This window comes from Stegostoma tigrinum, chromosome 17 (genome assembly GCF_030684315.1).
Source record: "Stegostoma tigrinum isolate sSteTig4 chromosome 17, sSteTig4.hap1, whole genome shotgun sequence".
Classification (NCBI taxonomy): domain Eukaryota; kingdom Metazoa; phylum Chordata; class Chondrichthyes; order Orectolobiformes; family Stegostomatidae; genus Stegostoma; species Stegostoma tigrinum.
The window spans coordinates 21,347,409-21,593,195 of NC_081370.1; the positions used below are offsets into that span (position 1 = coordinate 21,347,409).

The 245,787-nt window shown below is 41.3% G+C and overlaps 2 protein-coding genes across 7 annotated transcripts; both read left to right on the top strand.

Moving 5' to 3' along the window:
- The first annotated feature begins 14,672 nt into the window (after positions 1–14,672).
- Positions 14,673–177,147, top strand: eps8l2 (EPS8 like 2). 6 transcript variants are annotated; one of them, XM_059652016.1, is made up of 21 exons: positions 14,673–14,691; positions 90,642–90,705; positions 93,082–93,128; positions 132,027–132,091; positions 132,900–133,061; positions 133,780–133,929; positions 135,303–135,382; positions 136,676–136,803; positions 137,033–137,115; positions 138,839–138,965; positions 139,346–139,434; positions 141,039–141,113; positions 142,587–142,735; positions 151,394–151,580; positions 154,849–154,982; positions 158,049–158,163; positions 160,533–160,664; positions 161,056–161,215; positions 167,164–167,347; positions 168,581–168,713; positions 171,816–177,147. In XM_059652016.1, the coding sequence occupies exons 3-21, from the start codon at positions 93,086–93,088 to the stop codon at positions 171,885–171,887; spliced, it is 2,268 nt and encodes a 755-aa protein (XP_059507999.1). In that variant the 5' UTR covers positions 14,673–14,691; positions 90,642–90,705; positions 93,082–93,085; the 3' UTR covers positions 171,888–177,147. The 6 variants fall into 6 exon arrangements, with proteins under 6 accessions (XP_059507999.1, XP_048401631.1, XP_048401634.1 ...); XM_048545674.2 differs by lacking the exon at positions 14,673–14,691 and adding an exon at positions 16,497–16,946; XM_048545677.2 differs by lacking the exon at positions 14,673–14,691 and adding an exon at positions 16,497–16,946 and having other exon boundaries at positions 154,849–154,883.
- A 32,906-nt stretch (positions 177,148–210,053) lies between these two features.
- On the top strand, positions 210,054–230,141 carry taldo1 (transaldolase 1). Its single transcript, XM_048545883.2, has 8 exons — positions 210,054–210,228; positions 214,960–215,083; positions 220,195–220,302; positions 221,532–221,663; positions 223,244–223,419; positions 226,310–226,507; positions 227,675–227,820; positions 229,916–230,141. The coding sequence occupies exons 1-8, from the start codon at positions 210,126–210,128 to the stop codon at positions 229,946–229,948; spliced, it is 1,020 nt and encodes a 339-aa protein (XP_048401840.1). The 5' UTR covers positions 210,054–210,125; the 3' UTR covers positions 229,949–230,141.
- Positions 230,142–245,787: the final 15,646 nt, after the last annotated feature.

The following is a 245,787-nucleotide window of genomic DNA, read 5'->3' on the forward strand; positions in this document are numbered from 1 at the left end:
TTTTATATATTTGATATATATATTTGTGTGTATCATAATAGTCACTACATTTGGATTATATGGAAAAGCAGGCAAACAAAAGAGGTGGTGAGGGCAACTGCCCTTGACGTCAGTGCAACATTTAACCAAACCTTCAAAGAGCCCAGCAATCAGAAAACTCTCTAGATTTTCAAAGATGGTTATGGCTGTCAGAGGCCAATGTCCATAACTACAGAATATTTCTGCAGGAGTTCCTCAAGGTAGTTAATTCTTCCAAAAAACACCTGTTGGGAGATATTATTGCATACCTCTGGTACAGATGGGACTTGAACCTGGAGTTGTCTGGCTCCGCGGTAGGGACATTACCACTGCATCACAAGACTCTCCTCAGTGTACATATTTGATAACAACTTTTCAGACATTTTCAGACATTCAGTCCTCAGAGTAATTTCTTAAGCCTGACCTGATTGACCATCAATAGGACAGAAATAGGCATGTTTACTAATGATTGCACAATGTTCAGCTCCAAATGCATCTGCTCAGATCCCAAAGCTGATCATGTCCATATGCAGCAAAACCTGTCTAAAATCTGCCATTGGGCTGAGAAGTGACAGGTAGCATCTGTGCTACACAGATAATGGGAACTGCAGATACTGGAGAATCCAAGATAATAAAGTGTGAAGCTGGATGAACACAGCAGGCCAAGCAGCATCTCAGGAGCACAAAAGCTGATGTTTCGGGCCTAGACCCTTCATCTTCATCTCTCTGATGAAGGGTCTAGGCCCAAAAGTCAGCTTTTGTGCTCCTGAGATGCTGCTTGGCCTGCTGTGTTCATCCAGCTTCACACTTTATTATCTGTGCTTCACAAATGGGCAATGGCCATCCCCAATAACCCTCAACAAGAGAATGTCTAATCATCATTCCCTGACAGTTAATAATATTACTTTTGCTCAATTTCCCATAATCAGTTACCTGGGGATTTACCGTTCGCCAGAAACTGAACTAGTCTAGACATATAAATACCATGGATGCAAGAGCAGATCAGAAACTCAGAATTTTGCAGTAAATAACTTTTGGCTTGCCAAAATCTGTGAAAAGCACAACCCAGCAGTGTGGTGGAATGCTCTCTGTTTGCCCACACAAGCATGGCTCCAACTCAAGAAGCTCAATGTGATCGAAAACAAAGCAGACTACTTGATCAGTATCCCATCCACTACTTTACATGTTAACTCCCTCTGTGCAGAACAGTAACAATGTATAACCCAGTATAATATGTCATAAAACTGTAACAATTTTTTGAATAAATAATTTTCTTGAATTCTTCTCTTCTCCAAATGATCTCAGTGCTGTTTCTTGATCTTCACTGCTGCCAAGTTATTTGATAAGCAATGAATCCTTTGCTACCACCATCCTTTAACTGTCTTCAAGCTTAGACTTCGAAGTAACACTATTTATGATACATTAATACTAAATAAAGCTTTACATGGTAATCTTTGATGTGCCAGACTCTGTATTTATTGTGATATTGTGTAAGAACTGATTTATCTTTGTGCGTTCATGTCCATGTACTGTTAAGACTCTCCAAAGTCCTAACCTAGTGTTGTTTAGTCTTGTGTAGTGTGCTGTAGTCTTTTAGAGTGTCTTAATTCTGTCAATACTGTGCTATTTACAGTTGGTTATGTATTGGTTGGTGACATAGTCATAATGTTGCTCTAGAGTCCTGAAGCCCTTACACAATAAGATGAACAGCAGCAACTCCCCAAATTTCCTTTACTGGCACCTTTCAAATCTGCAACCTTTACCACAAAAATATCAAGAACAGGAGAACACAGGAGTACACCTCCTGCAAGTTTCCCTCCAAGCCACACACTGACCTAGAACCAAGTTGCCATTCCTGCACTGTTGTCGGTTCTAACAGCAATGTGAGTGTATCTTCACTAGATGGATTAACAGCAAATCGAGGAGGTGGCTCACCATCGCCTTCTCAAGGGCAATTGAGAATGGGCAACAAATATGGCCTTACCAGTGATAGCCACACCCCATGAAAGAAAAAAAGGATAGCTTTTGTTGAATTGAAAGCCAAAAGGTACTTCATTTACAGAAGCAATTACTGAGCAAATGGACAAAGTGATGTGAAAGCGCATGTTTAAATTGGAAATAGAAATTACACAGCATTTATTTTCCCCTGATCAGCAAACCTAATTTTGGTTGTCCAGTTCCGAATGATCAAAAGTCCAAATTAAACAGCCACAAACTGACTAGAACAAACTGGGTGGACTTCTCCCCAGTGAGACTGAGCTATTACAGACTTAGTCATCTTCCCAGACTGCTGTTCCAATTACAGCATATACAGTAACATCTTCTGTGGTGTTTTTCCTGGTGATACAGATCTTTGCTCTTCTCTACTTATGGGGATGTTTCTCTTTCGAGAACATTGTTTTGCAGGCAAATTCCACTTTTTGTTCAAAGTGCTTGTTTATTTTGATCATTGAATTTTATATTTCTATAGATTATTCTGTGATAAATAAGCATATGTGTTCTTCAGATGTTATATTAGCCAATTGCTCATGGTTTCAGAAGTAGTGATGTTAGACAGCATGGAAAATGAGACCGTTTTGCATAGACATAATTCAGTGATAGAAACACAGAAATGTAGAAAATAGAGCACAAATAGACCATTCAGTCCATCAAGCTTGCTCCCCCATTCAATATGATTATGGTTGAGCATATTCCTGCTTTCTCCCCACACCCTTTGATCCATTTAGCCCCAAGAAATATATCTAACTCCTTCTTGAAAACATTAAATATTTTAGCTTTTACCATTTTTAGTGCTAAACAATTCCACAGGCTAACCACTCTGTAAGTAAAGACATTTTTCCTCATCCCAATCCTAAATGGCCTACTTGGTATCCTTAAACTATAGCCCCTCATTTTGGACTGCCCAATCAGCAGGAACATTATTCCTGCATTTACCCTGTCTGGTCGTGCTAGAATTTTTATAGAATTCTTTGAGATCTCCCACCCGCACCCCTCTCTAACCGATGCAGTTTCTCTATTTGAAAGTTCCCATTTAAAAGTCAACATTGTGCCTGGCACTAAACTACAACAATAAACTCCAGTCCATGTAAACTTGTAACGTTTTCAGTACAGAGAAGACCAACTAAATGCTTAGCGCCAGTATAAATCCATCCTATTTCCATCACTTAAACACACACACCCGTACGAAGACCAAAATGACAGAAACATTTATTTTACTTTCCCTTGTACAACACTTTCAAACTTCTTTCCATGGAACGAATAGCCATAATGCTTTCTAAATATCCTTTACTAATTATACATCATGATCCCTGAACCATTGCAAATAACACAAATCACTGAATGGTTTTAGGAAAAATATTTACCTCCACCAGGAGTTATTGATTGCTGTGTTTGTTGCTGCTGGCAAAGAAATGCCTCATAATAAGGGCACATTGTGTGGAACTGTTCCTTCCTTCAGCTTAGCATTGTCAAGACAAAAGTTATTACATTTGGTTCCCAGCTGGTATGTTGTTCACTTGTCTCTGATTCCATTGCCCTGCACGGTTACTTATTCAGGCAAAACAAACAATTAACCTTTACATCTGAGTTTATAATCCCAAATTGTGGTTATCACTAAGACTGCCTAATATCACACACAGTGGAGGATCCACCGCCATAACAATGCTGCCTTGCACGTGCCCTTGGGCTGTGAATTACATGGAGTGATTTTTAAAATTTTGATTTTGCACGTGAACATGTTTCTGTTGAAGGGATTCTGAAGGTCTTGGTTTCAGTCTCTAGCAGGGTTTGATCAGCATTTCATAGGTGGATGGAATGAGGAAGTAGAAGGTTGGTATAGTATTTCCCATACAGTCAGATTATCAATTTAACAAAAAAAGAACAATGCTGCACCTAACCGGCATTGATGATTAATGGAACTCAAGCTTTCTTTCACTGTTCTTTGCAGCCCACTTTTTTCATGTGTAAGCCTTTGCACAGTGGCAGTTCCCTTGTCTGTTGAAGCTGAACATAGTCTTTTTATGTATCACTCTTGATATTTGAGCCCATCAATATCAGTTAACACTCACTACAGTGCTAAGGGGCCAATGCACATACAGAGGCACTGTTGTTTGGAGGTGACATTAAACTGAGGTCCACTTGCTCTCTCAGGTGGTTGCAAGAAAATTCTTAGAAACTCACAACCGTAGAAAATGTACAACATGGAAAGAGGCTTTTCAGCCCATTGTGTCTGCTGGCTGAATAAACTAGCTGCTTATTCCAATCACACTTTCCAACATTCGGTCCAGGACCTTGCAGGCTACAGCTTGCCAATGCTTCCTCTGAGGTCCTGGCACTCTCATTCTCAATGCTCCTCTGGGTGCACAGGAGCCTTTTATAGATGATGTGGGCACCAAGGATGCCAGTCTTCCACTGGGCATCTGAAGAGTTGCTCTGAGAATGTCATGTGGTAATAAAGGCTAGACTCAGATGGGATAGAGTAGTTAACTGGAGTGGAGTAAGTAGTTAACGAAGTAAATTTGGTAAGATGTGTTGAGAAACTCATTGTGCCTCATGGTGGAAATCTCCAGAAAGTCTCGACGTAACTCAGACTTTGCCAAAAAAAATAAGATTCAGCCCCATATTTCTATGTTTTGCCCAGTTAACTTTCTGGTCACTATTCATTCCCAAAATAGTAACATTAGGAGAGTCATTGAAGGTAAAGCTGTTGAATATCAAAAGAGGCACTTGGGGATCTTCTCTTATCAGTGATGGTCATTACCTGGCACTTATGAGACATGAATGTTGATTGCCACTTATCAGTTCAAGCCGGAATGTTGTCCAAATCACACTGCATTCTGGTGCAGAGAGCTTTATTGCTTGAAGAGTTATATTAACATGCAATCAGTGGTGACTGCCCCAGTATAGTTATGTTGCGATGGAGGTGGTGTCAATGATGAAGCATCTGGAGATGGTTGGGTTTAGACCCAGTCCTAAAGGGCTCCTGCAGTGAAATGCTTAGTCTCCAACAAGCACAAACATCGTCTTACACAGTCAACATACTTCATTAGCTTTTGAAGTATTCTAGGTCTGGGGAGGCAATGGCTTAGTGGTATATATCACTGAACTACGAATCTAAAGACCAAGGTCACATTCTGGGGGCCCACATTAGATTCTTGCGATAGCAAAAACTGGAGTTTGATTTCAAGTAAAACTTAGAATTAAGAGTTTAATTATATTCATGACACCACTATAGAGAAGAAAATTTGCCAACTTTACCTGGCTTGGCCTACATGTGGCTCCAGCCCCACAGCAATGAGGTTGACCCTTAACTGCCTTCTGGTCAATTGGAGGTGGTCAATAAATGTTGGTCCAGCCAACAATACTCACATCTTGAGAATGGTAATCATAAAAAGTTCATTTTTGAGGTAATGAAAGGTGTTGTATAAAGCAAAGTTCTCGCTGTTTTTATTTCTGATTCTCACTTACAAATCTTGCCTTTTAAGCCAGAGGTAGTAAGAACTGCTGATGCTTTCTGAAGAAGGGTCCTGACCTGAAACATCAACTTTCCCATTCCACTGATGCTATCTGGCTTGCCTTTTAAGCCCCTGCTTACACTTTCCTTGCATTTTCTCCAGAACATTGTAATGTGGAAATAACATCCTGCGCATCCAAATGACCTTAGCATGTGGAGCTTTTCATTACTGAACCGGTTATTTATACTAGTGCAAAGCCTCTTGTTCTCTATTAAAAACTGAGTTGGAGTGACTGTTCTAATTTCTGTTCTAAGTGTTCTAATAAAAACCTTCAACCAAATTGCTATTTTTTACACTAGGTGGCAGCCTCATCTGTAAGTGTACAAACAGTAGCATTTAGGATTGGTTTGTTCACCCTGACATTGCACAGCCTGCAATACAAATCTTACTCTCTAATGTCTGATTTAAGAGGGTCAAGGTACAAGGTTTGTGTGGGGCCAATGAGCATAAGTGATAAGCGCTGTTTGGAAAGCTGCTTTTGACTTCTTTCGACCCTGAAAGCAGTGACAATCACTTACAGGCAAAAGTTATCTAAGCTATAAAATGTTGCCTCCTTCAGGGCCGCGTGTCCCTGTGAGCTTTGAACATCATTAACTGAGTATTGTATGAAGACAGATATGTCTAATCCTTCTCAATATACTTGCTGCCATTGATAAGCCTGGTCCCAATCTATTGAGAAACCTTTTTATTGTACTCTTTTGGAAGTAACATTGAAACAATCTATTGTACCAATATTCAGCAAGAGTTCTGAAAACTCCATTACCAAGATTTTTGAAAACTCCATCATGTGGCATTTTATGACAAATTTTGCCTATAAGGTCAACAGCCTCTGTCTGCTACTTAAACTTATATGTTTCAGAGATACTTGGAACTGCAGATGCTGGAGAATCTGAGATAATAAGGTGTAGAGCTGGATGAACACAGCAGGCCAAGCAGCATCAGAGGAGCAGGAAGGCTGACGTTTCGGGCCTAGACCCTCCTGAAGAAGAAGATAAATTAATCTTTCATACACAATGAAAGGTCCGTGGAATGTCCTGAAATGATACATTAAATGGTTATCTGAAAGCAGAGACTCGGTTAGACGTTTGTGAATTTCTTCAGAAGGGTGTAAGCCCAAAACGTCAGCCTTCTTGCTCTTCTGATGCTGTTTGGCCTGCTGCGTTCATCCAGCTCTACACCTTGTTATCTAGGCCATATAATTGTTTGCTTTCGCTATTTGTTGTTAGTACTGTTTGTGACTTACATAATATGTGCATTTCATTAATTGCATATTCATATACCAATCTAATTGTAGTTTTCCATTTTCTCCATGCACTCCCATATTGTTTGCTGCATAAGTTCCCTGACAGAAAGGGATGGGCCGCAGACATCTCTGCAAGCACACCTGATGGCTGCTCTATAATAACTGTTTTTGAGAAAGTGAAAAGACATTTGTTGTTTTGCCAGATCTGAAGCATGCTTCCAGTAAAATTAACTTCAATAGTTTTTATTCTCTTTCACTAAGAATCTTCAAAGCAAAATAAAGTGAAAAGCAACAATAATTTTCACTAACTGAAAAATGCCTTGATGTCTCATGCAAGGCTGAGTTTCACATAACAGTACAATTTCTAAAAAATCTGAGGCTGAAAGTTTACTTGAAAATAGTTTTACATTGGTTTGTAGGATTCTAAGCAAGAAATTCTCAAACCAATTTACAGTTACCCCTGTTCTTGCTCCTGATGATGAATCCTGAATACTTCACCAAATGATTCACAGATGTCTGATCAAGTTTCTGCTTTCAGATAACCAATTAATGTATCATTACAGACATGCAATGTATTCAAGACAGTTCCACTGAACTTTCATTGTTTATGAAAGATTAATTTCTCCTAACAATCTGTCATGACGGATTTCAACACCAAAAGGATGACCAAACAATATTCACCCCTCATACGAAATATAGAATATTGAACACCTGAGAATGCTTGAGGTTGGTTGTGAGAGGACGTGACCAGATAAATGTTGAGAGGATGTTTCCCATCTCATTGGCAAATACAAAACTAGTGCGCATAGTCAAAGATAAGTGGACTGGGCCTTCTATGAAGATGAGGAAGAATTTCTTCTTTCAGATGCTCATTAGGCTCTGGAGGCTTCCTCCACAGAGCGCTGTACCTGCTGAGTCAGTGGATACAGTAATGAGATTTAGCAAGGAAACCAAATGTTGTTGGTTCGGCAGTGTTAAGGCCACAGTCATATCAACCAAGATCTTACTGAATGGTGGAGGAGACTTAATGGGTAGAATGGCCTACTCCTGCTCCTATTTATTATGATTTTGTGGTATTATTCAGATTGTAGATAGTTGGAAGAATATATACCTGGGAATGTATTGCAGACTGAAATTTAATCAAATAGTGTGCATGTACAATAATTGATCCTTCAGAGTGAATTACAACCCACGGGTTCCCATGAGTTACTCAAGTAGCTTTTCTTCTATAGTACACAGCAATCATTTCAATTTCCACAACAGCATTAGGGAGTAATACTGGGAATAGTCATAGAGATGTTAGGGGTCCAATCTTTTCCACTAGGACTTGAATGTCTGTGCTCTGTCATCCAGTACCATCATGCCCTAGGCATTGTTCCAGACCTGGCTACAGAAAGTTCTATGCAAGTGGTAAAAAGATAATCCCTTCAGATGTAGTGTTCTAATTAGAATTTGAACTCATCAGACATTTTCTATTCTATAAAGCTCCCTCATCATCTACACTCTGATCTGAGTTGTGTTTATTGATAATGGTTATATTTTATAGCTGAGCGGGGGTACAGCTTCATCTTGTGAATGAGTTTATGTAATTTTTATAAGGCAATGTATCAGCCACCTTATAGGGAGAAATATCACAGGCCATCAAATAATACCTATGTATCATATCAGAAAAACTTAGTGAGTGCACACATTTCCTGTCATCTGCAGCACACTTTGGAAATATATTTGTTGATTGGTTCAACCATTCTTTCAGCAGTAAAGAAGGCAGGAGCACAGAAAATTGACCCTGTGTACAGTGAGTAGGAGGTCACTTGGTCAGGTTGTGGGGTGTGAAAGTTTCATTCACCATCCTGGTTCATGCTTTTGGGTGCATAGCTACTGCTTGAATCTTTGAATTCTAGAACAAACTTAAAGGGAATAGTGGAAGCAATGTGAGGCAAAGTAGGATAAAATTTCGAATAGGAGCTGGGATCATAGCTGTGTGAAATCTGGTGGCACTATAACTTTTGAGATAACAAGGTGTAGAGCTGGATGAACACAGCAGGCTAAACAACATCTTAGGAACAGGAAAGTTAATGTTTCGGGCCTAGACCCTTCATCAGAAATGGGGGAGGGGATGGGGGTTCTGAAATAAATAGGGAGAAAGGGGGAGATGGATTGAGGATGAATAAAGGCGAAGATAGGTCTCTCACACTATAACTTTTACATCCTTGGCTTGAATTTGTGTTGCTAGGATACAAAAGCACTCTTTCTGTAGTCTACTCATCCTGCTTAATGCCCATGGAATTCCTCCCACTACTTTCATATTTCAAGAGCTTCTTTTTCTAAGTGTTAAACTTCATAATCCTCCCAAGTCTGTTGGGAAATGGAGTCTGCCAGCAATCAAGGTATGATGAAATCATAGAAAGCAGTGAGGCAGATTCCTGATAGGACTAAACGGAATATTACGGTCCTGAGATCTAGCAGCACTGGGAATGTTTTACGAGATTAGTGGAATTGGCAAAGAGTAAATGAATTCCACTGGAACACTGGTGATGGGATTCCAGGGTCTTGAGGCCTGGGTGGAAGAATAGTAAGAGTCAAGGCCAAAAGGCATGAAGAAAATCCCAAAGAAAACTGTATTCACTTTGCGTGTGTGTGTGTCTGTGTGTCTGTGCCTGTGTCTGTTTGTGTGTGTGTGTGTGTGTGTGTGTGTGTGTGTGTGTGTGTGTGTGTGTGTGTGTGTGTGTGTGTTTGAACTCTGAGGCTATCCACATGATTGCATTTCTGAAATCTTCTGAAAATCCTGCATCATACAGACCTTCAGCAAGACCTGGCACAAAGGACTTGGAGATAAGCTTTTCAGCCAACTCTGGAACAAAGGTAAATATCAATTGATAGCCTGCTTTAGACTATCCTCCTCTGTCTCGAAGATGATAGCTAAAAAGAAGGCTACATTTTGTCTGTAAGAAGGAAACCTACTGGGCCAAGTTCAGTGGGGAAACTATATTGGATATTGACTCTGAGAAGATGGAACTTACATGAATTGATTTTTTTTATACCTCTCACCTTACTAAAACCTGTCATTTTAAATGATTTCCTCAGCTGTCCTACTGCCCCTAATTTCCTGAATGCTTTTGTATATTAGAGGAGCTGTAAAGTAATGAGTTCCCCTGTCTTATGAATGTTTTGTTTATAAAGTTGATTTAATTTCATGTTGACATTTTTTGCTGTGGGTTTATTTTAAAAATTTGTAATCTGAAACCAAGGTTTGGGGAACAACCTTTGACCTGCCCCAGTAAGGGAATGGAAGAGAAAGGGAAAGGTGAACATCTAACTGGACTTCAATTTCTCAGTCTAAAGACGGGCGAAGAAAATCACAATTTTCCTACTATCTCTTAAATTTATCTCCCTTCTCCCCTTGTTTGTGACATAAGATAAATGCGGCCTATTGGAGCTCCAAGATTTGAGAATGAGGGGTTAAAAGCGTCACTGCTGGTTAAGTAGAAACATCAAACAGGGCATTAATTCTTTGCCATTGTACAGCTAGATTCAAATCTACCTGCCATTTTCCCCTCTACCAAGATGCCAAAATCAGGCATCAAATCACACGAATGAACAGGTGCACCCCTCCCAAGTTCAGGGTTTCTCCCTACCCAACCCACCCTCTAGTTAGTGATCACTGGTTAGAGATCCTATCTCCTGACCGCTTTGGTTATGGATCAGATCATACCTGGTCCAGCAGTTTGATCTGAAATCTTAACAACTCACTTGAATCCACCACCACCGCACTGCTCTGGAAACAAAGGTCGGTTATAATAAAAGTTCACATCTATCTGCATGGAGACATGAGAGAGAATGATAAAAGTGAAGTGAGTACAAACAATCCAGTCCATGTTAGTACACAGCTATGGGGTGTGCCACAGCTAATGAATAATTCTTCTCATGATGGCAAAACTTTTCAGGCTATGTCCAGGTCAGGTCGCAATATTTCTGATGTTTTTATCCTCCAGCCCTTTAATAAGCTACATGTTGCCTTCATTTAAACAACAGTGGGCATGACCATCGCTGCTGCCTCTCTTCGCTAGTGATACCCACCTTCCTGAGATATTCTGACCTACTAATGGGGTGCTGAGCTTGCCTCAAACCCAATTAGGACACTTACATTTAAGAAGAGCATTGCAGGAGCAACACAGTTCAGGCATGATGTTCAAACCCAGAGCTGATCCAGGTTCCCAAACTTGATTTGGGAATTCAACACAAGATATCACATCATGCTACAGATCAATACAAAAAGAAAGGAAGTGAGTGACTTAAGCCCCAAGTTTCCATTTTATAAATAATGTATTGAACTTTATTTGATTGGAGATATTTACAAGGACATAAAGTAACTTGATTTTCTCACATGGCACTGGTGACTTATCAGGAGAAGTAAGGTTATCAACTAAACGTTAGAACTTTGGCCTCGATTACTGGATATCTGGGTATCTGATCATACATAAAGCAATGCTTATCCATGGGCAGTTGCAAGATAATAAGGTAGACTTGGTTATATCTGGCATTCTGAATCATGCAACTAAAGTTGATCATTCTATTATAAGCATAACAACACAGAGATAACAGATTACATATCAGAGAGCCTGAATTAATAGTTAATATAGATGTTGGCACTCTTGTCTGATAGTCCAAAAGGTGGAACCTGATTCCTGGATGAATTCTGGGTCCCAATTTCATACCTGGACTGTATCACTCATGAATCATTCATCTTAAAAGTAAATATCCTAATTGTGCTTGTAAAATCTTACAGGTAAGTGAAGAGAAAAAGATTGGTGAAGACAAATGTAGGCCTCTCACAGTTAGAAACAGGGGACAATGAGATGGTAGACCAATTAAATACATAATTTTGTTCTGTCCTTACAAAGGAAGATACGAGTAATGCAAAAATGTTAGGGAACACATGGCCTAGTGAGAGTGAGGAAATGAAGACAATCAATATTAGTTGGGAAATGATGTTGGAAGTACGATGGGATTAAAGGCCAATAAATGTACAGGGTTTGATAATCTGTGTCCCACAATACTTAAGGAAGTTGCCCCAGAAATAGTGGATGCTTTAGTAGCCACCTTTCCAGTTTCTGTAGACTTTGGATGAGCTACTATGGATTAGAGAGGAACTAATTTAACTCTACTATTTAAGATAAATGGAGTTAGAGAGAAAACAGGAAATTATACACCGGATAACCTGACATCGGTCGCAGAGAAAATATTAGAGTCCAAGAGAAATAATTAATAGGAAAGCATTTGGATAAGTGATGGAATAGGACAGAATTACTATGGATTTACAAAAGGGAAATAATGCTTGACAAATCTACTAAACATTTTTTTGAGAATGTATCAAGTAGTGTTGATAAGAGGGAGCCAGTGACTGTGGTTTACTTGGCCTTCCAGAAGGCTTTTGATAAGGTTCTACATGATGAGATTGGGGTAGTGCTCTGACATAGAGAGGGAAGCAGTTGAGAGACAGGAAACAGTGAAGTGAAACTTTTCCTAGTGACTTGGCAGGAACCAGTGGGATACCAGAGGGATCAGTGTTTGGGAAAAATAGTTCTGAGGAAAGGTCAGTGGATATGAAGCGTTAACTCTGATTTCCCTCCATAGACACAGCCAAACCTGCTGAACTTTTCCAGCAATCTCTGTTTGTGCTTGTAGTCAGTGCTTGGATCTTGACTGTTCACAATACAAGTTAATTATCCAGATAAAAGAATGAAGTGCAATATCTCCAAGTTTGTGGACAACACAGAGTTGGGGTGAGCATGAGCTGTATGGAGGATACAGAGATGCTTCAGTGTGTCTTGGACTATAGCAGCCCTCCGGTGGATAAAGAGGCCATTCAGCCCATCAAGTCTACACAACTCTCAGAAGAGCATTCCACCCAGATCTACACCAACCCTGTAAGTCAGATTTGTTTTTGTTTGTTTTCTTTTCTTTTTACTGAGGAAGTGTCCCGACTCGAAACGTCAACTTTTCTGCTCCTCTGATGCTACCTGACCTGCTGTGTTCCTCCTGCTCCACACTGTGTTATCTCTGATTCCAGTATCTGCAGTTCTTGCTATTTCCCTGTAACTCAGCATTGGGTTTTTACAATGGCTAACCCACTAACCTGCACACCCTTAGATGCTATACGGCAATTTGCCATTGCCAGTGCACCCAACTGCACATCTTTAGACTGTGGGAGGAAACCGAAGCACCCAGAGGGAACCCATGTAGACACAGGGAGAACATGCAAACTCCATACATTCACTCAAGACTGGAATCTACCCAAGTACCTGGTGCTGTGAGACAGCAGTGTTAACCACTGTACTACTGTGCCACCCAAGTTCAGTGAGGCAAGAGTATGGCAGGTACAGTATAATGTGGATAAATTTGAGGTTATCCACTTTGGTAGCAAAAACAGGAAGGCAGATTATCTGAATGGTAATAGATTATGAAAGGGGGAGGAGCAGTGACATTTAGGCATCCTTGTACACTAATTATTGAAGGTAAGCATCCAAGTGCATCAGGTAGGAAGATGGCAAATTGAATGTGGCCCTCCATAGCGAGAGGGTTCGAGTACAGGAGGAAGGATGCATTGATGTAATTATACAGGGCCTTGCTGAGACCATACCCAGAGTATTGTGTAAAGTTTTAGTCTCCTTATCTGAGGAAATATGTTCTTGCTATGGAAGGTGTGTAATGAAGGTTTACCAGATTAATTCCTGTGTTGGCAGCGCTGATGTATGGGGTGAGACAGGATCGGTTTGGACCATATTCACTGAAGTTTAGAAGAATGAGTGGGGATCTCGTGAAAACCTATAAACTTCTCAGAGGACTAGACAGGGAAGGGATAGGAAGGATGTACCCTATGACCCAGCAGTCTTGAACCTGGGGAGGGGTCACAGTCTAAGGATATGGATAGGCCATTTAGGACTGAGACGAGGAGAAAGTTACTCACCCAGAAATGAACCTGTGGAATTCTCTGCCACAGAAAGTGATTGAGACCAAACCATTGAATGTTTCCAAGAAAGGGTTAGATATAGTTCTTAGGGCTAAAGGGGTAAAAGGCTATTGGAAAGAGCAGGAACAGTGTTATGAGTTTGATAATCAGCCATGATCCTATTGAATGGTGGAGCAGCCTTGAAGGCCCAAAAAGCTTACTCCTATTTTCTATGTTTCTATGAGTCAGAAGGGTCTGGACTCTAGCATAACTGTAGGACTTGAGTGCAAACATTTGTCACTCACTCCTGTACAATATTGAGGGAGGGCTATACTATTGAACTTCCTGCTTTTCAGAAGAGATATGATATCAAGGCTCTCAAGGGAACACATAAGATTACATCAGAGATAGTAGGAACTGCCGATGCTGGAGAATCTGAGATAACAAGGTGTAGAACTGGATGAACACAGCAGGCCAAGCAGCTTCAGAGGAGCAGAAAGGCTGATGTTTCGGGCCTAGACCCTTCTTTCTGAACTTTTTGAACATCTGCTTGATGTGGAATCAGGCCCTTTGGCCCACCAAGTCTACACCGCCCCTTGGAACATCCCACCCAGGCCCATCCCCCTATAACCCACACCTCCCTGAATACTATGGGCAATCTAGCATGGCCGATCCACCTAACCTGCACATCTTTGGACTATGGGAGGAAGCCGGAGCACCTGGAGGAAACCCACGCAGACACGGGGAGAATGCACAAGCTCCACACAGACAGTTGCACCAGGCTGGAATCAAACCCGGAGTATTTTAAATATTGATGAATATGGATTGTTTAGTGTTTTAGTTATTACTTACTCCATTGCAACAGTCATTTTTTGGATATTTTCCTCCACCGGGTCGAAGATGATTAGAGAAGAAGATAGGTGGAGAGAAGACAGACTGGTCAAAGAGGCGGGGATGGAGCCATTAAGGTGAGTGTAGATGGGGAGTTAAGGAGGAGATAGGTCAGTCCAGGGAGGACGGACAGGTCAAGGGAGTGGGATGAGGTTAGTAGGTAGGAGATGGGGCGTGGGGCTTGAGGTTCGAGGAGGGGATAGGTGGGATGAAGGACAGGTTAGGGAGGCAGGGATGAGCTGGGCTGGTTTTGGGATGTAGTAGGGGGAAGGGGAGATTTTGAAGCTTGTGAAATCCACATTGATAACATTGGGCTGCAGGGTGCCCAAGTGGAATATGAGTTGCTGTTCCTGCAACCTTCGGGTAGCATCATTTCAGCACTGCAGGAGGCCCAGGATGGATATGTCATCTGCGGAATGGGAAGGGGAGTTGAAATGGTTTGCAACTGGGAGGTGCAGTTGTTTATTGCGAACCAAGCGGAGGTGTTCTGCAAAACAGCTCCCAAGCCTCCGCTTGGTTTCCCTGATGTAGAGGAGGCCACATCAGTGCAGCAGATGCAGTATACCACATTGGTGGATGTACAGGTGAACATCTGCTTGATGTGGAAAGTCTTCTTGGGGCCTGGGATGGGGGTGAGGGGGGAGGTGTCGGGACAGGTGTAGCACTTCCTGCGGTTGCAGGGATCAAGTGCATGGTGAGGTGGGGCTGGAGGGGAGTGTGGTGCAGACAAGAGAGTCACGGAGAGAGTGGTCCCTCCAGAAAGCAAATAAGGATGGGGAAGGAAAAATATATTTGGTGGTGGGGTTGGATTGCAGATGGTGGTAGTGTCGAAGGATGATGCATTCCGGAGGTTGGTGGGGTGGTACATGAGGAGCCTTCCTGCTCTTCTGATGCTGCTTGGTCTGCCATGTTCGTCCAGCTCTACACCTTGTTATCTAAGACAAGGACAGAGTCATGTTTATCCATATATGCCCACTGACCTACATTGGCTCCTCTTCAAACAACATCCTGATTTTAAAACTTTCATCTTGTTTCCAAATTTATCCATGCCCTCTTCCCTCGTGATCTTTATAATATCCTTCATCTCCAATAACCATCTGAGACATATCTACTTATCTAATTCTGGCCTCTTGAACATTCCTGTTTTGATGTATTCTACAAATGATTTCATTTGCTCAGGCCTTAAGCACCATCCCTACACCACTCTGCCTCATTCCCACCAAGCTTTTGATGATCTTACCTAATGTCTGCTTATATGTCTCAACTTTGATATTTCATTTTCATAGAACCAAATAAGTGTTATAGCACAAAGGGAGCCATTTAGTCTATGCTGTATGCACTGGAATCCCTAATGGAATATTTTGTGATTCTACAGGTGTATGTAAATATAACTTGTTGTTAACAGATTCTTGGCAAATGAAGCTCAATGGACTGGCTAATCTTTCCCTGCCCTTTGCTTTTATTTATGTTTGTTTCTATGTCGGTGTACATGTTCTCAACCAATTAGATACTTGTACTATTGTTCTTTATTTTCCACTCTGAGCAGTAGCTTGTGCCTTACTCACTCCCAGTGCTCTAAGCGTCCTTTGACCAGTTACATCGCATTTTCACAAAACCTAGGTGCCCCTGTTTATCTATTGAACTCCTCCTTATCCGCCCTAACTCAACACTTTCAGGCGGATCCCTCTCTCTTCTTTCAAAAGCCTCTTTAATTGTTTTTTGTTCAATCCTTTATTGTTCCTTCCTCGATCAGCTGTTTGGTGTCTTCTACCCTTCACACACCACACCTCCTCCCCAAACGTGAATAAATGACGAACACTATACATAATGGCTGTTTAATTATTGAACTGTGTGCTGGAAGGGTTGGTAAACAACAGCGATTGAACATTCTGTTAATTTAAATGGCAGCTGAGATATAGAGAGGATGCCCCAGTCTATTTAAATAACAGCTGTGCGAGTGTTTCTGTAGCCTGTTTGACTGCTTTAAGTCCCTCCCACCTGTAGAGCCGGTCTCCACAATATCTACCTGCAGTGTAGCCTGTTAACGCGGCTCATTTCGCTGAAAAATAGAGCACCGAACAGAGGCAGCCAGCCAGCAAGTGACGTAGTGATACTGGTTAGTCCAGCAAAAAAAGAGGGCTCTGGAATTAGACAGGGTGGCGTACGAAGAACTGGCTGTATTGATATGTATGCATCCATACGAGTAAGGTTCAACGGACAGGGAGCAGAGAGGAAATAAACACACTGACTCTTCACCTTCAGACAAAAAGTGCAGCAGCAGGTTTTAATGGCTGAAAAATTTGAGTGAACCTGAGAAGGAGCTGCCTAATTGGTAAGCAAATTACTAGCTTTCTTCTGCTTCTCATTACGTATTACCTGAACTTGTGGGCATACATTAAGTTACTAGCTCTCTATGCTGCTAACCTTTGTTCAGGCAGCTTAAACTGAAATCTGATTCTGTGGTGGCAAGAGCTCTTTGAAATGCCTTCTCGCCCTTTATCATCAGTTGGAGAATTAATAAGTTTGGGATAGACTTGTTGATTCGCTTACTTGAATGTGGACTAGCGTTCCTGTTTGAATTTCAAGCGATGTACATCAGTGATGTGTAAATGTTTTGAGATTTGTTTGTCTGAACAGGATAGCAGTTAGAACTTTGGGAAGTGAGTCTCTCTTTGGTTTGTGTTGGAAGTAGGAATAAATAAAATGGTGCTTGACAATTTCTATGGGTACAGAGTGTGCCAGATAGTGGAGGATGTTTATAGTTAAAGGGAACCGTTGCTTAGGTCACCAGTTAGGATGGAGGGCTGTTTTGTTACGGGGAGGGTGAAGGGATTGGGAAGTGTGGAGAGAGATAGAAAAATACCATTTAAGTGACTTATTTGAAAGTCTGATATAAACTACTAATGTATCTATCAATTGTAATTAGGTAACTCCTAATGCATCTGGGTTGTAAATTAGATATACTACACTGTATTGAAGTTTGAGATCCCTTGTATGTATGAGTCACTTCATGTGTCCAGGTAACTTCAGAATTTTGAAGTGAGAAACTGTATATTAAATTTGTGATTAAATTTATGGTTTAATTGAAAAACTAACTTGGGTGTGTTAGTAAGGTACATCATTTTGTAAGGAATTTGAAATTAACTCCTATTCTGTTTTGCTTTTGGAGTTAAATGAACCCTTTTTGGGGTCTAGTTTTGTAGACACTCAAGTTACAAGGTTGCCTATGTCAACATGAGTATCTCTGGCACTGGCACTAATAAAGTAACAACATGGGGTTTGAGCCTTGGAAAATGCTTCAAGCCCTTTTACTAGGTGTCAATATCAGCAAACCTAAATGATTGCCACTAGTAATTCTCCATATTACATCTGGCCACATTTGTGACAGATATGTGGTTAGTAAAGTTAATCCAAGTGAACCTTCTGTCAATGTGAATGTTCCCATATTATAAATGGCATAATTTTCCTGCAGTGAATCAAGCTTCATTACTGTCCTCTCCTTTGGCAATGAGCCAGTAATAAAATTATTAGTAGTACCACCCAGTTCTACACTTGCCTTTTAAATAATCCCCTTTACTTTCCCCTCAAATTTATTGACTCACTTACAATTTTGCTGAGATTCATGACAAACTAGCCTAGCTCAATATCAAGTTTTCTTTATAGTGACAGTTTGGTGTGACTTGTTTCTTTGTTTTGACACAGGTAGGTTATATATAGAAACAAAAATGATTTTATTTAATAGCGGTCTATTCAAAAGTAGTTATCTTTCAGCTGTTTTTGCTGCTGTCTAGCCCCATGGTCACCAGGACCTTGAACTAGTTACATGGTCAGAAGCTATCCCAGCACTGGCTGTGAAATCAGGCCTATTTTCAAATCCCATTGTTTACTGAGATTTTTTGCCAAGCCTCCAGTGTTTGGAATCATCATGTCCCACTGGTGTACAAAAAAAATACAGGATACAGTGCAAGCATGCTACAGGGGACATGAGACCCTATTCTGACCGGATTATTTAAATGAGATAGTAGGAAATGCCAAAATTGGAGAATCTGAGATAACAGGTGTAGAGTTGGATGAACACAATAGGCTGAGCAGGAAAGCCGATGTTTCGGGTCTGGACCCCTTGCCCTCAGATCATTTTTCTGAAGTGCCCTCTCTCTTTACCACAACGACAACCTTTCCACCACGAAGCTGAAAGTCAAAATCTTGGCTCGCTCATACTGGTTTGATATGGTAACAAAACAGCAGATTTTTGTTTTTTTTTAAAAAAAGTGGCAAAGACAATGTTTCAGGTTTTTCTCAGATTTTGAAATGGAAAACATTACCCAGGTCAAATGAGCCTGCATTTTAACATGGCAAGAGGTTGTTATTCGAGAAGTCTTAAAGCCAACCTAGGCAAAAGTAGGACTGGGAAATGTTGGCATTGTAAGAAAAAAAAGTTCTGAAGTTTGCTTTGATTTGTCGTCTGTGCAGGTGACTTTGGTTTACAGCATTAAATAGGGAACAAATATATTTTTCTTCTATTGTATCATTCAAACACATGGCTGGTTTGAATAGACAGATGGCAGCCACAATCCTATTACGTAAAACCTACTGTGAATGAGACCTCTCCTGGCAGTGTTTGCACATAGTCAGTATATGTGAAATATAAAGATCTTGCCCTCAATGTAGTGCCTGAAATCAGGTTTTCAGCATGACTCGTGCTGTTTTGACTTCAAAATAGTACCCGCCAAAGCTGTACACACATTGCGCAAGTACACTGCCAGCTTGGTGAGGGCATTAGTCCACATGTACCAGCTGTTTGCTTGGATTAAGCAGAATAATCTTGTGGTATTTAAGTACTGTTGTTTTAGAGATCAATACTCCGGCTAGTGCCCTCTCTAACAAACATACACAGCTGCATATATGTTTGACAGGAAGGAATCCACAGTCCAGTTAGCTAAGAAGCAATAACTCAGGGGTTTATGGCAGATGCTTTCTACAATGTCTAAGCCAGTGGAAGTATTTGGTGATTTTAGGGAATGATGTGGCATTTTGCAAAGAGCCAATGGTGTTAGTGGCAAGATACTGGCACGGCAAGAGGATTGTCCTGCTGGCAGAGAGTAGGGATAAAGGGTTTTTTCAGGATGGCAACTGGTGACTGGATTTCTATAGGGGTCAGTATTGGGGTCACAAATATTCATCTTATACATTTAAAGATATGGACAAAGGAACTTCAGATGTTGTTGAATTTGCATGTGACACAAAGGAGGGGGAAACAAGTCGTGCCGAGGAAGTGGGTAGGCTACTGAAGGATTTGGACAGGGTAGGAGAGTGGGCCAGGAAGTGACAGATGGAATATGGTATGAGGAAACTGAGGTTTTATGCACCTTTTAAGAAGAATAAAGGCATAGATTTTTTTTTCTAAATGGGGAAAGCTTCAGAAATCTGAACCAGAAAGGTACTTATGACTTTTAAGTTTAGGATTCTGTTTAATTTTTTAAATGCAGGTTAGCTTGGTGGCTAAGAAATCAAATGCAATATTGGCATTAACTTCAAAAGGGCTAGAGTACAGGAGCTGAGTCTGTAATAAGGCTCTGGTCAGATTGCATTCGGAATATTATGAGCAGTTTTGGCCCTGTATTTAAGGAAGAATGTGTTAGATTTGGAGGGCTTTACCAGAGGTGGTTGACAAGAATGTTCCTGGGGATAAAGAGCTTGTCATATGAGGAGTGGATGAGGACTCTGGGTCTGTACTGAGAGTTTAGAAGGTTATGGGGAGGTGTGGGGTGCAAAATCGCACTGAAACTTTCAGAATTCTGAGGCCTGGATTGAGTGGACATGGTGAAGAGATTTCCACTAGTTGGAGACACTAGACTTGAGGGTACAGCTTTATAGTGAAGGGACAACCCTTTTAGAACTGAGATGAGGTTTTTTCAGGCAGAGGGTGCTGAATCTGTGGAACTCCTTGCTATAGAAGGCTATGGAAGCCACAGGTTATTGAATGTATCTAAGAAAGGGAGAGCATCTTGGTTAGTAAGGGGATCAAAGGGAGAAGGCAGGACAATGGGGGTTGAGAAACATATCAGCCACGATTGCGTGCTGGAGGGGCCTTGATGAGCTGAAAGGTCTAATTGTGTTCCTATACCCTGTGGCCTTATGGTCTAAAGGACTCTCTGACTTGATTTCTAGAATCTTGTCCAAACTGGATGCATACCTGTGCCTGGGTGCAGCAGTATGCGTTGCTGTTGGATGTGAGTAAAGTGGACAAAGGTGAAATTAAGCAGGATGAACTGCTGGCAAAGAGGAGATGGGTTTTGATAAATAAGCTGTATCCCCTGTAGTCAGGAAGGAATTCTCTCAAATCACCAGGGAGCAATGACTGATATTTTACCTAACCCATAGGGTAGTTTGGCAAATGGGTGTCAAATTGGGTACTGTGGAAGTTCACTGACATTTGACTATTTTTGTGGATGGTAAGTGGACTTCTTGCCTCTTAACCAGTTGAGGCCCTTGATGACAAGTTAAATGCTTGCTCCCTCTGTCACTAATATTTTACCTATGGTAGGAGATACTGGGAGGAGGTAGAGAGAACCCTACCATTTGATTTTAGCCCTGAGCATGAATGATGTTTCATTGGAGGGACCCGCTTTGAAATCTAACATAGCTCATTGGACAAGGATGGCATTGCCATTGGCTGTGAAATTAACAGTGGCCATGAACCTTTGTGCCAAGCTCTTTGCTGGCTCATGCAGGTGCTTTTTTGCAGCATCACTGAGATTTATTGAAGGAAGTGACCAAGGCTTTGTATTCAAAGAAAGCTGAATACGTTTGCTAGAGCAAGGCACGTGAAGTGAGCATGTAGTTGTGAAATGTGTGGGTTTTGCAGGATGTAGTTGATTGCATGCCCATCGTTCTACAGTGTTGCATGTCCACACTAGGATGTAGCACAACCTGAAGCAATTCCACTACCTCCCTGCCAGTTGGTATGTTTAACCATAAGCAGTATATCATGCAGGTCAATACCTAGTATCCTGAAGACATTTCCCATGCCTTCATTCTGCAGCAGACTTTCATGCTAGATGTATTTAGGGAAGCACAAAAAGACTAGGATATGGCTAAAGGCTAACCAGGACTACACTGAAATCTATGTAAGTGGAGAGTAGCATGCAAACTGTAAAAGCTGAGGTGCCATGCAAGATGTGAGAGCAGGCTCCTGCTGCCTGGGCTGCACTTATTCAGTTGTGCTGTACTCAACAAACTGTGTAAAGATTTATGATGATTACATGATGCATATTTTGTCATCCTAGGAACAGGACCCAAGTACTGAAGGGGGAAATAATCAACATGTCCCTTTTGACTTTTATGGAAATATGGTGGCGATCAGAAATTCTTTTCAGTGTTGGATAAGGGATAAATATTAGACAAGACTGTAGGGAGAGTTCATCAACTCCTCTGTCATGCCATAGGAATGTTTACAATCACCTGACTGGTTTAAAACGTCAACCTAAAACCCCTTCAATAGTCTTCAGTGAACTCATCAATATGAATTATATCCCAAGCCTTCATAAATTCTCAGATGTGAATACCATATTCAAGGTTTTTGAGAAGATTTGTAGCTCAGGTTGTTGACTTGCATCGCCGAACTGGTAAGTTTGTTTGGAGTTATCACCATGCTAGGTAACATCAGTGCACTTCCAGTGAAGCATTGGTGTTCTGCACCACTTGTTGTTTGTGTCTCAGTTTTTTGGGGTGGATGCCATCTTGGCAATCTTTGCACGTTAGCTTGTAAATAGCGTGGTTTGGTTATTTGTGGTTGTCGAATCCTTTATTCTTATCAGTAGCTGTTGAAGTGTAGCTGTCGGTTTACCACCTATCCTAGGGAGTAGAGTCATCTGGTGGTCATTTCCAATATATCTTTAATGTATGGTTGGGTGACCAGTGTCTCTGGAAGTATTGCCTTCCTGTTAGGTAGACTATGGACTATGTTTTTCAGAGGCCCCACAGGAGGCACATTGATGTTACAGGGTATGGTTACAAAAGGTCAACAAACAAACTTACCAGCTTGATGAACAAGTCAACAACTGAAACACCTTTATATTCTGCAAATGTTTTAAATAAAGTTTGTGATGTAGACTAATAGCATCCATGCGAGTTTTTACTGCTGTTGGTAATCACAACATTTACCTTTGAGGTGAAGGTCAGCTAATGACAGGAGTATTGGGCATTTGCATTCAGCTGCAGTGCACAACTGAAAGCACCTATTGTGATAGCTCACCGCTGCTGATTGTTAACAGCAGTCAATATTTGTATAACACTCGCTCAGTTGAACATTTGCAGGATAGGAATATAGTTCACCTTTTTTGTTTATAGTAGCCAGTTTCCATCTAAATAATAGAGGATTGCAAAAATTGCTTTCAAGGCTGTGCAGATCATTGAGCTCAAATTATGTCATAAAAAGTAAAGTGTCTTGTTCAGTTTCAAATTTTCATCGCAGACTCCTTTTCTTTAAATTTAGTTTTATTTCATGGTGTAATTGTCAGTCATGTAATCAATTCCATCATCACTGAAATCAGTGAAGACGACCCCAATCTAGACGCAGCATGCAGCATGTGAAGAGATATCTTGTGCACAACACTAAACTCTACTTGAAAGCCTACAGTACATGATATAAATACAGTGTATATAGGGGTTGAAGAGCCTTACTTAGTGATGAGGACCTAGCAGTCTTTGACAACACTTAGAGCCTGAGCTCAGGCTCTATCTCGATGTACAGGCAGCTTTTTGCTTTAAAGCACACAGCAAATCAGGCTACTTATTTCTAATTCTTTCCTGTTGTACTTATGATGTATGCTGAAAATTGCACTCCAGCGTTTTTTTAAATTGTCAAGCCATTACTAACAACAGATGCAGAAACGAAGGGAGCCTACACCAATATAATGATCAAACCTGCAGAATATTAATGACATTGCAGGCACGTGAAGTTGCCTGATTTGGAATCTTGCATGGAATTATGGCTTTTTAATGTAAGAACATATAAACATGTAGAATAAATTTTGCACATCAAGCCCCAATATTTTCTCAGAGCATGACAGTTGCATATAGAGTAACACCCAATGAATAGGGTTTAGCAAAACATTAAAATCACAAGCTGTTGATACAAATAGACACATAGTAAAAGATTAAACACTTTCTTTTTCATCAGGAGTGTTTCTTTTTTGGAGATGCCCAATTTGTTAACAAGTTTTATTTTGCTCTGAGCCTTCTTACTGAGAACTAAGACAAGTATAACGGCCTGAAGAGGGACGTTCTGTACTGTAACCCAGAATTCAAGAATGGTCACTCTCTTGAACATTGTTTATTCTCAACAGTGAAACTCCATGCTTTGTCCAATACCAACCCCCTCCCCCTGCCCTGAATAGAGGTAAATTTTAGACCACGGTCATAAAACTACTATCAGCTTATTTATGATATTGCTTTAATCTATCTTTCCCTTCCTTTTTTGGGATCTGGGTGGACTTGAATGGTTTGGCTTTTATTGTCAAACCCTAAATACCCTTGAGAAAATGGCATTGAGATGCCTTACGAACTGCTGCAAAAATGCAGCTAGCATCTACTGTGCAATTGAGAAAGGAGTGGCAGGATTCTGATGTAGTGTCTCGTGTAAGAGATAATGGGAACTGCAGATGCTGGAGATTCCAAGATAATAAAATGTGAGGCTGGATGAACACAGCAGGCCAAGCAGCATCTCAGGAGCACAAAAGCTGACGTTTCGGGCCTAGACCCTTCTTCAGAGAGGGGGATGGGGGGAGGGAACTGGAATAAATAGGGAGAGATTTTCTGCTTTCCGGAGAGACCACTCTCTCCGTGACTCCCTTGTTCGCTGAGCGAACAAGGGAGTCACGGAGAGAGTGGTCTCTCCGGAAAGCAGAAAATCTCTCCCTATTTATTCCAGTTCCCTCCCCCCATCCCCCTCTCTGAAGAAGGGTCTAGGCCCGAAACGTCAGCTTTTGTGCTCCTGAGATGCTGCTTGGCCTGCTGTGTTCATCCAGCCTCACATTTTATTATCTTAGTGTCTCGTGTAAGCTGCCTCCTCTCCAAAGGACAATTGCTAGAATAATCGGAGCTTTGAAAGCTGTGACCTATAATCTTTATTGAGGGTACCAAGTAATTATGGAGCAAAGGCAGGAAAATGGAGTGAAACTGCAGATCAGCCATAAGCTAATTGAATGGTAGATGAAAACCCAAGGGTCTCCTGACCTACTCCAGTTCCTAATTTTAACAATCAAATATTTTAAGCATGAAAAGAGGAAGGCATCTTTAATGCTGGTATTAAGCTTAGGTGATTTCCTGAATCAGAGCAAATAATAAATAGCCTAACATGTTGCTGAAATACACTAAATAATAGCCTGGAATTCTAATAGTTTGGTATAAAGTCTGATAATTGTGTGGTCCAGTTTATTTTGGGGGAGGGAGAGGAGAAACAAGTCAGTGCTTCTTGGTTTCAAACAATTGTAAGGAATTTTTGTTTTGCATGTCATTTCTTTCAAGGTAGATCGTTAAATTTATGTAGCTTATCAAAACTACATTCCAGCTGTCATTCAACCAGGCCCTCATTGACAGACTGGTAAAATGATACAGGAAGGCATCGGGACATAACCCTGATTTTTGTTTTTTTTAAACCTGCTTTGCCAGAGAAAGCTGGCAGAAGTACCAACATCTGGAGATCCAGTTGATGAAAACATGAAGAACATTATTCCTTGCTTCAGGGTCACTTTACCAGTAACAGGGTGCTGCTGCCATCTGGAAAATGGACCAGTGACTGTAACTGTTTCCTAATGGACTTCAGAGATTTCCCCCACCAACGACCTCCCCGGGCAACACGTGGTTTGAGGAACTCCCGCCCCCACCCCCAAAAGGGGTATTATTCAATATTTAGCAACTTCCCACCTGAAATGCAGGATCTGCTGGTGATCCCAGGTGACCTCAGACCTCACTTTTGCTCTTCAAGTGTGGTCAGACACTTGTGCATTCAAATTTTGTAATTACAGGCGCACTGGCATGAACTGCCTGCTGTTAATGTTTGTAGGATGTAGATATTGGAGTCCAGGGGCTGTCATTTACAAGATTCTGCCAGTGACAATGAAGGAACTGCAACAAATCCTCAAATCAGGAATGGGATGTGTAGATTGGAGGGCAAACTTGTGGATTCCTGTTCCAAGGGCAGCATTTCAGCCACATGATTAAAAATTCAGACTTCTGCTTGTCACCTTTTTTAAATGCAAAGGCATCTTTGAGAGGGAAGACAATATCGACTAAACTGTCTGGCCAACCACAAGGTGTGGGGTCAGGATTCTGGCTACCATTGGTTTGCAAGAAAGCAGGGTTCCTGGATTGTCATGTATCTAGGTGTTTATATAATTAGTAAAGCAAGACTTGACTTCTAAAATGGTCGTAATAAGTTTTTACAAACTTTGGCTACAATTGAGACTGGACTGTCATTGAATCTCACGACTCTTAAGACAGTCACCATTTCCAAGGAAAAACAGAAATTGACCGTGGCTTTCCTTAGGCATGGATAGATCTTCTTGCCGAATACCCTAAAGAATGAGAGTTAAACAAGCTAATGGCTGAGATGGTTTTTTAAAAAAAATACTACTCAACTCTAACACAAGATTGAAAGAAGATTTGAGTCTGTATTCCAGATCTGAGATTAACCCAATATCTAATACGGAATCATGATTTGACAGCAGCTATTTTTAGATTTGAAGAGCACCATCTGAACACGGACATTTTGAAAGAGGGAACCATCCAGTAGCTTGGTTCAGTACAGTGCTATTGAAAGTCACAACTTTTCAATGAAATAAAGGAGCCCCCAGTCATTTGCTGGACTCTGCTTTGCTCAACTGTGAGTGCATCCCCAACTATTCAAAGCCATTGTAGCACTTGAATCTGTTTCAGTTTTTCAAACACTTCACTTCAGAAAGCTTGTTTCAACATTCTGAGCCCGGAACACTGGAAGAGACTGGTCTAATTTTTATCTTCATTTGTGACTTTTATTCCTTGAGTGAGGCAACAAAATCTGTGCCAATCAGCTGCATAGTTGTCGCAAGGCTTCCCTAACTTTGACATGCCACCTTCTTCCTCCCCAAGCTGCCCTTCAATAAAAGCTAACATTGTATTTGCCTCCCTAAAATATTTGCTAACTTTTTTGTGTTTATATGTATAAATCTGCTCAGGTCTCTCTACTACACATCACTAATGTGCTTCACTTTTGTGACAAGAATATGGGAAAAAGAAAATTTCAAAATAGTCAACCTCACGTTTTGCATATTGTTCCATTCTTCAAAATTGTGCCCATTCACTTAACCCATGATCTCCTGTTGTGCAGATACTTGATATGTTCGTTCAAATCCAAAGCATCATCCTCCCACTTCTATGATTTTTTTTCATGGCTGTCTTTGTGCAGAACCCCTCAATACCAATTACTTTTTACCTTGGTAATTTAAATTTGTCGGGGAAAAATTTATGCAAGCACTGATTCAGACTTGTTGTCTCCAGTTCCTGATGGTCTTTGTCATTATGAATAACTCGTCAATGTAACTTGACCTATTGGCAGAGATAATGGGAACTGCAGATGCTGGAGAATCCGAGATAACAAAATGTGGAGCTGGATGAACACAGCGGGTCAAGCAGCATCTCAGGAGCACAAAAGCTGACGTTTTGGGTGTAGGCCCGAAGGGTCACAAAAGCTGACATTAAGATGCAGCTTGACCTGCTGTGTTCATCCAGCTCCACACTGTTATCACTTGACCTATTGGCATCCTGATATAAGCTAAATCTTGGAAGAAAAATGCCAATTGTTCAGACTCAATGGTTCATCCTCCTCCACTGCTAATTAGGTTGGCCCTTTTAGACTCCCCCAAAAAGCATGATTTTCTCTTTAAGTGGAAAAAGGCCTCCTCTTTTTCTTTCTCCTCTTCCCCTCTCTTTCTCCCTCCTCTTCCCTCAGGCCCCATGTAATTGATTTTGTTTCTCTAACATTTCCCCTTAAGGTCTTTAAGGCATTTGAGCAAATTTAGAATTGAGTTAAAATAGTAGAAAGGAATGTTACCTTCTGCGGGCTAAGATGCATTACCAACTACACAACAATGTCTGAATTAACTAGTAAGTTGCCTGTGATTTTAAGTTTTTTTTTTTGTACAGTGCCCCATTTATTTATCATAAAATAACAAAATTAACCTTTCGTAATTGAACACCACAGGTTCTGTTTTGAAATAAAAATATCAAAAGGATGAAAAGGAACTTCATCAGTTATCTAATCCAGTACTCCTTGGGTGCTATAAAGCCTAATCTGGTTCAGGGTTTGAGTGAAGATTTGTAGTTCAGATGTTGGTTGCAGATATTGGTGTGTTTGCCAATCTGGTGGCAGCAGCACAAACCAGACAATGTAAACTTGAAACAGCACTTCACAGGAGGCTCCACAGCACTGAGCTTGTTATCTAGTAAGGGGATGAAATGTCTGCTATCAAACCTCCCAGCTTGGCGCAAACACCAACATCTACAACTGTAATCTGGTTTAAATTGGCTAGTTGGTTTATGTAAAAACAAAACGGCAAGATTGCTTTGAGGTTGAGTGTATCATTAACCCTGAACATGACATTAGGATTTGTGAATTGCAGTTTACAACTTTTGTTTATATGGCCACCTTGTTCTTTTTGAATTAGTTTTGATTCCTTTTTTATTTGGGAATAGAAAGGACAAGGATTAGAAAGGCCTAGCAGCACTGTTTAAGTTATGCTGTTTATTTGGGTTGATTGTGGAGATCTTTGATAACTTTAAAATTTGATTTGGGTATTATAAATTATCCCCTCACTGTAACAGTATTGTGTGCTTTTTTGAGAGGATTAATGAGCTCTAATCAAAGGGAATTACAACGGGAGTCCTAATATGTGATCTATTTCTTGAAGCTGGATGAGTCTAAGTTAAACAGAGCTCCATAATAATGTTTCATCACTACTCTTTTTTTTTTCCTCAGCATTGACCATGCAGTACGATGTATAGACACCAGAGTAATTTGAGATGCCCCCAAGAGCTGTTTCAGTCAGCAATTTAAATAGAGACAATTGTTCCACTCATATCTGAACTTTTCAGATTCTTTCCAGATATTGGACCCTTTTTAAATAAGATTTGTACCAGATATTTAGATAACTAAAATTTAACTGACATGAAGTTCTGTCACCCACACCCTGTGCTCAATGTAAATCAACACCATTGTTTTTTTGAGATAATGGGAACTGCAGATGCTGGAGATTCCAAGATAATAAAATGTGAGGCTGGATGAACACAGCAGGCCAAGCAGCATCTCAGGAGCACAAAAGCTGACGTTTCGGGCCTAGACCCTTCATCAGAGAGGGGGATGGGGGGAGGGAACTGGAATAAATAGGGAGAGAGGGGGAGGCGGACCGAAGATGGAGAGCAAAGAAGATAGGTGGAGAGGGTGTAGGTGGGGAGGTAGGGAGGGGATAGGTCAGTCCAGGGAAGACGGACAGGTCAAGGAGGTGGGATGAGGTTAGTAGGTAGCTGGGGGTGCGGCTGGGGGTGGGAGGAAGGGATGGGTGAGAGGAAGAACCGGTTAGGGAGGCAGAGACAGGTTGGACTGGTTTTGGGATGCAGTGGGTGGGGGGGAAGAGCTGGGCTGGTTGTGTGGTGCAGTGGGGGGAGGGGATGAACTGGGCTGGTTTAGGGATGCAGTGGGGGAAGGGGAGATTTTGAAACTGGTGAAGTCCACATTGATACCATATGGCTGCAGGGTTCCCAGGCGGAATATGAGTTGCTGTTCCTGCAACCTTCGGGTGGCATCATTGTGGCAGTGCAGGAGGCCCATGATGGACATGTCATCAAGAGAATGGGAGGGGGAGTGGAAATGGTTTGCGACTGGGAGGTGCAGTTGTTTGTTGCGAACTGAGCGGAGGTGTTCTGCAAAGCGGTCCCCAAGCCTCCGCTTGGTTTCCCCAATGTAGAGAAAGCCGCACCGGGTACAGTGGATGCAGTATACCACATTGGCAGATGTGCAGGTGAACCTCTGCTTAATGTGGAATGTCATCTTGGGGCCTGGGATGGGGGTGAGGGAGGAGGTGTGGGGACAAGTGTAGCATTTCCTGCGGTTGCAGGGGAAGGTGCCGGGTGTGGTGGGGTTGGAGGGCAGTGTGGAGCGAACAAGGGAGTCACGGAGAGAGTGGTCTCTCCGGAAAGCAGACAGGGGTGGGGATGGAAAAATGTCTTGGGTGGTGGGGTCGGATTGTAAATGGCGGAAGTGTCGGAGGATAATGCGTTGCACTCCCGCACATCCCAGATGTCCAAGTTCTTTAAGGACCGCAACTTCCCCCCCACGGTGATTGAGAACGCCCTTGACCGCGTCTCCCGCATTTCCCGCGACACATCCCTCACACCCCGCCCCCGCCACAACCGCCCCAAGAGGATCCCCCTCGTTCTCACACACCACCCTACCAACCTCCGGATACAACGCATTATCCTCCGACACTTCCGCCATTTACAATCCGACCCCACCACCCAAGACATTTTTCCATCCCCACCCCTGTCTGCTTTCCGGAGAGACCACTCTCTCCGTGACTCCCTTGTTCGCTCCACACTGCCCTCCAACCCCACCACACCCGGCACCTTCCCCTGCAACCGCAGGAAATGCTACACTTGTCCCCACACCTCCTCCCTCACCCCCATCCCAGGCCCCAAGATGACATTCCACATTAAGCAGAGGTTCACCTGCACATCTGCCAATGTGGTATACTGCATCCACTGTACCCGGTGCGGCTTTCTCTACATTGGGGAAACCAAGCGGAGGCTTGGGGACCGCTTTGCAGAACACCTCCGCTCAGTTCGCAACAAACAACTGCACCTCCCAGTCGCAAACCATTTCCACTCCCCCTCCCATTCTCTTGATGACATGTCCATCATGGGCCTCCTGCACTGCCACAATGATGCCACCCGAAGGTTGCAGGAACAGCAACTCATATTCCGCCTGGGAACCCTGCAGCCATATGGTATCAATGTGGACTTCACCAGTTTCAAAATCTCCCCTTCCCCCACTGCATCCCTAAACCAGCCCAGTTCATCCCCTCCCCCCACTGCACCACACAACCAGCCCAGCTCTTCCCCCCCACCCACTGCATCCCAAAACCAGTCCAACCTGTCTCTGCCTCCCTAACCGGTTCTTCCTCTCACCCATCCCTTCCTCCCACCCCCAGCCGCACCCCCAGCTACCTACTAACCTCATCCCACCTCCTTGACCTGTCCGTCTTCCCTGGACTGACCTATCCCCTCCCTACCTCCCCACCTACACCCTCTCCACCTATCTTCTTTGCTCTCCATCTTCGGTCCGCCTCCCCCTCTCTCCCTATTTATTCCAGTTCCCTCCCCCCATCCCCCTCTCTGATGAAGGGTCTAGGCCCGAAACGTCAGCTTTTGTGCTCCTGAGATGCTGCTTGGCCTGCTGTGTTCATCCAGCCTCACATTTTATTACCATTGTTTTTTTTCTGATTTTACAGTTCCAAACTTGGTTATCAAATTATTTCATAGCCTTGCCCTTGCTATCTCCTGAGGTCATCCAGCATGACAACCCTTTGACGTCACATGCTCCAGTATCAATCTCTTGTTTTATCACTGATCAATTACATATGATTTTGGACTTCTGACCAAACCCCCCCGCCCCACTTTCTCTTTTTTTTAAAAAAGGTTTCTAGCCAGGTCAATGTCTTCCAATTTTATCAGGAATAGTGCCACTTGCACTGACCAGAATTTTGCATGATTGGTGAGCTTCCTTTTTATCAAGGAACATAACTCATCTTTATCCTGGGCTCTAGGTTTTATCACTTGGATAGCAAGAACTGCAGATGCTGGAGTCAGTGTAATTGTGTTCCTCCAGCTCCACGTTGTTGGCCAGGCATCATCAGAGGAACAGGAAAGTTGACCTTTCGGGGCCCCTACCCATTTCTGAAGAGGAATCCCAACCCAAAACGTCAACTTTCCTGCTCCTCTGCTAACTAGCCTGCTGTGTTCCTCCAGCTCCACTCTGTGTTAACTCTAGATTTTATTACCTTTTTACATGGATAAGTCTGTCACCATTTTTGTTTAAATGCCAAGACTCCTTCAAGCAGCAAGGTCAGGAACTCTATTCAAGCTTGGGTTCATTTATAATGCTGCTTATTACATATGAAGACTAAATACAACTATACATGGTAATCCAAAACATTCTGAGCCCTAATCTTACTAATAGTATCTTTGAAATTCCATTGCATAGTACTCACTTAATTCTAGTTGGTCTGCTCCATTTTTATTTTCTCTGCATGTTCCTCTCTTCCTATTTCATGCCAAATAACTCAATCCACTGTGTGGCTAGTGGTAATCAGCTCAGTGTTATTGCAAGGCTGCTCCAGGGTCCAAAAAGCCCCTCATAGGCCAAAATAACTTCAATGTTTTGTGAATAGCCTTATCTTCAAATTAAAAAGTCAGGAGCAGCAGGTGGAAAAGTTGAAGAAAGTCTGAAACTCGCTTTGAAATGGTGATTGTCCAACTTTCGACATCTAGGCAGTATTTTGATATTTGCTTTCATTCCCATAGCTTCCAGGGCTATGGTCCAAGGGCTGGAAAATGGATATTGTGTAGTCTGATCTTTATTGACAAGAGTTGACATGACGGAATGAATAGTCTCTTCCTGTGCTGTAAATGCCTAAGTCTGTATCATGAAGGTATTCAAGTCTGAATTTTTTTAAAAAAATCATTTTAGGTGTTTTTTTCTCAAGCTTTATTTCACCACGAGCCAATCCATTCTGGGACTCATTTTAGTGCTGTTTCCTGAACTTTAATGGGTGCACTTGTGCAGATTATGAAACAAGGGCTAGTATGGTAAAAACGAACAGGATCCAAATCTGAAGATTCCAGTCGGAGCTTCTCCAGAAATGCAAAGCCAAACTTGTGTTCTGACAGTCTTCTTTTGAACTGTTGGAAAGTCAAGTGTTGCTCCTTTTCTGCTGCTTGCTGAAAGCCAGATTCTGGACCTTCAGATATCAGACAGCAAGCACGTCAAATAAGTGTGAGGTTAGAGTGCCTGATGGATAAGGGCGAGTGTGCTGGGATGGTATGATGGCAAGAGGGCCAAATAAATGTTTTGGGAGTTCAGGGTGGATGGGAGAAATCTCTTCTGGCAGGAGAAGGTGGGTGGCTGGAGGAAAGGGGTAGGGGGAGGGTTTGCAGCACAGACCCATAATGAGACTAAGGGAAATATTGGTCCCAGGACCAAAGTGTGTGGGGTGGGGAGGGCGGGGTGCATGTCAAGTCGGGGTTGTGTAAGTGGTCCGGTGGAAGAGTATTTGTGAGGGTACACCAGTAACTATTTTTCTTAAAAATAGTCAGCTGAAAGGTTTAAACCTGAATAAACAAACTTCTCCCAGTAACCATGGGTCAGATTTTTCCAGGGAGTGACACTCCTGCATATTGCCACACCATCTCTTCTTAACAAAAGGCAAATGTTCTATTACTGAGTTGCTACTCGGAGGCTCCTTCAGAAATATGGGGCCATCCTTCTGTTCTGACATTCTCATGCCAAACAGTGAGGAAGCAATTGGCACCCCTCCTTCACAGCACCTTGCTGCCACAATCTAGACAGCCACCTGGACTGCTGCTACCAAACAGTAAGTATGTAAAGTAAATGTTAGGGTGCAAGGGGATAAATGGGCCAGGTAAGTGATGTTGTGTTTGGGCTGAGTGAGTGGGTACAAGCTCTCTGGTCCAGCAGTGGATTGGGAGTGTTATTCATCTAGGAAGGCTTAGTTGGATACTAGCGCGAAGTGTGGGTTCAGGTGAATTGTCACTCGAGTTAGACTGATTAGTAGTTTTAAATTTTCATAAGTAGCTATTTATTTAATTTCATCCGAAGCCTCTGATCTGCTTTTGCCTACTTTTTCCCCTCTTGGTTCTGTTTGTTGAGGGGCTCTTTGCATGTAAGTTATCAGAGCCAGGAGGAACATTTTGTATAGTTTGGGAGATTCCAAGGATTGAAACTAAGTGCTCAGTTACAACCATCTGATTCTGCATTGTAGTTACTGGCCCTCCAATCTCTCTGCAAGCAGTCAGAGTCTGTGGCAGTAACTCTGGTGTGATTCCTCTTATTTTTAATTCCATAATATATTTTGGTGTTCACATGCAATTTATTGTAGTTCCTCCATCTAGCTAATCTCCATCTTCTCCTCTTCCTCCATTGTCCCCTCCTAATGTTTAAATACGTAATTGACCAGAGATGGCAGCCCTTTACCTTTCTAAATTTGCTAGCTGCTTTCAAGCTTCAGAACCTTACCATCCTCTTGTTTACTGTTTGGTATGGGCTGCATTCCTTTGATTGCTTAAAATTGTGGTGCTATCTAGATAATGACATTCAGGATATGACACTTCTATTGTGTTTAGGTTTCTACTTCGCTGGGAATATGTTTTGCATCTGTTTTGAGTGAAGAAACAAAATCTCGATGTGAGAGTTGCACTAAAAGTCAAGGAAGTAGTGAATAGGATAATAATGCATTAGTTAGACAAGTTAGATTTTATTGGAAGCTGGTTAATTAGGTTGCTGAAAGAAGTGAAAATGGAAATAGTGGAGGCATTGGTAATGTTCAATTCTCATTGAAAATTAGTAGTATTGGAGCCCTGACTGGTTACTAATACGCGAGACTAGTGTTTCTGGAAAGTGGAGGCCACCTTCACTTCAGTAGGGAACTTACTGGGGATAAATATTGGAGATGAGGTCAACTTTGATTTAGAAAAATTTGGGTTAATTGACGAAAGCAGCATAGATTTTGTAAAGCCAAATTTATGCCTTATGAGTATGTCAGAAATCACGTGACACCAGTTTATAGCCCCACAGGTTTATTTGAAAATACAAATAATCCTGTTGGACTATAACCTGGTGTTGTGATTTCTGATCTTGTCCACCTCATTCTAACACTAGCACCTCCACATTGTGAGCATGTGGTGATGCAAAAGGTAGATATCAAAGTCGTCCAAAACATCAGCTTTCCTGATCCTCTGCTCCTTGGCCTGCTGTATTCGTCCAGCTCTAAACCTTGTTATCTCAGATTCTCCAGCATCTGCAGTTCCTACTATCTCTCTAGTCCAGTAAATATCCTATTTATAGACTCTTTTGGAACATATTTGATAAATAAGAGAGGTACAGAAGCAGGACGGAAGACGTGGGGTTCCAAGAAAAGGTGATGTGGAAATAATTTTGGTCCAGTATATAAAGCTTTATATCTTCCTTTGCTAAAAGAAAATTAGCAATTGTTGTAGGAGTGTGTTTGGTGACAAACCAGAAAAAGAAACTTAACTGGCATTATAAGCTTTTATTCTGCGATTTAAATTTGAATCGTTTAGAGATCTTTATATATATTTGTGCACATTGATTACTGAAATGTCAAACACTTTCTTTACTATGGAAGAAACAATATAGTTGTTTAGTTCACTTGGTTGATACTATTATCCAGTATATCTCAGTGGAAAATAACTGAAAATATACCATCTTCTATACACTATCAAGATATTATTATTTCAAATGTTTTTATATGAAAAAAACAAATTGGAGTTTGATTCTATCCAATCCAAAGGCATTTCTTACATGGTCAAGACTATTTTTTTACATTAGATTTGAAACATGGATGGGGTGGGGTGTGGTCACTGACTGAAGTGACCCCTTTTTTTTTGTTTTAGCCAAAACACCTTAGATGGTGGTCTTTCCCAACTGCCTTGGTGGCAGCTGCCCCAAGCTTTGTGTACCTCCCATGTATTCCTGGGCCTTGGAATGTGCCAGTCTGCAATGCTTGGTTGAGGTCAACTCCTTGTTCTGGAAGACCAAGTTTCAGGCAGGCCAAAAAGAGGGTCTTCCATTCACAGTTGATGTTTGTCCCAGTGTGCATCCCAAGCAACAGACCATACAGCACAGAGTCCTTCATCACTGAGCTGCTCAGGACAAACTTGGCAAAATGACTGTTTGCTTGTTTTTCTTCGGACTTCCTTTTGCAAAGGCACGTTGGTGTGCATGTGTGCATCCTGCCAACTCATGCTAGCTTCAAGGACAGTGTGTGAGCTTTCCCCCCCTCTGCCCCACCCCCTCAGGTCACTGGAATTTCAGGGGCTTCAAGTTTCTGCCATCTCTCTATCCCTTTTGAACTCCTCCTACAATGTTCTCTGGGATCCTCAGCTTCCATGTTCCCTTGACTACCCACTGGTCATCCTGTAAGTGACAGTTGGCCAGCAGGAGGCAGTGGTCAGAAGAACACCACACTGACATCAGAGGATCTGACTGAGAACATGCAGGATGCAAACAGGAAATCTATCTTTGAATGGCTAGGGCCATCTGGCCAAGACCAGGCGTATCCACGCTGTGCCCTGTCTGCAAGAGTGCTGAAGATGCCATGAAGGTTGACCACTAACCATTGCTATTGGGAATCTGGGCATGCGTCCGGTTTGCTGTCAGATTGTCAATCCATGTCGATGATGCAGTTGAAATGACTGGCTTGGGAGCTGTTGCAGGACAGCCAGCTGATCATTCCTTACTGCTGGGGAGTACACTTTTTAGTTGTAGGGGAGCATTTCTTTAAGTAATGTCTGCTATGAGGAGGCATCTGCCCGCCATCTCCTTTTTAACATTTTGAGATTGTAAAGTTGCCTCTTTGCAGCGGAATACCCAGGCCGGAGGAACAGCTATTGTTTATCCTTACCAAATCGTGGGTCATAAGCTTGATTACTTCCTGTCGTTGCAGAGGTGCAGTAACCTGTACTCTTGCGGAAATCGGAGATCTGTTTTAACGTTGGCTAATGTGGAAACATGTGACATAGCAGACTTAATATTAAGCATGTTAATGCTGGCAATTTTAAAAGCCAGTTTGAGAGATTATACAATTAGCCATAGGCCCGATGTCCGTACGCTTTGTCATTAGGGGACTCCCCACATTCCCTTTTTGGTTTGGGTGAAGTGTTGATGCATCCTGTTCCTCCCTGGAGGGATTTGATTTCATCAAGGTGAAGTCAAAGCTGGGAAGTTCCAGTTCTGACACCAGCAGAGGGACTGTCATTCTCCGCTCCTGACTTGGAGTGGCACTGCTCCATTTTTCCTCCAAGCTCTCAGGTGGTGGGTACCCCAGGGCTCCTGACAACTAGAGGCTGGGCTTCACTGGGACCCTTGCAGCATTTTGGTTTTTCTGAATTTTAAAAAAAAATGAAAGAACTGTGGATGCTGTAAATCGGGAACAAAAACAAAGTTGCTGGAAAAGCCCAGCAGGTCTGACCACATCTGTGAAGTTAAAAAAAATTAACTTTTTTTGGGGAAGGGTCATTGGATTCAATGTTAACTTGTTTTCTCCTTCACAGATGCTGTCTGATGATTCTGGTTTGGGGGGGGGGGGGGAGAGAGGGGGTGTTCTCCCTCCCATAGTGGTGTGCTTTTGCTTTTTTCCCCTCCTTCCACCATCATCTGTATCAGAGTGTCTGGGTGTGTCTCTTTTCCTGCTTGTCCATTGACTTCATCTGCTGAGGTGAAGGCTGGTTCAGTTGTCGTGCCTCTGCACTGGCTAACCTTTCTTTCTCCTCTGGCGTGTCCTTCGCTTCAGTTTTCCTGCTGAAGGGTAGCATCATTACTGTTTTTGTTTGTTTTGTGTTTATGGTTGGGTTCATGGCCCACGTAGCCACTTTCAGTCAACTTGGCACTTGTGCCCAACCTGCACACAGGTTGCAGCTGTTGGACTCCTGGCAGTCCTTGGGTGACCCTCCTGTTCAACAGTGCAGAGCTGGAGAACACAGCAGGTCAGGCAGCGTCAGAGGAGCAGGACAGTTGATGTTTCGGGCCTAGACCCTTCATCAGGACGCTTGAGTTGTTGACTCTCCTCTGCTGCCTGACCTGCTGTGTTCTTCCAGCTCCACACTGTATTGGTGCTGACTCCCAGCATCAGCAGTTCTTGCTGTCTCGGAATGGCCCTCCTGTTTGTAGTTTCTGCAGAGGGTCACTTTTGAAGTCTGCTGCTATATGCCTTGCCCTCCCACAGTTTTGACCCTCTAGGCTGCCCCATGTGTTTCACCTAGCCTTGGCACCTTCTGATCACAAAGCTGGAGAGCAGGTGGAGGATGTTCCCACTAGCATCCACCTTCAGGGTCACCTTGACCTGCTGCTGCTTGGCCTAGATTCTGTAGGGATCCACTACATTAGGGTGGGGTGGGGGGGAGGCAGCGGGTGTACATATGGATTGTAACAACACAGCTGCTCTGCAGGAAGAATGAACAATGGTGTAATGGACAGAACCAAGACAGGATCCTTACCTGCTTTCTCCCAGAATACCTTCAGGAATGAAGCAATGTGAGCGTCTCTTGAAGGTCTTTTCAAAGTAGACCCAGCTGAGGAATTCCTGCAAAAAACCAATATCTGCTGCTTGGAATGTGCAGAAAAAAGGAGGACTTTCTCTTCATGAAGGCTCAATCAACCAAGAATCCTTCTTCCTTCACCTTCAGTCATCCTGGCAGTGTATGGCAAACCTCCTGGTCTGGAGCACAGGCACTAGCAGAAGCCATAGCTGTAATTGGCTCATCAGTAAATAGGTGTTAGGCTGAAACCAGTGTAAATATCCTCCAATTGCAGCTCAGCTGAAGTGACAATCCTTCAAGTTTTGCCCATAATCACAATACAGCAATGATCAAGACCTTCTGATGATTCTTAGCTCCTACTCGAGCTGGGAGAACCACCTTCTGGATCATGGTACTTCCCCTACCACACAGAGAGCAAGGGTTGAGAAAGATCACGCTCAGTGAGGATAATTGAAATATTGTAAGCGAACTCACAGCCTTGTATACATTGTGCCAGGCAACACGTGAATTGTATGTGAACAGCACTTGCATCATCGCATCTTGAACAAGGAAACTACTGACCTTAAACATGACAGTACAAAACCAACTGATGCATGGCACCTTTTTTAGGTTAAATGAACTGGCTGTTGAAAGATGCCATAAAGCCTTGTGAACTTTATCTTGTACATGGTACTTAAGCATTAATGTTTTTTACTGAAATGAATTTTCATGCTGTGTAGTGGTGTTTAAGACTCAACATGTTGTTGACTTTTGTCGTTGTATCTTAACTTGATCTCCTGTCATAAATTTTCACATGCTGCCTAATTTTTAGTCTCCCTGCTCTTGAGGCTGCACAAAATGCTCCTTTACCAGCCATCTGAAATGTGGCAGCCTGTCAATTGGCTATACATTCCAGGTACACTTGCATCTGGCAAGCCCCAGATACTCATCTAGAACATAGAGAACATAGAACATAGAACAGTACAGCACAGAACAGGCCCTTCAGCCCACAATGTTGTGCCGACCATTGATCCTCATGTATGCACCCTCAAATTTCTGTGACCATATACATGTCCAGCAGTCTCTTAAATGACCCCAATGACCTTGCTTCCACAACTGCTGCTGGCAACGCATTCCATGCTCTCACAACTCTCTGCGTAAAGAACCTGCCTCTGACATCCCCTCTATACTTTCCACCAACCAGCTTAAAACTATGACCCCTTGTGCTAGCCATTTCTGGGAAATAGTCTCTGGCTATCAACTCTATCTATGCCTCTCATTATCTTGTATACCTCAATTAGGTCCCCTCTCCTCCTCCTTTTCTCCAATGAAAAGAGACCGAGCTCAGTCAACCTCTCTTCATAAGATAAGCCCTCCAGTCCAGGCAGCATCCTGGTAAACCTCCTCTGAACCCTCTCCAAAGCATCCACATCTTTCCTATAATAGGGCGCCCAGAACTGGACGCAGTATTCCAAGTGCGGTCTAACCAAAGTTTTATAGAGCTGCAACAAGATCTCACGACTCTTAAACTCAATCCCCCTGTTAATGAAAGCCAAAACACCATATGCTTTCTTAACAACCCAGTCCACTTGGGTGGCCATTTTAAGGGATCTATGTATCTGCACACCAAGATCCCTCTGTTCCTCCACGCTGCCAAGAATCCTATCCTTAATCCTGTACTCAGCTTTCAAATTCGACCTTCCAAAATGCAACACCTCGCATTTATCCAGGTTGAACTCCATCTGCCACCTCTCAGCCCATCTCTGCATCCTGTCAATGTCCCGCTGCAGCCTACAACAGCCCTCTACACTGTCAACGACACCTCCGACCTTTGTGTCGTCTGCAAACTTGCTGACCCATCCTTCAATTCCCTCGTCCAAGTCATTAATAAAAATTACAAACAGTAGAGGCCCAAGGACAGAGCCCTGTGGAACTCCACTCACCACTGACTTCCAGGCAGAATATTTTCCTTCTACTACCACTCGTTGTCTTCTGTTGGCCAGCCAATTCTGTTTCAGTTTTGTTTTCAATTCTGTTTTCAATCTGTTTCATCCAAACTCATGGATCCCTCCATACCTCGACTGCCAAAGTCCCGGATGACAAATTTCGCCCCCAGATGACTTTAGCCAGAGCTGGAACTGTTTCTAGTTCAAAAATTCTGGTTGCCTGAAAATCCACGATGTGCTTAAACACCGGCTATAGTAAGAATAAGGTCCCAAGATTAGCTCTCGGTATCAAAGGGCTTTGATTTAAGGAAATAAGAGCTGAGAGCAGTTGGCACTTTTTTTAGTTTTGAGATATTAAAAAATAGTCAACAAAATGACTTTTTGCTGATTTACTTTTTCCAGAGTTGCATGTGTAGATAGAGAATGCATGCTCAAACTGCTTTTTTAAAAAACTGAATTGTTATCAGGAGGTGGCTCTGTAAACAGACCAATGCTTGGAATGGACATTGGAGCAAATGTGACAGAAGACTGATGAAACTTAATTTAAAACTGAGTTGACAGTTAACAGACTTTTTTTTTCCTAATGTGCCATTTCTCAAGCTTTTAATCAATAAGCAGATCCATAACAGGATAATATTAGATATATAGTTTTGTCAATGACAAAGAAGAAATTACTGTTCACTTTCTGGTTTTGTGGTTGCAGTAAGTGGAGTAGAACTTGCCAATTTGCAGTCTACATAGAGTTCTTGCACAGCTGTCTTATTTCTCGAGGCCCTTGCTTTCAAGGGTTTTCAGTATGCTGTGTGGAACAGACCTAGCTATGTAGTAATGGTACTTGGAGCCTTCCACTTCCCCCACCCCCACAACAGGTGCATGTAGTCTAGTTAATAGAAATTCCTTTTGAGAATAGGGGATTGAAGAGGCCCTTCAGATTGAAGAAAGTACAGCAACCATATTGTCTGACCTGTGGCCTTTTGGGGATTTATAGACAGTTTGGATGGTTGGTAGAATGAGAATAGTCCGGTTTCTTAAATTGAAATGCTGATAAGATCATCTCGAGGTTTTTTTTCTCCCCCCCCCCCCCCCCCCCCCCCCCCCCCCCCCGCTTGAGTCACTGAAGCAGTGTTTTTGGGTACTGATACCAATTTGGTGGCTGACCTGCTGAAAAGCATGTTTTCACTTATACTATGGGCACAACTCTTTTTGAAGAGAGAATTTGTTTGCTTTGTCCCAAATTTTACTTTTTTAGTGGGGTTGTCAAACTGATTTTAAATCCATTTTTGAATGTTTCATCAGATGACTTGCTTCCATGTTCCAGCCATTAGGTAACCAACAAGTGCATCCTTGTGACTCTTTACTACTTTCCAGTTAGAGTTGGAATAGCAAAGGCTCATTACTGAACTGGAAGACTGTCAATCCTACAGTATTTTTCTTTCCCATTTCCCAATATGACTTGTGAAAATAGCTCCTGCATGAGCTTCCCACACTTTTGACTTGAATGAACACCATGCTATTTTAAGCTGTCTTTCAAGATTTGTAACAACACTTTTTTTTTCCCCCCACTGTGCACTAAGTAAGTAAGGAGCAAAGTGGACACATTGAATATGCCTGTTCAGAATATGAAAAATTTAATGTGGTTAAGTTGAGTCATCACTAACTCCAATTAGTTCAGTGATAATAGTCATATTGACTCCCAGTCAATAATAAAAACCCTACAATTTAAGTTCCACTAAATATGGTGACTTAAATGGTCCAACTCTTGCCATGAAGAAGGCAATGCACTATGCGTTGCTCCCATAGCAGATGACAAACACTAGTGTTTGTGAATTATTGAAGTTAACATTTGGTTCAAGTTGCATGTTAGGGCAATGTCCTGTAGATTTATTTCAGAAGTCCTGTGATGCTGCATAGGCAGGATTTGCTTTATGGTGAGGGATTGTCAGTGTAGCTATGTCTCATGAGTCTTGAACTTGAGGACACAGAGAAACTTCCTAAATAATTTTAGGAATCTGTCTCTCCAGAGTTGCGCCTAGTAAACTGAATAGTATTCAATGCCAAGAAGCTGGCATGCTGTACAAATACAGAGAACCTTTTGTGATTCATGCACTGCAACTATTGACTTTAAAGGTTGTAAATGGCATTCATTGTGAATGCTTGGTCCAACCCAAGTTAACAATAAAATTGAGTATATTACTTACACCTGAAGTTCTATAAAGCTAGAGAACTGGTTATTCAAGAACGCCAGAAACAGTAGGATAGGCAGTGCATTGACTTTATGTTGCAGCACTCCTTTTGGAATTTTTAAGCAGCAGAAATACCCTTGCTCTTCTGGGGTTCGTGGGTGACCACTGAACAGTGAAGAACAAGAGAACATTTTGGAGTCATAATAACCCTCTTTCAGAACTAAAAAGGTGGGAATGTAATGGGTGGAAGGGCAAGAGAGATTTGGATGACAAGGTTTCATGATACAACAGCCAAAGAGAGGTGATGGCGATAGTGAATAAATTGAGTTTTGGATGTAGAAACTCTGTCTTGCTAAAGACTGAGCTTGTACAAACATAGGTGCCAAATGGCCTAATTCTGCTCCGAGAGTCTGCCTGGCATTCAGTAAGATCTTGTCTGATCTGTTTACTTATATCCTATGTTCCCATCTACGTCAAACGCTTTAACTCTTTTTTTGCCTAATAAGAATTTTTTTAAAAATTCCCTTTGACGTATTTAATGACCCTGCCTCCACAGGCTTTAGCAGCAGAGAGTTTCACAGTTATACAACCTTCAGAAGAAATTTCTTATCCTCATCCTAAAAATGAACCCTTATTTTTAAACGGTGTCCCCCTAGTTCTGAGCTCTTCCCATAAGACTTGACCATACCTCCCCCTCCCATCCACTTTGAAGACTATTCAGAATCTTGTATGTTTCAAGTCATTCCTCCAAACTTCATTCAATGCAATCTGATCAGACTTGTTATCAACCTAATAAACCTTATCTGAACTGCCTCCAACAAATTTGCGTTCTTCCTTTTTCTTAAGGAGAAAAAAAGAGTAGATGCAGGTAAGATGCTTTTCTCTGTTTGTGAAGTTTTGAACCAAGAGGCTCGACTTAAAATGTTGGAAGCCTGCCTTTTGCCTTTTGGGACAGATGAATTTTTATCTAACTTGAATTGTTTATCCCAGAGGGCATGTGGAAACTATCTTCTGGTGTATTTAAAATTGATAAATTTCAAATTATAAACAGTGTAAAGGGCAGTTGGAATTGTGTGGGCAAAACATATTGAAGTGTTTGATCAGCCATGACTGTATTAAATGGCAGATCTTTAACTTTGTGTCATCTGCAAATTTATCTTCCCCTGACAACTTTGATAATGAGTGAAAGCAAGAGAAAGTTTGAAGCAAAAACTGAAACTTTTGGGGTTTAGACTGATAATGGCATACCTCATAACATTGAAATATACAATTAAACCACTTCCTACCAGTTTTACTAGGTGGATTTTAAAAATGGCTTGGCACTGTTCAGAGTTTTGTTTCTTGTAATTAATATTATCAAAGAGAAGAACCAATTAACTAGTTCGAGGCTTGAGTTTCTTTTGGCTGAGTTACATAGGTGTTTGCCAAATGTAAAAATGCTGTCTAAAATGTGTGAGCTTCTCAACGCATCCCTGTGAAGGTGGATGGAGTGAATTAATGGTGGCTAGAACATAAACTGTGAAATAGTTGTGTTATCCAATTGTTTGAGTTTGTTAGCCATGTCTAGTAATTACAAAACACTCTCTTATATTTTGATCTCCCATGGAACCTGAGAGGGGCTTTTAAAAACTTTATATCTCTAAGAGTTAGTCAGTGATCAGTCAAGCAACAAAAGACTGAAAAGGGAATGTGGTGAGGGGATATTAATGTGGCGGTCCTTCTTTTTACTGGCCTGCATGTTAGCACTATGCTACCACCCTCACCTAAATTCTGTGGTTAATGTCACTGAACTGGCAATTCAGAATGCCAGATCAATGTTCTTCTACCAGGGTGCATGTTAAAATTGATTTCAACATAATCTGGATAAAAAGTTGGCCTGATAGCAACCATGTGTAATGTCAACTGTTTTTTTTTCAAAAAATCCACCTGGTTCACTGATCTCTTTCAGGGAAGATTAACCTGCCACTGTTATCTCCAGTTGATCCACATTTGACTCCAGACCAAGCGATGCAGTTGATTGCCAACTGCATTCATAAATGGTTAGCTAGCCACTCAATTCACAGGCAATTAAGAACGCTCAGCAAACTCCTTTGTCCAGCCAATGGCAAACATCCCCATGAAAATCTTAAAAAGACAGCAATTTTGTAACAAGCACATGGTGTATTTTCTAACAACCTTCATCAATTTCCTGCATTTCATCTACTTTGGAATAAAGCGACTTCTGGACTCCAAGTGTCACCTGCTTGGTATTGCTTTAATGTAATTTTATCCTCTTTGCTGCTCCCCTCTTGACAACACCAGCCATCCCCAATTCCCACAAGACCCACATAATGCAGCGGTGAAGCAATTGCATTGATGGAAACCCTTTTGCTTTTCTGAATTCTCCAGTTATGCCTGGGCTCAACTTGCCTTCCTGCCCAAAACCAGTTGAAGTCACTTTGTAGTTGGAGAAATTCAGAACTGGAGCATTGCTGTGGGGAGGAAAGTACTGTCAAAACTTTTGATCTTGATCATCAGGACATTTGAGGAATACCAAATATAAAAGGAACAGTCTGTATTGAGAATTGCATTGACTTGTTGGAAAATAGATTCAGACAGAAGCTAAGCAAAACAGAACATGTTCCGTAACAAGATAATAAAATGTGAGGCTGGATGAACACAGCAGGCAAAGCAGCATCTCAGGAGCACAAAAGCTTTTGTGCTCCTGAGATGCTGCTTTGCCTGCTGTGTTCATCCAGCCTCACATTTTATTATCTTGGAATCTCCAGCATCTGCAGTTCCCATTATCTCTGATACTATGTTCCGTAACAGTTTGTTGCTATGTTTGGCCAGATCAGTGCATGCTGAGAAGCTTTTGACAGTCTTTTATAGTAATATAGAAGTCAGGTAAAAGCCAATTTCCAGCCTGTTTACCCCCATCCTCCTCTATTACCACTGGTGTTCAACCAAGTGGCAAGCACAGACTGTTCCACATGGGCACATGTCAAGTCAATTACAGTGGCTGTGCCTGTGGCCTGGCTATAAGGTTGGGATGGATCAGAGTTCCTTTCTATTTGGGAAGTAAATGCCCAAGAGAATAACTACTGGAGATATGGGCTACCCAACAGTAAGACACGCCTTTAAATAAAGATGCCTAGCTTGCTGAAGGCAAACAAAGTCCCAGGAGACCCAGCCCACCTTTATGCCTGTGCTTCTGTTGCAGTTCCTAATGCCTGGGCATTCTGTTGATACTGGAGAGCTACAGGCTGCTGCCTAGTCAATCTGGAGCTTTCAGGAGTGAGAGTTTTTGAGGACTGGAGAAGATCCCAACTCCAATCAGTTCAGTGCACAAATGATGCTAAATTTAGCTCAGTGTTGGATCACGGAGTGGCCACTGTCGCTAGCCCACCACTATAAGCACTAAATTCTATGCTTGGTATGTCTTCAGAGAAACTATCTCTAGTATATGTACTTGAGGTTATGAGTGAAACTTTCAGGAGCATGTCTTTTCCAACATCAGAACTGGAAGTGTAAGCCACTTAAGCTTGTGTGTGATTCCCATGTCCCATGCACTTAAGTGCCAGCAGCATGTTCAGGGAATGCTTTTTAAAGCTTAGTCAGCTGACGTAACAAGGTGTAGAGCTGGATGAACACAGCAGGCCAAGCAGCATCAGAGGAGCAGGAAGGCTGACGTTTCCGGACTAGGCCCTTCACCCACAGCTGCAATATTAAATGAGTTTCCTGGTCATAAAGGTAGTTTTCATATTATGAGCTAAACTTTTTTCTCTTCACTACTTTGCCATTAATCTGAGACGTAGAGTCACGGATATGCAGCATAGAAACACACTGTTCGGTCTAACTCACCCATGCCAACCAGATAGCCTAAATAAATTTATCCCATTTGCCAGCATGTGGCCCATATCTCTTTCAACCCTTCCTATGCATGTACCTGTCCGGATGCATTTTAAATGTTGTAATTGTACCAGCCTCTTCCACTTCCTCTGGCAGCTCATTCTATATATTCACCCCCCTCTATTGGGGGGAGAAAGTTGCCCCTTGGGTCCCTTTTTTAAATCTTGCCCTCTTATCTTAAATTTACACCCTCTAGTTTTGGACTTCCCTACTCTGGAGGAAAAGATCCTGTCTATTTACTCTATTTGTGCCCCTCATGACCACACAAACCTCTTAATGAGGTCACCCCTCATCTGATATTCCAGGCAAAATAGCCCCAGCCTATTTAGCTTCTCCCTATAAGCTCAAACCCTTCAACCCTGGCAACATCCTTGTAAATGTTTCACGACATCCTTCCTATAGCCAGGAGACCAGAATTGCACAATATTCCAAAAGTTGCCTCACCAATGTCTGGTACAGCAGCAATATGCCCTCCCAACTCCTATACTCATAGGACTGACCAATAAAGGCAAGTATTAGTGAGTTTTGAGAAGATTTGTAGCTCAGGTTGAGGTTCTGGATGTGAGTTTGCTCACTGAGCTGGAAGGTTTGTTTTCAGACGTTTTGTCACCATTCTAGGTAACATCAGTGAGCCTCTGACGAAGCGCTGGTGTTATGTCCCGCTTTCTATTTATCTGGTTAGGTTTCCTTGGGTTGGTGATGTCATTTCCTGTTCTTTTTCTCAGGGGATGGTAGATTGATTTGGAGCCAATGTGTTTGTTGGAGTTCCGGTTGGAATGCCATGCTTCTAGGAATTCTTGTGCATGTCTCTGTTTGGCTTGTCCTAGGAAGGATGTGTTGTCCCAATCAAAAAATGAAACCAGATGGATCCAACACACCACGCCTCTACGGACTACAAAAAATTCACAAACCAGGAGACCCCCTCAGACCCATAGTGTCACTACCTGGAACACCAACCTACAGATTAGCCAAGGAACTACACCAAAGACTAAAACACCTAGTAGAAGACTCCCACCACTCCATTCACTCCACCCAAGAATTCCTGAACACCATCAAAGACACCAAGATAAAGGATGAAATAATGGTCTCCTTTGACATAACAGCCCTGTTCACATCCATCAACATCAACCTGGCCAAAGAAACACTGACTACACTATTAGAAGAACAGAAGACACATACACCAGACACCACCAACTTCATCAGCAAGGACAACATCATCAAGCTAGTGGACCTATGCCTCACCACCACCCACTTCACTTTCAATAACACAACCTACAGACAAACCAACAGTACACCCATGGGATCTCCGATATCAGGGTTCTTAGAGGCTCGAACAAACAGCTCTGCCAATCATCCAACCCAAACTTTGGGTCCGCTATGTGGATGACCACTTTGTCATCACTAAACTCCACAAATTAGAGGAGACCTTCAAGACCGTCAATAATACCCTTACTGGCATAACATTCACAAAAGAGGAGGCAAACAACAACAAACTGCCATTCCTAGACGTCACAGTAGAGCAAACAGCCAATGGGGAACTTCAAACCAGCGTCTACAGGAAAACAACACATACGGACCAAATACTGAAATACAGGAGCAACCATCCCAACACCCACAAACGAAGCTGCATTAGAACATTATTCCAACGAGCCACCACACACTGCAGCACAAAGGAACTACGCAGAGCAGAGGAAAATCACCTATACAGTGTATCCAAAAAGAATAGGTACCCTATGAACACAGTCCACCGATTCCTCAGCGACAAACCCAAACAAACAGACAAAACGGGCTCAGAAACCATAACCGCTCTCCCCTACATCAAAGACATTTCCGAAATGACTGCCAGACTACTCGGACCTCTTGGTGGGTTTGTGGGCTACCCTGATGCCAACACACTAAAACAGCAGCTAATGAACTTAAAAGACCCTATACAGATGACAAATAAAACAAACGTCATCTACAAAATACCTTGCAAGAACTGTGACAAACACTACATTGGACAAACTGGCAGGAAGCTAGCCACCAGGATACATGAACGTCAACTAGCCACAAAACGACTTGACCCACTATCACTCGTATCCTTACATACAGATAAGGAAGGACACCACTTTGTTTGGGACAACACATCCATCCTAGGACAAGCCAAACAGAGACACGCATGAGAATTCCTAGAAGCATGACATTCCAACCGGAACTCCATCAACAAACACATTAATTTGGAGCTGATCTACCATCCCCTGAGAAAAAGAACAGGAAATGACATTACCAACCCAAGGAAACCTAACCAGATAAATAGAAAGTGGGACATAACACCAGTGCTTCGTCGGCGGCTCACTGATGTTACCTAGAATGGTGACGAAACGTCTGAAAACGAACCTTCCAGCTCAGCGAGCAAACTCTCACATCCAAAGGCAAGTATTCAAAATGTCATCTTCACAATCCTATGAACCTGCACTCCAAGGTCTCTTTGATCAGCAACACTCCCCAGGACCTTACTATTTAAGTGTGTAAGGCCTGCCCTGATACGCCTTTCCAAAATGCAACATACCATATTTATCTAAATTAAACTCCATCTACCACTCTGATCAAGATTCTGTTGTACTCCTGTTGCTGTCCACTACACCTCCAATTTTGGGGTCATCTGCAAACTTGGTAACTGGACAGCTCTATGTTCATATCTGAATCATTTTATATAAATAACGAAAAGCAATCATCCCAGCACCAATCCTTGTGGCGCACTGCCGGTCACAGGCCTCCAGTCTGAAAAGCAACCTTCCACTACCATCTTCTATCTTCAAACCAGTTCTGTATCCAAATGACTAGTTCTCCCTGTTTCCATGTGGTCTAACTTTGCTAAACAGTCTACCATGAGGAACTTTGGTGAATGCCTTACTGAAGTCCACAGATTTATTTCTTCAAACAAAAAACTCCATTTAAGTTAGACACACACACTTTCCCACGCACAACCATAATGATTATCCTTAATCAGTCCTTGCCTTTCCAAATCCTGTCCCTCAGGACTTTCCTCCAACAACTTGCCCGCCACTGATGTCAGGCTCACTAGTCTATAGTTCCCTGGCTTTCCCTTACTAACTTTAAGTTGTGATGCCAGTTTAGCCAACCTCCAGTTTACGTCACCTGTGACTATTGATGAAAATATCTCAGCAAGGGGCCCAGCAATTGCTTCCTAGCTTCCCACAGAGTTCTAGGATGCACATGGTCAGATCCCAGGGATTCCTCCACCTTTTTTAATGCATTTTAAGACATTCAGCGTCTCCTCTAAAGCAGACACCTTTTTTCAAAAAATGTTGCTGTTTATTTCCCCACATTTTGTATTGTCCATGTCCTTCACAGTAAAGACTGATACAAGATAAGCATTCTGTATCTCCCTGCAGCACCCCCCCCCCCCCCCTACCACTACCCCATCTCCTGTAGTTCCACACATCAGGTGCCTTGCTGATCTATAAGGGGCTCTTCTCTCTAGTTACCCTTTTTTGTCCCTAATGTAGTGTAGAATCCTTTTTTGGATTCTTCTTAACCCTGTTTGCAAAAGCTATTAAATGTCCCCCTTCCTGTCGTCCTGATTTCTCTCAAGTATACTCCTATTGCCTTTATAGTCTTCTACGGATTCACTCTTCCTGCTGTCCTTTTTCTCCTCTGTCCCTAATCAACTTTTGAATGTTCTTGCCTAATACAGTCACAAATGGCCTTATTCCATGTTAGAAATGTATTCTTTTTTAATCCAGTCTATCCTTTCCTATCACTGTTGTAAAACTAATAGAATTGTAGTCACTGACCCCCACAATGCTCCCCACTGAAGCCTCAGTCACCCACCATGCATTATTTCCCAAGTGTAGGGTCAAGTCTCTCAGATCTATCTGCATACTGAATAAGAGAATTTTCATGTACACACTTAACAAATTCCCTTCCATTCACACCCTTCACACCCTTCACACCATGGCAGTTGCAGTCTATATGTTTTGAAAGTTTATTTTTAATATCCCTACCATGACGACCCTGTTATTTTTAGATAACTGCGATCTCGTTACAAGTTTGTAATGGAATAAAGATGGTTTTGTTCACACTTGCAACACTGGATGCCAGAATTCAGTATATTCTACTCTCTGGGACATGTCTAAATTTGGGTGTTCAGCTGGCCACCCCTCTTGTGCAAGAGCACACACTCAGCTGCTGATTGGAATGTTGCAGATTAATTCATACTCCTGTAGGCTGGGATAGGCCCATGTTTGGTTGGAGCCAGCACTATCACACTGTCTCTTGCTCTGCTGTTCCACTAACCTGCACAGGAACTTATTTTTCTTTTGTCCCTATATGCCCTGATCCCATGCTCTGAGCTCAATGAGGAACTGCAGCGTCAGATGCAACTGCACAATTCCAATTGGTGCATTCCATCTTGCAACAAAAATGAAGCAAGTGTAATGAAATTCGATTGCAAGTACAACTCCTTTACTAGTTAGACCTGAAGTGCCACTAACTTAATCTCTGTTTCAACACTCAGTTGAGAAATTGAAACTTTCCATCCTGGCTAATTCTGTCACCCCTTACACCATTTTAATTGCACTTATGCTCCAAATGATCTTCCCAGCAGAGTTTCACGATGTGTAGATTTACATAACAATTACTAGTATTTTTGAATTTAAGTTTTTATTTGATCAGCAGGCTGCCTTGAAATTTATTTGAGATAGCAAGAATCCCAATACAAAATGTCTTCATCTCTTCATTCGCTTATTTTTCAACCATTATAGCTAATCCATTCTTGAACGCTGATCTCACCCTGCTTCGGTCTCTAATTTTTTTTTTGACAAGCCCCTCAAAGTCCCACATTTCTCTTATGATCCAAATCTCTTGTTTAATCTGGCATCGGCATCCTCTTATTTATCACTGAAACTTGTGATTTCATTGTCTCTTCCACTTGTTTCATTATTGTAATCAGCTCTTTCAATTTGCCTTTTGACCTCCAATGTAACAGCCCTTTCTATGCAGCTCAGTGGCAAAATACATTCACTTTGCCTTCTGTCTCCATTTTCAATATAAATGAGGTGACCAAAAACTGCACACAGAATTCAATAGTGGAATTGCTAATACTTGACTGCATCTCACCAAGTAATTCAATGTGCCTTCCTATGGAATGCATTATTAGATCTCAATTAAATACTTGACATTCAGTAGAAATAAAGAAATAATGATGATTAGACTATGAAACACAGTTAGGGGTGGAATTTCCTGCATCTGGGGAAGGGGGATTCTGTCCTATTTCTTCCTCTTTCTTTCCCCACAATTCTTAGTTGCTATCCTGTAAGTCATATGGATTTCCCCATTTTTCCTTTAGTTTAAATATGTTTTTCTAATACTAATCGGTAGGCAATTGCAGAACATAGAGGCATGGGATTGAGGGTGATTTAGTGGTTTGGGTCAGAAATTGGCTAACTGTAAGAAGACAGGGTGGTGGTTGATGGGAAATATTTGTCCTGGAGCTCAGTTACTAGTGGTGAACCATAAGGATCTGTTTTGGGGCCACTGCTGTTTTGTCATTTTTGTAAGTGACCTGGATGAGGGTGTAGAAGGATGGGTTTGTAAATTTGTGGATGACACTAAAGTCTGTGGAATTGTGGATAGTGCGGAAGGATGTTGCAGGTTACAGAGGGACATAGATAAGCTGCAGAGCTGGCGAAGGTGTGGCAAATGGAGTTAATGTGGAAAAGTGTGAGGTGGTTCACTTTTTGGAAGGAGTAACGGGAATACAGAGCACTGGGCTAATGGTGAGATTCTTGGTAGTGTCCATGTGCATAGATCCCTGAAAGTTGCCACCCAACCTGATAGGGTTGTAAAAAGGCTTATGGTATGTTAGGTTTTATCGTAGAGGGATTGAGTTTCAGAGCCAAGAGGTCACGTTGCAGCTGTACAAAACTCTAGTGCGGCCACACTTGACGTATTGCGTACAGTTCTGGTCGCTGCATTATAGGAAGGATGTGGAAGCGTTGGAAAAGGTGCAGAGGAGATTTACCAGGATGTTGCCTGGTATGGAGAGAAGGCCTTATGAGGAAAGGCTGAGCGACTTGAGGCTGTTTTTGTTAGAAGGTTAAGAGGCGACTTAATAGAGACATACGAGATGATCAGAGGATTAGATGTGGACAGTGAGACCCCTTTTTCCTCGGATGATGGCTAGCACGAAGAGACATAGCTTTAAATTGCGGGGTGATGGATATAGGACAGATGTCAGAGGTAGGTTCTTTACTCAGTAGTAAGGGCGCGGAATGCCCTGCTTGTAACATTAGTAGACTTGCCAACTTTGGCATTTTAAATAGTCATTGGATAAACAAATGGATGATAATGGAATAGTGTAGGTTAGGTGGGCTTCAGATTGGTTTCACAGGTTGGTGCAACAGCGAGGGCCAAAGGGCCTGTACTGCGCTCTTGTGTTCTATGTTCTAGATGACTTCTGACTCGGTGGTAATGTTCCTTCGATTATAATGCTTCTGAATTTTTGTTTGAAGTGGCTGGTGAATAGAGACTGGCTCTGAATATTAGCTGTCATCTACTGGGGTTCTTATTGTTCATGTTGGTGTGTAAGGTTGGGTCAGACCTTTAGCTTCACTTACTGATCTGGAGAATTTTTTTTCTTAAAGATTTTGTTTTTATAGGATCTGACTGTCCTGACTAGGGATGTTTTGTTTCATTGACATTTGTTACTTATCTCTGCCCATGAAAGTAGTGGTGAGCCACATTCTTGAACTGTTGCAATCTATGGTTTAGGTATAACCACCATGCTTTCTAACACAATGAGAGGGTGTTGCAAAATTTTGACTGGTGACCGTGAATGGACGGTCATATTGTTCCAAGTCAGGAGTGGTGTATATGGTCGGAATGTAACTTTTGGCAGGTGCTGGTGATGGTGTTCTAATTTATCTAGCGTCCTTGTCATTTTTAAACTTTTTTTTAAAAATGCTTTTTGAATCTTGATTTTAATATTTCCCATCATCTTGCTTTTGGTAAATCTTGACGTTGCTTTAACTGAACCTATTTCACAAGCAAGGAAGAGCCACATGCTTGTTAAATATTGCTGTCAGTTTTTTGCAAATCCTGTGTTACTAAGTGATTCCATCCTTTATATTCAATGCCACATTTAACAATCTTTACTGAAATATTTCTGCAGTAGTTTTGTTTTTAAGGTCAACCCCTTAAACCTGTTGCTGGATTTTCTTAACCCTTTCCTAACCATTTTCCTCGTTTTCCATTCTTTTTGCATTATCTGTGGGCCAGCATGTGTCTCTTCTCCAAATTTTAAATTGCCAGAGAGGAAAGAAATTACATTGTGACATTTTCAAACTTGAGATAATCTCTTTTTAAATAGATTTTTACTCTAACTTTTGAAGTCTTCTAGGTAAGGATATTTGCTGGTAAGTAAACTCCTTTGTCAATTGTTCTTTTCTTTTTTTATTGGGAGTCTGGGTTTGTTTTTATTCTACTTGAACACTTTATAAGATGTTGTCATTTTATGTTAATTATTCCCTAATCTGTTATAGTTAACTTGTTATTTGCAACTAAACCCAGCACACTCCTCTTTTGTAAGCACAGATTGCTAAAGAAATCGTGACATTTTTGGAATTCCATTCACTTGCTCTAATTGCTCCATTCTGTTTCTGGAATTCCTTCTTTTCTCATTAACTACCCTCCCTATTCTAATAAAGGTCTGGTTAATTGTGTGTTTTCCTACAACAATCTTATTCACGTTCTCGTCAATCTGTCTTTTGGCATCCTCTTATCCCGGAGTCAGAATTTAGGGTTTTATTAGTGTAACCACAGCATGGTATCAGTTTGTTTGCTCTTTTTTTAACCTTTTTTAGCCATTTCAAGTCTGTCAGTATTTTGCATACAAGTACCACTGGAGCATATTTTTGTTCACTGACTACTATTGGTACTGTGTTCTTTTGGATATTCTACATGGTTTATTTTCAATACTTGTCTGTGGCCATGTCTATTCAATGTAAATCTCTAAAATTTTGTCATAACTGTTTTGCCTTTGCTGACTGTTGCCCACCCTTACCTGGTTTTACTTAATCCAAGTTAACCTTGTTCACTTAACTGTTCAACATACCACCTCCTACTGTCTTTTTGTTTCACTCACTATGTTAGTTCTCAGTTTACATTTATCCCTGCTACCAATTTGTTCTGTATCTGATGGACTTTAACCATTTATTTGTGCCTTTTTTTTCCTGAACTTATATTACAACTGGCAAAACTGACTTTTGTTGCACTCCCTAATCTTGCAATGCCTTCCCTTTTTTCTCACCTGTAACAGAAGTTATCTGCCAGTTTACTCAAGCAATTTCTTAATCTCTCAGTCGAAATTCTGCAGAGGGGGATTTTCTTCCCATGTTATTGGAATTCATGTGGGCCACAATAGCTGTTATTGTTTTTTTAAAAAAAAGCAAAAGGACTGCAGATGCTGTAAATCCGGAAAAAAAGCAAAGTCACTGGAAAAGCCCAGCAGGGTAGCATCTGTGAAGGAGGAAACAGTTAACATTTCTGGTCTAGTGACCCTTCCTCAGAACTGGTGGTTGAGAAAACAATAGCTGGCTGTTTGACTGTCCCTCCTCGTCCATGAACCTTCTAAGTCTTTCCAAAATGCAGTTTTCCTTGGCACTTAGGAAACTTCAAGCTTTCGGGACTACAAAATATACTGTCCACCTTTCCAGCACTACTATTTTTGTAGAATTGATAGTTACAAATTAACGGAGGGATGCTTAGACTGCTTAACTGAACCTGAAAAGGAACCTCCAGAAATCCCACCATAAACTCAGAATCATTTTAGTCACGGTACTGGTATTTAGTTTCTTAAAGGTATTATGTACTGTTCACACTGCTTTGCCATCTTATCAGGAAGAAGTTGAGTTATGGGAATAAGAGGGAAAAGTGGAAGTTGAGGATTATCTAATTTAACCATGATCAAGTTGAATGACAAGAAAACTTGGTGGGCTGAATGGTCTATTTCTGCTCCTAATAATAACTAAAACTTCACTATCAAACAGTTTATACACGAGGCAATCCTGACCTGCCAACAGTACTTTCTTACACGTTTGGTTGCGGGAGGAGTTGTATAATTTCAAGTGTCAGATCTATACTCAAGGGTAATCTTGATGTGACATCACAAGTCATGAAGGTAAATGTTTAAATGTGGCAACAGCAGCCTGAAATATGGAGTGTAGTTTTTTGTTATACAATCCACATGGGCTCAAAGCCTACGTATTGAATAAGAGATTGAACAGAGTGACAGAAAGAAAGACTTGCATTTCTACAGCATGTTTTGTTACCAATGATGTCTCAAGTACTGCACAATGAATGAAGTACTTGAAATGTATCCTGCATTACAGCAGTGAATACATGACAGCTAGTTTCCACACTGCCAGCTCCTGCAAGCATTAATGTAATGATGACCAGATCTCTTTCTGTGGTGCCTGAGAGAGAGACTGCAGCCAAGTTACTGGGGTAACTCCCTCCATGGCTCTGTTCAAAACATTGAAAATTTTTTTTACTCTAATCAAATAGCATGATGGGGCTCTTTAATGTATCATTCGAAAGAGAACTCCTCCATCATGCACCATAGTGATTGTAATAAGATCAGCCAGTTGGACCTCCATAGAATGTGTTCCCTGATTAGATCAGGTTGACCCACTCAGGGAGCCCTGGCTGATAAATAAGAACAGGAGTGTCAGGCATTCTGACAGAGCTGGATCAGTGCCAAGGACTTTCTATGTGTAAGTAAAGGGTGACTTGATGTGATACCAGTCTCTGTAGAATTATTTTGTGCGCCAATGTCAGCCTTGCTCATGTTTACAACTATGTACATCTCTTTACCACATATTGCCATCAGGATCAGATCAGTACTGGTTTTGTTGATCCAAAGTATTGTGGCTCATTGAAATGTTTAGGATGAGGCTCCGGTTTGGTCTGGAATTCTGCTGTTGGTGCTGTCAAATTGCCACTCGAGAGTGGCAATGATTTTGTGGGGGGGGGGGGGGGGGGGGGGGGGGGGGGGGTGTGAGGTGGAATTTGCTTATTGTTAATAACCATCCCAGTCACCTAGCCAGACTTGCTGCTCTAGGCTAGCTTGGAGTGAGCCATACAGTTTGAACATGAGATATGTGCAAGCCATTAAAAACTACGGCCACCTGGATCTTTTCAAGCATCCTTTGCCATTCAATCCACATGCTAATCTGTTAACTTTTAACCTCAACTCTATCTATCTTATACTGTTGATAATTATCTAATCACGTTGCTCATGAAAACATATACATACTCCTCTGCTTTAAAATTGATTAAGGATTTGGAGGAAGAGACTTCAGAAGAGACAAACCCTTAAAATGTTTCTTCACTGCTTTAAATTGGTTCCCTATATTTTTAAATTATGAACCATAGTTCTAATTCTCACACAGCAATCATTAATTTCACATCGACCCATTAAGTCCCCTCTGGATCTTCCGTACTTCAATACAAAAGTCCACCAGAGGTAACAATTGAAGTACGGAAGATCCAGAGGGGACTTAATGGGTCGATGTGAAATTAATATTGCTGTGGGAGAATTTAGAACTATGGTTCATAATTTAAAAATATAGGGAACCAATTTAAAGCAGTGAAGAAACATTTTTAAGGGTTTGTCTCTTCGGAAGTCTCTTCCTCCAGAATCCTTAAACAATTTTTAAAGCAGAGATAGGTATAGTTTTCATGATCAACGTGGATGAAAAATTTATCAGCATTTATAAGAAGATAGAGTTGAGGTTAAAATTAACAATTAGCATGTTATTGAATGGCAGAGGAGGCTTGAAAGACCAGGTGGCCTAATTTTAATTCTTGCACATATGCTCACATGTTGAAACGTGGTATGTGCTTCAACTCCAAGCACCAAACAGCCTCATGAGAACATTCATACAGTCACTATACAGGTGTAAAATAGCTTAATGTTTCTTCTATTTTAGACTAGGTTCAAAATATGAAGTGTTTCAAGGTGTTCAAACTGTCCCTGACTTGGAGACACTAATGACAGCAGATACCGGATGCTAGAGTCAATAGATGAGAAGCACAGCCAGTCAGATAGCATCCAAGGAGCAGAAAAGTCAATGTTTGGGACTGAAACCCTCTGTCAGGACTGGGGAGGGAAGCCCAAAAGTAAATAAAGGAGTGGAGTGGAGTGGGATGGTGATGTGTGGGTGTAGGTAGTGGGGGCTATTGGGATTGGTCAGGTGGGAAGAATGGAGCTGATATGTGAGTAGGAAGATAGACAAGTTGGGCCCAGTACAGAAGGTGAGGGGGAGGGGTTGGGCTGGATGTGGGATAAGGCTGGGGGTGGAGGGATTTTGAAGGTGATGTTGAGGCCATTGGGTTGTAAGCTCCCAAGGTTTAAAAAAAATCAGTATTGTTCCTCTGGTTTACATTTTGGCCTCTTTCCAGCCTTTGGATGAGGCCAAGGACATGTGGCCAGAGGAATGGGAGGGGGAAATTAAAATGGATGGCAAACAGAAGGCTGGGTTGTTTGGTGTGTGCAGAGCACAGATGCTCCACAAACTGATCCCTGCTGTGCTTCTCCAGCTTCACAACTGTTGGCTTTTGTTCAAAATGTCAGATGGTTAGCAGTCAGAAATTAAACATGATACTGAAACAATAGCACCTGTACCATCATGTCAGTGTTGTGGAATCCAATGCCAGCAATCTCCATTTTAGAGAGGTATCATGGCACAGAAACTTGATCATACATGATGCAATTCCTCCTATTAGTCAAAACACAATCCAAAAGAATTTAAAACAGCACACATTGGAATAGAGTTTTGCAAGTTGAATGCTTATAAAAGACTGAAGAATTGAAGCCTTTTGATGATCTTCGAGCTGAAGCCAGTACAAAAAATAGAGATGGTGTTGTATCATCTTGAGAAACTGGTTCTTTCACATTCCACAGACAGGTGGATACACTCAACAATTCTTTTCATGATTCATGAAACTGCTTTGTCAATGCACTTGTTTAAACAGTACTCTAAACCTGTTCAGCCACTTTTTTTTGGATGAAATAGCACATTTTGTGAACATAGAAGCTCTGGTCTGGACTATTCTAGAAGTGGTTTGTTTCGTTACCCTTTCCAACCTTTGGAAAATTCCATCAGCAATGTAAGAAAGGGAAATAAGAACAGGAGTAGGTCATTGGCTGATTTTTAAGACAGAAGCGTTTTCATTCACTTTCAGCCAGATGTGCCAGGTCAAATATCCTTTTCTAACCCTTCCTACGGTTCTCCGTATCATCTACCAGTCTTCAGTCTACATGGCACCAAAACAAAACACCAGGCACTGGATATTGCAAAGGTTAAAGGCTTTGGTAGCAATCCTGCAATATTATTGAAGGTTTGTGCTTCAGAACTAGCACATCCTGAGCAAAGCCACAAAACAATGTTGGTATCTGTCCAGTGATGTGGAAAGTTGCCCAGGTATGTCCTATATTTCAAAAAGCAGGATAATTCAACCTACCGATTCATACTGTCAGTCTACTTTTTAATCATCAGCTAAGTGTTAGAAGGGTTTATATGGGTCTGTTAAGTGGCATTTGGAAAGCAACAATCTGTTCATTATTCTGTGCTTGGTTTCTCCTGGGCCATTCAACTGTTAAACTCATTACAACCTCAGTTCAAAGATGCACAGAGGAAGGTAAGAGTAACAGCCCTTGATGTCGTGGTAGCATTTGACTGAATTCAGACCAAGCAAAACTAAGGTCAGTAGGGTTACAGGTCGGGGGTCTCCTCTGTTTGCAATCATTGTTAGCACAAAGGAAAATGGTTGTCATTCTTGCAAAGCCATCAGTTCAGCTCCAGAACTTCTCTACAAGAGTTCCCCTGGCTATTTGTCTAAGACCCAACCATGCTCAGATGCTTCATCAATGATTTTCCCTCTTTCCTAAGATCAAAAGGAGTTTGGGAGCTTTTGCTGATTTTTTTTTTCACCATTTGCAATGTCACATGAAAACAAACTGTGTCCATGTGCAGCAGGAGCAGAACAATATTCAAACATGGGCTAATGTGTGGCAGGAATATTTGCTTGACTCTGAAGTGTCAAGTAATGATTATCTCCATTAAAGAATCTGACCATCACTTCCCTTGACATCCAAATGCATTGCTGTCACTGAATTCCCAACATCAACACCCTAGAAGTGCCCATTGACTAACAAGTTCAATTGCACCAGCCATAACAATACCATGGATACTATAAAGAGTCAGAGGTGGAAATTCTGTAGTGTGATTTTACCCAATTAACCAAAATCAGTCAACTGTTTACAAGTCAGGAGTTTGATGGAATATTAGCCTATATGTGTGGCTTCCAACAACACAAAGTTTGATATTTTTTTTGGGAGGAATCAGCCTCTTAGATTAGCACCCTATCCATCTCTCGAACATTCAGTCCTGGCCTCACTGCTGCATAATAGCAGCAATGTATACTGTGTGTAAATACACATGCGATATTTTGCAAACATCTTCCCAATATACTTATCCCTATAGGCAAAAAGGACAAGAGCAACAGATAAAAATGATGCTCCAGACTGGGAATGGGTTTACAAGATAACCCCTTGGACCTGAAAGAAGCACGTCACCCTTTTTTTTTTCCCAATATAAGCAATGTCTCATGGAGCCTCTTGGCTTCTTTTCCAATGTGGAGTTTCCTGCAGCCCTAAACTTAGGTAAAAGTATCTAAAAGTGATGGCAGGCAAATGTGATGTGATGTGATATGTACATTTGCAAACCATTTCCTATCAGACTTCTTATCCTGCCTTTACGAATAAACTGATGGGTCGGAGTTAATCTCTTTCCAGATGCTGCATTCTGGCATCTGGTAGAAAGTAAGATTAGGCTAAGTGACATGGAGAAACATTAGCACTAAAGTTAAGGCAAGTGCAGTGGTCTCTCTTCTGTACTGTATATGATGTCTGATTATACAATTCTACATCAGGATTCAATATTACTTTTTTAAAAAAATAGTGTCCTACCATTGTGGATAATGGCTTTGGGTTGAGGAGCAGGTTTTGTTTTTGACAATTATTGTTTCTAATACAGCTGTAAAAATAAATAAATGGTTCTCCACCTACTAGAAGTTGCATTTTTGATACCCATTAGCTGAAAAACTCTAGGAGCAAATTACTGCAGATGCTGGAATCCATCCTGGTTTCAAAAAATACTGGCAATCAGTGGATCAGGCAGCATCCATGGAGAGAGCAAGTTAACGTCATCTGCAGTTGAAATTTTAGCTTGCTGTCTCTTCTATGGATGCTGCCTGACATGCTGTGAATGCTCGCATTTCTTGTTTTTCATCAAAAAGTCAAGGTGGGTTTATTTTTAAACATGGCTTTCTGACCAATTTTTATTACTTTTAACTACATCCTTTTTTTACAAAATCAAAGACTGCAAGCATTCTTTTTCTCCCAAATTTCTTCTTGCCTTTTTTGTATTTTAAAGTGGAAGCATGCTATTTCTACATTCAAATGAAAGTGGCTTGCCATTTTCTTCTTGAGAATGCTAGTAGGTCAAGGTACCTGCTAAAGTGAAAACTTTTTAAAACCAAAAACGCATGTTTAAGGTAGGAACGAGGAAAATGTCAAAAGTTTTTGACCCAAGTGTGTTTTCCTGTCTTCCAATCCTGCAATCATTCCTCTAAATCTGGCTGTTTTGTGCATTCCAAATATGACTGTTCCACAAATCAGTGGTTGTGACTTCAGTTGTTAGGTCCCAAACTTGAGTTCCTTTTCCAATGCCCCTCTGCCCTGCTTCATCTTTTCTTTTTAATACTTTTTGCTTTAGCCAAGTTTGACCAACAGATTTTAGTGGCTTGGTATAATTTAATATGATACACCAGTGAAGAAACTTGGGATGCTTCATTACACTAAAGATATGTTTAAATTTTACCCTTTTTTCTATTGGTATATTAATTCCGTACAATGTGTTCATCTAATACCTTGTTATCTCAGATTCTCCAGCATCTGCAGTTCCTACTATCTCTGAAACAATTTTAACCCAACTGCAAAGCCTCTGCTAAGGATGCCTACCTTGAAGTTACACCACACCCCCCCCCCCCCCCACCCCTGCCCACACCCCTGGAAAGACCTCCGAGGATCTCTCTCCCACTGTGTCCTTTTATCCATCTTCTATCTGCCTCCCCCATTTCTGGAGCAGAGTCTAGGCTCAACGTCAGCTTTCCTGCTCCTCTGCTGCTTGGCCTGCTATGTTCATCCAGCTCTACACGTTGTTATCTCTTATCCTCAATGCATTTGCTTTATTACATATTCAAATTCTGCATGGTACCAGATAGATTTGGCAACTTGCTGTGTATTTACTTGAGAATTGTAGTTTTATGTTGCTTTTTTATTAAAGAGCATCTTTTGGATAGAGAATCTTCCTCCAGGGATATTGAAGTAGATGGAAAGGTAAAATAGCCAGATTTTTACTCCTGATTTATGATGTAACACATGCAGGTTAGCAATTGCAGCATTGTATTTGGTCTCTCTTTATCTGGGTTAGCACTGAAACATCGCAGAGATTGAAGTTATTGAAATGTGTGCATGTTTGGAGAACAGACTGACTTGAATGGTAATTGTACGTGTCAGTCCCAGCACAAGACAACAGGGGAGAAAGAGTTCAGGTCTGTCTATTAAATGTTTAATATTTTTTGATCAACTATTGTTTTGCACAACATCAATCTTTATCTTGAATGTTACTTTCTATTAGAAGATGGTCAGAATATTGCCAATTTGTAGAGAGGATAAAAGATCACGACACATCGCAATCGAAGTTGGCTAACACCTTTGTATGCAAATTTAACAGAAGGCAATTTGAGTGAGGTATATGAGCTTATTCTTCAGAAAATGAGTTAAAATATCCAATCTATTCATGCAGCATAAAGGAAGCACAGCAAGTTAAACTAAATCAGTTATCAGGCAAGGTTACAATTCAGAGGAAAATAAGAGGAGTTTTAAAATTGCTAGAGGAAGTACATGACCATTTCATAGAAGTTCTAGTGGCTGCTTACTGCATTCAGTCTTTAAATGTATTAAATTAAATATCACTGTTTATACAGCTCTATTTTAAATGAGGGCAAGTTTTCCAGAAGTGTGTAAGAAGTAAGGCAAACTGGCCTATTGTGTAAACTTATTGTAAGTGCATTATTCATGGTTTTCTCTCCACTAATTGCTTCTTTGATTTACTAACCCGTGCAAGTACTCTTGAAGAGCTGGCCCAATTTTGATATACACATCTGCCATTTTCTGGGGTAACTCAAAGGTGCAGTTCATAGTGATGGGGAAAACTAAAAGAAGCAATTAAACATGAAATGCAAAAAAGATGAAAGGCAATAAATGCTGAATTCAGAAGAATTGTGAAAAAAATCTCTATTCAAAATACCAACCAGAATTTTGCCTTTTAGATGGATCTGTTGTGTAATAACTTTTTTTTTGCTTTGACTTCATAGTTGGAGAGATGTTCAATTAGATTTTTAATGTGAACATGGTAACTGTGCCAAAGCAATGAATGAACATCATTTACAATTCATGCCTGTCAACTATCAGTAACCTCCTTTTATTTGGCACTAATTGATCTGTAACCCTCAGACTCATTAGTTTGGGTATGCTGCCTACATGTTATGTAAATAGCTCATTAATACTCCTTACATTGTTTCAACATGGCTCTCAATAGAGTTGTTGCAGATGTTACATAGCAAATGCTGGACAAAACTGGAAAAAGAATAGGTCACATGCATGTGTTTTAACTGAAAAGTAAAGCTGTAGGAGTATTAGAATAAAGCTCAGTGAGACAAATTTAAATAGAAAAAAGTGATAATGGCAATGTGTGACTTAAGGTGGAGGATAGGCAAGCAGAAAGGGAAACATGGCAAATTGCCAAAGCATCTGCTGCAGTGACCTAATAGCCAAGTAAAGAAGGAAAAAAAAATCAGGGTGCAGACTATGCATTTGAAAGTAATGACAGTGAGCTGTGTTGCAAGTATTTGCTGTTTGCAAGTAAATACAAGTGGACCTCATTACATGAAAGTGGGCAATGTCGATGCTTGAATTGTTCACAATATTTGAGCTTTGCTCATGCAGTACTTTATCAGAGTACTGTTAATCCCTGTTGAGGGGTAAATGGGGAATAGCCCAAGTTTTCTCGAACAATCTCAATTTAAAACTTGGCACCAGATGAAAGAGTTAGAATTCGTTTCTATTATAATACTGTTGTTCACTGAAGCAAGTAAATGTGCTTGCAGGCAACTGAACAGTCTTAATATAAAATGCCCAATGAGACTCAGATTCTGAGACAAGGAGCATGGTGAACATGTATCCAGAAAATGATTATTGCTTACTTCATGTGCCCCAGTGTCTCTGTCTCAACCATTAGCAATCGGAGACTATGCATTATTTTTCTCTTGACTTAACAGAAGTTGTATGATATTAACTGAGTTCCTGAGTCTTATATCTCAATGAAATTTGACATTTAATGGCTGCAGGATCTTTTCTTACCTCTCTCTAAGCGGTCACCGCCTGATGACTTTTGTGCTTACTCAACAATATTGCCTTAAAAGGGAAAAAGTGGTGCCAGTTGTGTTGAGAGAGAAATTACGTTACTGGATTTTGTTGAACTGAAAATTTTGTGCCAATAATTCCACTTTTGGCTAGTGATCCAGGAAGGCACAGTTAACCCAACTCATTTTTTAGTGCCTATAAACATTTTTGCATACTTGCATCAGTGCAATGAGGAAGTAATGCATTTAATAAGTAACCTAGTATTACAAGCAAGGCAGTAGAAATATTTGTCATATCACAGCTACCCTGCTTACTTTGGCCAATGATAAATCAAACTCCATTCTCAGTTGCAATAGAAGGCATGATTAATACTGCCATTGGTTCAGATTTGGCACAATTTTTCTGCAGTCCAAATTCTTAAAAGGCTTGTATCTCTGTCTGAAAGTAAGATGACCATCATGAAATTTGTTAACTATACTTGGCTTTCTTTCCAGAAACGCTTAAAATATCAAGCATGGCTCACACTAGCTAACATCATGTTTGCATCAGAATATGTTTAAAGGTTTGCAAATATGGTGGAATTTGCAAATTTAGCATAACGTATTATTCTATGCAACAAAGGCAGTTTTGGGCATTACCAAGTATGTGCATATTAGCATTTTTCATCAGAATCACTGCATGTTCTTCAGATAGTAACATAAACGAACCTTACCAAATGATTTTGTCTGGCATCTATTTTGCCTAACACTTTTTTAAATTTTTAGGCTTTAATGACTTCATGAGTGTAAATATTTTGGGCCGTATAGGATATTGCTGTTTTTGCCTAATACACAACTGATTGTATTTTAACTTTTTTAGTTTTTACCTCATTATGGGATGTGGGCGTTGGAGACAGGCAATAAATACTGCCCCAGTCAACAAGTTACCCTTGAAGGGAATGACGAGTTGCCTTCTTAAACCTCTGCAGTCCATTTGGTGCAGATGGACCACAAAACTGTTGGAAATGGAGATCCAGGATTGACCACGTCTAGCCAGGAGCTAGTTGAATTTAGATAATCAGCACAAGTTTTAGTGGAGACTACGCTGTATGGTTTTCAGTTCCACTCTATATCATGTTGATGAGCAAATGATTGCTGGATGGAGGGCAAGCAGGTAAAAGTATAAATGCCTAAAAGTGACATGAGTGAGCTGCATAAAGTGCCATTAAAATCATCAGTGGGGAAAACAGTCCTGAAGTTGAAGGAACTAAAGTAGCAACATGTCAAAACACTTAACTATGATTAGTCTAATGAATTTGATTGGAAAAGATGACCATGTATGAAGCAGGATGATGTGTGAAAGACCTGCAATACAATTAAAGGAGAAAATAAACGTGTTGCGTACTCTAATGTCTTGGTGGGTATAACTATTGAGTCAATGTGGAGCCTTGTGTATAGTAAGTAGATTCATTGAGAGCATCTGATAATTTAAAGAAGATTATGCAGCAGACATGGTGTTATGACTGAGAGCTTCTACTGATGTTAAGGTATAACATAAAAGAGCTTTGGGAGCTTATTAGTGCTCAGAGCTGGTTAATGAAGGTAAAATACACAAATTGAGAGTGCTAAATAATATAGTTGAGCAATGCATATATAATCTTGAATTCTTCCACCACAGGAGGAACCCATTCAGTCTGTCATGTCAGTGTCACCTCTTTGAAATAGCAAGACTTGTGCCACTCCCTTGCTTTTCCTTGTAGACTTGCAAATATTTCTCTCCAGGTAATGATCCAAGTGTGTGTTTTTTTTGAGTGAAACTATCTTTGTTCTACCTTCAGGCAATGCATTCCTAATCCTGCTCACTACATGAAAAGCCTTTTTCTTTAGATTCCCATTTTTTAAAATCAATTTCAAAACTTCCAGCAGTGAGAATAGTGTTTCTGCATACTCTATCCACTTTATATTTCTGAATACCACTGTCCAATCTCTTCCCAACCTTTTTTTTTCAAGGAGATCTTTATCTATCTTTATACTGAAGTAACTGAACTTTAAGTTTCCAATTGTTACTCCCAATTTGTAGCATTCTGTAATTGCCAGCATTTTATTTAATTTTGGAATGGTTAACGCCAGTGCGAGCATTATCAAAATCCCTTTCTGAATCATTTTCTGACGAAGTGTCTCGACCTGAAATGTCAGCTTTCCTGCTCCTCTGCTGCTTGGCCTGCTGTGTTGATCTAGCCCCACACCTTGTTATATCAAAATCCTTTTGCCTTCTCTACATCCCAGTAGTATTGGGCTCGATATTTATTCCAACTAAAGTAGGTTCAGAGCCTGCCCTGTAGTAGTAAATCAAGGCACTTTTTATAATTTATTCTTTCATGGCCATCACTATCAAGGTCATCATTTGTCTATCCCTCATTCCCCTGGAATTAATAACTTGTGTCCTCCACTAAGGCCTGGCAACCCAAGCACATTGCTGTGGATCTTGAGACACATGTAGACAAAGGGTTCCTAAAGGATGCTGAACGCTGTGGTTTTTTTTATTGCAATCACTGAGATTCTTGGTCAACATTATTGAGCATTCAAGACTTAATTTAAATTTCACATGGCTCGAACCTGTTTATAGTTCAGTTATATTGCCACCTGCCACAGTTGTCTTCCTCCAACACCAAACACCTGCCCACTTCCATATGGGGAGATTTGGCAATTATTAATCAAAATTATTGCCAGTAGAAGAATAAAAAGCGCTCCAAGTTGCGGCCTTTTGTTACTTGTGTAACAAATGATGGACGGATGTTAACATGTGAAGACAGGTTCAAGCTTAGTTGTCATAACAAAGAACACTTTGTGGCGGCAAACACAAAACCTGGACATGAGTAACATCACGGAGGACTACAGGACCTATGATTATGTCTCCTATTTACAATTTGTGCAGCTGGACCTTTTTACAATGGCCAGGATCCACATGAGCAAAATTGAACAACCGTATAAGCCAAAATCTGGCTGACCTGTATCAAAGTCATAGTCAGCCTGCTTCCACAGTGACCCCATGTCAATGAATCTGTACTTCTATAAGAGCTGTACTTCTAATAAGAGCCAGTCTGTGAGCCTGTATCTCAGTAAAGGTCAGTCAGTGAACTTCTTCCCAAGGAAGACCCAGTCTTTGGCCAATCTGCAACATTTAAGCATGTAGCCCCTCCCTCCATCAGCACAGTGGCAGTTGTATGTATCACGTGCATGGCACTACAGCAGCCCACCAATGTTGGTCAGCACTTTCCAAACCTGTGGTGTCTCTAGAAGAATGAAGGCAGCATAAACGTGGGGACACTGCATGTGGCTTAAGGGAAATTGTAGACAGCAATCCTAATTTGAAACCAAATCCATCACTCCTTCACTGTCCATTGGTCAAAATGCTGGGACTTCTTCACAGAAGGGTGGATGTGTTAAACCATGTGGACTGTTGTGATTTGGGAATGTTGCTTGCCACTACCTTGAGGACAATTTAAGGATGAAAGCAAACTTGACTAAGAAACTACTCTGCCAGCAAAGCGCTCGCTCCATAAAGGATCCTTCTGTAAAAAGGATTCTGAAGAAGTGTCTAGGCCGAGATGTTAGCCTTCCTGCTCCTCTGCTGTTTGGCTTGCTGTGTTCATCCAGCTCTACGCTTTGTTTTCTCATTCTCCAGCATCTGTAGTTCCTACTATCTCTGAAAGGATCGGTGACTATCTCTTTTAACTGGTGGAGCAGATTCAGGTCACTTGGTTGCTGCCTCCTCTTCCTATTTCTCCTCAATGTCTATCATCACTTTAGCATGGATAGCTGCAACTGAAATGCAGCCCAAACCTGTCTTCTAGGCCAGTGATATTTAACATTATATTCCCCAATGCTGTCTGATATTTTTCCCCCATTGAAAGCTACTAGCTGTCAATTAGTGATGCTGTAGCCACTAGGGATATCATTGTGTGGGATCACCAGGATGGGGACACAGCCCAAGATCAACAGTAAGGGATAATTGACTTGTATGGAATTTTGAATATTTCAGTTACAGTCCATTTAGAATAATTGCTGATATAAAAGCTGCCAGTAAACACTGTTGAGATGGATGATGGTAAAGTATTGAGTGCTTGTACTCTGTGGATTTGGAGTCAATTCTGTGTACATCTGAGTCGACTGAGAACCGGTAAGCTTGGTCAGGAAAAGGATATTGCATTTTACTCTTCTTTACCACCTCCACCGCCACCACCCACCCCCACTGACTCCTGGGCTGCTTATTTTGTCTGAGGACTGTGCTCCCATGATGACAAGATTGTGGAGGATACAGCAGGTATTGAAGAATTAGCCTTTATTGTCACATGCACGCATTTGAGTACAATAAAGATGGCACTGTCATAGATTGGGAGTCAACTTTAGGTTCAGGATTTGTACGTACAGAATACTTTAGTACATCTTACGGAATTAAAAGAATCATTAAAATTTCAACCTAAGTTTCCCTTTTTTAAAAATGCACTCAAATTTTGGTATTTTTTTAACCGAAAGTGCACCAGATTTCCGATTTTGTGTGGGCCAAATGTATAGAGGATGCTGGGCTTCAGTCCTGGATGCCTTGTTTTGGTCCCAAGGGTCCAGAACTCACTGCCCCTATGCTGGCCTGTGCTCCACTCTCTCCTCCAGGACCACATCAGGACTTGCCACCCCCTGTGTCTGCCTGGCCTGAGACTCAGTAACAATGTTTTCGATCTTCGGTCTCCTCCTTTCACCTCAGCCACCACTCCCCTGGGATTGACACCTTCCCGCCAGCTTGTCCACCTCACCCTGGCCCTGGCTCCACAAACCCATAGGACGGGGTCTGGGTGAGAAATCCTTATTGCCTTAATTGGTGTAGTAAGTACTGAAGTTCTAACAAAGCAGCAGATTAATACTTTCGGTTCCCCATAGGTCTTCTCCAAGATATTCTGCTTGGCAGCATTCCCTTTGCTCTCCACACTGTATTTTAGTGGACTGAACCCACTGTTGAGTGGCTGGTCCTCATTACCTAGTTTACACTCTGGCTGGCTTGTTGAGGTGGCTGTAAGATTAATGGGAGAGCAGGCTGTCTCTGTCTCTGAAGGGAAATATCATAACTGCAATTGTCAATGCTTGGTGTGGCTTATGTGACTTCCCCCCCCCCCCCCCCCCCCCCCCCCCCCTCCTCCCTCATGGAATGAGGGCATCACTGGCTAGGCAGCATTTATTGCCCAGAGGGCAGTTCAGAGTCAACCACATTGCTGTGGGTCTGGAGTCACATGTAGGCCTGACCAGGTAAGGATGGCAGTTTCCTTCCCTAAGGGATATTAGTGAACAACATGGCAATAGATTCATAGTCACTCATTAGATTCTTACTTTCAGATATTTTATTGAATTCAAATTCCCCATCTGTCATGGTGGGATTTGAACCCTAGTCCCCAGAATGCTGTCTGGGTCTCTGCATTTACAGCGCAGCGATTTAATACCACTAGACCCTCACCTCCAGAGACGCATTCATGTGCTTGACACTCAGCTAGCCTGTAAAATGGCTGAGCAAGCTATTCAGTTGTATCAAACTGCTAATGTTCAAAAGGAATAAAACTGGATAAGCCATCTGTCATCAACCAAGGAACCAAAAATGCAACAGTAAACTCCACCCTGTTAACCCATGAGCATTCCTTCTTGCCAAAGTCTAGGTACAAGTGCCAAAATTAGGAAAGATGTCTCGGACTAGCCATGCAAGAGTCTGTTGTATTGATATGGGTGAAATCATAACCACACAGAATGTGTCTCATCTGGGGCAATCGCTGTCTGAGCATCCCTGTCCCACTAGCAGGGCAGGCCCAAGAGAGCTGATTCTGCAGCGGTATACAGTTGGGAGGGAGTTTATCCTAACAGTTCTCAATGTAGGCTTCATGGGGTCCAGAGTCACATGGCACCAAGTCAAACATGGCGAGGAAATCCCCTGCTGATTACCACATACTGTGCCCCATCGACTAGAACCAGCACCCCTCCATTTTGGAAAGGCACTAAGGGTGAAAGAAGGCACTGATTTGTGGGGCCAGCACTACTATTGACCAAGCTGATCGAGTCCTAAAGGACGTAGCTGCCAGACTGGGTCAGCAACATGTGGTGAAGGAATGAATAAGAATCCTCACCAAATCTGCCTGTCATAGATGCATCTACCCATGATGGGGCATTGGTAGGAGGCCCCACTGTATAGCCATTGTGGAGCACAAATCCCATCTTCACATTGAGTGTGCCCTCCCTCATCTTGTGTGGCACTATCGCTATGCTAAAGAAAATAGAATTTGAAGAGATCTAGCAATTTGACTGGGCATTCCTGAAGAGCTGTGGGCCACCAACAGCTGCCGAATCATACCTCAATGCAGTTTGCAACCTCCAGTCAACCATGACCACCAAGCCAGAGGATCAATTCTGGCTCAATTTACAGTGGAGGGGGAACATGTTAAGACCAGCACCAGGCATGCGTTTAAAGAAATTGCCAAACTGGAAAACCTACAACAGGGGGTTACTTGTATGTGAAATGGCTTTTATGTCTGATTCCGTAACCAGTAGATCAGATTGAAGCTCTGCAAACCTACCACCCCAGGTCTCTGGATGCAGCTATCCAAGTTGCCTTCATGCACTGGCTGCATTCTCTGACCAGAGAAACAATGGTGCCCCATCCTCTGAGTCAGAGTAGGAGAACAAGCAAGGAACTATTGCAAATATCACTCAAACCCAATGGAAATAAATAACAGTTGCATTTGCAAATGTTCTTGACTTGTCCTGAGTGTGCATGTCCGGCAGCAAGGGCCGATGGATTCCTGCTTGTTCCTCCTTCATAAAAAATGAAATGGTTTAGGTGGCAATTGGAGAAGTGCACGTGGCAGATGCTGGTGTTGTGTTTTGATCAGTTTGGCAATAGATGTTTGAGACATCGAACTCTGGTGTGAACTATAAAGTTTTCATGCTTCATGTTTAACTCAGGACTCCTTAACTCCTTGCTGAGCAGCATGCTTCATGTTAAGCCCCAATAACTGAAGTCCTTCATGCTCTGCCCTGAGCCATGAGCAGCACTAGGGCCTGTAATTTTTTTTGTATCTGTCCCTGCTCTTCACTTGTAATCCAGTAATTTTAATGTTTGTCCAGATACTACTGTGTGCATTTGATTGTCTTGTTGTAAATAATAGGTAGTTGTATTAAATTTTCGTCTGAATGCTTCAATGTCATGGCGTCCTTGTTCAGTTTATATCAGAGATAATGGGAGCTGCAGATGCTGGAGAATCTAAGATAACAAAGTGTGAAGCTGGATGAACATAGCAGGCCAAGCAGCATCTTGGGAGCAGAGAAGCTGACGTTTCAGGCCTAGGCCCTTCATCAGAAAAGGGGGATGGGGAGAGGGTTCAGAAGACCTCCCCATCTCCCTATTTCAGAACCATCTCCCCATTCCCCCTTTTCTGATGAAGGGTCTAGGCCTGAAACGTCAGCTTCTCTGAACAAGTTGTTGATATCTACTGAGGCTGGGAAGAGTAACTTGCTCCCTATCTGTATGTCAGAAGACATGTTTGTATTCAACTAGAAATTGTGGGGTAGCTGCACTCCAGCAAAGCCAGTGATCTCCATACACTGCTTCCTCCTTAATCCAGTTTATTACAGTGTGTGCAACAGAGATGACCTGTGCAGCTTCAGTTAAACATTTGTGTAAATTCCCACCCTCCTGGATTGATAAATTGTGAATTTGCCTCAGGGTATTTGCACTTTGTGGCAAAGCTTGTATTAAATCTTTGAACATAAACCAGGCACAGATAATGTGTACTGAAAAATCTAACACACATTTACTACAACCAATTATTTTACAGAAACATTCCTTTCTTGGCATACACATGCCTATTGGATTACGGTAGATGTGTTCCTGTAAAGGTAAAGGGTGGGACCAAGACTGGAGAACCCAAGATGTCAAGGGGTGTTTGGAATTAATCTTTAGAATGAACTAAAAGAGAAACTAATGGTGCATGTGGAGGGCTCATTTCTGGCAGAGTCATTAGAGTACAGCAATTACAGGGATGAAACTTAAAAGGAAGTTTTGGAAAGGTAAAGGTATGTGTGAGAGCATTGGTGGATAAAATAAAAGTAAATCCAAAAGGGTTTTCAATGTGTGGGAGGACCCGTAGGACATGAGTATAGTCTTCAATGCATTGAAATTCTTTTTACTGCTACAGCCAGATCATCGAGCTAAATATCTTGGAGTAATTCACCTCGTTGGCCACTTTGTTCCCAATTTTTTTTCAGTACTAGCCTTTTTAAGAGCCTGTCCTCCTCTTATTCTACTTTCAGGATAATAAAAAAAAACCATCACCCTTATTTCAGGCAAGCTGTTCCATGAGTGACTTATCTTACTTGGAAACACTTGGACCATGACATGCGATTAAAAGCATATTGGCCTTTGTAACCACATTGCTTAATATGAACCCAGAAACTGATGTGCCCATGAATATAGTACTTGCGTGCAGTAGTGAGGAGCTGTAAGAAACATCTGTGTTAACTTCTTCAATACTTTTATGCCTAGTTTCACGTGCAATGGGATTAGATGGCCTCTGCATCAGGTAATAAACACTGAACACACTTCAAATAGCCAATGCCGTCACACCTCCTCCCTCACCCCCATCCCAGGCCCCAAGATGACTTTCCATATTAAGAAGAGGTTCACCTGCACATCTGCCAATGTGGTATACTGTATCCATTGTAACTGGTGTGGCATCCTCTACATTGGGGAAACCAAGCGAAAGCTTTGCAGAACCCCTCCGCTTGGTATGCAATAAACAACTGCACCTCCCAGTCGTGAACCATTTCAACTCCCCCTCCCATTCTTTAGACGACATGTCCATCATGGGCCTCCTGCAGTGCCACAATGATGCCATCCGAAGGTTGCAGGAACAGCAACTCGTATCCCGCTTGGGAACCCTGCAGCCCAATGGTATCAATGTGGACTTCACCAGCTTCAAAATCTCCCCTCCCCCCACTGCATCCCAAAACCAGCCCAGTTCGTCCCCTTTGCCCCCCCCCCCACCCCCACCACGCACTGCACCACAAAACCAGCCCAGCTCGTCCCCACCCCCCACTGCATCCCAAAACCACCCCAGCCTGTCTCTGCCTCCCTAACCTGTTCTTCCCCTCACCCATTCCTTCCTCCCACCCCAAACCACACCTCCATCTCCTACCTACTAACCTTATCCCACCTCGACCTGTCCGTCTTCCCTGGACTGACCTATCCGCTCCCTACCTCCCCACCTAATACTGTCCTCTCTGCCTATCTTCTTTTCTCTCCATCTTCGGTCCACCTCTTTTCTCCCCCACCACCCCCCCCAATTTATTCCAGAACCCTCACCCCATCCCCCTCTCTGATGGGTCTAGGCCTGAAACGTCAGCTTTTGTGCTCCTGAGATGCTGCTTGGCCTGCTGTATTCGCCCAGCTCCACACTTTGTTATCTTGGATTCTCCAGCATCTGCAGTTCCCATTATCTCTTTACTTTCAGATCATTGTTTTTGCTAGAATATTACACTTCTTCCATTTGTCTATGTTTCATTTCACTGCTATTTGGAGAAATATTCTCTTTGAGAATAAATGCCCATTCAGAAATTTCTGACTGTTCAGTCTACAGCAATACCTCATGCTCCACATAACCTTTGAAAATTAATATTTGGAATCGATCTCTTCTCAATATCCAGTGCAGGCATTATGCCTGAACTATGATCACTGTTCCCATTTTTGGGAACCACACTTTAGTAGGTCTCTTTCTATCCTCTTCTAATGTTTGATATCATGCATGAAGGACTTTTGTTTTGTGGACCAATTTTAAATAGCTGTAGTTATTTGCCTTTTAGAGCAAATAATTAAAGAACTTCTAATAAAGATGTTCCAAGTTAGTGTTTTTGAAGAACAATGCAAAATACTTTCTACTAGCACCTGGGTCAGTATCCAAAAAGCACAGATTTAAGATAATTGGCTCAAAATGCAGAGTGTAAATGAAAATCGTTTTTATACTAAAGAAGATAGCGAGTTAAAATTCGGATAGTTCTGCCTGAAAGCAAAACCAAGTAGTAAATTACCCAATGGAATTGATGTATGCTCAAAGACAAACGTTGTGGCACTGGGGAAAGATCTGGGCAGTTGCCTGATCATAAACCACTTTTGAAAGAGCTATCACATGCAATCGGCTGAAATGATTGCATGTACTGTAAAGTTCCACACTTGTTTTTTCTAGATGAGGGTAAGGCTGTAGATAGGTCCTAAGCCATAGAATTGATATGTGGCATGGGACCATAAATAAGAGAAATCTAATGCCTAATTGAAGCTCTACAAAACCTCTTCACAGCCTTTAATAATTACCCTGTGCTGGACTAAGTATCCAGAACTGATATGTGCTTGTAAGAAAGATTTTCAATAATAAAGGACCATTTTAATCTTCTGGATTGGACAAATTCATTTTGGCCTTTAGAGATTATGTTCAAAGATAATTTGAAGACACTTTCTGAGATCGTCTTAGGAAGGGAATGGTCTGTATTAGGCCTGGTGATGTGACAACTAGAAATGATTGATTGTGCAGTGAAGAATTTTTGAAGAAAAAGTGATAATGAGAATTTCATCTTGTTTTTGTTTACCTTGAACCAAATGTGGATCTGAAACTATGGGCTTAGCTTTGTAATTGGTTTTGAAGTTTATGAAGCCTGAGTTGGCTGAAGTAGACTGGAAAACATGTTTAAAAGATTAAATGTTGATGAGAAATGATGGCCACTTGAGATATTTTTGAGTTATAAATAAAACCTGAAGAATGAAAAATCTATCTATATTAAAAATAGTAAGACCATTGGCACATGGAGCAGCTAAAGTAAAAGGTGGTTCCTCTGAAACTAAGGAATTGAAGAGAAACCGGGAAATAGAGACTTTGAGTGTTTTGTTTCTACTTTTCATGGTAGAAAACACTAAAACACCCTTCTGAATGTTAAACTCAAGTAGCCAAAGGAAGCTCATGAAAACTGGCATCTGAAATGCCATTCAATTAAAGGGCATTTGAGAATGGGCAACAAATGCTGGCCTTTCTACCCAAGTCCTTATCCTGTCGGAGGTGGAGGGGGGAGGGGTCTGTTGGGGGTGGCGAGGAAACATAGCCTTTTTGATTCTGCAGTGGGAGCATGACTCTAAACGGTGTGGCTATGGTCATTGCTATCTTTTAAGGCTGAGACAATGCCATGAATTATTCCCCTCCCTAGTTTCTGTAGTACAAGTCCAGTTTGAGCCTTAATGAAAATACAGACGACAAACTGCTTGTTCCTAATCAAAATCTGTCGTAAACAGATTGTTCTCGCCGTAGGATCATTTTATACTGGTGTACCTGCCTATATAATAAGTCATGTTTTATAAGCAAATTCTAGGTAAATTAAAATACCTGCATAAAATGTCAAAGTATCATTTTAAAATAAAAATTATATTTTAGTCACCTCCAGATTAAATCATCTTAACATCACTGGTGATGTTACTGAGTAACTCATGACCAGGATTGCTGGAGTTTGGATTGATTTAATGCCCATTAAACAGCAATAGTTATTATGTTGGCCTTTAGAAACTGAAAGGAGGTGTAAACTGTTGGGCCTTTCTATAGATTTCTTGGGATTTATTGATTAAAGAGCAAATCAAAAGCTGAACTACTTCTAGATTCTAAAGGCAATAACATTGACAGCAACTTTGAAATCCACAATCTTTACCACTATTTGCATATTCTTCTCATGTCTGCATGGATTTCCTCTTCCTCTTGGTGCTCTAATTTCCTGCCACTCTCCAAAGATGAGCAGGTTAGATGACAAAGATTTGCAACAGTTTATTCCAGAGATCCTGAACTTATGAAGGGTTTTGGTGGAGGCGCTGGAGTGAGGTAAAGATAGGGCTAATGATATTAGAGTCTCAAATGAAAAGGATTCCTTTCAAGTTTATCGCTATGTAATAAGGAAGTAACTAACAGAATCATCATGCAGGTAGTGAAACTATTTAAGATTACATAGTGAATTGGCCATTTGAGTTAATTTAAGAGAATCATAAAATTTTTGGCCAGAGGAGAATTAATGAAGAAAGTAATTGTGGGCCCATGATGTCGTTTGGGGTGAGGGGAAGAGTGAATGTGGAAACTCATTGGGAGGACAATTTCTAATAGTCCCAGATGTTGTAAGCTTTGCCTCTTAATAAAGAGGCACAGTATTTTATTCTTTGTGGGATCTTGCTCGAGGTAGTAATAGATGCCTGTTTTTCTGGCTTGTGTGGGACTTTGTAAATCTGAGATCGGTGCCCAGTGGCAGATGTGTCATGCATTTGCTTAAGTTGCCATCTCACTGACCTGTAGCCTCTGTCCTGTTCAGGGCTGGATACTGTCCCTAGTAGAAGCACTAGAAATATAGCTGGAGCAAATTCAAGTCAGTTTACAAAACCATTGACAAGCTACTGGGTTGAGAAATCAAAAACCCAGTCAGGGCCATCAAACAAATAATGAGGAAATGTTCATTCTTGAGTTGTACTGTAATTTCTTCCCCTTCTTGTGTCTACCCTGCCAACTCCAACTCGGCTCTTGGAATATTTTAGCAGGGACTAAGTAAGCCCACCAAACAAAGCTCTGAAACCGGGCCGAGATGAATTTAACTAGATGGCCGCAGATAGTTGGAGTTGTCTGCCACATGCAATCAAGTGTACACCCTTTGAATGTGCAGGAGTGAAGATAAGGAATAGAGAAAATCTCTCTGCTGTGAGAGTTTAGTGGGGACAAGGATTAAAGGTGAAGTGAGAGTGGTTGAGCAGATTTCAAGTACTGTGGTGGATATGGTTAATGGCTCCATCCGTCAGATCTGATTCTTTGCTTCTAAAACTGATTATTCCAACATCCTGGACAGCAAAGCAATCCACAACTCCTTTTAATCCATCATCTTTATCTCCTTTTAAGATGCAACAAAACTAGCATTCTACCTATTATCTGTGGTGATGCTTTCAAATTGGAAGGCATTTTTGCATTTGTAGAATGCAGCCAACAATAGATGTGCAGTTTATCCATAATTTGTTGCACTTTTAAGTAAAGCAAGATATTCAGAAGGCCAAGCTTTCCTGAAAGATTTCTGTTTTTGCCAAAAAGACTTTTGACAAACTAATTTCATAAACTTGCAATATGAGCGAACTGGTCAATGCAACTTTGAGTCGAGCTCTTTTTATGTCATACGTGGTTACGTATAATGAATGCTTTGCTGAAGGTTTCACTCAGCAGAAATGTATATGGGGAAGAGAATTCAGAAATCTGTTACCCTTTCAAGATAGGAAGAGTTCAAAAAATTTTATCCCTTACTATAAAATGACCTGTTAATCATCCTGCCTCAAGAAACCACAATATAAAGGAATTTTTTAACATACTCTATGCATGTTTAAGTTTGTTCATAATTTTAAAACCTTTTTTTAAAAAATGAACTAGTACTGAAATGCAACCCCTCACTTTTGCCATAAACTGACATGTTTAGAGATGGCAGGACTCTCTCCCAGGAACAACAGGGCTAAGAGAAGATGGAGTTGAACATTTTAAGGCTTTTATCATAGGGCTAGATCTGTTTTGCATATTTTATGGTTTTATTATTTCATTGCAGTTTCCAAATGGTGCTGTTCAGTCTGTTGGTCAGAAGATGAACATTAAGCCTTAAAGTTGCAAAGAACAAGGCACCCACCCAGTCTTAAGTAACAATTGGGATGAACTGCTTTGTAATGTAGTTATCGCAAAACAGATTTTGTACTCTGCCTATTACCTATCATTCTTACCAACATGTTTCCTTGTGTGACAGTCTGTGACTCTGTCTTTCGTTTGCATTTTTTCTGTACTCCTTGCTGGAGTATGGGTATACAGAATCAGTGGTCTTTATCTGGTCAGTAAATGTTGCGTTTTAAATTTGGAAGGGCAATGGTTATTGTTTAGCATGAGTTGCAAAGCATTGCATCAAAGAGGCTCATTTTTGCCCTTACCTGAGCATTTGACCTGCTTATAGCAGAATTCTTTGGATATTGATCAAGACTGATTCCCTTTTCTAACCTTAATGTGGTTGATTACATTTTTATGGCAGATCTCCAACTAAAGCTAACCCAACACAATCTGGCGATGAATGCTCCAATTCTGAATTGTGTAATAACTCATCACACTCATTAGTTCAACTTTAAAATGGGGCTTCCATTATGTTTTCCGCACATTCAGAATTCACATTCCTGTTTTAATGCAGCCATTGTACATTGGCACTTACAACAAAACTCTGGCATTTTTTAGAAGTGGTCAGAATGTGAGAAATGAGGCATGAACAGATGGACTTTGTTTGGATCAATAAATGAGCAAGTGGTTTTGCCACCCCATCCCTTCTCCCCCTCTCGTGCTCAATGTGCTTATCATGTTGTGGCAATAAGCATTGAAATGCTATTGAATCAGACCTATTCTGTAGTGGTAGGATCTTTTATCCTGTACTTTGCTTGTTCTTATAAGATATGTTATCACTGCCCATAAACTGAGTCATTCCTAAAGTCAACGGTATGGAACCTTCCTTTATTCACCTTTTTGTTTTCTTTATTCATTTGTGGGATGAGGGTGTTACTGGCTATAGGCAGCATTCATTGCTCATGCCTAATTGCCCAGAGGGTGGTTCATAGTCAACCACATTACTGTGGGTCTGCAGTCACATATAGGCCAGGTAAGGATGGCAGTCTCTTTCCCTAAAAGACATTAGTGAACCAGATGTGTTTTTCCAACAATCGACAATGGATTCGTGGTCGTCATTAGATTCTTTCTTCCAGATATTTATTGAATTCAAATCCCACCATCTGAAGGATTCAAAAACCTGATCCCCAAAACATTATCTGGGTCTCTGGATTAACAGTCTAGCAATTTAAAACCATCGCCTCCCAGGCACAAAAGAGCTGTACTCTCTGATCTTGTTCTGATACATGAATGACAATGTTTGGAATGCCCAGAGGTTTAAAATCCCAGTAGATCATTCTTGAAGGAAAACAGAGGAATAACTTTTTTTCTGGCTTTCAGTCTATCATCCAACCTTCCTATAGGATTCTCACTTAAATTTGAAATACACCAGAGCAGCTCTGCATTTTAGTTCCTGAATACATTGCCTGTCTGAAATTTGGTTGCTATACCAGCCCAGCGTATCATTCTCACCAATCTGTGATTGGTGATATGCTAGCTGAGGCTCAGACACTGTGTTGTAAAATTGTGGTAAGGATGCTTTTTACAGAATTACAATATAAAATGAAATTTGGCTTGTGCTGGAGCTCATGACAGCACCATCTTTCAAATGCAACTACGATCTTTAAAACAAAACTGAGTGGATGTTGGAAATCCGAAACAAAAGCAGAAATTACTGGATAAACTCAGCAGGTCTGGTGGCATCAGTGGAGAGAAAGCAGAGTTAACACTCCTGGGTCCACTGATCCTGCCGAGCTGACTAAAGGTTGGTAAATATGCTGAAAATAAGGTTAGGTGGTGATAAAGCCCAGAGAGAACAATCGTTAGACAGGCAAAGGAATGAGTAAAGGGCAGCCTAGGAGAATCAATAGTTGTTAATGAGGCCTGTTTGTAGCCCACAATGGGATGGTGTGGTAGCAGCACGTGTGATGACAAGGCCTGGTGTGTAAGGGATGTAGTGAGGATGCGGAAGAAGGTTCTCGGGCCCTAAAATTATTGAACAGGATTTTGAGTCCCAAAGGCTGTGGAGTCCTCAAGCAAAAAAAAATGTTGTTCTTCCAACTTGCACAGAGCTTCACTGGAGTACTGCAGCAATCTCTCAATTTCTGGAAATCTTCCTTTCTTAGCTGCCTCAACTTTCTGAATTAACTTTTTCCTCTTTGTTTTCCATCAAACACTCCTTTCAATAGATGTCTTGAGCTTCAATAACTGACTGCAAGCTGTACATTCAGATTTGCATTTCATCTTTTCCCAATCTTTTGATTTTATCCAATTTGTAGGCCACTTGGCTCTGGCAGTTAGCTTCTTGCTTCTGATTGGAGGGTGCTTTTTAATTGTACTACACCAGCTGGCAAATATCTTAATCTGTTTATTGCACACCTTTTGGAGCAGGTGGGCCTTGAGCCCAGGTCTCCCTGTTCCAAGGCAGGGTCTCTATCACTACCACAAGAGGGCTCTTAGATGTCGCCTTCACTACCTCTCCAGTTAACTGAGATCAGCTACATCACTTTTTTTTAATGGATCAGTCTAGTGAAAGTAAGTCCTTCTGCTTCAATGTCCTTGATACAATTAACATCTCTTCCTTTGTGTGTGTCTCTGATTTTGATTTGAACTGATCTAAATTCTCAACATTCTCTTTTCTCTTGTACGCTGATAGTAACATGTTTTGGTTTCACAGCGACTTTGTGTAACTGCTTTCTCGAAAGGTATAATCTGAGATAATGTTGCTCTGCTCAGGCATCAAGTTCTAACTTTCAGATCTATGGCAGTGGATTTATTTCTAGCTGTGGTTATGTGATTTTTTTTTTAAATCTGGGAACTGTTGCATGCAAATATTTCCTGTATAGTCCCTGTGATTACTGTGTCCTTAAACTTACTGTCATGTTCCACAGTATTGACGTTTTGATGGTTCTTTTATTTCTATTTAATTTGCCTTGTTGCTCCACCTTTGCTAGCTTTACCATCATCTTCAATTATTCTGCACATCTTTTTTCCTTTCCCCAATTTTAACCTTCCCATGAGCTCTGGGATTTGATTCCCACATGGATATTTCCTTCTGTTGGAACTCATGGCCACCTACAGTTCTTTACACATGTTTCTCTTTGCCTGGTGTGTATTCATTTTATGGTTTCAGTGCACCAAGTCTGCTGCCTTTGCATTGATTTCACAGAAGGCTAGGCCTTTTGGTAGTCATCATATTCATCCTTATACCTGTGCTTCATGTACTGTGGCAGGGTCTACAATTGTGATATTATGACGTCTGTACTTCAGGATGTGCAGAGCCCAAAATGAACCAACTTACCAGTCTGAGATAACAAGGTATAGAGCTTGATGAACACAGGCCAAGCAGCATCAGAGGAGCAGGAAGGCTGATGTTTCAGGCCCAGACCCCTCTTCAGACTTACCAGTGTCTTTTTGTTTCCTGAATTTAAATTGACCTGGTATTTTTAATCCTGTTGAGAAATTGTCAATGGGCTTCACCAACTGTTGCCTCTGGACTTTGAAATTTCAATCAGATTCAATGGTTTGAATTTAGCTGGTGATTTTTTTTTTAACCTTTTTTTTCCTTTAGTGTTGTGGTCATTGTTCTCACTCATCTCGCAGCTATGCAACAAAGTCTGTTATCTGCCCATAAAAAATGTAGTTGATTTTTCCTCTTCACCTGTGCCTGTTGGCTCCTGCTTAGGATGCTTTGGGAGGCTGATAGTGTTGCAAAGATGTTTGAGAAGCTTAAACAAAAGTGTGGGTTAGTGTTCAGTTTCCTTTTTGTGTGGCTGTAGCCATTGTGATTTTGTACAATTCACTTGGGCTATCTTTCTCTCATTTAATTTTGAGTTGATTTTTCTCAGTCTAATTCTGTATTTATTTGATAATGCTTCGGTTTGGCTGACGGATGCCTTTACCGCTGGGTTATAACTTCTTTGGCTCCCTGTAGTTTGAAATAATCATACTTTTAGGAATAAAATGCTGGCTTTTCTCAGCTCTGACTAAATGCTGCATACTCATGCCAATATTGTTACTCTGCACCTGACTGTGGAGCTGTATTAAGTTTACAAATAATATAACAATCCAATGCTGTAAGACTATCTCCATTTAAAAAAATTAACCAATTTTAAAAAAATCTGTGGGATGTGGGCATCACTTGCTAGGCAAATATTTATCGCACATCCCTATTGCAGTTGAGTCAGACGCACTGCTGTGGGTACAGACTCACATGTAGGTCGGACCAGGTAAGGATGGCAGCTTTTCCTTCCTTAAAGGACATTAGTAAAATCAATTAAATTGTCCAATCATTTTTAGAATCTTCCAATGGTCAACATGCTTCCTTATATGCCTTAAGTGACATCCTTGTACTTTTAAGTAATTCACATGAGGAACTTGAGTTATTTCTTGTAGAAGTTTTAAGGTTAATCAAAAAAATTGTTTTTTTTCTTATTTCCCTTGTATATCTTAAGTTCTGCTTTACTTCTGCTATCTATCACCTCAGATTCCTCAATAGCACGTCTGTATGTGGTTTTGGCATCCTTTATTTGAAGAAAGATGTGAACACATTAGAGGAAGCTGAGGGGTATTAGATTGGACCACCTGCTCATTCCAGGTATCAATGCAGAAAGATTAGATACGCTCAGCTTTCACTGGGGTTCAGAGGAGCAAACGATTTGATTTGTGGTTACTAACATCCTGAGTGGCTCTGCCAAGGTGGACCTGGAAAGGATGTTTACTCTAGGGCATGTCGTTTTAACATTTCGAGGTTGCCTTTTGAGGGGACTTTGCAGCTCTCTATCTCAGGTGATGGAGCCATGATCATTCCCTTAAGTAAATCTAGAGGCAGGTAGGCTCTGAAGAGGTGAATCTGATTTCAAAACATTCTCGCGCTCGCACTCTCTCTCTCCCTCTTCCCCCAATGCAGCCAAACCAGAGTTGCCTCTGCTGTTTGTTTCAGATATTCAGCGTCTGCAGTATTGTGCCTCTTTATTAGTAGATAAGTTTCTTTGTTTGGTGATGGAATCAAGGGTTATTGTGGATTGATAGCAATATGGAATTAGGAGCACAAACATATTAGCTACAGTTTATTGCATGGCAGAGCAGGTTTGAAGGGCTCAATGGCAGCCTTCTGGTCTTAAAAAGCTGCATTGCATCCTAATGAGACCCAAAGAGTTAAAACTTTCTGGGGAGTGGCAATTTCATTTGCTTATAAAAGAGGACCATTTGCGTTTTATACACCAGCCATAAAGTAAAGAACAGCAATGAAAAACATCGACACCACCCCCTTTTAATGACGTCAAGCAAATGCTGTGTTCTTCTGTTTGCTCTGAGGGGTATCGTCCTTTCTAAATGAGTTTTTCCTAGAGTGAGAGCTTGACTGCCTATGGTAGGAATGTGCCAGTCCATGAGACGATATATGCTCTTCAACTAAATGTTCTGTTACAATTCCATGGATCCTAGTGACTTACAATAACAATATTCTAGTAAGTAGAATCAGGTGCTTATTTTTGCCAAAGTGGGTAAGAATTGTGTATTCAAAGAGCGAATGTTTGTTTGTAATTTATGTTGACCTTTAGTGAATGACAAAATTCTGTACATTGAGGACATTTTACATGGAAAGCAACTGAATTAAGTGCCCTTTATTGAGATAGTGAAGTAACTGTCCGAGTTTTGCACTTGTTACGTATTGACTTTATAAAAGGTATTTGCATTTTTATTCACTTAAGGCAAGGCCTTTGCAAAGTGGATGATTTTTGATCATCAGCTGGGTTTTATTGTATCAGAACTGCTTGACAATATTTGATCATTCTTGCAGGAAAAGTTGCAGTTGGTTTGAGAGATTACTTCTCAGACATTTTGAGTGATCCAGCAAAGGTCTATTTGAACTGTGAAACACCCAGGAGTGTTTGTCAAAAGGCTAAATTCACTTTCCGGTATTGAACTGGGCAATATGTTGAAAAAAACTGTTTCGGTCTTGGGTGCGTACATCTTTTTCCTTTTTGTTTTTATACAAATTTTGCTAATCTTAGCTGATGTAATACTGAAATAATGAAAAGCACCTTCAACATAGGAAGGGCAAAATTGAACTTTCTGCTTCTGTTGAGTATTTTGTTTCCAATCTGAAAATTTTGATAGGATAGGCTTGCTTTGTATTTGCCATTAGTGCTAAAGAACCTAGTGGTACACTCCACTCCATTTTAAGCTTGTCTGACAAGTTGTACTTTTAAGTGAGATCCTACTGAACATATATACGTATGGAACTAAAACAACAAAAATCAGCGATTGGCTGTGGAAGAAAAATGAGGTGAGATGGGATGGGGCTGTCAAAGAAGTAAACCATTATGGTGTTTTAGCAACACTTCTGTAGTATTAGAAATTCCTCCAAAAATTGGAAGAGTTTGTTAGGAGCTTTTTTCAAAAAAATTTTCCAGCTTTCTTTTCAAAAGAAAAGGCTGTCAAAGGAGTGCCACCTTTTTAGATGGTGCGAGAAATGTTCACGTGCAGAGACTGTACCTGACAATGCTACACTGTGTTGTCAGGTGGTGGACACCCACTGCATTCCAAGTGGAGTTGTAGTCCATTGAGTCAACCCTCGTACATTCAATGAAGGGATAGCTGCTGAACATCTAATCAGGGAATGTCCTCACTGCGGTCAGTGCAACACCCCCACCATCAAGTCCAACTCCAACCCATACCCACTACCCCTCTTGCCTACCATAAAGAGCTACTCTCTGTACTGGGCATTGGCTGCTACTTTACTAGCCTCTGCAACTATTCGTACCCGCAACTCATGGTCTCTGGTTCCAGTAGATGTGTGGAGATCCAGGCTCGCTTGCCTTGGCTGTGTCAGATGGTGATGTTATTACACATGTAACATGGTGACAGCAACTGCCCACAAACAGGCAATTCATGATTTAAGGATGCCATTTTGGTGTCTGTCTTTACGGTTGGGCCAAATACTCACTTTACCTTTTTAAAAACTAAAACTTGAGTTAAGATTAGTCTAGAATATGACCAAGGCAAAACATCATGTAATACACGACATGATTTCATCCACTTTTTTTGTATCTGTGTCTCATTCTGTACAGATTGCATTGACTTTGACTTTGACCTAGAGGTCAGGCTTTCACCCATGAAGTAGGGTGATTATTTTTTGTGTTCAGTGACCTTTTTTAAATCATTATTGCACAAGTTATTTGTGTGGTTTGGTGTTGAGGTGTTGTCAGCTGTTGGTCACCATTCTATTACTATCAAAGGTTGTGGTTTCATGTCCCACTCCAGGATTGAGAATGTAATCCGGGTTCACACTCTCATTCAGTACGAAAAGCTGTGGCAGGAACTGAATGACATTGAAAATGAGAGGTTAAACTGAAACCTTAGCCGTCCTTTCAAACAGAAACGTCAGATGTTAGTATGTATATTTTCACAATAGCAAAAAAACAGAACTTTTTCCAAGTCATTTGGCCACACTTCCTTCATAACTACAATAGCAAATACAGTTCAAAAATGCTTCATTTCGTTGTAAAGCACTTCAGAATATCCTGCGATTTCAAAAGACCCCTACCAGCCATAGGAAGGACAGCAGACATGTATGGGTTCACCCACGATTATGTTTTCACACACAACTACACCACCACCACCACGCGCACCCCCCCCGCCCAAAAAAAAAAACCCAGACCGTCCTGACTGCGAATGATCACACTTTCTTTTATTGTCACTCAGTCACAATCCTGAAATTCCCTTTCTAACAGTGTCTCCACACTCCAAGGAATGCAATTATTCAGAAGGCAAGACAGCACCTTCTTCAGGGCAACAGGAGATGCACAATTAATTGCTGGCCTAGCTACTGATGGTCACGTTTCATAAACAAGCTTGAATAAAAAATTGTATATTACACAACATTCATATATATTCATATGGAAATATTTGTCACTCTGTCTCAGTCCTACGTTTAGCAGCATACACATCCTGCATCATAACCACCAATGTGCACCCCACCCAAACCCTGTGTCTGTACCATGCTTGCATTTTTCTCCATGCATCAAAACTTAACTCCAAGCAGGTTTAATACTATATTAAGGAAGTACAGTGCCTTGACACTACTTTGTTTCCTTGTCTTTACAAGCTGGTCAAGCATATGTGATTAAAGTCCACTCTTCTGACCAGAAGTAATGGCCTGCAACAAAAGGGATTGTGCTGAAACTGAAACAATCATTGACGAGGTCAAGTCTCTATAGCAGAAAAATAAGCAATTTACAACTTCCATTTGGAAGTGATGTTTAAGGACTGAAAGGACAAAGATGTATTTATATAGTGCATTTTATGATCACAGGATATATTAAAGAGCTTTTAGTGCCAATTGTTAATTGGACATGAGAAAGTGTTGGTGAGAAGCCATTTACAACTGCTCCAGGCCTGTGGTATAGATATAGCCTTAGTGTTGTTGGGAAGGGAGCTCCTAATCAAGGAGGAACAGTGATGTAGATTCAGTTCAGGATCACCATTCCCTCAGGTTTTTTGTTTTGTTTTTGGCTACTGCCCAGGCCTCCTGAGTTCCCACAAAGCAAAACTGGCAACACTTCAAGTGCAAGCTCTGCATTGATGTACTGAACAGCACAAATGAAGCTTCGCAATGGTCATGTAGCCAGGCAGCTTAGAGAATTTTGTTAGCGTGGTCTGTGGCTCACGGGAAGGGAGGTTTGCAGGTGCTTCTGTACCCAAGTAAGCGCTATTCTACCTTTCCAGGTGGTTAAAAATTGACAAACTGCCAAAGGAGTTGATGCATTGCGTCGTACACTGGCACCAGTGTACCATTTGTACGGTAGTTGTGGAGGGAATAAATGTTGAGCATGAGATTGGGTGCCAACCAAGGGGACCACTTTATCCTGGATGGTGTCAAGCTTGTTAAGTTTTGTTGGAGCTGTAATAACCCAGGAAAATACATTACATGCCTGATTTGTAGATGGACAGGTTTTGAGGATCTGAAAGCTGAGTCAATCACCACGGAATTTCTAGCATCTGACCTGCCCTTTGGACCACAGTATTTAAACAGCTATTCCAGTTTGATACCTAATCTGTGGCAACATCTATGATGTTGGAGGATTGGTGATGGTACTGTAGAACATCAAAAAGAAGATGGCAAGATTATATTCTTTTTGAATTGGTTATTGCCCGGCAAGTAGTTTGGCACACTTGATTGCCACTTAGGAGTCCATGTCCTGCGAATACAAGCACTCATTTGCTTTAGTACATGAGGAGTTGCCAGAGGTACTAAATGTTACTCTGAAGCATCCATCGTCTGACCTTACAATGGAGGTAAGGTCACTGAAGCAACTGTTTGTCTAACCGTTTCCCTGAGGACCACCTGTCGTGATATCCTGAGCCTGACATTATTTGTAACCTGTAACCAGCAACCACAACCATTATTTTTGTGCTCCGGGTACTCCAATCTGCGGAATGCCTATCTACCATCCTCTGAGAAAAAGAACAAGAAATGGCATCGCCCACACAAGAAATGGCATCACCAACCCAAGGAAACCTACACAGATAAATAGAAAGCGGGACATAACACCGGCGCTTCACCAGAGGCTCACTGTTACCTAGAATGGTGATAAATGTCTGAAAACAAACCTTCCAGCTCAGCGAGCAAACTCACATCCAGAACCTCAACCTGAGCTACAAATCTCCTCAACTCTCTGTGGAATGTTTCCATGTGCTTCCCATTGACTGTGGTTTTGCTTGATTTCTTTGATAGCAGTTTGGTCATTTTGTGCTGTCTTGATGTCAAGTGCAATTTCTATCACCTTTTTTGGGGGTGGGGGCTGACATTGGATTAAATTTGTAATGTGTTCTGCAGTTGGTTGACTCTGACTCTGGCAGATCTCAAACTAAATATCAATGACCAGTTTAAAGATGAGAAAGTGATGCTTGATAGTTGGCAATGCCTATCGTTTATTGGTGATCAGACTGTTCTTAAGGCATTAGTGCCTGGATCTGTCTAATTTTTATGGAGAGGACATACCTGAGAATCTTTTCACCATGTTGAAGTCATGCTAGTCTTTGATTTTTGGAAGAACTTGGATAGAGATGGATTTAGTTCTGGGGCACAGAGTATCCCAGCTCTGAAGCGGTCAAGAGTTTATAATATATTCAAATCCCTGTGTTCACTGATGTTATTACACACCTGTAGACCAGGAGGGATTTGAACCTGGGTTTCACTGCTCTTGTGGTGTGATGGTAGTGATTTTTTTTTCCCTGTTTTTTTTGGTTTCTTGTCCCTAGAAATGCTATCACATAGCACTGAGTGACATTCCACCATCAAAGCAACACTTCTGAAGAAGGGTCTAGGCCTAAAACATCAGCCTTCCTGCACCTCTGCTGCTTGGCCTGCTGTGTTCATCCAGCTCTACACCTTGTTATCTCACTTTTTTAAATTTTCTTCCTTTTTTTTATATAAACGGTAACCAGCACCAATTAAATAGCTGGGTAGCCGATTAAATATTTTATATGCAAATGAACAAAAGTGAAGGGGTGATAGGGAGAGCAGGTAGGGACTAAAACAAAACTGAGTTAGAGGGGGCAATAAAGCACTGTATCCCCCTGTGGTGCCTATGTCTCTCAAGGCATTGAGCATTGATGGACACCAGGTGCCTCCTCTCCAGTGACACCTCTAGCATGAACACAACCATTGAAGAGGAGCAGGCAGTCAGCAGATGTGACCCACCCCCTCCACAGCCTGCTGCCTAGACCGGTTTGTAGCCAGCCAGGCCAGGTCCAGGAGCCGACCAACAAGGAGGTCCTCCAATCTGCCAAAGATCAGGAGCATGGGGCTAAAGTGCAAACAAAAACACAGCAAAATTTTTTTTTCAAATAGCTGCAAAAGGAGGTGTAAACATCCACCACCAATAAAACACACGATCCATGGACTCCATGTACTGCAAAATAAGCAGTTGGGCTGAGAGTCTACGAACCACCACAATCTGCTGTTAGATGGGACCGCAGTGTGCAGCACGCTCCACTCTGCCCCTGTCCCCAAGGGAGAGAGGGAGGAGTCCTGCAGGTAGAGAGCTGTCACCACTGGGAATCGCTACCACCGTCAGCAAGTAAACATGCAAAGATGTCTCTGTACGGATGGTGGACGTAAGAGTCCAGTTGGATGGTGAGCAACAGCAGCCTTTTTTTTTGTGAGATGAAAACACATACTCTCCCCACACCTCCCTCTTCTGAGGGAGGTTCAGGACCTTGGGGCCAATGTGAAATTCTGCCTGAACAGTGGTATGCCTAGACTGGATTCTACCCCATGCCTGAGCATCCTCTAACTGGTGCCTGAAGGTGGGTCTAAGCACATCCACTTTCAGGTGATGGATGGCATTGGCTGCAAGCTGGACATCCACAGCTGCTCTGTTTGCTGATTTCTGTGGCAACGTCCAGGCCAGACCGCCACCACTCGGCATGTCCCTGACTCTGGTCACCCTCTTGGCTGCAGCTCCTCCTTCTGCCAGCCATTTGAACCCACACTGTTCCTGACATCTCTGATAAAAGCCTCTATCCCTGACAAGGGAAGGACCTGTCCAGAGTCAATCACATTCCAGAGATTGATCCTGTCCCAGGAAAAGAGAGTTAAGATCCTGAGGAAGACCTGAAGACCCTTGTCTACGAACAAGAGTTGTGTGTCACTATTAAGGTCACGCACCATCTTGGGAGGAGGCTCAATGGAAAGGTATCACTCCAGGGTCCAAGGGTGCAAAGTCATCGCTTAAATGTACAGGCACACCAGTAACTGACCATCCTCCTCGCTGTGAACACTCAACCTCTTCTGTGACCCAGTGCATCAATGTCTTTTGGATGTTAGTGGCACAGTTAGGAGTGAATTTATAAAAGTAGATCATCTTGATGTAACTATACACCTTTGGAATAGGTCAGGCTTAAACTCAGGCTGCCTGGTCCAGAGATTGTGACACTACCACTGCACTATGAACTTTTTGTCAGGGATTTATAGACTTGCTGTATCCAGTGCCTTCCACTGTTTCCTCACTATCACAATTGGAGAATCAAGTTGGTTAAACACTGGCATCTGGGATGCTAGGGTCTTCAAGGAGGCTATGGTAGGTCACATTTCTGTCTGAAATGTGGTTGTAATTGCCTCAGCCATTCCTTTTTTGCCCTGATCGACTGGACTCCCCTTTTTCACTAGGTTGTTTTATGAAGCCATCCCCTCCAGTTTAACTGTTCACCCCTCATCCATAGTTTATCCACTGATTTTAAAACCACCCAACAGATTAAAGATTTAACAACACCTTAAGTTTTTGTTCAATACATTCTCATCAGTGGTGTGACCCTTTTGATCCTTTACTTTATAAATTCTGTGTCGGATACTGCCTCTCTCGCTAACAGCTGAAGGAAGAGTGAAGCTCTGAAAGGTTGTCTTCAAGTTAACCCCATTGGACTGTAACCTGGTGTTGTATGCACGCTCAGATGGACAGGTGCATATCATCTAATAAGTTTGGTGTGGCTGAGGTCAAATAGGTCTTCCCTCTTCTTCCTGTGTCACTGGGCCAGCAGAAGTTGATTCCTTTTCGGGGACTCAACCAGTTTAGTCAGTGACTTTACTAGGGCACTCTCGTTGTGATGGATATTGAAGTGCCCATCCAGAGTGTATTCTGTGCCCCTTGATACTGTTGGTGGTACTACCAAGTGATTTTCAAACTGGAGAAGTAGAGATTCACCAGCTGTGGGAGAAGGGTATTAGTCAGCAGGGGGTATCATTGCCCAGGTTTGACTTTTGTGTCACGCTTTGATTCAGCGCAGTTACTTGCTGGGGTAGTTAACCACATTGCTGTGGATCTGGAGTCATGTGTAGGCCACAAACTATGGATAGCAGATTTCCTCCCCTGTTGCAGCAAACCTGGTGGAAACCAGTCTCTGTAATGGTCATTCAAAGATCCAATTATTAAATGTTTGTTTAATATCCCCCAGCTTCTATAATAAAATTTGTACTTGAGTCTCTAGTGTTTGTTTAATGGACTTGTAATTCAACGGTCCAGATTAAGTTACTATGATTCTACCCTTTTTTCCTGTGTAAGGAATATCACTTCAGTGCTGGAAATGGAAATGTCATGTTCTTTAATTGTTGAAAATGCACCATGTTGGTAGCCAGGAATGGGGGAGTCTCTCTTTTTCTTGTGCTGGCCTTGGCTGCTGTACAGTTAAAGCAAGGAATTACTTAGTATTAATGTTTTGTCTAATAAAAATGGTTATTTTGTAATTGTAAATGTGCTCATTTTGAATTTTCATTTATCTCTAACTTGTGGTATTTCCCTTTACCTTTCACTTATGAATTTAACTTTTTTTTTTCTAATTTGCATAGGTGTATGACATAAGGCATCAGTGTTTAATCCTGGGGCCCAAGGCCACCATTTTGCACAATTAAAGTAAGTATATCATTTCTTTCCCCAGTGAAGTCGTCTAAATGGTGGCATAATTGTGACAGATTTGAGTAGTGAGATTGGGGGATCACATCTATTAGACTTGACACGACCAATACCCAATCTCCTCCATTTCTTCCTCAAGGAGATGCTGAGGCCAACCAGGGTCACGAAGTTATTAGTGGGGGTGTGAGGGATTCCAGAGGCACAACCTCTCTAACATGTATTTTAATATCAGCTTGGGAGGAGGAAGATCCAAGATAGCATTTCTCAATGTGGAGGAAGGCATTGTATAAAAATATTTGTTTATCATTTAGGAAGTATTCAGAGATCTTTAACAAAAGATGGGAGGGAATACTTCGTCTTCAACATGTTCACTGCCCCTTAAGTGGCTTTTGGCTGTGTTGTTTCAGCAGTTCATTTCTAGAACAACTTAAGATTGAATGAATCAACAATTTTATTTGCTAAATTCTACAGATTTAAGCAATGTAACTTACTTTCAGACCTTTTTGCTAACATTTTTTAGAGCTTTTCTTTTTTCTGCTGATTCATTGACATGAATCAAAACCTTAGCAAATGCTGATCTTTATAGTTTCAAATATATTGGGAATTTAATAGCTTGAAGATTATGGTGTGAAACGGAGTAATGCCACTGAAAGCGTGGTGGTGGTGATGAGGTTAGTTAGTATCCTTCCCAAGATCCATAAACAAGCCAACCACATTGGTTCAGCCTCTTGGTACCCCATTCACCGTTGTTCTTCCTTTTTGTCAATTCTTTTTCAGAATCTCTTACGTAGCAGCTTCTGACCTACATCTACAGCTGTTCTGATGCCCTACTTTTAGCAGTTTCCAATTTCAGGAGCTTATGAGCTGAACTGCTTGATCCCATTTGTTTGCTCGACACCTAAGGGTTTTAGTTTAGAAATACTTAGCTGAGCACTTTGCTGCTCTGTTCATAAGTATTACATTTGGTCTTTTTTTTAAAGAAAGGCCCTTGCCAAAACCTTTTTTTGGTTCCAAGGTTTTCACTTTAAGTACAGACGTTCAAGGTTGAAGGAGTGTTATGATGGGTGCCAGGGACTCCAGATCATATTTGCTCATGGTAGCACATCAGCTTGCTAATAACTGAGGACCACTGTTTTACGTTATCTTTTATCAGGAGACTGGAGCTTTTGCAGTGAAAATATCTGCAACAAATCCAGCATATAGGCCAGTTGCCAGTGATTTTTGTCATTCTTTTCCCCACCTTCCATTGCTAAACAATTGAGACTTCGTCCAGACTAGTGTTGTAATATCAGGTGATTATACTATCCATTCCTGAATCAAAGGTAATTTATGTACTTACAATTAAATTCAGCCCCTCTAATCTTTTTTCCATCTTCCCCACACTGCCTCTCCACCGTGCCCATCTGTACTCTCCACTGATTACGCCAGCTATTCTTTGAGAAATGCAGTGTGAAGTGTTTTGATTCTCATGTGACACTAGGTGCAAATATTGGCCATGCTTGGAATTTCTCTCTGCTATAAAACAGCTATTAACCCACTAGTTGTAAGAGAAATTTTAGATGAACATAATCATTTATTCACAACAAAATATTTTGCCCCTCAGCTATACTCTTAAATAGTTATCTGTTCAGCTACTTTCTAGGCTGAGTTCTGTCTTGTGCCTGTTTGCAGTTTGTTGATATTGCACCTATCATCATTGTCCCTGGTGTATCATGTTTAGGCAACATGAGAAGCTGTATACAGGTAAACAGATGGTGATTCTTCAATATGCTAGCATCCTCTGAATCCTGTTTTGGCCACATGCTGTCTTCACATTTTTTTAAAAAAAAGTCCGTAGAAAAATCAGTTTCTGGAGTAACAATTGGGTGTTGTTGCTGCCTGTGGATGTTGAGGATTGCTTGATGACTTATCTTTGTGCCTCTAGATTAGATATAGTAGTTCTATCAGCAACAAGAATGCTGCTAGTTGGGTTAGTGCTGTTTTCTGCCTTACACAGACTTTCCCAGACAATTACATTTACAAGTTGCAACTTTCAGCCAATTACTGCACACACCATATGTAAATGAGATGTTGAAATTTTGCACAATATTGGACAATGGAGGAGGTGCATATAGCATCAGAAAGGATTACTAAACAAAGATAATTCCTGTTTCATTTCTCCAGCTCAGGATACTTATTTGAATTGATAATATTCTTGCTAAAATCAGCCAATTCCAAAAAGACTGGAGATTGATTTGTAGTTGCCTAGTATCCTATATTAGATGTCGTTGATAAACTCATACAATTAATAGTTTTCAGGATTTGAGTACAGTACATTGATCAGAAATGAATATTGACAGATTATTATGAATATGATCTGTTCTTCTGTATTTGCAGCAAAATGTCAGGACCTGAAGGCAAGATGAGTGCAAAAGCTCTTTATGGTGAGTATCTACACCGACATAGAAACCTGATTCTTCTCATTCAGCAAAAAATAAATTAGCCTAAAAGTTACTTGCTATCTTGAGTATATGTCATCCGAATTGAAATGTTTGCTTGGTGTTAAGTGGTAAGACTATCTTTAGACTTAAACAAATTTATGTATGAGAGTTGAGTGACATGGTGGTTTGGGAACACTAGCCTGGAATTGTATTCATTAGAGTTTAGAAGGTTGAGGCGAGATCTAATAGAAAATTACAAAATAATGCATGGCTTAGAAAGGGTGGATGCTGGTAAGTTGTTTCCGTTAGGTGGGGAGATTAGGACCTGTGGGCACAGCCTTAGAATTAGAAGGAGTCAATTTAAAACAGAAATGAGGAGACATTTCCTCAGCCAGAGTGATGGGCCTGTGGAATTCATTGCCACGGAGCGCAGTGGACACCGGGACATTAAATGCCTTCAAGGCAGAGATCGATAAATTCTTGATCTCCTGAGAATCCAGGGCTTTGGGGAGAGTGCAGGGAAGTGGAGTTGAAATGTCCATCAGCCATGATTTAAATGGCAGAGTGGACTTGATGGGCCGAATGGCTTTACTTCCACTCCGATGTCTTATGGTCTTATGGAACACCCTGATGTGATTTCAGATTAGAAATATTTAACACTTGGATATGACACTTTTCTGAATTCTGTTTAAATTGAGTTATTAAACCTGTTTGTTTTGAAAAGTATTTTATGTCAATGCTTGAAAAAGTGGACAGAAAGGATGTATAAACATGTTAGCTATTCACACGTTCATGTCAATATAATTTATTTCTAGGCTGTTTTTGTCTTCAACTCTGGCTTGAATTTACATTTTAAGAGTTCAAATGCAAATAAATCTAGGACACTCACTTTGAATGTGCAACAAGGCACAGAACTGATCATAATTCAACAGCAAGCTTATCTCACTGAGAGGTCATAAGGGTGATTGACAGGTGTGGGAAATGCCCACATCCTTAAACTAAAGGAGGCGATATGCTGTAATTAGCCTGTCTGTTGCTATTACTAAATATAAAACGTCAAGAAAATTTCTTCCTTCATTGTATGTTTCCACACAGCTTCCCACTCAACTACTTTTCTCAAACAATAAAATTACCAAATCAAATACATGCAGAAAGAAACGTCACGAGTAGACTTGGCGGGAATGTGGTTGAGCTCTGATGTCATTCTTTTCCGGTAATCTCTTCAAGCACTTCAGCTCAGGGAAACTGTGATTTTGCTTTTAAACAGTACTGAGATATTCAAAATGTCTTTTGAAAACTTTCCTCAACACTAAACTTAAAATTGTTTGCTCAGCAATTCTGATGGACTAAATTATGCTGGGAAGCAAGATACACACTTGCATCTTCAGAGCTCCTCCAGTGGTCTGGGGAGAATTTTAACCAAATAAATCATTAGTTCTATTGTCTTCTACTTGACACTGAACCAAAGAGAAATTATGATGTAGAAGAAGTCATTCATTCCATTATGTCTGTGCCAGCTAAATAAATGAGCTGCATATTCTAATCTAGCATCTAGGTCATAACCATGCAGGTTATAGCCTTTATTAAAGCTTCAAATCTGATGTCTGACCCAACCTGCTCACTTTTGGACCTACCTGAGGTAGGGAAATGGGTGGGAATCCAGACCCCCCCCCACCCCCCCCAAGGAAGAAGGTTGGCAGTTATGAATTTATCTGTTGTCAGCTAATTTTCCTGAGAATTCAGCTAAAAAGTTGTCACATACAGAACTTGAGTTTACATCTATCCCACCGGGATCTAATAAGTCTTCCTGAGGATCTCCAGTTGTAGGGAGTTTCTTGCCTTCCCAATGTGATCTCCAATTCTTTTTTAACTCCTAATACCTCCAGTCTCTTTGATCGCTTATATTCTCCCAGGACCTACAGACTAGCAGCGCTAATCAGTCCCATCCTTTTGAGAGGTGTACCTTTTTCCCCTAACAAACACCTTCCGAAGTCAATTTCTACTCTATCCCTCCCTCAACTCCAATCGTCACCCACCTCATGAATGGTGACTCCTCTACTCAATTGTCCTTTAGATCCAAAATGCCCTTTTGCTTGCAATTAATTACTGAATCCAGCAGCTTTCACACACATTGGCAAGTTGTTCCCCTGTCTAAACAGAACAATCAGATTAACTGGCTCACTTCTCAGATGGAGCTCCAGTGGATCAGATAAAACATTGTGTACTTCGCACTTCAGTCCATGTTTCAGAAGTTAATTCCTGGCCTGCACTGATCTTTGTGGGGATAGCTGTGGAATGTCTTGGTTACTGTTCTGTCGGCTCAAGAGGAAGAAAATTGGCCAGTGTTGCTGCTCTGTGTCAACTCCCTGTGCCCTGCAATGGCAGTCACACATTTGCAGCTATCGTTTCAACCTTCTGCAATGTCCTTTTAAAATTTGATTCTTTATTAATAATGAATATCTAGTCAGAGCTATGGCTCAAGTACCTATTAATTCAATCCCATTTTCCAGCCACATGGCCCATAGCTTTGTATGCTTTGTCTTTTTGGGGTTTTTATTGATTATTTAGTAATGTGTACTGAAATACAGTGAAAGGTTTTTTTGTTTACAAGCAGTACAGGCAGATCACAGCAAGCAAAGGATGTACAGATCAAAAAGACTTCGAGGCATACAGGTTACATTGCAGGTTATGCTATCTGAGGGTAAACTCTATTCAACAGACCTAATGGCCAGAAAGATGCTGTTCCTCGACCTGCTTGTGTGTGTATTCAGGCTTCTGTATCTTCTGCCTGTTGGAAGAGGTGGGAGATCATTAACAGGGTGAGATGGGTCTTTTGTTCTTGGCTGCAAGGCATGTAAAGAGTCCATGGGTGGCACGTTGGCTTCCGAGATGGCTTTCCGTGCACCACCACCTGGCGTTTTACAGTCATGGGTAGAGCAGTTGTTATACCAGTCTGTTACGCTCCCAAACAATATGCTTTCAATGGTGCACCTGTAGAAACCCAAGTATTGATTTTAATCCTGTGATGGTTCCCATGTCTACACCCATCCTGGCATTGAATTGCAGATTACCATAACCCTCTGGATGAAAATACATTTCTTTTAAATTGCTTCTAAACCACCTCCTGATTAAATTTATGCACCCTAATTATTGGTCCCTCCAATGAGAGTTTTCTCCAATTTACCTATGTCCCTCATAATTTTGTGGACATCAATCATGTCCTCCCTTAGTCGTTTCTGCTTTAAGCAAAATTAACACCAGCCTATCTTGTCTGTCTGTCTTAGTTGAATCACTCCAGCCCAGCCAGTATCCTGGTGAACCTCCTCTGAGCTCTCTTCAGTGCAAGCACATCCTTCCTATAATGTGGGAACCAGAGCTGTGCAGAGTACGCTAGCAGTGATCCAACCAGCTTTTTTTTTGCTCCATCAGAATCTCCCTGCTGTCGTATTTAACACCGCAGCTAATTATATGTAAATATCCCTTCATCTCTAAGAGTAAAAGGGGGGGGCGGGGAGAACCTTCTTTGAAACCACCTCCTTTGCCTCCCAGAAATGCTGTTGTTCTACTTCTGTTCCTCTACCATCTCTTTTTTAAACCTCCTACCATCACCAGCACTGCCCCTGTGAACACTCGCCACAACCCTCCTGTTAGCTGAGATAACAAGAAATGCTGCTTGGCTTGCTGTGTTCATCCAGCTCGACATCTTGTTATCTCTCCTGTTAGCTGATTTAGCTTCCTCCTTCTGTTTCATATCTGGAATCAGAATTACCTGCAGTGGATAGCCTGAAGTGTAGGCTAATTCATTGCCAGGCAACGAGTCTTCTTTGGAAACTGCAAATAACATTTCCATTCTTTAAAAGTCAGTTGGATCTATTATTTATGGTGCAATTTTGAGAAAGACAGCTATCTTCCTCCTTGTGTCTGTATGCTTCAAAGGAGGCCAGATTCCGCTTGTTATATTCTTTTACCTGCAGAGCCAGTTTTCATTTACAATGAGTTTAGCATTGTTTTTCCTGAATTATGTGTTGGAATAAGGAAACTACAGCCAGCCAAGTTCTGTTTAAATTCTGTTGATAGTGTGTGTTTGTTAGCTATTTTATGTATCAAGACAGGTTAACAAAAATATTCCACTGAACTATGCTGTTTACTGTTTGTTCATTTGTTTTATGAAAATAAACCACTTGTTGGATCAAAGCATGAGACTGTCTAGGTGTCTACTGGTTTGCTTTGAGAGGAGAATTGCATGGTGTCACATGCTTTATACTCTGGATATATCACAAGTTCAGTGTTAAAATAAATGGATCCCACTATCATTTACCTGAACTTTAAACTTGGAAAAATAAATTCTGGCTTGTACAGGATATAGTGTTGACCTCTTAGCAATAAAAATTGTGACATTACACATCGACTTTAAAAATGTTTGCAAAATCTGAAATGGCTTTGCATGAACCTCCTTAGAATCCTGTATCCATTTGTCACGATGTGCACCTTCCTAAAGTAGCTGGTTCCAATTCTATGGTGAAACAGTTCTGAGCCTACTCAATTTAAGAGGCCACACCCTCCTTCCCAAATGACAGTTTATAAGATCAGCCTAATATTGAATTAAATGACATCCTATCACAATTCATAACTACTACTTCTTTCTGTAAATTGATTGGTAGTAACATCGTGTGCTGACATGTTTTCCTTGAGCAATTTAAGTCATCAATTTGCAGTGTGCAGTGATATATATTCTACAGTAATGGCTGTGTCTTAGCAGCTTTTTAAGTAACAATCAAACTTTCATAAAATGATATTTATGGTTGATACAAAAGTAATTTTGTCTTATTGTTCCAAACTATAAATGCCACTTTTGGGAATCAAAGTGTAATTCGACTCTATTTAGAAATTACATGAGGCATTATCTACCTCATTGCTGTTTGTTTGTTCAATAGATCAGGAAACACCATTTTTATTTCCATATGCATTTGTAAGAATTTTAATTGCCCTGTACCTATGGACTACAGTCCAAAGAAAAAAGTTTGTTTTGAGATGTTTCCAACAGCTACTTTTCTCATTTGGGATGTGTCTTATTTTGCCACTTGTTCGATCCACAGTAAAATTCCATCTGAAAGCTCATTGCAAAACTATATAAAAACCATGTTGTATGGTTCATTTTGGAAAGATTTATACCTGATCTGTTGAAACTGGAAACCAAATGGAATTGAAATTACTCTAGTAATATACTAACAATTGGATGCATTATTTTGAAAGCAATTATTTTAATAGAGGTGTGAATTTTTTTAAGAAAAGGACCAAAGGATTGGAATTAGAGATAATGGGAACTGCAGATGCGGGAGAATTTCAAGATAACAAACTGTGAGGCTGGATGAACACAGCAGGCCAAGCAGCATCTCAGGAGCACAAAAGCTGACGTTTCGGGCCTAGACCCTTCATCAGAGAGGGGGATGGGGAGAGGGAACTGGAATAAATAGGGAGAGGGGGGGAGGCGGACCGAAGATGGAGAGTAAAGAAGATAGGTGGAGAGTGTGTAGGTGGGGAGGTAGGGAGGGGATAGGTCAGTCCAGGGAAGACGGACAGGTCAAGGAGGTGGGATGAGGTTAGTAGGTAGCTGGGGGTGCGGCTTGGGGTGGGAGGAAGGGATGGGTGAGAGGAAGAACCGGTTAGGGAGGCAGGGACAGGTTGGACTGGTTTTGGGATGCAGTGGGTGGGGGGGGGGGGGGGGGGGAAGAGAGAGCTGGGCTGGTTGTGTGGTGCAGTGGGGGGAGGGGACGAACTGGGCTGGTTTAGGGATGCAGTGGGGGAAGGGGAGATTTTGAAACTGGTGAAGTCCACATTGATACCATATGGCTGCAGGGTTCCCAGGCGGAATATGAGTTGCTGTTCCTGCAACCTTCGGGTGGCATCATTGTGGCAGTGCAGGAGGCCCATGATGGACATGTCATCAAGAGAATGGGAGGGGGAGTGGAAATGGTTTACGACTGGGAGGTGCAGTTGTTTGTTGCGAACTGAGTGGAGGTGTTCTGCAAAGCGGTCCCCAAGCCTCCGCTTGGTTTCCCCAATGTAGAGGAAGCCGCACCGGGTACAGTGGATGCAGTATACCACATTGGCAGATGTGCAGGTGAACCTCTGCTTAATGTGGAATGTCATCTTGGGGCCTGGGATGGGGGTGAGGGAGGTGGTGTGGGGACAAGTGTAGCATTTCCTGCGGTTGCAGGGGAAGGTGCCGGGTGTGGTGGGGTTGGAGGGCAGTGTGGAGCGAACAAGGGAGCCACACCCGGCACCTTCCCCTGCAACCGCAGGTAATGCTACACTTGTCCCCACACCTCCTCCCTCACCCCCATCCCAGGCCCCAAGATGACATTCCACATTAAGCAGAGGTTCACCTGCACATCTGCCAATGTGGTATACTGCATCCACTGTACCCGGTGCGGCTTCCTCTACATTGGGGAAACCAAGCGGAGGCTTGGGGACCGCTTTGCAGAACACCTCCACTCAGTTCGCAACAAACAACTGCACCTCCCAGTCGTAAACCATTTCCACTCCCCCTCCCATTCTCTTGATGACATGTCCATCATGGGCCTCCTGCACTGCCACAATGATGCCACCCGAAGGTTGCAGGAACAGCAACTCATATTCCGCCTGGGAACCCTGCAGCCATATGGTATCAATGTGGACTTCACCAGTTTCAAAATCTCCCCTTTCCCCCACTGCATCCCTAAACCAGCCCAGTTCGTCCCCTCCCCCCACTGCATCCCTAAACCAGCCCAGCTCTCTCTTTCCCCCCCCCCCCCCCCCCCCACCCACTGCATCCCAAAACCAGTCCAACCTGTCCCTGCCTCCCTAACCGGTTCTTCCTCTCACCCATCCCTTCCTCCCACCCCAAGCCGCACCCCCAGCTACCTACTAACCTCATCCCACCTCCTTGACCTGTCCGTCTTCCCTGGACTGACCTATCCCCTCCCTACCTCCCCACCTACACACTCTCCACCTATCTTCTTTACTCTCCATCTTCGGTCCGCCTCCCCCTCTCTCCCTATTTATTCCAGTTCCCTCTCCCCATCCCCCTCTCTGATGAAGGGTCTAGGCCCGAAACGTCAGCTTTTGTGCTCCTGAGATGCTGCTTGGCCTGCTGTGTTCATCCAACCTCACAGTTTGTTATCAAAGGATTGGAATTACCACCTCTGCATTTAACTTAACTTGAATGCCACAATCCCATGACTGAGTAATCTCAGTAACAACCTAATAATACCAATGCAAGGACAATATCTTTTCTCCTCCGAAATAGTGCCACAGGATAGCTACCCTCAGCACTGTACTCCTCTTTCAGTTTTGATTACTTGCTCAATGGAGCTTGACATCAAAGACCCAAAAAACACACAACTACAGATGCTGGAAATCAGAAACAAAAACAAATTGTTGTACAAACCAAGCACATATGGCAGCATTTGAGGAAACAAAGCAGCATCAATGTTTCAGGTCCAGTAACCCTCCTTCAGAACAGTGTAACTGGTGTGGTCAGCAGAGAGGAAAAGCTAGCTACTTACTTTCATCTCCCTTGTGGCCTGCCTCTCCCTTTCCCAAAGGGAAATAGCCCACAGTAGGGCTTGAGGGTGGTGGACTGCTCAACATTTGCTTTCTCACCCCTTCATGGAGAGGATCCTTACCTTGACAGCACCAAGTGACTGACCAGGTCCAAGCTCCTAAACCTGAGATCAGAGGCTGCCCTTTAGTTACTGTACCAGGACCTCCCTGAGCGAAGGATTTCTCCCTTGCCTTAACTGAGGACTGCTGGCAACAGCTTCTTTCTTTTCTTTTGTGTGTATGTGAATCTGAGGTTTGGGCATGACATTGATGCTTTGACTTCTGAAACCATAAGTCAGTGCTCCAGTTGCCATGCACAGAGATTTGGTGCTATTTATCTTTAAAGAGAACATTGCTGGCAACTGTGACAAGCTTTCTGGATTTGTCTGCACCAAACAACATGACAATACAACAGTTTGCAAGCGTGGTATTTCTGACCAAGGGACAAAGTGTCCCTGCCTTGCCTTTTTGCACCGAGCAACCAAGGAGGCTCAAAGTGAATAAATGCGGGCGAACAGGCCAGAGATGCAGCCTGGTCAAATTTGAGCTGGGTACACATCTGAGCACAGAGTCCTTTGTTGTAGCATTACAACTATTGCAGTTAAAGGTGCTGCATTAAAGTGCTGAAGCATAATGATCAGAGATGTGCTAAAAGGGTTCCTCAAGGCTGGAAAATATCAGATGCCAATGTCTGGATATGGCATCAGTGTGGGTGATGCCCATTATGAGTGCCTTGATTATTGGTGTCTGGTACCCAATGTGGACATCCTCTGGAGAAGGCAGTGAGATGGTTGCCAGGTACCTGCTCTGACTTCGATGCTGAGCACTCTTGGCATCTTAGTTTGATTAGCAGGGATGGTAGATAGAAATCTGCATATTACTGAGGCAAGATGCATAGTTACTAGTCATTAACAACCAATAATCCCCTCTGAAGACACAACTCACCATTTCCAAGTGGGAAACTCTCCACAACGTCTGGGTTTTCATACAATGTGCTGGGAATTGTTCCTGACATCAAGATGAGCCATACTGGACTTCTCCCATGATTCTGCCACATTTCCCCGAATAGCCCACGTTGGCCAGGGTCCAAAAGATTCTACCCCAAGACCAAAGTTCTACAAAGGGCCATGGATAGTTTTGTTGTAAGCAGTTCATATTTGGAGAATGGAAGGGAGTTGGAGTCAAGGATAGCTAATTTAACCTAACATCCAGTTAGAAATGTTAATGTGTTTCACTTATCATGGGAAAGAGCAGAGGAAGTCTTTTAAGATAGGGGTACAGGCTTCCCTATGAATCTGTGTGTGTGTGTGTGTGTGTGTGGTCAAAAAAAAGAAAATGGTTCCTTACAGCCAGATATTAGAGGGTGATGGTCTGTTGCCAAAGAATTGTATCTGTAGATTCTGGGGGAGATATTCTGGCACAGACCTGACCTGTCACCTCTATGGTGCCGCTGGACTTGACCCATCCACTGATTTCACCAGCCCACCACTGTCTGCTGCCAAACCTGCCTCACCAGCACCCAGTCAGAGTCCCCAGACTTGCCTGCCCAATATTGCCACATTTCACAGGCACCACCACCCTGCCTCCCAAAAATAAATCCCAGGCCAAATTTTCTCCTGATGGATCTGACCCATTTTAAGGATTGCATCACTTAACTGGTTCCCTTTGTTAACTTGCATCCTGACATCCTATCTTCCTGATGTTCTAGTTGCGTGGCACCTTGCATTCTACGCCCAATACCTTATCCCTGTCTGCTTGCCATCTACCCAGCAGGTACCCTGTCCTCTAGTACTCCAACACATCATGTGCAAATGTTTTCACAGCATGTCACTGCTGTCAAGAGGGTGTGGTTTGATTTCTTTTGACGCTTTTTATAACAGAACGGTCAGAATGGTAGTACAGCTCCCGTTTCTGAAGGAGCCCCTGATGAGAATCTCCTCTCAAAAATGAGCAACTTCTTTCATATCCTTTTTTTTAAAAACGAGGGCTGGAGTGGCAATCTGCATCAGGAAATCCAGCTCACTATTTGATCAATGTTTTTATTTATTTGGTCTAGTAAAAGATATTTTTTTAAAAGTGAAAGTGATGTTATTCTTTCAACTGATTTCATTTTTTCCTTTTATAAACTGTTGATAAGATCTCTTACAGGGATCCTAATAGGTCTTGGCTAGGATGCTACCCTTTAACAAATACCATGGATACTGATTTTTTTTTTTGTGACAGCTACTGTAGAAAAGTCAAAGCAGAAATTCCAATGCTACATAAGTTGGTGTTGCCTACAACCAGTACCAAAAATGTGGAGAAAGGCATGTATTTCTTGTACAAGACAGTAAAACAAGCTATATCTTTTAAACCATCTAAACTAAAAGTTCTGCAACACGATCCACATTGGATTTATGCAATAGTATAACTTATCATGTACTTGGAATGCTGTTTAAGTTGTGTAATTTACTTTGTGACTAGAAAAGTTGATGAGGGTCGAGCTGTGGATGTGGTGTATATGGACTTCAGTAAGGCATTTGATAAGGTTCCCCATGGTAGGCTCATTCAGAAGGTCAGGAGGAATGGGATACAGGGGAACTTAGCTGCTTGGATACAGAATTGGCTGGCCAACAGAAGACAGCGAGTGGTTGTAGAAGGAAAATATTCTGCCTGGAAGTCAGTGGTGAGTGGAGTTCCACAGGGCTCTGTCCTTGGGCCTCTACTGTTTTTGTAATTTTTATTAATGACTTGGACGAGGGGATTGAAGGATGGGTCAGCAAGTTTGCAGACGACACAAAGGTCAGAGGTGTCGTTGACAGTGTAGAGGGCTGTTGTAGGCTGCAGCAGGACATTGACAGGATGCAGAGATGGGCTGAGAGGTGGCAGATGGAGTTCAACCTGGATAAATGCGAGGTGATGCATTTTGGAAGGTCGAATTTGAAAGCTGAGTACAGGATTAAGGATAGGATTCTTGGCAGCGTGGAGGAACAGCGGGATCTTGGTGTGCAGATACATAGATCCCTTAAAATGGCCACCCAAGTGGACAGGGTTGTTAAGAAAGCATATGGTGTTTTGGCTTTCATTAACAGGGGGATTGAGTTTAGGAGTCGTGAGATCTTGTTGCAGCTCTATAAAACTTTGGTTAGACCGCACTTGGAATACTGCGTCCAGTTCTGGGCGCCCTATTATAGGAAAGATGTGGATGCTTTGGAGAGGGTTCAGAGGAGGTTTACCAGGATGCTGCCTGGACTGGAGGGCTTATCTTATGAAGAGAGGTTGACTGAGCTCGATCTCTTTTCATTGGAGAAAAGGAGGAGGAGAGGGGACCTAATTGAGGTATACAAGATAATGAGAGGCATAGATAGAGTTGATAGCCAGAGACTATTTCCCAGGGCAGAAATGGCTAGCACGAGGGGTCATAGTTTTAAGCTGGTTGGTGGAAAGTATAGAGGGGATGTCAGAGGCAGGCTCTTTACGCAGAGAGTTGTGAGAGCATGGAATGCGTTGCCAGCAGCAGTTGTGGAAGCAAGGTCATTGGGGTCATTTAAGAGACTGCTGGACATGTATATGGTCACAGAAATTTGAGGGTGCATACATGAGGATCAATGGTCGGCACAACATTGTGGGCTGAAGGGCCTGTTCTGTGCTGTACTGTTCTATGTTCTATGTTCTAAGTTAACTGGCTGAAATACAAATTACATACGTTCAAACATAATTAACGCTACAGGCCAAGTTTTTTTTAATTTCCTACTTCCCAATGTTTTTCTTTTTGTATCTAATCAAACTCTTTGCCAGGATACAAAGACACAGTTGCTGCCAGTCTTTTGAATCTGTGAATTGTTCTGGGAGTCATATGCCAACTGTTAAATTTGATAAAACAAAAGCAGGTGAATTTCACATCTTGCTGAAATTGACATTTACAACCAGCATGCAGTTAAATTGTTGAATGTGAGAGCTGTGGGCATAAAATCAAGATAGATGAACACCATTTCAACCCAACTATCTTTTTAAAAGAGAATGTGTATTATGCCTGCAAGAGCTGCTAAAACTAGTTGAGTGTTTTGTTATGAGATTAGATTCTACACCAGATAGGGCTGTCTTTTTAAATAAAAAAAAGACAGTTGGATAACATGCTGGTATGAAGGGACCCATCTCATCTTCAGTCACTGTGCAACGTAATCAAGGTCTTATGTTCAGTCTGCTACATGGATATACTGTCTAATAACATCTGTGTAAGCATAGAATCAGTGCTGTATGTGTAAGTCTGATGTTAAGTAGGCCAACATAGAAAACCACCAAGCATACCAAAAGGTTCATAGAGCAACAGCACAACATGAACAAGAGTTTACTTTGCTGGAGGGGTTTGTGGGGCTGCTGAAGAGATGACTATGCCATAGGATTCCAGATAGTGATGCAGAGAAATTCTCAGTTGGGGCAGATAGGTAGAACCATCAATGTGACCAAGTGTAGCCCAGGAGTTAACTATGTAATTGCAATGCCTACCCCTCCACCTTAAAACATTATTTAATGTACTATAGTACTCATTCAGTTAGGAAGAATCACTATCAACGATCATTTGAACTAACATTCAGGCTCTGGCCTACAAAATTGGGGCTGGAAGTTTGGAAAATAAATCTCTTATTGTTCTAGGTCCAATGTAAATTTCAGTTACTCAGTTTTCTGGTTACAATAGTCAAACTTACTGAAGTTTATTGGATGATTGGAGCTTGTTTAGAATAAAACCTAGCTGCATCTAGCTTTGTCTGTCTGATTACAGATACTATGTTTACAAATTGCAAGTTAGAGAGAATGCTAAGCTATCTTCAACCAGCAAGGGGAGTTCATTATCAAAAACACTCCCCTTCTACGTATTGAGTGCAATGTTCACTTTGTTTTAAAAGACAAGCAGACACTTTTCACAGTATCTTTGAAAGTATATATGCAGTTAGGCTGCTAGATTAGTGAGAGAATGATGAGGTTTCAATTCAGAGGTTGATTTTTGGGGTGGGTGTAGTTGGGTGCGGCTAGTGGTAATTCACAAATTTAGCTTTGTTAGCCAGGAATTACAGCAGGTTTTTAATCCTCTCATTTTTTAAATCCGGTATCTGTTAAGCAGGTTTAAGTGAATCAGAATCATTTTGAATTCTTCAACTTCAACTTCAAATTTAAAGGGATTGTTTCAAAGGGTTCTAGACACTTGATTTTCTAAATATTCAAATAACATAGAGTTATGGGTTCTAGATTCAGGTGAGTCTGAGTACATAAAAATGAATCATTAAGATTTGATTAACAATTTATAAATTAAGGTTTATACACACTTAATGTCACACAATTAGCAGCCAGTCAGCAAAAAAATCCCCAAATGATTTGGACCACAGAAGACTAAATTTAGAGTGCTTTTAAATACTGTATTCATTGCCTAGAATTCATGTTTAGACAAATGCCTAAAGACCTATAAACTACTTCTTGGGTCGATGCAGAGGCAGGGGAGAAAAGGCCCTAATTTTAAGATGGAGAGCTATCAGTTGTTGAGCTGGTGTTTGCATCCTTCCCAATGAATACGTTCCAAAAAGATTTGCCCATCAAACCAGGCTTGCGTCTAATTCGGTGGCTCTTCAATGCTAAAAGTGTGAAGCAATCCTTGTGGGTCAATGACGCTTAAGGTCCTGTTAGACCTTAGTTTCTAATGAGCCACAGGGCGGTGTCAGGTAACTTTTTATTAAATTGCAATTCACAGCTTTATTTCTCCAGAGCAAGGCCTTTCAAATTAATCATTACAGGAAATAAAAAAGAATATTTTGGTTTTTGATCATTTCATCAAATGTGTGGTTACACCTAATGTTAGAATTCTTTTAGCTAATAAGTTGTGTTTTAATGTGTTCATTCAATTCACATTCCAATGTCTGCTAATTTCTGTATTGTGATTCATTTCCCCTGGTAATGATATTTCAAGACAGTGAAAGCAGCCCCCATTTGTTTAAATCTTTTCTTCTGTGCTTTCAGTGACTATTTAATATACTAGTGGATCCTTAAATACTTCAGAATCTATATCTATAAGTATCTGAAGAATCTTGAATAAAACCTACTCTTAATTTTGTTACAACGGAATAATTAAATAATTCAAGAGAAATGACTAGTGTGAAATGTTCTTATCCATCTTTCTGGCAAGATGGTGGTGGAGTAGGATTATCTACCTGGTGCTCCTGTGCTTGGCCTGTTTTCTTTTGTTTCTTTTCTTTTACTGTCTCTCTTTCGCAGCCCCTGACCAGCGTGAAGGGAAGTGGGTCCTGGACCTGCATAACTTACCTTGATGCTGGTGCAGAGTGGACTGGAAGCTTCGGGCACAGCAGGCCATCTGTTGGACTGGGGCCTGGCGCAGGCAGTCTGACCACATGCTGAACTGCTGCTACTTGAGATTCTTTACAGGACTTTGTTATAACTATCTTATTTCTAGCTTTATTTAGGCACTGTCATTAATGCTATTACTTTTCGTTTATATCCCTCTGTTGTATCCAAGAATTGTACCCAGGTATCTGTACTTAAGATGGAGCTATTAAAAGTAGCCTTTGTAAAAACTTTTCACTGTACTCTGTACTAAAATATAGGTGACAATAAAAAATTAGTCCCCGTTCAGTCTATAGAACATGTTCTATCTCTGTAAACTTGAGGCTACAGTGTTACTCTTGTTCTATTGGGAAAATATTTGCTTAATATTGTCCTCTAGCTACTGTCAGCCATGGGCAGCTGTTAGCTATTTTTGTGTTGCTCAACTAGGCAACCCTAATTAGGTCCTAATTACAAACCCAACAGTTGATACAATCACAAGAACACGCAGACTTGGCAAAATAAGTCAGAGGTGTGGCCTTCTCCATGCACTAAGCAAATACCCAGCATTCAATCCATTTTACATGGCATATGGCAGAAAAGGTAATTGGCGCAGGCCCTATACTTAAGGTGAAGTCTGATATTTTGCAAAGTGTGTGCATTGGCAAGCACAAAACATACTCAAGGGCTATCTCCCAGCGACACTAAAGTCCATCTGGTATCCTGCTGTAATGCAAAGTGACGAATGAAGCAGAATTTGACATTTTATGCAATAAAACCTAGAATGGAGACCACATCGTTGACATTCCCATCTCTAGTAACAACATATCAATGTCACTCCACCAAAAGCTTCAAAATAAGCTAGAATTTCTTGAGGACAAACAGGAGATACCAAGACTGTGTAAGATGAGTGAATTGTGGAACTGCAAATCCAGTCTATGCAACAAATAAAAACAAAGCAATGGTAGATAGTATCACTGGTGACTGTGGCAATTGATAACGTAGCTAGATGGTGGAACTCACTATCACATGGTTTGGACTTATCAGCAAGTAACATTTATGTCACAAACTCTCAGGCTTTTGTTATTGATTAAATAATCTTGACGGCAAGATGCACATATAACATCCCCTCCCTTCCAAAAGAGCATTTGCCTGTAAGGACTATAAGTTGTGTCTATACAATATTCTGTCTGCGTGCAGCAGTTAGTTTGCTATAGGTCTGCAAGTTGTGTGTGTGCACAATTCGGTTGGTGCACTGTAATGTCTGCCTCATAATTGGTAATCTTTGGTGTTAGATAACAACAAGGCCATGATTTAATCAGTTTCTGATGAGCAGCTGATAACTAGACTATCATCATTCATACAACCATAATTGGAAATCTTAAAACAAGAAACATTTAAGACTAAAGTACAGGCCTGGCTGACCCTAAGTTTTAAATGGGTGAGCAATCAGAGGTTGAGGACCGATGAGTACTTTTACCTTTTATTTATAAGTTGGCCTATTTCTAGAACAGAATCGGTAAATATTACAGCACTGAGAAACATTCTTCAGTCCATCAATTCTCTGCTAGCACTTTTGAAGAGTAACTATGTTAATCTTAATCTTCCGTTTCCCCACACACTGTAGTTTTCCTTCCCATTCATGTATTTATCCAGTTTTCTGCAGCCTGAATTGTTAAATGCAACCACGGGGTTGGATACATCAGGCCTTTGAAATAGGCTCTGTGGCCATTTCGATATCTCTAAAATCTTGACACTCCTGGGTCCCTGCTCTGCTCATAGGGTGCAGTAGAATGGATGTCCTACTGTCACAATGTGCTGAAGTTTACCCCCATTACAATCAAGGAGAAATTAGTTATTTAAATAGCTGGACAGATGGATCGTGTCTGTTAAAATGTAACAAAGTATCTGTTCAAGTGGCTAGCAGAACGTTAGAGTGGAACCTAATCATAACTGAACAGAATAAAGGCGATGTGGGGGAGTGGAAGGAATGAATTCCTAGGCAGTCTTGGACACTCAACTTCTAACTTTTCACAACTTACGATGTTCCTCTTCTATCCATTGCATCAAAGTGAACGACGCCACATTTGCCAACATTGAAATTTCATTTACCATTACATTAATCTAAGTTTTATTCTTACATCTGCAACACTTACAAAGCCAACTTTGTTTCTTTCTTCAATTGATTTGAATATCTGCCTTTAGATTAGACTCCCTACAGTGTGGAAACAGGCCTTTTGGCCCAACAAGTCCACACTGCCCCTTGAAGCACCCCACCCAGGCCCATCCCATCCCCCTGAATACTACGGGTAATTTAGCCTGGCCCATCCACCTAGCCTGCACATCTTTGGACTATGGGAGGAAACTGAAGCACTCCGAGGAAATTCAAGCCCTTGTGGGAAACCACTAATCGGTTCCAACCAATCTATTCTGACTCCTTTTCACTCCATCAACTTTCTAATCAAGTGCCTTTTGAGATAGCAAGAACTACAGATGCTGAAGCCAGGGACAACACAGTATGGAGCTGGAGGAACACAGCAGGCCAGGAAACATCAGAGAAGCAGAAAAGCTGATATTTCAGGTTGGAACCCTTCAGAAAATCCCAACCCAAAATGTTGGCTTTCTTGCTCCTCTGCTGCCTGGCCTGCTGTGTTCCTCCAGCTCCACAAATAATTTGCCTTCAATTCTATGAGCTCCTACTTTATTTGACAATTTCTTGATGGATTTTATCAAATGCCTTAGGGAGCCTCTTGAATCACTTCTAAAGGCATTTTCTGTCAATCACTTCAATTACCTCTTCAAAAGCATTCAATGTGATTTGTTAAGTACACGCTACTCCTTAGAAATCTAGACTGACTCTCCTTACATACCTGAAAATTGACCATGTTTAGTCACACTGTCTTTTATTTATGCTCCACTCGTTATAATTTTCTGGTTTCATTCTCCCAACTTTTTAAAAATAATACATGAAGAATATTCAAGTCTAAAGGAAGAATTCCCAAATAGAGCGTGCATAAATAGCTTAAATTAGGCTGAACTAGGACATGCACACCACAATTCTCTGATTAGCCTGGAAGTTCCTCAAATACATTCCCAAAACTGGTTGTGAAATGTAGATGGTAGTCAACAGAAGATGGTTAGGTGCTGGATGTTGCCCTGTTTGATCTGTGGGCTCTTGTGGTTCAGTGGTTGTATCTCTGCCTCTGAGCCAGGAGGCTAAGGTTGAAGTCACACCGGCTCCAGAGGTATGTCGTAACCTCTCCAAACATACTGATTAGGAAATATCTGCCCTTTTGATCTATAATTTGCTGCAGTTGCGAAATAACCTTGAAGCTGCTCTTGTGTCAATTCCCATCACCGTAACTCGACTAACTTCCATCTTTCTGAACAAAGTGCACTTTTATAGTACACGACGTAGAGAAATGTCCCAAGGTATTCAAAAATTGTAACTGAGTCAAATTAATGAAACGAGGACAATCAAAAGCTTGGTCAAAATGGTGGCTAATGGTGGTGGAAAGGTGACGTGAGTTGTAGGGGGAATTTCAGAGCTTGAAGGCGCAGTTATAAGAAAATACTCTGCTAAACAGGACTGATTAAGTAGCAGGAATGCTTAGAAAATCTAGTATTTGACTAACATTTAAAGATTCTCACCCTGTGTGTGGCTCAATAATAAAACTAGTTTGCATAATGTAATGACTCAGGAAACCTTACTGGAAAGGAATATCATTTGTTGTTGAATACTAGAATTGAGCCACTACTCATGGCATATATAGACAAGTCTTGGCCCAGGACAGATCATTCTGCAGACCATCCCTGGACCTGCTTTATGTTTTCTTTATATCTGGAAGCTCTATCTCACACAGCTGAACTTTTTTTTTCCATCACCAAATTGCTGTGACTCTCTTTCTATTTTTTAACTGTCACTAGTCACTAGTCACACATGTAAATTGTCCATGTAGCCAATTGGATATTTACGTTCATACCCCATTAAGGGCAACACACTGGGTCTGCTTTATAAAGGGCTTAGGTGATGAGTTCTAGCTGGGTAGGTCATTGTCTGTTACCAAAGGAACTTGTACTCAATGAGCTCCGTAGGGACTTTAACTTGTGATTTCCCCATGAGCCTTATAGGCGTTATCACATGTTAACTGTTTGTTTCTGTCAGATGTCATTCATTACGCATCATCGTTTCATGGTACAAATTGAAATGGAGCATACACACTGGAAATTAAATGCTTAAATATATGTTATTTGAAATTCATCATCCTGCTGGATTGATGTTTCCACATGTTAGTATGGCAATATCACTTGAAACTTAATAATGTGACAATACAAGTGCATTAGTGCATTTATTTACTGAGTTGCAAGAGGAATTCAGCACGCATTATTATAGATCATGTAGACTGGCATAATCCTTTAAAATTTAATCTCCTAAGGGAGCTAAATAGATATAGATAAAATGCAATATAATCTTATTAAGTACAGAATGCCCCTTAAATTTCCTACCTTTGCAGCGATGATCTATTTAGTATAGATTTCTTAAAGCAATATACATATTATTCCTCAAGTCCAGGGACTATTATGAAAGTAGGAAAAGCAATTATAAGTTTGAACTCGCGTTATGAAATACCTAGAATCAAAATGAATAATTGGGCATCTCTGGTTTTTCTTTGGCATGAATCAAAACCAGTTTATTTGAGTTGGTGATTGACCATGCTGTGGTGATACTATGGTTTTAAGATGTGTATTTTGTCCTCTTTATTTTGTAGAGAGATTTTAAGGCGGGGGGGTCGCGGCAGCAATCTTTTTGAATCCAATAGAGTAAACAGCTTGTGAGGCCTTTTTTTTACATTTTGGACCAATAAAAGTAGCCTGAATGGGTAGGGTCAAGTTCCCACAGACCCAGAATTTTTAGTTTTAGTTTTTCAGTAGCATTTGCTGGGGGTCTTGAAGCTGGGTTTGGAAGCTGCAGTACATCTGTCCCTGCTATCGTATCTCTGAGTTTTCCCCTGATGTTTTCCCTTGTGGACTAGAGAATTTTGTGTGAGGCAATCTATTTTGCTGAAGTTGCCTTTGTCCAGGGTGTGTCTATGGGATGTTACTATATTGGAACGATTACTGTTTAGCAGTTTTCCAATAGAGCTATTCCAATCTATTCTTTCTTTAGTTGTATTTTAACTATACTGTATGAGTAAAGTGGCTTCTTCAAGACTGGTAGTCTGACCAATTGAATTGCATTCAGAATGCAAAGTCTTGCATTTACCTTTAAAATAAGAAACAGAGTCTAGCCTATCTTATTAATATATTTTGAGGGGGTTTGGTCTAGTCCGTAACAATACTAGTGAACATTGATCTATCTGCATAAGCCGACATTGAGTATATTGACCAGTCCACCAACCATCCTTTTTTAGTTATTATTTTTTTCGTAAAAAGTTAAAGCTAGTTTATCTTTCATGCAAAAAATGTTGAAGCAATGTTTAAGAAAATAATATAGAGGTGCTTTAAACTTAAAAATTGAAGACGTTTCACATAGGCTAACCAACAGTGAACAAACACACAATTCTTTTTAGTGGCAATGAATGAATGAATGAATGATTTTATGAACGAAAGCTAGATCTTTTGCTCCCCATAACAGCAGACACCTAACATAGGACAAATGCTCAGCCCACTGATTTTCCTCCCACCCTGAAGTTAATTCTATAATGTGGACATATAACACAAAACCTTCAGTTTCCCCTGTTACAATCCCAGCTGATAGTATTACTAGATAAATCGGATAGTGTCACGGTGACTACACTGTCATAGCCAGGTGTCATTTCCAGCTTGGTAGGATCATCCATCAATGGCCATTTTTTCAGGTACTTTTAATCATCTGGACAAGGAGGCAGATCTGGGGAAGGGGAGCAGGCCCAATCACTGCACACAGCCCCTTCTTCATGCAGCATGGGCAGTAGGGCAAATGTAGCCGCTAGAGGTGCACGGTTCTGGTTGCACTGTTAAAAGCAGGGTATTATTAAACTGGAGAGGGTTCAGAAAAGACTTGTCTGTATGTTGCTGGGAGTGGAGAGTTTAAGGTATAAAAACAGACTGGAAAGACTGGGGCTTTTTTCACTGAAGCATAGGAGGTTGAGGGGCGACCTTATTAAGGTTTATAAAATCATGATCAATTCCTATGACGATTGAATGACAAGAGTGGTTTCCCTAGGGCAGGTTAGCTCAAAATTATGAGGCATATTTTTAAGTTGAGAGGAGAATCCTTGTTTTTAAAAGGACATGAGGAGTGTCTTTTTTTTTTAAACTCGGAGGGTGTGGTTCATGTGCAGAATGACCTGCCAGAGGAAGCAATGGATGCAGGTACACTTACAACATTTAAAAGACATTAAGATAAGTACACAAATAGGAAAAGTTTGGAGGGATATGGGCCAAATGCAGGTCAGTGGGGCTAGTTTAGTTTGGGAAAATGTTTAGCATGGACTAGTTGGACCGAATGGTCTTTTTCCATGTTGAGTGACTCTGGCCTACTTTCCAGACACTGCTGGGAATGGAAAGCTCTTTTTACTTGTTCTGCATGCACTCCCCACCCCCAACTTAGTGGTATCAGTAGGACATGCGCTCTCGGATATTCCATGCAGCCTGTCACAGCTGGCTAATACCATGGGCTGTATCTGTGCAGGCACGGGAGTCATGGCCTCCTCGATAATCGCTTGTTTGTGTGGAAAATAATTTCCTGGTTTGACTCCTGAAAGACCTTTCTCTAATTTTGAGGTTGTAGCCATTTAATGAAAATATAATGAAGCCTGTATTGTGGAAACATGTTCCTTTTAAATATTCAAGTGTGCTTATTCTCTCACTATTTTTAATGTGCATTAATGTAAATGATTGATATTTGGTTGCATTCTTTAGATGTCACCTGCCCCTAATTTTGCTTTGACAGTTTGTAAGCAGGCTATTAATAATCAAATGGAGAATGGAAACAAAAGAAAGCCAGGAGCTCAGATTGCAATGAAATAATTAGGCAATTGGATCCCTTTTGAAAGCCTTATTTGTACAACAATGCCAGTGAATGAGCATTTCCAACCAATTTGTATACAGTCTATCCAGTTGCAGAATAATTAATTGCGAACTATTTTTGTAGTCTTCAGTAATGAAATTACTTCCAATTTAAGGGAAATTTTCTTGAGGGGGAATATTCAGCCACAGGGTGACATCAGAGTTCCTGAGGGTAGATTTTGTCTTTACACGATAATATGAATAGGATTATATTAGGTTGGCAGTCCATTTACATCTCTCTGAACTTTCTTGCCATTAAAGTGATAAGTTTGTTTCTCATGAACATGCTACTGGATTAAGGGAGGCTGTCACAGCAAATAAGATTGCACCTTTCACACTAGATGCCAATATAACTGATATTTCACCTGAAAGTAAAATGGGGAGAACAGCATATGAGGAGTGGTTCATGTGCTGAATGAACTTCCAGAGGAATTGGTGAATGCAGGTACGGTTACAACGTCTAAAAGATATTTGGATGAATAAGAAATGTAGAATAAGGAATGTGACATGAATAAGATTTGTAAAAAGATATTTACATGAATAAGAAAAGTTTGGAGGGATATGGGCCAAGCATGGGCAGGTGGGGCTGCCTTAATTTGGGAACATGATCGGCTTGGACTGAAGGGTCCGTTTCCACACTCGTGACTCAATAATAGAAGTGTCACTCTCATAGACTGGATGGGAGTTATGTATTAAATACCAAATATCAATTTACAGTGAGTGGGATCGGAGCTAGAGGTCGAAAGGACAGAAATGCTAACTACTTTCAGAAGGATATAGAATGTGGTTTAAGAGCCAGTAGACGTGTTTTAAAAGCAATAAGGAACACTCGTATACAAGAGGACTTCTCAATCAAATGTGTCCAAAGGCATTAGAGAGGAAAGGGAAAAAGTCTGTGTAGTTCAGCAGGTTAAAGAAATTAAGTGTTTAAACCAAATAACCAAGAATATTGGATTATGCTGAGAAATTGTGCTCAGTCAAGCTGGAAGGTTGTTGTAATGATATTCCAGTATTTTGGGAAGGTGAAACAGGCCGTAGTTCTCTCTCTCTGTTTACTGGTCCTTAATTTATCAATCATTTTTCATATAATTGCTGTTGGTTGCCTCTGCAAAGTTACAAGGTGATGTTTATCCATGATTCAACACGCAATTTTCTTTAAAGTGCTGACTGACATGACAAATAACAATCTGAATGGGGTATTGGAGAAGGTGCAGTATCTGTCAAAATAGGCCTTGGCAAAATATCAGAATGTTGGCTAGAGAAAGGCAAAAAAAATGTTGGATAAAGAAAGGAAGGAGAAGGCCAGGACATGACTCAGATTCAAAGGTAACTTATTGGAGCGTCATGGACACATACCTATAATCTATCACTTCTCACCATAACTGGTTGAAGCTTCAAAATGCGCTCTCAGCATGCCACTGAAATCTTAACTGCTTTTGCTCATGATTGCCTTTTTGCTTTTTGGAAGCTGTATGACCATGTCTGACTAGAAGATTCAAATTACTGAAATATGCCCACTTAGTGGGTGAAAAATAAGATAAAACACAGACCTGTCCTTAACTAAGAAATCAGAAAATGACACCCACAAAGCAGGCAGATTGCATTGATTCCCTGACACCCTCCCACCTCAGCCAGTGAAAGGCATCAAACTTAGGCTATTAAGGGGATCACTAATGGTAATTTTGCAGTGCAATTTGAATTGTATGGAATTTACATGGCTGTCAGAGCTGCAACAGCTCAAATTAGCCAGAGTACAGCAGGAGGTGATTGTTGGCTGAATCTCTGAGACAATCCATTGTGCAAGTTCCAACAAAAAGTTCAGGTCTACCCATAGGGGATGGGCTAGCCTGGATCTGAAGAAGGTCTTGAACAGAATACACATTCCTGCATGTTGAATGAATCTTCCAACGTGGGTTTTCAGAAGGGAATTGCAAATGTGTCCAGTTGCTCTGCAGTCGATGGATAAGAACTGAAAAGCTTTCTGATCAAATCTGGGGTGAGGCAGGGCTGCCTTTCTACCCTGTGCTGTTCACGGGCTGTCTCAAACCTTTTTGCCAAGCCCAACAGGCTGAATCAGTGTCATGAGAAACATAGGCACTCAGGTCGAAGTTTCTCTGTACGTAGTCAGTATTGTTGTCTTCTACTTGGATCTGCAAGAGTCAACAGACTGACCATCTGTGACCAATTTGAAATAGCCTCAGGAGTTAAGGTCAATCATGGTAAAAGTGGGACCGTGTTCTCTGGGAATTGGGTTGCTGATCCTTTGTCTGCTTCACTGTTAGGGCAGTTTAGCTGTCAGTATTAGACATTGCTTCAGAGGAGCCAGGACACGTGCTAAAAACTAGACTGAACAAATAACTATCAAATGAGAAAGTAGGCATGGGGGGAGTGATAGTCCCTCACCATTGTAGGGAATTATCTGGTCATCAGATGAAAGGCATTCTATCTTGCTATGCCTGCACAGGTCTGACCAATGCTTTACTCCTGCATTCAGGCAGTCACCCGAACGATCTTTTGCTTTATTTGGAGGTTGAAGATAAATCTTACTCTCAGGGATGTAATGTGCAAATGGTTAGATAAAAGGCGGAGTAAATATACTCTTATATACACCCTTATTCTCCTGGCCATCGTTGTGTGCAGCTGCTTGGACCTTTTTGGTATACAAACACAACTGTTGTCTTTAATGATGCACAGGATAGGCCTGAACATGTTATTGTTACATGCTTAGTGTAGTTATACCGTAACGTACCATCTGTCCCTTGTGGAAAAGCTTACACAACAAATACATTTGACCGCAGGTCCATCAAGCACTGATCCACATGTAATGAGACCCTGCAGGAAAAGGAGATGAGAGATTCTGTTGTACTCTGTAAAAGCCTCATCGCCAGAACTCTCAAACAAGCACCAAGATGTAGCTTGGCTCATGGTAATAACAGCCCTCCCTATCAGATTCTCCCTAGAAACCCAAAACCCCCACCCATTGCTCTGAGGTGTTACTGGTGGGGAAGAGACCATTGCCCACCACCTTGTGGAATGTACCTTGGCGAGGAAGCCTGGTGACAGATACAGTAGCTTTCATCAAGGTATATCCTGAAAAGCCCTGGGTGTCGGGGAAAATTGTACTTTCCCTGTACCCAGAGATGCACACTGGGAAGAATGTGAAGGTGCATAAAAGACAATCCGTTTCATTAAATGCTCTTTGTGCTTCCTGAAAACAAACTATCCAATTAGCATTTATCTTCAGTGGTAATGCTCTTGCCTCGGAATCATGGTTGAAGATTCTGCATCCACCGCCTTTTTAGGAAGAGAATTCCAATGACATTCTAACCTCCTGACAGTTTAGAAAAAAATTTTCCCTGATCTTGTATGTTTCAATTAAGTCACCTCTGACTCTTCTAAACTCCAAAGGATATAGACCGAGCCTGTCTAGCCTTTCCTCGAGGAAATCCGCTCAGCTCAGCTCGGCTATTCTCAGCAGGGGAACATTTGAGCAAGATCAGGAGGTGGAGGGGTTGAGTGAGTTGTGTCAGGGACAGTGTGTGTGCTTAACAACAGGCTGAACTTGCATCATTCCAACATACTTCTTGGCACATGCAAATTTACTGTGCTAAAACAAAAATGGAGGTAGGAACTTTTGTATAAGTGCCTTCACTTACAAGCCCATACCAAAGCAAGTATGTACAACTGGCGCCACTTTTTAAAAAGGCGATGCACACGGAGGGGACAGTAGGGAGGCACAGTAATACCACTGGGGATGTTGAATTGCCAGAGGTACCATATTGCAAATGACACATTAAACAGATACACATCAATCTGTTCCAGAAGGTGTAAGCAATTTGGTTATATTCAAAGCAACAAGAGAATTGCCCTGGTACCTTTAAAGTATTAATTGTCAACCAACACCAACAAATAGGATTAACTAATTATTGTTCATCACTATTTGTGGGGCATTGCTGTTTTCAGGATGATGATGTTTGTCCACAGAAATTTGATCATTGCTCAGTTGAGAGAACTCTGAACATGCTTACCATACACCAGCAGCAGGGGGCTGTTGGGAAAATCATATTTGCATGAAGAGTATAAACGTCAGTGATGTGTGGTAATGCCAAATGAATAGTATTACTCATGAATTCATCATGCATTCCTGCATTACTCATGAATGGATTTTGACAGCCGGTTGCAGTGACATCAAAGAGAGCAGGCCCTGCACAGAATGGCGGATGAAGACAACGGGAAGGCTGGGTAAATGTGGAAGGAGGAAGCTTCCTGAGGACAAGGTGGACAAAGCTGCACCCCAGTCCAAGGTCTCCTGGCAAGTGTGGAGCAGGCCCCAGGCTTAAAAATCCTGGTGCAGACCTGCAGACCGAGCTGAAGTTCCATGGTCCATGGCTAGGCCCCGGTGCCTGATAGAGGAGGCAGCAATGACGGCAGGATTGGGCACCTACAGCAGTGGTGCTGGCTACATAGGCGAGGTCAGACCCGTGTGAACTCATGGCGGCCGCAGCATTGGTGGAGGTGTGATGGTTGCAGAGATTGGCAACTCTTTCATCCAGCAGCAGCAGTGCCCCCAAATGTCATTGCACTAGGTTCTGGGGTGGAGGAGCCCAGGTCCAGGCATATGGCTGAGCTAAAAGATAAGGTTATAAGATGAACTTCATTTTTTTTTTGACTCTCTATTCTGTGTTTTGTCTTACATCTTATGTTTTAAGATAGGTCTGGAGAGTGGTGACACTAAACAACATTTTCTGCTGTGTTCGTAATAAGTACGCGTGACAATAAATAAATCAAATCTTTGCCATAGAGTCAAAGTTGAATATTCCTGTCTGCGTCTTGTGAATAATAATCAAGGCTGATAATCTGTCATTTTAAAAAAAAACAAAAGAACTGTGATCGCCGGAAATGAGAACAAGAAACAGAAATTGCTGGAAAAACACTGCAGGTCTGGCAGCATCAGTGGACAGAAATCAGAGTTAATGTTTCAGGTCCAATAACCCTCCCTTGGTGCTCTAATTCAGTACAGATGGTGTGCTAAACTGTCTATAGTGCTGTCCTTCAAATGAGATGTTAAATCAAGGTCTTGTCTATCCTCTCTGGTAAATATAAAAACATGCCTCTATCCTGGAAATTAGGAGGGGAGTTACTGCTGCTGTCCTGGCTAATATTTACCCATCAGTCAACATCTGATCATTATTAACAGTTCTAACAGTTTGTTACGTGCGAGTTAGTTGCAGAGTTATTTATTCTTGCATGGGACATAGGTGTGGCTGGAAAGGCCAGTCTTTGTTATCCATTCCCAATTGCCCTTGTAAAGGGTAGCTCGCTAGGCCATTGCAGAGGGTAGTTAAATTTCAACAGTGACTGGACTTCAGAATGAATGAATTGGTTGCAAACCTTTTTGTGGTGCCCTAAGGATCGGAAAGATATTTTGTAAATGCACACATTGTGGAACCTGCATTATCCTGCAATTCAATCCTGAAGTCAATCATGGTCCAATTTTAGAAGCCAGGTGCTTCTTTGAATTGATGCAGAGCTTTCAGATGTGAGATGAATTTACAAATCTGTTGGGTAATGTAGATAAAGTTGGAGGTGAGAGGAAATGTAAGCAGTGAGATGAATTTTGGGGATAATAAGAACCCAAGGAGAAACATAGAATTGATAGGAGGAGCATCTGGGAACAATGCACTGTTAATCTTATCCCATATCTGAGTGTATTAAAATAGAAGCCAACACATGAAAAACTTGTATACGTGGAGTCTCTTTCACAACCTGGAGATGCCACAATGCATCTCTTTGTGGGTGAAATACTTTGAAGTCTAATTGCTGTAATGAGGAATTATGGCAGCCAACAAGGAGCCCAGTGAGATATCACAAGGAACAACCCAGTAAATGTTAGATAATTTAGTTACGTAGATATTGGTTGGGGCTGAAATGTTGGCTAGGGAACAGGGTGAGCTCCACCCTGCCCCCAGCACAATGAGATATTAGAGCTTATATGATTCTCTATTGTGTAGAGATTGTAGTGAAAACCATTCAGCCCTGTTCACACAAACATGGAGAGTACAGTAAACACAACTGTGCAACTGTCAAGTTATGTCTTTTCAGCATGGCCAATATATTTAAATCATTGCCAAATTCAACTTGAATCAATTTTCTTATCTCTTTGGATATGTGAGATGATAAACCAGTATTGTATCAATTAACTTGCTTTGCCGCTAACAATTTAAATTAGTGCTAAATTAATCTAATTTGCAGGCTGCCTTGTGGTTATTGGTGCCTACAAATGAAAATGCATCCTTTGTTATGACTTTATCAATGAATTTCTTGGATATTCTTGGCTCAGGCTTAACTTTCTACATAGAGAGTAGAATTTCCATTGAAACGTTACCTGCAAATGTGTTTTTGTGAACCAGCTTTCCACCGTATGTGGTTTTTCAATACAACCAGTGTGAACGCTATTAGCACAGTTAGCTTATTTGCAGATTTGCAAACACTTGGAATAGACAGCCAATTTGTAACATTTGTGTGAATCTTCAGACTGACCAAGTTACTGTGTAGACTTGTGGTACTCAGCAAGGTAAGCTGTTGAAATGTTCACATCCGTAGATATGGTTCTTTATGTGTTGGAGTGGAGTCAAATCAATGTCATCTACTTTCTGAGACTTTATAAATATGGATGTTTTGGATCACAGATTTTTAAACACTTGAGTTCTCCTGTAGCTATGAAGGCAAGAGACATGTCACTAGCATCAAATATATGATCATAAGTTTAGAAATTACAAAACATAAGTAACAAGTTCAGCAGTGATAATTCCTCTGCTAACGGTTGGGCTACTGTAGCAGAGATAGTCCATCACTCTGTAACCTTGTTGTTGAAAAGCTGTCAGCATTGAATCGGTTTTCATCAGTTTTGGCAACAGACCACATTGGGCACATAGCGTAGTTGATGCCTTTATTTTACTTCTGGCATGTTGAATCATATCAATGTTTAGTTAAGAAGCATTTGCCTGCTAATTATATATAACTACCTGCAAGTAGACCTCAGAAATGAGTCAGAAGAGGATGATTTGGTGGGATTACAAGATTGTCCAGTCTTTTGGTATGAAATGACTGCCTTCAACATATACCACAAGCTTAAAAAAACCCTTTGATATTGATCTTTAAAGATTTTATGATCTTTCAATCCAACATTTAGACAGACGGTGATGCTCACTTGCCTTCCTTTGCAGATGCCTTGGAAATGGTTCCCTTCAGAGACCCCACCCATGCCCACATTTGTAAAAGAATCAGTGTCAGATAATACTGCTCTTCCAATGCTGACCTTTCCCAACTGTAGGCATCTCCTGATTTGGCATCTGAGGCAGACTCTGATTTCAAAAATGGGGCTTTCCTAAAAACCCACTCCCATGTTTTCATCAGTAAGCGCCCCCTCCCCCCAGTGCGAAGGGTGATCTGAGGTAATATCACAGATTTAGATCTTTTGTATCCGACGTTTTTTCTGTGTGGACAGAACACACCCAGGCAATTTTACACATTATTGGCTAAATTCCAATGTTGTAGATGTATTGGAATCACTTGGCAAGGGGTATAGCTAATTCTGAAACAATTCTCATCATCCTTTTGCCAGAATCTTATTGGACTCAGTGTTTCTTGTAGCCAGTGCCTTCAGCCATTTTTGATATCGCATAGACTGAATTGAGTTGCTTGAGAATTGACATTTGTGATGCTGGAGAGCTCCAGAGAAGGCCAAGGTGGATACTCACTCAGCATTCTAGTTGAAGGTGTTTGTAAATGCTTAACCTTGTCTTTTGCACAGATGTGCTGAACCACCGCCCCCAACCCGGCCATTAATCTAGCTCTGTTCTGTACCTAACACATTGAGTTGGGTGATACGCCACACATCATAGTGGAGCGTGTGCTCAATGTGGATGTGGGACTTTCCATTGCATCTAAGAAGTTGGTTCACCAAGCTTAAAGGCAACCTTTCAATTTGACATTTAGCAATGTGAATACTGAGGAGGTGCAAACAAATGAAAAATGTTTATCCTTTTCATTTATTGTTTAATCAGTAAGAAGCATGTAATGCAGTGGGTACATTAAAGTGGCCATCAGTGACTGAAGAAACTCCAAAAATGGTCAGTGTATATATTAGAAGGCTGTGGAATTGACAAGATATAAAGGAGCATCTTTTGATAATGGGAACTGCAGATGCTGGAGAATCCAAGATAATGAAATGTGAGGCTGGATGAACACAGCAGGCCCAGCAACATCTGAGATGCTGCTGGGCCTGCTGTGTTCATCCAGCCTCACATTTCATTATCAAGGAGCATCTTTTGTTGGTTTTGCATGACTATTGAGGAAACCACATATTCAAGTTCTTTCTTATATTGTAAAGCCAAGTGCAACTGAACTTATAATTTAGTTTTAGAAATACCATTTTGCCCTGTTGTCCAATCATATGATTAGGATTTGTACTCTTGACTCCATCCTATCATGATCGACCTACCCCCAGCCCCATTTAGTTCTGAGCTCCCTTCCCCCTCCCTAGTCCTGATGAAGGGTGTAAAACCGAAACATTGACTTTCCTGCTCCTCTGATGTTACCTAACCTACTGTGTTCCTCCAGCCCCACTCTGTGTTGACTCTGACTCCAGCATCTGCAGTCCTTGCTATCTCATAGTTGCTGAAACCCCTTCGGCGAAGCCTTTTCCAAGGATGCCCACCTTGAAAAAGTTGTCCTCCACCATCCGCAAAGATCTCAGTGCATCTCTATCCCACTGCAACCCGCTGGTGATTTCCTCCGCCCGAAGCTCTTCAACCACATCCTGAAACAAACCCATTACTACGTCTCTTCTCGGTGCCTGTCTACGCAGCCAGGTAATCCCTCATAGGCCCCAAACCACGTTCAGACAGTCCCAATTTGGACCAAAGTGCGACAACTGTTATCTACAGTGCCTCCAGAAACTGTTTTCTCTGCAGATCCTCAGCTCCAGGCTCACAGCCACGCACTGGTATCTTCTCTCAATACCGTCGACCCTACCCCAGCTAGCCTCCACTGTTTTTCAATCTACACAAGATACGTAACCTTAACCAATGCTTTTTATCTACCCTATCAGACATCAAGAATCATAAGTACACCAAATTTGCTCGTGCTTACCTCCAAACACAGACCTCCTCCACTACCCTAGACCCCAACCCTATTCACGACCTCTTTCTTAGTTTGTCCAGTGCCTTTAACCACACGGTCACCTCAGCTGCTCCTGTCACCGACACCGATGACATCATTTCCGCTAATGCCATTGCCCGCATCACTCCTTCTGCTTGCGCCTGCATGACCATGCTCATACACTCACCCACCCCCCACTCCCAGCTCCAGCTCTACACCTAGCCCCAACTCCAGGCCCTGTTGGGTATTCATCATTTTCCCCAGATTGCCCCCTCACTAAAGACAAACAGTCGGTCCTCAGTAGAGGACTCACCTTCATTCCCCTGCACCCAGACATCATCAAATCCCGTACACACCTAGATGTCACACACTCTCGTTTTTTTTTCTGCCTCCATGCCTATTTCTTTAACCGAGAGTCTAACCCACCCTCTACAGACCCCTTTTCCCACCTCCAACAAACTACATCTTCCCGTACACAGCCTCACGGCCTCCTCCCCTCCCTCAATCTCTTTGCCTCCAATTGCCATCGCAACATCAGTCAGCTGAATCTCTCTACCCCTCTCACGCACCCTAATCTCTCCCCAGTGGAAAGCGCATCACTCTGCTCTGACCCCAAAGTCACCACTATAATGGACGGTGCTGTAGGGACGTAATGGTGGCATGGCATACTGACATCTATGTTGCTGAGGGCATCTCCATCTCTCCGACTCCGCCACCTATTATCCCCTCGAGTTATGACCCCACCCCTGATCACCAAACCATCATCTCCCAGACCACCAAGAACCTCATCACCTCAGGAAACCTCCTGCCCACAGCCTCCAACCTCATCATTCCCCAACCCCAGCACTGACCACCTCTATCTCCTTCCCCAAATCCACAAACCTGACAGTCCCAGCCAACCCATTGTGTCTGCCTGCTCCTGCTCCTCTGAACTTATCTCTGAGTACCTTGACTTTGTCTTCTCTCCCCTAGTCCAAGAACTCCCCACTTATGTCCAGGATACCACCTATGCCCTCTGCCTCCTTCAAGACTTCCAATTCTCTGGCCCCGAACACCTTATCTTCGCTATGGACATCCCATCCCTGCACATTTGCATTCCCCACACAGATGGCCTAAAGGTCCTCCACTTCTTCCTCTCCCATAGACCCAATCAGTCCCCCTCCTCCAGCTCCTCATTGGCCTAACGGCTCCTTTGCTCCTTCAACTTTTCCTGTATCCAGTCCCACTTCCTACAAACAGAAGGAGTGGCTATGGGCATCCAAATAGGTCTGAGCTATGCCTGCCTCTTTGTAGGATATGTGCAACAGTCTCTTTCCTGCTGTTGCAGTGGCACCATCTGTCACCTGTTCCCCTGTTACATCGATGACTGTATCAGAGCTGCCTCGCGCTCCCACTAGGAGCTTGAACAGTTCATCGACTTCACTAATATTCTTCACCCAACCTCAAATTCACCTGGACCATCTCCAACACCTCCATTCTCTTCCTGGACGTCTCCATCTCCATCTCCGGTAACTATATGAGCACCGAAATCGCTTTCAAACCTACCTATTCCCACAGCTACCTTGACTACACCTTCTCCAATCCATCCTCTTGCAAGAATGCAATCCCTTACTTCCAATTCCTCTGCTTCCACTGCATCCACCCCTAAGATGGAGTGTTTCACTCCCGGACAGATATTGTCCGACTTCCAGGGCCGCATCTCCCCTCCCTTCCCCTTCCCCGTTGATTCATAATGCCCTCAACTGTATCTCCTTCATTTCCTGCACTTCTGCCCTCAAACCTGCTCCGCTCAACAAAAATAAGGAGTGGCCCCTGGTCTTTGCATACCACTCCACCAACCTCTGCATACGGTACATCATACTCTGCCACTTCTATCACCTGCAATCTGACCCCATCACCAAGGAGATATTCCCCGACTCACCCCTATCTACCTTTTGTCGGGGCCACTTATTCTGCAACTCCCTCGTTTACTCTATGCTCCCCACCAACCAAACCATACCTGGCACTTTTCCCTGCCACCACAGGAGGTGCTACACGTACCCTTACACCTTCCCTCTCATCTCTGTCCAAGGCCCCAAACAATGTTTCCAAATGCATCAGGGATTTGTCTGCATATCCTCCAACCTGGTTGATTTGTATCCGTTACTCCCGATGTGGCGTCCTTTACATCGGTGAGACTAAGTGCAGACTCGGTGACCAGTTCATGGACCATCTGCACTCTGTACGCTATAGTCAACAACACCTTCCGGTTGCCAACTATCTTGACTCTCCCTCCCACACCCTGGGCAACATGTCCAATCTGGGCCTTCTGAAGCATCACAATGATGCCACACGCAAACTGGAGGAGCAACACCTCACATTCTGCCTCCGGAGCCTACAGCTTGATGTCTCAACATAGAATTCACCAGTTTTAAAATCTCCCCACCACCACCCCAACACCAACCCCCCCAGCACCAGCCTCATCCCTTGTTTGACCCTCCCTCTCATTCCTGCCTCCTTCCCCTGACACAACCAGTCCATCTTCTTTCTCATCTATCCAACCCAAGCTTCCCACTAACTGATCTCCACTACCTCCTACCTGCTTCCACCTATCACCATTGCAACTACTTTAACCCAGCCCTGCTCCCCCCACCCCATTTTTTTTCCAAGATCCCTTCCCCTACCCAGCCTTGATCAAGGGTATAAACCTGAAACGTCGCTTTTCCTGCTCCTCTGATGCTGTCTGACCTGTTGTGTTTCTCCAGCTCCACATTTTATGGCTATAACTCTGGCTTGCGACCTCTGTCCCATTATTCTGTTTACTGCACAACCAGCCCAGAGTTTTTCTGAGATTTCCTAGGCTTTTCACCGTCTTTGCCAAGGTTCCAGTTTGCAAGCAGGAGAGCACTTACAGAAGTCTCCAGTCACCACTTCACTTCCTGCATTTGATTTTAACCCCCTGCATCAATTAATTGCTTATTGTATTTAGGTGCCTCTTGCAATGCAGTTGGTTTTCTAATTCCCTGCTAGAAAGCAATGAGAGCCTGACCTTTCTCTTTGCATATTTTGGGTCAGATTTCAGATACGACTGTTGATAGTAAACACAGCTGTGGAGCCCAGGCATGATGTGGGCTGGGCAAAAGCTAATAATTGACAATAGCCTTGTGTAGTTTATATAACAGGGATAATGGCACTCACTTCTTTAAATTGTCATGTTTTAAAACCAAGTTTTGATTCCTCTATCATCCCCAAATGTCCTGACTCTCCTTTTCATATCAATCCAAGTTCAAAAATAATTATGTAGATTATTAAAACTAAGTCCATGTTTAATGTGATGTGTTTTCATCACTTAAATGTGCAGCTGTACTCCATGTGTAAGTCAAAATGTCTGAGTTCGGTGACTTGACTGAGATGGCAAGGCCACACCATGGAACCACCCACAGACACCATTGGAGAACAGCAGCCCAAAGGACTGTTAGGTGGCTACAAGAGTGGAATGTTACTTGTCTTCCTGGTTTCCCTTTCTTGCAGCTTGGCTCCCTTAAGTACTGAAGCCTAGGTATTTGAATTACCAGACAGCCAGAGGCTAGATGTATCCTTAAACATGTGCATTGGCACCCCTCCAACATCTCAGTGCACTGACCGTGTGGCAATTGTGCAGTATCAGGACTCCTCCAAATAGCCCCTCCAACTCTGAGTTTGAGTTGGAGATTTTTGAGACTTCTGACTCAGTCAGCCTCTTGCCTATCACTTTACAACATCTCTCACATCTTTCAATAGTTGTTAGCATGGATTTGGGATCTTGAAATATTTCACTTACAGGAATATAGCAGCTATTGCTATAACAGGAGTATGTGCCTTGGACTCCTTGAAAGTGGAGTCGCAGGAAGCAGGGTGGAGGAATGTGTCTGGTACGTTTGCCTTGATTGGTCAGTGCATTGGGAGTTGGGACATCATGTTTCGACTATACAGAACATTGGTTAGGCCACTTTTAGAATACTTTTCCTTATTCATTCACGGGGCAAGAGCATTGCTGGCTAGGCATCCCTAATTGCCCAGAAGGTAGTTCAGAGTCAGCAACATTTCTGTGGGTCTGGAGTCACATGTAGGCTAGACCAGGTAAGGATGGCAGTTTCCTTCCCTAAAGGACATTAGTGAACCAGATGGATTTTTCCCAACAAGCAACAATGGATTCATGGTCATCCTTAGACTCTGAATTCCAGATATTTATTGAATTCAAATTCCACCATCTGCTGCGGTAGGATTCAAAACCAGGCCCCCAGAACATTATCTGGGTCTCTGCATTGACAGTGTCGCAATAATACCACTAGGCCATTGCCTCTTCAATACTGTGTTTAATTTTGATCTCCCTGCCTGAGGAAAGAAGTTGTTAAACTTGAAAGGGTTCAGCAAAGATTTACAAGGATGTTGCCAGGGTTGGAGGGTTTGAGCTATAACAGGGAAAGTTTGAATAGGTTTGTGCTGTTTTCCATAGTGTCAGAAGCTGAGGTGTGACATTATAGAGGTTTATAAAGTCCTGAAGAGCACGGATAGGGTAAATAGCAAATGTCTTTTTCCTAGGGTAGGTGGAATCGAAAACTGGAAGACTTAGGTTTGAAGTGAGAGGGGAAAGATTTAAAAGGGATCTGAGGGGCAGCTTTTTCACACACAGCATGGTGTGTGTATGGTACAAACTGCCAGATGAGGTGCTGGAGGTGGGTACAATTACAACATTTTAAAGGCATCTGGTTAAGAACATGAATAGGAAGGGTTCAGAGGGATATGGGGCCAATGCTGGCAAATGGGGCTAGATTAGTGTAGGATATCTGGTCAGTGCACAAGTTGAACCGTGGGGTCTGTTTCCATGCTGTATAACTCTGGGACTCCAATATGATCCTTCATTAAGTGGATTTCTAGCCAGTTTCCTCTAGTATTTCATCCCAAAGTCTGGCTGTAAAAACTCCATGAGCTCAGTGGGTGGTCTTTAATGGGATCATTATCTGTCAGATTAATTTGATGATTGAAAAGTTTGAGTCCAAGATATGACAAGATCGGAGTCACACAAACCACCATCAATTTCATTAAGCACTTTCAGATTTTTGGCCCTCCCACCTTTTTCTGCGAAGCCCAAAGTGTTTTTTTGTTCATTTGGCTTCCCATGGCTTTTCATTATATATAGTCTCTTCACTGAACATTTGTGTCTTCACCTTAGCAGGGCTGATAAATTACAACCATTTCAGTTTCAAAAGCATTGTCCTGCACTTCAAAAGAAAGTGATGTAAAATAGAAAATTAAAAGATGCTGAAAACAGTCTCTAAAATTCCCTGGAGTGAGTGGTTGTTACGGCATGGTGCAATATCTCTTCCTAAAGCAAAATATTTGTTGCATAAATACTTAAATATCGATTCTATAATTTGTTCTTGGATCACAAATCTATCACTGTAGCAAAAATATCCAGTTCTTATGCTGTAAACCTTTTTAAAACAATATATATATTGCAGCTATATGGATAGATGCACTCACTTGGCAGCTTATAGAGGAGAATTACTCTAGAGTTCTGCCAACTGATTTCCATACTTTTTTCATATCCAATATTCTTTTCCTAAGAGGCAAACTGAATCTACCACCTGGTGAACACATTCTGGGCAAGTGATTTGCCATAATATGATCTCATTACAGAATTGGCAGTTAATGTTAAAAAGAAAAACAACAATGATAAATGTACCTAAAGAAGGGGAAAGATTCATTTCAATAGTATAAAGGCAATTAGATCAGAAAAACAATCAGAAAATGGGCAAATAATGCAGTGGACAAATAATAGGAACAAAGGGAACACAGACAGTGAAGTACAGATTAAACATAGTCCCACAAAAAGCAATAGGGCCCAGAAAAAAATAGAATTCCTTTTGAGTAGGAGAGTAAAATTAAAATGAGGCTTCACAGAGAGGTTCAGAGCAAATACATTTCAATAATACAAAAGATAACTTATGTTTATTTATTTCCATTTTTAAAAGGCCAGATTTGTAAATGTTGATATCCAAAGTGACTGATATGCTTATACAAGGAGGGCAGATAGTTAACATGCAGGTGCAGCAAGCAGTAGAAAGCAAAATGGTTTTTTGGCCTTTTTGCAAGAGGATTGGAATAGAAGAATACAAGAATACAGTAGTCTTGCAACAGTTGTGCAGGCTTTGGTGAAATCATACCTTCCTCAGGACACTGGTCACTGAACCCGAAACGTTAACTTTGATTTCTCTCCATAGATGCTGCCAGACCTGCTGAGCTTTTCCAGAAACCTGTATTTGTTTCTGATTTCCAGCATTTTCAGTTCTTTTGCATTTTGTGTGATTCAAATGCATTAGTCCAGAAGGAATGTTGTTAAATGCTAATTTGGGAGGTGAAACCATAACAAATTTGTTTGAAATTTGTCCCCTCTTGAGAAAACACAATGAGTGTCATGACAAGCTAATCGTAAAAAAAGCCAGAAAACTGAATCCTCCTATTATTCAGTGAGATAATTAATACTAATTATCATCCTGCGAGTTTACACATTTGCAATGAGAGTGTTGATTCAAAAAGGAGGGCAAGATGAATGAATGTTAGGAGCAATAATTGAGCTTATCATAGAGAAACTAAAACTACAAAGATATGAGGCTAATCGTCAGATATTTGCTACCATGTTATTTCCTGAGAATATCTATCAAGAAGAAATTTTTCACTTGAGAATTGGGCAAAGCTTTGTTGAACTGTTGATATGTCTCGATATACTGATGTTGGAATTCTCACACATCTGAGTCAGTGAGCCTCATTGATTTATGCACTAAAGATGTTTTGGAATTCACCAGGTGTACGTTATAGAAATTTCCAGTATGATAGTTACAAATGTCAGAAACAAAGATGGCAATTAATTGGAATGAAATTGAAACATAAAGGAATGGAAGAATGTAAGTTAGATAAATCCTCATGTAACTGTGGAAATAATGTTGAAAGAATTGGTAGAGCTTGAATGGATGAGATTAGGTCACAATACCCAAGAATGTTGAAAGAATTTAAAGAAGAAATAAAAGATTTAACAACAATAGCTTTGGGAAAAAGCATGAAATATTTTACTGTAGATCCACCTCTCCTCAATAGAAGCTCCTGATCTCAAATGTTATTGAAGAAAAGTCATTTTGGACTCAATATTAATGTTTTCTCTCTTCACAGATACTGCCAAATGTTTTTCAAGTACTTTGTTTTCATTTTAAATCTCTGGCATCCCCAGTATTTTGTTTCTACTTAATAAATGTTATGAAGAGTACTCCCTTCCTTTTGGGAGTGAGCACCAAGTGATTAAAAAATTAAGAAAGATATTCTGACAACCACATTTTTGGGCAGAAAATAGTTACCTGTCACTTCATCAAGACTAAGAAATTTACTTGAGCACAGTTAGAAATAAATTTTTAACTCAAGCCTGTTGACATTGGGCATCAAAAAGTGCTCATTGCCTTTTCTTTTAGCAAAGACACCCTGTCTTGATTGAATTTAATGGTAACTGTCACTCTGTATGCCACTTAATTTCTGAGATGCAGAACAATTTGTTGATTGATTCTGGCCTTGTCTGATGAGGAATGATCTGCAAGATGTAAAACAGAAGAAGTTTCTTGCAGGCTTCAGGATCTTGCCATTAGAATCAAACATGGTTTAGAAGCCCTGCCATCGAAGCAACAGTCATTTAGCTGTGAATTTAATGATGGAGGGATGGGTCCTTAAGGTTAGAGGTCTATTTGGACGCTCTCCTGCACCTAAGAAACTCTAACATGCCTAGACTGGTGAGTCCTCTCTCCACCACTTTTAAACTCACAACACAAAGTAGATCCAGCAACAAGCCATTATTGCAAAGGAGAGATGGGTAGATGAACTTTTCGCAGGGTGGCCTGTAGCCGAATCCATATATGTTTTGGGAACCTCTCAGGCCCCCAGGATTGTTGAGTTCCCAGCACCTCCATATAGTTCCATTTGCTTATGGGAACCTGGAGGTCAACTGGAAAATCCCAGTTGACTTCTGGAAGTTGGCGGCCTTAGCTATTGACCACTTGTTGTTTTGAGCAAGTCACCCTGTTGCTACGTACTTCACACCCCTCAAGCCCTATCTTCTGGAAAATGGTCTGGAAATGTGCTAACATTAGGGGACTGACATGGTGGCCAACAGCATTATTTTTATGAGATAAGGTGTAGAGCTGGATGAACACAACAGGCCATGCAGCATCAGAGGAGCAGGAAAGCTGATGTTTTGGGCCTTACACCTTGTTATCTCAGATTCTCCAGCATCAACTGTTCCTACTATCACTGACACAGTATTATTTTTATGCCCATTCACCTCAGTCCCTGCCCCCAAATTCAGAACTGTACCCGGTCCAGATCACTGGGGTTTCCAACCGTAGATTGCTGAGTAACAGAACAGATGGACAAGTAGACACAATATTAGTCAATGTTGGGCAGTATGAGGAATGTATGACCCACTCCCTGGAAGATTTGATGCCACTAAATCCAACATATGTGTATCAGGCTTGAATTTATAACAAATGGAGGGATAAATCAAAGTGTTACAATGAAAGATATGTTTTCAATTGCTATTAATATTGGGCTCTTTATAGTGAAGCAATGGTTAGAGTTGCACATTTCATGTGAACTGAAAGCAGTACTTTCTATTCAGAATAGCTTAATATTAAAGTCAACTTCACTCTCAGTACACTCTTTGTCTCAATAAGTATATCATGTCACCTTTTGGTCTCAAAGTTGTATCCAGCTTTATTGATTAATTCTACCTATTTGTTACAGAGCAACGAAAGAAGTATTCCAATTCCAACATTATCATGCACGAGACTTCTCAGTACCACGTGGAGGTAACACTTCTAATAAGTAATTAGAACATAGAGGGGATCATTTTGGATTGATTAATGTGATTTCCTTAAGCCCACTGATTTTCAACTCTAGGCATGAGGGTATTGCCACTGGATCAGTATTTTAAAACCCCAAGCAAGGTTTCGTGGATATGCATTCAAATCCTACCATGGCAGTTGATGAATTTCAATCTTTAATTTTAAAAATCTGAAATCATAGCTAGCCCAATGATGACCGCTTCAGGGAAGAAAATTTGCCTTCTTTGCTGTGAGTCAAGAGTCACATCTATGTGGTTGACTTTTAACGCCCCCTGAACAATTAGGGCTGGGCAATAAATCACGATCTAATTGGCAACTCTCTCATCCAATGAATAACTAATCAAAACACAAAAAGAAATTATAATTCCATGCTTCAAATTAGAAGCTTAACAACAGAAGTCCTGTCAGTACTGAGTGTAAGCTATGATCCTTGACCCAGAGCTGCATGTGGAAGCACAGAGCAGCATTGTCAGACACTAAGGATTAGATCTCATCCCATCCCCTCAATTTTTGGCTGATAATTTGTACATGGCAGAAAATAGATAAAGATTGTTAATGAAGAAATGCAGCATTAGTTTTACATGAATCCAAAATATTATAGAATTCCTTAAGAGTCATAGTTGGAGGTGTTTCTGCAATCTGTTGAAAATGGAAAATTCCAATGTATTTAAAATGTGATAGAAGGACAAATGCTTAATTGACTCTGAATTAATTTGACCGTGTTTGGTTGATCAATAGAACATGAAGATCTATTGCTTGTTTCTTTTATCAGCATCTCGCCACATTTGCAATGGACAAGAGTGAGTCCATTGTGACAATAGATGATGGCGTCAAGAAACTGCTACAACTGGATTCAAAAGGGAAGGTGTGGACTCAGGAGATGCTGTTGCAAGTGAACGACAAAGCTATTAGACTTCTGGACTGTCAAAGCCAGGTAAAATTATCTAGCATTTCATTTTAGCCTGATCCAGAGACCATTTGTCAGCCACATAAAATAAGCACAGAATTCTGAAGCACCAGAATGCACATTCAGAGATGGATTGAAAGTTTTTGTCTACGTCTTTTGTCCCCAGATTCATTGTATTTTCCATCAGAACTAGCTTGAATGCTTGGATGGACTGCATGCGGAAAAATGGTTGAGTAAAGTGCTGAAGAGTTACTTACCTCGTACATCAACCAATGTCAGTCTCTTCAAAAGAGACAAGCTTGTTTTATAGCATAAAAAGATGCTTTGGGTTAATTTTGGGCTGTTTTCCAAGATTGGCCATCTGTGCTCCAGTTTTGAGCATTCACACACCCCTTGTAACATGTAATTCAGTACAAATTCTCAAATGCCTTGGCATGCAGACACTGAAGTGCTAATAGGAACATCTTTAAGACAACCAATGTTAGTATTGGCACCCTGTTGTGGACAACCTGGGCCATCTGTTGTTGTGGAAACTTCTCTTTTTCAAAGCTTTTCTAGTTCATTTATCGTCATGGTCGATTGTCATACTGGACAGTTTAATGGCAGTCCAAAATATCTAGCAGCTTCTATGTGTTTGATTAGAAGAGGTAAGCTTTCATTCCTTTTTTTATTGTTTGCTGTACTCAATGTTCTGTGCTCTATTTTCTTCACTACCCCTTCCTACCATGCCTCCCTTTCTCTATAGGATGAGTTGGAGAACTTTCCGCTAAATACAGTGCATCACTGCCAAACTGTACTCAACCAGTCCAAATATTCATCAATTTTACTGGTCATGTGTCAAGATTCTGATCAGCACAAACCTGATATGCATTTCTTTAATTGTGATGAAGTTGGGGTGAGTAAAACTTGCAGAGAAAAGCCAACCAAAAAGGGTGCTATGCTTCTGCAAATAACATTAGCTGATGATAACAGTGATGAAAGTGGTAATTGTATGTTGACGAGCCAAATCACACTGGTGATATTATTCATGAAGCTCACTCATAATCTGATATTTTCCTAACGGTGTGATTTAGGTGCAAAGTTGTTTAATAAAAACAGTGTATTGATGATATTTGTGATTGCAATAAAGTGTATACTGAAATCCTCAAAATAGTTGTAAAGTTCCTGGAAAAATTGTGTATTGCAAAAAAAAAAGCTGAACTCTACGTGTTGAGTTACCAATGGCCCTAATTATACAGAGACATTTTTGTCGAACTCCATTTCCAGGAGATGGATAAAAATCCCTGAATCCCACACAATTAATGCAGAATCAAATTTATACAGTATGTGTAAACACATGAGCCTCGACAAAGTATAGTGAGTTAAAGGTTGAATCAAGACAATCTGCATGCAAATGATTACTCTAACTGACCCCACAGTTTTCAGTGAGCTCAGCTTTGTATTAGAATGACAGATGGAAACCCTATCCCACCACACTCTTGGCTGCTTTATCCACAATTGCTGCCAATGTTTCTAGGTTGATTTTTGTCCTAGTTGGCAAAGAGTAACAAAGACATAACAGATCAAACTATGGCCTGCAATATGTCTATGACTGAGTGTATCTTATCCTGTTGGCATTGTACGAGAGCATCTCAACAAACCAAATATTCAAGATCATGAATAAGCTGTAACAAAACAAAGTTTTTCACCTTCTCAACCAGATATTAACCTCATCAAAGGCATTTTATTACACAATTGTTCTGGTGGTGTATATGATTCCATCACTTTTGACAAAATTATTTTTTCTCTACAATGCAATGGTTTTCTTCAGGGCCTCCTATCCTTTTCCTTGAAGCAAATTGAAAGTTGCAAGCATAAAAGGGAAGCCATTCCAAAGGCTCTGTGGACATGAAAGGCTGCATTTCTATATCTGCACCTTTCAATGCCCTTCATTGGGAATGATATGACGTGCAAAAGGAAATCCATTGCATTGTTTAGAAAAAAAATAATTTCACAAACAAAAGAAACAACTTTTTGTCAGTCTATTCGAAGAGCTAGGGTAGGTACCTTTCTTTCCAGTTTTCCCAAAAAATCCTCACCTCCAGTTAATAGCTCTTTAACACGTGAGGCCAGGTTCTGTGATCTCAGCCTTCTTACTCTGAATTTACTAGACTTGCTCTGCATGAATATATCACACAGTTGTGTGTCAATCTTGGAACATTTTTGAGGGTGGAAGCTATTGTTAAATTATGACATATCAGTTACATGTTCCCTTTCTTTCTTTTGCAGGCTGAGATGATTCATGCGGATGTTGAGAGTGCAATCTCTGACTGCAAAGGAGGACAGAAAATTCGACCACAGACACTGAAGTAAAAGAATTTAATGCAAGAATATGAAGAGTGGGCAAAGCCTTTTGGCCCAGTAGTCAAGCCCAGTTGTTGACTTGTTCCTGCAGCGTGGCTGATGCTGGCAAAATAATTTTTATTGTTCATACTTAATGCTCGAAATAGATGTTGGTGGGATTTCACTTTGAATTACGACTGCCCTTTGGGCACTTTATCACTCAACCCATTATCTCTCAGGAAATGTAACAAATCCACTTAATTTTCCCTGTCAACCTATTTGACAAAACCTCTCAATCTAGTTCCTGTGTTAAGCTGAAGCATTTACAGGGCACAGGCTAATTCAAGAAGTGATTGAAACTTCACAATCTGAGAAGCAACTAAACTGAATACAAACAGAGACCACTTTTCCGTGTTTTTCTTCCTAAATGGATAAAATTATATGATATAACCTTGGAACTTCTTTGCGCTCTGTCATATTTTGTGATAACTATGAAATCTGAATGATTTAGACTTCATAAACTAGTGGCCATTATGATTTTTCACCAACAGATTCATAATTCCTAACTTGCCCTCCTTCAGAGAGAAAATATTGCCTGCATTCCCTTTATATTGAAACAAACAGCCACGGCAATCAAATCCAGTGGCAAGTAACTGATATCTCAATAGATTCTCAGAATATATCCGTGGCTGTATGTTGTGGGTTTTTTTATCTTTTTCTTCTTTTCCACTGTTGTAAAGACAATATAAAAATAAATTTGATCTGCAATTATGTGTTTGTTCCTATGGATAGGAACAAACAGTGTGATGCTGACCCATTATAAGGCCGTACAATGATGTTTCAGCATGTATTTTCCTTTGTTTTTTTTAATATAGGCTTTTCTCTCCCACCCTCCTCAGCAGAGAGACACAGTTCATTCTGCCACTGCCCTGACTGTCAGGTAGTAGATTAAAGTGGGACAGGGATGGAGAACAGTGACTCATTTATCAATCATCCCTCCCGCTCTGTGGGGATGTGGCAGACATTTCCTCAGTACCTGACAGCATGATTCAGGATTGGAAACTTGGCAGGACCAAAACTGCAAATATGTATTTATCTTCTTGATATGATATGCTGCAACACTATTGTACAGTACCAACAGGATATTTTATCTGTTTTAAAGAAAAAAATTATTTGTACTTAATTCACATTTAAATTTCCTACAGATGTCACCCTCTCTCATAATGAAACTAGCCACTGACAAGATTATGTTATTGAGGTCGGACAATCTTTATCTCATAGCAGTCAGTTCCATTTGGTAACCATGTTTCTCTCATCAGGGTGAACCAAGAAAAAATGAAGAAGCAGCGGGAGACAATAATCCCTTCACCCCCTCAAAGTATTGCACCTGTCTATCCTCCTGGCGCCAAGAGTCGAGCTGCTGCTATGATGGCACAAAGTGGCCCAGGTAATAGATGCATTCAACATGCTTCATTAAGAATACATTGGGAAAGGAGCTCTTGAACTACATGTTGAATCCAACAAGTTTAACGTGTGCATTTAGTTTTGCTCTTTTCAATTGTTTCCCACATTGTACACATACTGCAATTGAGGGAAAAAAAGGGGTTTGTTATTTCCCTTTTGAGGAGGAAGAATGTAATCATTGTGATAATTAATCCTCAAGTGTCTTCCCACAGTGGCACAAGATCGGAGAAGCATCAGTTCACAAGACCATGAGGAGTCACCTGAAGTTTTGGCCCACAAGATTGAGAAAGATGTGGTGAGTGATTTGGTATTATTTCTGAAAATAAAAACTCTGCTTCTGAGCAGAATGTAGATTTGTATGCAATTTTAGAAACCTTCAACTGATATAGGGAAGCACATTCTCTAATTATTATCTGCCTATGACCTTACAGGAAAATGGTGAACAAAATTTCCTTTTTGCTTTTGGGATGAAGAGATTTATAATGTAGGAAAATCACCCTCACCAAATAATGGGAAAGAAATAGATGAACAAATTCATAGGCAAATTTTAGAATCATGTCAGGAATACAGATTATTGACAATGAGGATTTTAATTATTCTAAAATAAAACAGAGAACGGGGAATACTGGAGATCTGAAACAAAAGCTGGAAGAGCAGGATAAACCATCCAGTGGTGGTGGCTCAAAGGTTAGCACCGCTGCCTCACAGCACCAGGACCCAGTTTTGATTCTGCTCACTGGCTGTGTAGAGTTTGCATATTCTCCCCTCTTTGACTCTATGGAGTTGATTGGGAGTTCCTATTCTCCTTGGTCAACGTGCCCATAAACAATAGGGATTGATTTGAGTTAAGGTGTTAGCAATCTAGGCTAGGGATTGATTTGAGTTAAGGTGTTAGCAATCTAGGCAGAATTTGTGGGAAATATATTCCACAGAGATTAATGAGGATCTATTGTTCACCGATAGGCTGGTAAGAACAGAACCCCAGATGACCTAAGCATTTCTTAACTATGCACTTAGGTAAGCATTTCTTAAATATGCAGTATGGGCTAAGAGCTGGAAGATGGGACGTAGCCACTGGTCAGTAGATATGATGGACCAAATAGAAATTTACCAAATTTAAGGAGCTATTATCCTTAAATGGATCACAAAAATATAGGAAGAATGAATGAACTACACAATTGTGAAGTCGTGGGGGTGACAAATTGGAGGTACTGAAATGAACCTTAATTGCACACAAGATGAGGAAAAAAGAGAGGTACGGAGGTAAAATAATATATAAAGAAGAGGAACAGAATGTAAGCAGTGTATCATTAGGACAGAAAGAACAAAAGAAGAATATTCTGAGGAGAAATACACATCGTGGTGCAGATAAGTTGGAGAGATCAGGGATAAGAATTTTTGGCTTATGGAAAGAGGAGGTTACTATGGGACACTTGAATTCTGTAACTATAAAAGGATCATTTCAAAGTAGCATTAAAAGAGTTATTGTTGAGCAAATGGGAACAAGTTTAAAATCTTGGGTGGTCTTTGATTTTATATATAGATAAAAATTGTTGACAAAGTGTTTGGCACAAATGGAAGCTGATTGTTTTGGAAGCAATATTAGAAATGAAACAGCCGAGAAAATTGTATACCCAAAAAAGGGAAACTGATGAAGTAAGGGAAAGAATAGAGCCATCAAAGGTAAGAGATGATAAATGTTTAGTAGCTAGAATAGTGCTGTGTTCAATACCCTAAGCATTTGTGTCAAATGTCTCTTGGGCAGTTATCCCTCACAGCCATGCAGCAACCAAAAATTTCCTATGTAGATAGACACAAGCTTGACCTTTATAAGTAACAAAATGCTCATAGCTGTGGGAAAGAATTTAAAAGGGTGTTGCATGCTCCGAAACAAATGAAAGGATTGTTACAGTGCATCTTCTTCCTGTGATGTTCAGTCCATATATATCTGTACCATGATTTACTCTTTGTGAATCTCACTAAAGTCATCAAGCTAGAGCTATTGTTTTTTTCAACAGCAAATTCTAAACTGCACACTAGATGACATTGAGTCCTTTGTAGCCAGACTTCAAAAGGCTGCAGAAGCATTCAATCAACTGAATCAAAGAAAAAAATCAAAGAAGAATAAAAAAAAGGCACCAGCAGGTATGAAACTGTTTCTCTTGCGCGTCTCCTTATATTCTCCTACTTTCTTCTGTTTTTCCATTCTCACTCCTCTTTCCTCCTGTTTGCTCTTCATTTATCCCACTCCATCAATCCAAATTTGCTCTTTTTTTTTTCTTCATTCCATACTTCTGACCTAAATTATTCTGTTCTTTGTATCTTTTAATTTACAAAGTCATTTTGGAGAAAGCTATGCTTTTGTAAAGCATTCTCTGAACGAGTGACCTGTTTTGATTCTTGTAATATATGTACCAGAATTATCATTATACTGCAAGTGCATGTACGTGACATATGATGACCATGAGTACAAAATCAGTGAACTTTTCCATGTCTTTTTTTCCCCCTCCTTCACTATTACATAGAGGGTATGCTTACTCTGAGAGCAAAGCCACCGTTACCATCAGAATTCGTTGACTGTTTGCAAAAGATCAAGCTGACCTTGAATCTTTTGGTAAGAACTCACCTGTGTGACATGGGAGTCAGTTTTCTTTTAACATATTAGACAATGCTTAATTAATTTTCCTTGAGGTGGGAGACCTGGGTTCAAGCCCCACTTCCTCCAGAGCTGTATAATCACATCATGGAACAGGTTGATTACCCCCACATAAGACCTTTTTTTAAATTGTGAAGGTATGACCTGTACATTAGACTGACCAACTTTCTCAACGGTGAGCTTTTCTGAGAAAGTAACCTGACTGTTAATGGATTAGCAGTTAGTGAGACCCAGTGTTGAACTGCCGTTGCATATTAGTCATCAGTTTAGAAAACAGTCTGATTTTGACTTTAATTGGAAATTAATGGTGAGCAGTTTCTCTCTGGGGCATCTGATTTGCAACTGTGCTTTTACACTTGCAAGACAGGCCGTAAATCTAAATACCAGTAACTTAGTTGAGCATGGCTATTCAAGTATAGTTGCCTATTCCTCACAAAGCAGTTATCCACAAAGCAAATAGAGTTCTGAATTGTGTTATTATTAAAATTGTTTTAAGCTCTTGTCTGCTTACACTATAGTGTGATGCTGAGGCATGACATATCCATATATTTGCGCTTTACCATTTATTCAGTCTCTCATTCTGACAAACTGAGCAAACGTTTATTGAGGTGAGGGCCGATACAAATTCCTCAGGAAGCATCAAATCCGGAAGTGTTATGATCGGACTTAATTGAGCCCTTATTCCATCACATCAGTAGGACAGGTTGATTTTTGAGTTTTTGTGTATTCTGACCTGTTAGATCTAGTGACAACACTCACCTTAAAAATTACCTGTCTGTCAGTGACTCCAGGCACAAAGAATACTAAAAGGTTGCACGTCTTTTCTATAAACAACAACTTGTAGGTACATTTTAATTGAAGATTTGAAATTAAAGGATTTCTGTCATCCAAAGATGCAAAGGGATATGGTACAAGTGCAGGAAGTTAGGTTTCATGATCTCATTGAATGCCAGAAGATGTGCTAGGTATGACTGTTCTACAGGGATAATAGGAACTTCAGATGCTGGAGAACCTGAGATAACAAGATGTAGAGCTAAAAGGAACTGCAGATGCTGGAGAATCCGAGATAACAAGGTATAGAGCTGGATGAGCACAGCAGGCCAAGCAGCATCAGAGGAGCAGGAAAGCTGACGTTTCAGGCCTAGACCCTTTCTGAAGAAGGGCCCAGGCCTGAAACATCAGCTTTCCTGCTCTGCTGCTTGGCCTGCTGTGTTCATCCAGATCTACACCTCGTTATCACTGACTGGTCTATTCCTGTTCCTCTCTTGAAATCTGAATTTAGGCTCTTAGCTAATCTGCCTATTCATTTATTTGTGTCACCGTCTGTATATCAATTTTAGGAAACAAAATTGGAAACATATGAGTACACCTCCCAACCCCCCCCTCAAAAATTAACCTGCTATCAGGACAAAAAACAACCAGTATCAACAAACAATACTTTATTTACATGCCTTAATAATATTTTAATCAATGGCATGTCTTGACTAGAAAATTGCTTGCCTATGGTTAATAATTCTTTGGATTGACTAGTTCTCAATAATCTATATGGTTGTTGCTTCTAGGCTAAATTGAGGAGGCTCATTCAAAATCCAACTGCAGTGGAGCTGCTTCACTTCCTGTTTGGACCACTTGAATTGGTAAAGTATCACACTTTAGTGAAACAGAGACAGCTTGTGGATTTATTGTTGGGAGAACAGTAGAATGTAAACCATTTGGGGAGATAATTAATTATCTGACAGTCATCAGCAACAACATCCTTATGTGACGATGCTGTGGCTTTAAGAGGTGTATTTTGTCCTTTTTTTTCCCCAAGAGTTCTTAAGTCAAAGGCACCAGGCTGTCTACTCGTAAAGTGAGTAAAGAAAACAGCTTGTGTGGCCTTTTCTCCCTGCCCCCCTTTAAAATGGAACAATAGAAGCAGCCTGGATGGGTGTAGCCAGCTCTCAGACCAGGATTTCTGATTTTTTGGGTTAGCTTTAATGATTGTTGTTGAAGTCTCAACAGAGCAGAAGGTGTTGGAGTTTGGTAGAAGTAGAAGCTATCTTCTCCCTCTCTCAGTTAGATACTTAGATGCTCGGGTTTGTCTCTCCTGCTGGGTTACCTGTGAGTCAAATCTATTTTTCTGAAATTAATTTTTTTCCAAGTGGTGCATAAATGGGATGTTACCATATTTGAACAGTTAATAAGTAATAGGTACTGTATCTGTTATTCTGTTAATTTTTCCAATAGATTTAAGTTATTCTAAATCCCTCTTTCTTTTGTTTTTTTTAAAATATAGATTTTAAATAAATTGTGTTTTGCTTAACATTGCAGATGATTGGCCAAACTACTCAATGTGGCACTTTACATGTAACCTTTAAAATAAGAAAAACTTAGGGTCTAGGCTATTGTCTTAAAATATTTCGAGGGGATTTGGTCTGGCCCATAACACTTGTTCTAGATATCAATATAGTGCCTATACTATTGTCACATTTGCAAGCCTGACCTTTAGATTAGCTGAAACATTTGTGTTAAGAGCATGTGAACATCCGGTGAAAATTCACCTCTGAAATGAAGAAAGGAACAAGTGGGTAAAGATGTTGTCTTAGGTAAGTTAATGAAATTAGATTCAGTAGAGAATTGATAAAATGTTAAAAATCAGAAGAATGTTTCACTGCCCCACCCCACTCTCCTCCACCACTGTTTCCCTGAGCAAAAGGGCAGCTAAAGATTTACCTGACCACGTGCAGTTTTAACAGAGGCTGGTCAAGGATGGGCAAATATTATGTTCTCAGGTGTTGAGTTGATGACCAGCATATTTTAAAGAGGTCATGTGGCTCCATTTTAATGTTACTTTTATTTTAACACTGTAGATCAAATTTCGTGACCTCAGGAGTTCTGGAGCTTGAAGTGAGGTGTGTAGGATAAACACTTAAGTGCCTGGATAAGCATTGTTTTTAGACCAGGAAAGGTTCTACAAGCTATATTGCAAATTCCATGTTCACACTTCTCCAGTCCAATCAGCCTGACCTTGTTATGAATCAGACTATTTGATAGCAATATATTTGCAATGAGTTTATCCTTGTTTTCTTTTGTTGATTTTGATTCCTATGTGGTCTTGTGTTGGGTAGGTTGTTCAGACCATTGGAGGCCCAGACGTGCCCAGGACCATCATAAGCCCTCTGCTTTCCAAAGAGGCAACAGAATTTCTAAGAGGCCACCTCAATTCAAAGGAGATGAAGTTATGGGAGTCACTGGGCGAGGGATGGACCAGGTCCAGGTGAGAAAATCAGACCTGATTTTCTGTAATAAGCCAATTGCAAAACTAAGGGAATGATTGTATTGTGCATTTAAGAATGTGTACTGCATGGAGAATAAATGCTTGTTGCACAGCAGATGATTTGATTGTGAAGTGACTGAGAAATTCATTTCTGAAGCTGCTGGATTGATGCTGGTGCCTAACAAATAAGCACAGGTTCATCTGGCATCATCTACACAGCTTGTCCTTGTCTTTAAACTTTGACATCCCCAGTCTGCTGCATTTGGAAATTCAGAGACAAACATGGGCTGTGTAGTTTCGCGTGTTAATTAATTTCCTGTCATTTACTGCTGTATCATGAATGTGCATTGCTATTGCTGACACTGCACAGCTACATATCCTCGTACATTGGGAAGTGGGATCAATCCGTTATTAAGGCTTCTGTGACAGCTGCTGACTTGACTCAACCAACAGGTGGAATAATTCAAGTCTGAGAAGAGAATGAGCTGCCTAGGGAATAATTTTTACTCACAACTGGAGTTCAGCATCTTTGTGATCTGCCTTAACTGTTCAGCTGTCTGCCTCAGAGGCTCAGGCTGAGATTTCCTTTCCAGAGTTTGGGAGAGCACTTTTCATTCCTGATAGATTTGCCAGCCTTATTCAGGATAGAGTCAAATACTAGCAGCGTGTATCAACACGAGCAGAGGAATGAAGCGGCAAATGGACGCCCACTATTTTGACTCCTCCTCTGTCAATCAAAAGTGTTAACCTTTCCTTTTTAGTATGTGAGTCCCTCCTGCATGACGCCTCAACATAGTCTTCAACCCCAACCCGAGCAGGAGTTCCATTAACACCAGCTTATTGTTGGAGCTAAACATCAAAGGCAACTCTCAAACTTTCAAAGTTCAAGATTTTCAGCCATTTTTATGTTGACACTCCTTAGAAAAACATTAACATGCTTTTAGGAATCTCTTAACACTGCCGATCAGCCTTATCAGATCCTGAAGCTTTGAATATGTGGAATCATCTTAAACTTCTAACAGGTGTGACCATAGAGCCTTCCACTAAATTTACTGGCCCATCACAGGGGCCAGGTTTGCCTCGAGTCTCCTGGTTTGGGAATACAGTAGCAGGCAGTGGTGTCCAGGTCATAGAACATAGAATAGAACAACACAGGTACTTTCGCCATCGTGTCTGTGTCAACCATAATGTAATTCTAAGCTAATCCCATCTGCCTGTCCATGGTCCACATCCCTCTATTCCCTATTTGTTTGTGCCTCTGTCGAAATGTCTCTTCAACACCACCACCATCTTCTACCATCAAGTCAATTTTGTATCCTATTGGCAAGCTGTGCGTGAATCCCATGTGTTCTAACTTTACTAACCAATCTACCATGCAGAACCTCATCAAAGGCTTTACTGAAGTCCATGTGGACAACATCGCCCACGCTGCGCTCATCTACCTTTTGTTGTGTCCTCAAAAAACTCAATCAAGTTTGTGAAACGTGATTTCTTGCACACAACATCATACTGATTATCCTTAATCAGTGGCTGTGCTCCAGCTCTGAATCTAAAATATTAACTCTGCTTTCTCTCTGCAGATGCTGCCAGATCTGCTGAGTTTCTCCAGGAATTTGTCTTTCTTTCAGATTGCTAGCTTCCCTTTGATGGCTGGCAGCACCCAAAATGAGCGAGAGAATCTTATTTTCCAATCCTTTACCTATGATCATTAGAGCTCACTAGTCTGCACACTGGTATGTGAAAACACGAATATACACAGAACGGAAGTTGCAGTAAGTTTTTAATCCAGCGTTGTATATCTCTGGAAGGGTAAAGCATGCCTGCAGGAGATAGCTTCCTGCTCAGGGGTAGTAAAGAGTCAGCTGTTCATTATCTCAACTATCTCTTCATCTTTCCATGTAAGATTTATCTGGCAACACACAGTTGTAACATTGCCAGGAAGTCACTGAATTTGCATTCACAGCTATTTTTTGTCTGTAGCATCTCTCTTTCAAAAAAAGTTAGAATTGAACGTCTGACATCTCCGTAACTTGTTCATCATGATGACATTTTTGAGCCTGGTTGCACCAAGGCCACCACTGTTCATTGGGTCCTTAGGTAAGTTTGTGATAGACATGAAAGACTATGCTCATGTGAGCTGTCTTCCTTGCAATGGCCTTAGGAAAACTGAACGGATGTTTGAACTCCAAAAGAGCATTCAGGAAGCCTCAGCAGTGGCTCAGGTGTAATGGATCTCGATCCATCTCCTAACCATTGAGGTGGACAGCTAACAAAGATAAAATTAGTCTCACAGAATGCCTATGAATCTTCAGCTTCTGCAATACCCACAAGAACTCTCTGTACTGCTAATGTTGCATTATTATTTACACTCAGTGGAACTGCTTTTCTTGCAAATTTATTTGTTCATCTCCAAAGGTAGTTGATAGCTTCAAGGGTATGAGCTTATACCTGAAACTGGGGCCTCCTGCAACACCTGTCCCCTCCAACATCTCCTGCACAAACTCACTCCCCATGCTCCACACACACACACACACACACATTCTTCTGCATTTTATTCTACAGAGGTAGATCATGAATGTTGACATTCTACTGGAGTATCAAATTAGATCCTTTTATCCTCTTCACCTTACTCTCAATGCTTTGACGAGGCAATAACTAGTCAGCCATCAGGTGCAATAGAGATTCATTTTGTTTTATCTTTTTATTCGTTCATGAGATGAGGACATCTTTGGCTTGGCAAGTGATTATTGCCAGAGGGCAGTTAAGAATCAACCAGTGAACTAGATTGATTTTCCCCCAAAAATTGGCAATGGATTCATGGCCATCATTAGCCTCTTAATTCCAGATTTTTATTGAATTAAAATTCCATCATCTGCCATGGCAGGACTCAACCCAGGTCCCCATAACATTATCTGGGTCTCTAGATTAACAGTCCAGTGGAAATACCACTAGGTCATTGCCTCCCATCTTGGCAACACAGCATTATGATTGTAGCCATTCTGTTACTGTCCATTTCGATTTTAGTATAATGGGGCTGGATTTTCAATGAGGAAGTGGGTATGAAGAGTTGTGAATTTTACCTAAACCTATGATTCTAGGTCCATCCTGCAAGAACCACCTGACTGTCCTGTTGGGAGGGAAACGTGGGCTTGAGGTGGGCCTGCTATGGTATTAATGGCTGGCAAAAGCTTACAAGCTAGCGGCCCCACTGTTTACTGGGACATAAGATCAGTTGTATTCCTGTAGGTCCTCTAGTTCTCTCAGCTTCTCACAGAACACCACAGTCTTCTGTTTTGTAGCTTTCTGCAATCCTTCTCTATTCAAATACTAATCAGCTCCTCTGTTCTGCCTGTCAAAGCGTACAGCCTCGTTACTTTCCCACATTATGATATGTCTAACAAATTTTTAAACACTCGTGATGTGCCTGTCTATATCTCTCTGCAGCATCTTTGTGTCAGTCCCATTACTTCACTTCTGACCTGTTTCTGTATCATCTGCCATCCCAATGATAGTACATTTACTTTCCTCATCTAAGTTATTAATATATATCATCAGTAATTGTGGTCCCAATGCTGATCCCTGGCCATCACCCTGAAAATACCTCCCTTATCCCAAATTGTATCAGTGATAATGGGAACTGCAGATGCTGGAGAATCCAAGATAACAAAGTGTGGAGCTGGATGAACACAGCAGGCCAAGCAGCATCTCAGGAGCACAAAAGCTGATGGTTTGGGCCTAGACCCTTCATCAGAGAGGGGGATGGGGAGAGGGTTCTGGAATAAATAGAGAGAGAGGGGGAGACGGACTGAAGATGGAGAGAAAAGAAGATAGGTGGAGAGGAGAGTAGAGGTGAGGAGGTAGGGAGGGGATAGGTCAGTCCAGGGAAGATGGACAGGTCAAGGAGGCGGGATGTGGTGGTAGGTAGGAAATGGAAGTGCGGCTTGAGGTGGGAGGAAGGGATGGGTGAGAGGAAGAACAGGTTAGGGAAGCAGAGACAGGCTGGGCTGATTTTGGGATGCATTGGGGAGAGGGGAAGAACTGGGCTGGTTTTGGGATGCAGTAGGGGAAGGGGAGATTTTGAAGCTTGTGAAGTCCACGTTGATACCATTGGGCTGAAGGGTTCCCAAGCGGAATATGAGTTGCTGTTCCTGCAACCTTCAGGTTGCATCATTGTGGCAGTGCAGGAGGCCCATGATGGACATGTCATCTGAGGAATGGGAGGGGGAGTTGAAACGGTTCGCGACTGGGAGATGCAGTTGTTTGTTGTGAACCGAGCGGAGGTGTTCTGCAAAGCGGTCCCCAAGCTTCCGCTTGATTCCCCCAATGTAGAGGAAGCCACACCGGGTACAATGGATGCAGTATACCACATTGGCAGATGTGCAGGTAAACATCTGTTTGATATGGAAGGACATCCTGGGGCCCGGGATGGAGGTGAGGGAGGAGGTGTGGGGGCAAGTATAGCACTTCCTGCGGTTGCAGGGGAAGGTGCTGGGTGTGGTGGGGTTGGAGGGGAGTGTGGAGCGGACAAGGGAGTCGCGGAGAGAGTGGTCTCTTCGGAAGGCAAACAAGGATGGGGATGGAAAAATGGCTTGGGTGGTGGGGTCGGATTGTAGATGGCGGAAGTGTCGGAGGATGATACGTTGTATCCGGAGGTTGGTGGGGTGGTATGTGAGGATGAGGGGGATCCTCCGGGGGCAGTAGTGGTGGGGGGCGGGGTGTGAGGGATGTGTTGCGGGAAATGCGGGAGACACGGTCAAGGGCGTTCTCGACCACAGCGGGGGGAAAGTTGCAGTCCTGGAAGAACGTGGACATCTGGGATGTGCGGGAGTGGAATGCCTCATCCTGGGAGCAGATGCAGCGGAGTTGGAGGAATTGGGAATAGGGGATGGAATTTTTGCAGGAGGGTGGGTGCGAGGAGGTGTATTCTAGGTAGCTGTGGGAGTCGGTGGACTTGAAATGGACATCGGTTTCGAGCTGGTTACCTGAGATGGAGACTGAGAGTTCCAGGAAGTTGAGGGATATGTTGGAGATGGCCCAGGTGAACTTGAGGTTGGGGTGGAAGGTGTTGGTAAAGTGGATGAACTGTTCGAGCTCCTCTGCGGAGCAAGAGGTGGAGTCGATACAGTCATCAATGTAACGGAGGAAGAGGTGGGGAGAAACAGTCCCTCTTTCGCACCTACACAGGCCCCAAACCCCACCTCTTGCTCCGTTACATTGATGACTGTATCGGCGCCACCTCTTGCTCCCCAGAGGAGCTCGAACAGTTCATCCACTTTACCAACACCTTCCACCCCAACCTCAAGTTCACCTGGGCCATCTCCAACACATCCCTCAACTTCCTGGACCTCTCAGTCTCCATCTCAGGTAACCAGCTCGAAACCGATGTCCATTTCAAGTCCACCGACTCCCACAGCTACCTAGAATACACCTCCTCGCACCCACCCTCCTGCAAAAATTCCATCCCCTATTCCCAATTCCTCCAACTCCGCTGCGTCTGCTCCCAGGATGAGGCATTCCACTCCCGCACATCCCAGAAGTCCATGTTCTTCCAGGACTGCAACTTTCCCCCCCGCAGTGGTCGAGAATGCCCTTGACGGCGTTTCCCGCAACACATCCCTCACACCCCGCCCCCGCCACTACCGCCCCGGGAGGATCCACCTCATCCTCACATACCACCCCACCAACCTCCCGGATACAACGTATCATCCTCCGACACTTCCGCCATCTACAATCCGACCCCACCACCCAAGCCATTTTTCCATCCCCATCCTTGTCTGCCTTCCGAAGAGACCACTCTCTCCGTGACTCCCTTGTTCGCTCCACACTCCCCTCCAACCCCACCACACCCAGCACCTTCCCCTGCAACCGCAGGAAATGCTACACTTGCCCCCACACCTCCTCCCTCACCCCCATCCCAGGCCCCAGGATGACCTTGCATATCAAACAGATGTTCACCTGCACATCTGCCAATGTGGTATATTGTATCCATTGCATCTGGTGTGGCTTCCTCTACATTGGTGGAACCAAGCGGAGGCTTGGGGGACCGCTTTGCAGAACACCTCCGCTCGGTTCACAACAAACTACTGCACCTCCCAGTCATGAACCATTTCACTCCCCCTCCCATTCCTCAGATGACATGTCCATCACGGGCCTCCTGCAGTGTCACAATGATGCCACCCGAAGGTTGCAGGAACAGCAACTCTTATTCCGCTTGGGAACCCTTCAGCCCAATGATATCAATGTGGACTTCACAAGCTTCAAAATCTCCCCTCCCCCCACTGCATCACAACCAACCCAGCTCGTCCCCTCCCCCCACCGCATCCCACAATCAGCCCAGCCTGTCTCTACTTCCCTAACCTGTTCTTCCTCTCACCCATCCCTTCCTCCCACCTCAAGCAGCACTTCCATTTCCTACCTACCACCTCATCCTGCCTCCTTGACCTGTCCATCTTCCCTGGACTGACCTATCCCCTCCCTACCTCCCCACCTTTACTCTCTCCACCTATCTTGTTTTCTCTCCATCTTCTGTCCGCCTCCCCCTCTCTCCCTATTTATTCCAGTTCCCTCTCCCCATCCCCCTCTCTGATGAAGGGTCTAGGCCCGAAACGTCAGCTTTTGTCGTCGTGTGATGCTGCTTGGCCTGCTGTGTTCATCCAGCTCCACACTTTGTTATCCCTTATCCCAACTCCGTTTTCTATTATATGGCCAAACCTCTTTCCAGCAATTTGCACTTACTCAGATGAAATAATTTTGAAGTAAAATGGGTTCCTGATTTTTGTTTTATTTCATGGGGTGCTTGCATTGGGCGTTGATCAGCGAGAATTACAGCATTCAGGAGAGATTAAGAGAATATAGCATTTTACAAACTTGTGTTTCCAAACTTCACATTTGTGTGGTTAAGTAGACAAGTGATATTGGACTACAGCCTGTATGTACTGTACCATGTAAATCCCTCCCTGCAGTTTCATTTAAAGTCTGTGATACCTTACTGAATCACCAACACTCTCAAACTCAGAGGCATTCTGTCATCACCATATACCGAACACTATGGTATTTCTATTCTACACTAATGGGAGCATTAGCATAGGCAAAATTGCAAACCTAATACGTAATGGTGAAGAAAGAAGACAGCCCGATCATTCAGGTATAATCTGAGTGATTAACCTGCCCTCCTCAGTTACACACAGATGAATTTCCTGTGTATTTAGAATATTTTCTATTTCTGGTTTGCTTTTCTAGCATTCACATTTGTAAAAAGTAAAATAGTAGTACCACCTTCAGTGCAGTGTTTGTATTGCAGTACCTAATTCTCAGTTCAATGTTGGAGAAGATGTGGCCAAGTCCTTGTGGATAGAAATGACATTCTTCACATGTTTTTTGATACATTTTGATTCACCCCAATCTTTCATGATTAACAATATTTACAGTTGTTCAGTATTTCATATTAAAGAAAAACATCTAGAGAAAGTGGGAAAGATAAACTGAGATAATGGAAGGCGTGTAGATTACGGTGACAAGTTAGAAATGTAAGAACAGGAAGATTCATTTAACCTCTTCAGCCAATCCCATGATTTAATGAGCTTGTGGCTGATCTGCAGCTCCTTTCATTAGACACGCCTTTGTTCTAGTTGCCTTAATATTTTGGGGTAACAGAAATCAATGAATCTTAGATTTGAAATGGACAATTAATCTGCTCTCAATTACTGATTGCAGAAGAGCTCCAAATGTCTAGCATCTTTTACATATTGAAGTGTTTCATAAGTTCACTCATGGAAGGTTTGGCTTTTTTTTTATTCAAAACTTCTTTGTCATTGGCTCCTCATATGGTACAAATGGTTTTTTCTATGTAAATTGAAGAGGACTAATAAAGTTGGGTGAAACAATCAGGAAAAGAGTCTTAAATAATCAATATTGAGAGAATGAAAAATATTACGAAAGCATACAGAGACAATAGTGTGAAGAAACTACAACAATGGAGAATAAAGCAAAACTGAAATCCAAGCAGAGTCAGTTACAAGAACAATGAATGTTTTGTCTGTGAGCTGTGCAATGAGGCTACAAATTAGCATACTGTACAAAGCTGAGAGATCCATGAAGATGATTGCAGTGAAATAAATTCAATGAAAGGATTCAAATAGGATCAGAAAACATGAACAGTTCTCCATCTCCATCCCTTCAAAGTCCATGGAGACAAATTTGACCTGATAGAAACTGCATTGTGATTTAGAATTCTCAGCATAGACCTATATGCCAAGAACCAACTTATCAAAATGTTATATCTTGTTTCTAAATCTTCAGAATGTCAGTTCAAACCCCATGCCAGAACGCTATTTTTGAGGTCTTACTTTTCACAAATTGGCTGCCATCCTTGTGTACAAAATAACACTACTAATAGATCATAGAATTTGATAACTGTCCAGCATTCTGATACTCTGGGTGTGTGTGGACAGGTTTATTTTTCATGTATAGTGACAGGAGAATGGACACAGTGAAGCTGTCAAATTTGTGTATTGCCTATGCTATACCTCTCATTGGGTCCATTACTTCCCTTAATTCAGAGATAAGAATGACAGCAAGTGAACTAAATTAACGTTTCAAAAAATGGGGATCACCTACTTTATAGCTTTCTGTTATAGACTATGTTCCCTTTTCTTGCAGGGCTGATTGGCCAAAGGAACATCACGTCCCCCACTACGTGCCGAAGTTCAAAAATGGTTGGGAGCCACCCCTCGAGAATTTCCGAGGTGTTCCTTGGGAACTGGACCCACACCAAGTGGCAGATTCCATTGCAATTACAGCAGATGTACAATGCAGACAGGAGGAAATGAAACAACCACCTGAGGAGGTAAAGCAATCTTCCTAGTTAATGTTGTGAGAGCAATCTGGCTTTTTGCAATATTACTAGCGTTCTGTTACCTGATGGTCTCTTCTTTAAATGAAGATCATGTTCATAATACCTGAGTGCTATATTAATTACAGTATCGTTTGCTCTCTGCACTCCAGATGCTTTACTTCAGTCCTGAAATGTGGAATGAAAATTTCTGCCAAAGAATTTAGTCTTGTCTTCTTCAGAAGGAATTGAACTCAAATTTCTCAAGTTGAATATTCCCATGTAGCATTAAATTGTTTACATCATTTTGAAAAATTATGATCTGAATGATGTGGCCAGCAGCAAATTGTAGGTTTTTCATTGCCTTTTGAGTGCTACTTCAACTTTGGGAATTCTTTGCAATTTGATGCTGTGATAGGGGAATTGGGGGATCTCTGTGTTTGTTGAATCTTGTGGTCACTGATCTGCATTGCTCGTTGGGAACTAATACCTTGATTTTAAAATTCTTTTATTTGCGAATTCATCCATAGCTTCTCCCCTCCCCATCTCTACAATATTCTTCATCTCTATAATATCCCCAGATATCTGTTCATCTAATTCTTGGCTCTTGGATGTTCCCAATTTTAATGCTGTGGCATTGGTATCCTGCCTTTAGTTGCCTGTTTCTGTAATATCCTTTCCATGCTGCTATGCTCCCAACATCACTTTTTTCCTTTAGGGAAATGAGACTCCACATTTGCAACATTGAGTTTTCAGGGTCATTAAGAATTTTTGGCCGTAATTAGATCTTCTACTATACACACATGGATGCCTTAAGTTGATATCCAACTTGCTACTTAAAAAAGATCTGTGCTGATAGCCTTGTCATTATCTCAATCACAAAACTCTGGGTTCGTAATGATGACTGGTGTGGAAAAGGAAAGTTTTACATCAGTACTGTCATTGATTTGCTTCTGATACAGGCCAATGTTACTTCAATCCTTCAAAACTTATAATCGTCATACCTAAAGGTGATTTCATCTCTTGCCTGTATGTATCCTTTTAAGGGTACTAATGTCTTTCTCATGATAAAATGAGCAGAATTGCATTCAGTGCTCCAGATGGGATTTGAGAAAGCATTAGACCACAAACTGTTTTGACATAAAAAGGAAAATAAAATGCAAATGTTGGAAATCAGAAACAAAAGCAGAACGTACTAGAAGTACTGCAATCAGAGAGAGAGTAGGCCAGTTAGTGACTCAGATAACACTTGCTTACCTCTTGCTTAAACCATCAGACCCTGTGTTAAAATGTTAACTTCTCCAAGCTCCAAATCTGTCACTCCCTCTCTCCTTTGGCTTATGTCTGTGTATAAGTCTAATCTTAGTCTGTTTCAATCTTTAATTGCTTTTATAGGTTTGGGGGCATGGGTAGGTTAGCTCTGTAAGCTGGACATCTGGTTTGTGATATAGTGACACCAGCAATTGGCGGGGTGGGGGGGGGGGGCGGAGGGCATGGGGGTGTTCAATTCCCATACAGCTGAGGTTACCACGAAGGTCCTGTCTTTTGGACCTCATCCCTTGCCTGATACATGGGTGACCCTTGGATTAAACGACCACCAATTTTGTCTCTCCCACTCTCTAATGGAAGCAACACTACGAACTTCTGGATCTTTGGTGACTTTCCTTTTATTGTTTTATCTAAGGATCTTGGAAGGCATCTAACAAACTCCTGTTTTTCTTTCAAAACATAGGTCATTGCTGTGATATTTCCCCTCTCAACTTTTTCTTTGCCTCACTCTGTTCTTTGTTCCTCTTCTAATATATACTCTGTTCTCAGGAGTGATGATTGAATAAGTGAAAATAAAGCCCACAGTGCTTTCAACTACGTAAAATTACTCTTCCTCATTAAAATCTTAGAATGATTGCAGCTCAGAAAGATGCCATTCTCTTTGTTTCCATGTCGGATCTCTGAAACAGCTGTTCTGCTAATTCCACTCCTGTCCTTCCTCTGTAGCCCCACAATTCTTTCTCAAATAGAAATTGGATAATTATTTGAAGAAGCCTCTAGCATACTCCTTAAACAGTGCATTTCAAATTTTAACCATCCTTGATGTAAAAACATTTTCCCTCAGATTGACTTTGGACATTTTTGAGATTCATCTTAAACCAGTGTCCTGTGGTTCTCAATCCTGAGGGAAATAGCTAATCCAGACTTCTCATGCGCAACACTATCAAATCTTCCCTCAACCTTCTTTTCTGAAAAATCTGTAATAATAGGCTAGTGCAGTAGAAGGAGGCCATTGAGTCCATACCAATTCTTTAACTGAGAAATCCAATCGGTCCTCTCACTGCTTATTTCCACCACCTCCAAATGCATTCTCTGCCTTTTTTCCTGTTGTTGCAAGTCTTATCCAATTTGAATCTATATCCATTTCAATATCAGAGGGAATATGGTGTAAATGTTCGTACACTAATCATGTAAATGAATTTCTCCATGCCACCACTGGCTGTTTTTACCAATCATTTCAAACTGAGTTAAACCTGGGTCACAAACAAAAACAGAAAGTACTGGAAATGCTCAGCAGCACCTGTGGAGGAAAATCAGAGTTAATGTTTTGAGTCGAGAGACCCTTCGTCAAAGAGATCATTCTGTCTCCAGATGCTGCCAGTCCTGCTGAGTTTTTCCAGTAATTTCTGTTTTTGTTTCTGATTTACAGCATCTGCAGTTCTTTCAATTTTTTTTAATATTTAAATCTGGGTCATCTGGTTATCAATTATTCAATGATTGGAAACAGTTCCTGGTTATTCCATCCAAATACATTCTAACTTTAAACATTCTCATCAAAATTTGTCGGGCTTCTTGACACTTTGGGGGCAACCTCTGCTCCTCTGGAATCCCTCATCCCGGGAACAATTTTAATTTTATGTAATCATTTTGTAAGGTGTGTGCTGTTGGTAAAATATATTTAGATGCATGTCACTTTGTACCAAAATCTAAAACAGGACTATGTTGTACGGCCATGGTCAAGTTCCAAAATATCCTTCTCCAAGATTGAACGTGGGTCAAACATTGCTACCCTCAATAACTATTGTCTCCATGTCTTAAGACCTAAACCAATTGGAATTCATTTTGATTACAAAAAACTTCTAATATACAATTTTAGTCTTAGAACTTTTGAACAACCTGCTGCTCTATATTGATAATTTGGACTTCAGACAGTATCCAGATCAATATGTCATGTTCACACAATCATGATCTTGTATCTAGATCCATATGCAATCATTTTCTTTTTGTTTTTCAGCATTCGTCAACACCTTGCTTCCCTCCTCCAAATGGGTATGCATATAATAACACATCTTTCAAGAGAGGCCAGATTGCTGACCAGAATACCGCAGTGGATGCATTTAAGCAGAGTGTTAGTCGACATGTAGATAGGTAACTAGTATTAGCATGCTGTGGAGAACTGGTACAATTTGCATTCTCTTCCTCTCCTGCTCTTAAAACTCTCTGGAGAACTTGTCTGCATTAATATTCCCCTATGGATCAATATGGTAGAGATTCTAATCCATAAAATTAACAGATTTCTCAATTTGATTTTATTTTCCTAGTCTGTAACGTTGATTTCCTTTTTATTGTTGCAAATTTCAAGAATTCATTGAATAAAAATGCCCATTACTCTGTAATATCAGAAAGCATTGAATAAAGCTGAATATATTGACTCAAATTTTTTTTTTAGAATTGTTGGAGCTTTGTGACTTCAACCTCTAAATTTGATCTCTTGAGTATCTCTGATTTTAATTGTAATTACTTCACTTTTGGCTGTGCTTTCAGCTGCCTAATCACTAGAATATCCCCTCTTCTCTTTGACCAAGCTTTTAATTTTCTGACCTATTCTTTCCTTATTTGATTCAATGTCATAACCTGTTTTACAATGCTCTTGTGGGTATCAAACAACTTTCACCTCTAAATGGCTAAATGCTTGGTGAATGATTTGTGGAGTTTTAACTCTCCACCTGATTTCTGTTATCATGTGGGTAAGGTGAAAATTGTCCTTTTCAACTGTTTTAACAAGCAAAGCCTGGCAATCAAATGCACAGGATTTTGTCTTTACTTTCTGAACATTATCAAAATGCACATTAGGAAGCACCTTTGATACTGCAACAAAATATGCTTCAGAGAGACTGAAGTTCGGTTTGCAATAAATTAGAGCACCAACTCCTAAACAGATGTCATTTGACAGCTGTCATCTACTGCTGTAGTTATTGATTTTGGAGGGAAATTACAGCATAGAATCTAGGTGCCTCTCTACAGGTGGACAACTTAGAGGGAAGGTTCTCTCATTGCTGTTCTTCTTCACATGTCGTCAAGCAGCATTGACCGAGTCCTGAGGTAGGTTGTCCAAACTTTTCAGTGGTAGTCAATGAGTGATGCAATTTGGCCAACGATGGTACAACAGAACATAATAGCTCAATAACAAAGTTGCCTTTCCGCCAACAATTAGAATCTATCAATTTGCAGCGACTCCATTGGAAGAATATTTTAATGCAGGTTTGAGATCAGGATCCTAAACTTTTCCATCCTACAATACTCAAAGGACAATTTAGCCTTCATGTTCTATTAAAGTGAAAACATGTATAACCTGTCAAATTTCTAATCATTCATTTGCCTGCATTTGGTTAATGGCGCTTTGCATGCTGGTGCTGCTTTACTTCACAAATCAGTTTTCCACAGCCCCACATTTAGTTACACTGATCAAATGATGAAAGATTAACTAACATAGTATATTACTATTAAAGTAATTTTAAGCTAATGCCTTTTTATTCAGTTTGACAATTTGAACATGGATTTCCTGTGTAGTACTATATGGAGCAGAAGTTCTGTGCTGGACTAACTAAACTAACCCAGAAAGGGCTTCAGTTAGTTTCAATGCTTCTGAAGTAAGAAAAAGTAACCTGGATTTTCAATCACTCATCTATCTCCCTTGCTGAAAATTATACCAGTGTAAAGTAAAGAATTGGCTCACTTAATATATTCCCATGGTGCAATATCTGCCAAACCTTGCTGCCTAAACAAAAGAAGCTAAGATTTAGTTGCTCATATCAGCTGGTCCCCAGCAAGGAATTCAGTCGGTCTTCTGACTAGTTTTTGGGGTGACTTTCAAGTGTATTGCTGCATCTCTCATTTGCCCATTTGGTATTAGGCACTGATACACAATTGCTATAACTCGATCTGACAAGTTGGCGGACAGTTACTTGCTGGCTCCTATGTAACTTGTACTGAGTTAGATGAAGTGAACTGTAGGAGTGTGAGGAATGAGAAATATAATATCATATCAAGAAAACAATTTCTGCATTTGCAGTAAGATCAGTTAGCTAAGTATTAGAAAGCCTAACATAGAGCAGTTAAATTTCCTCAGTTTGATACTAGATTAATTGTTTTTAGAAATTGACATTCTCCATTTCATGAAAAAGCCCACAGCAGCAAACCTACAGTTTTGATTTGGTGATTGAGAAATTGTCAGTGCAGCAGTGTATCAAATATCAGTCTAATGTTCTTACTATTGAGGTGTGTTTACCAAAAGCATCATTCTCCTAGCGCTACTTTGAGGATTATTTCTAATTGTATACTAACACTTAAGTAATACTATCTTGCCATCAGGTGAATAAATCTAGATGCCATCTATATTTAAAATATAGCATTGAATATAGCACATAACTGGAAGTAATTACAAGATTTGGACTCATAATGTAGTAATGCATTCTGAATACTGGGATTTCATTGAGGGACTAAAATTTTTTGCTTGAATCCTTCTGGTGGACTGGCTATCAGCTATTACAGAAGTAAGACAGAAATGGTCTTTGTTTTATGACAGTAAAAATGTAATCATTGAAGGATTTTATTGGAATAAGTAAAACTCAGCTTATGGAAGAGGATGGGAAAAATAAATTTGAATTAAAGCCTCATTTCGGAAAAGGCCTCTAATTACTATTGTTGTGACAATCATTAATCTGTTGTCAAGATAGTTATACTGGGGAAGACCAAGACTGTTAACACTAGGAGCAGGACATTTAATTTCATAGATTTTGAAATCTCTTGTTAGGAGTCAGGCTCAGTGGTAGTCACGTTGATAACTGAGTTCTATAACCAGTAGGTCATGTCTCCTAATGAAAGTTTGCCTCCAATGCCAGATACAGAGAAGTGTCAGAATGTGATTGTCAGGCAGTTATGAGGACATATGAATAGTATTGGCCAGTTTTTATTATAGCTCACTACGTATAAATCTGTATCCAGCTTCAACCTGCTGTTGAAGGGGCTAATAATAAAACAAACATGTACTGCGTCATACCTACAAGCGCCGGGTTGGGGGTTTGGGGGAGTTGGGTGGGTGGAGAAAGATCTGCAGGCTTCCTGGTCTTTTTAAACTTTATTTTGGTAAATGACTATTTGTCCTCACCAAAACATTGCATGTGTAACTTAGAATGGTTCTTTCTGTTCCAATAGAAATTATGAGGCACAAGGAATACAACAACAGAAAAAATATGTTCAAATAGTATACGATTTTGTGGCAAGGAATGCCAATGAACTTTCCGTCCTAAAGGATGAGATATTGGAGGTGGTAAATCATTCTCTATTTATTGTGTGTGTATGTATGTAATATTAAATATTGTTCCATATTATGCCTCATATCTGCTCAAGATATGCTTATAACAAGGACCCATTTAATGTGAGTAATTTTGTGCCTGGACAAGTGCTCGTCGACCCACTGAGAGAACTGTGTACAAGTAATTTGTTGCAATTCTGTGTCATGGCCTGTCATCAGAACTGGAAAAAGTTAGAACAGCAGCAGAAGTTAGAGGTGAAATGGAGGAGGCTGGGAAGATAAACACACAAGAATGTCTGTGATAGGGCAGAAGATGAGAAAATAATAATAAATGCTAATAGCATTTATGTTGTCATTACTCACTGGGAATAGTGCATCACAAGTCAAGCCCTACTATTCTCAAAGTCATCTGAAATTTGAGGATTAGAATAACTGGGCAAGTTATCCATTCTACCTAACTGTCCAATTCAGGCTAAAAGAACAACGCATCATCCTCCGACACTTCCGCCATCTACAATTCGACCCTACCACCCAAAACATTTTTCCATCCCACCCTTGTCTGCCTTCTGGACAGACCACTCTCTCCGTGACTGCCTTGTCCGCTCCACGCTCCCCTCCAACCCCACCACACCCGGCACCTTCCGCTGCAACAGCAGGAAGTGCTACACTTGCCCCCACACCACTTCTCTCACCCCCATCCCAGGTCCCAAGATGACTTTCCATATTAAGCAGATGTTCACCTGCACATCTGCCAATATAGGATACTGTATCTACTGTACCCAGTGTGGCTTCCTCTACATTGGGGAAACCAAGCGGAGGCTTGGGGACCGCTTTGCAGAACACCTCCGCTTGGTTCGCAATAAACAACTGCACCTCCCAGTCGTGAACTATTTCAACTCCCCCTCCCATTCCTCAGACGACATGTCCATCATGGGCCTCCTGCAGTGCCACAATGATGCCACCCGAAGGTTGCAGGAACAGCAACTCATATTCCGCCTGGGAACCCTGCAGCCCAATGGTATCAATGTGGACTTCACAAGTTTCAAAATCTCCCCCTCCCCCAGTGCATCACAAAACCAGCCCAGCCAGTCTCTGCCTCCCTAACCCGTTCTTCCTCTCACCTATCCCCTCCTCCCACCTCAAGCCGTACCTCCATTTCCTACCTACTAACCTCATCCCGCCTCCTTGACCTGTCTGTCCTCCCCGGATTGACCTATCCCCTCCATACCTCCCCACCCACACTCTCCTCTCCACCTATCTTCTCCTCTATCCAATTTCAGTCCGCCTCCCCCTCTCTCCCTATTTATTCCAGACCCCTCTCCCCATTCCCCTCTCTGATGAAGGGTCTAGGCCCGAAACGTCAGCTTTTGTGCTCCTGAGATGCTGCTTGGCTGCTGTGTTCATCCAGCTCCACACTTTGTTATCTTATAAAAGAACATGCACATCAGGTTTCATCTGTGAAAGGACAACAACTGTTTGTTGTAATCAAGCTGTTAACCAAAATAATAGAAAAATCCAGAGCAATTGAATTGCTAACCTTTAACCGTGCAATTTATATTTTACCCCTTTTTAAAAAGTTTCTCATTAACACATAGAGACTGACAAACACAAAAAGAGAGACAAAAAAATCGGGTGAAGGTCAGAGAAACAGAGTTCTGACACCAGTCCAGATCACAGATGGTTCCTTTTCATTTCCTCCTGACCCTTTGCTGATGAGACATTCCAATTCTCAGTCTTTAATTCTCTGCGTGAAAATGTGTCTGTAAAGTGTCCCTGAAGGTAGTTTTCTGATTTTCCTTTGAAGAAGGTTTGCGGAGCAAAGGTGAGAGGGAATAGCTAGCTACTAGGAATTTTAACCTGAGCTTTTCCAGCAACTTTGTTTTTGTTCCTGATTTACAGCATCCGCAGTCCTTTTGGAATTTTCTTCAATTTCCCTCAATTTCCCCATACAGAAAGGCGAGAAAGAGAAATGGAACTATTCTGTTTGTAAGCTGAAAATGTCTGTTCTCTTGTCTGTAGACAAGAGGAGATTTACCTAGAGGAGATTAAAATGGCAGAACAGGGAACAGCTTCTTTCCAAAAGAAGAAAGCTAGAAATAAAAGAGAAAACTAAAATTTACCAAGAATAGGAGATAAAGCAGGTTGGGGGAGCCAACAGCAGGGTACAGATTATGGTCTGAATTCAATACCGAGTCCATTTGTAAAGTGCCCAATTGAAAGTTTTGATGCAGTTCCTTAAGCCAGGTTAAGAATTATTGGAGCATAATCAGTAGGCTGAGGTCTGCATATCTGCTTGAGATTGTAGTGGAAAATTAAAATGTTAAGCTTTCAGAAGCTCCAAATGAAACTGTTAACAATCTAAACACCTGACTCTCTCCCCGCAGGTGATAGAAGAGAATAAGCAGTGGTGGAAGCTGAAGAGCAAATTTGGAGAAACTGGCTATGTCCCGTTTAACATGCTGAGTGTGATAAATATCAATGCCATCCCCAGCCAGCCTGACCACCCTTACAGCCAGGTAAGTCATACTACAAAAGAACGCATTTTATACTAGCCCAACTTAATCAATGCTGAATAATGGATCTGTGATGTTGGGTGGATTATTAGCTTGACCTGCTTATCCATATTTAGTCCCTTTTCATAGAAGATCTGTTCACAGGATGGAGTTCATTGTAGAACAAATTACAAAAGGATTTTAGGAGAGTGGGGTCTGGAGGAACACCTACCATTTGCTCCATTCTTGCTCAAGGTCATGATGGCACTTTGTTGGCAAGAGTGTTCAGCACAGAAAAATTCTGTATTTGATATCCTGATGATATTCTGTCATCTCATACCATATCAAAAGTCAATATTTCAGGTAACATTGTTACAAAAAAGCTAATACTTCATCAACACTTATTTGCTTTAAGAGTGGTCAACGATACAAAGGAGAAATGAGTCCGAGAGGAACCGGGCCTAATATCCCAGGCTACGCCTCACCTGGACCCTTTACCGGCCCTGGCCATGTGAGACATGGAAGCCATGAGCTACCAGGACTAGCAAACAGGCCCTACTCAAGAGATAAGGATCGTAAGTAAAGAAAAATTAGTCAATCAAATACTAACATAAATTTATAAGGAAACAACATATGCTGTTCTTGCTACCTCAGAACACAGGTATCTGTCCACTCAAATTATCAATAAGGAGCAGATTTCAGTACCATCCTACTGATCCTCCTTAATAATAATTAAGCAGGCTGACGTTCTGGATGGTACACCTTGTTAACTTTCATCTGAGCAAGCAAACAATACATATTTGACTCATTGCCAATAAACAGGGGAAATGGCTTGGATGTTAAAATGGTAATTTTGCATTGTTAAGTAATGAGAGGATACTTTTCTTCTTGAATCCACTGTAACTGTTGCAAATATGATGTACTTTCAATCTGTTTACCTTAATAAGTTAATTCACAGCCACAAAACTGAGATAATAAGAACCTATCTGAGCTTAGGACAAATGTTCAGCAAAAGGCCATAATAATGTGCTTAAAAATTATTTGAGGCTGAGTATGAAATTACCTCTGGAAATAAGACTTGAATAGTATAATTCAATATCATTGTTGTATAATGATTTGAAGGTCTGCAAGGGCTAATGCTGAGGAATGCCTTAACCACTGTACAATATGGTCATGTCATTTGGACCTGGTGAGCGCTTAAGATCTCAAAGAAGACCTACTATCTGTGTTTTCTGTGTCTCTATAGCAATGTCTATTGTATTGGTGCAGCTTCTGTATCATTGCTATCTAGTAAGAAAGTACATCTTGGTTAGGACAAGAGGCTGCTCTTGTTGTACAACTGAGTGATTTTCCTCCACCACACTGAACCAAGCAGCCCCTATAGTTCCCTGTCCTGAAAGAGGATGATGGCAGTGAAAAAAAATACCTTTCTGTAGTGAACACTTGTACAGAGAGCTCATGAGACTTGATTAGCAGTGGTATGAATTCCTCATGCATGAAGGATGAGAATAGCTACTGGGTTGTTCCTAAAATGAGAGAGACAACAAGTTGAACATCTTGGTGCAGAAAATTTTGCAGTTCTGAGTGGCCTGCTCCTGAACTGACATTCCCATTGTCTATTTCTTAGAACATAGAACATTACAGCACACTACGGGCACTTCGGCCCTCAATGTTGTGCCAAACTGTGAAACCAATCTGAAGCCCATCTAACCTACACTATTCCATTATCATCCATATGTTTATCCAATGACCATTTAAATGCCCTTAAAGTTAGCGAGTCTACTAGTGTTGCAGGCAGGGCATTCCACGCCCTTACTATTCTCCTGAGTAAAGAACCTACCTCTGATATCGGTCCTATCTCTAGCACCCCTCAATTTAAAGCTATGTTCCCTCGTGTTAGCCATCACCATCTGAGGAAAAAGGCTCTCACTGTCCACCCTATCTAATTCTCTGGTCATCTCGTATGTCTCTATTATGTCACATCTTAACCTTCTTCTTTCTAATGAAAACAGCCTCAAGTCCCTCAGCGTTTCCTCATAAGACCTTCCCTCCATACCAGGCAACATCCTGGTAAACCTCCTCTGCACCCTTTCCAATGCTTCCACATTCTTCCTGTAATGCAGCGACCAGAACTGTACGCAATACTCCAAGTGTGGTCGCACCAGAGTTTTGTACAGCTGCAAAGTGACCTCATGGCTCTGAAACTCAATCCCTCTGCTGATAAGACCTAACACACTGTACGCCTTCTTAACAACCCTGTCAAGCTGGGTGGCAACTTTCAGCGATCTATGCACATGGACACCAGAATCCCTCTGCTCATCCACACTACCAAGAATCTCACCATTAGCCCACTGCTCTGTATTCCTGTTACTCCTTCCAAAGTGAATCACCTCACACTTTTCTGCATTAAACTCCATTTGCCACCTCTCAGCCCAGCTCTGCAGCTTATCTATGTCCGTCTGCAACCTGCAACATCCTACTGCACTATCCACAACTCCACTGACTTTAGTGTTATCCACAAATTTACAAATCCATCTTTCTAAGCCCTCATTCAGGTCATTTATAAAAATGATGAACAGCAGTGACCCCAAAACAGATCCTTATGGTATACCACTGATAACTGAACTCCACGATGAACATTTCCCATCAAGCACCACCCTCTGTCTTCTTACAGCTAGCCAATTTCTGACCCAAGCCACTAAACCACCTCAATCCCATGCCCCCATATTTTCTGCAATAGCCTACCGAGGGGAGCCTTATCAAACTCTTTGCTGAAATCCACATACACCACATCAACCACCTTACCCTCATCCACCTGTCTGGTCACCTTCTCAATGAACTCAACAAGGTTTGTGTGGCACGACCTGCCCTTCACAAAACTTTGACTATCCTTAAACAAATTATCCCTTTCTAGGTGATTATAAATCCTATCTCTTATAATCCTTTCCAACACTTTACCCACAACCAAAGTAAGGCTCACTGGTCAATAATGACCAGGGTTGTCTCTTCTCCCCTTCTTGAACAAGGGGACGACATTTGCTATCCTCCAGTCTTCTGGCATTATTCCTGTAGACAATAATGACATAATAATCAAAGTCCAAGGCTCTGCAATCTCCTCTCTAGCTTCCCAAAGAATCCTAGGAGAAATCCCATCCAGCCCAGGAGACTTATCTATTTTCACACTTTCCAGAATTGCTAACACTTCCTCCTTATGAACCTCAATTCAGTCTAGTCTAATAGCCTGTATCTCAACGTTCTTCTCTACAACATTGTCTTTTCCCTCTGTGAATACTGACACAAAATATTCATGTAGCACCTCTCCTATCTCTTGATGAAGCTTTCTAGAAATAGTTAACATGCAAAATGGAGGAGAGAAGAATGATCTGACTTCATGCATCTAACAGTGAGATGTAGCTGCTGCAAGTAAATTAGATTAGTTTAGTTTAGATTTCCTACAGTGTGGAAACAGACCCTTGGCCCAAGTCCACATCGCCCCTTGAAGCATCCCACCCAGACCCATCCCCCTATAACCCACACACCCCTGAACACTATAGGCAATTTAGCATGGCCAATCCACCTAGCCTGCACATCTTTGGACTGTGGGAGGAAACCGGAGCACCCAGAAGAAATCCATGCACACACGGGGAGAATGTGCAAACTCCACACAGACAGTCGCCCGAGGTTGGAATCGAAGCCGGGTCCCTGGTACTGTGAGGCTACAGTGCTAACCACTGAGCCACTGTGGTGTCCTGTGTAATACTTGTGTATTATTTGTTTAATATTTGAGTGTACTTCTAAGCTAGTTGACAAGGATGCCCAGCAGTGGTCTGGAGTTTCTAAGATTGCCACCAGCAATAAGGCTCACTCGTGGAACGCTAAAAATTGGACAACTTAATCTTCAATTACTTCGCTCATCCATTTGTAAACCCAATCACTTTTGTCAGCATGACATCACACCTTGGAACTCACCAACCAAACCATCCTTTCCTGTTACTCTTTTGTACCTATGCTTGTTCTGGGCCTGCATCCTGTCCCTATCTGTTGCTACCCTGTCTCCACTGCTTGCTGTAGTTGAATAATCTAACAACATTCCCTGTTAGAGATCATGTTTTTAAAATTGTCACCTGTGTAAGAAGCACCAGTGCTCAGAAAGTTATCCGCTTCCGAGAGAAAAGTGGCCGGGAAAGTAACATAATATCTCGGATCTCGGGCATTCAGCTAGGAATTGGCTGATCCCCAAAAGAGAACCGTTGAGAAGTGAAAATGAGGACTTGTATCTTCGAGAAAGTCTTTTGTTCTTCAATGACTTTGAATACTTTGGTTTGGCACGGTGTCAGTCTGTAGCATTTCATCAGCAAATCATGAGATCAGGGATGAGCTAAGCAAAAATGACAAAATGTTCTATTTACCTCCCCAAATTGAATAAACTAAACACTCACCAGGAAGCAGTGGTTTATGCACAATTAAGTACATGTGCTGCAGCTGTCATAACGCATTCTTCGTGGATTATAAGTCATAGACTCTTAAACACCAAAGAAGTCATTCAGTCTGAGTGCCAGCTGTCTGTAGAGTAATCCAATTGGTCCCTTTCCCCTGCTTTATCATCTTGGGACTAATCAACCTGTTCCTCAGATGACATATTTGCAAACACGTGATTATTTAGAGACATAAGCAAGCTGACTAACCTGTGCAGTCAATATAATAAGATGCTTTATTTTTCTTCCTTTTAAGAAAATAAATTTTCTTTTGTAAACAAAATGTTGTGAAGCAGCCTTCTGAAAACCTGGCATGTTGAAAAGCACTTTCTTTACAGGGTCTTATTTATTGTTTTGCTCCAAGAGCCGTTACTTATTTGTTGTGAAGGATGATGGTCAGGAGTGTTGTGACACGTGCCAATTCCTGCAGTTTCCCCACACAGCCTGCTCCTGATTTCAGTAATGTCACCAGGCAGTCAGACAGCAGATTTGTGGGTCTTCCACAGAGCAGGAGAAAAAGCCCTTGTAGCTTCATGCAATGAGCACTGATTTCTGCCAGAGTTTGTAGGTCACTAGGAGGCCAGGGGATTGGCATGAGATAGTTAGACACAAGTGCTCCCTGAGGTACTGCCGAGCCATTTCTCAGCCTCTGGGAGCTGGATTGGTTGCCTGCACGTGGAGCTACGATGGCTAGGGATTGGATCACATCTGAGTTTTCCCCCAACAACATTCCAATAAGCTCAGATTTCAAAATGTAACTTTTCCTCATTCACCCAGGGCATGTTGGTGATTTATTGACCTGATTAGAAGATAGGTTAAGTTGTACAAGACATGGTGTTGGCTAATAGGTGAGCATGCAAATTGGACGGATTGTCCAGTGTTCTACAGAGTTGTGAAGATTGAACTATTCACTGTTTATGAATGACTTGCATAATCATTAAGCAAAATCCTGGCAGATGGAATATACCTTGAAAAATGTGAGATTATGCACTTTGACAGGAAGTGTAGAGGAGCTGAATATTATCTAAATGGAGAAAGACTGTAAAAACAGATTGCTATAAAACAGAAGGACTTAGGAGTCCTCTTGCATGAATCACAAGCCAGCATCTAAATTCAGAAGGTGATGAGGAAATTAAATGGAATATGGCCTTTATTTAAAAGGGAATCAAGTATGAAAGTAAAGAGGATTTGCTAAAAAATATACAAGATCATAGCTGAAATACTGTGAATAGTTTTGAGCCCCTAATCATAAGCAAAATATACTGACAATGCAGGCAGCCCAGAGAAAATTTATCTAGTTGATATCGGGTATGGAGGATTCGCTCATGAAAAGTTGAGTAGATCAGTCTTGTGCTCATTGAAATTTTGAAAAATGAGAAGCAACCTTATTGAAACATACGAGATTCTTAGAGGATTTAACAGGTGTTTCCCTTTGTGGGACACTCTCAGACCAGAGGGCATAATCTCAGTTTAAAGGATCATTATTTAAGACTCGGATGAGGAGGAATTTCTTCTCTGAATGTAGTGAATCTGTTGAATTCCTTACCTCCAGAGGGCTGTCAAATGTGGGTAGCTAAGAATGTTACAGGCTGAAGTAGACAGATTTTTTAATCAGTAGGTGAATCCAGGATTATGAGGTAAAGGCAGGTAAGTGGAAATGAGGGTGATCACATCAACGATGATCTCATTGAATGGTGGAACAAACTCAATGGGCTGAATGGCCTAGTCCTGTTCCTTTGTATGGTCTTATGGGAATAAAATTGCCGATTCTGTAATCATTGGCTCAGTTAGTAGTTTGGTTTGGAATAAAGTTACAAAGAGATGTTTATAGATTAAGTGAGTAGGCAAAACTTGCAAATAGAGTTCCACATGGATAAATTCAGATCAACCAATTTGGACCAAGGAAGAATATACAATATAAGAATGTTTTCAAAATGGTGAATGACTAAGAAGAGTGAGCATTCAAAAGATTTTAGGGGTTCATGTGTGAAAGCCAATTACTTATACAAAAACATTTTTAAAGAGTGTTGTTTTAATTTTTTAAACAGACATAATGACGCAGATGGATGAAGTGAATGATGAGCTTTTACATTTAATAACTACGAGCAAAACAAAACCACCTTCTCGCAACTTTATGGTCCCAAAGCAGTCATCAATTCAAATACCACTAGGTTATGAATCCAGCTCAGATGATGTCAAATCTTGGTTGGAGGCAAAAAGCTTCAGCAAAGCGTAAGTAATATTTTAACATAACGGTCTACTGCATACAAGCATACAAAATGAGCAAAAGATCAACTGATTAATTTTAATCCAGTAACTTTGTAACATAAATCAGATCCATCTGCTCTGTCCATGTGTTCAATTTCCATAAAGTAATGAGAGATGTGGCATTAATTAATAAGTGAAGGATAACTTGGAAATCGAGGACTGAAAATAATCAGTCAGGTCCACCCAGCAACAAAATCCAGCCCTTTGTGCCTATTCCTGAAAAAGTCACATCGGATACTGTAGCTTTTCTGAATGATGACACTGTGTATATTTATAGTATAAACCTCTGATTGGAATGAAAAGAAAAACCATTTACTGATTTTGTGTTCCATGGTCACATTTTTATTAGCACAGGCATCAATCCAATTATTTGCACTGTATGGCAGGGGTATCACAGACAAATGTTAAACATTGCTATTAATTTCTAGCCTCCTGTCTTGCAGTTCCTGATCAGAAAGCAGTGAGGTTAGTATTTTAGTGTAATCAGTTGAGGGTTTTTTTTCAACGACCTAGATTTGTCCTATTCTAATGAGAACTACTTAAAGGTTACAATTTTGAAATATATAAATGAGTAGGTCCTTACTCCTGGTAAAATGAAACCTTATATTTGGACTGGTGCAGAGCTTAATACAGGGCCAGATCAAACATAAAATCAACTTTGAGCAGTACTTTTGCTCCCAGCTTGACCATATATGGAAGTGCATAGGCACAAAAATTAATTCCACTGGCTGGTGTGCCAACTTACAGGCACAATCTATCCTCCTAGATATTTTTCTAGAAGTACAATGAAGGGCTACCCACCAGCAAGCAGCCGGTACCTAAGGGAATTAAATGACCTAGTGAGGCCCATTCTTGATCAATGGACCCTCTAAGATGTTGGGAACTATAGACTGGGTTGAGGTTAGCACTCCACAAAGGCTTTAAGGCCTTCCCATAAGCCTAGACACAACTGTGCTGCAGTCACATTGTGGATGGGTTCACCTTTCTCTGGCGGTGTGGCAGCTGAAGATTCAGGTCTTTGATACTTCTGGAATGTAACATGAAGAATGATGTAGCATCATGTGATAGATATAATGTGGCATTATATAGTCATGCTTTCAGACTTCATTAGCCTTGATTTGTCCTGAACTGTAGATAATGTGAGGGAATTTTACAGATCCCCTTTAATCTGAACTCTCTTGTGTTTTATAAAAACAGGACAGTGGCTGGTTTGGGTATATTGACAGGAGCACAAATATTTTCTCTTAACAAAGAAGAACTGAAGATGGTGTGTGGAGAGGAAGGTGCTCGAGTGTACAGTCTAATTCAAGTACAGAAGGCTGAGTTAGATGTAAGAAATAATGTGCAACATCCTACTAATGCCACTTACTTTTCTATTTCTTCCAACAGCTGACTTCCTATAAATTAAATACAAAGCAAAAATTCCTTTTACATTTTGCAAGCTTGAGAAGGTACAGTGCTGAAACATTTTAGAAAGGCCTGCAAACAGCTGAATTGTGCCTTATTTTTGCATGGAGTATTTCTTCTGTCATGCTGGCAGTATTCATGCAGACTCTGGTTAGACTGTTTAAAGGAGGTCAGGATTACTTTATGAATAGAAAGGGTTTAGAGGGATATAGACCAAATGCTGGCAAATGGGGCTGGATCAGTTGGACTGAAGGGTCTGCTTCTGTGCTGTATAACCCTGACTCTGTAGACATGGTTTGCATGAGTTCATTGAAGGAATTTAGAAGTTGAGATCTAAATTGAATGTTTTATCAGTTTATATAATAGATATCTATCAATATTAAACTGCCTAAAACTAAATTTCAACTGCTCAACATAAATATCAAGACACTAAAGGCTCTGGCCCAAATCTTAATTATTGGGATGGAAAGATCCCAAAAACAATGCTTCTATCTATGGACTCGAATGGTGTCCATCAGATTACAGAATTATGTTTCTTCCTGATCAAAGTAAAATAACTCCTTTCCATGACAGTATGTTCCAGTGAGTTGTTTAATTGTCCACCAATCTTGGTGACTGGATATGGCAGGACTGCAGAACTTAGTTCAGATCAGTTGGCCATGGGATCTCTTAGCTCTGTTTATCACTTGCTGCTTTTTTGGCAAAGATGTAGTCTGTCTTGGTAAAGTCTTTTGAAATCTCCTCAATTATTACTCCTGCATACTGGTATCCCCAGAAAATATCATTATTGTTTCTTCAAGTTTCATATTGAGATAATGTATCATGTTAGAAAATAAGAACAGATTTACATAACAACTCAGCTCCAGAATATCTCTGCAAGAGACCTTCAGGGTTGTGTCCTAGGACTAACCATCTTTAGTTTCATCAATGACCATCCCCACCATCGTAAGATCAGAAGTGGGGATGTTCACTAATGATTGCATAATGTTCATCACATTTGCAATTCTTTAGATACCGAAACAGTCCATATCCAAATGAAGCAGGACCTAGACAACATTCATGCTTAGGCAGAAAAGTGGCAAGTAACATTTGTGCCACGCAAATGCTAAGGAATGAGAATCTCCAACAACTGACCATCTAACCATCACCCCTTGATATTCATTGGCATTACCATCACTGAATTTCCCCACTGTCAACATCCTGGGGGGTTACCATTAACTAGAAACTCAACTAGACTCACCATATAAACACAGTGGTTACAAGACCAGGTCAAAAGTGAAGAATAGTGCAGTGAGTAACTCATCCCCTGTCTCTTCAAAGCCTGTCCACCATCAAACAGTCACAAGTGAAGAGTGTGACGGAATATTCCCCACTTGCCTGGATGGATGCAGTTCCAGCAACACTCAAAACCCTTGACACTATCCAAGACACAGCAACCTGTTTAATTGGCATCACACCCACAAACATTCAGTCCCTCCACCACTGACAACTCAGTAGCAGCAGTGTGTGCTATCTACAAGATGCACTGCAGAAATTCACCAAAGATCTTTAGTCAGCCAGCTTCCAAACACACACACACTTCCGTCTAGAAGGACAAGGACAACAGATGTATGGGAACATCATGGCCTTCAAGTTCCCCTTCAAGCCACTCACCATCCTGACTTGAAAATATCTTGCCATTCTTTTCCTGTCGGCGGGTCAAAATCCTGGAATTCTGTCCCTCATGGCATTGTGTGTCTACCCGCAGCACAGGGACTGCTGTGGTTCCAGAAGGCACCCTACCACAACCTTCTCAAGGACAGCAAGACACGGGCAATAAATGCTGACCAGCCAGTAAGGCCAACAACCCATGAGCAAATTGGAAAAAAAATCTCTCTTGCTCCTCAACTGCTCTGACACTAGTTTTCAGACTGGTTCAGATTGACCCACATTGTATGTGCTGCCAACACGTACCAGCTTGCAGCAGGGTAATTTGCTGCCAGGAATCCCCTTTCTTTGATCTTTCTAAAGGTAGACTTGTTTTCAGTAATACAGAAAAACAACTAGTGAGCCTCAATGACAAGAGGCCTATGTATTATGCAAGATGGTGTTAACTGCATGTTGGCAATCAGTATTTTTTATTAATCATTGTTGTGAAGTTATAGAGTCATTGAGTCATACAGCACAGAAAGAGACCCTTTGGTCCAACCAGTCCATGCCAACTATAATTCCAAAATAAACTCGTCCCACCTTCCTGCTCCTGGCCCATATCCCTCCAAACATTTCTTATTCATATACTTATCCAAATGTCTTTTAAATGCTGTAACTGTACCCACATCCACCATTTCCTCCGGAAGTTCATTCCACACACGAGCCACTGTCAATATTTTTTTTTAAAAATTGCCCCGATGTAGTTTTTAAATCTTTCATCTCTCACCTTTTTAAAAAAAATGCTCCCTAGTCTTGAATTCCCCTACCCTAAGAAAAAGACACCTCTCATCTATATCTCTCATGATTTTATAAACCTATATAAGGTCACCCCTCAACTGCCTATGGTCCAGTGGAAAAAGCCCTGGCCTATCCAGCTTCACCTAATAACTGAAACCCTCCATTCCCAGCAACATCCTGGCAAATTGTTTGAGCCTTCTCCAGCTTTAGGAAAATATACTTCCTATAACAGAGTGACCAGAATAGGCACAGTACTTCAGACTAAGACAATTAGGAGACATGCAGATGTAGGTCTTCACCCGATAAAATCTTTGATCTTATATGCCTTTTCCCAACCAATTTATCGAATTGGGTAGAGCTTAATTGGTCTTCAATATTAACCCTTTCAGAACCATCACCTTGTGTAACAACCTACGGCAGGTGGGAACTCGTCTCACTCAGCAAAGGTTTCTGCTGGATTAGTGTGCAGAATTACCCAACCAGCAGCATATTATCTCAAAAGTAGACAATATACTTTCTTACAACCCATAATCAAGCTTTTTTTTTGAAAGAGTTGTTGATAACTTTATTCTCTCCTTTCTGTATTCTAATTTTACAGAAGCATCGAGGAGATACAGAACTAGAAGAAATCATGAAACGAAGACAAGAGAGGATTGATTCCAATCAATAAAATTTCACTGCAGTTTGCTTTGTGATTGGACAATAAGACCAGAAATTAAACTTGTACAAACGGAAGGGTCGGGTCTCTTATATAGAATTAATAACTACTGATTGTTTTGTGTATTTTACTCCTGTTGCTTCAAAGGGAAAATTCCATTCAGAACCTGTGTGGCTTTCATACTGGTATTTGGCCTGATATATTCAAATGCGCACCATATACTTTTAGAAATATAAATATACATATATGTGCATGTAGCTATAATAGTGGACATTTGTGGAGCATTGTTGCCAAAACCTGAAGCCAAGTGAACACAATATGAATGTAATTTGCTTATTATTAGTTGAATGGCAAAATGATAATCCTGCAGCAAGCTCCTGGCCTATACAGATAAACAGACAAACTGCTGATAGGCAACAGTAATTGTGACTGTAATCTTATAATGTTCCTTCACCTGTTATTTTATTGAAGAGGGCTGGTAACTCTACTAAAATGGACATACAGTATAAATTATAAATACATATAAACACTTGCCGGAAAATATCACCATTCTAGCAATAATGTCTTAACTGATGAGACATTAATCGTATTTCAGTAAGTAATTTATAAGTTCTGCTGTTTACAACTTAATACAAGTGCACAACAGGTTGCACAAATAATAATGGTCCTATCATTCTAGAATATGAATATAGTGACAACCCACTAACAGTCATTACAGTGCAGTATGTGAGTCTTGCTAAAAAGAGGCATACTATTGAAAATTTTAATCTTGCACCCATCAGAACGGACAGAAACAAGCCATCACCTTACATCTGTTTTGATGACTACAAAATGTCTGTTTCCAGCAATTAGGCAGAATAACTTTTAATTGGTCTTTTTGAAATGAGCTTAAATGATAGTGTATCTACACAGCTTAAGTCTTCCCCTAGCCAATAGGCTCAGGCATGTTACTAGTGTAAATCACATCCAAACAGACACTGTGCTGAGACAAAGTGCTGAACTTTGTTTGGGAACCCCACTGCTGGGATCAAACACAGGTCCTGACCCTACAACATGTTGGATGTCTCTTGCTGACATGATTTTTGCAAGTTGTCTGACCAATAGCTCACAGCATGCTTGCTGTCCAATTTAGGATGGTGGGTGGTCTCTTGAAGCGGAAGGAGCCCATATGAGTCTCCCAAATGCAGAACATTGATTTCCCCACTGCGTCAAGTGAAAGGTCCAATACCTTCAGTGAGATAAAGAAATCCTCACCCTCTCTACTGGATATGCAGAGGTCAACCCCTCCACTGGCAGCCAGCAACTACAGCTTTGGCCCAACGGGCATTGGTTGGTGAGAAGAGGGGATGGTTAGAGGGATGAATTGCTATCCCTGCCACATCTTCCGCTAGGTAGGCTGTGTTCACTCACTGCCAATGTTAAAGTGCAGTGAGAGACTTCACCTGCCAACTGAAAAACTCCATGCTTAATTGCTTCCAATAGATTTTCCACTACTTACAGGCAGGAAGCCCTCAAGCCCCTCTGGCATGACCTCTCAAATGGCTTGGGATGGGATGATGTTAGCAATTTGGTATCCTGAGTGATCTTGTGAAGCTCTAGACTCATCTACCTTACCAACCTTTGAAAGTTCTGCCCAAAGTCCACTGATGTGGATGTCCACTCAACACACACTCATTATTACTCTTTGTTAGGTTTTCATTTAATTATAATATGAATACAGATTCCATATCCCTTCTACTTAATTGTCATTATTAGAAATACAATAAATGGGTCCATTTCCTAATCCTGTGGCTGTCACACATTTAGTGCATTATTCAAAAGATGCCCAGTTTGAAAAAATATCCATGTTCACAAGTACACGTTTGAGAATTAATGCAGTGCCTACGTTGTCCAAGCAATAGTTAATAATAGTGTACAGGTATTTTTAAACCGTGGTCATTTATCATTCCGCTGGTAGGACTTAACTCCTGGCCACAATTATTGGTACTAATAAAAACTGATAAATAGCAGTGAGAAAATTGGATCTTAAGATATCTTCCTCCAAATATTATTTTAGTGTGAAAGTGTATATATTTGATTGTGAGTTAAAATGAACATCATAAATGGGGGACTGTGCCTAATTGATTAGAATTGCATCTCTTTACAGATGTTAGTAAATGATACAGCATGGTATAAAGAAATCTTTTCCGCTTTGTAATCTGGTGATTTTTTTTTACTTCTTTTATGTCAGGGATTCAAGTTTAAATGAATTTCTGTTTGTTAGGATAATAAGTGAATCCCTTGGCAGTCCACTCTCATTGGACGTGAGGCAGAGAACCAATCCAGCTGCAATTTTCTACTCTTAAGCTGATCTCATTCAAAGGAAAATGTAAAAAAAATTCAAACATTACACTGGCAAGAGTTGGTTGGAGCATAATATTTTGCAGTACTGCTGTTGCAGCTTTGTTCCATTTCTATTCCACAATATTTTATTGTGCAGTGTTTGTTGCTGCTGCTGCTAGGTGCCATGGAACAGTTTCTCATTGCCAGGTCTGATATTGCTTATCTTGATCATGCTAGCCTCCTATATATTCAAATTATACGTACTTCCATAGCTAATGGAACATAGTAACAGTATTATTCTTGAGTTTTCATCGTTTTTTTTCTTTCCTCTCCTGAAAGTTTTGCTGGGAAACCACTCAATTCACACTGTTACTTTCTCTTCCCTCACCCGTACCTCAGCCTGAAATTGGATTGCAGCAATGGTAGGTTGGGGCTGACCTTAATTCACTGTTCACAATTTTCCTGCCCTCTCCTGAGCTGCCATGCCCTTCCCTTCCTGCTTGGACTGTCTGTATAGTGGCAATAGATTTCTACAAATGGTCTGGTGTCCCCGACTGAGGAAAGACCTTGTAGAAACCTCAATCTTGCTGCTGATGATTTATCTAAAAGGACCTCAGTTTCTACCAAGGCTTTGAAAACTGATGAAGATGCAGCTTTGAGAGTGTATCTTCCCTTTGGATTGTTCATTTCTTCAAATGGTGTAGCCACATTTACAGTTCAGCCTTGTTCAGACAGGCAGTGCTTTGAGTCCATAGATTTGGATGGTTCATACACATCAGCCTCAAATGGAACAGTTGGAATTGATCTGATTTCAGGAGATTATGCAGTTCAGCAGTTGCAAGCAAGAATTTAAGTCTCTTCCCATCATGTTCATGCAACATTTGCCATGGTGTTCAGTGTTTTTATAGTGTGTCTTTATGGTGTGAGCAGAACTGGTATGAGATTAAAAGGAAGCGAGAGGCTCAGTTAATGAGGCTATATAAAATGGGAAGAAAACAATTAGGAGATATCCTTCACCAAAAATCTACAGATAATGCTGGCTGCTTGAGCAGATTTATTTCTCAATGCTAACCTTCATATCATAAGGTGGTTTTACAGTGTACATTTAAGTTTTGTAACAAGTGCTTCAATTCATCACCATGCCTACATTGCTTTACCTCTATCATGTTACAAAAGATAACCACATTGAGGTGCTACTTAAACACCAGGGAAGGCAGTGGTCCTTGACTGCACAATAATATTATGAACCTTTTGGTACTAAGACAATTGTCATTTGAGCACTGGTTGTCAGGGACTCTTAACCAGATTAAGTCACAGTTGCAGTTTTAATGGGCAACCTGATTCCATCCTAACAATAAGATCAGCAAGCCAGGCTCATGAGAAAGACCAACTCTATTGCCTTCCTAAGAGGGGCTGATGTTATGTGTCATTCTAAGGTGGCATGGTGGCTCAGTGATTAGCACTGCTGCCTGACAGCGCCAGGGACCTGGGTTCAATTCCACCCTCAGGAGACTGTCTGTCTGTGTGGAGTTTGCACATCCTCCTTGTGTCTGCATGGGTTTCCTCTGGGTGCTCCAGTTTCCTCCCACAGTCCAAAGATGTGCAGGTTAGGTGGATTGGCCATGCTAAATTGCCCGTAGTGTTTAGGGGTTATAGGTGGATGGGTCTGCATGGGATTCTCCAAGGGTTGGTGTGGACTTGTTGGGCCGAAGAGCCTGCTTCCACAGGGTAGGGATTCTATGATCCCTAATTTTTCAGGAAATCAAACCTGACAGATTTAATTAGATCCTGGAGAGACAGCACATCAAAGGATTCAGTTGCAATTTCACCTGCAGATCCCTGGGGTCAGAGATCATGGAGTCCGTTTAACATGCAAATACACTTTAGAAGCTCTCTCTGGGACAAATGCAAATGCATGTGGTGTCATCACTTGCTGTCCACCTCACATCTAGTTTTATGTAAAAGTTCAATTCTGTAGTATTTAATTTGAATCTAAACAGAACTGGTGAATATTGGGAATAATTCCATGATTATAACTTTGATTAACGGAGAGGCAGGATTGCAGAATTTTGCTTCTGTTGTCCATTCATTCGGCTATTTTTCTTTTCATGCAATTTTTATTTTAAATATGAAAGAGGCAATGATCATGACCAGGACTCTCAGTAATTACTAATAGATATAGATTTCACTAATATCATTATTAATACAAATAATTTAGTTAACCCAGTACAACATCACGTAATAAATGCTACAACTTCAGCACTTCCTACGTGTGGTGAGCTTTGTCCAATTGTCACACTGAAAATCTTGGAAGCAGTGACAGCTCCAGCTTACAAACAATGTGAAATCACTTCTCCCTAATTATCACCAACTAGTTATTCGATTATTCACTAGTCATCGCAAATCTGTTCAAAAACCTGAGTGGAGATTCCATGTGGTTTGGCTGCTGGTATGGGCAATGTTTGCCTGTCACTGATTTGTTTAAATAGCTGTACGAAGCCTATGGTACATTTGAAACTTAGAGGAAAGGAAGCTGAACTCTGCATTAATTTTCAGTCTCTGAATGCATTTTATTGTTATTCCTATGTGTCAAGATCAGCTTTGATCTAATATACTTTAATGTCAAAATTTCTTTATTTAACTTTTTGCTCTTTTATTCATCAAAATAAACATTTTTTGATATGCAAGTTCTCGCATAAACATTATTCTGTTGCTTTGTACATAAAAAAAATTTGTCAGGAAAAAGAAAAAAATTAAAATTAGTTTTGTGTAAAATGAACTGTATGGCTTTCCAGGGGTAAGTTATGGAGGAGTGAAAAGAGTTACGCAATAATTAACCAAGTTGATTTTTCAAATCTGAGAATTGTTTTTTTTAGTGCTAATTTTTAGAACATAGCTCTTTTTATGAAAACCAGTCTTTATTGTAAACTGAATAAATTAAATAAAGTAAGTGGATGAAATTTTTCTTTCAGTAATGCTATGTTTAGTATCATGCCACCACATGGACATTGTCGACTTGTTTCTTTTGTGTTACTGCTGCTCTCCAACCACAATGACCACTCAAACCACTGGATATCTTAAATCTACTAGTTCACTCTCAGCTTGGAATCCTATCAAATATTCTATATTACTCTTTCAGGCTTTGCATTTTTATTTCAGGGCGTATATTTTCTCTACATTGTTGGTAGACAAGTGAGCCGAGTGGAAAAATAGCAACATATAATGAGGAAAATCATTTAACTCTTTGGGTATAATCTTTGTCAGGCTCTGAACAGCAAGAGCTTTGGCAAGATGAGCGGTAGAATCGGTTGAGATGTCCAAGGCCGTTCTTCAAGTCAAGTTCCTCACACCACAACTTTTGGTTGTTTTTCTCAGCTAGTGTGGCAAGATTTTCATTGGCCAAAGGAATGTTTGCAATTGTTAAACACCTTTGTTAGCAGCCCAATTTGCCAAACAAACTTGACAAGGAAACTGGAGCAGGGTGTTGACAGCTTCAACTTGCATCTTATTCTAGGAGTTCCATGTTTGCCAAAAGCTGGAGAGTAGGGTACGGTCCACCTGCATTGTATTCTTTCACTATATGCTCCACCTACAGAGAGGCTTTGGCACCATCCAGACATCCTCCAGTGGACTGGCACTGTACCCTTAGGAATAATTCCAGGGCAAATGTGTCTGAAAGATGACTGTTGCAGCCAGCTGTGTAAGGTTGCACTGGATAGAAGTACCACACAGGGAAAGGAATCCATTACATGGCATTCCCAGGGCTGGCTACCAAGGCTGCTCGCTGCTCCCTTGCTGTCTCAGTGCACATTCCATGCTGTCTATAGGCAGGTCCTCAGCATGTGTGTCTCACTAAGCCTTTTGCTGCCATGCCTTGAGTTGGACATTGTCTCGTTCACCAGTCAGACAAATGGCTGTGCTGTGCAGCAGTCCTCAGGCATGGGTGTGCACATCTTGTCATATGTTAGTGCATCATGTCACTGCAGCACCTACCCCAAGTGGCCTCAGCATTTGTGCCAAACAAGTTGTATCTGAAGCAAGATGTGAACATGTCCGAAAGTCTCAGAGGAGTAGTGCACAGTTAAATCCATAGTGGCACCATCAGTGAGGGGAGGACCCAGCATGGTTAGCCAAAAGCAGTCTCCCATATCGGTGAAATGTTCCAACACAGCTATATCCCCAGTGTGGGGGCAGCACTGTGGCTCAGTGGTTACCACTGTTGCCCCACAGTGCTAGGGACCTGGGCACGACTCCAACCTCGGGTGACTATCTAAGTGGAATTTGCCCGTTGTCCCTGTGTCTGCGTGGGTTTTCTTTGGGTGTTCCGGTTTCGTCCCACAATCCAAAGATGTGCAGGCTAGGTGGATTGGCCATGCTAAATTGCCCGTAGTGTTGCGGGATGAGGGATGTGTATGTCTGATGCAGATTTTGGACATGGTTAGGAACCTAGTCAAGATGACAGTGCATGTGGGTATGGGGTCTTTGTGCTGTAAGGGAGCAGGTCACAGTCAATCCTTTGCCTCCATAGGGGTCAGTCTGAGAAGAATGAGAGGACTGTCATGGTCACGACTGTGTGTGTGTCCACCAGTGAGGGCCCTGGACAGTAAGGGCTAGTGCTTGCCGGTTGGGTCACTGGAATGGGTTACCAAGTTCTTCCTGTTATCTCCATTTACAGAGATTAAGAGGAAAGGGGGCGGGGAGGTGGGTGTGTGTGTGACAGGGGTTCAAGTAGGCAGTCTTAGTCACGTATACACAGTTTGGGTGATCACCCGAGGAAGTGTTGAGCCTGTGAGGTTAACAGAACGGGCACCTAGAAAAAGAGCCTGGTATTGGGGCCCGGAGCACCTTCTAACACTGAGGCCAAAAGCCATTCACTATCATGAAGTAGATGAAGCACACGGTATTGAGCAGAAGTGGTTGTGATGGGACTCTCAATGGGTGGGGTAAGTAAGCTGATTTGTGACGGACAGGCTGTAACTGCAAACATTCACAGGGCCTTCACAGAGGAACAACGCTGCTCTCCATCCAAAGCCTGTGTTGGCCCCACAGGCATGCAGGGTGCCTCCTCCCTGGCCCATCATGCAACATTGGCTGTCTCGGTTCTACTTCCCTGTCACCATTTCTGCTGGGGTGGGGGCAGGGGAGGGGGAGCTCCCTGCCATATACACTCTTTAGCACAGAATCAGCTGAACAGCAAGCAATGATGGTAGGTGGGGTGGGGGGCAGAGCAGTCTAAGGCTAAATGGGACTGAGACTGCTCCATCTATAGGTAATGATATGAACAAAAGCAGAATTTGCTGGAAAAACTCAGCTGGCCTGGTAGCATCTGTGATGAAAAAAATCAGAGTTAATATTTCAGGCCTGCTGACCCTTTCTCAGAATTGGGGAAGGGTCACCAGACCTAAAACATTAACTCTGATTTTTTCTTCACAGATGTTGCCAGACCTGCTGAGTTTTTCCAGCAACTTCTGCTTTTGTAAGATTGCTGAGTTGTTCGCTGAGCTGGCTTGTTTTCATCTAGACATTTCATCACCATGCTAGGCAACATCATCAGTGGAGCCTTTGATGAAGCGATGTTGTTCTACTCCGCTTGGAATTTATACTGTCCGCTCTGTAATGGTGAATTGTGTCACTTCCAGTTTTGTTCCATATGGGTTTATAAATGGGGTCCAATTCTATATGATTGTTGTTTGCATTTTGGATCGAGAAACCTGTTTCTCCCTCTCCCTTGTGTGGAGCTGCAGATATGTGAAACTTAATGGGAGCCCTCAGGCCAGCGCTATATCATTGTCCATGTTGCTGGAGAGGTGCAGGAGACGTTGCAGAGGACGATCCGTCTAATGCTTCTGATTCGGAACCAAGAGGTTATGGTGAAGCTGTACAAAACTCTGGTGCGGCCGCACTTGGAGTATTGTGTACAGTTCTGGTCACCGCATTATAAGAAGGATGTGGAAGCTTTGGAAAGGGTGCAGAGGAGATTTACTAGGATGTTGCCTGGTATGGAGGGAAGGTCTTATGAGGAAAGGCTGACGGACTTGAGGCGGTTTTCATTAGAGAGAAGGAGGTTGAGAGGTGACTTAATTGAAACATAAAATAATCAGAGGGTTAGATAGGGTGGATAGGGAGAGCCTTTTTCCTAGGATGGTGATGGCGAGCACGAGGGGGCATAACTTTACATTGAGGGGTGAAAGATATAGGACAGATGTCAGAGGTAGTTTCTTTACTCAGAGAGTAGTAAGGGAATGGAACGCTTTGCCTGCAACAGTAGTAGATTCGCCAACTTTAGGTACATTTAAGTCGTCATTGGACAAGCATGTGGACGTACATGGAATAGTATAGGTTAGATGGGCTTCAGATCGGTATGACAGGTCGGCACAACATCGAGGGCCAAAGCGCCTGTACTGTGCTGTAATGTTCTATGTTCTATGGTGATCTGGGAGCTTGAGGAGCTCTCCGTGTGCGAAATGTCTGGTCCTTGGGAGGGTGAGTACATCTGTAAGAGATAATCGTGAGAAGGCATTGTAGCCATGAGTTAGGTGTGGTGTTGAATGCCTGGTTAATATGCCCATTGCAGGGAGATGACATATTATTTATTTGGATGTCTACATCCCTGCAGAAGCTGTCCCTGTCTTTTCCCATCAGGGCAAGATAGTCACTGGATTCTAAACGTTGACTGATAGCTCTCCACAGATGCTGCCAGATGTGCTGAATTTTCCCAGCAATTTTTGTTTTTGTTCCTCATTTCAATATTCATTCTCAAACAATATCAGTCTGAGACTTAAGTCAAAGTTGTCCTTCCTGCCTCTCATCATTCCACTCCAGGATCCTCAATCACAGCATAAGCTCACGAGAGGAAAGCAGTAAACTGCAGTAAATTTGAGAAAGCATGGGCCCAGATGTTCCAATGACTAGATTGTTGTCACAGCAGGGCAGACTGAAATTCCACTTTGGGACTGTGCAGAATCCTGGATGCAGCTGACTCCTGAGGAATTGCCCAGGAAATTAATTTTGATGGGCAACTCCCCTGGGCTTAGACACTAGAAAATTGCAAAGTCCTCAGCACTTTTTCCTGGTACGTAAATATTGCAGGAATCTCCCAGATTGTGACACACTATAGAGTCCTGATGGTTATGTGAAACTTGTTACATTAAGTTACGAAATAGAAACCAACTACTTAATCAGTTCTAGGTGTGGGATCCATCTCCACAACATACTTTGTGCTCATCTTTTGAAGACAGAGACTGAGATGAGGATCCTTCTAGTAATTAGTGAAGATGCGATCATTTCTTTCATTTCAACAGTGCATGGTGCTCTTGCCCTGGTTTTGTTCCCAGTCCTCATGCCCTGTTGTGGTCAATTCATCTGATGAAATTCATTCTAATTCACTACTTGCTACTGGATGGGTGTCTGTATACTGATGCTTGGCTAAATAAGATGCCCATAATAAGGGGAGTAAAGAAATAGCAAATGTTCCTCAGCTCATGTCAATTGGTGGTGATTTGAGTAACCAAGTTCTTCCCATAAGGCAGTGCCAATGACGTGAGACCTTGAAATCGAAACAGAGTCCTATTGTGCTCAGGATACAGCAGACAGGTAAGGCAAACTGCTAAGCAGACAAGGCAACAGAAGTACACTACCTATTGGCACAACAAGAACAAGAAACTGGAGAAATTTGGCACCACCACCTACAGTAACCAAGCCTCCCCCGGTACCATTGTTGAAATTGCTACTGCCACAGGCAAATCCATCATCAACTTGTCTGACCACACCCTTCAACTAGATGACATTGAAGTTCTCAGCCGTGGGCTCAATTTCCGCCCCACTACCAAAACGGGCCTTGTTGGCCTTGCAGTAGACACATGAATTAATTAAGCAAATGAGGCTCCACAAACCCCAAGATGTCAGCAGCAAGCTAAGAGAGACAACCGATGAACTGGAACTGGCAACAGAGAAATCCACGGTGCAGCCACCAAAGAAGAAAGAGTCGGTTTGGACCTCTCTGGAAGGCCGCTGCCCTAGGCTAGACGTGTATGCTCAAACCGTCAGGAGTGTGTTAACATGGGATTCATCAGTTGTGCTCACCAGATTGTGTTGTGCTTGGGTGACATTCTGCACTAAGCCATCCATGCTCTCAAGACCAATTGCAACACTGTCATCAAACCAGCAGACAAAGGAGGAGCCGTCGCCATTCAGAATAGAACAGACCACTGCAAGGAAGTGTAATGACAACTGAATTACCAGGAACACTACAGACAACTACCTGCCAATCCGACCAAAGAACACAATGGCCGACTCAACAGGCTGATCAAGACTTTTAATCCAGACCTTCAGAGTACTCTATGCGCACTCATCCCATGTACTTTTTGTATAAGAGACTTCTACTGCCTTCCAAAGACACACAAAGCCAACACACGTGGACACCCCATCCTATTAAGCAACAGGACCCTGTGTGAGAACCTCTCTGGCTATGTCAAGGGCATCTTGAAACCCATTGTACAAGGAAAGTCCAGCATCTGTCATGACTCTACTCTAGATTTCCTACAGAAACTCAGCTCCCACAGGCCAGTTGATCCAGGAACATTCCGCATCACAACAAATGTTTTGACAATTTACACCAGCATCCCCCATGATGACAGCATCGCTGCAACAGCCTCAGTACATAATACCAACAACGACCAATTTCCAGACGCTATTCTACAACTCATCCATTTCATCCTTGGCCACAATGTATTCACCATCAACAACGAGTTCTTCATCTAGACACACAGAACAGCCATAGGGACCAAATTTGCTCCTCAATATTGCCAACATTTTCATGCACGAGTTCAAACAAGGACCTCAGACCACTGCTTTGCACTAGATACATTGATGACATTTTCTTCCTTTGGACTCATGGCAAGGAATCACTGAAATGCCTAGTGATATCAACAAGTTTCATCCACCATCAGACTTACCATGGACTACTCTTCAGAATCAGTCTCATTCTTGGGCACACGCATCTCCATCAAAGATGGGCACCTCAGTACCTCACTGTACCACAAGCCCAAGGATAATCACACAATGCTGCACCTCTCTAGCTTCAAACCTAAATATATTAAAGAAGCCATCCCCTTTGGACAAACCCTGCACATGCTCAGGATTTGTTCAGATGAGGAGGAACACAAGGGACACCTAAAGATTTTGAAGGATGCTCTGATAAAAATAGGATACGATGCACAACTCATCAATTGCCAGTTCTGACGTGCCACAGCGAAAAATCACAATAACCTCCTCAGAAGACAGACACTTGATACAACTGATAGAGTACCTTTCATTGTCCAGTACTTCCCCGGAGCTGAGAGATTAAATCATGTCCTCAGCAGCCTTCAACATGTGATGATGATGAATATCTCACCAAGATCACCCCTACTTGCCCAATTCTCACATTCAAACAACTGCCAAGCCTTTAACAGGCCATCTTTTGCACCAAGCCACCCAGCCTTCAGGACAACATTGACCACAACACTATATAACCCTGTTACGGCAACCTCTGCAAGACATGTCAGATCATTGACATAGACACTACCATCACATGTGAGAACACCATCCACCACAAAGAGAGCAGATACTCATGTGAATCAGCCAATGTTGTCTATTTTATACACTGCAGGCAAGGATGCCCTGAGTCGTGGTATATTGGTGAGACCATACAGATGCTATGACAACAGATGAATGAACACTGTGCAACAATCACCAGACAGGAATGTTCCCTCCAAGTGGATAGAACACTTCAGCAGTCGGGAACATTCAGCCTCCGATCTTTGGGTGAGTGTCCTCCAAGGCAGACTTCAAAATACACAACAATGCAAAAATGCCAAGTAGGAACTAATAACCAAGTTTAGTTGCAAAAATTCCATCCCCTATTCCCAATTCCTCCGCCTCCGCCGCATCTGCTCCCACGATAAGACATTCCACTCCCGCACATCCCAGATGTCCAAGTTCTTTAAGGACCGCAACTTCCCCCCCACGGTGATTGAGAACGCCCTTGACCGCGTCTCCCGCATTTCCCGCGACACATCCCTCACACCCCGCCCCCGCCACAACCGCCCCAAGAGGATCCCCCTCGTTCTCACACACCACCCTACCAACCTCCGGATACAACGCATTATCCTCCGACACTTCCGCCATTTACAATCCGACCCCACCACCCAAGACATTTTTCCATCCCCACCCCTGTCTGCTTTCCGGAGAGACCACTCTCTCCGTGACTCCCTTGTTCGCTCCACACTGCCCTCCAACCCCACCACACCCGGCACCTTCCCCTGCAACCGCAGGAAATGCTACACTTGTCCCCACACCTCCTCCCTCACCCCCATCCCAGGCCCCAAGATGACATTCCACATTAAGCAGAGGTTCACCTGCACATCTGCCAATGTGGTATACTGCATCCACTGTACCCGGTGCGGCTTTCTCTACATTGGGGAAACCAAGCGGAGGCTTGGGGACCGCTTTGCAGAACACCTCCGCTCAGTTCGCAACAAACAACTGCACCTCCCAGTCGCAAACCATTTCCACTCCCCCTCCCATTCTCTTGATGACATGTCCATCATGGGCCTCCTGCACTGCCACAATGATGCCACCCGAAGGTTGCAGGAACAGCAACTCATATTCCGCCTGGGAACCCTGCAGCCATATGGTATCAATGTGGACTTCACCAGTTTCAAAATCTCCCCTTCCCCCACTGCATCCCTAAATCAGCCCAGTTCATCCCCTCCCCCCACTGCACCACACAACCAGCCCAGCTCTTCCCCCCCACCCACTGCATCCCAAAACCAGTCCAACCTGTCTCTGCCTCCCTAACCGGTTCTTCCTCTCACCCATCCCTTCCTCCCACCCCAAGCCGCACCCCCAGCTACCTACTAATCTCATCCCACCTCCTTGACCTGTCCGTCTTCCCTGGACTGACCTATCCCCTCCCTACCTCCCCACCTACACCCTCTCCACCTATCTTCTTTGCTCTCCATCTTCGGTCCGCCTCCCCCTCTCTCCCTATTTATTCCAGTTCCCTCCCCCCATCCCCCTCTCTGATGAAGGGTCTAGGCCCGAAACGTCAGCTTTTGTGCTCCTGAGATGCTGCTTGGCCTGCTGTGTTCATCCAGCCTCACATTTTATTATCTTAGTACACATGAAGACAGCCTCAACTGTGAGCTTGGGTTCATGTTGCGCTGACCCATCATGCTGTTCTGTATCTGTAAAATCTTCCTTACTGTCCTGTTTTGACATCATCACTTTGATATGATCTCTCCTTAACCAGTAATCCAAACTTTAGTTTAAATTACTTATTACTTTAGTTAGACCCTTGGCATGTGAATCTGATACCTATAATATTATTCTGGTCATTTAGTTTGTCTCCAGCACCCCCTTATTTTTTAACTTCTTGTAACTATCTCTCTGCCTCATTTATAGGTCATTGCTTCACTTGTTACTCAGCTGTTGACTTCACTCACACTGTTTGACACTCTTGGTCACCTGGAGAGACTTATTATTCAACTCTCCACTCACTCCAGTTGTATGATCTTTTGATCTCTCTGCCCTTGATCACCCTGCCTGCAAATTCTGAGTCTGTGTGCTCTTCTCTCACACATTACCTGATGAAGGGACTGTGCTCCAAAAGCCTGTGATTTCAAATAAAACTATTGGACTATACCTGGTGTCATGTGACTTCTGACTTTCTACATCCCAGTCCAACACCAGCACCTCCACATCAAGATAAAGAAACATGTTCAACACTGCAAACAATGACATACTCTAATCTTATTCCAGCACATCATTTCTCACACCCATTGATATTGCAGTCCATGTATGTCATCACATCCCCATCTGTCCATCCACCTCTAGCACATACCCTCATCCTAATGGAATGTTGTGTATTTCAATCTATGGTAAGCATTTTGAATATTTACCAACAGTATTTCAATGCCTATTTGTCAGCCTTACCATCTCCCAAATTCTGTTCCCGCTCTCTCTCTCTTTGACTTGCATTTCACCTGCCCATGTATGTTTTCAGCTTTTGTGGTCCTCCTGTACATGTAGCTGAATTTCTCTGGTGCCAGTTACAAACTAGCTTCTATTAGCGGGGAATGAATGACGGATGTTAACAACCTGTGAGAGGCATGAATGCTTTCCTCACACGAATCCATGCATTTCATGAAGATAACTATCAGAAGTGTATTGCCCTACTGGTGTCCCATCCTTAAAGACTGACAAAATGTTTGTGAGAGGTTAAATTAATTAACAACATGGTTGAGAACATATGTTCTGATCATGTTTTCAGGCGATTAGTCACTTCTTTCTGAGGTGAGTTTCCCCAACGTCCTAATGCTGAGAGTAGAAAAGTTAACATCGGGAGTCAGATCCCAGTGAGGCACAATATAAGTCAGCAGTAGAGTCTTGATTTGTCTTAATCGCCTTCATGAAGTCATTCAATATCTTTCTGCATCATGTTCCAAAGTTGAGAAGAATACTTTTGGATTGGGAGACAGAAAGTTAGAATTTGGTGTCTGTAAAGCACAAGGGGTTGGGGTGGAGAAAGCACTGCATGGTTCCTTTAAAAGGTGATGTGCCTTTTCTATATTTAGAGATTTTTTAAAAAGTGTCTGTGAGCAACATCTTGAAAGTTTGAAAATACAGAGAGCACCCAAAATGAAACATTTGTATTAAAAGGCCATACAGTTAGTAGGCCAAGCAGAAGTTTTTAACCAAGAAAACAAATTTTGATTTTAGCCAATCAATTTGAACCAGGCACTAAGACACCAAAAACTAATTAAACTTGCATCTGATGGTTTTGACAACATAGGACCAATCCTATTGTAGGAAATTGATATGTCACTAAGGGTATAAAAGAAGGTGCAATTAGACAGAGAGAGGAGAGCTAACTGCCATCCAACAGGGTTAACAGCCTTCAGCTCTAAAGAGAGAATTGTTGGTTCTCAAAGACTACTCTAAGTCTTAGAGAAAGAAGCATCTAAAGAACATAGGTACCCATGGCACAACTAATGAATATTTCTTAAAGAAGGATCAGCAGAGAAACCGCACAGCATTCCAGAAGACACGTAACCTGGCTGTAATTTTGAGACACCAAATGTGACATTTTTAAAAAATTTTATTTTATATAAGTGGGACCTGTATTTATTGAAACAGCATACTATTCAAATCTTGTTTTATTTGGGAATAGTTAGTATTTGGAAGGGATTTATTAGGTTTGTTAATAGTTTAGTTATTTTGTTCACTGTTAGAGTTGGATAAATAAATTGTTAAATAAGTTGTTACTTGTTGATTGTAAAGTGAGTGTTAGGTGCTTATTTTGTTTAACCACTAGAAGTTGCTGAAAGCCAGATTACACCTTTCCACTCCTTTCACAGATTATAGGGTGAGGTGCCCCTCTTTGGGTGTTTCAGTTTTCGTTCTCATAGGTGAGTCAACCTTGCTTTATAATAGATTGGGGGCTCATGTCTGGGGTTTGAAAGGGCCTGATTGGATCTGAACAGATTTGGACAGATTTAACGTACAAAAGGTCCCAGCAGATTTACACAGACTTGAGGATTAGTGTCCTAGATGTTTAAATAAAAATGAAGTGAGAAGTGGAAAACCTGTTTAAAACCTGGTTGCTGCTTGTTGGTTAAATCAAAAGTGGGGAAATGGTTTCTAACATTTGTAAAGAGGTTCTGGGGGTCAAAGATGCTTCCCAAATTTGCCAAGAAAATTTAGAAAGACAGAGAAAGGGGACACTTTTATAATTAGCAGACAGGCTAAAATTGGGTTTAACTAGAGATTATAAGAAAGCTGGTGTTGTAATGGAGTTAGTCAAGCATTTAGGTATATCAGAGAAATAGTCAAATGCCGTGGAGTTAGAAAAATTTAAATTGCAAATGAGACAACTGGAGTTAGAAGAGGAAGAAAAATTAGAAGATTCCTAGCTGAAGATAAAGAGAATTGAAATAGTTTGAATTATGGTTAAAAGCAGAACAAAAAGAAAAAGAGAGCGTGTTTGAACTTCAGAAGTTGGCAATTAGACAGGAAAGTTGATGTAACAGGATGGACATGAAGGTAGAAGGTAGGCTTCGTGAGGAGGATAGTTACGATGAGCAAACCTATCGTAGTCAAAGGCCTGGTACAGATGTGTACAAATATGTCAAAACTTTACCAAAATTTATGAAAAAGATGTAAATGCCTTGTTTATTTCCTCTCAGAAAATGGCTAAACAGATGAACTGGCAGGGACTATGTGGGTAATGTTAATTCAGAATTTAGTAGGCAGGGCTAATGAGGTGTTGGCAGTGCTGTCAGAGGAGGTGCCAGGAGAATATGAAGAAGTGAACAGGCTATTTTGAGCATCTATGAACTGGTACCAGAAGCATATAAACAACAATTCAGAAGTATCAGACAGGAACCAGGTCAGATTTATATCAAGTTTGAAAGAATTAAATAGAGCAACTTTGATAGATGAATGTGAGCATTAAATATAGAAAAGATATATGAATATCTTAGAGATATTATTCTGCTGGAGGAGTTCAAAAACTCACTTACAGAAATGATAAGGACTCATGTTGAGGAACAGAAAGTTCAAACACTGAGAAGAGCTGCAGAGATGGAGTATTAATGCGTAAGACAAAATATAGCTTCCCACAGCAATTTTATTCTGTGAGGGATAGAAATTGGGAAAGAGGGAGATCCTTCAAAAACAAAAAAGTAGATCACACTGGGAACAGTTTACGACATGTGAAAAAAGAAACCCAAGAGGGTAGAAAAGAGGTGAAAGACGTCATGTGTTTTCACTGCAATATAGCCCATAGTACATGAGGGTGACGTAGGGAATGCTGTTGCGCTAAAACAACATCCCTACAAGCTTAATCCTCTGAAAGCAGCACAGGTTCAGAAGGAAGTGGAAGAGGTGCTCCAAGAAGACATCATAGATATCAGTCAAAGCAAGCAAAGTTTGCCAATCATGCTGTTTCCCAAACTTGATTGTACTCAACAATTCTGTGTAGATTACCGGAAGTTTAATGCTGTGACCAGATTTGACTCATACCCAATTCCAAGGGTGAAGGACTGTGTGGAAAAAGTAGGACATACCACTTACATCACAAAGTTGGACTTATTTCACACTTACTGATAAGAACTTTTGTCGGAGAGATCAATGGGAATTTCTGCTTTTGTAACTGCAAATGGGCTATATCAATTTAAACTAAAGCCTTTTGGAATGAAAAACATACCAGTCACTTTTCCAAGGCTAATGAACAGAGTTGTTGCAAGATTGACTAAATGTCTCCATAGATGACTTAGTAATCTTTAGCCATTCATGGAAAAATCACATGGAGCGTTTGGCAGAACTCTTTGAAAGACTACGGGAGATAACGTTGGTCGTAAACTAGGCAAGAACAGAATTCACGGAGGCAGAAGTGACATTATTAGGGTACAACATCAGATACGGAGAAATGGCACTGAGGAACACAAAGGTGAAGGCCATTGATGAATTTCCAAGACCATCCTCGAAGAAGGAAGTGCAACGATTTTTAGGATTTAGTTGATTCTACAGGAAATTTATACCAAACGTTATTAGTGTGGTGGCACCGTTGACTGATTCGTTCAAAAGAACACCAAATTTCAGTGGACAGAAAAATGTCAGGAGGTCATTGAGAATTTAAAAGCAGCATTAAGCACTGCACCAGTTTTAGCCACGCCAAACTTCTTGTCGTCATCGACACAATCGATGTAGGTGTTCGAGCTGTGTTATTCAGTATCAGGTTCGTTTTTGGAGACCCTCACGGACTTGATGCAATAACAAGACACTGACCTGTTTAGAAAAACACAAATCCTTTTATTACCAAGCAAGTACAAGCTGTGGAGAATCACTGTACTTAACCGGGTACAGAGTGCAGAGTCTTGTAAGTAATTCTTCCCGAGCAGCAGACAGTACCTGCTTTTTATACTTCACTAAGTACATAATACATAAAACAATTTCACATCTCACAATCCTAAAGAGAGAGCTCAGAAGAGCCAGGAGGAGCCATGAGAAGTTGTTGGCGGATGGGATCAGGGTAAACCCCAAGGCTTTCTATAGGTATTTAAGGAATAAAAGAATGACAAAAGTAAGATTAGGGCCAATCAAGGATAGTAGTAGGAAGTTGTGTGTGGAATCAGAGGAGATAGGGGAAGCGCTAAATGAATATTTTTCAACAGTATTCACTCTAGAAAACGACAATGTTGTCGAGGAGAATACTGAGATACAGGCTACTAGACTAGGTGGGATTGAGGTTCACTAGGAAGAGGTATTAGAAATCCTACAGAGGGTGAAGATAGATAAGTCCCCTGGGCTGGATGGCATTTATCCTAGGATCCCCTGGGAAGCCAGGGAGGAGATTGCCGAGCCTTTGGCATTGATCTTTAACTCGTCATTGTCTACAGGAATAGCGCCAGATGACTGGAGGATAGCAAATATGGTTCCCCTGTTCAAGAAGGGGAATAGAGACAACCCTGGTAATTATAGACCAGTGAGCCTTACCTCAGTTGTTGGTAAAGTGCTGAAAAAGGTAATAAGGGATAGGATTTATAATCATCTCAAAGAATAAACTGATTAGGGATAGTCAGCACGGTTTTGTGAAGGGAAGGTCATGCCTCACAAACCTTATTGAGTTCTTTGAGAAGGTGACCAAACAGGTAGATGAGAGTAAACCAGTTGATGTGGTGTATATGGATTTCAGCAAGGGGTTCGATAAGGTTCCCCACAGTAGGCTATTGCACAAAATGCGGAGGAATGGAATTATGGGAGATATAGCAGTTTGGATCGGAAATTGGCTTGCTGAAAGAAGACAGAGAGTGGTAGTTGATGGGAAATGTTCATCTTGGAGACCAGTTACTAGTGGTGTACCGCAAGGGTCGATGTTGGGTCCACTGCTGTTTGTCATTTTTATAAATGACCTGGATGAGGGCGTAGAAGGATGGGTTAGTAAATTTGCAGACGACACTAAGGTCGGTGGAGTTGTGGATAGTGACGAAGGATGCTGTAGGTTGCAGAGAGACATAGATAAGCTGCAGAGCTGGGCTGAGAGGTGGCAAATGGAGTTTAATGCAGACAAGTGTGAGGTGATACACTTTGGTAGGAGTAACCGGAAGGCAAAGTACTGGGCTGATGGTAAGATTCTTGGTAGTGTAGATGAGCAGAGAGATCTCGGTGTCCATGTACACAGATCCTTGAAAGTTGCCACCCAGGTTGACAGGGCTGTCAAGAAGGCATACAGTGTTTTAGCTTTTATTAATAGAGGGTTCGAGTTCCGGAACCAAGAGGTTATGCTGCAGCTGTACAAAACTCTGGTGCGGCCGCACTTCATGGCCTTTCTCCTGTCCTAGTAGCCATAAGATAGGAATGCACATCAGCTTCAATATGTACAAATAGAATAGGGGAAGAAGAAGGCCATTAGTCCACTGAACCTGTTCTGTCATTCTACAAGATCTGGGTGATCTGTTTGTGTTTTGATGTCCACATTCTCATTTACCCCGAACCCTTTCATTCCTAAACAAAAAGAATCTACTCACTCTGCCTTAAAAAGCATTTAATGACCCCGCCTCCATTTTCTTCTGTGGGGAAAGTGCACAACCATTTGAGAGAAAAACGCCTTTGTATCTCTGTCATAAAAGGGTGACACCTAATTTTAAAACAGTGTCCCTTACTTCTGGACTGAACCACAACTATATCACACTGAAGCCTAGGATGCTGTGAACAGTTCTGGTCCCATTCTCTAAGGAAAGATATACAGGCATTGCAGGCAGTCCAGAGAAGGTTAACTAGGCTGACCCTGTGTTTGGAGGGATCTTATTATGAGCAGAAGATGGGTGGGTCAGGCCTTTAATCATTTGAAGTAGATAGGATTCTTATGTATCTTGATAACAAAGAATATAATCTCAGAGTAAGCGATCAGCTATTTAAGATGGGGAAGAGTAGGAATTTCTTCTTTGAGGGTTGTGAATCTGTGGAATTCGTTACTGCAGAGAGCTATCAATATCATTAAGAATATTAAAGGTTAAGAGACAAATTTTGAATCAGTGAGGGAATCAAGGAGTAAGGGGAAAAGACAGGAAAGTGGAGTTGATGATTGTCAGATCAGGCGTGATCTGATTGAATTTGATCGACTAAATTACCTGCATCTGCTTCTAACATCTGGTGGTAAGAGGAAACATACTTTACACATCCACCTTGTCAAGAACATTCAGGATTTTGCATGTCATTCAAGTCACCACTCATTTTTTAAAAAAATTTACCCTATTTTTCTAATCAGCCTGTTTAAAGATGCTATTACAAACCTCTGGAGCAGATGGAACTTGAAGCCAGACCTCCTAGTGCAGGGTTCAGGGCTATATAACTGCATCACAAGAGGCTCCTCCACCATTCACTCTTCTAAACTCAGTGGAAAAAAAAGTCTAGCCTATCCAATCTATCCTCATAAGACAACCCAATCATTCCATGCATCAATAGGGCGGCACAGTGGCTCAGTGGTTAGCACTGCAGCCTCACAGTGCCAGGGACCCAGGTTCGATTCCAGCCTCAGGTAACTGTCTGTGTGGGGTTTGCACATTCTCCCTGTGTCTGCGTGGGTTTCCTCCGGGTGCTCCAGTTTCCTCCCACAGTCCAAAGATGTGCAGGCTAGGTGGATTGGCAATGCTAAATTGCCCGTAGTGTTCAGGGGTGTGTGGGCTATAGGGGGTTGGGTCTGGGTGGGATGCTTCAGGGCATGGTGTGGGCTTGTTGGGCCAAAGGGCCTGTTTCCACACTGTAGGGAATCTAATCTAATTTGAACTGTCTCCAATGTATTTACATCCTTCCATAAACAAGGAGACTAAATGACAATAGCATATAAGGTGTGGTCTCACCAATGTACTGTAGGGATTCTGGTTGGGATAAGTAACACTGCTGCTGTTTTAGGTGATTTGGGTCACCCCCTAAATCCCTGGCACTGGATTTAGCTTAGGAAGGTAAAATGAAGAAGGCAGTAGACAAGTGTTTCAGGACAGAGAATCTCTGCATTTATTAAATACAAATGTGACTACATCATGAGAAATGAAAGGCAAATGTGATAAACAGGGAAATAATACAAAGGTGAATAAATTACAAGAGATAAAAAGGCCAATACAAAACAGTGAAACTGACACGAGAGATAACAAGATGTACAGCTGGATGAAAACGTTAAACGTCAACCTTCCTGCTCCAAAGATGCTGTTTGGCCTGCTGTGTTCATCCAGCTCTACACCTTGTTATCTCCGATCCTCCAGCATCTGCAGTTCCTACTATCAGTGAAACTAACATTATCGGTTATTAACACAGGCTAATTTCTATTAGAAACTGAACAGTACTTTTAAATACAGGCACTTAATCAGACTTCCTGACCTTGTGGTGCCCTGTCTTGTCATCGGCACACCTTCCCCTCCCTGCTAGCTAGGTTGAAAACTTTAGGTCTTGAGGAAATAGGCACACCACTGGGGATAAACGCATTTTAAATTACAGCTTGCCATTTCCGCTTGCCGCAGCCAGCACTTCACTGAAGACTTCAGATGGTGTAACTTCACTGAGGACTTCAGCTTGGGTTGAGTCTGCTGAAGCGGTAAGACATGTTGTGGATGTATCAGGTGAGTAGTTTTGTTTTTGTAATTGTTGGTGGGTTTTGTGAGCGGGTTTTCTCCTCAGCATGAGTCTGAGGCCTTGCGTTGTTGATCGGGTCAGTCGTTCTTAGAGGTTGTTGGCTGTTTGGTCTGCCGGTCCTGGTCGGTCACCAGTGGTTGGAGATGGTTGTAAGGATTGTTCTTGATGTGGTAGCTCCCTGGAATCCTTTACCCTGTTGGTTGCTGGGGATTACCTCTTGAGCCAGATCTCTCTTCTTTCTTCTCTCCTTCTCTCTTTTCTTTCCAGATGAGATCGGGACTGTGGTTTCCCAGAGCATAGCCCAGCTGCCTTTACTTAAAATTTTAAAAGTTCATTTAAAAGGCCAAAGCTTTGGTCCAGTATTTAAAATGGTAGGAATTCTTGCCCAGTCATATGACACTGTATAACTGATGCATGACATCCTTATTTTTCAATTCCTCTTATAACAAAGGATAGTGTTCCATTAAACTACTTGGTTACATGCTGTATCTGCAATAGAAACTTCTTGTGACTCATGCACTCGGACACCTATATCCCAGCACACCTCAGAATTCAACACACATTCATCATTTGAGAGGTGGCAGATGGAGTTCAACCTGGATAAATGCGAGGTGATGCATTTTGGAAGGTCGAATTTGAAAGCTGAGTACAGGATTAAGGATAGGATTCTTGGCAGCGTGGAGGAACAGAGGGATCTTGGTGTGCAGATACATAGATCCCTTAAAATGGCCACCCAAGTGGACAGGGTTGTTAAGAAAGCATATGGTGTTTTGGCTTTCATTAACAGGGGGATTGAGTTTAAGAGTCGTGAGATCTTGTTGCAGCTCTATAAAACTTTGGTTAGACCGCACTTGGAATACTGCGTCCAGTTCTGGGCGCCCTATTATAGGAAAGATGTGGATGCTTTGGAGAGGGTTCAGAGGAGGTTTACCAGGATGCTGCCTGGACTGGAGGGCTTATCTTATGAAGAGAGGTTGACTGAGCTCGGTCTCTTTTCATTGGAGAAAAGGAGGAGGAGAGGGGACCTAATTGAGGTATACAAGATAATGTGAGGCATAGATAGAGTTGATAGCCAGAGACTATTTCCCAGGGCAGAAATGGCTAGCACGAGGGGTCATAGTTTTAAGCTGGTTGGTGGAAAGTATAGAGGGGATGTCAGAGGCAGGTTCTTTACGCAGAGAGTTGAGAGAGCATGGAATGCGTTGCCAGCAGCAGTTGTGGAAGCAAGGTCATTGGGGTCATTTAAGAGACTGCTGGACATGTATATGGTCACAGAAATTTGAGGGTGCATACATGAGGATCAATGGTCGGCACAACATTGTGGGCTGAAGGGCCTGTTCTGTGCTGTACTGTTCTATGTTCTATGTTCTATGTTCTAAGTATTATTCTGTTTTTCTCATTCTTCCTGCCAAATTTTACAACTTCACATTTCCCTACACTATACTTGCACTGCCAGATTTTGTTCCCTCACTCAAACTATCTATATTTATGAGTAACTTCTTGTATCTTCTTTGCAATACACTTTCCTACCTATCTTTGTGTTGGCTGTGATTTTCATGACTAATGCCTTTGCTCCCCTCATTTAATGGGTGTATATTTTTATAAAGGGAAGGCCCCAGCTCAGATCCCTGTGGGATTCCATTTGACACATCTGGTTAAACAACTCTGCGAGCTAACCAATCTTCTATCCATGCTAATTTATGTGTATTCCTTGAGCTTTCATTTTCAAGAAATTAGTTAACACAACTTCCCTTTGATGAAAACATGTTGAATCTTTCCTATTCAGTTTTTTCCAAATGACTATATTCTCTTTAATGATAACTTCTTACCCTTCTAGTCATGCTCTGCTATTATGACTTACAACCCATCTTTGCACAGATACATGTTTGTTCCTAGGCTGTAATGCTTTCTCTATTTTATTTAGTTAACCATGTTGGTGAATCCTCCCTCCTCCACTTTTACAATTATTTTATACTAGGAATGCACTTATTCTGAGTATTTTGAAATATCCCTTCAAATATCTGCCAACATGTCTCAATTGAGCTATTCCACAGCCTAGAACACCTTCAGCTAGCTCAACTTTCATTTTCTCATGGTCACCCTAATTTAGGATTAACTAGTCTTAGACTCAAACTTCTCTCTTTCAAATTGGATGTAAAATTCAATCATATTGTGGTTACTGCTACACAGACATGCCTTCAATCTGTGGTCAGTAATTAATCACAGCTAATTCCACAATATCAAGAGCAATTCAAATTGTACATTGCATTTATTGTCCCAGATACCAGCATCAATATCCCTGGGTACATCATGACCCATGAATACGACAGATTCACTACAGTTTGTGACATAATCATGTACAATTGGGAGGGAACTGCCTTGGGAGTCCTCAACAATGACTATCAATAAAAGGTTCCAGGGAGTGCCAACCTATTGGATAAGGAGCCCTCCTACTGATTATCATCTAGTCATGCCCTTAGCCAACAAATTCAACATTGACATTTACCCTGCGATGTGGAAAATTAATCAGCTATGTCCTATCCACAAAAAAAGGCAGAATACATCCAACCTGACTAATTACAGCCTTTCTGAAGAACGTGATTAATTACCTAATTTTCTGAAGAAGGGCCCAGACCCAAAACATCAGCTTTCCTGCTCCTCTGATGCTGCTTGACCTGCTGTGTTCACCCAGCTCTACACCTTGTTATCTCAGATTTTCTAGCATTGGCAGCTCCCACTATCTCTAATTACTGCCTTATGTGTCTACTTTTGATCGTCAGCAAAGTGAAAGAAGGGGTTGTTTATAGTCTATCAAGAAGCATTGTTCAACAATAAACTGTTCACCAAGGGAGTCTCTGAGTATGATCATTTTCCTGCAATCCTCTTGACCTCTCTCCAACAACCAAATGGTTGACCATGCTATTTTCATAGAAGATAGCACATAGAACAGTACAGCACAGTGCAGGCCCTTTGGCCCACGATGTCATGCTGAACTTTTACCCTGATCCTGAAGTCTATCTAATCTCCACCGCTACCTTATCCTATCATCCATATGCCTATCTAATAGCCACTTAAATGCCACTAATGAGGCCGACTCCACTACCCCCTCTGGCAATTCATTCCACGCCCCAACCACTCTGAGTAAAGAACCTACCTCTGACATCTCCCCTATATCTACCTCCACACACTTTTTAAAACTGTGCCCCCTTGTAATAGCTACCCCCACCCTAGGAAAAAGTCTCTGGCTGTCTACTCTATCTATACCTCAGATAATTTTGTACACCTCTATCAAGTCACCTCCCATCCTTCGTCGTTCTAAAGAGAAAAGCCATAGCTCTCTCAACCTTTTCTCATAAGACCTTCCCTCCATTCTGGGCAACATCCTGGTAAATCTCCTCTGTACCTTTTACAACACTTCCATATTTTTCCTGTAATGAGGTGATCAGAACTGGACACAATATTCCAGATGTGGCCGAACTAGACTTTTGTACAGTTGGAGAATAACTTCACGGTTCTTGAACTCAATCCCCCTATTAATGAAAGCTAACACACCATATGCCTTCTTAACAACTTTATCTACCTGGGTGGCAGCTTTCAGGGAACTGTGGACTTGAACCCCAAGATCCCTCTGCACCTCCAGATGCTAAGAATTTTCCGTTAACCTTGTAGTCTGCTTTCAAGTTTGTCCTTCCAAAATCAATCACCTCACACTTTTCAGGGTTAAACCCCATCTGCCACTTCTCAGCCCAGCTCTGCATCCTATCAATGTCTCTTTGTAACCTAGAACAGCCCTCTGCACTATTCACAACTCGACCCATCTTTGTATCATCTGTGAACTTACTAACCTACCCTTCCAATCCTTCATCCAAATCATTTACAAAAATCACAGATAGAAGAGGACTCAGAACAGATCCTTGCGGTACATCGCTCATAACTGAGCGCCATGTTGAATATTTTATGTCCACTACTACCCTTTTGTCTTCTCAGGGTCAGCCAATTCTGAATCCAATCTGCCACATTTCCCCCTATCCTATGCCTCCTTATCTTCTGCATGAGCCTACCACGGGGAAATTTATCAAATGCCTTACTTAAATTCATGTAAACCACATCCACTGCTCTACCTTCATCCATGTATTCGGTCACCTCTTCAAAGAATTCAATAAGCTGTGTGAGGCATGATCTAATCCTCATAAATCCATGCTATCACAAATCAAACTGTGCCTTCCCAAGTGATTATAAATCCTATCTCTGAGCCCTTTCCAATAACTTTCCCACCACTGACGTAAGACTAACTGGCCTGTAATTTCCAGGGTTATTCTTGTTCCCTTTTTTGAACAAGGGAATGACATTTGCCTCTCTCCAATCTTCCGGCACTATACCTGTGGACAGTGAGGACAAAAAGATCATCGCCGAAGACCCTGCGATTTCTTCCCTCGCTTCCCATAGAATCCTTGGATAAATGCCATCAGGCCCAGGGGATTTACCTGTCTTCAACTTCCTCAAAATTCCTAGTATATCTTCCCTACTAACATAGACCTCCTCTAGCCTACCAGCCTGTTTCACGTTGTCCTTTTCTACATCTAGGTCCCTCTCAGTTGTGAATACCAAAGAAAAGTATTCATTAAGGGCCTCTCCTATCGCTTTAGGCTCCATGCACAAATTTCCTTTACAATGCTTGATCGGCCCTACCCTTTCTCTGGCCATTCTGTTATTCCTCACGTACGTGTAAAACACTTTGGATTTTTCCATGATCCTATCTGCCAAGGTTTTCCCATGCCCCCTTATAGCTCTCCTAAGCCCTTTCTTCAGCTCCTTTCTGGCTAACTTGTATCCCCCTACAGCCTTTTCCATTCCTTCTTTCCTAAACCTGAAACCTTAAACCTCCAATGATTCTCTGCTGCCTAGCTAAGTTGGATGGTCTAATTTTGTTTTGTTTTCTATCCAATTGTACAATGAGTATTTCCAGTAACAGTGCTGCTTTCCACTTCTGCATCATAATCTTTTGGGTCCCCAAGGATCTGACCTTACTTCCCATCCACCCTTCACCTCATCTATATTCTCACCTTCAGTGGCATAATTAAAACTTACGGTATCAATCCCATATGCACATTGATGGATACCCATCTTCCACGGCCTATCTAAATCCTACTACTACCTCATGTTACCAGTTTCTTGCCCAAAGTCCAATTGTGGATGAGATGTAATTTCCATTGGATAAATACTAGGAAGATCAATGCTATTGACTTTGCTATCAATCTGTAGAAGAACCGTTCTGAAGAAGGGTCAGTGAACCTGAAACATTAAGTCCGCTTTCTCTTCCGCAGAATCTGCCAGACCCGCTGAGTTTTTCCAGCAATTTCTATTGTTGTTCTGTTGCAGAAACTGCATTCCTTTTTATCCAATGTTATTCATCTTCTGCTTATAGCCTTAAGTTCAACAGAAAATCTGTGTCCTATTTGATCACGAGATGAGACTGAGAACTCACATTTAGTTCATCACAGGGATTACATACTTTCATTTACATAACATCACCAATTTCTACTCATGCCTCAGATGATCAACTGCTAAAATACTCATTCATTTTTTGACATCTCCAATGATAATCTGTTGCCAGCCATCCATCTTACACCCTATTTAAGCAAACTGATCCAAAACGCTGCTGCCCAAATCTTCACATGCAATAAGACACTCACTCATCACCTTTGTGTTCTCTGACTTATTTTTAACTGTGCATTTTCAAATTCTCCCCTTTCTTATAACTTTTGTGTTCAAATCCCTCCATGGCTTTGTTCCTTCTTACCCCTGCAATTTTCTAGAGTCCTTTAAGTCCCTCCTTATAAGTTAAACTCTTGGCTAGGTATTTAGCCGTTATTTCTTATAGTTTTCCTTATCTTCGTGTCTATTCTTATCCTTGTTATTTGTGAACCTTGAGATGTTTAATTACATTGAGGTGCTATATAAATGTAAGTTTTTGCTGAATCAAATTCACTCGCCAAAGAATGCAGAGATCTCTGAAAAATAGTTTTATACCATCATTTCTTTAGAATATATTGTTTTTATTCATACTTTATTTTCTAACTTCTCTATTTAAAACAGCTTTTCATCGACTCAACAGTTACACTTTTGAACAATGTTTTCACTGGAAATTGTGTAACAGATTCAGAATCATTTCCCTTATTTTCTGACTCACTCATAAATGCCTTAAGTATGCCATTGTTACCACATGGTGACAGACAGCTGAATCAAATCAGCCTTTCTACCTCTGTATTCAGCAACACAATAAATTAAAAACCTTCAAAGGCCCTTAAAAATTGACCCCAATGGTTCCTAACCTGACTTTTTGAATAACCAATTCCAGACTCTACATACAAACCGGTGTCTGGAATAGATTATATGTTAAACAAAAGACTAGACAAAAAACAATTTTAGGCCTGGGCCCAATACACCAGCTTTCCTGCTCCTCTGATGCTGCTTGGCCTGCTGTATTCATCCAGCTCTACACCTTGTTATCTCAGATTCTCCAGCATCTGCAGTTCCTACTATTTCTTACTAACAATATAGTAACTTCAGCAGAGTTAAACCAAACAATACAGCAGTCTAGTTAATGCCCATGCTTTAAACTCAAAAGCCTTTGTTTTTGGCCCCATTCACACAAAAAAGACGGACAAATAAACAGTTAAGCGATAAATAAAAGAAAATAATAAAACACTACTTAAGTGGTTTTCACAATGTTTTGTTCAACATGCAACAATTATGGCTTCTTGTTGATTTTTTTAAAGACGTCAATTAGGATCACCTTTACAGTTCATTCAGATAAAGGCAGCAATAAGTATTATTATTCTATTCTCTAACTTTCCAAGAGCTGCTGATGGGAGGTTAGGCAGGGAGCTTTCAAATCTTCATACTATAGCATCAAAAGCCAGGTTCCTTTTTACAGAAAACATAGCCCAAAACCCAATTCAAAATCCAACCAATTCCTAACAGACATGAAGTCCCAGTTACCATCCAACAACTGCAATTTGCTTGTGTTTAAAGTCTTCTCCAGTCTTGCTGGAATGTATTCTCCGCCTTGTTCATAGCCAACTTCTGTTGTCTGTTTAAATGTAACGCTCTTCTGCGATGACAAAGCATCACCTTTTGGTCAGGAACCAACTTGTAATTAAATTCCAGGCTTGGTCTCACAAGAAAAACCAAAGCTTATTTGGTCTGTTTTCTTTCTGACACCAGCTGTTACCCAAATGCCAACAGATATCTCTAGCTGACATTTCCCAGCTCACATCTCCAAACCAAAATTGATAAAAGAATAAAATGAACATAATGAAAAATCAGTGAAGGATCTCACATGCATCTTTGGCCTATAATATATACACAAGTAAAGATTTGTAAATCATTATAATTTTTCTGAGATCTTATTGTGGTTCTGAAATGCAAAAATCTTTTGCACGTGCTGAACTTGAGGATGCACGTTTAAATATAACACTTCCCATAGGGTTCATTCACTAAGAAATTTTACTTTGGTTTCATCACAACTTAGACTTGCTCCTTGAAGCCTCACCATATGACTAGACTGAGGAATACCTTGGTTGTCAACAGACTTAGGGACAGAAATGTCAGCAGTTGATTGCTCAACAACTTGCATTTGACATAGCACTTTAATGCAAACATGCCACGGTGCATTGCAAAAGAAAATTTGGCATGGAGCCACATAAGAATAATCACAGGCTTGGCTGCAAACGTAGGTTTTAATGAGTTCCTTAAAGGAAGGATTTTGCAAGAAGTTTGAATGTGATGTTGTTAATTCCAGCGTCTTGAACCTAAGAAAAGAAAAATATGAGAGCATGGAGACAAATTGGTGAGGGTGGATTGAAAAAGTACTAAAAATCAAACAGATTTTTCAGGCTGAGGTTTCTACCAATATGGATTAAGAACTGGTTAAGAGACAAAAAGCAGCCAGTATGAATCAATGGGTCATTCTAACATTGGCAGGCTGTCACTAGTGGGACACTGCAGGGGTTTGAACTACATCCATAATTGTTCACAATCTAAATAAGCAAATTGGATGTTGTGGCAAATTGGGATTTTTAAAAATTTGCTGAAGAAACCAGGCTGGGTGGGAAAGTAATATGTGAGGAGAGTACAAGAAGGCCTCAAGAGAATTTGGATGGACTAAGTAAATAGACTTATATATGTCAGATGGAATGTTGTTTAAATAAGTATGAAGTTACTCGCTTTGGTAGAAAAATAAACAGAAGACAGAAGAATTTCTTCAATGGTGAGAGGTCCACAAATGTGACTGGTAAATGGGGTCTGGGTGTTCTTGTTCATGAGACATGAAAATTTAGCATTTAAGTGCAGCAAGCAATTAGGAAGGAAAAGGTAGAAGGTCTCATTAGTAAGCTTGCAGACATGAAAATTGGAGGAGTTTCAGATAGTAAGGAAGGGTGTCAAAGGATACAGCAGGGTATAGATAAGTTGGAAAGTTAGGCAGACAAATGGCAGATGACATTTAATCCAGACAAATTTTAAAACACGTAAAGGTGGATAAATCCCCAGGGCCTAATCAGGTGTACCCTAGAATTCTGTGCGAAGCTAGGGGCATGACTGCTGGGACCCTTTCTGAGATATTTGTATCATCGATAGCCACAGGTAAGGTGCCGGAAGACTGGCAGTTGGCTAATGTGGTGCCACTACTTAAGAAAGGTGGTAAGGAAAAACCAGGGTACGATAGAGCAGTTGAGCCTGACATCAGTGATGGGCAAGTTGTTGGGGGGAGTCCTTATTGTCAGGATTTATGTCTATTTGGAAAGGCAAGAACTCACTATGGATAGTGAACATGGGTTTGTGTATGCAGAAATCATCCCTCACTAACTTGAGTTTTTTGAAGAAGTAACAAAGAGGATAGATGTGGGCAGACCAGTGGACATGACCTATATGGACTTCAGTAAGGTGTTCGATAAGGTTAAATCATATGGAATACTGGGATTACTAGCCATTTGGATACAGAACTTGCTTGAAAGAAGAAGACACATGGTGGTGGTGGAGGGTTGCTTTTCAGACTGGAGGCCTGTGACCAGTGGTATGCCACAAGGGTCGGTGTTGGGTCCACTGCTTTTTATCAATTTTGTAAATGATTTGGATGTGAACATAGGAGGTATGGTTAGTAAGTTTTCAGATAACCCCAAAATTGGACGTATAGTGGACAGCGAAGAAGGTTACCTCAGAGTACAATGGGATCTTGTTCAGGTGGGCCAATGGGCCGAGGAGGGACAGGTGGAATTTAATTTAGATAAATGTGAGCTGCTGCATTTTGGAAAGACAAATACACTTACACACTTAATGGTAAGGTCCTGGGGAGTGTTGCTAAACAAAGAGATCTTGGAGTTCAGGTTCATAATTCCTTGAAAAGTGTAGAAGCAGGCAGACAGAATAGTGAAGAAGGTATTTGGTATGCTTGCCTTTATTGGTCGGTGCACTGAGTATTGGAGTTGGAAGCTCATGTTGAGGCTGTATAGGCCTTTTGTCAGGTCACTTTTGGAATACTGCAAGCAATTCTGGCTCCCTGCTATAGGAAGAATGTTGTGAATCTTGAAAGAGTTCAGAAAATATTTACAAGGATGTTGCCAGGGTTGGAAGGTTTGAGCTATAAGTACAGGCTGAATAGGCTGGGGCTATTTTCCCTGGAGTGTCAAAGGCTAAGGGGCGACCTTACAGAGGTTTATAAAATCATGAGGGACATGGATAGGGTAAATAGGCACGGTCTTTTCCATGGGGTAAGGGAGTCCAAAACTAGAGGGTACAGGTTCAAGGTGAGAGGGGAAAAATTTAAAAGTGACCTAAGGGGAAACTTTTTCATGCAGAGTGTGGTGTATGCATGGAATAAGTTGTCAGAGGAAGTGATGGAGACTAGTACAGTTACAGTATTTAAAGGCCATCTAAATGGGTATACGAATAGGAAGGGCTGAGAGGGATATAGGCCAAATGCTGGCAATTGGGTCTAGATTTATGTTAGGATATCTGGTTGGTATGGATGAGTTGGACCGAAGGGTCTATTTTCTGTGCTGTATATCTCTATGACTCCAAGTGTGAGGTGATGCATTTTAGGAGGTCAAATGCAAAAGGAAAGTATACAGTAAATTGCAGGACCATAGGAACATTGATATACAGAGGGATCTTGGAGTGCAAGTTCCTGAAAGTGTCAACATGTGTGGTAAAGAACGTGTATGACTTGCTTGCCTTCATCATTTGGGGCATTCAGTACTGCATGTCACATTGCAGCTGTATAAAACTGTAGTTAGGCCATATTTGGAATATTACATGCAGTTCTGGTCACCATGCTAAGAGAAAGATGTGGAGGTTTTGGAGAGGGTGTAAAAGAGGTTTATCACCTTGTTGCCTGGATTGGAGTGTATTAGCTTTAAGGAGAGGTTTGATAATCTTGGATTGTTTTTAATAAAGTGTCAGAGTCTGAGGGGGCAATCTGATAGAAGTATATTAAATAGTGAGAGGCATGGATAAGGTGGATAGTTGGAATCTTTTCCCAAGGTGGCAAAGTGAAATACTAGGGGAAATAGGTTTAAGGAGCAAGGCGTAAAATTTAAAGGAAGTCTGTGAGGAAAATTTTTAACACAGAGGGTGGTAGGTGACTGGAATGCACAGCACACAGAGGTGGTAGAAGCAGATATGATAGCAAGATTTAACGGACGTTTTGACAGACACATGAATAGGCAGGGAATAGAGGGATGCAGACTATGTGCAGGTAGATGGGATTAGTTTAGAATGGCATCGTGGTCAGCATACGGTGGGCCAAAGGACCTACTCCTGCGCTGGACTCTTCTATGTTATGTTTGATGTAAAGCATCAAATGCTGGTATTCATTGCAAAGAGATTGGACTACAGAAATAAATATGTCATGCTGTGGTTGTACATTGCTGTAACATTGTGTGCAAATTTCATCTCTTTTATTTAAGGAAGAATATGTTTGCTAAAGAGGGGATACAATGGAGATTCACCAGATTATTTCCTCTGTTGACATGATTATGCTATGAAGAGAGAAAGTGGAAACTGGGTCTTTACATTCTGGTGCTTAAAAGATCAGATATCTCATTAAAGCTTACAAAATCTTGTATGGGGCATGCCAAATGGAAATAGATAGGATGTTTCCCCTGGTTTGTGACTCTAGAACCAGAGGAACAATCTCAGAAAAAGGGGCAGACCATTTCAGATTGAGTGGAGGAGGAATTCTTCACTCAGATGACGACAAATCTTTGGAATTCTCCACCCCAGAGGCAGTGGATTCTCAATCATTGAACAGGTTCAAGACAGAAATTTATAGATTTCTGGAGGCCACTGACATTGAGGGATATGACAATAGTGCTAGAAAGTGACATTGACAAGATGATCAGCCATGATCTAAAATGGTGGGGCAGACCTGATGGCCTAATGACATACGCTTATTCATGTGTTCCTATGTGGTACACAAACCTGAACAGAGATACTTGTTAACAGTATTAGCTTGCAAGGGAGCAGGAAGGGAATTTGAGTAAGCAGTAAAAAACGAGAATAGGATTGAAAGTACAGGAAGAGATGTCATGGACAAGATGCGGGCAGAGATGTCATAAGGAGAGAAGATCATAGAATCCCTACAATGTGAAAACAGGCCATTTGGCCCGACAAATCCACACCACCCCTCCAAACAGCATCCTACCCTAATCCATTCCCCTACCCTTTACCTGTAACTAGGTAGTTCCTAGGTCTAATCCATCTCATTTATGGGCAATTTAGCATGGCCAATCCACCTAGCCTGCAAATCTTTGGACTGGAGGAGGAAACCAGAGCACACGCAGGAAACCATGCAGACATGGGGAGAATGTGCAAACTCCACACAGGCAATCGCCCGAGGGTGGATTCGAACCCTGGTCCCTGACACTGTGAGACAGCAGTGCTAGCCACTGTGCCATCCATAAAATGATTGGTGGCTCCCTGGTGGGGGATGAAACACCAGTCTCCCACATGACAAGCAGGGATGCTAACCACTATACTACCAAAGACTTGGAGGATGTGAAACTAGAGAAGGACTCAAAAACATGAAAAAGGGCAGTCAACCATAACTGATGAAGCAAGTTCAACATTGTGTAAGGTTTAAAAAAAACGCTTATAAAGTAGCCAGAATTAGCCGTAACTCTGTGAATTAGCAAGACTTTAGAACATAGAAAAGGAGGTGGACCAAGAAACCGATAAGGAAAGGAAGAATAGAATACGAATGCAATCCATCAAAGAACACTAAATAGACAGTAAAAACTTCTACAGGTACATCAAATGAAATTCTTTTGCTCAGACGAATATTATAAGCAGAATCAAGAGAGGTTATAATGAGGAACAGAGAAAAAGCAGAGAAGGGAAATGATTATTTTGTGACTGTTTTCACTGGAAAAGATACAAAACATCTCCCAGAATTAGAGATAGTAGGAACTGCAGATGCTGGAGAATCTGAGATAACAAGGTGTAGAGCCGGAAGAACACAGCAGGCCAAGCAGCATCAGAATAGTAGGAAAGCTGACGTTTTGGGTCTAGACCCTTCTTCAGAAAGGGTCTTGACCCAAAACGTCAGCTTTCCTGCTCCTCTGATGCTGCTTGGCCTGCTGTGTTCATCCGGCTCTACACCTTGTTATCCCAGAATTAGAGATTCAAGTGACTAAGGAGAATGAAAAATTGAAGGAAATTAGTATACATAAGAAATTAGTGAGGTTGAAAATAGACAAGTTCCCAGGACCTGATGGTCAACGTCACAGGTGTAAGTCATTGATGTACTAGTAGTCATCTTCCAAAATTCCATAGATTCTGGAATAATTCCTGTAGATTGAAAGTTTGCATATGCCATTCAACTATCTAATAAAGGAACAAGGGAAGAAAATAGGGCACTACACACCTATCAGTCTTAATTTCTGAAGAAGGGTCTAGACCCGAAACGTCAGCTTTCCTGCTCTTCCGATGCTGCTTGGCCTGCTGTATTTATCCAGCTCTACAACTTGTTATCTCAGATTCTCCAGCATTGGCAGTTCCTACTCAAAACTCGCTAGTTCCTACTGTCTCTATAGGAATAAGTGAGTCATTCTCACATTGACAGACTGTAAATAGTGAGGTAACATAGGGGTCAGTACATGAGCCCCAGCTGTCCTATATATATATCAATGATTTGGAAATGGGGTCCAAATGTAATATTTCCAAATTTGCAGATGATACAAGGGCTAACAAGTAACGTGTATGTGAGCAAGATGTAAATCATTTTCAAGAGGATTTTCACATGCTTAGTGATTGGACAAGAACATGGTAAAGGGAATACAATATGGGAAAATGTAACATTATCCACTTTGGTAGGAAGAACAGATATGCAGAGTATTTATTAACAGTGAGAAGTTGGAAAGCGTGAAAAAGGACTTTGTCAATAAGTCACTGAAGGCTAAAATGCAGGAATAGCAAGCCACTAGAAAGGCTGATGGAATGTTGGCCTTTATTGTGAGTGGATTTGAATACAACAGTTGTTTTGTCTTGCTATACTCTTGTACAGGAGTTTGGTTAGACCACAGCAGAAATAGTGTGTGTAGATTTGGTCTTCTGGTCTCAGGGAAGATGTTATTACCAGAGAGGGATTGTAACAAAGCTTCACCAGATGTTCCTGGGATGGTGTGACAGTCCTATAAAAAGAGATTGGCAAACTAGAATTGTATTCTGTAGAATTCAGTATTCTCTAGAATTTTGGAAGTACGACATGATATCTTTGAAACCTACAAAATACCTACAAAGACAGGTAGGGCAGAGGCAGATACTTGCCCTGGCTGGAGGGTATAGAACTGAGGGACGCATTGTAAAGTTAAGGGGGTGCCAATTAGGATGTCCTTTGAAATTTCAATCTCAGAGGGAGTGAAAGATTAGTCTTTAAATATATTAAGTAGAGATTGTTAAATCTTTATGAATGATGTAAAGGTTTATGAGGATAGTATGAGTGAAAGACAATTAAGTGTTCAATCAGCCAAAATTGTATTAAATTGTAAAGCATGCTTAATTGGCTAAATGGCCAATTCCTAAGACAGTTGACATGTAGGCAAAGAGGAAGCCATTGAGAGAACTTGGGCTTCCTTTTAAATTCAATAAAATCTGAACAACATCTCGAGATTTCAGTTGCTTACTTCAGCTCTTTCACGCCAGGCCTGCAGACAAGGGTCACTGGGCCTGAAACGTTGCTCTGATTTCTCTTCACAGATGCTGTCAGACCTGCTGAGCTTTTCCAGCAACTTCTGCTTTTGTTTCTGGAGACAGGGACTGTTTTGAGTTTTTCAACCTTCTCTTTGTTCATGATAACTACTGTATATAGGTACTTGCTACACTGTGCCTTTTATTTTACACTGTCCTGACTCTACTGAATTTTCACTGATTATATAAGGGGGGGACACTGGCACTGGCAGCTGATTTGATGGGTCTTGAATTATCATATGTATTTTAGACTGCAGCTATTCAGGACACCATCACCTTCTAGAAGGGTCCCGAACCAAGACATCAGCTTTCCTGAGATAACAAGGTGTAGATATGGATAAACACAGCAGGCCAAGCAGCATCACAGGAGCAGGAAAGCTGACATTTCTGGCCTAGAACCTTCTTCAGAAATTCCTACTATCTCTATTCTCAGGTTGCAAGAACAGCATCTCATACTTCACTTGGGAACCTTGCAGCCCAATGGTATCAATGTGGGCTTCACAAGCTTCAAAAATCTCCCTTCCCACAACCGCATCCCAAAACCAGCCCAGCTTGTCCCCGCTTCTCTAACCTGTCCCTCCTCCCACCTGAAGTCTCTCCCCCATCTCCTATCTCCTAGTCTCATCCCGCTCCCTTGAGATGAAGGGATTGCAGATGCTCGAGAATCCAATATAACAAGGTGTAGAGCTGGATGAACACCGCAGGCCAAGCAGCATCTTAAGAGCAGGAAAGTTGACATTTCGGGCCTATACCCTTCATCAGAAATGAAGGGTCGAGGCCTGAATTGTCAGCTTTCCTGCCCATAAGATGCTGCTTAGCCTGCTGTGTGCATCCAGCTCAACACCTTGTTATACCGCCCCCCCTGACCTGTCCATCCTCCCTGGGCTGACCTATCCTCTCCCTAGATAACAAAATGTGAAGTTGGACGCACACAGCAGGCCAAGCAGCATCTTAGGAGCAGGCAGGGGGCCCTCTCTGATGAAGGGTCTAGGCCCAAAACGTCAACTTTTGTGCTCCTAAGATGCTGCTTGGCCTGCTGTGTTCGTCCAGCTTCACATTTTGTTATCTCGGATTCTCCATTTGCAGTTCCCATTATCTCTCTATCCCCTTCCTACCTACCTACCTACCTCCCCACCTACACTCACCTTTACCGGCTCCATCCCCGCTTCCTTGACCTGTCTGTCTCCTCTCCACCTATCTTCTCCTTTATCCATCTTCTATCCGCCTCCCCCTCTATTTATTTCAGAACCCCCTCCCCCATTTTCTGAAGAAGGGTCTAGATCCGAAACGTCAGCTTTTCTGTTCCTCTGGTGCTGCCTGGCCTGCTGCGTTCATCCAGCTCAACACCGTTTTATCTCTGACTCCTCTGCAGTTCTTACTATCTCTTCTAGAATGATCTTATACTTATTTACTTGTTTCATTATTATTGTCTTTAGTAGTACACCATGGAAGACAGTAAGACAGATGGACGGGGAATGTTGAAAACCTCTAAGAGGAAGTTGGGGATGAAGCAGCTATGAAGAAAACCCCACCCCCTGCAGAATGCATGACCACAGTCCGCGGTTGGCGAAAAGGCTTAAACCTCTCATTGGCTGCTTAGGTGTCTTTTCGTAATTGGCCGCCTGCCCTAGCAGTGAGCTGTAATTGGCCTAGTCTCTAACGAATCAGAGTGGAGGCGGCCCTTCCCGTTGTGGAAGGGCCCATCAATGTGAGGGGGCTTCCATTGGCTGTTCGGCCAGTCCCGGAAACCTCGCCTCGAGGTCGCCTCGCCACCTGATTGGTTAATAACTGCCTCCTACCCCGCCCAACGGAGGCCTAGCCAGCTGCCTATTGGCCATCACGCGACAACGGCAGAGGCTGACCTCTTCGTGACCTCAGGCAGTGGCGCGCTGGATTGGTCGGTGCCGAGCGTGAGGCCGAGCGAAGACCTTCACCTTCCCACTCCATACCCTATCCCCGCCCCGTCACTCCGCCTTTGCCCTATAAAACGCCGGCCGCTGACTCACTCCCACCATGGCAGATTGCGAATTGACAGCCAAACGGCAGAAAATGGTGTCCGTGCTCGATCAGCTGAAGGAGTTCACAGTGGTGGTAGCGGACACCGGGGACTTCAACGGTGAGGGGCGGGTTTCTCCATGGTAACGATTGGGGAGGGGTGGTCTCCATGGTAACGGGGTCGGGGGTGTCTTTAAGCCTCTTGGTTTCCCCCACCCTCTGGATCCTGGTTACTCTCGGGATTTAATTTGCCCCCAAACCCTGTTGTTTCTTCCCTAAAGGTGCATTCAGGGCCGGCGTCTCTCCGGGGCTGGCCTCCCTTCCCAACCTCTTCACTGTCCGGCCTCGGGCATTCCTCCTGCATCCAGCCTCCAGGCTTGGCGTACCCCTCCAGCCCCGCCGCCGAACTTGCTTCCCTGGCATCCTGTCTTGGATCAGCTGCGGTTCCCTTCAGACGGTTGTGGATCGGTCGGTAAATGCTCGGCCTCTGAGTCCTTTCGAGCCCTGTTTTCACCGCTGTATGGAGCCGCACACACTCACACAAAATCGGGGGTGATATTGAAGCGCTGTGCTGAAAGTGTCCTGCAGTTTTCGAAATTTATTTACCCCCCCCCCCCCCCCCAGGTGTTCGGCTGAAAGATGCTCTTTCAGTTGGGTGTTAAGAATCCCATGGCATTAGTTTGATGCTGAACTGGTGTGTTATCCTCTGTGTTCGCCCCTGGTTACCCTTCAATGAACATCGCTACTCGTAGAGGTTGCCTTATTATTGCTTTCATGCGGCAGTTTGCTTTGTGCAAACTGGCTGCTGCTTTTCCAACGTTGTGACAGTGACTGTTCATCAAAAGTCATGTCTAACAAATCTTTGGGAGTGTTTTGAACAGGTCGCCAATAGAATGGATGAGGGTAGGGCAATGGATGTTCTCTATCTTGACTTTAATAAGGCCTTTAAGGTCCTGCGCAGCAGGCTAGTCATTAAGGTGAGGTTGTATGGGACCCAGGGAGAGCGAGCTATTTGGATTCAAAATTAGCTCAATGGTAGGAAGCAGCAGGTGATGGTTAAAGAACCTCTCTGATGAAGGGTCTAGGCCTGAAACGTCAGCTTTTGTCCTCCCTGAGATGCTACTTGGCCTGCTGTGTTCATCCAGCCTCACATTTTATTATCTAGGTGATGGTTAAAGGTTGTTTCTCAGCCTGGAGACCCTTGACTAGGGCTGTACTACAGGGGCTGGTGCTGGGAGCTTTGCTATTTGTTATTTACATAAGTTATCTTGAGGTGTGTGTGTGTATATGAGGCATGATAAATAAGTTTGTAAATGATACAAAATTAAGTGTTTTTTAATAGTGAAAAAGGTTGTCAAAAATTACAGGGGAATTATGATCAGACAGTGAAGTAGACTGAGGTTTGGTAAATGCAACTCAATACAAATAAGTGTGAGGTGTTGCTCTTTGGAAAGTCAAACCAAGATAGGACTTGTACTGTAATGGTAAGATCCCGAGGAGTGTAATGGAACCTAAGAGTGCACATTCATAGTTCATTGAAAGCAGTGTTGCATGAAGACAGTGATTGAAAAAGGTATTTTAGCATTCTGGCCTTCATCAGTCAAGGCATTGACTGCAGGAGTTGAGACATGATCTCTCAGTTGTATAAATTGGTGAGGCTGCACTTAGAGTATTGTGTACAGTTTTTGTCACCCTCTTTATAGAAAAGACATAGTTAAACTGGAAAGTGTGCAAAGAAGATTTACAAGGATGTTGCCAGGACTAATAGGCCTGAGTTATAGGGAGAGGTTTGACTGATTTTTTTTTTTAGGACATTTATTCCTTTAGAACTTAAGAGAATGAGAAGGTAACCTTTTATTGAGGTGAAGAAGATCATGAGGGGTACAGATAGAATGAATGCATATAGTCTCGCTCTCTCCACCCCCCCCCCCCCCCACACCAGGTTGAAGGAGTGAGGGGAAAGGACCTAAGGGGCACGTTCTTCAGTGGTGCATATGGAATGGTCTGCCAGAGATGATAGTTGAGGCTGGTACCTTTAGTGGCATTTTAAGAAACACTTGGATAGGCACATGGATGAGAAGGGTTTAGAAGGATCTAGACCAAATGTGGGCAATTGGGGCTGGCTGAGTGAGCACCAGGGTCAGAATGGACCACTGTGGACCAAGGGGCCTGTTTCCATCCCATATTACACTGACTCTACCTCACTGTCCGTAAGATGCTTTGAAACATCTAGTATTGGTGAAAATGCTGTGCAATACAAGTTTTTCTTTAAAACATTGGGAAGATGAGGCAGTAAAACAATTGTCGTTCTTAGACAGTCAGATGCCTGTCTGCAAGGCTCCCTGCTGTATTATTAAATAGGTGACAAAAATTAAAGATGTGTAGAAGGATTCCACTTTCCTCTTGTGGGGTGGGAAGGGTGTAGCCTAATTTCTGATTATGGGTGTTGGTTTTATGGTAACTTTTTTATTTCATCATGCAGACCAGATCTGTCTACATTGCAACATAGACTGCCTTTTTAAAAAAAAATAAACTGGAAACAAAGTTAAGTAACTGCAATAAGTTATTGTCCTTTTCTGTACCTGAACCTAATGACACCACAAAAGCAGGTTTGGATAAGTGTCTTTTCTAATTAAACTCTTCAGAGGTATTGTTACACATCTCTGGAGCAGATGGGATTTGAGCTGGGTCAGATGTAGGGGTAATATAACTGCACCAAAAGGGACCTGCTTGGACATTATTGTTGTTCTAACCAACTTTGTTCAAAAATGTTATTACACTTTCTGGAACAAGTAGGACTTGAATTTGTGCCATGTACTCTTTGGAATGCTCACCAAAATCAAAGGAGAAGTTGAATTTATATAGCTTCCATAATTTGACATCCTAAAGTGGTGGCCAGAACATTGATTCATTTTTATATCTAACTGACATGGATTTACATGGAAATGCTGACTTTTTTTAATGTATAGTTGTCTTGAAGTTACAACCTTATTTAGCTGCTGGAGAGATGAATGATAGCTAGGACACTTATAGTCAACTAATGTTTCCTCTATTGCACAACTGTTTGAATTAATGCTGGGACGCTAATGGGAATTATTCGTGGCCAATATCTTAGCTGAACAATTTAGATAAAGCATCAAAGTTGGGGGATGGATTGCTACAACATCACCTTCTTTTAAACTGAGTAGGATAACTTGTGTGTTTCCAGGATCAAATAAACCTATGTTGAAATTGACTGGCTATTTTGAACTAAGTTCCATGCCTTTTTGTTAATAAAATGTTTGCCTGTAAAAGGCTTTGCAAACTGTGTTTTGCTTATGGCATTGACCACTTATTTGTGGCACATGACCTTTTGCTTTTTACAGATTCCCATTTTGTAAGTTTTCTTTACACAATTCTTTCTGCACTTGTGAAACATCATTCTCATGACATGAATATTCTTACTACTTGCATCCCCTACTAAAGTAAGCAGAACTAAATTAATCCTTTTTACATTGCTGTTCCCCTAACAAAAGAGGCTGAAATCGCTCATTCTTCAGCATTTTTTGTTTTTGCTGCTGAAATGCCATTAAAATTAACTATTAATTTGGTTTTAACTGTATTGATCTGTAGCTACTTATGAAAAAGACTCCTTGTTCATCAGGCATCTTTAATTGTAACTGTCTTAAAGATGACCATCTTGCCTCCTTTGACTTATTTTTCTAAATTAAAGATCCACAAAATGCAATTTCTTTGAACAATTTAAAAGTTAAATTTGTGCTGTATTTTCAGGCATGAATGCTAACTGTTCGGTGAATTTGTCTGTTTAAAACCCAACTAAGTCTCAATGACTGGCTTGTGTTCCATTTTCAAGTTTAGCTAAAGGCAGTTAGGCAATAGAGGTGACAAATGTACCGTACTTCCTTCAGATTTACCATCCACTGGCTCCTTGCTAGAAATGGATGCTGGGCGAGAATAGAAGGGATTGTAACGCTTTGCTTGATCCCTGTAAATCATTGGATGCCTTATGAAGTATTCAGGTAACCATTGCTTTTTTTTTAAAAGCAAGGATTACTGATGTATGGAGAAAGAGTGGCAATCTTCTAGGGAGCTGGCTGGGGAATGGCGGGTGGGGGGGGGGGGTGGTGGTGGAAAAAAGCTAAGTAACTTTTTAAAAAATACAGCTATTAAAGTAGTGCTGATGTACGCCGAAGTGCAGGAAAAACTGCATAGCTTTAAAATGGTCATTGCTGTAATTTGAGTCCCTTCTTCATTCCTTTGAGAAATTTGGCTATGCTTTGTTGTTCAAAATGTGGGCAGGGCACAAATTGCTTAGTCACTTTGACTTCACAAAAAAACAATGATTGTATAGTTAATAACTTGTAAACTAGATTTGCTTGCAGAATTATCAATGTATTTATGCTGTTCCCTGGAGAGATAACTAAAACAAGTTCATTATTTGTTGACGAACACATTTTAATTCAAATCAGACAGTCTACCATTGGCATTATCTTTCTAACAAGTGTTACCTGCATGGATTAGTTCTTGATTAGCTCACAGATTACTTGAGGTTTTAAAAAGAAATAAACTGCAGTACAAGAGAAACAGAATTTTTTTAAAATGTGGCAGGTAGTTTGATTCTAGCCTTGGGTGACTTTGAGCTGAATGACCTGCTTCCACACTGGGGATTCTGATTCCGAAGATTACTGCAGAAATATGGGGTAATCACAAGCATCATGTGTTTTTGTTTTAAGTATCTTTTCGCCAGGTGGTTTTAATGGTGGTGTGTATCTTGTACTTCTGATTAACTTTTTTTCCTTTTTTACAATTGGTATAAATATCACTTAATTAAACTTTGCTTTCTCATGCACAGCCATTGATGCGTACAAACCTCAAGATGCCACAACCAACCCCTCACTCATACTTGCTGCTGCTCAGATGCCAGCATACGAAAAGCTACTTGATGACGCTATTGACTACGCGAAGAGTTGTGGCGGGTAAGACCACTTCTTTAACCTAAAGCCATATGAATAAAATTTTTTTGAACACAAATTGTGACCTAACACTGGATTCTAAAAAACAGATGAAAACAGTACATTAATGAAAGATTGCAACTGAGAGAATTGCAGATGCTGTAAATCAGGAACAAAAACAGAAGTTGCTGGAAAAGCTCAACAGGTCTGGTGGCATCTCTGAATTTTAAAAACAGATAATGTTTTGGGTCTGGTGACCCTTTTCTCAGGTGTCTGTAATACAAGATTGAGTTTGTTGGAAAACTTTGTTTTTTCTGAAACCAAAAGACTGATAATGTGTTTGGTAGTTTTGATATGAGTTATCCTTTTTCCATAGAATTGCTAACATCTCCCACTTGCTAGGTTTTTTTTTAAAGCAAACTAATATTGTAGTAAAATGAGGCTGGATGAACCCAGCAGCATCACAGGAGCACAAAAGCTGATGTTTCGGGCCTAGACCCTTCATCAGAGAGGGGGATGGGGTGAGGGTTCTGGAATAAATAGGGAGAGAAGGGGAGGCGGACCGAAGATGGAGAGAAAAGAAGATAGGTGGAGAGGGGAGGTAGGGAGGGGATAGGTCAGTCCAGGGAAGACAGACAGGTCAAGGAGGTGGGATGAGGTTAGTAGGTAGGAGATGGAGGTGCGGCTTCGGGTGGGAGGAAGGGATGGGTGAGAAGAAGAACAGGTTAGGGAGGCAGAGACAGGTTGGACTGGTTTTGGGATGCAGTGGGTGGAGGGGAAGAGCTGGGCTGGTTTTGTGGTGCAGTGGGGGGAGGGGACGAACTGGGCTGGTTTTGGGATGCGGTGGGGGAAGGGGAGATTTTGAAGCTGGTGAAGTCCACGTTGATACCATTGGGCTGCAGGGTTCCCAAGCGGAATATGAGTTGCTGTTCCTGCAACCTTCGGGTGGCATCATTGTGGCACTGCAGGAGGCCCATGATGGACATGTCATCTAAAGAATGGGAGGGAGAGTGGAAATGGTTTGTGACTGGGAGGTGCAGTTGTTTATTGCGAACCGAGCGGAGGTGTTCTGTAAAGCGGTCCCCAAGCCTCCGCTTGGTTTCCCCAATGTAGAGGAAGCCACACCAGGTACAGTGGATGCAGTATACCACATTGGCAGATGTGCAGGTGAACCTCTGCTTAATGTGGGAAGTCATCTTAGGGCCTGGGATAGGGGTGAGGGAGGAGGTGTGGGGGCAAGTGTAGCACTTCCTGCGGTTGCAGGGGAAGGTGCCAGGTGTGGTGGGGTTGGAGGGCAGTGTGGAGCGAACAACGGAGTCACGGAGAGAGTGGTCTCTGCGGAAAGCAGACAGGGGTGGGTATGGAAAAATGTCTTGGGTGGTGGGGTCGGATTGTAGATGGCGGAAGTGTCGGAGGATGATGCGTTGTATCTGGATGTTGGTGGGGTGGTGTGTGAGAACGAGGGGGATCCTCTTTGGGCGGTTATGGCGGGGGCGGGGTGTGAGGGATGTGTTGTGGGAAATGCGGGAGACGCGGTCAAGGGCGTTCTCGACGACCACAGTGACCAGTTTGTTTGGGTATCAATTTTTTTTGTTTAGTTCAGATTCTGTGCTGCAGTTTTTTAAATCTCATGCAGGTAGTACCAGAAGTGTATATTAAATACAGTCCCCTCATGTTTTCATCCTGTGGTGTAGTTGACCACTGTCCTCTAGCTGGGAGGAGTTGTAGTTGAGGTCTTTTAGCCAGTTCTTCTCTAGTTGGTTTATAGCCAGACAATAACCTATTGTGGCTTCCCACTTCACCCAAATACTGTTCCTCATGACATTCTCTGAAAACATGTCAATTCCAGATATACATTAACACTCTGTAATACTGTACCATCTCTCTTCAGACCTCCACTATCTCTAAATTGTCTGACATACAATGCTAGAAGTTCCCCCAGATAAGTAGTGGGAAGATCAGTGCAGTTGTCATCAGCCTCCACCACAATCCCTGTTCAGAAGCTACTGGATTGAACTTGTCCTTTTCTAAGGCAGCAGCTTGAGACTGAGTCAGACTGACCCATGATTAGCTGTGGACCATGTAACTATACCATCTTCAAGACATTGTATTTACTCACTTCCCACAAATGTATAAAACTCTTAAAGGACTTTACACAGTAGATTTTTCTGTGCCTAGGGAGTCTAAAATTTAGAGATGGGCTTACATAGTCTGAATAAGACACTGGGAGAAACTGCTCTTTTTAGTCACGTTATGAACTTTTGTAATTCTCCACCCCATTAGGACTAGAGTCTTAATTTGCTAGCTGTTTAGATACTAAATTGAAGGATTAGGGCATGCCATGGGAAAGTTGGAGCTGAAGTAGATGATCAACCAATTGGCAGGGCAGACCCTGAGCAGAATAGTGTACTTTGCTCCATTGGTTTTTTAGTTTTCTATAATAACATTAATCCTGCCTCGCACTTACCTGCTGAAATGCTCACGCCTGCCTTAGTCACCACTAGACATGACCACTCTTTCAATGCTGTCTGACTGAGCCTTCCATCTTCCTCCCTGTATGAACTTGGGTTCACTCCAAATTCAGCTGCCGATATTTGCAGTTGAGCCAAGTTCCGTCAATGCTCATTCTCCATGTTGTACTCACCTGACTTCCATTTTGTTGTTGGGTTACTCCATACCTAAGTAGAAATTTCCCTCCTTGTCTTAAACCACCACCATTCTCTTCTGCACGCCCCCCCCCACCCCCACCCCCACCCATCTTCATCCTCCCACCCCAGCCATTTTTGTGATCAGTTATCCAGAGTGGTAACATGTTTGCTCCTCCAGGTTTTATGAACTATCACTGAGCAGCCTTTCAGCTACCCATACTAATAACTCCTTTTTTAATATGGTTTGGTGTCAAGTTTCTTTTTGGTAATGTTGCTGCAAAGTGTGATGGGATCTTTTAGTTACATTTAAAGGCACTTGTATAACACACTTTGCTGTATCCCTGTGGGTATCTTGAGGGCCAGTGATCAGAATTTATGGTGGTTTAACTGATCATCTTTCTAACTGACAAACTGTGTAGTAGTGACCTACAGGTAAAGTCCACCAAATGTCCTCTTTGGAAATGTAGCATTCCATAATGCTTCTCAAATCCTACAAAATTTGTAACTTTCCTCCTAACCTTTCCCTCCATGCCCCCACCGCCCCCCCCCCCCCCCCACATCGTGACATCAGAGGTTCTGACCATTCTAGCTGCCAACTTAAGAATATTCAGTTACATCCATTTATTATGTGATAGCTGTTTCAGATTGAATGGTCTTGCTAGCTAGCTAAAGTCCTGATTTAACAATACTTCCAGTCACTCTTGTTGCTTTCTTGACAAAGCCATCTGCATTTCTTGGCTGTTTGTTTTTAAATTGACATTTTGATTGAATTTGTAGTGGATATTTTTTCCTTTTTGTAAAATCACATGCCTATAATCATTCTCACTTCAGTAAATGTTTTAATTGCCATTCCATTTCTTTGCTTGCACTTTCTCACAGAACATGCAAAATGAAGTAAGAGAATACAGTTAAATGTTTCAAACCTGCTCCACTCATTATTAATAATAAGATAGTGAGTTACTGGGTTGGGGTTGGGGTGTGCAATTAACTAGCATCTGGGGAGTTAAGGATGGTCAATAAATGATGCCCATATCCCATTATTGAATGAACAAACCTTCACACTTAATTTAATTCTCCTAAATCTACTGACTTCTGTCTTGAACATATGAATGAAATGAACCTTGACAACAGATAATCTAAGATTCATAACCTCTTGACTATCAGAGTTTCTACAGAAATAAAACACTCATCTGGATGAATGCAGATCTGACAATGCACATTAACTTTACACTATTCAAAATAAATTGGCATGCTTGATTAGCATTGTATTCACAATTGTTCTTTCCCTGCACTGCTCCCACTGTGTAGCGAATTCATCCACCAGATGGACTGCAACATCACACGGGTCCTTGGACAGCACCTTCTTAAAGTTATCTCCTTCACCAAGAAGGACGTGGGTGGTAAATGTATGGGAACACAGCATATTCAGATTCACCTCTCAGCCACCCTGACTTTGAATGATATTTGTTTTGATATTTCAAAATCGTGAAACCCTCCCCATAATTGCACTTTAGGTGTACAGAACCACATGCACTGCTCAACACCACTGTCATGAGCTTGATGATGAATGGGTATTAAACATTGGCTTAGCCAACAGTATCCATCCACATCCTGTGAATTTTAAAAAAAAAACTCATTCCATTTTACTAAAGGTAGACATTCTGTTAACTTAGCTTGCGACGCCTGCAGGCATGTTGGTGGTTTTGTTTTAGCTTCCCCAGGTGGTTCCTAATACCAGCATCTTCCAGCCCCATTTTAAGATTGGTTGTTCTGGCTTAACTTCCTTTAGGTTCGCACTTCTCCACGTGATACTATCTGACACATGATTGCCCACTCAATTAGCTCATCCATATTGTTTTCCTATGTATTTATTGCATCTTGACAGCTTTTCTTGCCCATCCTGTATCCAAGACTATACATTACACCATTATGTTGGTGATTTGAAATTGAAGTCCAAGCATAAATCTTTGCAGTACTTTGCCAGGTAATTGTCTTGTTATTTTATGATCACTTCATGACCAATCTTGGATTGGCTAGGTATTGTATGCTCAATAAAACTTGACAGAACCTAATTCTAATGTTATACATACATAAAATATTGTACCCCTACAGACATGTTACAAGTTTTAAATTAAGGCCATTTAATATGTATCAGAGATAATGGGAACTGCAGATGCTGGAGAATCCAAGACAACAAAATGTGAGGCTGGATGAACACAGCAGGCCAAGCAGCATTTCAGGAGCACAAACTTGACTCGGCATTTTTCATTCTAAGCACTTTCACACGTTAGCCTGGTTTTGCATTAAACTGAACCGTCAAAGTAACCATAAACTCATGACCTTTTTGATGTGACTTCCATACAGGGAACCTTCATAACTAATTCAAATTAGACAGAAGGTGTTTTGATTCCTCATTTGCTTGTTGCTTTGTTTTTAATTTCTCAATCCTGCCTTCTTGCCATGACTCAGATTTTCTTTTGCTTTCAGATCAGAGGCTGATCAACTATCCAATGTCATTGATAAGCTGTTTGTCAATTTTGGTGTTGAAATTTTGAAGAAAATTCCAGGCAGAGTTTCTACTGAAGTTGACGCAAGGTACAATTTATTCCTGAGGCTATTGCATCAGATATTTAAAGCTTGTCTTCCCAAACAGAAAGAATAGGTCGCCAAACATGCTTTAATACTGTCTATTCTGAGCATTTGTGCTGTGTATTAATATTTTATATAGTGTCATTGAAGTCTCTTGCTGACTTTTTTGTTTTTTAATGCTACCTGAAAATTGATCTGTGACACCTGTGCAAAAGTCTAGATCATAGTAAAGAAATGACTTCTATGGCTTACACTTGCATCTCCTAGCTTTAAACTATTTTTAGGCTTGAAATCTAACCAAATAGATAGTGTTATGTTTTAACATAGTCTTTATTGGGAGTTAACACAACTATAAAATAGCTTATTTCTTTTTGTTTAATAAAATATCCAAATTCTACAGTTTGAAAGTCTTCAAAACCTATGGCAAAAACAATTCAATTCATGTTGTCTCAACTCCACCTCTTTCAAGGTATTTCAAAATCTAAGTTTGAAACTGCTTGTTCTCAGGTCTGTTCCGATGACGCCTCTTTCCCTGAAATAGTCACACAATTGAGACCTTGGCTTCTCATAGTGACTGTTATCTGCGGCGTCTAATCAAACACTCCTGGTCTTAATTCTTCACATGTTCTTTCTTTCCTTTTTGTTTGAAGTACCATATTCTGTAACTTTTCTGAACAATCTTTTTCCAAGACCATGCTGGCATCTGACAGCAGTCACATGTGTTTGAACTGCCTAAAGTTTTCCAATTTCAAGAGTTTTCGAAGCTAGAATTATTCCTGATTATTTAAAATACAGGCAAGCTAGTGTCTATACTTAAGGAGGGTTTACAGTCATCTGCTTTGACATTCACACTTTTTTTTAAATGGTATGGTTCCAGAAATACTGACCTAATTAGTTTTTAACCCCTCATTTTAAAAAAAATTAGCAATACTTATATGCCAAGCTCCCTTTCTAAATTTAAAAAAAATACATTGACTAGGAACTAGACTCCCATTTGTCCTATTTCCACTAGGTCAAAAAAAGTCAGATCACTTGCTAAAAGCACAGTACTTATGCTACACAGACTGCAGCGGTTCAAAAAGGCAGCTTGTTATCATCTCAGACAAATGTGTATGTGCAATATATGCTGGCCTTAATGTGTCACTCTCTCTCCCCTACAGGATAAAATAAATCTAACATTTGTTTGTAGTTTGTCAGGATCATCTGGAAGTGCCTATTTCTTTTTTAAATACTAGGTTATCCTTTGACAAAGATGCCATGATCCAAAAGGCCCAACGCCTAATTCAGATGTACAAGGATGCAGGAATTAACAAGGACCGTATTCTCATCAAACTAACGTCCACTTGGGAAGGTATCCAGGCTGGAAAGTAAGTTAACTTCTGTATCTACATTACTGACTTTAAATGTCAAAAATAAACTTTGAGTGGCCATAAATATTGCACATTTAATGTTACTTTTTGCAAAACCAACAAAATATTGATTGATAATTCCAATGTCAGTCCAAAACGTATTTGAGTACAGCTGATGATATAGTGGTATTGTCACTGGAGTTGTTCTCCATGCCACTAGATAATGGACTGGGTTCAGTGCATGGCAGATAGAAATTTTAAAATTCTACTTTTCCCCCACCAATTCAATACAGTTCACTAATGTTTAGGGAAGGAAAACTATCATCTGTACCCAGTCTAGTTTGCATGTGATTCCAGAGCCATAGCAAGTGACCTTTTTTGTATCAAGCTGCTTTTTAAAATACCTGAGTAAAACCTGACAGACTTGGCATTGCAAATTTCAACCCAAACCCAGCCCTGTCAATCCTTCAAATGTCCCCATTTGGGGGCATCTTGAGTGCCAAAATTGGGAGAGCTGTTTCAGTCTTGAAATTTAAACAGCCTAATATAGTTGAATGCACAGAATCATGCCTTGCAGGCAATGGCCCAGATGTTCTGCTAAGCAGACAGTCATTGCTAATGTAGATACAAGCTGTACGTTGTGGACCCTGTGGAATCCCCATCGTGGCATGCTTCAAAAGAATTGTCCAAGAAATTCAATTTCCTGCTAGGCAATTCCTCTGTTTCTGGAATTCTCCCTCCATTTTAAAAATAAGGGTTGTAATGAAATCAAAATATTTATTCTAGCAAAGACAAACTATTAAATAGCTAGTCTAACCCTTGAATCATTTGAAGGTACTAGAAACTTCGGCTCTGGATCTTAACAGCATTAGTGATGGTACTGTACATATCTACTGCTGAACTTGCCATGCCTCTAGCCAAGATCTCTCATTAGAGCTACAGTAGTGACATTGACACAATCAACATGGAAAATTGCCCTGTACATGAATGAGAAGAAATCCAGTTCAGCCAATCACTGCCTCATTAGTACAGTGATGGAAGGTGTCACTAATTTCGCCATTAAATAGCACTTGCTTAGCTAAACTTGCACACTAGGGGTACTCGTGTTTGGAGTTGCGCTTGGCTCCAGGACCTCACTGAAGGAATTTGTTGGGGTTGCATCCTAGGGCCAACCATCTTTTGGTTCACTGTTGAACTTATGGAGGGAAGGTCACTAATGTGGTGTGTGGTCACTAGTGAACAATGGTAGGCACCATTCATGACTCTTGTTAGAAATTGGACAAAAATGTGGCATGTAAAGTGAACCATTTATTTCTCCCCTGATGAGGTCAGGAGAAAACATTGCTTGATATTGTGCTGGTGGCTTTTCATCTCTCAAACAACTTCACCACCATGCAAAGGATGCAACTCCAGTGACAATACCACTATATAATGATATTGACTGAATCTTGGAATTGTGTTAAATACTCAAACTAATAATAAAAATGTTTATTTTTCTTCCCTCCTGATTTTGCTGTACTCTTCTTCTTTGTTGAGTCGCTGTGACAAGTTTAGTGTTCCAAGTGGGGTATAGTTAAATCTGAGCACTTCTCTTTTAGGTTTCTTGAAGAACAGTGTGGAATCCACTGCAACATGACTCTGCTTTTCTCGTTTGCTCAGGCAGTTGCCTGTGCAGAGGCTGGGGCAACACTGATTTCACCATTTGTGGGTCGCATTCTAGACTGGCATGTGGCCAACACAGATAAGAAAAGCTTTGAACCATTTGCAGACCCAGGTACATCTGTCTATCCATTGAATTTTGTAGCAAACATTAACTTATTGCTGCAAGTTTAGCTGAGGCCTTCAATTGACTAGACATTATTGATCACTTGAGCTCCTAATCTACTTAGGACTTTTGAGCTGACCCTAACGTAGGCTGTTGCACCCTTTGACTCTTCTGTGAGCTTGTATCTATGCTGGCACTAAAGCCTAATTCCACATCCATAACATGGCCTCACACCAATCTGTCTGAACTCATTCCATGCTAAAACCTTCAACTTGACTATTTAGTGCACACATGTTGAACTTCCCATCTCCCCCTTAACATATCCAAAGTTGTAACTCATGTCCTATCTCCCCTGTGCTCTGACTTACTATTTTGGCTCACTGTTCAACAATGTCTCAATTTAAGAAATTCTCATTCTTGTTTTCCAATCCTTCAGTGGTCTGGCTTTAGTTGCTCTAACTTCAGTCTCTATTTCTCCTGATTCGGACTCTCTTCTTTTAATTTACTGTTGTTTCTTGGTGTTTGGCTACCAAGATTCTGAACTCTGACATTTCCTCAACTTTTCTAGAACTCAATTTCTCATTCTTCTCTATTGTGTTGCTAAAAAAGCTACTTTCTCATTCTTGCTTTAGATCATTTGACTTGCTATCTCTTACGTAATTTGGAGTTAAACTTTTTGACAATGTCCATGTGAATTGCCTTTGCATGGTGGTGTGGTTGGTTGTTGTGTGGTTTTTTAAACAGTTGATATTTCAGTAACATTAGCCCAAATACTCGAACTATTAACTCAAAGCTGAAATATTCAGTTCTGTAGTATTGCACACTACATATCCTGTAAAATACTTTGCATAAGTTTTGATCTCCAGCTCTGACCTTCTACACTGGTTCAGTGAGCAAAGTGGGACCAAATTGAGTAATGTTTATAAGGGGCCCTTGCTTTAAGCTTATTAGGAAGTGTGGTGATAAACTGCCAACTAGCTGTTTGCCTGAACTAAAATGCTCCAAACTACATGATGGGCAACTGAAACCTTGTTCATTTGGGAATCTGTTAAATAAATCCCTTAGTCTAAATTTTTTTAAATTTGCCAAACCTTTCAATCTTCTTCTTTCTGTTTGGATTGCCTGTCTAAACATTAAAATGTTACTGTTCAGCCGTTGTTTGTTTGAATTAATGATAGCATTGGTTACTTTGATTTATTGTCACATGAACTGAGGTACAGTGAAAAGTATTTTTTGTGCTAACAAGACAAATCATGCCTTTCCTAAATATAGCTATAGAGAAGGATCAACTTTATTGAAGTTGGTGGCTAGCTGAGCTGGCTTCTTGTCTCGCAGACGTTTTGTTACCATGCTGGGTAACATCCTCAGTGCAGCCTCCGATGAAGCTTCAGTGTGTTCTCCTGCCTGGTTTTTAAACTTGGGTCCATTGAGATGGATTGCCTCACTTCTGGTTCTCCTTTTGTAGTGGAATGTATATGGGAGTCAAGTTCAGTATGTTCATTAATAGCATGCTTTGTGGATTGCCAGGCTCCTAGGAGCTCTTGTGCCTGTCTCCACCTAGCTTATCCCAGGATTTTGGTGTTGTCCCAGTCAAAATGGTGGTTCTCTTTGTCCACGTGGATTAAGATGAGCGAGTACTGGTTGTGTATTTTTGTAGCCAGTTAGTGTTCGTGTACTCTTGTTTCCTTCCTGTTTGTCCGATTGTAGTATTTCTCAGTCACTGCAGGGGATCTTGTAGATGGCATTGGTTCTGTCCATGGTGGGGAGTGGGTCTTTAGTTTGGGTGACCAGTTATCGTAGGTTGATGTGGGTTTGTGTGCTGCTCTGATGCCCAGTGGTCATGTGTCTTGTGGTGAGATCTGATGTGATGAAGGGTAGTGTGAGTAAGTGTGTCCGGGTGTGTAGTATCTTTCTTTTTCTTTTTTCTGATGATGTTCGTGTCGGCATCTGCATCTCCCTGACCCAGTTTTGAATACCTGGATGAGGTAGTCTTCTGCCTCCCAGCACAGCAACCCCTTTCAGGTTTTCAAAGATAATGGTTATCAAAAAAAAACTGGGTCAGGAGATGCCTCTGTGAACAACATCAGAAAGATAATACATGCCCCGACACACTCATCACACTACCCCTTCGTCAGGAACATGTTGCAAATCATCACAAGGCTCTTATGACCACTGGCCATCAGAGCGGCACACGTCCATGACAACTGCTCACCCAAACTAAAGACCCACTCCCTACCACGGACAGGACCAATGCCATCTCCAAACTCCCCTGCGGTGACTGAGAAACACTACATCAGACAAACGGGAAGGAAACTAACAACAAGAGTACGTGAACACCAGTACTCGCTCATCTCAATCCACATGGAAAGGAGAACCACCATTTTGACTGGGACAAGCTAGGCAGAGACAGGCACAAATTCCTAGAAGCCTGGCACTCCACATAGCATGCTATTAATAAACACATTGAACTCTACTCCCATATACTTTCCACTATGAAGGAAAACTGGAAGTAAGGCAACACACCTCAATGGACACCAGAGTTTTAAACTCTGGGGCAACACACTGTCATCAGAGGCTGCACTGAGGATGTTACCCAGCACAGTAGGAAAACGTCTGTGAAACAAGAAACCAGCTCAGCAAGCCAACCAACCTCACGACCCACAAACCAAGCTACAAATAATCTACTCCAAAACCTTTTTTAAGATCAACTTTCTTCACTGGGAATGTTAGAATACTTTTTCAGAACATTGTTTTCATGCTTGCCTGTACATTTTTTTTGGCACAACTTATTATACACAGATAACTCTGCATGGGATTTCTTTTGAGGAGGAAAGTAATTTGGTTTCTTGTCACCTGCTGATTCTATGATACTAATCATAATCCTGATTTTTGCTTATAGGTGTGCAGAGTGTAACAAAGATCTACAACTATTATAAGAAGTTTGGGTACAAGACTATTGTCATGGGAGCGTCTTTCCGTAATACTGGTGAAATCAAAGCATTGGCTGGCTGTGACTATCTCACAATATCTCCAAAATTGCTGGAAGAGCTTAGCCAAGACAATGAAACACTAACACCAGTTTTGAGTCTTAACAAAGGTAAGATGAAGGCAAAATACTGCAGGTGCAAGAAATCAGAAACCAAGAATGCTCAGTGGTTCTGAATAAGACTCTTTATTAGCCTTGGAATGTTTAAGTTTTTCTCCGCAGATCCTGCTGAGTTTCCACAGCGTTCTGTTTGCTGCGAACAAGATGGGTTTTTTTTTCAACTGAGTTATCAAACCAGGCTGCCCTGCTGCTGTTTTCATAGTGGCAATGCGAGTTTAATCAAGGTGTATGTTGGTGCACAACAAGAATCTATCGAATTTACACCTGTATGATTGGCTTAGTTTTGAAGGAAGATCCAGCTATGGTCGAATGGATTAAGTGGCAGATTACTTCATTTAAAGAAAGGGATACACTAAAACAGCAATGTAAAATGTTCCAGTAAAACACTTCTCCAATAAAATTCAGCAAAAACTCCACTCATGGCTTTCTAGAGAAGTTGAAGATAGAACTGTACTAAAGTGTAATATGGCAAATAATAACTGGCCTAGAGACTTGGTCTAGTTTGTTTTTCTTTTCTTTTAGAAACCAGCAGAAAAGGAAGAAATAAAGTGATACTTGTGTTCCAGTACAAAATTGAATTATAGAGATAATGGGACCTGTGGGAAGAACAGGGTTAGGGGCAGACCACAACTTGCTTAAAATCACTCAGTTCCTCCTCACCATGCAAGTATTCATGGCATGTCATGCCATGCCTATCACTTGAGTGAGCCTTGTCCCTTCTGATCCAAAAAAAAATCTATTCACCCAGTTTAGTCCGCTGCTGATCTGACCTGATGTTTCATGTGCGTGCGCGCGCCGAACATCTTGGTGCGTCCATGCGACATGATGGGGACGGATCGCTGCAAAGTAATCCACTATGGTCCTGGGAGGACAGGATTCGGTGTATGCAAGTGTACTTAACTGTATAAGCTGTATGAGCACGTAACTATTAATAATCTTAACAAGAGACTTGTGGTTTAATGTGTTTTCTTTTAGATGCTCTTGACTCTGGTTCATCTTGAGTTATGATCTTTCATTTTCCTTGCACCAGGTGATTGTGTGTAATGATTGAAATTTCTGTATTCAAACTGTTCTTGTGTTTTAAGGTCAGGAATGACTTGTATTTGTAGTTACATTAATTAAAAAACCTAAACCCTAAAAGTTCTTATTTGTGTGCAGCCCAGGCACTTGACCTACAGAAAGTCGAAATGAATGAGCAGACCTTTCGGTGGTCTCACAATGAGGACCAAATGGCTGTGGAAAAATTGTCTGATGGGATCCGCAAGTTTTCAGCTGATGCTGTTAAACTAGAAAACATGCTAAAGGTATGTATGAAAATTGGTACACAGGGTAAAGTGCTAAATTGGAATATTAACTAAGCAGAAAATTTTGGAGCTTAAATTTAACTACTCCTGATTTTTGGTTCCAAGATTAGTTTGATGTAGTGCAGTCATCATCCCCTTGAGGTGCAAATCTTGTGCTGCCTCATCTGAATGAAAGCACTGCTAACTGCCATTTAATGCCCAATAGGCAATCCAGTAGTGTGTTCAAATAGTGCACAATTCAGTTAACCTGCACTTCTTTACAGGGGTAGGAGGATATGTTCGTAAGAAACAGCTTCCAATTGTACTGGAATTGGTGCAAAGTGCAGCATACCAATTTGGACCAGTGGTCAACTGAGACAGCTCCAGGCTTTTCTGGAGGCGGTCAAGTAGGAAAACAGCATTGTTTCCAGAGGAGGTCCCTGCTGACAGCAACACTCCCCACTGGACCACTCCCAAACTAATCACTGCTGCCCCAAGCAAACACTGAGGAATTAGCAGCAGGTGGCTAATGAAATCCATTCCAGAGTCCTGATATACACCCGATCAACACTTTGATGAAGCTCTTGCACTACTCCCTGTGTACTGTTGCGGCATTTGTAACCAAAATCTAGAATAAGCTGGGAGGTTTACAAAATCCTAAGGAGTGTCAATAGGTAGAATAGCCAAAGCCTTTTCCCCAGGGTAGGGAGTCCGAAACATGAGGGCACAAGTTTAAGGTGAGAAAGGGGCCGGGGGGGGGGGGTTGCTTAAGGGGGCCAAAGGGACAACATTTCCTCTGGAACCTCATTCTACACATGCACCATCCTCTGCATGAAAGTGGTGGAGGTGGGTACAATTACAGTTTATTTTAGAATGCATCTCAATGAGCAGATGAATGGGAAGGGTTAAGCGGGATGTATGCCATATGCTGACAAATGGGACTAGTTTAACTCAGGATATCTAGTTGGCATAGATGAATCAGACCAAAGGGTCTGTTTCTGGCATGTAAAACTGCCTATGACTCTAGTATTAAGATTGGCTCTTTATAGGTTTCTGAGTAGTCCCTTTAGCCCTGCAAACCTGCACTACTATTCAGTATGATGGCTAAACATCCAAATTAGTACCCTGTTCCTGCTTTCACTCTATTTTACTATTTTTTTTTTTTGTTTTAAATGTTACAGGTAAAGGACTGCAGTTAAAGCTTCCATAACTTTAGCAGGTTCCCTGGTGGTGGTTTCCATACATGTCAGATTACACACCCTTCAACATCACAAAATACTTGAACACTAATACAAATTTGGCAAGTCAAAAGCACTTTATGGAATATTGAATGGCGAGCCATTTAAATAAAGCATGTTAGCTGGGCAGTATTTAGGATGGGGCATTTACAGGGCTTGGATAGTACAAATACAAATGTGCCTCAAATCTGTTGTAGGCAATCTAGCATTTTGCCTTCAAATTGCATTAGATATGCATGCTATGCCTATGCTTAACACTTAACAGCATGATACACTGCACAGGCTGCGTTAGTGTCTAAATGCACTGTCCCTTAGCCATGTTTTAGGTAAAAAATGTGTCTTTTCATTCTTGCTAATGTGGATGTCTGGAACAAATAGATCAAGAGTGCATTGGAGGAGAAAGGGAAATTAGCAATAACACCTGTGAGAAATGTACTCTACTTTTAAACAAACTTTGTAAACTGCATATCAGCTTTTTAAAAAAAACTAATAGCACCTAAAGGTGAAAAGTGGTTACTAGGTAGTACTTAAATCAAAAGCAGCATTGTTGGCGTGTTTTTAAATTCAGATGATCTGCTTCACCATATAGTCATTAACTAAGTTGCAGTAAGTGAATTGTGTGTCTGTATACAACAAATATAAACCTAAGAATAATGTGAATGAATGGTATACAGGATAAGCAGAATGAAACTGGTAGAAATGGAGTGGTTGCTGCAGCTTGTACCCCACTAGATTTTTTTAAATTCTGAAAGAATGGCATGAGTGTCTGCTCTTGTGTAAAGGTTGGCATGTACACTTGACTGAGTTTTATAACATGCGTTGACAAAACAGACTCTTCTATTTGTCTTGACTTTTTTGGCTTTTTCTTTCTTTTGCAGGAACGGCTTTTTGCGGCCAAGAATGGATGCTAGGCGTCTCTTTACTTGCACACTTCCCTATTTTGAATCACGTGGTTTGATGGATGAAAATTTTAACTTTCACTTTGACCAACCATGCTTTAAAAACTACACCATCAGTTGTATCATTGGTGTATCCGTTGTTGAGCAGTACTTAAGTTGGCTTGTGCCGTCTAGTGCAATTCTTTCTAATAAATGGATAAAACTACTAATGTGTTGGTTGCCTTTGCTGTGAAATTTTTATTCCTTAACCCATTGGTAGTTCTTTGTTTTTTTTTAAATTATACAGTAAGGATAGTTGGATCAAATTGTAGCATTGTAAGGGTGCAAGCAACTAGTGTTTTTATATTAATGAGCTGGAAAGATTTGGGTAATTTCAGCCTTCTAAACTTTTAAGTTATTGGGTTGCATTAACAAATGTGGGTTGGATAAATTGTAAATTGAGTTATCCGTATACAAGACAGCAATCAGATTCTGTATGTATCTAGCTACCTGTGCAATGATTGTAAAGACGCTTCCTGTTCAAAGGATGAAAACCAATATAGCTTGATGGAACAATAATTTTAGGGCAGATTTAAGGAGGTTGATTCTGTAGGGCAAAATAAAGACAGATAATCCATTTAACAATATGAAGAAAAGCGTAATTGGATGGATGGACACTTGAAGCAGAATTATTCATGAAGTATCTGGCAGCAATTAGTAATTTTTTTCCAACCTAGAGCAAGTTATCAATTGAACTACAATAGATTTGTGAAATTTTGCCTCCTTTCTGGTAAGTGGACTGTGCAGTGCAAATTGCAATCATACAGTTTGAAAGAAATGAAGGACGTTTGTTGAAATTCTTATCACATGTTAGGTACTGTAGCCTCTTTCCATTTTGGAAATTTCCAGTTAAAGTTAAGTTTGTTTTGAGTGAATTTTTAAATCTGACTGCAGCAATTTTAACTGTCTTAATATGGACTGTCTTTGGTTTTTTGTCATTTGTGCCACATGGTGGAGACAATGACTATGCTGTTGCTGCTGACTTTCTTTTTTGCAGCTTAATGTAAAATCTGTTTAGATAGTAGTTTGTGTAAGATTTTCAAAATTTTTATCCTTGGAAGAAATTGCTTGCATTTCTAATTCCATCAACAATAAAACCATTTGAATTATTTTAATCTCTTCACCAAGTGTGGGTGCATTGAGATTCTTTACACTATTTCTTAAGAGTTGCCCTGAGTCACAACCATATCCTATAGCAATAAACTTTCATTCCATTTATATTTCTTTAAAATCAGTTATTTCTATACTGGTCTTGAGGCATGAGAGGAATGAGAAACTTGTTTCACTAGACAAATGTGATGCAATAGAATGAGGTTAGCTGTCAAAATCTTTGTATTTATTCTATACACCATTATTTAGGTTCCAGAGGAGCAATATAATAGCTGAAGTAATTAATGCCAATGATTGTCAAAAGAGCAGAGAACAGACTATGTTGATTTGTAAAGAGTCCTCTGGCTAGAAGTTATCATTGTTCTGGTATTATTTTATAGATTTGTTTTGATTTTTACTTTCAACCTCCTCACATTCTGACAAGACCACTGCTGTTTGCCAGGCTTCTTCTAAATGTGGGTCTGTTGAGACTCCCGATAGAAAATGTCTACTGATTCATAAGCTTCAGCTGCCCCAAGCAACAGGTTTGTGGGTGGCTGTGCAGACTTCCCCTTAAACAGTTGGTATAATCCAGAAGGGAACATCAAGATTGCTTGGCATGACTGTAATGGATCACTTCCTGAAAGTCTTCAACTAGTAATCTTGGGTATCTTGCAATCTGCAAATGATCTATTAATTTAGAGGGAAAAAAAATTACTAGTTGTCATGGCCATCACTGAAATAACAACTGAAGGTGTTAAGTATTGTCACAAACAGAAGATAACTTGTTGGTTTTTTGTTTTACAGAATTTTCATGTGTACATTTTAGAAATTCATAAATAGAACTATGGTAAATAACTGCTATTTCCTTCAACCTTCCAAGACACCAACTTCTGAGGGCTAAAAAGGTGAAGTGTGATCTGGAAGTGCTTTTGTGGTTTTTTTGGTTTTTTCAGTTGAGTACACATTAATGGACTTCTAAAATTTAGGCTACTTAAGTGAAGTCAAGAACACTTTTTTCTTTGACTGTGGGCAATTGTAGAACTTCTGTCAAGTTGTGGTACATATCAGCCATATCTAATGAGCAGTAGATCACTCCTGTTTTGATGTTTAAACTGCAAAAATGAGATTGTCATATTCTCACTGTATGGCTAATCTTGAATAAAAGTAGACTGAATCATCCACAACATTTTGCTCCAAGCTGCATGCCCTGCAGAGGGCTATTTATGCTGTTGCCTTTTTTCTTATTGGAGTTTTGTGTTGGAAATTTTTTAGTTTCTTCCCATAGCTGGCTGTAATATGAAATTAACATGTTTAAAATATAAATTGATCAACTAATTGCTACATGGAAAAATAGTTGGGTGAGCCCATAGCCCTCACTTCTCTAACATGTGTAGAAAGTGTCAGAGGATTTTAGAATCTGAAGTTGTATTTTCTGGGAAATAGCAAATGATTTGAACAATTCCTGATTTGAAATTGTTTTCTTATACAAGATGGGGTTTTTTTTCTAAAGTGACAAACTGCAGTTGAACCATTAGGTACCTCCCTTTTTTCCTTTTTCAAGGACTGGGTTTGCTGTTTGTTTTGTAATTTTAGGATAAAATTTTCAGTAATATCCTGCCTTTTGTTCCCTCAAGATTCAAGGAACAAAAAGTTGAATAGGAAGGTTTGAGCCTTGAAACCAGCATGCCAGCATTTCAAACATTAGGGCAGGAGTAATCTTGCTTTCTTTTCACCTTTTTTTGCCCTGCATTCTCACTTTTTTGGTTTTTAATACTACTGCAATGTGAAACTATAGAACAATGTTTGTTAGTTAAACTAACCCAGTATTTGTGTTTCTTTCAATGTACTGTTATGAAATAATAGATTTAGTAACATTTACAACAGATGCAATATTTAATGTGTGGTTGTCTGCAATCTTGTACATTGCATTTGGGGTTCCTGCATTTTGATTGGCTAGTCTGTTCCAAATTAGCACCTTGGCTTAGAATTGCTGAAGCTCAAGCATTTGCAACAGCTTGGGTTAGCCAGCTGATGAACTCTTCTGGATTAACCTGAAAGCCCTTTTTTTTCCCCTCCAGTTGTCTTTTTTTATTTGAAGGAGAATTCACAAAGGCATTGCATTGCAGATAACCAGCACTGGGGGAGTCATTGGTACATGCCTCATAGTATCCATCTAGTTTTGTTTTAAATTATTTTGGTTGCAAAGATATTGGTTCAAAAAGTTTTTAAACTGAATTCACGCAATTATATTTAAGCTTGATGTTGGACAAATGAGATTGTAGACGTGCTCACTGAGCTGGTGGGTTTGGTTGCAAACATTTCGTCACCCTGCTGAGTGATATTGTTGTGTAGTTCTGGTGAAGCATCAGCATTTTGTCCTGTCTGTTTTATATGCCTTGGTTTGCTGGAGTGGTTGGTATTACTTATACCATAATACCATATGGAATGTTGTAGGTGCTCTTGAATGCAGAGATGAATTTCCTCACTGTAATTCTCAGCAAATATTACTTCTGATCTTGCATTGGGAAAGCTCATTTAAAGTAGCTAAGATGTTTGAGCCTAGGACACTGAAGATTTGGTGTCTGATGACAACAGCCAACTTCCCTTTCATGCTCAGTGTGACTAACAAATGGGATTTTCCCCCAACAGCCATTAACTTCAGTTTTTCTTGAGCTCTTAGAATTCAGCATTTCACTGACACTCTTGATATTTTGGCCTTTATTTCAAGCACGAGATCTGGTGGTCCTGGTGAAATCCCTGAACAGTGATCAGCAGACAGTTGGTAGTAAGTGGACTTTTAAAAACAGTTAAATACCCCTTGTTTCACGCAAAGAGCAGACTGGCAGTCATTAGCCAGATTTGATTACCAGCCGTTTGCAGTTTTAAATAGAGAACAGAGAACAGGTTGTGGTTTTTTTTAAAAGGATGGGAGAGTGAGGAACACCATGAATGGAAGAAATAGTAATATTGGATGGATTAAAATGGATAAAATGAAGATACTTTAAAGGTTGGCAGTCTCAATTGGGAAGTAACAGACTTGTTGGGGTGAAAACTTAAGTGTAGAAAATTCGAGGTAGGCTCAGTAACCTTTACGGTCAATTAAAAACAGGCAAGCACTAGTATTAGAGGACTACAACTATTACTTCAGGTTTTAAAATGGATGAGGGTGAGAGTGATTAAACTTGACAACTGCACTCCAATCAATCAAATAATTGGCCTGAAATTTTAGCTGCAACAGTCTGGGTAGAATTAATTAGTATTTTAGAAATGCCTGTGTAACAAACTTCATAAAGTTATTTGCAGCAGGGAGGACAGTTGGTGATGGATGTGGTCAACTGTTATGTTGCCAACCCAAATTTGGAAATAAAGTAATATGAAGTTTGGAAGTATAGTAAACGTGCGAAGAAAGCAACAGGTTTTAGTTGAATGTAAAATGGTAAAACAGGCAGATGGATAGAAGATTAATGCACCTTATGGAATGTCCAGCAGTAGGTAGTGATGATGGATAAAATTTAAGCAGTGCAGCAGGATTGCTCAATAGACTTGAGGAAAGGATGTCTTGGAAGAGACTTCGTACGTAGAAGGACGAGACAAAGGATTATTGTCTACCATGTGGATTTCCTAGTTTAAGCCACAGGGTGTAATTCTGTGTTGAAAGGCTTCTGGCTGAGGTGAAATTGCTGTTTGAAGAATTGAAACTGGCTAAGTCTGCGAGGGAAGCCAAAGCTGCACTGATATCATTGGAAGCTCTATGTTGGTGTCAAATCCTAGCAAGCCTGGGAATTACTGTGAAAAGTATGTTAGAGTGACCTTAGACTAAGATTGGGAGGGAATTGTAAAGATTCCTTGATCTACCTGGTTACTATAAGGAGGATTGTGCAAGACTATGTACAGTTGACCTCCCCACTCCAGTATATTTTCCTGAAAAGTCTGTGCTGAAAGAATGTACAAGATGTGATTCTTCTGAGAAGAGTCCCCGGCAAGTGTAAACAATGGCTAGAGTTGCATCCAGAGCTTATTTTATGCTTACAAGCATCTAATGACTATTCTCCATGCTATCTGTTGGGATGACATGCAGTCCTTCCGGTAGACTCGCACTGTCACTTCCTCTCTCTTCCTCCGGGCTCACCACATCTGGCCTGGCAGAGATGGCCATCTGCCCTGAATAGATAGCTGGGTGTTTTTGCAATGGTATCCAAGAGGAAATGGCTGACAGGACTGACCTTTTTTAATTGGCACAAGGGTATTCCTCCCAAATTGGCCTATCTGGTCTCAGAATGAGAAACAGGATGTCTGGGACCCTGAACCCCCAGAGTTAAGTGACTAGAGTGATTGCTGGAGGGTGACCGCACAAAATGGTTCTCTTAGGGTACTGTTTGAGGCCAGTGATGCTGAAAAGGCATTGGAGCAGCAGAGATCCAATGGTGTAGTGATTAATAGCACTATTTGACACTAGTAATCCAATATCATAGGATTTGTATTCCAACATAGCAGATTGGGAATTTCAAATTTGATACTCTATCAGACTTTAAGTGACTGTTGCAAAAGCCTATTCTAGCTCACTTTAAGAGGGGAAATCTATCATTCTGGTCTAGCCTACACATGGGTTTCAACTGCCCTTTTGAGCACCTAACTAAGGATGGGTAATAAGTGTTGGCCTAGTCAGTAATGCTGATATCCCAAGAGTGGATAGGGAGGTGGTGGGGAAGGAGAAGGACAGCAATTGGTATATGGAACCTGAAGTGTCAATGTGAGATGACGAGTGAAGTGGAACCAGATAGCAATTGGGAATCCTGGAATGACTGACTGTGTATTGCCAATGCCCAGTCAAGAAAATGACACGGGGATGAACTGCTGCAAGTCAGTGAGTGCTGTTGATCATGTAACTCCCTGGAGATCTGACTGCCATAGATCCTCATGTGAGTTATCTGCCACTGAACCTGGGTCCCTTCCAAGGAATCAAAGATGAAAAGCTGAGAAGGTCCTCTTGAGCAAATGCTAGATTTCACCACAACCTTGTTGTTTGTCTGAAGTGGTAATGCAGGAAGCAAATGCTGGACTTGTGTATTCTAACCAGCTTGGCACAGTTATGGTTAGTCAAATTGTTATAATTCAGCTTCAGAACAGTTAAACCTGTTAACAGTGTACTAAGCAATTGCATGATGGATTGTTGACAATGCAAATCTCCAGGGAAATTTGCAATGAAACCTTTTAGCAATGATGTGGCAAGGGTGAAAGAGCAGTGAGCAGGCCTGCAGGAGCTGTTGAACCTCTTTAATTCCATGTAAAACTGTCTTCCACGTTTAATGAATCATCAGGACTTGAATGTTAAAGAATCTTTTGCTTCTTGATCTTTGCACGGTGTTCAAATTTCATGTACAGAAGCATTGTGATGTAGCTTACTAAGAATGACAATAAAACTAAATATCCAGATGCTTCAGCATGTTGGCTTCTTAACTTTATTAAGAAGAACATGTGAAACAACAGCAAAAGTTCAAATTTCCTATTTAGCTTTATTTAAGCTTTTGATTTTAGAAATAATTTTAGGATGTTTGTTGGAAATGCAAAAGTGACTAGAAATCCGAGTTGTGGAAGAAGGTTATTGTGCAGTTGAAAGTTGATCTTTTTTGCATTACTCAGTAGAGTAAATGAGTTAGTAAATGGGACAAATTTAAGGCAATTAGCAAAAGAATTAACTCTTTTTAGTTTTATGCATTCTCTGAACATATGGAAATAGATCTAATAGTCCCTTTCAGAAAGGAAAGGTAATGAAGCCTCTAGGGAAGTGGCCAAAAAGTAGATCAAAGGATCAACTAGAGATAATGGGAACTGCAGATGGAGAATCTGAGAAGTGTGGAGCTAGATGAACACAGCTTGCCAAGCAGCATCTTAGGAGCACAAAAGCTGACCTTTTGGGCCTAGACCTTTTTTAACCCAAAGAATTTAAATTGCACACAATGTGAATAAAGCTAGTCTGTTTCTAGTCTGAATTTCCAAAATATTACATCTAACAAATTGCTGTCATTTTTTAAGCTTGCTTAAAATGTTAACATTAAATCTAACTTTCTAAAGAGTTAGACACTTCCTTGAAGCAATTGCTATTCACGGCTTTACCTGGATGGAGGTTCAGAAGTGCTAAAAGCAAAGTCACCATGTCAGACTACTGTTAAATAGGACATTGGGCTTCTGAGATGATTTTTGGTGCTTGGATTGGTTGAGTAGTGGTCTGCTAGGATCGTATGGTCTTAAATTCTCTACAACATAAACACATATATAAGCACTAGACGAGACAGGTGAGGAGGAAGCTGCAGTGCCAATGCTGTGAAGAGAAGTAGTCATTACTGTGTCAATGCTGAAAGTGCTCTTTAGGATGTCAAGACTAGAACATGTTTGAGGCATACTTTACCTGCTTATTAATCATCCCATGGGACTGCATCATGCGTTGCTCAGTTTGCCTGGGACATTCATTTAACAAACTTTTGAGCAACTTCTTATCAACATGACATTTTTGTGCAAATCCCTCCAGTGGCCCCAGTGTTGCTCTCAATCATTGTTTCCCTTCATTGCTTATTCCACCCCCTCAAGCTTTGCCATTTAAAGAGCAGAACCTCACTGTGCAACTTCACAATTACAGAATAAAAGTTCACAATCACAAGTGAAACTCCTCAAAGTTAACCATCCAGTCTAATGACTTAAGTAGTTTTAGCTTTCATTCCAGGCTGTCCTTCTAATCTCACATGAGACTACCAGCCTGCCTGACTACCTAGCGGGCAGCCTCCACTGCCAAGCAGTTCCCTGTGATGAAGACTTCCCCTGAATTCAGAATCGGCTTTTCAGTATCTGATTTGACTCCAGAGTTAACGTTTTTGAGTCGAGTGATTCCTCCCTCAGAATTCAACCCGAATGGTTAACTCTGATTTCTTTCCACAGGTGTTGCCAGACCTGTTGAGCTTTTCCAGTAATTCCTGTGAATTACTGTTTGTCTTCCCAGTGCCAGCAGATTTTTGGAGGATTTGAGTCTCCTTCAACTGGATTTTATAAAAGTGAACGAGCCTCAAACTACTTGGACACAGTGCTGCAAGTAAAGACTAGCCTTCGACACAAGCTAAACTTCAGACAGAGTGGTTCAGCATGAAGGATTCAATGTCATCTGCCTACTGCCATACCTTTTACCTTACGTTGCCTGATGCCAGCAAGAGATTGTTGACTTTAATGCAATAGTGTTGGAACCTGTCTTTATGATGATGTCTCCTTGAGGAGAAAATAGATTATTTATGTCTGTGTCTCCAGCAGGGGAGAGTTTTGTGCTAATCCAGAAATGCACATGAATTTTGACACTAATCACGGAAAGTACATGAATCGTTATACACAAGTGCAATTCTGGTAGAAAATTGGGTTGTGTCAAAGGACTAGAAGTCCTGACCAGCCTTCCTCCTCAATCTCCAGGGTTCTGACTCCCACGCACTCTTGCGTCCCGACTCCTAACCCTCTATTTACTGATATGCACTGTAAAGCAGAGCACGTGGTGCATCGCTACTATCGGCAAACATTTCCTATTGAAAACCAGTGATTTGATCATGTCTGATTATTCTTTACATAGAAAACATAATGTTTAACTGAATGCACCTGGCTGAACTGTGTGTGAACTGACCAAGCAGGGATTAGTTCTCAAATATCTTGGACAACAGGAAAATGTTTGTGGCTGTAATAATGTTTGATGCAAATCACTCACTTGCAAAAAAAAAGGCAGCATGGAATTGAAGCAAAGGTACTACAGTCTGAAGAAGGGTCTGACTGGGGCTTTGTATCACTGCTGGAAAGACCTAGTCGTGTTGGAGGTTGTGTTCCAACCAAATCCTATTGATCGGCAGTCATGCAGAAGGGCCAACAATAGTCAACTTGGCTTGTGGACCTACAGATCTCTCCAGAAAGACACACCATGTGGTGGATTGAATTAGCAACCAAATCTGGCAGTATTGAGGATAAGAGGTTTTGGTAACGATCAATGCCAGATGTTGTGGTGTGTGTTTTGGCATGAGCTGAGGTTAAATCATGGATAAGTTGTGGCTAACTTAAGCTGTTACATAATCTAGACTTGTTTTAGAGATTTTAAATTAGGGCATTAGGAGGTTTATTTTAATGAACAATTTTGCAATTGAGTGAAACGTTGTGTCTGAGATTTTGTCCTTTTTTTTTTTATAAAATCATAAAGTCCATGAGCCATTGCAAGGGGGGTAAATGGGAACTGCTTACATGATGAACTGGGGATGGGTCACCAGACCTGAAGCCTTAACGCTGATATTTGCTTCACAGTTGCTGCCAGACCTGCTGAACTTTTTCAGCAAGGCCCGTCAGCTTTTGTGCTCCTGAGATGCTGCTTGGCCTGCTGTTCATCCAGCTTCACACTTTGTTATCTTGGATTCTCCAGCATCTGCAGTTCCCATTATCTCTGAACATTTCCAGCAATTTGTGTTTGTTCTTTTCCTGTATCAAATAGATATGATTTAACAAGTGCCAAACTTGTACTTCGTTGGACTAAACTCAATGAATGCCTTCAGCTGTCGTGTATTATGTGGTGAAGCCCTGTGGAGTAATTGTCTGAAACAAACAGGAACTTGGAAACATGCAGCATGTTTTATTTTTTGATCTGACAACTATTAGTAAGAATAGTTTTGCACTCTGCTACTGTTAATGGTAATATTTAAAGCTCTTAACAAGTCATGGAATTGCAAGATGAAAGAAAACCTCGTACCAGCAGAGGAGCTAATACTAACTGAGGTTGCAGAGCTGGCAATAATTCTTTAGCAAAAAGGCCCAAAATTAATTCAATTCACCATATTGCCATATTGAATTAATGACTACTCTGTGTCCTGGCTCAATTAGTGAATCCTGTCACGGAAAACAAATTGCTGAAAAAACTGAGCAGGCCTGGCAATGTCACTGGAGAGAAAGCAGAATTAAGTAAGGGAGAAAGTTGCAGGACCCCTTGTAGAAATATTTAGAATATTGTAGAAATAGACAGAGGATCTTGATCGGCACAGGCTTGGAGGGCCGAAGGGCCTGTTCCTGTGCTGTAGGTTTCTTTGTTTCTATTTACTCTATAGCTACAAGTGAGATGCCAGATGACCGGAGCGTGGCCAATCTTAGTGCCTTTTTGTAAGAAGGCTTGTAAGGAGACACTGGGGAACGATAGACCTGTGAGTCTAAGTTTGGTTGTTGGTAAGTTGTTTGGAGGTGATTATAAAAGATTTAGAGGCAAAAATCGGTTAGAGATTGTCATCATGGTTTTGTGTGGGGAGGGAGTTGTGGCCGACAAACTTGAATTACTTTTTTTGAGGGCAGAGCAGTAGATGTGATTTGCCTTTAGTCTGCTGTGCACAGCCTTGTCAAAGGCTTTACTAATCAGTAAACTTAGGTCACGTGGCATTCAGGGTGAGCTTGCCAGTTGGGTACATAATTGGCTGGACAGCAGGAGACTGAGCTGCTGGAGGGTTGTTTGTTTTTTTGGACTGGAGGCCTGTGACCTGTGGTGTTCCACAGGGATTAGTGCTGGCTCCACTTTTGCCAGTTATATAAATGATTTTGAGAATATAGAAGACATGGTTAGTTTTTTTTTAGATGATACCAAAATTGGTGATATAGTGCACAGTGAAGAGTCTTGTGTAAGATTACAAAAGGGTCTTGATCAATTGGGTCAACTGGCTGAAGAGGCACAGATTAAGTGTATTTATCCAAATTAAAATGCATTGCATTTTGACCCAACAAGCAGGGCCAGGCTTTATACAATTAAGTCAAAGATACCAAGAACTGCAAATGCTGGAGTCAGAGTCAAGTGTGGAGCGGGAGGAACACAACAGGTCAGGCAACATCTGAAGAGTAGGAAAGTCAATGTTTCGGGATGGGACCCTTCGCCAGAACTCAAAATCTGAAGGAGGGTCCTGGCCCAAAATGTAATTTTCCTACTGGTCTGATTTTGGCTGACCTGTTGTGTTCCTCACATTGTGTATTGACCTGTATGCACTGTGTGAAGCCTTGGGTACTGTTGCAGAACAGAGGGATCTAGGGGGTTCAAGTATATAATTCTTTTGAAGTTTGTACAGAGCATAGAAGATTTGAGAGGTGAATTTAGAGATTTATGAAATAATGAGTATTACATATGGTTAATGGTATGTGTCTTATCCCTAGGATGATTTCAAGACCGGGGGCATATTTTAAGGTGAGACAAGACGGATTTAACAAAGATGTGAGTGGCAAATCTTTTTAGAGGGTGATTCACATGTGGAATGAACTTCCTAAAAGACGTGGTGGATGTGTGCGCAGTTAAGTTTGAAAGACACTTGGATAAGTACATGAATAGGAAAGGTTTGGAAGGATATGGAGCAGGAGCAGGCAGATGGGCTTGTTTAGTTTGGGAATATAGTTGGCTTGGACTGAATGGTCTGTTTCAGTGCTGTATGACTCTGAGACCACTGAACATTCTTCAGACCCTCTGGTGTTTTGAAGAAGGATGACTGGATTCAAAACACTAACTCTGCTTTCTGTTCAAAGATGCTGCCAGATCTGCTGATATTTTGCAGCAATTTCTGTTTCTGTTTTAGACCTTCAGCTTCCACAGTTCTTCATCTTATTTTCATGAATTCAGTCATTACCCGTTCTTTGCTACATAGTTGAACGTATTCACAAACTTAGCAGATATAGTTCATGTTGTAGCAGCACTTGTGGAGAGAAACCAGGGTTAACTTGTCAAGTCTGTGACCTTCAGAATTATAAACCGCTAGGAGAAGGTCGTACTTAAGTTGATGATGGGGTGTGGGGAGAAAAGGAGTGAGTGGATAGGCAGAGACAGAGGCCAGAGAGGTTTTAAAAAAGGATTGTTGATAGTAGGCCAGGGAATATGAGAAGGTAGATTAGTAGCAATGGGACTTTGAGTAGTGGAAATGGGTTCGCTGTGCTGAAAGCAACCCATTTCACAACAGGACCTGAAGTTGTAGGGTTAGGTCATAGAATAAACATGGAAGGAGGTGTCCATGCTGTCAAATTGGTAAACTTTGAAGTCCTGAAAGCTGAGAGATGATGTGTTATTCCACCAGGTTGCATTGAACCTAGCTAGAGCACTGTAGCAGGTCTAAGACCAAAATGTTGGCATGAGAACATGGTGGTGTGTTGAAATGGCAGGCAACTGAAACCTCAAGGTCATTTTTATGGACAGAATGTAAAAGTTCTGCAAAGTGGTCAACCAGTCTACGTTTCATATTCCCAATGTAGACGAGACCACATTGTGAGCAGCAAATACAGTAGACGAGTTTGAATGAAGTACGGGTAAATTGCTGCTTCACCTGGATGCTGTGCCTGGGGCTTTGCTGATGTACCTTCTGCCTCCTCACCATCCAAGTGTTTGTACCTTCTGTGATTTGCATGGGAAGGTGCCATAGGATTGCAGGGAGATGCTGGGGCCTTTTTAGATAGCCTAAAGTCTTATGGTCTCAACCTAGAGTTAAACAGTTCCACAACATGCACACTACCTTCCATGTCTATTACCTACACCACACCACTCCGCACCCTAGGTTTTGTGTTGAAATTAGTTGCTTTCACCCCATTTTTCATCTAGTCCCTATTATCACCTATGTAGCTTCATTTCTTTGACCTACTAACAATCTGTCTGCCCATCCTTTTTTTCTCTCTCAGACTGAGCTCTGTCTTTAACTATCTGTTCGGTCCTTTGTCCCCCATGTGCCATCATCAGTATAAATACCACCTTTCTCTAGCTGCTTCTAGTTCTTCAGAAGGGTCATTGGACTTGAAAGATTAACTGTTTTCTCTCCACAGATGGTACCATGCCGGTTGGGTTTTTCTGTTTTTTTAGTTTCGGATCCACTATTCTTTGTTTTATTATAGGTCATCTTTTGGTTTAAGGGGAAGATATAATAGGAGAACATTTTTGTTTCCTCAGTCATTGCCTACCAAAACAAAAGCTGATGACATTTTGCTTGACAATTTAATAAATTAACATGTTATTGTCTGATCGGAATATACTCGCATGTATAATAATGGATCTGGTGAGAAATAATGAAGAGCAATTCTTACCAATGTGACGTTGGTGTATTATAGTATACATGCCTGTCAACCTGAGGACTATATTGGCCAATGCAATGAAGATGATGAATGTTACAAAAGCTCAAGTCTTGAATTCTAGAATATTTTCAATGAGGCAGGAACTGTGTAGTTCAGTCTGTTGCTCCATGCAGATTTGATGGTATTTACATGTCAGGTTTTGGCACACTTCCTTGTATTTTGCCCAAAGGTCACATTTAATTTTTCTAGGGCATCCATCCCACTGTCTCACTGAAAGTTGTGTCTGACTCTCAAGGGAAGTTTTTACAAATATTGTCTGAGTTTAAATCAAGGACTTCACAAGATGAATGCAAACATTTCCAGTGTGTTCTAGACAAAGTACGGTGAGTGATGTTTCCAAAAAACAGTTAGAATGCCAGGCTCACTTTGAACGAAAGCACAGTCAAAATATCGCCAAACATGAGTGAATCCTCACAGGGCGTGAGCTACAGTTGTACAGCAGTGATAAATGGGTCAGTAAACACTTCTATAAGCAGGCAAGGCAAATATCTGCTGGTGAAAGAAGAGGAGACAAGTAGAAGTGAAGTGTGAGTTCTTGGCTTAGCAAGAGCAGCAGAAGTTGGGTTTAAAAGTTACTGACCCTCTGGAAGAGTCAGAATACTTGTCACATCGAGGGGCCGAGTCCTTCAGCGAGAAGACATTCAACTTAGTTTTAAGCAATGGTATTAGAGGACAAAAAGGCCTTTTGTAATACAGTTGACAGCAATTGTCCATGCTTGACTTCCCAACAGTCCATGTGACTTTGGGAGTGGGCTCAAAAACAAATATTGAAATGAAGCACTAACAAATTGAAGTTATTTCTTTGAACGTACTAGACAAAAATGTCAGACAACCCAACCAAACAAATATTTTCATAAATCCATGATTAAAACGATTTCTTTCAGCCATTGAATTCCTATGGCCAAACAGTTGAAATGTAAGTAGTACTGCAAGCTAATAATGGCTGTGGTTTCTGGGATATCTGGATGTGTACTCGCATCCTTTTGAAAATGCTAACTTTTTAAAAAAAAAAAAAAAATTAGAGTGCACCTCGTTCACCAATATGATATTGATAAGTCAGAATTTTCCCCAGTTAAACACATACGTATGTTAGTGGACTGTTCACAAACCCAGGATGTGGAATCATTGCAGGAGGTATGGAGACACAGTCAAAAGCAGGAGGTGTTTGTGGCATGACTGTGCAAACATCATACATTTGACAATATCACAGAAGTACCGCATTATGGGAGTTTAACTATAGCTGGAATTCATTATCCGCACGCATGCAAATGTACCTCTTCAAGAATGGATGCAGATTCAGAAGTTAATGGAACAGCATTTGTAACTTTTGATTTAACTTGAAGGGAGCAGGATACTGATTTTTTTTTTGGTTTCTAGTGATACAATAAACTGTCAAAAGAATTCAGATAAATAATGGGCTTTTACCAATTTCTCCACACGGGTGGGTTCAGATCGGACTTTGAAGCTAGTTAAGAGCTAAGAAGAGATGTGCAGGTTTACCTATCCTCAGTACCCCATTCCTGTCTAGCAAATCAGTGATTGTCCATTTTATGTAAATATCAACAGATTTAACATTCATGTGTTTTCTTCAGAAGTGTTATTATCTTCAAGCCAAAAACGAGCATGAGTGAGTACAGATTGAAAAATTGCCACTTGGTTCAGTGTTTCCACAGTCCATGTCTAATCTAGTGTAACATTGTTTACATCTTTTCATTTTAATGGCTGGAGAGTCATTTTTTCCATAAGCACATGTTGATCTTAAAATGTGTTTACGTAAAATCCAAGGATTAATCCATCTTCGTATCTGTTATTCAATCTTGGCCTACTGCCCACTTCCCCAATATAGAAACATGACAATTCATGTATTACTATGTCCTGTGCTTTTGGAATAGTTCATCTGCACAGCAGCAAACCTACATGTGAGATAAATGGCAAATAGTATGTTTCTTTTCCTGTAAGCTGTTCATTGAGTTTTAATTGGTCAAGTCCTTTTGAAGTGAGATAGCGTGAGAAGACAGTATTCCTCCTATTTTCAGCTGGTAACCATTAAAACCTCTTCTGTTCTAATGCAGCTCCAACCTCTCTCGTTTTGATGTCAGTTCCTCTCAGATGCAAATTTACCATGTGATATAAAACTTAACCACCTTAATTTGCATCCTCCTCTGAACGTATAGTTTAACAGCACTGGACCCAGACAGCCCTGGGAAAAGTAAGTGGAGGAAGGAGCTCATCAGCAAAACGAGTTCAAAGTCTTCATTTCTGATTGTGCTTATTGTCCTGCCTCCACATCTCCCTGGTAAAATTCAGCTTTCTGGTTTTTAAACAGTAAAGCAGCATTGAAGATGTAAAATATTTAGGGCTCGCTGAGCTACCCTTGGTGTTGAGCATTGAAATCTCCCAGCCAGAGTATGTTTTACCACCCTCAGTGCTTCTTCCAAGTGTTGCTCAACATGGAGGAGTACTGATTTATCAGCTGAGCGAGGATGGTATGTGTTAATCAGCAGGATGTTTCGTTATTGTTTAACCCGAAGCCATGAGACTTCATGGGTTCAGAGTCAATGTTAAGGACTCTGAGGGCAACTCTGTTA

Excerpts from the sequence above, each read along its gene's own strand:
- eps8l2 (XM_059652016.1), top strand. The coding sequence starts at position 93,086 with ATGTCAGGACCTGAAGGCAAGATGAGTGCAAAAGCTCTTTATG. Across the intron at positions 135,383-136,675 it reads ATTCGACCACAGACACTGAA|GGTGAACCAAGAAAAAATGA; the intron begins GTAAAAGAATTT and ends TTCTCTCATCAG. Across the intron at positions 139,435-141,038 it reads AGCTGACCTTGAATCTTTTG|GCTAAATTGAGGAGGCTCAT; the intron begins GTAAGAACTCAC and ends TGTTGCTTCTAG.
- taldo1 (XM_048545883.2), top strand. The coding sequence starts at position 210,126 with ATGGCAGATTGCGAATTGACAGCCAAACGGCAGAAAATGGTGTCCGTG. Across the intron at positions 220,303-221,531 it reads TCTACTGAAGTTGACGCAAG|GTTATCCTTTGACAAAGATG; the intron begins GTACAATTTATT and ends TTTAAATACTAG. Across the intron at positions 223,420-226,309 it reads TGAACCATTTGCAGACCCAG|GTGTGCAGAGTGTAACAAAG; the intron begins GTACATCTGTCT and ends TTTTGCTTATAG.